Source organism: Cervus canadensis, chromosome 5 (genome assembly GCF_019320065.1).
Source record: "Cervus canadensis isolate Bull #8, Minnesota chromosome 5, ASM1932006v1, whole genome shotgun sequence".
NCBI lineage: Eukaryota > Metazoa > Chordata > Mammalia > Artiodactyla > Cervidae > Cervus > Cervus canadensis.
The window spans coordinates 24,249,363-24,537,720 of record NC_057390.1 but is presented as its reverse complement, the minus strand read 5'-3'; the positions used below and the strand labels follow the sequence as shown (position 1 = coordinate 24,537,720).

The 288,358-nt window shown below is 43.5% G+C and overlaps 3 protein-coding genes, 1 long non-coding RNA gene and 1 other non-coding gene across 16 annotated transcripts; 2 read left to right on the top strand and 3 right to left on the bottom strand.

Annotated features, from left to right (window-relative positions):
* Nucleotides 1–77,401: 77,401 nt before the first annotated feature.
* Nucleotides 77,402–77,494, bottom strand: TRNAI-UAU. Its single transcript is given in 2 exon segments — nucleotides 77,402–77,437; nucleotides 77,457–77,494. It is a non-coding gene; the product is annotated as a tRNA-Ile (tRNA).
* A 7,054-nt stretch (nucleotides 77,495–84,548) lies between these two features.
* On the bottom strand, nucleotides 84,549–94,128 carry LOC122441617. Of its 2 annotated transcripts, none has more exons than XR_006269408.1 (3): nucleotides 93,378–94,128; nucleotides 91,782–91,897; nucleotides 84,549–84,605 (listed from the first exon to the last, which is right to left on the bottom strand). It is a non-coding gene; the product is annotated as an uncharacterized LOC122441617 (long non-coding RNA). The 2 variants fall into 2 exon arrangements; XR_006269407.1 differs by lacking the exon at nucleotides 84,549–84,605 and adding an exon at nucleotides 89,003–89,840.
* Nucleotides 93,177–107,350, top strand: HAAO (3-hydroxyanthranilate 3,4-dioxygenase). 2 transcript variants are annotated; one of them, XM_043468433.1, is made up of 10 exons: nucleotides 93,177–93,333; nucleotides 95,731–95,809; nucleotides 100,563–100,646; nucleotides 100,950–101,056; nucleotides 103,727–103,816; nucleotides 104,174–104,217; nucleotides 104,500–104,645; nucleotides 106,474–106,542; nucleotides 106,731–106,813; nucleotides 106,911–107,350. In XM_043468433.1, exons 1-10 carry the CDS (start codon nucleotides 93,254–93,256, stop codon nucleotides 106,987–106,989), a joined length of 861 nt encoding a protein of 286 aa, XP_043324368.1. In that variant the 5' UTR covers nucleotides 93,177–93,253; the 3' UTR covers nucleotides 106,990–107,350. The 2 variants fall into 2 exon arrangements, with proteins under 2 accessions (XP_043324368.1, XP_043324369.1); XM_043468434.1 differs by lacking the exon at nucleotides 100,563–100,646.
* Nucleotides 100,042–272,174, bottom strand: MTA3 (metastasis associated 1 family member 3). 10 transcript variants are annotated; one of them, XM_043468423.1, is made up of 18 exons: nucleotides 272,036–272,174; nucleotides 270,278–270,345; nucleotides 263,237–263,330; nucleotides 224,436–224,562; nucleotides 205,942–206,005; nucleotides 203,610–203,727; nucleotides 187,918–188,020; nucleotides 184,474–184,573; nucleotides 170,074–170,262; nucleotides 157,248–157,322; nucleotides 155,330–155,388; nucleotides 149,796–149,920; nucleotides 146,954–147,105; nucleotides 145,695–145,917; nucleotides 138,207–138,293; nucleotides 135,190–135,336; nucleotides 102,099–102,126; nucleotides 100,042–100,157 (listed from the first exon to the last, which is right to left on the bottom strand). In XM_043468423.1, exons 1-18 carry the CDS (start codon nucleotides 272,061–272,063, stop codon nucleotides 100,043–100,045), a joined length of 1,902 nt encoding a protein of 633 aa, XP_043324358.1. In that variant the 5' UTR covers nucleotides 272,064–272,174; the 3' UTR covers nucleotide 100,042. The 10 variants fall into 10 exon arrangements, 9 of the variants coding, with proteins under 9 accessions (XP_043324358.1, XP_043324360.1, XP_043324362.1 ...); XM_043468425.1 differs by having other exon boundaries at nucleotides 149,796–149,917; XR_006269405.1 differs by lacking the exons at nucleotides 100,042–100,157; nucleotides 102,099–102,126 and adding exons at nucleotides 121,419–121,491; nucleotides 122,280–122,353 and having other exon boundaries at nucleotides 272,036–272,173.
* Nucleotides 107,471–110,925, top strand: OXER1 (oxoeicosanoid receptor 1). The gene has a single exon (XM_043467686.1). The coding sequence runs from the start codon at nucleotides 109,783–109,785 to the stop codon at nucleotides 110,923–110,925; it is 1,143 nt and encodes a 380-aa protein (XP_043323621.1). The 5' UTR covers nucleotides 107,471–109,782.
* Nucleotides 272,175–288,358: the final 16,184 nt, after the last annotated feature.

The following is a 288,358-nucleotide window of genomic DNA, read 5'->3' as shown; positions in this document are numbered from 1 at the left end:
CAGGACGCATCACCGGAGGCATCACCGTTTAACCATCTCCAGACCCCCTTGTGGTCTGGTTTCTGTTTCACTGGTGAGGCAACAGGAAAGCTGAGATCCTATTAAGCTAACTTGCAGATGCCAAAAAGGAATAACGGCCAAAATTAAATTAACCCTTTCACTCTCCCTCATCCGCTCTCGCTTCCTGAGCCACAGAAATAAGAGCCCTGAACCGTATTACCGTCAAGGGATTGCAACACCTCAGCCCCAGGGGACGGGTTCCCAGATCCAGAGGGGACACCTGGCCTCCCCAGCAGGTCTGGCGGGCCGGGAGCCTGTTCTGCAGGGGCCTAAGCAGCATGGTGATGACCGGCAGTGCCCTGCCCGCCAGCACTTACTCACTGGAAGGCCTCCTAGTCGGGAAGCAGGACAGGAAGAGGTGAGGTGAAGGCTGTGGGGTCCAGTGGCAGCTCGTAGGCACTGACTTCTCAGTCTTTCTCCAAGAAACCAAGCCAGCGCCAAGTGGGAGCCCACTGGAAACGAGATGCATCTGAGAAGGCGAAGCGTAGCCACCCGCTCCCAACTCAGAGCCCTCTGAAGTCTCTAAGCAGAACAAGGGGAACATAGGCCAAGGAACTGAGTGTCCGGAAAGCTAGCCTTGAGCAGGGTCCCTGTCCTGTCCTCATGATAAATGAAGCAGAGATTTTGTCATCAGAGACCCCCCCACCAGGTATCAACCCTAGTTCCATCGTCTGGTAGCTGTGCAATCACAGGCAAATTACTCCTCTCTGAGCCTCAGTCTCCTCAACAGTAAATGGGTACAATAACACTGACCCCATAGGGAGGGCCTCTAGAAGGGCAACAAAGGTGCCACGAAGCTGGGCATGGAGCAAGAATTCACTAGTATTCTTTCCCCCCTCCCAGGCTTCAACAGCATCAACTGTATTAATAAAATGGGGTACCAGCTCTCCCAGGTGAAGTGTGCAAAGCACTTGGAAAACTGCAAGGGCCTGTGGATTCCTGCAAAGGACCTCTGTTTGAAGAAGATGCTGAGTTACTCCCTTTCCAGCCTCCACTACCCTCAGCATTTCTCTCACCTGATTTCCCTACCCTGCACCGACTCTCCCTGGGCGGGCTTGAGGAGTCTCTGTTAAATGAACAGAGTTAGATGAACACTTACGGAGCAAATCTGAGAAACTCACAGCAAGTATAAAAAACTGGAATTATGATGCACCCCCACTCCCTGGGTTCCCCCACTTACTGTTCTTTTTAAATTGGGCTATAGTTGCTTTACAATGTTGTGTTAGTTGCTGTGGTACAACAAAGTGATTCAGTTATACGTATACACACTTCCCCTCCCTCTGGGGCCTCCCTCCCACCCCCCATCCTATCCATCTAGGTCACCACAGAGCACCGAGCTGACCTCCCTGCGCTATACAGTAGGTTCCCACCAGCTATCTATTTTATACTTGAAGGAAATGAGGCCCAGGCACAGAAGGTGACCTTCTTGAAGTCATGGATGGTAAGTGCCTGGGTTTGGAACCCCAGGGCTGTCCCACTCCGAGGCCAGTGCTCCTGCCCAACCCACAGCCCAAGTTCACAAGCCTAAGGGGCTGAACAGGGTTAGCATGAGAGACCTGGGGTGGGTCCCTCCTCCTGTGGGTGCTGAGAGTGGTCACCCCTCCACAATGGGAGACACAAGGAGCCCACATGTGATGGGAAGAGCAGCCTGCCCAGGAGGCAGTGACACTCAGACCTGGGTTGGAATCTGTGCTCAGCTGTGCAAACTTGCATAGCCCTCCACTTCCCTGGTCATCTCAGCAGCACATCCCTAAATCCAGGAAGAATGCTCGCCCCATCTCACGGGCTGTCGGGAGATTAGAATGAGATGACTGACAGGTGTTGAAAACCAGCAAACCCTGTTGTCATTCGTAATTAGCACACTCAGTATTTGTTTGTGTTTCTAAGCAGCAGATTCGCTAAATAGGTTAAACAGTGTCTCACTCCCCACTCTTTGGGCCTCCCCATCCTGTTCACACTATCCTGCTTTGTGCCCCAACAGGGAGAAGGTGAACCCATGTCCACGTCAGAATATCTTCGGTGAAGAGTTACTGAGCATTGAAAGTTCATCTCACATGCTGTCTGTGCTAGCCCTGAGATAAACAGGCAAGAGAAGCAAGGGTGGCAGGTATTTCCTCCTTTTGACTCTCATAAGTCAATAAGCAGACATATTAGATCAATAGCCCCCTGACACATCTTTGTGGGGCACTTATACATGTGTCAGGCATGGCACTCACCTTTACGGACAGAATCCTGAGCATCACATCACAGCTCTGAGATGGAGCAGTGACTGACTGATTTCCTCCCTTCCTTCCTCCTTTTCTTCCTTCTGGCCCTTGGATTTCTGCCTTTGATCCCCAAAGCCACATTTCCAGGCAGTCCCAGGGCCGTAAGGGGGTAGGGAGCACTGCGGGCCTCAGGGTCTCTGTCCTAGGCAGGCAGTAAGGGCCCAGCCAACTGAGGGGACCCAGGAGACATGGCCCAGTCAGAGCAGCAAAGAGAACAGAGCAAGGGCAGAGATCTTGGGCTCAAAGAAGGCATTTGCTTGGAGATTTGGGGCATCGGCTGGAGCAGGGAAGCCCTTCTGCCTGGATGTCCAAGAGGGAATGTTTCCCAACCAGCCCCCCAGGTTGACACCTCGAAAACTAATGCCCGAGGCTCCCACAGCAAGACCCAGGGCATCACAGGTGCACAGTCAAGGAACATCAAATCAAACTAACCAGGCAGTCAGATGAAATGCACCTTCCTCTCACATCTAAGGAAAGCAGGGAAGCCCCCAGACAGGTGGGCCGGGTCTTGAGGAAGAAGCAAGGAGTCAGAGAGAGAGCCCAGAGCAGCTGAGAGGGGATCTCTGGCCCTGGGAAGCTAGATTCAGGGGCTGAGGAGAAGCCCCTCATCCTGGGCTCTAGGTGGCTGCATTCCCATGCCACTGGGGGCCACAGAGAGACACACCCAGCCACTGGGCTCAAGGGGACCCTGTGCTTCTCATGGATCATCCATTCAACCCTCACAGCCAAGCCCATGAGGTAGGAATCATCATACCCAGTTAAGATTAAAGAACCTGCGGCTCAGAGAGGTTGAATAACTCACTCTGAGTCACAGCATCCATCCTAGTCAGGGTCATCTAGCCACAAAAAACCTACGGACTTAATGTTTGACAGGATAGAATTATTAATCAGTGATTGCTCCAGGCCTCCCACCAGCCCTCTCCTGCTAAGGGGACCCTGGCTGGCCCACTTTTTCGACTCTCCTTCCCACCCTGAAGACATCTTTGCCAAGAAAGGTGGTTCTCTGGGCCTTTGACAAGCAGGATTAGAAGTAAAAGGAGAAGGGAGAGAAATATCTGAGAGGCGCTGATAGCTCTGAGGTGGAGGTCTGGGGAGAGGAGAAACCTGTGCCCTGGGGAGGCACAGAGGAAGAGAGAGAAACGGACAAGTGGGCTCAGAAGTACCAACTTTCGTGACTGAGAAATCTAAGGACAGAACTGAAGTTCTAATGACATCATGTTTGGCTTCTCAATTCTGTTCTCTTGAACCAGCACCACTGAGACTGGATCCCATGAATCGCAGATGTGGGAGCGATTCATTTGTAAGGAGACAGGAGGAAAGAAAAGAGACCTGAGACTGAGGCAAGGTGGAGACCAGCTTCCTCTCCCAGCATCTCTATTTTTCCTTTGTGTGGTGATCTTCTCTGTGAACACATCCATTTACTGTTGTTCACCTTTAGTTTCTGCTCTGACTTGACTCTGGTGAGCACACAGCCCACCGTGGCCTCCTGCCGCATCTCCTCATTCCTTCTCTAGAATGATGCCAATTCTGTTTAAGTTCCCATTGTGAACCGTCTCATAATACTCATGTTTCCTGGTTCAAAAGCCATTTTCCCACAATTAGGTCTCTTTTTGGAGGTTTCGTTTATCTTTTAAAAGCTTAACCTTAGGCTATTCCTGCTCAAGTCTAGGGCCTGTGAATCACTAGAACTGTATGTTGACCCTTCAAGAATTCACAAATAAAAATGATTTATTGAAGAGTCTCAACTTAGTAGGAAATAAGCACAAAAACAGTTCTATATGTTTTATCTTCCCCTATCTATACTATGACAAGTTCCTTTGCTCATTGGTTAAAGGTTCCCTTAACTATAACTTAGTCCAACCCATACATTTCAACCTCCTCGAGTTCCCAGGACAATCTGGTTCTGTTCATTAAGACCCACTTCTGTCACTGGTTTGTTTCTTCTCCTCCCTTTCCCAAGAGAGGCCAGAGCTATAGCCACAGTTACTTGTGATGGAAAAGGGATGTGAACTGGTCTCCAAACACTTTCCCCCACCTCCTCCTAGGTTCAGGTCATCGAGTGTTCGGGACAAAAGGGAAGGAGAGGGGACATAACTTCTAAGTCAGGCTGAAATCCTCTCCAGGTTGGTTGTCTCTGTTAATTATTTAGTGAAGCCGAATGACCTTTGTGCCCCCGATGTGGCAGGCATCCTCACGCTGGCCCTCTCGTGGGATGCACATCTGGGCTCTTCAGAAGGCCCTGCAAGAAGCAAAGGGCCATTTGTTGCTGGTACTTCTCACTCAACAGGCAAGCTGCTGGGGGGGTGGGGGGGGTGGGAAGGAGGGGTTGGGGAAGAGGGAGGAGGTAGAAGGAAGGGAGAAAGGGGAAGGCAGGAGGGGGTAACAGGAAAGAACTCAAAGCCAGGTGTCTTATCTGGCATCCACTAAACCCACCGGAAACTCAGGACCCCAATAGCGGGAGAGCGACTGGTCCTTCTCCACTCTACCAGCTGTCTCATATCCTCCTCTCTCCTATTCACAGCACACAGGAGCACACCAGAAAGTCTCTTCTCTCATTTTGTGAGCCCCTTCAAAATATAAAAAGGCTTTTACAAGGAGAAATGACTATAACATTGTAAATCAACTATACTTCAGTTGAAAAAAAAAGAACGGATCTCTTGGTGTCCACCTTCTTTGGCTTTAAGGAAGAGAAAGGACTCCTTTTCCCTCTCCAACAGAAAAGAAAGAATAGCCTCTCTTTCTCTCTTTCTTTTTTTTATATTTATTTATTTGGAGAAGGAAATGGCAACCCACTCCAGTATTCTTGCCTGGAGAATCCCACGGACAGAGGAGGCCAGAAGGCTACAGTCTGTGGACTCAAAAGAGTCAGACACGACTTAGTGACCAAACCACCACCACCACCATTTATTTGGCTGTGTTATGTTTTAGTTGTGGCACGTGGGCTTATGCCCTGAGGCATGTGGGATCTTAATTCCCTCACCAGTTTTCGAACACAAGTTCAAACACACCTGCATTGCAAGGCAGATTCTTGACCACTGGACCACCACGTAAGTTCCAAGAATAGCCTCTGTCTTAGAAGAGCTGCATACTCCCCCAAAGGATGCCAACATCCAGCTTTCTCCCAGTCCTCTTCTATCAATCAAGGGGGTGGGACTTCCATCCAGGGAGCCGGGCAACGGTAGGCAGTTCCATTTGTACAAGGCGAACGTGCCTGCATCCAGGAAGTGGCACACGAGATAAGACTGCTAACCAAGTGTACAGAGCAGATGGCTCCACCCAAGGAGGTATGTGCTGAATCCCGTTGGCATCGTAAACTGGCAGGCCAATTATTTGTTTCTGTCTGGACAGAATGTGCCTTCGTGAGGGGCTGTGGATAACTGATCACATGAAACTGTCAGACAAGCTCATCTGGACAACCTAGGGGCAGGTCAGAGTGAATTATCGTGCTTCCTAGTACTTTTGAAGAAAGGCAGCTTTACTCCTTTTAAGTACAGTAATGGAAACCAGGTTTGACCAGGAGCGGACCTTGGGGAACTGCTTCAAGGACCAGCTAAGAATGAGTTGTAGCTAGCGAAGTGGTCTTTAAACGTGAATGATGTGATTTTAAATGTCTTGTTTGAATGTCTCTCCTAATATGGTTTTCTCACTGTCTTATAGTACTTCCATGAAGAAGGGTTGGCTAAGCAAAGGTTAACTACTTCCAAGCAACATCCAAATTATTCCAAATCTCAGATGACCACCTTCCCACAAAGATGTTTGCCTGAGTTGGCAGCTCAGGGGGAGGCTTGTGTTTCACAGCAGGAAGAGGAGTGTAGCCAAAATTTCCACATGAGACAACCAAGATCCCAGCTCTAACCCATTTCAAAGTAAGTACCTCCAGACTTAGGTGCTCAATAATATGGGGTGAACTTAGCTGAGTTGAAATATCAAGGGGAGAGAGAGGGAAAGCTGAAAGCTCCTCTATGGAACCAGACCTGTACCACATCAAAAAAAAGGTATTGAAATCATGAATTATTCAATTCAGTGAATGCAGTGTATCTGATTCCTTTGGGGTGCGGGTATGCTCTGATAAACAAGCCATGATCCATGTCCTCCAGGAAAATTGAGTCTTGTAGTTGAGAAGGGACATTCAGACTAACAATGGCACAAGGCAAAGTAATAGGACAAAAATAAATAGCATTCCACAGTGGGGCAGGAGGACTGCAAGAGGCCCTATGAAGAAAACTTTTGAGGTCAACTTTAAGCTAAATTAAATATATATATATATACACACACACACATACACACTAATAATGTACACATAAATGAGTACAATTATTTGAAGGATAGTTTGGCAATGTATCCTGTGGTTGAAAAATGCATTCCATCACCCAGCAATTACACATCTAGATGGATATGGTAGAAAATTCTCCCACATGAACTAGAGGTGGCACACAAAGACATTCTATGCCACTTTCTATGTCATATCAAAAAACTAGAAATGACCTAAATGTCCACTATTGAATAAAAAGATGAATAAATGGAGGCATATTCACATAATGAAATACCATACAGAGGTTTAAGTAAATGCTTTAGAGCTTCATGTGTCAACATGGAAAAATCTAGAAAATTTTGTTCAAAGCATTTTAGGATATCTCTGGCCAATCATTAGTTAGTCACTAGGCTGACCCCGCAGAGACTTCAATGGCTGCGTATAAAGGAAACACAGCTTTTACAGAGTTAGTCCAGCAGAGTCACTAAGCAAGCCAAAAGCAACAGCAAACCCTTCAAGGAAAGGAGAATCTGATTTCCAGACTTGCCATATTAGATCATCTATGCCTAGATACATCATAGCCAAATTGACAAAAGACAAGTAGAGAATCTTGAACACAGCAAGAGCAAAAACAAACTCATCATATACAAGAGACTGTCAATCAAGAATTCTCTATCCAGCAGGACTATCCTTCAGAAATGAAGGAGAAATTAAGACACTCCCAGATAAACAAAACAGCAGAAGTCACAAAAAATGTACATGAGCCAACCTAGCCAGAGATTGTTAAGTTGGATGTTTTTAATCTAGCTATCTGCTATTTACAAGAGACACACTAAAATATATGGGCCCAGAAAGTGTGAAGTAAATGGATAATTCAAAATACACCAGAAACAATAATGACTGAAAGAAATATCAATATCAATATCAAATAAAATAGATTTTAAGGAAAAGGCATCATTAGGAATAAACAGGGTCAATCCATATAATGAAAGGAAAATTTACTAGGAAGATATAAAATTTTTTAATGTGTAGGCACCTAATAACATGACTTCAAAATATATAAAGTTTGACAGAACTACCAAAAGAAACCAACATTTCCACAGTCGTAGCAGATGTCTCTATAACTGCAAGGGCAGAGACACTATTAGTGGTGGTTTAAATTAACAATCTTAGTCTAATGGACAAATATAGAACACTAAGTCATTATATTATTCATTTTTTATGAAACATTTATAAAGACTGAAAATTTCTAGAAATTAGAAATTGATAGCAAGAAATAATTTTTAAGACATTATTTTATAAACTGATATATTCCTAAATGCTGTTGCTGCTAAGTCACTTCAGTCGTGTCCGACTCTGTGCAACCCCATAGACGGCAGCCCACCAGGCTCCACCGTCCCTGGGATTCTCCAGGCAAGAACACTGGAGTGGGTTGCCATTTCCTTCTCCAATTCGTGAAATTGAAAAGTAAAGCGAAGTTGCTCAGTCATGTCAGACTCTTAGCAACCCCATGGACCGCACCCTACCAGGCTCCTCCCTCCATGGGATTTTCCAGGCAAGAGTACTAGAGTGGGGTCCCATTGCAAAATAGCTCATGTTAAAAAAGAAATTATAATGAAAATGACCCTAACAATAATTAAAATCACATTTTTACATTTCTTTTTTTTTTTTTTTTATTTCAACTACAGAGGGCAGGTCTTTATTCCCAATCCCGATCCCCCCTCCCACCTCCCTCTCCACCTGATTCCTCTGGGTCTTCCCAGTGCTACATTTCTTGATATAACTACAGGGATGCTAGATTATGGCCTAGGTAAGAGAAGTAAAGGCTACAACTTAGAGTTAATTGTCCAGCTCAAGTTAGGGAGGATACAGCAAAGTAAACCCAAATAATGTAGAAAGAAAGAAATATTAAAGATGAGGACAGAGATTAATGAAATAGAAAATGGGCATAAGCAAGCATCGATAAAACCAAAAACCCGGTTCTCTGAAAAGACTGATAAAGCAGACAAATCTCTGGCAAAGCTGATCTATGTAAAAATAGTGATGATTCAAATGAACACTCTAGTGGAGCCAAGTGGCCACACCAACCATGAGTCCCCATCTCCAGAATGTTACATATTTCCTATTAAAATAGCTTCCTATCTTGTTTAAGTCATTGTCATATTGAGTATCTGTTTCTCGCAATCAAACCTACTCCTAACCAACACAGAGGGCTGGTTCAAGCCTGAGCTGGCTCTGGGTATATCAACAAAGCTAGGCAGGAAGGAGGATGGTTAGAGACAGTGAGTTGGACCAGGACCATGGGTGATTAGGCAAAGCAGAGGTGGCAGGTAAGGCTGTAGCCAAGTTGGGTTAAGATGGCAGCTGGGACAGTGGCCAAAGGACAGGTGGTAACCGCAGTATATGGCAGACTGCCATGACTGCCTCCAGCAGCCCCCTGGCTTCCCAGGTGGGCTCATCCCAGGGTTGACTCTTGGGGCCCAGACCCACGGGACAGGTCTGATCCCTCCAGGACAGGTGCCATGTACCAGACTTTTATTTGCAAGTCCCAGGAAGTAGGACTCAAACCGACTTGAACAATAAAGCCAACGTATTCATTCATTTGCCTGCATGCTCTGTTGCTTCAGTCATGTCTAGCTCTTTGCTACCCTATGGACTATATCCCACCAGGCTCCTCTCTCCATGTGATTCTCCAGGAAAGAATACTAGAGTGGGTCACCACACCCTCCTCCAAGGAATCTTCCCGACCTAGGGATAGAACCCACCTCTCTTACCTCTCCTGCATTGGCAGGTGGGTTCTTTACCACTAGCACCACCTGGAAGGCCCACTCACTCATTTAGCTTAGTTTAATTCAATAGCTCAAACTACAGTTTCAAAGATCTACCATGTTGGCACCATATGGTCCCACGCTATCCACCCTGCAACAATTCCAGATTCTTCCTGGGTGAGAGAAAAATAGCTTCAGCAGTTCCAGACATCCAGTCCATACCCCGTACCATCCAGGGAGAGAGAGTTCCTTTTCCAGAAACTCCCTTAAAGTCCAGAGGCTAGTGCTCTCTCATTGGCCAAAATTAGGTCATGTGCTTGTTTCTAAACCAATCAACTTGCTGCTTGACTTCAGCCGATCACCATCCACCACTAGAGCTCCTACTGAGTTAAATTGTGTGACTTGGACAATTTACTGAGCCTTGGTCTCCTCATGTATAATACAGGATGTTAATAATACCTAGTGTTTTGAGACAGTATAAAGACAGTCAGAACTTAGTCAGCACAGTGCCTGACATTCTCTGCATTTGATCAATGGTAGCCACCAATAGCTGTTAGCACTAATTCTAAAAACTAGGGCTCCATTCTCAAACCTGGAGTAAGAAAGTTGGACTGGGGCTTTCAGCTTGAAACAAACGTCAGTCTGGGGCCTGTTCCTGAGAAGAGGGAGTGGTACCAACGTTAAACTTGACCCCCAGCCCTAGGAGGCAAACTGAGGCAGTATGCCCATAGTTCAGCTGAAAGCAGAGGGGTCCAGAGAGATCCACAGCTCCCTCTAACCCTCAGCAATCCCAAGAATAAAGAGACGGAGGTGATTCTGCCCAAACATGACCTTCCTCTCATTCTGTGGCCTCCCCAGGGATCATTCGGGCCCCTGGGGCGGGGCTGTCCATTAAATGGCCATGTTCAATGTAAGAGGAGCATAAAGGTTGCAGGGCACCACTCTGGCTCAGCTCATGGTGGGTGACGGGGTCATATGCCCTGACAGGCCTTTACCCAGGGAGAAAAATCTTTCTAATAGCCCAGAAGAATGCCCTAATCTGACATCTCGTTTAGCAGATTATTGGGCCCGGCTTTGATCTCTACTGGGCATAATGAGTGCGCCTCTGGGGCCAATCAGCAGTCATTAATTAGCAGAGCGGCCTGCAGCTGGGCCTGCCCAGGAATGGGGTCCTCAGCCTGCGAACTGGGAGTTGAGGGTGATGTTTGTGAGCAAGTCAGACCCAGACTGAAGCTACGGGATAGATCAGGGTCACCAGGATCTTCCCCCGAGGTCTCTCTGGGAAAGTGCTCTAATCTGGGCCTTCACATGGCACACGTGACACCCCAGGGACCAGGCATGGCTCCCATCTGGCAGGACATCACCCGACAGTGAGCCGAGAACCGACTCGGCACACAGCTCACAGTGTGTGACATCACGATGCAGAGCACCACGGTGTGCGAGGTGGGCAGCAGAAACCACCCGGTTCTTCATCTGACCTCTCGTGGAAGGTCAGACTCTGCCTCTATGACTGATGGACTCTTGACTACCATTTCTGTCTCTTTTTGGGTCCCCAGCAACCACCTATGTGGGCTTTTGGGACCCTGGGAGATGATGGTCAAAAGAGTTTTGAGTTCTATGGTTTCATCATCTCTAAGAGCAGTGGTACCCAGACTTGCAGTCCTGCACTAGGGTTGGGGTTTCAACAAAGATGTGACCAGGAACACAGATGAGGAGGACCTGGGGGAGTGCAGAGTGGGGACACATGATGTATACTTAGCATAGCAAGAGCTGGATTCATATGCCATTCTCTGCCATTCACTAACCAACCATGTGACCTCCCACTAAGTACTCTTAGCTTCTCTGAATTTCATCCTTTGTGTCAGGACAAGGTTATCTTTCCACACAGTGATTGCAATATGGGTTGTACTTAGTTTTTGTATAACACCAAAACACAGAATTATTTAACATATGTTTTTAAGGGTTCAGAATTATAATAAATTTTTAAATCAAACTAAACATTAAACTCAATTTCAAAACTTAATAAACAGAGGACTTCCCTGGTGGTCCAGTGGTTGGGTGTCCACCTGCCAATTCAGGGGACATGCATTCAATGCCTGGTCCAGGAAGATCCCACATGATGTGGGGCAACTAAGCCCATGCACCACAACTCTAGAACTACTCAACATTCTACAGCCCGTGCTCCACAACGAGAGGATCCCCCACAATAAGAAACCTGAGCCCTGAAACTAGTGTGGTCCCCACTCACTACAACTAGAGAAAGCCTGCCCACAGCAACGAAGACCCAGCTCAGTCAAAAACAGTTTAAAAATTTTTTTAATTTAATAAATAGATAAAACATTAAGTAAAACATTCATTTATAGACATACAAACATTAAGTAAGTGTGAAAGTCTCTCAGTCGTGTCCAACTCTTTGCGACCCCATGGACTGCAGCCTGCCAGGCTCCTCTGTCCATGGAATTCTCCAGGCAAACATTAAACTTGGTATTAATTCAGAACAAATCATTAGGAGACAAACATTTTAAAATAATTATTCAAGTAGTTATTCATGTGAATTACTATTCAAAGGATAACAAGAAATGTAATTAACTCTGAAATTAAATACTATCTGATCTTTTTAATACAATCCTGGAGAAAAATTAAGGTGTTATTGTTAAGTCAAGCGCATTTGTGTGCAAATTTTTCTCATTGCTGTGAACACTCATTCAGACTCTATACCATTCAGCAGAACAAATGTGAAGAGATTTATAAACTAACACCAAATTCTTTTGATACCATCATAGTGGGGGGAAAAATCTCTTGTTTAATAGATTTTCAATTTATTAATAGCTTTTTAAGCTTTTTTCTGGCAGAATTGGGCAGAGACTGAGATCTTTCTGTTGATAGTAAGCATTCCTTTCTGTTTAACAAAAGCCTCCTTTACTCTCATTGGGTGTAGATGGTGATCCCACACCATCGGTGGGTTATATCTAGTTCTACTTCTTGTAGAACGAGAGCTTCAGAAGAAGCTTGCTGTGTTGATGAGTGTTTTCTCTCTCCTCTTGAGAATTATGGAAATGTAAAAAAGAAAAAAGCTTTCTAAATGAGTGTCCCTTTGTTCTAGTTGGAATTTTAATGTAGTATAGAACTCTCTGGGTGGTTTCAAGACAAATTACTCTGATTTTAGAATTTTTTTAAAAAATACGAACTAATAGTATTGCACTAAAAAACAATTGGGGGACTTCCCTGGTGGTCCCTAAGACTCTGCAGCCCTAATGCAGTGGCCTGGGGTTCAATCCCTGGTCAGGGAACTAGATCCCACATGCCGCAACTAAGACCCAATACAGTCAGTTTTTTAAAAATTCGTATGTGATGCATTAAAAACCCACACAGAGAGGCTAATAGAAACTGACTTTGAAGTGGCTTGTTCCAAATAGGTCGTTTTCAAATCTTTTCTACTGTCAGGATGCTGTATTGAGGGACTTAAGTATGGAAAACTAAAAGCAGAGTCCTTGAACCAAGTGGACACTAAGGCTCAGAGTCCTCATTTCTCCCCTCGCACACCCCCTACACACACTAACACATTAGCATGGCAGTGGGGGTGACAAGCCCAGATGCCCCCGTGGACAGAAGCCCAACATTTTTAGTGGTCTCTAGACCTTTAGGCCCTTTCCCACCCTTCAACCTCGATGGGGCTGGCGTGGCTTGTCTCATCTACTCCAGCCACACCATGTCTTACAGCCCCTCCTGGTTTCTGGAGTTTGGGTTCAGGTTGATGAGAACTGCTAGTTTTCTCATCATCCTCATCACCTAATCCCTTCCTCCTTCCTCTGTCACTGTCATCCCATCCATCACCCCTCACCCATCGCTCCCCCTCACCCCATCCCTCACAGGCTTCCCGTTCCTCAGTGGCACAGACGGCCCTAAGAGGACACATCCATGGACACACACACACAGAGACATCCCATCTACAAGTCTGCTAAGGGCCTCCTGGAACTCATGACTTAGAGATGAGAGAAGGACCTGGCAGCCCTGCCTGGCTCCCTCCATCTGCCCTCCTATATATATTTACTTGTTCAACTCATTCTTTTTTTTTTTTTAACTCATTCTTTTTTTGAAAGTTTATGAAGCAGTCCTCTGTACCAGCTACTGTGCTGGGTTCTGGGATTACGGTGGTGAGAGATACAAACAAGGGTCCTGTCCTCACAGAGTTTACAGTCTACACAGGGAGATGAACATTAAAGAAATAATCATTCAGCAGAAATACTTGGTAACAATGGTGTAGGAATGTCTTCCACTCTCTGGTCCTCCTGCACTGCCTGCAGATGCATACAGAGAGAGATCTAAGGACCTTCAGAATCCCAGCTCACTCAGCTCCTACATTCAGGAGGCTCTGCCAGTCTGAGGGGTCCTGCAAAGAAGCCCAGCTGTCCCAGCAGGTCCTCCTGGGTCACAGGGAAGATGTGAACAGTGGCCAAGTCCACTAGGTCCCTCCGAAGCCATGGCTCCTGACTCAGGGCATCCTTGGGGCTTGGGACAGGGAGCAGGGGTTCTTAAGGCAACTTCTTGTCCCTCACCCCATCCCCACAGACATGTCAGCAGCACCAAAATGGATTCAAGTTTTATGGGGCCTGAAACTTACACAACTTAGAGGAGTGTTTTTAAGAAACCAAACACAAAATACAAAAGTTGGTTAAAAAGTGAATATTTCTTTAAAATACTTCTCATTCTTTGCTAGAAGTCTCATTACTCATTCATTTTTTTGAAAACTGACAAAGGGACTTCCCTGGTGGTCTAGAGGTTAAGACTCTGTATTTCTAATGCAGAGAGCACAGGTTTGATCTGCGGTTAGGAAATTAAGGTTGGTCATAGCTTTTCTTCCAAGGAGCAAATCTTTTAACGCTATGACTAACCTAGACAGCATATTAAAAAGCAGAGACATTACTTTGCCCACAAAGGTCTGTCTAGTCAAAGCGATGGTTTTTCCAGTAGTCATGTATGGATGTGAGAGTTGGACTATAATGAAAGCTGAGTGCCGAAGAATTGATGCTTTTGAACTGTGGTGTTGGAGAAGACTCTTGGGAGTCCCTTGGACTGCGAAGTTATCAAACCAGTCAATCCTAAAGGAAATCAGTCCTGAATATTCATTGGAAGGACTGATGCTGAAGCTGAAACACCAATACTTTGGCCACCTGATGCGAAGAGCTGACTCATTGGAAAAGACCTTGATGCTGGGAAAGATTGAAGGCAGGAGGACAAGGGGATGACAGAGGATGAGATGGCTGGATGGCATCACCAAGTCGATGGACATGAGTTTCAGCAAGCTCTAAGAGTTGCTGATGGACAGGGAAGCCTGGCGTGCTGCAGTCCATGGGGTCGCAAGGGGTTGGACATGACTGAGCTACTGAACTGAACTGGGGAACTAAGACCCCACATGCTGCATGGTACAGCCAAAAAAACAACAACAGCAACTAAATACAAGTTGACAACTACACACACAAAAAAGAAAAATAATATTTTAATAAATTCGCTCACTGATGTACCTTTGTCATCCTCCACATTTTGGGCTGCATCTTCTCTTTGAGTGCCTCATCATATGGCAATGATTTCATAATATCATTTTCTTTTTTTTATATTTATTTTTATTTATTTATTTGGCTGCACCAGTACTTAGTTGAGGCACGTGGAATCTTTTAGTTGCAGCATGTGGGATCTAGTTCCCTGACCAGGGATCAAACTCAAGCCCCCTACATTGGGAGCTCAGGGTTGTAGCCACTGGTCCACCAGGGAAGTCCCCATAACATCATTTTTTATAGAGTATTGAAGAGTCTTTCCACTAACATCGTTGATCAAACTGCATACTTTGTTACTCAGTTTAGAAATCTTTATTTCAGCTTCTTGACCAACCTCATGTGAATTTTTAGGACTGTTGTCTGTTGGGTAAATCCTTGACAAGTTTTCCACATAAGCTGTAAGATGAAAAGAACTTTCCACAGGCTAGCTTCTGGCTCCATATGCTTCAAATCTTGTTTCTCTAGTGCTTCCCACAGCCTCCCGCTCTGAAAGCCATAGGACACATTTTCACTGCCTCACACCAGGTGAGTCAACAGGACGGGAAGTAGGTGAATTCCTGGAAAACATTCCTCCCCCAGTAACTGTAAGGAGACATGGAAGTAACCGGGAGCCACACTCATGAAACACTATATATGTATACTGCCTCCCATACAAACACTTGCCCATTCACCCACACTAAATGCATCGCCAACACAAGTTTCCCTTGTGTTAGATCCCAAAAACGCCCACTATTACTCCAATACCACCCGACAGGAGGGAAAATGTGACGGAGGGCAAGTCAGGGGGAAGAGAAACAGCAGCCTTCAATGATTGTGGTCAGAGTAACGTACTTTTGCAAGTTTTTACAAAAACACGAGACCTTGTGAAAGCATCACCAGGAACCACAAGTGAGGGGCCCAGGAAGACTCTGCGAAGTGGGGGTGGGGGGGCAGGCCTTGGAGATGAAAGAGGTGAGAACAAGGGTAATTACTGAGGCGGGGGCCTCAGGCTGCGGCTGCTGGCACAATTATCTTAACAAGTTAAATTAGCCCCAGATAAACCTGTACCAAATAAACCTGGGCTGCTTGTGCCTGGAGCCTCCAGGAGGCAGGAGGACTTCAAAGTCCCAAGGCTGGGTCATCAGAGGTGGCTGTGTCCCCCAGGGCCCCAGGCCCTGTTCATGGGCTGTAGGCCAAAACACCACCGGACTCTCACCCTCACATGCCCAGCACCCAGCCCACACAGGGGCACCCACACAGGCTCCTGGACCCAGGTACATACACCACTGCCGCCCCTTCCCCAAAACCTCACCTGACGGAACACACACACTCCTGAGAGCCATTCCCAAACCCAGGACTAGGGTCCCCTTGGGCATCCCTCTGGGGCTGGGACGGGGCAGGTGAGGGAAGGGAGAAGGTCCTTTCTTCTCATTCCCCACTCCCAGGGTGGGAGTCAGTGGTGGGCACTAGCTGCCACCTTTTTTTTTTTTTTTAACTTCACTGAGGAACAACTGACACATAATTGTATTTATTTAAAGTGCACAATGTGATGATTTAATATATATATACATGTGGCATGCTTATTAAGGTCAAGATAATTAACATATCCACCACCTCACATTTAACATAGTTAACTCTTTTGTTTGTGTATGGTAAGAATGTTTAAGATCTACTCTCTGAAAACGTTCGTGTCTTTAACACCATATTATTAACTATAGCCACCAGGCTGTACGTTAGATATTTAGAACCTACTCTTCTTACAACTGAAAGTTTGTTCTCCTTGACCTACATCACCCCATTTTCCCCTCTCCCCAACAGAATGGCAGCCACCATTCTCCTCTTACTTCTGTAAAATCTGCCTTTCTTCTTTAACACCCATTTCAGCACCAGGGTCCAAGGCTCTGTAGACTTGGAATGCTCTCCTGCCCTCCCTCTCCTTTCAGTCCATGTATCTCTTCCATCCAAGGGACGGGGACCAGACGGTGGACAAGATGCTGACTCTGTGGTTCACAGCAGAAGTACGTACTGAGCCCCAGATCAAGCCAACCACACGTGATGCAGGCTGGATGTCACACACTGGCCCCAGCCTCCACCCCAGGACAAATGGGAAATGATTGGGGTGACAGGTACAGAACCTCCCAGGGCTGAAGGATTGGCCAAAGTCCTGGCTTGCTTCCCTCAGGCTCTGGGGCCCAGAGATCTGCCCCATACCCCTGGTTTCTGGGCTCCAGGGCATCACAAAGCCCCAGGTTCTGCCAAGGAGTTTGGCTGATCAGCAAAGGGTCTTCAAAGAATACCAAGTTGGGTCAAGACCCTAGGTTCAAATTCCAGGTCTCAGGAGTTTGGGGAGAGTGAGTGGGGAGATAATGGCCGCAAAGATCCTTGGATGGTTGGGTGAGGGGGTTCCTCATGCTGAGTAACAAGAGCCATGAGCAGGCAGATCGGTCAGAATTAGCTGGGAGTGGGCCAGGTCTTTGAGGCTCTTCCGCTCAGGAAAACCCTGTTCTCCATCCTCAGCCAAAGGGGGAAGGAAAACAGGAAACACATGTTCTGTAGGGGAGGCTGAGCACCCAGCCCCGAGACGCCCACAGGCAGGACTGCCCCCTGGATGAGAGTTTCCCAGCCCCACCTGAGGACCCAGTCCTGACCAGCCTTGAGGGAGAAACACACCCTTCAAGTGTATACAAAGAGCCCAGAGCCAGTAGGCCAACATCTGTGTTCTCACTCACAAGCTCCTGTGCGGCCTTGGCCCAGGAACTCAGCCGCTCCGGTCCTTCCTTTTTTCCTTATCAAATGGAAGTGATTGTCCTGCCTGCCTTTCTGCCTTGCCTGCCTAGCTGGCTTTTGAAATGACAAAGCACCACACACATGGGAATACTTTTGGGAATCCCAGGGGGCTTCCTCCTTACCTATCCTTCAAGCCTCAGCCTCCAGGAAGAAACCTTCCCTGATTGCCCCAAAGGGAAGGCCTGACCTGCTCACTAGATCGATCCCCTCTGGCCTTCACCATTTTCCACTCTTTGAGGGGCCTGACACATACTCTGCATCAGACAAAAGTTCTGATATCCTGTCATCCTATGCTTAAAATCATGAGCAACTTGAAGCCCAGCCAGCCTTGTTATCCTTCGTGTCCTCCCCAGGAGCCAGCAGGCATGTAAGAAGCCCTGATTGGAGACACCAGGCCTAGGTCAGATGATAAGTCATCTCCACCCTCCATCCCATCCACACCTCTCCCCCTTGATCCGGTCTTGACCACCAGGGACTTGGGGTTTTACCAGTGCACCCAGGGAAAGCAGCCCAGAAAACCCCGGGGGATCCCTGTGAGACCTCCCCCATCTTCCTTTGGCCAGGACAGGAGGTGCCTCAGAAAACATCTGCCCAGACCCTCCTCAGACCCACGCTGCAGGCCTGGTCATGGCACCCTGCGTCTCTAAAGGCCAGAGCCTGGTGTGGCTTGAGGGACTTCAAGAGGAGGAGGCTGCCTGAGTGTGAGGCCATGGTGTGAGGATGGAGGGTCTCCTCCTGGGTCGTTCCCTAGCCAGTGTCCATGTGTGACCCCTGTTCCTTTTCAGGAGCCCCCTCAGAAACTGGCCTGGCCATAGTGACCGGCAGATGGCTTGGGGAAGAGTAGGGGGCCAGGAGGTCAGGTAGCTGAGTGAGCCCCGCCCCCCGCCCCCCGACAGAGGGAGCAGGCAGAGATGCTGCTGCAAACCAGAGCTCTCCCTCACACTCACACCATTCAGAGTCATCATTTCCCAGCCTCTCTTGCATCCCAGGGGACCCCATGACTGGTTCTCACAGCAAGAACATGAGCTATCACATCCAGGGCAAGGTGGTTAAGAGAGCTGCCTTCTCTACTTCTTCCCTTTCTGCCTGCTCGATGCAGAGAACCCCACAGTCATAAAGGAGTGGGGAGCCATTGATACCAAGAGCATAGATCCTTGAATCACCTCATAGACGGGCCTCCTGCTTGGCCAGGAGCACCCCTGTTCAATGGATATGAGGGAGAATTAAAGTCTATCATGCTCAGCTATTGACATTCAGGGATTCCCTTGTGACTCAGCTGGTAAAGAATCCGCCCGCAATGCAGGAGACCTGGGTTTGATCTCTGGATTGGGAAGATCCCTGGAGAAGGGAACGGCTACCCACTCCAATATTCTGGCCTGAAGAATTCCATGGACTATACAGTCTATGGGGTTGCAAAGAGTCAGACATGACTGAGCGACTTTCACTTTTCATCAACAAACGTTATCCCAATTCAGTTGCCTTAGAGGAGCAAAACTGCAAGGAAAAAAATGAGCTTGACACCCCAGATCTGTCTACCTCGACCCCATTTAGGAGTAGGAACGTGATCTGAGCCCATCCCCTTAGTCATGTCCATCAGTTCGGCTCCAGTGGAAGGACATGCTTTGAGCTCAAACAACTGAGGGCAGAACTTCCCAGCACTCGTTCATCTCCTGGCTCCCTGTCATCAATCCGGCCTCTCTCACCCCTGCCAGTCCCAGGCCCTCCAATCTGGCATCCTGACTGGGCCCTCCCGGGATTCCGGCCTCTGGTGTTGTGTCCTGGCTCCTATAAGGTCCATGCACTCACCTTGGAGTCTCTCCAAGATCACAGTTTCTACACTTACTTGGTGCCCTCAGACCTGCCCCTTCCTTCCTCGGAGGCTGCTGGGAAAGTCCAGAGGCCGGGTCAGGCCCAGAGGCTACAGCAGGCTCCTGGTATCGCGAATGCCTCTTCACTAAGGGCTTTGTGTCCCTCGTCCTAACCAGTCTTCACAACAAGCCTGCGAGGTAGATAGACACCAAGCCCACCTTCCTGATTCTACACTGGAGGGTTATTATTCCCATTTTACATATGAGAAAACCAAGGCATGACATGGTAAGTCGCTCATTCAAGAGCACATGTAAACAGTAGAACTGGGCCTAGAATCCAGGCCATCTCGACTCTGGAACCCACATTCTGACTTCACCAAAGGCCAAACCCAGCTCCTTGGGTTGCTGGTATGAGGTGGCCCTGGGACATCCTGCAGTCTTCCTGGAGAAGGTGGCATTTGGGGACAAGTTACACAAGCTCACTGAGCCTGGTTTTCCTTCCAAGGTTCTGCCAGTTGTTCAGGTGTGTGTGTGTGTGTGTCTGTGTGTGTGTCTGTATGTGAAATCTACATAGGCTTGGACATGGAGTTACAACAAGGAGGCGCTTTAGAGTAGTGCTGGCCAATAGAAATAGACTTGTGTGACACAAGTCACAGGTGCAAGCCACAGATATCATTTCAAAATCTCTAGTTGCTACCTTAGAAAAGGAAAAAGAAACAAGAAATTAACAAATTACTTTATCTGCTATAGAAGTAAGGTTGTCTTTTCAATATGTAATTGACGTGGAGAATAATGAATGAGCACTCTTCTGCGCTAAGCCTTCCAAGTCCAGCGTGTCTCTCCATGATTCACACCCCTCCGCTCAGTCGAGCTGCATCTCAAGCAGTCTAGAGCTGCAGGTGGTTGGTGGCCACCCTCTTGGACAGAACAGCTCTGAAGAAGCGCTGCGCTTGGAGGTCAAGCTGACTCTGGGAATGAGGCTCTAGAATATGGTGGGCCTCCCAGACCCTGAAGGGCACACATGCTTAGGCCCGGCTTAGCAGAGAGCAGCAAGAAGCACACAAGGCCGTAACTCCTGCATAAACACAAACCGCTGTGTGTTAGGGTTCAGGAAAAGCAGCGGATGGCTTTCATTTGCTGCAAAGTCGACATGTGTTTGTACTTTCCTATTTACAGTAGGCCCTCTACGGAGGCCTGTAAACAACTCCAGGAGCCCAGCGCTCCATGCAGCTGTTCTCCGTTCTCTGATGACCCCCGGCCCCCAGGTTACAAGTAGGCGCAGATTAAACCCCAAGTGTTTTCATGATCGAGGAGCCCGGCCTATGAAATGTGACGAGGCAGAAATCTGAGCAAAAAGCCAGGTCAGGAAATCGTTGCCAGCTGTGTGGCATGTGTGATCCTGGGAGGGGACCCCAAAGGGAAGCCCTGAGTCCTGCCCTGTGTCCTCTGGGGTCCGTGTCTAGCCTTGGAGGTATAGCCCAAGAGAGAAATTTTTCAAAACTTGAGTGCCCAGAATGAGTGTGAAATTATCTGCCAGAATCAGAGGCAACCAGGCCTGTGTGCTCATAAGGTTCCCTCACAGACAAGGGCCCATGCCCAGAGGGCCTCACACTTGGTTTAATGCTCTGCTGTCGCCATCTTGAAATTTTTATTCGTTTGGGAACCAGGGTATTTTCATTTTGCACTGGGCCCACAAATTGTGGAGCTGGTCCTGAATGGAGGCCACCGCAGGAAACAAGAAGCCCCTTCTGCCCGAGGTCCCCTGCTGCAGAGGGGCTCAGCATTCTCGTGACCTTTCCAGGAACCAGTCCCCTGGTCCGGCCCCTTCAACTGTGTGTGGAGAGACCATCTGGAGGAAGGGCAGAGCCGGCCTGACAAGGGCTGCCTGAGACCGCCCTGGAGAACAGCACCAGGATGTTGTGTATTTTCCAAAGTTCGATTCACAATGGTCTCTTTTCATTTAAAGAAAATACCGCAACCATTTCCTAGCAAAGGTTAAGTCTTTACACTTAAAAAAAAAAAAATGTTTTTTAACCTGCCAAGGAATGTGCTTTTTTTAAGCTTGTTTCCTACCCTTCCTGAAGTTAAGGTTCCCTCCCCCTGCTCACAGGGAGAGCCCTGGGGTCCTATGAGAGTGGTGAGTGACTGGATGGTGACTGCCCCCTAAAGCAGGTCAGGGAAGTGGCAGAGGCGTGGGGAGCCGGTGCTGGGTGGCCATCCCCTGATCTACCAGGGCCAGTCAATCAGGACTGGAGCCCTGATGCCGAAAGTCCATCAAAGCCTCTTATTGTAGAATCTGCAAAATCTGTATTAAGGTCTCCTTTCTCACTGTGGATATCAATTAGTTTCTCTCTCTCTCTCTCTCTCTCATTAATTTGACCAGAAGTTTTGTTAATTTTACTGGCCTTTTCAGAAGATCAACTTTGTGGGTTCTTTCTACTTTTTGCTTGTCTTAAGTTTCATTAGTTTATGCTCATGCCTTCATTATTTCTGTCGTCCTGCTTTCTTTGGATTCAATTTGTCTTGGGCTTAGTTTTTCTAACTTCTTGAGCTAGATATTTAAATAGTTGATTTTCCACCTTTCTTTTCTAACATAAGCATTTGAGGCTATGAATCTCCTTCTAAGTCTGGCTTTAATTGCATCCTACGTTTTGCAATGTAGTCTGTTTATTGCCATTCAGTTCAAAATTCTTTCTAATTTTTATTGTGATTTCTTCTTTCTGAACCATCAGTTACATGGAAAAAATATTGTTTAATTTGCAAACATTTGAGGATTTTCTCATTGTTTTTTCTGTTGCTAGTTTTAAGCTTAATTACAATGTAGTCAGTGAATATATTCATTTCAGTTCTTGGAAACTTGTTGAGATATGTGTTATGGCCTCACATAGGGTCAATATCACATAGGACATTTTTGTAAATGTCCCATCTGCACTTATAAAAACTGTATATTTGAAGTTGTTGGAACCTGTGTTCTATGTACATCAATTAATTCAAGTCTGTTAATGATATTGTTCAAATCTCCTGTATCCATACTGGGCTTGATTTATACACCTCTCACTAAAGGAGTCTTCCACATATATGATTGTGGATTTTCTATTTCCCCTTCTAGTTCCATCATTTTTGCTTTGTTTACTTTGAGGTAATATTATTAGATTCATACAACTTTACCATTGTTTTAGCTTCCTGGTTAATTGAACCTTGTATTATTATAAGTATCAGTAACTCTAGCAATTTTTTTTTTTTCCTTAAAATCTATTTCATTTGATGGGGCATCCCTGGCGGCTCAATGGTAAAGAATCTGCCTGCCAGTGCAGGAGATGTGGGTTCAATCCCTGGGTCAGGAAGATCCCATGGAGAAGGAAATGGCAGCCCACTCCAGTATTCTTGCCTGGGAAACAACAACACCGCTCCTTTCTTTGTATATATTATCATTTTTCTTCCAATCTTTCTGTATACGTATATTTGAAACCTTCACCTTATAAGCAGGATATAGTTGTGCTTTGTTTTGCTATTTGCTCTGACAATTACACATTTTAAATGGAGTACTGTCATATTGGGTTTTAATCTACCATCTTGTTTGTCTTATACTCATTTTATTTACTTTATACTCATCCTGCCTGTCCTATGGTCCTTTCTTTTGGATTGATTCAGTGTTTTTATAGTGCCATTTTGACTCACTCTTTTGAGAATAATACATTTTGCAGTGTTTGCCTTTTTTTTCTTTTTTCATGTTCTGTGGTTGCAACATCTATCTTTGACTAATCAAATACTGATACCAATAAGGACTCCTACCACTTCCTGGACAATGCAGTGACCTCAGAGTGCTTTAACTCTACCACCATCCTCGAGCAGATGCTATTATCATATGTTATTTCAGACATTTTAATTCCCCACCCATTAAAAATCCCACAAGTTATCACTGTTGTTGTAAATATAGTCAATATTCATTTACATTCACACATGTATTTACATTTTTCTATTGTTCTTCCTTCCTTCCTTCCTGCATCTCCCAGATTACATTTGAGTTTATTTTCCATCTGCCTGAAGAATATCCTTCAGTGTTTCCTTTGGTGCAGGTCAGTTGGTGATGAGATTTAGCAAGTATTGTTTTCTAAAAATATATACATGTATATAATATAACATTTATTTATTTGGCTGTGTTGGGTCCCATTGTAGCACATGAGCTTCTCCAGTTGTGGCACTCGGGCTCAGTAGTCATGGCACATGGGCTTAGCTGCCCTGTGGCATGGAGGATCTTAGTTCCCCGACCAGGGATCGAACCCATGTCTCTAGCATTGGAAGGTGGATTTCTAGCCACTGGATTACCAGGGAGGTACCTAAAAGTATATTTTTTCCTCTTTATTTTGGAAGGCTATCTGTGCTTCCATAGACTTCCAGGTGGTAGTTATTCTCTTTCAGGGCTTTGAAGACACTACTTTATTGTCTTTGGCTTCCATTGTTTCATTTGAGAAGCCAGTCACCAGTCTAATGTGTCTTTTTCTCTCTGCCTGCTTTTTTTTTTTTTCCTGCCTGCTTTTAAGATTGTATCTTTGTTGTTTGCCCTTCAGCATACAGTCAATGTCCCTAGAAGGGGTGAGAAGAAATCTGGGAGGTGGGTTGGGAGGCCTGCTTCTATGATCTTGGACCCTTCATACAAGCCAAAGGGCGCCCTAAGAGAGTTACCAGGCCCTAGGATGGTGGTCCCCAGAACTTGGGTCTTCCCCGAGGAGGGTCTTGGGTTTGCTCACTTAAAAGCAGGATAACTCCAGGATTGTATAGAAGAAGATGGAGAAAAGGAGAGGGTAGGGGAAGGGCAGATGCCACCTGAGTCATTTAAAGCCAACCACCAAGATGAGATTAGGACCTTGACACCTAAACCCCACAGCCAATGCATGACGTCACCTCACAGCACTAGAAATTCAGCCAGAGGGCAGTGATTTTTGAAACTCAAGCAAAATCCCCTGACTACATGATCAGCCTTCCTGGATCCTTGCTGGAAACCCTATACCCAGCCCTTATAACACACATTAGGAGACAAGCCTGTAGTGTCTAATTTCACCACATGCTGGGCTCTGGGGTGAGTAAGTTGCAGTAACACATGTGGGTATATACACAGACAGATGATAGTGAATAGCCATAGGGTAATTAGTTTAGAAACTATTTTTATTGTAAAGGAGAGGAAAACCCCTTGATATAATCAGAAACTGTGCCTTTCCCATCCTTTCAAAACCCAAGGCTGACAGTAGAATGCCACCAACCACAGGAGTGGCAGGAAAAAGGCTCATGATACAGCCGGATTCTTTAGCACGATGCGCACTTGCTGAGAGTCCCATCCACCACTTTCGGTCTCCAGACAAGCCTGTGCTATAGCAAACAGCAAAGAAATAGAGCTATCAAACCATGCCTCCTAGATGGTGCATGCTAGGTCTAACCCTGGGAAATTAGAGAAACTAAGACTCCCTAGGCTACCTAAGAGGAAAGGGAACAGCTTGCCTGCAACACATGGAGCCGAAAATGATTTGGAACTAGAGGAGGAGCAGAAGAAAGATACTGCCTGAAACCTGGGCCAGAACATGGACGGAAACATTCCTTTCTCAACCCCTCCTTGAGGAGGGATTGGAAATTAACGTCAGACACATACCTTACATTGTCTGAGATTGCTGTGGGTATGACTGCCTCTTTAGAAGACCATATACGGTCCATCCAAACTATAGGTTAGGTTTTCTCAACAAACCTCTTTTGCTGCCTTTATGAAATTGTAAGTAAAGTCCCCTTTTCCCCAGACATGGTTTAGGAGACACAGGTGGGCCCGCCTATCCATCTCAGGTGCAGATCCCGGGTCTGGAATGGGAAGCCACGTCGGCAGCCACCACCTCAGGGCAGAGGGCCGGCCCCTGGCCTGCTCATCTGGGGTCGCCCAGCTGTGCCACACAATATGTGGGCTACAGGTTCTGTTTCTCCTCTCAAACCAGGCTTTCCTTGTTTCTAGAAAAAGACAAACACACCCTGAAAACTCATCTGCTGATCATTAAAGGGGAGAAAAAAGCCCCACAGGATTCTGAACTCCATCTTGCAAATGGCCAGAAAGATGTCGGTTGAAATGAATAATTATTTCTGGTTTAGAGGGCAGGCTACATTTGTCTGACTTGTACAGGCAGTTCCGGTGCTCGCAGGACGTGATAGCCAGGCCTGGAAGAGCTGGGCTCCTCTCCTCCCTGCTCCGTCTCTCGAGGAAGTTCAGGGTCCCCCACCTCAGAGCACTGCCTGCACTGGCCTCTGAACACATGACAGATGCCTTCCAGTCCTATCCCCGTGGCCCTCGCAGAGCAGCGGGGACGCTGAAAGGCCCCCAGCAGAGCCCAGACCTCCAGCAATTTCCTCTCCTCTTGGCCCCAAAGAGCAGGAGGGCAGCCCAGGGGAAGCAGAAATGAACTGTTGGTTTGTCTGCAACTGCTTTGATTTTTTTGTTTTTCCAAGAAGAAAACATTCAGCCCCGATCCCGGGGGAGGCAGAGAGGACAGAAACTGAAGGCTATTTCTGATCCTCTGCCTCCCCCAAAGGAAGGGTGTGAACAGCACAGAAAGAGTCCAGCCCCGGCTTCCTGGAATGGAGCCCTTGGGCAGCCTCTGCAGTCTGCAACTAGGCTTCAATCACTTTATCTCATTTAGGAGACTCACAGTAACCCCGCTGGGAGAGTAGAAAAGGGTTGTTATTCCCACTTGATGAGTGAGGAAACCGAGGCTCTGGGGAGGTAACTAACTTTCGAGAAAGAGATGAGTTTGGATCCTGAGACAGGACCTCTGCTTGCAACCTTCTGGCCTTGTCCACCACCTGCAGCCCTCTGGACTTTGCCCCTTCTGGACCCCTGCGCCCAGACCCTGCAGGCCAGCATCCCAGAAAGGACCTCACTTAGAGGGAAAGGAATTACTAATTCCCTGCCCCAGCTCTGCCACCATCTGGCTGTGCAGCCCTGGATACGTCCCTGAGCCCTCTGGGCCCCGGTCTGTCTTCATCTGCAAAAATGATGTTAATAATCCTCTCCTTGTCCACCTCAATCACGTGATGGGAGGATCGAATGAGGCACCCTGTGCGAATTGGCTTTGCAAATTCTAGCATCCTCTACCAAAAGGTGGGCTGACGAATATTACCTTCATGATAGGAGTGAGCAGAAAGGTTCCTGGCCTCAAATTATCTCCCTCTCCTCCCTGGATGGGCAGTCCAGCTTCTGGTGAGTCTTTTTCCTCTTTTATCCACCTCAGAAGGCACACACACCTCTAACCATTATCAGTCACGAGTTCCTTGGAGTAAGTGAGTTTATCAGCCACTCAGGGCTCAGGGAAAACCTACAACAGAGGGCGCCCAGCGCCTACCTTGATGAAAACCACAGGATGCATCACCCAGGAGATGGTCAATATGCTGTCTCCAGGCCGGGGGAGCTCTTTTTTTGGTTCTGCACTCTGAGGGTTCCGAGAAAGGGGTAAACTGAGGATAGGAAAGAGCTCCTCTCCTCAACAGCCACCCGCCCCCAACCCCCAACTCACACACCCCACACAGGCCTCAGCCTGGGCAGGAAGTGTTCCTGGGATCAGGGCCTCCTCCCTGAGCACCCAACCCCCAATAAGGACACCCTAGGGGGACAGGGCAGTTCTTTTTTTTTTCTGGCCGCCTAGTTGGGAGCAAGGAGACCCAGCCCGTCCCCCGTGTGCTCCCATTCCTGGCCTCCATCTGCCTGGGGACACAAGCCAGGTGCACTCATCCTCGCGCCCATTCTGGACTGCACCCTTTTCTCTTGCAACTGTCGGGGGTGGCCCAGGCCCACTAGAGACAAGAGCAGCGGATGGTGGGTTTGGCCTCCCACTTGAGTGACTCTCCCCTCATTTTTCTGTGCCCCTGTCCCCCCTCCAGGAGCCTGTCCTCACTTCCCAAAGTTCCCAGTGCCTTCCTGCAGCCCCGGAGGCTCTCGTGGTCACAAGGGACTCATTATACTGAGCTCTTTTCTGCTTAATGTGGGTGGGACCTTCCCCAAATCAATGCTCAGCCCGAAGGTATAGGGTTCTACCAGTGGGAGATCAGGCACCTTGAAAGCAGGGTGAGAGTGAAATGGTGGAAGGAGGCCTTCCCACTCCCCTCACATCCGTTGAGTGTGGCCACCTGCACCTGTTGTAACATCATCCCAGCCCGGTGGCCCCAGCACCTGAGAACTGAACATTCTGCAGCCTATAAATTAACAAAACAGGACTGAGTGAGAATGTGCCAGAACGGTTGGGGAGGGGGGGGATGTCCCAGCTCCTTTAGACTAGGATGGATGCATGCCACACCTTGTCAGAAGACCCCTCGCTAATTCACAGCTCATTCACCCAGAATCATCCGCCAGGATCCCGCCAAGCCCCACCCACCTGAAAGAGGAAGAAATAAAAGGAGGCAGGGGTGAGGAAACCATTTTATAGCTCTTTAATAACTGTTTTGCTAGGTTCTGTTTGTTCAAAGTAGGTTATAAAGATATTCTGTAATTAAGGAAAGGAAAAAACAGCAACAACAGGAAAGTCCTTTCAGAAACAGGTTTGAGGTAAAGAACAGGTTGATCCTAACAGCTTGGGGGGGTAGGGTGGGGGGGGACATCTCCCGCAGTGAGAGACATCTGTGAATGTGTGTGTGCTCACCAGAGGCAGAGACTGGCGAGGCCGAGGGGATACAGAGCCCCGGGCCTGAGGGCAGCCCTCTGTCCGGCACCCTCAGCGCTGTAGCATGAAGACAAAGAGTTACTCACTCCAAGGTCAACCAGTGACACACAGCTTTTCTCCCCAGGGCTCTGGTCTTCACAAATTCTTCACCCCACAGCTCGTCCAGCCCTGCAAACGGAGCCCAGATCTGTGACCCAAGCTGTTCCCTCAGCCTCTGCAGGAAAACTCTCAGTCTTTCAGCTCCCATTGCTCTCCCCAGTACATCAAGGCGAGGGGAAGCGACTGTGGGATTGCTGCTGATAGGAACTCATGTTGATGGAAAAGCAACCTAGTCCTGTGGTCGAGTCTATTCTTATCCTCAGCTCCTCTCTCTCCCCTCCTGAAAGAGGACGAATCACCCACGCTCGTGGCCGTGGGATTGCAGCAACTTCCAAGGAAGGACCATCCTTGCCCACGCCACTGATACGGCCGCCATGTGACTCACCTTGACCAGTGGCACATGAGGGAGGATGGCCTGTGCCCTGTCCAAGCAGATGCGTCAAGGGTCAAAGTTGGGTGAGAAAAAGAAAGAGAAGACATGTGGGGCAGAGACCAGCCACCGGCAGCCACTAACAAGCAACACAAGTGCAAAGTAAACTGCTGTGTGTTAAGAGATGTGAGAGGCCTCACATGGCTGACTGATACAAGCCTCGTCCTCCTTTAAACCCTCCAAAGTAATAACCTCTGGCCCCCTTGGCTGAAGTCCATGGCCAGAAAATCCTACTCTGCTTTCTTTGTCTTGGGCAGAGTCCTCACCTCACCCATGATTCCCCTAAGGTCTAACTGTGACTCTTATCCAATGCCAGCACAGGTGCTCTGCCCTGGAACCCTCAGCCATAGGACACTTTACTCTTGTTGCCACAACCCCTCTTGTAATCCTCCCAATCACACTCTCAGCTAATTTCCAACCTCCTTTGGGCTCACACTCCTGGAGAAGGAAATGGCAACCCACTCCAGTACTCTTGCCTGGAAAACCCCATGGATGGAGGAACCTGGTAGGCTACAGTCCATGGGGTCACAAAGAGTCGGACACGACTGAGGGGCTTCACCTCACTTGGGCTCACAGGGACATTCCAGAGCCCATGCACCCAGCACAGATGCCAGGGCAGCTGGATAAAGTTGCCCTCAGGCTGTCCCTCTGCCTAACCACACTGGGCCTCCACATTTAACCTGATGTGGCCACCCACAGCTTGGTGCAGGGGGCGGACCTCCTCTAACCCCGCAGGAGGCAGAGTAACGCCCCTCCACCCTGAGCATCCCCTCAGCCAGACCAGAGCTGGGCCAGAGGAGAAGAAATCAGAGCACACCTCTCACCCGCTGCCTCACTCTTACAAAACTTCCTCCATAATCCCTGGGCTTGGAAGGAGTGGCCCTCTACTTCCTCTTTGTCCTCACCTGAGCCTTCCCCACCTGGGGAGAGATAAACTCTGTTATCTGATCCACCAAGCCCAACCTGAATATGCTAAAGGAGGATCTGTTAGCCATCCCTCTATTTCCACAAAGCCTGGATTTCCACACCATTGTCTCAATAATGAGGTCAAGAAAGCCAGTTTGGGCCCCAAAGATGACCTTCCCTATGGCAGTGGCTGATGGCTCAAGTTCTGAGGTGAAAGCTGCAGGAAAATATGACTGAAAGAGTAAAATTTAAAAGAAATCCTCTTTTGTACTATGTTTTTACCAAAAAAAAAACCAAAAAACAAAAAACAATTTTTTTTTTTTAAGAAATCAGTTCAAACTCAATATATTTTGCCAATTACTTTCCCCCCTTACATCACCTAGACCCATTTGCAGAGAAGATAAGAAGTAAGGTATATATCTAAATTCCATTTCTCTTAAATGTTGCTCCCTGTGGCATTCCTGTTTTCTCCTTCTTTGAGATTCTTCAAGCTATTACTGTCCACATTCTTCTGAGAAGGACATAGACACTTCACCACCACCTGTCCTGCAGGGTTAGTGCTTAAGAGTGGCCCTAGCCATCTCATGTGACTCTCTGGCCCTAACAAAATCCCCGAGAGTTTCCTTGCCACAGACACACAACACTCAAGAGACCTGACATTTCCACTAATATGCTTTGTGTCGTTCAGGCATTGAGTTGGCTGCATAGAACAGAAAACCCAAATTAACAGTGGCTGAAACAAAATAGGACTCATTTTTCTCTCAGATAATGAGGAGATAAAAGATTGGAAATTCAGGACAGTCTAGCATCCCCACTGTGGTGTCCAGGTCCCAGGCTCATTCCAGCTTTCTCCTCTGTGACTAGAGTATGACTTCTACATTCCTGATCACAAAGTGGTTGCTGGAGTCACCACCATTACCCCTACCCTCCAGGCAAGAGCGAGGGTCAAGAACTCTTTAAGGAGCCCCTTTCCACTTTAACTATACGTTGCTTCTATCTCATTGTTCAACACTGCTTATGTGGCTACCCCTAGCATCAAAGGAGGTTGGAAAATTTTAGCTGGGCTAATTGCCAACTCCCCAAAGAATCCAGATGCTATATAATAAGGAAGAAAAGAAAAGGGTAGAGTTGGTCAGGAACTGGCAGCCTCTGTCATGCATTTCTAATGCCAATGTTCCACTGAGAAGTTCTGAGGCTGGTGTATCATTCGTGTCTCCTTTCTGCCCCCTCGGATGATAAACCTCTTCGCAAACAGAGACAAAATGTTTTTTAGTACTGTCTCTTCCCCACTCCAACTTTTCAGTCCTATTGTCCAGCTCAATAAATGCAAATTAAAAAAACAAAAAAAGATTCACTATTAACCCTATGTGCCTGGCGGCGTTTCCCGTTGCTTACTTGAGTCACCATTCTTTTGTCATTTTACGTTTCCTAAGTGTCTAGAGTAACTCCTGCACTCAGTTGTAGACTCCTAAGAGTCTGGAAGTGCCCAATCCATTGACGTTCATGCTAGGAGTGCTTTCAAGAACTGTGAAACTACAGGACCTGAGTTTTAGTGGTTATCTGTAACCACAGCAATTGTAATTTGATCTCTTTGTGATGCTTTAGACTTTACACAAGCTCCTTCAGCCTCATCATTGCATAGGTCTTTTAAGTGAGTCGGATTGGTATAATTATGCTTTCTTTACAGATGATGAAACAGAGGCTAAGTGAAGGTACATGACATGCCCAAGGGCATGCAGTGAGTATTTACTCTAGAACTTAAGTGGAGGTCTTTTGACTTCAAGTCTGGAACTTTTCCATCAAACTTTAGCCTTAATTCCCTCATTTTCAAAATAAAGAAATTAATTTTGGGGATTCCTCACATACTGCTGTCCAACAGAAATAAAATATGAGCCATGTATGTAATCTCACACTTTCTAGTATCTTTTAAAGGTAAAAAGAAATGAGGGAATTAATTTTAATAATTAAATTTTTATTTAATCCAAAATATTATAATCTCATTATGAAATCATGACAAAGATTATTAACTAGGTATTTTACATTCCTTTTTTTTTTTTAGTCTTTGAAATTCAATGTGTTTATTACTCTATCAGCACATCTGAGTTCAGACTAACATTTCAGGTGCTCAAAAGTCACACGTTATTCAACATTTCAACTCTAATGTTTGAAGGGTAAATATAAATTTAAGCTCTGAAATTTTATATTTCATTACCAATAATTTTAGAGCTTATCTAAAATAATTATTTTCTATGCATTCTTGCAATAAAGAACTGTGTCTCCAGCAACCTTGTTGAGGGCTGGTGGGGAGAAGTCTCTGCTTAAATTCATTACAAAGCACTACTGCCATCTGGTGTCAGCCTACTGAATTGCAAGAAAATTCCTAAAGGTGCTTTTCAAAGCATGGTCTACGTACTGAATCTGATTTACCATGGAAGCCTCTTATAAATGCACTTTGCTGGACCCCAGTGACTCAGAATCTCCAGGACAGATCCCAAATGCCACATGCACACTGAAACTTGAGGATCGTTGATCTAAAGAACATGCCTACTTAATGCAACCACAGAAAATTCAGTGGCAACAAAAGTCAGAGGAGAGACTCGTTTTTCCATGCTGCTGCCCTTATATGTTGAAGACCACTGCTTTCTCTTTGTAGTCTGCTGGATTCTAAGGAGTTGAGTTGTTTCTAAATAGAAAAACAACACCCCACTCACCCAATACACACATAAAGTTAATAAGAATCCATAATCTAATCACTTTAAAAAGACTTGAGGAAGGAAGTTTATCCGACACCCCCCTCTTTCATGCAACTCAGATATATATACATAGCTCAAGGCTGCACACGAGCCAGCCCCTGCCGCTCCTCTTACCCGTGCTCCCCTCCCATTCTGTGATCCAGCTCAAGATCCTCTCCTCCTTCAGACTTTGCAAATGCTGTTCCCTCATCTGGAACAGCAGTTCCCGTCCCCAACCGCCCCTCCACCCACCCACATCTCAATGACAACTCAGGCCTCTGGATCCAGCCTGGGTGGGCATCACCTACTGAGGAGCCCCCTGGGCTAGATAACCCCCACTTTTCCTCCCAAAGTTTCCTGCACAGTTATTGTCTGCTATGTCTGACTTCCCCACAGGACTGTTATTTGTTAGAGGATGAGGATATGTCTCTTTTCTCTGTTTCTCCACGACTAGGAAAAAAATCTGCCACAAAGCAACATCTAAAACTATTTGCTGAGTAAATAAATGTTTTCTAAGGCAACAAGTAGTTAAGTCTGATGTTTAAAATAATAACTGTGGTGCTAATGGGGCTTCCCAGGTGGCGCCAGTGGTAAAGAACCTGCCTGCCAATGCAGGAGATGTAAGAGAAGATCCAGGGGTCAGGAAGACCCCCTGGAGGAGGGCACGGCAGCCCACTGCTTGCCTGCAGAATCCCATGGACAGAGGAGCCTGGCAGGCTATAGTCTATAGGGTTGCAAAGAGTCAGACACGACTAAAGCAACTTAGCACACACACAATGTGTCAGAAGATATTAACAAGGTGGGCCTCCCTCAGTAAATGTATTTCACGGGCAACTTCTGAAGGCATCGTGGTGATCAGCAATCATGGTGGAACTTGGGGCCTGCAACTAACTGAGCAGGAGACTTGGTGGGGGCGGGGTGGGGAAACGGGTGTGGACGCCCAGGAGTCAGGGAGGCAGGGAGGGGCATGGGGAGAAGGCAGGAACAGAGCAACCTGGGAATGTCCTCACCACCTCCCAGGAAGGGAGCCATTTCCCCAGAGGACAGAGGCCTGTCACATCTCGCCCAGCTAATCTGACAGAAGCCAGCTGCAGCGCTGGCTGGGCCTGCTCCCGGGAAGGCGTGCTCGGGCTGGGAACCACATGCCGTTGTTCTGCCCCCAGGGACAGGGGCACCGAGGGAGGGTAATTGACTTGTCTCCCAAATTTATTTATTAATTCCTAGCTGCATCATTTGATGTGGTTTCCAAGAGGCACGCGGTTGCAATCTGCCCTTCCCTCTGCCTCCCGCCTCCACCTCCCCCCTGAACCTTAACTACATATCGTCCCCCAGGGAGGCGGGTGGGGCTCAAAGCCAGCCCCACAGGGAAGGCTGCATGCAGGAGGGAGCTGGAAAGGGTGCCCACCATGGAGAGGGGCCCACAGCCCCCAGCTCAGGCTTATGAGCCAGTTCAAGAAGCTGGCGGGACAGCATGTTCAGGAGGCCCGGGTGGGATGAGGCAGGGTACACATGGCGACAAGTCTTGCTTTTCTGCTTCAAATTCCCAGCTAAAAAAAGAAGGAAACGGTGACTGCTGACGGCCATTCACAAAGCTGTGTGACAAGATTGAATGTGACAAAAACAGGAAAGTGCTATTGCAAGTGAAGGGCACCCAGAACTAGCAGATACTCAGACATGGTGGTGTTCACATGGGCAGAGGTGTGGCTCTCCAAGACCTGGGTCTGCACCACTGAGATGTCCTGCTTTATGCTTTCTCAATTTTCCATGCTTCCTACAATTAGCATATGAGTTCTACACTCAGGGAAACACCAGAATAAACAAGAGATGGTGAGCTTGTGGACCAGAGAGGTCACATGTGCCTAAACTTGCCTCCTGCAGGAGGCAGGCCCCTGTGGCTCAAGCCCAACAAGTAGGGTGGTTACAGCATGGAAGGAGAAAGGGGGTCCTCTCCCCACCCCTGCTGAGCCAGGAAGGAGCTCCCACGTGGAAGGGGAGGGTGGAGACTTCAGGGTAAGGTTGCTTTCTTAGGTGAATGTAGCCACAGACCCCAGCCAGAGGGGATGGGAGTCAGGCCCCCACAATTCCCCACTACTGACCCACCTTCAGCCTTTGTAGGATCATCACAGGCGACCTCTATGTAGCTAGTGTGCTGGGAACTGGGTGATTCTCAGCTCCCTGACCCTCTCCAAGGAGAGACTCCACCCCCTTCCAAGATGGAGAAGGGACTAACAGCCCAAGTCGAGGGAGCTGACTGCAGAGGTCAGGCACCCTTGACGCTCTTCACACACACATACATCAGCCCTAGAATCCTGGCAGTGTGTGTGTGTGTCTGTGTGTGTGTTTGTCTGAGTATGTGCAGCCCAGGTAGTGCTATGAGCTGAGGATGCAGGCTGGGTCCAGCATACTCTGGTCCCAAGGAGGCAGGAATGGCTGCTCCAGAGCACACATTCCCATCCAAGGCCCCAGGCCAGCTGCCCTGGCCCTTCACCACAGCCTGTGACTCCTCCGCTCACTCCCGTCGACCCTCTGGAAAAGGAGAAATGTTCAGAGGTCTCAAATCAGGCAGCAAGCCAGGGGCCTGGCAGTCCTCAAACTGACAAGACGTAGATGCTCACGCCAAGGTGCCTGCCCTTGGTAATTCCAGGAGAACCAGCCCAAATCCTGTCATTCACACTTGCCCTACCCTGCTTCACCTCTCAGCACTGGCTTCTGCTGAACAGTTCAGTGGGCAAAGAGCGGCCCTGCCCCCACATTCTCAGCCCCACCACTTCCATATGGACAGGCTCAAACCCTGGAATCCACCCTTTCCTTCACTCCCCTGCCAAAAACCCACCCGCACAAGGCAAGTGTGTGTGAAGCAAACCCCACTGAAGGTGGGGTGATGGAGGGCTTAATGACCCCCGTGGCTCTGTAAACACCTTCCAGCTTTTACGTTTCCCAGTCTCTTCCCCTCAAACCTGCCTGCCTTTATAGAAATGAATTCTTTCCACTTTGTTTCACAGATGATTTTTCCCCCTCCATCCCAACTCTGCTCCCTGATACTCTTTCCACTACAAAGACCCACCGTCCTGCTCAGTGAAACCCTGGGCTGGGTCCCCTCCCCCAGGCCCTGCTCCTCAGCACCATGGAAACATTAGCAGAAACTCTGAATCTGTCATCTTTCTCTCCCTCCGTCCCTCACCTCTTCACATACACCCACACCCTCCAGACTTCACAAGCTACTCCTGGAAAGGAAGAGGTCAACTTTCAAACCTAGTACATTCCAGGGCCCAGACCACGGAATCCCGTCTCTTTGCATTCATCTCAGGTGCCAGATTTTAGGGACACCAAAATACTCAGTAGGAAAGACAATTCATATTTTAATGCAGTACTTTTATTTACTTGGCTGAACTGGGTCTTAGTTGTGGCCTGTGGGATCTAGCTCCCTGACCAGGGATTGAACACAGGGCCCTGGATTGGGAGCTCAGAGTCGTAGCCTCTGGACCACCAGGGAAGTCCCTTAATGCAACACTTTGAAAAACTAAAACTAATGCAAAATATCCATGATGGATAAATGAAATACCAGATTTTTCAGTAAAGACAGACTCGGCATTACTAATTTTTCCTTTTGCTTCAGACTGCAACACAAGAGAGCCCAGCATTGCGTAGACTCTCAGGGTTAGACCATCACAGGCAGGAAGGCGCTCCTCGGTGTGCCAAGGGGATGATGGAGCAGGCAGCTCAGAGTGGATTTAAGGAGACTCTACAGCCAGCCAGATGATGAGCTTTGCAGAAGCCTGAGCTGCCTATGTAGCAGGACCCATGAAGCCCCACAGCAGCTGGAACCTGAGAAACCAGACGAGGGCTATACACTCCAGCTCCCTGGGGAGGGAGAGGCAGAGGGGCAAGGGATCAGAGCTGAGGCTGAGAAGGGGACAGGGAAAGAGAGAAGCAGGAAGCACGGTGGGCAGCCTCCGCACTCCTCCCCACAGCACCTCCGGCCTGCTCAGACCTGCCCGCATAACTTGGGCGGGGCTGGGCCTGATAACACACTAACTGCTCCTGTCAAACACCAATGCCGCCTCCATCTCCCCCGGGGCCACCAGGACACCTCCAGGAATGAACACCTGGCCCCGGAGACCCCTTTACAGATGGGTGGGCACCAAAGGCTGGGCAGACCAGGGGCCCAGGGGAGCCTGGCCTAGGAGCCTCAGAGTCTGACCCACACGGTAGGCCAGGGCCCGGGAGTCTAGGACCCTGAGGCGCCTGCACACACAGGGATCCCATCACCACACCTGCCAGAAAGGTTCACTTTCCCAGCTTGGAAAATTTCAAACCAGCTCACGACTCTGCCTCTTGAAGGCTGAAATCATCTTCATCTCCAGAAGGGAAGCCCGGGTCTGCTCAACCAGATCAGGGAGACAGTGGACTCCTGCCCCCATCGCCCCGGGACCTTCCCAAGGACAGGCGTTCCCCCCCACCTCCAGGCCAGGGTGGTGTCCAGGATGTTCTCGATGCTTTACTTCATAATTTACAGGAAGCAGGAGGCTCAGAATGGCTGAAGAAGGCTGTATTCCTCCTCTAGGGAACAGCAGGGAGGAACAGGGTGGTGTCATGGCCCCAGCCCGACGATGTACCGCCAAGCCTGCCCTGCGTGGATGGGGGGCGGTTAGGGACAGTTGAGCCGGTGTCCACCCACTGAGGAGGCCAGGCAGCCCTACCCTGGTCGATGCAGACCTCTGCTGAGGACAGCTTTAGTTGCTGATTCTGGAATTCTATCTGCCCCAAGGGTCTGCACGGAGCCTACATTCACATTTATTCACTCAACAAACAGAGGCACCCGCTAGGTGCTAGACCCCGGGCTCATGCAGGCCAGGCTGTGTGCACTCAGACTGTTGCACACCCGCAAACCTGGGTTGGCCGGCGTCACTCACCCTCTGTAAAGACTGGATGGAGCTCACCCTCAGGTCCATACCTGGCCTGGGCCACACTGACATTCCCTTGGCCTCGTCCATGCCCAAGGTCTCCCTTGGTCTCCTGCCTCCGCCTGCCCTGGGGTGACACCTGTCCCAGTGACAGATGCCACTCTTGGGTGTAGGTGGTTGAGACCCACCCAGAGGCCGACTGCAGGGGTCAGGGCCACGATGGGCAGGTGGTGAAGGTAGGGCTGGGGCCTGGGATGGGTCAGGGCCTGGCGTCCGTCTCCCAGACCCACTGGCCTGTTGGGGAGGAGTTGGCCTGTGGAGAGGCGCTGTCCGCGGCTGACAGTATTCTCGGGTCAGGGGAATCCAATCGCAGAAACAAGATCTGAAGAGTGTCTGAGGGTCAGAAAATGTAAAGTGGATTTAGTTCTTCCACGTCTGACCCCACCCATGACCCCAGGCTTCCTCACTCCAAACATCCCCACCTCTTTTCTCCTCTGCTCACAGCCTCCACCCCCACTTAGCGTGTGGCCTGATCATCTGGCCACTCCCCCCTCAGGAATCTTCACTAGATCCCCACGGCCTAAGGATGAACTCCAGCTGGCGTTCAAAGCGCTCTGTGGACAGGAGTACTCCCTCTTCCCTCTTCCCAAACCCCCACCCCCACCCCGGAAACAGTGTCAGCGCTGTCACTCCGTGAAGGCCTTGCCTTTTTCCAGCTCTGCATCTTTCACAAAGCCCTCCCCTCCTCCTGAAGGGCCTCTTTCTGAGTCTTCCCCACCCTTCAGGGCCCAGCTAAACCCCCATCCCAAGAAGCCTGCCCTGATGACCACAGTCTCTCCAGGGGCCACTCCTCTGCCCCCTCCCTGTATCCTATGTATTCCCCGCCCCCCAAGTTCTGCAAGCCTCTCTCAGCCCTTAGTGCACCCCAGCCGCACAAGACTGTGTGACCGTCTGTCCCCAGAGGGTGTGTCCCTGGCCTCCTCCAAAGGCAGCCACCGTGGCCCAGGCTCCAGGCTCCGAGTCAGGCCGTGCGGCCTGCTCCGCTGGGCGGCAACCGCACACATTCCTTCAGAATTAAACAAGGTCTTGCTGGCTCCAGGCTCCGCAGCACAACATGGATCCTGTTTGCCTTTGGGAAGTAGCTTTTCGCCCTCCCCAGGCAGCAAGGAATCTGGGTTCCAAAGGCCAAAGTTCTCTTGTCTCTGGGGGTGGAGATCTCAACAACCACAAAGGAGGGGGAAGAGTTCCCACGTGGGACCATTTGGAAACCTGAGTCAAGACCTAAGACTCTCTCCTCAGCCGGCGAGCGCCGGGTACACATTGTGCCATTCATCTGGAGAGAACACTCGTGTGCAAACACACTGACGCACACAAACGCACGGTGTGTATAGGCACGCACATGCACAGACACAAGCATGCAGGTAAACACGTGTATACAGACATACACACGCACACCCAAACACACACATGAGCAAGTACATGGTCTCAGACCCAGGCATACATGTTACCACATACACACACACATGCATGTATGCACACATATGCACAGACAAGAGTACATGTGCAAAGAGATGTGTGCACACAAACACACACTTACATACAGGCCCGCATCTGGTGATGCTGCTGGTGGGCTAGGGGGCCCAGCCACCTCTGAGAGAGCTGAATCTCTGGCAGAAAGCCCATCCCTCCCCTCCCCAGAACAGGTCAGAAAGGGCCAAAACCCGATCTGAAGTGTGGCCAGATCATTTATCACTGCTTTCTTCCAAACAACCTCAGCCCCAGAGACACTTCTCAGCAAAGACAAAATAAAAGTGTCACAGTCACCCTGCCCCCATCTGCGGCTGAAGGTAGGGACTGAAACAGACCAGGGATGGAGGAAAGGCGTGGACGGGCCGGAAGCCACACATCTCTGGACTCCGGGAACACGGTGGCTGCAGCGGCCCATGCCTGCCCACTGGAGAGCAACAAGGGGAAGACTCTCCTTGTCACTTAGGACAGATCTGCTCGATACTTGGGTGCCATCTGCCTGCCCATCCTGGAACTGAGAACTCGGGGGATCCTGCCTCCTGGAACAGAGAGAGGGGGCAGAACCAGAGGAGTAGCTGCGGGAAGCTCTCATCCACGATTCCGAAACCCAGCAGGGCCAGCCAGGGGCCAGGGCGCCAGGCAAGTAAACACAGGGCAGCAGTGACGCGTGTGGTTTAGGCTCTGATGGTGCAGAACCAAGCAAATGGCCTCACTCACAGCCGGGGGGCAGCGAGGGGAACCCAGACAGGCCTGGGTTCCAATCTTGCTCTGCTGTTGACTGGCCATGGGACTTGGGGCAGGCCACCCGACCTTGGCCTGCATTTGCCACTTTGTGAATCAAGGATGACAGCAGCCGCCTCTCAGAGGGGCTGTGGGGTGGCGCAGGGACGGAGCGCAGCATAAGCATGGGTTTAAACCTCCATTATAATGAGTCAGACCTTTGGCACTGGGGGAGCCAAGACTTGGGAGCTGAAACTTCAGCCTGGAGAAACCGCAGGGGAATGGTGGTCTCTGGGCTATAGATGTGGGTCACGCCCTTCTCCAGCAGAATCTGAAGTGGTTGAGAAACTTCACGCCTTTACTCTCTTCATCCCTTTACCCCTTTACTCTCCCCTCCACAGGCTTCTCAGAAGCCCCCAAGGGCCTCACAGTGGAACCGGCAGAGAGCACAGACAAGCCAGGAGGACACCGCCGTGCTCCCAGTTCACAGCACCCCCCCAAGGGCTGCAGCTCAGCTCGGGGAGGAAAGGGAGAACTCCATCCCTCAGCGCCACCCCCTGCCCCCCACCCCCGCCAGCCGGCCCGGCCCCCACCGGCTTGCACTGGCACTCCTATGACTCTGGGCGCCCCTGACCCTACCTTTCTTCTTTTCTCCTCCCAGCCTCCCCTGCAAAAGCCAGTCCCTGAATGGAGATACCAGGAATCAGATGCCTTGTGCACGGGGCAATGAGGTGTGCAGAAAGAGCTTTCTAGCAGAGGTGGGTGGGTGGTTCCAGCATCTCCTGAGGCAGCGAGGAGGATGGGGTGGTCATGCCAGCTTTGGCCACGGGGCTCCCAGTCAGTTCCTGGATGGCCAGAACAGGGAAAATTCAAGACCACCCCTCACATTTCCCTCTGTAGACTGAAGAGGCTTTAGGAGTAGTTTCTGTCATTGTTAGAAAGAATACGGTCATTACAAGACCAAGAGAAGCCACTGCCACATGATCAGCCCAGGCTAAGAGGTTATCGGAGTTACACGACTCCCTCACACATACTCAACTTAGTCCATGAAAGTATGACAATCACATGCCCCTGCTCAGACTCAGTCAACATGGCTAACCAAGGTCTCCAAGCCAGTCTTGAGTTCTGGACAATCACGTGGCCCAGCCACTGTCAATCCCAAAATATTGTGACTGCGCAGAAAAAGGTGCTTTTCTTTCAGGATACTTTATTGCCATTAGTCAGGAAATTATCATAATATACTTTAGGGTTAGAACAAGCACCACCTGCCATAAGAAATACACAAACTGTCCAAATTTGGAGTCAATAAAATTATTATAACAAAATGAAAAAGAATTCCAAATAATAAAACTGTCTGTGCTAGGAACTGAGCTCCTTAGGTGTGGTACCCTTGTGGTACCTAGGGCAGCCCCACCTCTGGCCTCCAATCACCCTCTCATGGGCTGAATTGTGCCCCAAATTCTTATGCTGAAGCCCTAATCCCAGAACCTCAGAATGTAACTGTTTTTTTAAATTTAGGGCCTTTAAAGAGGTGATTAAGTGAAACTGAGGCTCTTAGGATTCGCCCCAATCCAATCTGACTGGGGAACCTACAAGAGGAGGAGATCTGGACACCCAGAGGGACACCAGGGGTGCCTGTTCTGGGAAGAGGCCACAAGAGAGGTGGCCACCTGCAAGACAAGGAGAGAGGCCTCGAGGAAACACAACCTGTCGACCACTTGCTCTTGTGCTTTCAGCCTCTAGAACCATGAGAAAATACATTTCTGTTGTTTAAGCCACCCAGTCGGTGGTATTTTGTTACGGCAGCCTGAGTTGGCTAATACATCCTCTTCCCCTGTCCCCAAGACAAAAATCAGGGCTTCCCTCAAAATAATCCCTTGGGAAGGGGGAACCGCCCTGATAAACACAGACTAGCATGCCCTGTCCTGTACACTGAAGTATCACACCCTGACCATGTACAAGCCCCAAGGCAGATCCCACACCATCGGCTACAGTCCTTTAACAATTCCAGTACACATTGATCTGGAAATGCCACCCTGCACCGAGAAGGATCTGCACCGTGGTCCTGTGTAGAGAACACAGGCTGCCCTCTGCTCCACGAGGCAGGCCACGCACCAAGCCCCCTGTTCACGCGGCACCCAAGCCCCCATGATGGAAGAGGAGGCCTGGGGAGACTGTGGCTGAGGAAAGCCACATCCATCTCGCCTCCAACCATGCAGCGGAAGTGTCCTGGAGAAGACAGGGGTTGCCGTCTCCACAGGGACGGTGTGGAGGCTCCATGGCAGCCATTGGGGTCAACATCTCTCTTAGGTCCAGGGCCTTGGGCCCACGTTTCTTTAAGGGATCCCCCAAATGGTTTCACCTCTTTTAAAACCAGGAATAGAAAAACAAACATAATAATGAATTCAGCCTCCATTATATTCACCTTTATACCAGCACAGTCTGAAGATTACTTATTTAAAATAAAGCATAATTTTAAGTTTGTTTGTTTTTTTTAATGGAGAAAGAATCTCACAAAAGCATAGAAGCTCTGGGCGCAGCAAGTGTTGAATGCCAGGGTCTGAACTAGTGTAGGACTTGCTGCCTGTCTTTGTTTTCTATTGCTCTGCTAACAAGTCGGGATTCCCCGGTGGCGCTAGTGATAAAGAAGCTGCCTGCCAAGGCAGGAGACTTAAGAAACACAGGTTCGATCCTTGGGTCAGGAAGATCCCCTGGAAGAAGGCAGGGCAATGGAGGAGGGCAGGGCAATACAGGAGGGCACTCCAGTATTCTCGCCTGGAGAATCCCATGGACGGAGGAGCCTTGAGAGGCTGCCACCACTGCTTGATCGGGCTTCCCTCATAGCTGAGTTGGTAAAGAATCCGCCTGCAATGCAGGAGACCTGGGGTCAATCCCTGGGTTGGGAAGATCCCCTGGAGAAGGGATAGGCTACCCAATCCGGTATTCTAGCCTGGAGAATTCCATGGAATGTATAGCCCAGGGGGTGGCAAAGAGTTGGACACGACAGAGTGACTTTCACTTAACTACTTAATCACTGCTTGATTCCAGGGTCTCTTCCTCCATCTCCAAGCCGGCAGCGGTGGGCTGAGTCCCCACAGGTAATCACTCTGTCCTGCCCTCTCTTCCACTTCTGAAGACCCTATAATCACACTGCCCTTCCCCCAGATAATCCAGAATGATCCCCAATCTCAAGATCCTTAGCTTAATCACACCTGCTGTGTAAGAGAACATATTCACAGGTTCCAGGGCGTAGGACACAGATATCATTGAAGTCCAGGATTGTGCCTACCATAGGCTTTGTAGTAAGGCAATCATCAGGTATAATTGACCATATCCTGTTATGGAGGAAGGGGCCATGAAGGCAGAAGTGTGTAGGCTTACAGAAGTCACTGTGAGGAGGGTGTTGAGGGTTGGGGTCTGAACTACTGTGGGGACTTGCTGCCTCTCTCCTTCGCAAGGGTCTAAAATGTAAGCCCCTTAGGACAGGCTGCCCCCAGCAGTTTCCAGGAGCTCACTGTCCCTCCCCAAAGCAGGTCCAACAACACCCATCCTCACATTCATGTAGCCAAACCCACGCTGGAGGCCACTGGGCAAAGCAGGAGTGGCCAGGGCAGACAGGGGGATGGGTCTCGAGCCAGGGGCAACACGGGGCTCGGCCTGGGGGGCAGCAGCCGCACCCGGGCTCCCCTGTGCGCCGGAGAGAGGCTGGCCAGCAGGTCCTGCTCAAAGACTCGTCTGTGTGGAGCACACAGCTCCTTCCATCCAGGTTCAAACCAGCCCATCCGGCTGCACTCAGCTGGTTGCAATTGCAGCCCCACTGGGCTGGGGTTTCACTTTTAACACTGATTTATGGAAAACACAAGATTGCCTGAAATCCATTCAAATTCCTCCTCTGTGAAGCAATGGCTGTGTGAGGAAGGGGAGGGCTCTGGCACCCTAGCGTGGGGTAAGGGAAGTGGAGGTGGGGAGCATCCACAAACCTGGAGTTCCTCCCACAAGGAAGAACCCCTAAGGAGCAGAGCCACCCTGTGGGGCTGGGAGAAGGCCTCCTTGGAGAAGTAATGTAGTCACACAGTGGAATTCTACACAGCGTAGAAAATAAGCAAGCCAGAGTCACACATGTCCACATGCTGGAATCCCTAAACATATTGAGAGGCAAAAACTGATTGCACAAGAATACATATTGGAATGACATTATTTATACAGAGTTTCAGAGCATACAAAACAACTCTGTAAACACTTTTAGATAACATGCATATGTAGTAAAAAAGTTAAAGAAATTTGGAATGCCAAATGTGCTTCCCAGGTGGGGCTCGTGGTAAAGAACCTGCCTGCCAGCGCAAGAGACAAGGTTCGATCCCTGGGTGGGGGAGATCCCCTGGAGGAGGGCATGGCAACCCACTCCAGTATTCTTGCCTGGAGAATCTCCATGGACAGAGGAGCCGGGTGGGCTCCAGTCCATGGGGTCACAAAGAGCTGGACATGACTGAAGCGACTTAGCACACACACAATTATTTCCTGGGGAGGAGGGGAGTGCAGTGGAAGGAAGGTGTGTTTGGGAGGTGCTCACAGAGGTCTTCAACTGCATTTGTAATTGTATTTCTGAAACCAGTGTGTGTCTACATAGGTGTGCATTAGCTCACCATCCACTCGGGTATTTTCAGGAGAATGAGGCCTGAAGATGGTGGAGGATGAAAGAAAATTCTCCAGCTTCACATCCAGTGAGCCCTAGATCCAGAGTCCCCCAGGAGCTCTCCCGGTGACTCGGTGACTCTCAGAGCAACACCTGTGGAGAGTGACGACGTGCCCACAGCCAGACCTGGGGCCCTCCTCTCACTCCTGCATCGCTCACAGATGAGGGCGGGAGGGGTGGGCAACGCACTCAGGAGAGACCTCTGGCTGCCCCAGAGGGGTCCTCGGGCAGTGGGGTGATAGCAAGCTACCTGAAGTCCCCACTGTGCTTGAGGCCTGGGGTGAGCGCTCCTGCCTGGGGTCCCAGAGCACCGCTCTCACCCTATAGACCGATTCTCCCAGATGGCCCAACCCTCACACCCCTAGACTTTCCCCTCCCTCCACACAGGCCTCCTAGGAAAAGCAGGAGTCCATATAACTGTTCCAGCCCAGAACCCAGGCCTGGGCCACAGGTGCAGCTGCAAACCCCAAGACCACCCAGAGGGCCCAGGGCACAGTCATCTCCCGCTCCTGCTCCTCCCAGAGCCAGGAGACAGGGCCTGGCCTGCTCCTACCTGCCTCCTGCAGCAGAACTGGCTGCCAAGCGTGTCCTGGCTGAAGGCTCACCCCCACCACCCCAGAGCCCAGCTGTCCCCTATGATGTCACCAGAGGGCTGCATTTTAAAGTGTTAAACATTCAGAGACACGAAAGCACTTGGTGAAGTGGTCACCGTGGAGCAGTTCTGGGGGAGGGGCGGAGGGCCGGGCTGTAGCTGATGCTGTGAAAGATGCCCTCAGCCTGCAGCAGCCTTGCTCCCAGGATAAAGTCCCAGAAAGAGTGGGCCCAAGCCCCAGGGCTCTCCTGCCTGCCTCATTCTGTGCCTGTGGGTGGCCTGCTGCTTGCTGCCAGGGAGCTGGTCTTGCTCACGTGTTCAACAAACACATACTAAGCACCTGCGGTGTGCCTTGCACCTTGCTGGGGAGTCGGGGGTGAAGGAACAGCTCCATCCATGCTCTGAAACACGCGTCAGATGGATCAATGGCAGCACAGTCATTTCAGAGAACCTGGAGGCTGGGTGAAGGCTTCAGACCAACGAGACAGACTCGTCGATAGAAAAAGGACTAACACCTAGGAGGTGACATCACTGCCCAAGGTCACAGGCTAATAGCGTGCAGAGCTGAGGCCTGAGCTCTTTCCCTGCCCTTTGATGATCCCAGAAGCCTCAGAGGCCCTGGAGCCAACATGAGTGTCCCTCCCAAGTTTGCTGGTCACTGCCAGACTGTCCCTGGGGACCCAGGTTGAGCCCAAGAACACCTTCTGGGGACAAGACTGGGGCTCTGGGCCCTGCTCCATGCCCCCCGCCACCCCAGTGGCCACACAAAGAGCAAAGCAGAAATGTCCCATCTCAGGCCAAAGGCCACTCTCTCCCTTTCTTCCAACCTAAGAACACGGGGCAAACCTAGAGGTGCCCAGCTCTTCCCCCCAAACCCAGTGATTCTCCAGTATTCCCTGTCTCTGGAGAATCACATCCTCCTACTGCAAAACCCAGAACCCAGGAAGCCGTCTTTGACATCCATCTGTCACCTGCATGGATAAGGCTCCCTGACCCAGGGTGGCCACTCCCCATCCTCCGTGCTCCAGGCTCCCTAGAGGGGCTCCCTCAGGACAATGCCCAGCGGAAGAACAGGGCTCCGCGTCCCTGTCTGGAGACCAAGCAAACCTATGCTACCCCAGGACAGTGTAGGCAACACATCCAGCTCTCAGGAAACAGGCTGTGTCCAGCCTTCAGCAAGGGGCGTGAGCCTTCACGGCACCTGATGCCGGGATTCCCCTGTGAGCTCAGGGCCGAGGCCTGGATGTCTCGGAGTACATCCCCGAACACCCACAGCGCAATATCCTCGGCGTTTCACACCAGCAGAGGGGCAACTGAGCCATGACCAAGCCAGCAGATGTGTTTTGCTTGGCCCACACCATGTTTTAAGTTGGATTTTGTTGCCAACACGTAACATTAGGAGAGTCCACACAGAAGTCCAGATGTGAAAATAGAAGAACTGGCTTCACTGGGATGGCATTCCAAAATTGCAACCCTTTCCTGCTATGAAGGGGTCACCCCTTGGACGGAGTATGTGCTCCAAGGAGCTTCAGAGCCACCCCTCCTCACAGATCCCCAACCCTGGGTCCCGCCCCTCCTCTCCTTTCACCCTCTCCAGGGTCCCCGTGGGCAGTGGGGCTTGTGAATCCTCATTTTAGGATGTGAGAACAATTCTGCTGGTGGGATATTTTGACTCCCTGATCCATAGGTTCGGCGGGATGGTGCTTTCCATGGCCCGCAGCAGCCAAAGTGGGAGGTGAGCCGCCTGATTAGGAAAGAGAGCCAGCCTGGTGGGGGAGGCAACCCCAAAGGCCACAGCGAGAAGGGACAACTTTGCCACACAGTCTGCAGTCAAGCAAGGGAGGAGAGGCTGGTGAGCCTGACGTTCGGAGAGCTGTGCTGGTTACAGCCAGAAAGGTGATGGATGGCTGAGCCTGGTGAGGGCTGTGAGCTGGCGTTTCTCTTCTTGGATTCTTCTTCTTCTTTTTATTTTTTACTGGAGTATAGTTGCTCTACATGTTGTGTTAGTTTCTGCCATACACCAAGGTACAGCAGAGACTAATCAGTGAATTAGCTATATGTTTACACACATCCCCTCTTTTTTGGATTCCCTTCCCATTTAGGTCACCACAGGGCCCTGAGGAGGGTTCCCGGTGAGCAGGTTCTCATAAGTTTATCTATTTTATACATGTGTGCTGTGTGCTAAGCCGCTTCAGGCGTGTCTGACTCTGTGCGACCCTATGGACTATAGCCTGTGAGGCTCCTCTGTCCATGGGATGCTCCAGGCAAGAATACTGGAGTGGGTTGCCATGCCCTCCTCCAGGGGATCTCCCTGACCCAGGGGTTGAACCAGCATCTCCTGCACTCCAGGTGGATTCTTTATCGAATTTTATACACAGTAGTATATATATGTCATTCCATCCCTCACTCCATCTCCCCTACCCCACGCCGGTATCCATGTGTCCGTTCTCTACATCTGTGTCCCTGTTTCCTCTTAGATTCTAAAGTAAGCCTCCTTCCAGAGTACAAGGTCATCTCCTCGGTCCTTCTGCCCCCACCCCCAAATTCAAAGCTCTCCACTCCCCTCTAGTCACAGCCCCCCAGCCCAAGAAGCAAGAGACTTACAACCCAGGTGACGCCTGAGCCTGCCCCAGAGATTCCCCAGAAAGAGGTGACTGAGAGGCTTGCTCACCACCGAGGGACCGCCACCAGGTTAGGAGTGAATTTAACTGCAAGAAGAAGGAGTTTAAAATCCCAGGGTGACCAGAAGGAGGGACAGAAGCAGAAACAGGAGGAAGCGAAGGGTCTGAGGGCAGGAGCCAAGGAAACACACACTGGTAGGGCATGAGGATGGGGCAGGGAGGCCTGCTCTGAGAACAGGGCATTCCATGGAGACGCTGAGATCAAAGAGGAAAATCTGATTTTTCAGATGCCTTCCCCACTGTCCTACCCTCAAGTCTATCCAATCTGAATTCAGTTACTGGAAACCAGAGTCCAGACTTCACTGACATCCTTCTGCTTCTTGCCTTCCTCCTCCGCGCACACACCCCAACCAAGACAAAGAGCAGGCCCTGAAGTCAAGTGTGCTCAGGTCACAGAGAGACAAAGGGATGACCATGAACGCCACCTGGCCAGAGAAACCATGAGACAAATGGACAGCTTCTCCTGACGACCCCAGTTCACAGCCAGGACATGGATGCCAGACAAAATCACCATTGGGCAAAAACAAGGCTTCAGGCAAAGCACAATTGTCCATTTCTCTATGTTTACATAAATATCAGCTGACTTATCATTCGGCAGGCACCAGAGATTTAATGAAGACTTATTGGAGGAAAACTGTAGAGGGAAGAACTCCAAACTGTTAACCTAATATTTTCCTGCAGATCTGGGCAAGGCAGCCAAGATTTGGTCTGAGCTGTGAGAAGACATCTGTTTCAGGTGATGAGTGAGAAGGTTCTTCAGGCACGTAGTAGTGGAACCACTGTCCTCACATGCCATTACTTTTGCTGGGTCACTTAGGTAGGACATGAAAGGCATCTGCCATCAGGGCCACCCCCTCCATGCCAACTGGCCACGGGCATCCAGGAGACTTCCCAGCGGGGGGAGGGGTCTACATGGAGTCTTCTGGACTCTCCAGCCCAACCCAGACTGGTTCACTGACCAAGGTCAGAGCGACAAACACAGGGAGGAAACTGAGGACCACAGAGTCCACCAGGTCCTTCCCCAGCCCAAAGCACCTCTTTTCCCTTCTGGCAGACTCCAAGCACTCACTGGTGCTGAGAGCCCCTGACCCCCACTCTAGTGACCCCCACCCTCATGGAGACAAGCCCCTCCCAACCTCCCCACCCCACTGTTTGCTGCTTTCTCCCATAAACCTGTTTGTGCAGCAGGCAATGGCTTCTCAAGCTCCCTCCTTTCTGACAGCACCCCCCAAACAAGCCCGCAGAGCATCCTTTTCATGCTGAAGGCTTTCTGCCAATACTGAAGGAAAACAGAGTGGGAATGATAAAATTTACAACCACGGGAAGGGATGTCTAGGCCTTCCTCTGCTGTTTTATAGTTACAGTCCTTGGCCGGCCAGCAGTAATGTTCCTTTTGCCCTGAAGCCAGTCATCCTCCCTTTTAACCTTTGCCCCCCTCTCCTCCTTCCTCAAACCTCCTCCTCCAGGCATCTTAACTGCCAACAACTCACTTTCCCAACTTTGATTTATCTCCACCAGAGGGAATGCAAAGTTAGATCCAGCCCCACCCCCAGGGCCTTTTCAAAAAGTAACCCAAACACACCCAGCAGAACTCAGATTCAGAGGTAAACACTCAGAGCCACTCAGTCCGAGACAGACTGGGGCACAAAGACACACAGCCACGTCCTCGGAGACAAAGCGTTTGTCCACGCCAGACCCCCTGCGCTCCCTCACACTCAGGACAGACCCACAGACAGTCAGGCACACACACCAGAAGTCTGCCTTGCCTTGCGAGCATTTGGAATACCTTTTGAGGAAAAACACTTTGCTCCAAAGAAGGGCTCCTACAGGGCTTTTTTTTTTTCCCCCAGAGCGGCTGGATAAATTGCTTTTGTGCAAAAATAAACACAAGTGAACTGCATTAGCTGGGCGAGTGACACATTAGTTACAGATGCAGGGCCTGTCAGAACATTGAGGGAACAGCTTTTATTGGGGAAGGGCTGAGAGACTCATAAAGAACCGGTTGGCAATCTCACATAAACATTTGTGCATTCATATAAACACCGCCTACCACAAGCACTGGCCTGGCTGCCAGCGAGGCCTGGAACAGCCCTCTCCCCAGTTCTCAGAGTAAAACCCTGCGGGAAGACGGGGGAAGGGTCACAAGCACCTTCCCTCCCATAGTCCCAGCTCCTGGACTCACTGCTCGAACCCTGGGTTGCGGGAGGGGGGCAGGGGCAGGGAGGGATGCCAGCTCCATCCAAAATGCCTCCAGAGACGGAGAGTTGAGGCCCAGCCACAGCAGACAACAGCTCTGCCTCCCTCCCCCTACACAGAATAAAACAGAACAGGGGATGTTATTGCGACTGGGGGGCTGCCTTATTAAGTAAAATAAGAAAAAAATAAGATTTAGAAAAGGCAGAGGAACCAGAGATCAAATTGCCAACATCTGCTGGATCACCGAAAAAGCAAGAGAGTTCCAGAAAAACATCTACTTCTGCTTTATTGACTACACCAAAGCCTTTGTGTGGATCATAACTGTGGAAAATTCTTAAAGGGATGGGAATACCAGACCACCTGACCTGCCTCCTGAGAAATCTGTATGCAGGTCAAGAAACAACAGTTAGAACTGGACATGGAACAACAGACTGGTTCCAAATAGGAAAAGGAGTACGTCAAGGCTGTATATTGTCACTGTGCTTATTTAACTTATATGCAGAGTACATCATGCTAAATGCTGGGCTGGATGAAGCACAAGCTAGAATCAAGATTGCCGGGAGAAATATCAATAACCTCAGATATGCAGATGACACCACCCTTATGGCAGAAAGCGAAGAACTAAAGAGCCTCTTGATGAAAGTGAAAGAGGAGAGTGAAAGAGTTGGCTTAAAGCTCAACATGCAGAAAATTAAGATCATGGCATCTGGTCCCATCACTTCATGGCAAACAGAGGGGGAAACAGTGGAAACAGTGGCTGACTTTATTTTTGGGGGGCTCCAAAATCACTTCAGATGGTGATTGCAGCCATGAAATTAAAAGATGCTTGCTCCTTGGAAGAAAAGCTATGACTAACCTAGACAGCATATTAAAAAGCAGAGACATTACTTTGCCAACAAAGGTCCATCTAGTCAAAGCCATGGTTTTTTCAGTAGTCATGTATGGATGTGAGAATTGGACCATAAAGAAAGCTGAGCACTGAAGAATAGATGCTTTTGAACTGTGGTGTTGGAGAAGACTCTTGACAGTCCCTTGAACCTCAAGGAGATCCAACCAGTCCATCCTAAAAGAAATCAGTCCTGAATATTCATTGGAAGGACTGATGCTGAAGCTGAAACTGCAATACTTTGGCCACCTGATGCACAGCGCTGACTCATTTGAAAAGACCCTGATGCTGGGAAAGACTGAAGGCAGGAGGAGCAGGGGACAACAGAGGATGAGATGGTTGGATGGCATCACCGAGTTGATGGACACGAGTTTGAGTAGCTCTGGGAGCTGGTGATGGACAGGGAAGCCTGGCATGCTGCAGTCCGTGGGGTCAGAGAGAGTCAGACACGACTGAGCGACTGAACTGAACTGAAGTAAGGAATTTACAAAGAACATGCCTCCTGGATGCAACTCCAGCGGGTCCCATCGTAATCAAGGAGCAAGTGAAATGAGGGCAGGGCCACTCTCCATCCAAGGACAAAGTCAGCAGAAGGTGGCACAGACTCGTCTATTCATGAGGACTTCCCTTGACTCCCATTGGGAATACCCTTGCCTTGCGCCCTGGGGGTCTCTCCTCTGAGTCGAACACCTCAGAGCCACATGGAGCTGATCCCATAAAGAAGGCAAAACAGGCCATCTGAGCCGACATGAGCTGTCATCTCTCCTTCTCCCATGGTTCCTGCCCATCCAAAATGCTACCCTCACATGCCTCACCTGTCCCAAGCAAAATCTGCTCTCTAGAAAGCACCTGGTGTACTTATTTGCCTGGAGGTACGAGTGAGAATTGATGCAAAGAACTGATTCATTAGAAAAGACCCTGATGCAGGGAAAGGTTGAAGGCAGGAGGAGAAGGGGATGACATGAGATGAGATGGTCGGTTGGCATCACTGACTCGATGGACGTGAGTTTGAGTAAGCTCTGGGAGCTGGTGATGGACAGGGAAGCCTGGCGTGCTGCAGTCCATGGGATCACAAAGTCGGACATGACTGAGCGACTGAACTGAACTGAACTGATGAGTCATCATCCATGGCTGTGTTTCATTCTTACCCCTCACCCTCCACTCTGCCACAAATGCTTAAGGCAACGGGACAACATATGAAGTGTTAGGATTTAAAACAAATGGCTAAAAAAAATAAAAATAAAAAAATAAAACAAATGGCTAATGCTCAAAATTTTTGTTAAATTTTTGAATTAGCCAAGAAGCGAGAAGAGTTGGGATCTTTTCAGGAAAAAGGAAGAGAACGCTCATTGGCCCCAAAATCACATCATGATGACTGGGTTCAAAATCAGCTCCATCCACCCACAGCTCAGTAACTTTCCACTGGTCCTCTACTGCCCACCACGTAAAAGGCCAACATCCTTGGAATGAGTGGCCTTTTCCTTTATCCGTCATATACGATCTACTCTCACCCCACCCTTCAACCTGATTTCCCTCCCTGGTCCTCAGGCACTTTGGGGTCCAGCCCAACTGGATTCATTCCTCTCTTCTTCATCCACGTGTTACAATTTTGCACTTTCCCTTACATCAACCCCTCTTCCAAGAAGACTTTTTCCTTCCAGTTCTCGGGATCTAGATCCAACCCATCCTTCCAGCCTCAATTCAAAAGGCGCTTCATCTCTCCCTCCTTTGAACTCTAGGAGAGTTTGTCGGTACCTTATTGTTGACTTTCCTTCTTGTTCTAAGTTAATTGTACATCTGGCCATTCCGCATGGAGATTTTTTTTAAATATTTATTTATTTATTTGGCTGCCCTGGATCTTAGTTTTGGCACTCAGGATCTTAGCTGTAGCATGTGAGATCTTAGTTCCCGGACCAGGGATTAAACCCCAGCCCCCTGCATTGGGAGTGTGGAGTCTTAACTACAGGACTCCCTGGGGAGTCCTTCCCTGGAGATTTTTAAATCTCAGATTTCTGTCATATTAATTTCCCAGGCCTCCCTCTGTCCCAAACCGTAGCCAATGTCTGGGACATGGTAGGTGTGTTGCATCCATGAAGGATGACCATGAATGATGCTGTCTGGATTCATGGTCGTGACAGTGGTGGAGATGTGCTGGGGGATGTTGGACGAGAGAGATAGCAGTAGTGATGGAAACTGGCCAACAAGTCCTCCCCTGGGCAGTCCCCCTTTGTGCTTTCATGTTGCAGTTCCATAACAGACAGCGCTGTTGTTGCTTCGGAAGAGAAATTAGGATGCCAGGCAGGTACAGACAGCCAAGCACCATAGCTCTATTGAGTCAATCTCAGCCGTCTAGGCTGTTTCTTCCTGTCAACAAATGGAATACTTTATGAGCAAATACAAAGCACAGCCCTAGATAGAAATATTGAAGGCTCTTTGGCCAGGACATCCCCCAGGAGGGAACACAATGTAGCCATAATTTATTGTATTCAATATTTTTGCTTCCAATCTTATTTTTATAGACATTATTTCATAGGCTGCAGCTTAAACACAGATGGAAAAGATTCTGGCTTTGTAATAAGAGAAGGTTATGGCACCCCAGCCCCCTGCTCTGTTTGTGTGTGGGTAAACGCACATTATTATCATGTCCTTAGGTGGGGCAGGGAGATGCCTTTATTATGTGTTTGGACTTTGATCCAACAATTCTGCCTTCATCTGTCCCCTTGGCCAGGGCCTCCGGATGCTCCCAAGGGGATGAAGTGACAAACACCACAGCAGGCATGGGAGGAGGGATGGACCAGCCTTTGAAATGCATTCCCAGCTCTGACTGAATCTGCCAAGGCTTAGGGCTTCTAAGGGGCTTGACCCAGGGACAAGGCCTAGACCCCAAAGGACAGAGTTGAAAGAAAGTGAACACTATGGTGTTATATCTACGACTGTGTTGTGTGATTTGCACTGTCTTTGGTGGGGGGAGGGTTTAGAAAACCAAGTTCACACGGCCTGTAATGCCTTGTGAGCACTCCCCCCTCCACAATATATCACAGGTAGGTTCATGGCAACGACCATCCTTAAAAACACGATTAGGCTTATGATGTTCATAGTCTGGATGTACTACAGTCCAAAGGGTGGAGAAGAGAGAGGAAGCACAGGAGAGGAGGGGAAGGAGGGCTATGGAGAGATCTAAGGAGGAAAAAGGAGAAAAGAAGAGGGAGACAGAGAAGAAGGGTGGAAAGACACATCACACAGAGCAGAGCAGGGGGTCAGGAATGTCTTGGCCCAAGGTGTGGCCCCCACAGGTTCCCAGACTCACTGCCGGCAGGCAGCCGGCCTAATGGAGCTTGGGCAGGCAGTCTGGAAGCTGTGCCATCCCATTCCTCCTTTCTTTCCTCCCAGGGATAGTTTTCAGCAGACTCTGAGGAACCTTGGGAGTGTGGGTCAGGAAACACTGGGGACTTTGGGCTGATGGGGGAGACTGCAGGAAGGGGCAGCAGCTACATTCAGTGTGGAGGGTCAGTGGAAAGGGAATGGGGGGCAAGAAGGGCTGGGGAGGGGCCCTCTAGAGCCTTGGGAAGAGTAAGGCTTCAGCCAGGCTTCTAGGAGAGTCCATGAGAAGGAAGTGCTATGAGCCTTCACATGGCTGCTCCATCCACAGGGTCTCCATCCAGAGAGCTCTGGGGGTAGGGAATGACCCCCTCATTATCTGGCAGAAATGGTATCTTTGATGTCTATTGTACAGACGTTTCTATGGGGCTCAACCTCAGTGGTATGAGTCTGGGGGAGCCATCCTTGGAGGACCCCTGAGTATTCAAATAGGCCAGAGGAAATGGTAACCCCCACCTAGAAAGCCTTCTGCCTTCACTGGCTCAGGCATTCCTGCCCTACTAGTGACTGTCACACCTGCCCCAGGGGCTTGGCAAGAGATGGAGAGCTTTGAAACACGAGTGGGTGAAGAATCTGCTTCAGGCAGCCACTGGCTTCACGAAGATAGTGCCTACTACCTGGTCTGCTTGAGAAATCTGCCCCAGGTGCCCAGCACAATAGACCAAGAAACCGAATTTCGCAAACGGTTATAAGCAGGTGTGGAAGGCATGTTGCCTTCTGGAGGCCTTCTGTCCTTGGCAGGGGACCGCATTCGTGTCCCCCACCCCCTAACTCCAGGAGTGATGGGAGTCATCCCTCACAGGGCTCCCCAACCCCCACCCCTAAAAACAACATGGGAGCGCTCTATCTCTGCCCTGGGACTCCCCAGTTGTGGGAGCTGACGTGTTCTCTTTTTGCTTAAGCCTGTTTGAACTGGTCTTTGGTCACTTGCAGCTGACAATGTCTCAACTGACACCCCAGGCTAATGACTGACTATGAGATATATTTCAAACTGAGAACTAAATCAGAGTGAGAATGAGTCTTTCAAGGGTCAGAGTTCCGCAGAACTTCAGGAGAGAGGCAGGGCCCTGCCAGACTTGTGCAGGACAGCTGGAAGCAGCAATCACAGACACACACACACACACACACACACTTAGAGAACACACAGATGCCCTGCCCTGGGATCCCACGCTCAGCACTTGCACAGGTGACCTCTAACCCTGGACACCCACTCTCCTGGGTAACACCATTCAGGCCCCACAGAAATGCTTCTCTACATCATTCAGATTAAGTCCTTGAATCAAAGGAAACTGTATCTAAATGCTAAACAACATGTGGGTTGTGCTGCTCCTGACATCGGAGATGGACGTTGCTCTGGAGCATAGGGATGACTGGATGGTCGAAACACTCAGGTAAGAGAAGTGATTGATCAAACCAATCGACTAATCAATTGATCAAATCAATCAAATCATTGATTTATCAAATCCTTCCTCTCAGAGCAAGAATGCAACAGAAGTAGCACATCCCAACAGCAGCAAACATGCATTTTCTTGCTTCACTTTGTGGTTCCAGCAGCACTTGTAAATTAATACAGCAGTTGTTACCATTGTAAATGGCCACTGAGGAACACTTTCCAGTATAAATAATTCATATTTCTCCTACATTTGTACATATGCAGGTCAAGATGTAACATGCATGCAGTGTGATACTGATTCTTTACGTTGGCAACTAGACAGACATGGTACAACCCTACAACTGTGAGTGATTATATTTTCATAAAAATATCCACTAGATTTAACTAAACTTTCAAAATCTTTATTAAAATTCAGCTATAAATATTTCATTAAAATTTTTGCACATATTAGATAAAATGTAATAGCTATACTATTAGTTATATTTGCCTTTTAATAGATAAATGAATATTAGAAAAAAGTAAAACTTACACAAAAAGGCATTTGAAGTTTTGCTCTCTTACAAGTTAATTTGCATTTTTATTAAAATATCCGTAATTTTTCTTTTACATTTGTTATCTGTTGCTGTATGAACAATCCTAAAACTTAGTAGCTTAAAATAAACTCTTTTTCTCTGCTGCAGTTCTGTGAACTGACTGGCTCAGGGGTCACTTGGAAAGGGGGTGTCTCTTGTGTGGGTGCAAATGGTGACAAGGTCTAAAGTCCAGTGCAGCTTCAGCCTGACCGCAAGTCCAAGACAGCAGCATCTTTACTCTCACATCAGCTGGGAGGGCTGGAACAAGTGGAGTCCGGTTGACTATGTATTTTCTCCTGTGACCTCTCCACATGGCTAGCTTGGCCTCCTTGGAGCACGGCAGTCTCAGAGGAGTCAGACTTCCTACATGATGGCTGGTTTATCCCAGAATGAGCATCCTAAGAGACCCCGGCAGAAGCCCAAAGGCTTCCTGTGACCTGTCCTCAGAAGTCACGCAACATCACTGTTAACTGCTTTTTACTGGCAAAAAGTGAGTCACAGGGACAGCCTCGATTCAAGGCAGAGGACTGGACAAGGTCATGAAGACTGGACATGTGGTTCACTGGGGGCTAGTCTCAAAGACTAGCTACCGCAGTCTGCCCTCTGGCCCCGAGTGAGTCAAATCCCTCACACTCACTGTCTAAGACCCCCAAAGTCTCATCCACGAATGAGACTCATGAGGCTTAGGCGCCAAAGCCAGGACCTTGACAGGTCCGCTGTGGAGGAGGCCCCTCAGGTGTGGGTGCTTAGGAACCCTTCCTTGTGATTTGAGGATCTGTGAACTAAAGAGACAAGTTATCTGTCTCCCCAAACTCAACACACAAAAGGAGGTCAGCACAGGACAACTGCAATAGACACTCTCACTCAAAAAAGGAGGAGAAAGTTGCACAGAGCAGTTCGCAAATCAAGTCAGTTCATTGATTAGGGCCTGGTCCTGCGCTCTGGGAGTGGTTATTGGCGACTCTCCACTCTCTGAGTTATCCTTCCTTTTCCAAAAGAAATAGTGGGTGTTTGCAGCTGATTTCTCAGCCTGCTTCCTGACCATAAAAAAAAAAAAGGAATCTTCAGGACTTCCTTGGTGGACCAGTCGTTAAGGCTCCACCCTTCCAAAGAAGGGGACGTGGGTTCAATCTCTGGTGGGGGAACTAAGATCCCACATGCCATGTGGCATGGCCAAAAAAATTTATTTTAACTTTTTAAAATTTTTTTAAAAAGGTCTCTCCATTTGGAACTCTCTCTGTCCCTTTTAATCCAAGCTGAAAAAATTCTATTAAACATCTGTGCCTTTATATATCAAATTATAATCTAATCGTTTAAACAAAAATGTGAGAGTGTTAGTTGCTCAGTCAAGACGACTCTTTGCAACCCCATGGACTGTAGCCCACCAGGCTCCTCTGTCCACGGAATTCTCCAGGCAAGAATACTGGAGTGGGTAGCCATTCCCTTCTCCAGGGGATCTTCCCAACTCAGGGATCGAACCTGGGTCTCCAGCAATGCAGGCAGGTTCTTTACCACTGAGCCACCAGGGAAGCCCCCTTTAGACAAAAGGCACACCCCAATAATTTCCAAAAAAAGCCCTTCCTATCTTAAGCCACCTGTGAGGTTGCTGTGGGATTTTTAGTGCTGTTCTTCAACACAGAAGACCTAAGAGGTACACCCTTGGCATTCTTAGACGTTCTTTTGTCTACCCAAAGTGTCTAAAGGCACGCCCTTCCATGCTCCTGAAGTGTCTTACAGCCGTAACTATGACTCTGCCTGAGAGCACATTTTACTGTCAGCACCCTCTATGTTCTCTTTGCTCTGAGACTGTTTCTTGCTATTCTAGCCTTTTGCTGGCTGGAACAGTAGACCTGGCTCCTTAGACTTCTTCTATTCTGCTCCAAAGCTCCTTGAGTTCATCCCTACCTTTTCCCGTTTTATCAGAGTCAGCTAGAAGAAGCCAATGGGCACTTTCAACATTCTGCCTTGAAATCACCTCTTAGGTACTCTTTCTTTTTTCCCCCATTCTCATGTAAGTCTTCCGAGTGACCATCTTGAAAGTGAAAGTCACTCAGTTGTGTCCGACTCTTTGTGACCCCATGGACTATACAGTGCATAGAATTCTCCAGGCCAGAATACTGGAGTGTGTAGCCTTTCCCTTCTCCAGGGGATCATCCGAACCCAGGGATCGAACCCAGGTCTCCTACATTGCAGGCGGATTCTTTACCAGCTGAGCCACAAGGGAAGCCCAAGAATACTGGAGTGGGTAGTCTATCCTTTCTCCAGTGAATCTTCCTGACCCAGGAATCAAACTGGGGTCTCCTGCATTGCAGGAGGATTCTTTACCAACTGAGCTATCAGGGAAGCCCAACAGACTATCTTAGGTCCCCTCTTCTCCAGTCTCCAATAACAGTTTCCTTACTGTTCCAAGCTATTAGGAATGGCACCCCACTCCAGTACTCTTGCCTGGAAAATCCCATGGACGGAAGAGCCTGGTAGGCTACAGTCCATGGGGTCTCTAAGAGTCGGACACAACTGAGTGACTTCATTTTCACTTTTCACTTTCTTGCATTGGAGGAGGAAATGGCAACCCACTCTAGTGTTTTTGCCTGGAGAATCCCAGGGACGGGGGAGCCTGGTGGGCTGACGTCTATGGGGTCACCCAGAGTCGGACACAACTGAATCGACTTAGCAGCAGCAGCACGTTTCAGCTTCTGCCCTCCGATGGTGTCAAAGTAAACCACAGGCTTTAGGGGTTTTGTTACATCACTCAGGTACAGCACTGAGGTGGCCAGTCTCCAAAGAAGGCCCCATGAACAAGACCTCTGGTATGGTCCTCCCACACTGAATCTGACCTGTCACCTGTGACTCATGCTAACATGTGGAATGCACTGGATATACATTGCATAAGTTTTGGATGTAGTCTTCAAGGGGACTGGCAGTTTCCTCTTCCTCTTTTTTGAAATATTCCCTTCTGGGAATATCCTGAGCTGCCATCTGGGAAGTCCAGCTACCCTGCTGGAGAAATCAAATGGAGAGAGAGGCCCAGATGGGGATGAGACTCTCAGAACTGTCTAGGGGAGCAGCTAGCGATGAAGGCTGATCCTTCCACTGGAGGTCCAGGCTCACAGCTCTGGTGTGGAGGGGGTACTGCCTGGGTTTGGGTCCTCATTCTGTCCCTTTCTAACCTGGAGGCCTCAGGCAAATTGCTTAATCCTTTTGTACCACAGTCTCCTAATGTATAAAACGGAGATGATGACGATGATGAAAAAGAAGATGAAAATGATGATAGTTGTTGGAGGATTAAATGAGTAGTGGGTAAGTGCTAAGAACAGAGCTTGGCTCACAGGAAGTGCCTATGTCAACATTTGCCAACAGAGGAACAAGAGCCAGGCTTGGGCAAGTGCAGAGAAATTGAGACCATCACCCACGGCCAGTATCCTGCACTCACAAAGGACAAGGGGATGGGGAGAGGCCACGGGTCCTGAGATCTCAAGCAAGGCTAAAACTTGGTTTAGCTTCTGGAGATGAAGGCAATTCTGGCCTTCTCCACAAAACCATGCTAACCCCCACCACACACACAAATAGTAGGGTTGTGAGCCCAACATTCACTACAGCAGGTACCAAGATCAGAGCCATGTGAAAGTCCATTCCCTGAAAACAAACACTATCACATTAGGTCAGTTAGTCAGGAAAGTAGACAGTTCTGCAAGGTTTGGCATGCTCGTGGTGGGAATCCCACACCTTGTGGCGTGTCTTGTGGAAGTACATCTACCTGTGTGTAGGAGGTATCTTCACATCCGTAGGAAAGCCTGTGATGGGCCCTGGGTGTCTGTGAGAAAAACGACAGAAGAGCCAGTGGTCACCTGTGTGGGCTCTGAGGCCAGACTGCCTGGGCTTGAATCCCAAGTTTACCAATTATTAATATTAGCTTTGTGACCTTGAGTTGTGACCTCTATGTGAGTCAATTCACCCATCTGTTAATTGGGATAAGTAACAATACCTACTTCATGAAGTTGTTGTCATCCTCTTGTATAGCATTAGAACAATGCCTACAGTGTAGGAACTTTCTAGTAGTCTATAATTACCATGCATAACTGTAAATCACATCTACAGATACAGATTCAAGTACTTCTACAAAAAGGTTTAAGGGTGTCTATATGTCTTTGGGTATGAGAACATATATATCTAGGTGAATGTGTCTCTTTGTATTTCCTTAGGTATACAAAAGAGACATTTCTGCATGTCCAGTGATAATAATGGCTGGCATTTATTTCATGCTTACTGTGTCAGGCATTACCCCCGAGAGTTCTACAAGTATTCACACGGAAACACACATGAATGTGAACAGCTGAGCACTTTTGCAGACACATGTTGGTAAATACCTGCAAGAATGACTTGTTAGCCTTGCCTGGTGAGACCTCCTTCCTGAGTGAGCTGTGTGAGGGATGAAGACTCCCACCAGGGCCTGCCTGCCCACAGCATTTGAGTTGGGGGCAGAAAATCACACCCACCACTCACCCCCTTCCCCAGGCTCCAGTTAGCTTGAATCCTATTTTCTTTCCTCCAGTAGGAGAGGGTGAAGGAGGAGTCTGGAGAGAGGCCCACGGATCACAGCCTTCCTTTCATCCTATTCCTGCCTTGGTCTTGCCTTGGCCCCAGGGAGCTCAGAAAGGATTCCCGCTGGGCTGAGCCATTTTTTCACATTGTGTGCTGGTTTTTTTTTTGGGGGGTTTTTTTTTTCCTCTTTTTTTTTTTTTGCTGAATGGCATCTACTTCTGACTCACTGTGTATCCTCCCTAAAAGGACAGAGTCCAACATGAGCAAGACAGTGAATTATCCCCGTGGAGAAAGACTTCACATTTTACCTGTTATGTTTCCTTTGGGTCCATTATCCAATGCTGATAACATTTCAAGCATAAAAGGATATCTGAAAAATCTATGAATGTGTTTTTCTTTCTTGCCTTTATAAATACATGACCTTCATCTTCCTTGGCCTAAGGCATCCTCTCTGCCTGAGGAGAGATGAGGATGAAGTTTTGACACAGAAAGCATGAAAGAAAAATGCTGTAATGTTTGGCATCTGACCTGCAAAATATGATTATGTGGTAAGTCAAAAGCCTTCTAAGCCATGCTATGCTCTTGAGAGCATATTTTCTGGATGCCTTCATTTCTCTTCTTGGGTGTGATCACGGCATTTTATGTAAAGGATGCCCGGGCAAGAGGAGGAAGTCCCATCTGCTTTGCTCAAGAGAGGGGCCCTGGGGACGACCCTGCCCGTCTCCCAGGCTGCTCTGAACCTACCCGCCTCTGTCTCCAACACCAAGGCTCCGGGTAAGGCAGAGGAGCCTGGGAAGCTCAGCTTCCCAGGCCAGCCTCAGTTCCCACAGGCCTAGCTACCAAGCTCTGAGCCTGCAGGTCACCCGGGTCACGGCCACTCAACAGTGAGATGCCACAGGAAGGGAGGGGGCAGCACTGAGTCAGTGGGAGGCCCTGTGAGAGGCAGCCAGGGGCACCACAGACTCTGGCCAGACAAGCAAGACCAGGCCACGAGTTACAAACTCAGCAGGGACAAGGTAACTTGCCTGGAAACCAGAGGACACCACACCCCAGGATCCCAACACGAGGCTGCTGCCAGCTGTCACATAAGCTGCCCCTTCTGTCCACACACCTCCACCTTGTATTGCTGGGAGAAACTTAGGAAGTGTTCAGTTTGAAAACAACACTTTCTCTAAGCAAAATGAAAATCACTTAACAGGACAGGCTAAACTCGCAGGTCCCAGGACGTTTAAATCAAGTGGAACATTTCATTGTTTTTCTCACTGCTTATCAGACAGGAGTTGGGGGAAAGGCCAGATTAGTTATACAATAAATAAAGAAATGACTTTTTATTCTGCACAGACAAATTGAAGTGTGAGTGAAATTTTCAACCCTGCTACACACACACACACAAATAGAGGAACTTCCCCATTCCCACTGAAGTGCCAGCTGGCCTGTCCAACTAAAGACCATGACCCAGGCAGAGAAGAGGTCCTGGCCTCCTCCAGGTGGGGTGGGACGGGTTGTGGGAGAAGGGTCCCTTCACCCCAAGTGCCCGCAGTAACCTCCTTGGGCTCACACACAACGGGATCCAGCCCCCTGCTCTCTCTCTGCTTTTTGGAGAGAAAGAAGGTTTTAATTCTCCTTCCAGGCCCTTCCCATCCAGGGCGTTTGGGCTCCTGGCCCTGGCCACTGTCTCAGAGGCCGTTCCCGTCCCTCCCGCTTCCTCTGGAAGGTGGGAATGTGGGGTGTGAATTGAGTAAGGTCCAAGGTCCAGCCCGCTGGGACAAAGGGCACACACGAGAAGACTCATGCTGCCACCTGCTGGAGCCCAGAGAGAGACAGCCCCGCTGGGCAACCATGGTCCACGGACCCAGGGTGGACCACCTCAGAACCTTGCCCTCGAGTCATTCTTTCCTTGTTCCAGAACTGTATCTCACTTATTCCTCCATTTGGTCATCTGGTTTGCTGGTTGGAGCAATGTCAGTCATCCCATTTTATGGATGGGGAAACTGATACCCAAGAAAGAGCAGAATGATCCCTGACATCACCAGACTTGAGAATGGCTTGACGGCAACATTTGATCTCCAGCTATCCAGCCAAGAGCTGTGTCCTGAGCTCAGCGCTCAGACCAGGCTGCCCTGGGAAACAAGAAGAGCTCCCTTAGGAACAAGGTTGATTGGGCCACCCCAACATCCAGGGAGCGGGTGTAAGGGAAGGGGGCATGTACATCTCCCTGCTGAGACTAAAGCGTCAGGGAGTGATAACGACCTTGGAGTAGCTCAGTGCCTGATATATGTCTACCTCGATGCATTCCTTAAGGACTCACACACACATGATCATACAAATCATTTCAGCCACTCTGGTACCATTTTCTGAAATGCCACAGGAGCAGGCTGGCTACTGGGACCAATGCCTGTCCTGATTAACTGGGCTCCTCCAATTGGGCCCCTCCGTATCTCAGAGGGCCCACCCCACCTGCACGGTCCCTGTTCAGAGTTCTCAGTTTCATGGCCTCCCTGGTTCCCCAGTCCTCAGGATCTGGAAACCAGCCCTGCATTGCTGCTGGTGGGCAGGACTCCCCGAGTCACAGAGTGTCCACCAGAATACCCACACTTGGCTCCGCTATGCCTGAGGACACTTGCATCTCAGACTAGCTGACTAGGGTGCCCAGACTGTGGCCAGAGTTGGCGCTACCATGCCCCAGATCCTCCCCACGGCAGGGTCAACTCCCCCAGGCCCCCTGCCCCAGCAAGAAGGACGCTGGCCTCCTCAGTCTTTGTCCTGCTGTGAGTAACTGCCAAGTGGGGAGACTGTGTTTGGTTCAGAGACACGGCTGGAGTCGAGCCCAGATGGCCTTGACAGGCACCACCCTCAGGTGGCCACACCAGCTCTCGGCTCCATCTCAGAACCGCAGCACTAACTGAAATTTCTCTAGGTGGCTGAGAGGGCAAACTATGAAGCCATGAAAACACAACTGAAGAAAAAGGATGGGGAGCAGATCTCAGGATGGGCAATGACTTTCCAGGCAAAGAAAAGCTCATACAGGGAAAGACGTGACTTAACAAAACGCTGAAACTTCTGTACACCCAAAAATCTCAAAATAAAAGGCAAGCAGGCCTCAGGGGAAGAGTTTTCCATACCCTTAACACATTTTTCCACCTATGTCTTTTAATATCCATGCTGCCTTTTTGTTAGAAACATTAGCTTGGGCTTTTATCTATTAAACAGGAGAAGTTTATTTATTTTGAACCCTTTGAATTTTGAAACTTTGAGTATATTAACTAATGACTAAAAAAAAAAAAAAGATGGCATCTTAAATATAAATCCAACAAAATGTTTTCATTGAGTCTACATGAACAGCTGACGAATGAAAATTTAATATTTAAAAAAATTCCTGGTGGTCCAGTGGTTAGGACTCCACACTTTCACTTCCCAGGTCCAGGTTTAATCCCTGGTCAGGGACCTAAGATCCCACAAGCCGTGCAGCCATCCAAAACTAAAAATCCTGAGGGAATTTCCGCCCCAGCCCCCAGCTCAGACAACAGGGAATGGCAGAACTGCAAAAGTGATCAAGTTTGTCTCCAGCAGCCCCCCTCTGCTTTCTGCTCCCCTGTCCCACGTCCAAGCACCCCTCTTTCCCAAAGCCCCCCAGTACCTTCCCTCCCCCTTCCCCACCCTCACAATCTGCTCTCAGGCGGCTTTGCTACACTGAGGCAGGCTGAGAGGCTGAGGAGTGTGGGGACTGCCAGGCCGCCCACTTGGGAAAGCATTAAGGAGCCGGAGGGAAGCTAGAGCCGTTGAGTTCAGACGTTCCTTTCTGTTCTGACATCAGCCCTCCTGCCCAGCCCACTGCGGAGCAGCTGAGCTCGCGCTCACTCGCTCCATCATGTACAGTTCTTTGCAAACCTTTGGATTGTAGCCCTCCAGGCTCTTCTGTCCATGGGGTTTTTCATGTGTGAATACTGGAGTGGGTTGCCATTTCCTAAGCAGCTGATACCTAGCAAAACCTGGCTTTCTGGCTCTGGTGTGGGCTTTGAAGAAGAGTTAAAAGTTTGTCCCAGTGATGGCGTCTTTTGATGCAAATCTCAATGATGCCCCTGAGCCCTGGGGCAAAGCCTTGGATGAGTCCTTACATAGGAAACAAGTGATACGAGATCAGCTCGCAAGGGCCAGCATCCTAGGAGCCATTTTCCCACATGGCAGGGGCAGCCAGAGGACAGTTGGGATCTTTTGTGTGGCCTGGCTACAGGCAAATGACTGGGGGTCATCCCTGCCCCCAGCCCAGGCCTTCACTGGACAGAACAGCCTGTAGGATGAGAAAAGTACCTTTCTCTGCCCAAGCCCTACCCCCTGCACCCACCATGGAGGAGCAAGTTCACTTTCCCAATGTGTTCTGAGCACACTGGGAGGTGATTTCGGCCAGGGTTCCATTAGTCCCAGGAGACAGTCCCTGCCCCTCCTCCTGACAGCCGCACTCCACTGACACCCTCATAGTCATGACTCTGCACTGGTCCAAGCCCTCTCCTCTCCAGACCTCCTGACCCTCTCTCCCCTCTCTTCTTGGCCTGCTGGAGTCCAGGAAAGGCAGAAAGCTCTGGACAGGCCCCAGGTTGCCCAGTAGGCTGCAGATAAAGCTCAGCGGCTGGTCCCGCCCAGTGCCACTACTGGGGGAGCCCTCTACCACAGAGCCACAGCGCCACCTGGTGGTAGAGGGCCATCGGTGCGGCTAGGTCAGGGCCGGCCGGAAGACACCTCGGGGGTGCCTCTTCCTTTTCAGCCTAGTCCCTGGGGGTCTTCCCTAGATCCCAGGAGAGCCCCATCCTGAGAGCTGATGGATGACTGCCAAGCTGAGGTCCCAGCCACCTCTCTCTCACACACACACACACACACACACACACACACCCATACACATAGCAAAACACGAGGAAAGGGCCTGGGCTCCTGAGTCAGGCAACTGAATCACTCCCATCGCCACTGGTTGGAATATGTCTGAGCTCAGACAATCACACAACTTCACAAGCCTCAGTGTCCTGCCTCTAAAACGGGAGCAATAAAAAGGCTGCTGAGGAATAGATTAGATAATAAAGGCCTTACAGCAGCGGCCGGATTACTGCAAGTGTTCAAAAAATAGTGGTCACCTTTCCTGTTTGGGCTCAGTGCCTAGGAAACCTAGACTTATCCAAAGGTGGGGCCAAGGAGACAGCCAACATCCAAGTCTAGGATGGGAAACGGTTCTATCTCAACTCCTTCAAGAAGCCATTCTAAGCAATTCCATCGGCTGCCATTTGCCTCTCTCTGAACACCTTCAGTTGAGGGTGACTGACCCACCTGGTTTGCCAGGGACTGAGCGGTTTTCAGGAAAGAGACCTTAGGTGCTAAAACAGGTGCCCCATACCAGCACAGATGCATTGGTCACCTAGCGCTTACCTCTTCACACAGTCCAGTTCCAGGGCTTCACAGAATCATGGGCTGTCGCCCAGGAGTCTGCACTGTAACATCCCCAAGCTGATTCTTATACACACCAAGTTGGACTTCTCTGGCAGTCCAGTGGTTAAGACTCTGTGCTCCCAATGCAGGGGGTGTGCGTTTGATCCCTGGTCAGAAAGCTGAGATCCCACATGCCCAGCTAGCGGCCAAAAAAGAAAGAAAGAAAGAAAGGGGTAATGGACTTATAAGAGACCAAAGGCGGGAGAAATCCAAGTCCTTGGTTATTCTAAACGCCAAGTCACTGTCTGCACCCGCTCTGTTTTCTCATCAGCTTCTGGTGGGAACACTACTCTTCAGCTAGACGGGAAGCCACCTGAGGCATGGCAAACACTCAGGGACAACACCTTGGAAAGACTCCGGAGAACTTTCTGGAAACCAGGCTCCAGACCTGAATCTGCAAAGTAAACTAGCAGCAACAAGAGCATGTTCTCTACACAACTTTAGCGTTTACACCCGTGTATTGCCCCCCTACTATCTTCCATTCATTCATTCCTTATTTATCGAGTACCTATTAGCTCAGTACAAGAGGAATTAATATCCTAATGGTAGGAAATAAGCAATTGCCACTTAACAAAATAATTTTTTAAGATTTTTTTGATGCGGACCATTTTTAAAGTCTTTATTGAATTTGTTACAATACTGCAGCTGTTTCATGTTTGGGTTTTTTGACTGCAAGGCATGTGGGATCTTTAGCTCCCCAACCAGGGATTGAACCTGCACCCCTTGCACTGGAAGGCAAAGTCTCAACCACTGGACTGCCAAGGAAGAAAGTCCCTAAACACAGTAATTTTAAATGGTAGTAAATACTACTATACCATATTCAAAGGCACCCCTGACGAGGTGACTGAGCTCTTTAGGTTATAGAGCCAGCTCCCCAAGTTTGGGTGAAGATGTTCCAGTAGAAGGAATGGCTGTTACAAAGGCTCAGAGGCACAAACAAGGGACAGAAAGACTCTATGGCTGGAGCGTAGTAAGCGGGGACCGAGGGATAGGAAGTGAGGCTGGAGAAGCAGGCAGGGTCTGACAAAAACAGCTGGGGCCTTTTGGACCACTGTAGGCCTCTGCATCTTTTTCTGCAGGCACTGGAAAGCCATCGGCGGTTTTAAGCGAGGAAATGACAGGATCTGATTTGTATAATTAAAGGCCCATTTGAGCTTCATCGTGGAGAAGAGACAGGAGAAGGCTAAGAAGTAAAGGCAGGGAGTCAGTTCAGGAGCTACTGCAGAGTCCAAGCAGGAGACAATAGAAGCTGTGGATGGAGAGAAAGGCAGGGCCCAGTATAACGAGGAGAGGGGGATTCGGGACTTGCTGATGGATTAGATCTAGAGGGAGCAAAAGGGGATGATGAAGGCTACCACCTAAGCTTTTCACTTAGAATCCACATGAATGGACGAAAGGACCATCTGTGGGATGGGAAAGACTAGGAGAGAAGCAGGTTTGGGAGGGAAACAAAACCAAGTGTTGTGCTTTGGATGAGTCATTCAAGGAGGTGGCAAGTGTGCTGGTAGCGGGGGCTGGGCTTTGCGCAAAAGGCACAGGGGAGTATCTATGAACTTCATCCCCAGGCCAGTTTAAGAGCTTGAATGATTGGATGCTGCCATTTCCTTCAGAAAGGAATTCTTATTAAGAAATTTGAAAAATCAGCCACCAATATAAAATGATATTTTGTACATAACATCAATAATAACTGCACGAGTCAGGATCCCTTTTGGTTACAAGTGAGAAACTCAATCTAACTGGCCATCGCAAAGAGGCACTTTTTTAGCTTGAACCTTCAAACCACGAAAAGAGAACTGATGAAGCTAGTCTTCAGAATCAGAGACTCAAACATCAGCAGACCTCTCTTTTTTTTATTATTTATTTATTTTTAGTTTTGGCTGCACTGGGCCTTCGTGGCTCCGCGCGGGCCTTCCCTGGTTGTGGTGGGCAGGGGCTACCCTTCCCCGGGGCACGCGGGTTGCTCACTGTGGTGCCGTCTAGCGTTGCAGAGCGCGGGCTCCGGGTGCTCGGGCTCCAGAAGCTGCCATGTGCAGGCTCTAAGGTGTCTGGGCTCAGCAGTCGTGGCTCACGGGCCCTGGAGCGTGGGCTCAGCAGTTGTGGCGCGTGGGCATAGTTGCTCCGTGGCATGTGGGATCTTCTCAGACCAGAAGTCAAACCCACTTCCTGCATTGGCAGGTGGATTCTTATCCCCTGTTCCATTCCTGGTCGGGGAACTACGATCCTATATGTCTTGCAGCCAAAAAACCAAAACATGAAACAGAAGCAATATTAAAATAAACTATAATAAAGACTTTTTTAAAAAAAACTGAATATGTCTACTCCTTTGATGAATATTTGAAAGCAAGTCATATATCCCTCTTCAGCCTGCTCTTCTCTGGGAGCCATATTCCCTGGAGTCTCAATCCTGGTCATCACTGATGGCTTACTGTTATGGGAAATAAGAGGAACATCTAGTCCCTTGGATCATTAAGGTCAGGAGTCATCAAGGGCTCTGTGTGGAAAGGCGGGGAGCCAACAGAGGGGGGGAAGACCCTCACCCCACCAGGCCTTCCCTCAGGATGAGCCCTACCCCACCCACCTGCCAAGGGGTTCTGTTCCCAAAGGGCCCGCCAACCAACAGGGAACACAGAAACACTTAAAGAGAATTCAGTTTTACAGTTTACATTAAAAAGCAGAAGATTAATAAATTTAGAATAAAAAGTTGAAAGAAGGCTAAGCGGAAATGACTGCAAAGACCAGATACGAAGGGAAGGATGTGTAATGAAAGTTAGACAAGGAAATCTACTCATTAGCCAGAGTATTTAAAAGAATGAAATAGTTAAGATAGAACAAATTTTTTTAGATAAGAATAATTAGGAAATATGAAGATAATAAAATGATAATTGGCTAAATAAAGTGATTTTAATTAACTGAATATTATAAAACTAAAAGACTCAACGGAGATGGGTTAAGCTGAAGGCAGCAGGGCAGAGTCCAAGGGTCCGAAGGTGGAATCTTGTGGACTTCTTCTAAGCCTGGGTTCTCTACAGGGCACCCCTCTGAGGTGAGGTCCTTGGCCAGCCATGCCTTATGTCAGGGCCTCCAGTAAATGCCACTTCCTTAAACAACCACTGGGGAGAGGCATTAAGTTGTGTCTCCCCTGGAACTGGAACTGGTGGACATGAAAACGCCCCATATAGCATCACTCGGCCCAGGTCCTTCAACCATTGCTCTTACGATGTGAATTCCAGTGGCCTCATGCACAGGGACCATCACATCATAAAGCCTCTTTAAAGATAACTTTACATATATAATTTTATATACATATTATGCTTAGTCGCTCAGTCATATCCAGCTCTTTGTGACCCTTTGGACTCTAGCTCACCAGGTTCCTATATATGTTATATAAAATATATGTATGATATTACATTTTATACATAATATAAATTACTATACATAAAATTAAATATAATCATACAGATTTATATTTTATAGATATCCATTCCTCAGACCAGCAATCCCACATATAGAATCTATCTCAAAGATAAAATAGCAAAATATTCAAAACTTTGTGAACTTTATTGCAGCATCATCTACAAAACCAGGAGACTGAAAACATCCAAATGTCATGAGTAGAGGACTAGCTGAATGAACAACGCTACATCCACAGGAACAGAATACTACGCACTGTGATAAGGAGTAAGGAAGAGTCCTATTTACAACTTTGAAATAATCAGAATATACTATTTGTGGAATCAGCAATGAATAGAAGAGCTTTTGAAAAAGAAGGAGAGGAAGTGGAATACAAACACAGACGTGTCTTTGCTTATGTTTTTTTAATAATAAATAAGGGAAAGATATATCAAGAAAGCAATTTTTAAATTATCACCTATACAAAAAAAACAGAGAGGAAACAGGATTAGGGGACAAGGTTTAGACTTCTTGGAATAAACCTTGTTTTATAGTTTTGAGTTTAGAAGCATGTAAATATTTTAGATAAATAAAAAGAAAAAGGGGGAGGACATATGTATACCTATAGCTGATTCATGTTGATGTATGGCAGAAACTAACACAATATTGTAAAGCAATTATCCTCCAATCAAAAATTTAAAAAAAGAGATTCCTAAAAATGTAAAACAAACTCAATCAAAAGGTATTTACTGAGTATCAAGTTGATAGCATAGCCACAGAGAAAAATTACTTTAAACACAATACTTCAAATACTGTATTCTGAATATGAACTAAGGACAAAAGAAATCACAAAGGAATCTTAAACTGTAAGCAATAATCTTATTATGAGAAATAATACATAATATTACTTTTAAGCTATTATGTGGTATGATATAGCAATAAATAATTATGTAAGAGTTGTAAAGAACTAATATTTTTAGAGCAAGAGAGAAGCAATACAAGTATAAAATCAAAGTGTATAAATTCTGGAAATATCACTATAAACTCGAGCTTTATTTTTCTCTTTTTTTTAATATTTATTTATTTATCTAGGCTGCACCAGGTCTCAGTTGGATCTTCACACAGGATCTTCGATCTTCACTGCAGCAAGTGGGATATTTAGTTGTGGCATGCAGGATCTTCAGTTGTGGTAAGTGGGATCTAGTTCCCTGACCAAGGGTCAAACCCAGGCCCCCTGCATTAGGAGTGTGGAGTTTTAGCCACTGGACCGCCAGGGAAGTCCCTATTTTTCTCTCTTTAAAAAAATATGCATGTCCTAGTTCTGTCTATTGGAAAGGCTTGAAAATATGACAACCACAGAGTAGCAGTCAGGAACTCTAGCACACAGATTGTGCTCACCTAAATAACATTTCCCACCAAAAAGAACCAGGCTCTTAGGAGAAATGGCCAACTCCAGGATTGAGAGAAGATAAGTACAAAATGCACTTTGAAATATCTTGTTACACCAGAAACATATCATATCTCAGATTTAAGATTATGTCAAAAAGACCTAGGAGCCAACTTAATGGGACTTACCCTGGCCAAACATGGGACAAATTAAGCATCAACAATGGTAACAGGGTCAGTTATAGAATATAGGGTCAGGTATCAGAATCAAGAGTACACAACAGTTGTAAACATTTATAAGGCCAGTAACAGAGCTCCAACAACATGAAGAAGGAAAAGATGGAACTAAATGGTGAAACAAAAAAATCTATCATTGCAGTTGGTTATTTTCATGCCCTTCTCTCAATGATAGCTAGAACAAGTAGGCAGAAAAATCAAAGACACAGAAGGTTTGCAGAACTCTATAACCAATTTGATATAATTAATATCGACAGAACATGCTGCCCGACAGCAGCACAGTCTACATTCTCTTCAAGTGCACCCGAATCAGATGAAAATCAAGAAAGCAATAGAAAAAAAATCTATGAAACAAAAAACTAGGTATGTGAAAAGATAAATAAAAGTGGAAAACATCTTCTGAGTTTGATCAGGACCAAAAAACCACAAATGATCAATATCAGAAGTTAGAGAGGACATCACTACAGACTATAAAGATAAGAAGTGAATATTATGAACAACTTTATGCCAATAAATTCAAGAAATTTAATGAAATAGACAAAATTTTCTGAAAGACACAAAATGCCAAAACTCATTTAAGAATAAATAAATAACCTGCATAGCCCCCATATTTATCTTAAAAAAAAAAAAAACAAAACCTGAATTTGTAGGGTTTTTAAAAAATTTTCCTACAAAGAAAACTGCAGGCCCACAGTACTTTACTCGTGAATTCTGCCAAATATTTAAGGAAGAAATAATACAACATTACAACACTGAAAACTATAAAACATTGTTTAAAGAAATTAAAGCCCTAAATAAGTGAAGATACACATCTTATTTATGGAATCAGAAGGCTCAACATTGTTAAGGAAGCAATTCTCACTCAACAGATTTCTTGTAAAAATCCCAGGATATTTTCATACAAATTGGCAAACTAACCCTAATGTGTGTATGTGTATATATAGTGTTATGTGTTGATTACTACAGTCATATAAATATATATAACTTTATATATGGTATGTATATATTTGTATGATTACAGTAACCAACACGTGACACCACATTGACATATAGCTCAATAAGATAGAATGAAGTCCATCAAAAGACCAGCACAATTATGATCAATTCATTCTTGACAATCTGTGAAGTCAATTCAATCAGGAAAGGGTATGCTTTTCAACAAATGGTGCCAGAATTAGATGCTGTTGCTGCTGCTAAGTCACTTCAGTCGTGTCCGACTCTGTGCGACCCCATAGACGGCAGCCCACCAGGCTCCCCCGTCCCTGGGACTCTCCAGGCAAGAATACTGGAGTGGGTTGCCATTTCCTTCTCCAATGCACGAAAAGTGAAAAGTGAAAGTGAAGTCACTCAGTCGTGTTCGACTCTTAGCGACCCCATGGACTGCAGCCTACCAGGTTCCTCCATCCATGGGATTTTCCAGGCAAGAGTACTGAAGTGGGGTGCCACTGCCTTCTCTGGCCAGAATTGGATACCCATACACAAGAAAAGAAAAATTTAGACCTCTACTCACATCATACACAAAAGTGAACTCCTGAAGGTAAGAGCTAAAACACAGAATACCATCTTGGTGACTTTGGGTTAATCAAAAATTTCTTAGCTATAACACCAAAAGTATCATCCATAATTGAAAAAATGGATAAATTGAACTTTATCAAAATTTAAAAGTCTGCTTTTCAAGAGACACCATTTAGAAAAACAAAACTCAAACCACAACTGAGAGAAATTATTTACAAAACATATACACAACAAAGGAATTATATCTAGAATATACAAAAAGTCTTATAACTCAATAATAAAAACATGAGTAACTCAATAAAAAACAGGCAAAAGATTTTAAAGGATAATTCACCAAAGAAGATATCTGAATATTTAACAAGCACTAGAAAAGCCACCCCACATCATTAATGCAGTTCATTGTATGTCAAACATACCTTTTTTAAAAAGCTGTGGAATAAAATAACTAATTGGTCACCTATGGGAATTGTTAGAGCATCAATACATTATTCTAAATATTAGTAGAAAAAGGAAGAGTCCAGCAATATTATCTAACCTTTTCTTTGTGAATTGTGCTTTAGGAAAACCAAATAGTTGATGGGAAAAAAGGTTGTTGTTGTTGTTGTTGTTGTTTTTAAGGTATCACAGTCACAAATACAGAGGGAATAATAGAAACTATTATTGAGTAATCCTTAATACAATAATAAATCTAGACAGAGCATCAACAGCTGCTAAAAAATCATTAGGTTAGAGGCTGATGTGGCATTTCATAATGCATGGACCAGGCTGACCACACCCCAAATCATCAGTAAAAGCAAAACAACCAGCCATTATGTACTTTCCCTCTTGTGATACAATAATATATAGAACCACCTATAATCTATTTTTTTTATTTGAATCTTAATATTACCAAGCTTCTAGATTTAAATGTCAGGGGGATTGAAGAACTTTTGAAATGATGCCTTGTTATTCAATTAGCCAAATTCTATGGGAAATTATATAGATCAACAAACAAATAGGGAATTCCCTGGTGACCCACCCAGTGGTTACCACTCCAGGCTTCCACTACAGGGGACACAGGTTCGATCCCTGGTGGGGCAACTAAGATCCCACATGCTGCACAGCCAATAATTAAAAGTAAAATAAATAAACATCATAAAAGAGAATGGGTAATTAGCATAAATGAAAAGAGAGAGAGAGATTTAGATATTTAAGATATTTTGATCAAATTTAGTGTGTGGACCTTGCTTGGCTCTTGATTCAAATAAACCAATGGTAAAAATATCTTTCAGAGCTAAGTGTGGAAATTTGAATACAGACAAGGTGTTAGATGATGTAGGGGCACTATTATTAACCTTGTTTGGTGTAAAAATGATATTGTGGTTATGCTCTTTTAAAAAGTGGCTACCTGTTGGGTATACATACTGAGGTATTTACAAGTCATATTAAACCATAGCTGGGATTTCCTTTAAAATATTTTGGTGACTGTGGTAGGGGAAAATGTTCTGAGAATGAGATAAATGACAATTCTCGAAAATAATGATGGCTGGATATATATTAAATATATATATTCTCTACTTTTAAATATACTATTTTTTCTACTTTGGATATGTTTGAAAATTTTCATAATAAAGAACTGGGGATTTGGTTTGTTGAATTTTAAATGGGTTGTGTTCACACAGGTGATAGCCATCAGGTTGAGTTCAACATGAGTATTCCCTATCTTTACCCACATACTCAATGACTGTCGGTTACAAATGAGAGGAATGAGTCAGTGGTGAAGAAAACAGCAGAGCAAGTGAAATGGGTAGAACAGTGGCAGCTGGTACCCACCTCTGTGTTGGGGATGAGTGGGGAGTTGTAGGACCGTGACAAATGGAAGATCACATACATGTTCATCCAAAGGGGAGGAAAATGTTGCCATGTGGGAATAAGGGCTCGAGATGAACAAGTCTTCTAATTTTTCATTGAAAACTTGAAATCTAGGCATTGCAGTAAAATCTCCGAATGTGTAGGCAAATGATTATTATTTTTTCAACTTTACAAATCAGCACTAGAAATCCAAACAAAACCTGTCTGGAGGCTAGATTTGTTCCACACACTGCTGTTTTATGATCTCTGACACCACACCATGTAATGCATTATGCAGTAATGCATTAATAATTAGATGACATTCTCAGTAGTTGAATCACAGGGCCAGGACAACTGAGGTTGTGCATATCCGACATGCCCAGATTCTTTATATGCAAACAGCTGTCAGGCCAGGCACTGACCACACTGAACTCTGAACTGAACACAGGCTTACAATTATCTCTATCAAACTGCATCTTGTCACTTGTCAGAAACATTTGTCTCTTATTCTACCTTCAAATTCTACTGAATTTGCACTCCCTTCCAGCTCTTTGTATCACACACAATTTTAATTAGCCTGTCCAAAGCCATCTACAAAGTTAATGTCAACCTGTGTTCAGTGGAGTTCAATGTGCGGGTCAGGCTTCCCTCTGGCTAGACAGCTACAGCTATTCAGCTATAACTTCACCCTGCCTTCTGAGTTTATCCAACTCATATTTATCCATCTTCCTCCTTGCATACAGGTCTAATCCAATAGTTTTGTGGTGATAGGAATGCCACCTCCTTATACCTGTATATGTAGTACTTTATGGTTTTTATAGCATGTTTCCATAATTTTCTGACTTGATCTTTATCACTCTTCACAACCTTTAAAAGACCTATCAACCTCACATTAAGACACTGACCTACAAATCTGCCAGTGGTCTATTTGTTTGTTTGTAATCCACTAATAACCTATCCGGTGATTTTTAGCTTAAACAGAGCAAGGACAACTAATTTAGCTTCTTACCTTCCCACTTCAGCGCCTCACCAGAAAAAGAGTTCCCCAAACCACCATCATTCCAGCAATAACCTGTAGGGACAGAAACAATATTTAAGAGGAAGAATGTTCTAACCATTAGAGTTGACAGAAAGTGGAATGCATCACCTTGAGAAGAAATGAAATGCTGATGCTAAAATTTTTCAAACAGGAGCTGGGGTTTTGTAGAGGGGATTCCCAGTGTGGACAAGGGGTTGGGCAGAATGATCTTTCTTTCATTTGTTTCTGTCCATGTGGCCCACGTGGGCCCAAAAGCTTATTTCCAAAAGCTCAGCTGAGCTTTTGGAAATATCTGACCAGTTCTTGGCAATGATAACCTCTGAAAGTTAAAAATACACACTTGGCAAGTGTGACTGTTTTTATGCTTTGTACATTTTAACATTAATTTCCTTTTTAAAAATTTTTCAGCAAATGTTTTTAAAATGCCAGCCTTTTCTCTATTAAAAATTGTAAAGAATCCATACAATGGAATATTATCCAGCCATAGGTTTAAAAAAAAAGAAAGTACTGATACAAGGTAGGACAGGATGAATCTTGAAAACATTGAAAGAAGCCAGTCACAAAAGACCACACATTATGATTCCATTCATATGAAGGCCCAGAAAAGGGGAAATGTAGAGACACAAAATAAATTAGCGATTATTTAGGGGTGGGGTGGGGTCATAGCTGAAGGATACAGGATTTCCTACTGAGTCGATAAAAATACTTTAAAATTGACTGTGGTGATTGCTGGTTGCACCTATCTGTGAAAGTACTAAAATCCATTGAACTGCGAACTTTAAATAGGTGAATGGTAGGGTATATGAGTTATATCTCGATAAAGCTATTTTTTAAAAAATAAGCAAATTTTTTGTGTCGGGGTGGCGGATAGATATTTGTTTCCAGGCTGGCTAGATTTCTAAAGGGGAGCCCTCACCATCTGCAGAGGACGAGCCGGTGAGCGAAAGCGTCTGATCCAGCCAGGTTAGGTGACGTGGGTGGACTTTCTCACATTCCAGGTAGTGTGGGGCTCCCCTTTCGGAATGGGGGGCTGGGGTTAGTAGCCGAGAGGACAAGATTTCCGCCCACTTTCTCAGAGCTTTCTAGGTCTTTCTTCTCAGCACTCCTGATAGTATTTCCATCCCAGGAGTTTACTAGCACACCCCATAAAAACAGCTGAAACCACGCTTATGGGAGAACGCGTCCGGGAGGCCTCTCATCCCAGCTACTCTTGTTCCCCACTTCGCCCCACCTCCCGGGGATGTGGGGCATCCCCCGGCCACCCATCCCCTGGCAAAGCGGCCCCCAGTGCCTCAGGGGTGCGTTCACGTGCTGGAACATTCCAAATCCAGCTGGCAGATTTCCTGCGTCCTGGGGAGGTACTTCTGAACATGGGGTGTGCGGCGGGCAGGAAAGGATATCCCTAGAAAACGTCTGTTCTCCCGTCTGCCAGCGAATTCCACCCGTCCTGACTGACACCGGGGAGAAGGGGCACAAATGGGGAGGGAAACGCCCAGGCACTTTTCCCACACCCCGCAGATCCGCCCAGGGAGGCCTGGAGGCCTGGGGAGGGGAGAAGGGCCCGCCGTCTAGGGGCTCTGCAGATCCGAGGGAGGGGGCGACGACCAGTTAGTAGTAGTTAAAAAGGAGGACAGCGACCGCTCCTGCTCTGGGCGTCGCGGGAGTGGTCGCTCGGCTCCCGCCCAGCCACCCAACGCGCACCCCGCCACACCCGCTCCTGGGTGAGAGGCGGCGGCCGGGAACCGGCTCCGGAAGCTCGGGCAAGCCCCGTAGAGAGGGCGCCGGAATTTTCGATAACGAGACCCAGGTAGGGCCCCATCACCGGTGCGGCTCTCCCGCGGTCCACATCCCCTTTACCGGAATCGGGGAGTGGGTGCCGTTAATGGAAATGCCTAGGGAGAGGGAGCAGCAGGTAAACGTCTGGGTTCGGGCGGCTAGATGGTTCGCGGGAGGCAACAAGTAGCTTGGAAAGGGCGTTAGAGGAGCGGATACTAGCGGCTTCCTGCCTGCCGGGGAGCAGGACATGCTCGCAGAGCAGTCAGCGACGGGAACTGAGGAGACTAAAGAGAGACTGATTCGTTTCCTTGAGCACGGAAGTAAAAGTGGGGAACGTGCGGGTATCCAAAAGGGTCATGCTCCAGGTGAGGCTCGAACTCACAACCTCGGCATTGCTCTGCATGTACTGCTGTATAAGTACCGCGCGCTAACCGATTGCGCCACTGGAGCTCTGCTTACCCCGCCTCGCGATGGCTCTATCAGGGTTTACTCAGGCCCCGTGCGGGCCTCTGCGGAGCATGCGCACCCTCGGCTCGCGGCTCGGCGGGAACTAGCCGGGGCCCCGAGACCCCGCAGCTTCCGGTCCGGCAGCTCCCGGCCGAGTGAAGGCGGGGAGGCTGCGGAAGTCTCCGTCTGGAATGGCGGGCTCGTTTGGCAGGGCCTTGTGAAGAGCTCAGCCCGCCTCCCTGAGCAGCGCGGGAGGAGGAGCCCTGGCCGCTGCGGTCTTAAAACCACCTCCGAGTCCTCGGTGTGGAGCTTCGCCTGCCGGGAGCAGACCCCGCGAGGAGCCGGTCTAACCCAGGAGACAGGCTGCGGCTGGCGGGCCGGCCTTGTTGCGAGGGATGGGGCGGAGGGGGGCGGCCTGGGCTCCGGGGCCGTAGGTGTCTGGGACGATTGTCCCTGCCTCATGCTCCAGCCTGCCTGGTGAGCGGGAAGACCCCACCCCCTAACCCTGGAAGTCGGTGGGAGCCGGAAAACCCGCGAACGAGCAAAGCCCGCGACCGCCGGTTGAGGCTCCAGAGAGAGCCGGGGCCGAAGTGGCCTTCGAGCTTCCAACACCGGACTGGGCGAGGATTTAACCGTCAGACCCTGGTTGTGTCCCGAAAGCTTTCTGCTGCCCCTGACTCTGTCCTGAGTGGGGTGCTCGGGCACTCAGACTGAAGAAGTGTCCCCGAAATCTTGTCAAGCCACGGGCGTTCCGGCGACACGATGGTAGCCCGAGACTTCAAGAGGCTGCAGGCTAAGTTCCACCTCTTGTTGGGCCACACAATGTATGTTTTGTTTAAAGCGAGTTCGTAATATGTAAAATCAAGAGGTCTCATATAAATATCTGGATATCCATTTCTTTTTTAAAAGCAGAAAGTGTAAACCGTACCCAGGACTCAATTATGACTGTCCCGCGCCCTATGCACTTCGTCTTTGTGAGCCCTTTTCTCCGTTTAAAAAAAAAAGTTTTTTTAATTATGTTTTGCTGCTATAAAACACAAATATAATCCAGGCTGGATTTATCGTTGTATTTATTATTATATTTTTTCTGACCTCAAAAAAATTTCAATGTAAACATTCTGGAGAGTTCTAGGCACTGTGTCTGTTATCCTTGATTGATAACTCTAGTGGAAACCTCTGGGAGTTTAGCAGCAGCCTCCTCCACCAAATCCTCCGATCCCTTCCCTCTTGGATTCCCTCCATCGATTGTCTCCTACGCTTCTCTTGGCATGTTGGTCACTCTGTTTGATGACCTCTACTTTCCTGGGAGAGCCAGGACAACAAGAGAACACTATGTCAATAAATTTCAGAGCCAGCATGAGCAAGGGATGGGGGCAGAATAACGATCATGCATAATCACTGTGATGAAGGGAAGGTAAGTGTTAAATTGCTCAGTCGTGTGGACTGCGACCCTATGGATGGGCTCGCCAGGGCTCTTTTGTCTTTGGGATTCTTCAGGCAGGAATACTGGAGCCAGTTGCCATTTCCTTCTCCAGATCTTCCCAACCCCGGGGTTGAACCCCCAGTCTCCTACATTGCAGGCGGGAACCTTTACCCTCTGAGCCACCAGGGAAGCTCAATCATCTTGATGATGATGGCTGTCATTAACAGGTTGTGTTTGGGTGATGAAGTCAAGAGTAGGATTGTAGAAAAGTCTTGAAATTGGAGCAGAAGAGACTAGAATGATCAGGCAGAGGACGAGGTGACAGACAACAGGCTCTGGGTAAGGTAGGGGCCTCTGAAGGGGGTGTTTTCAGGAAGGTCAATGTTTTGTGCATACTGTGTTGTGTACCCAGGGGAAGGAGATAGGTAAGCCTCTCCAGATGGTTTGTGAACTATGGGAGACACACATCCAGAGCTCAGGAAGGATGGTCAACACCCCTGCAAGATCCCTTCAGATACCAGGCTGATGGTGGATGCAGAACTGTTTACAAAATGCCAGAATTAGGGCTTCTTGGAGCCCACTTTGCCGGGTCCTTGGTAAATCAAGAACAGCAGAGAGTGAGCCTTTGAAATAAGTCCCTCCTAAAACATGGAACAAACTCTAAAGGTAACGGCATGATTTGCCCACAGGTGGGAATAATTTTTCCCCTAAATTGAAAGGGGTAAATTTCCTGAAAGACAAGAAAGTAAGTTATGGACTCAAACACAGCATCTTCTCAGATCCAGTAGCATTTGCAGAGTCTGCTCTTTCTTGCTCCTAGCTCTTCAGGTGGAATATTTCTGGTGAACTGTAAGGAGCAAAGATAGCCCCCTGGTGGTCCAACTTCCCTTTCCACGCTTCACTTTTAGATCTTGTATTGGTTCAAGCAGATATTGCTTTATATGAGACCCTTTACAGTTTTGGTTCAGCAGATATTGACTGACCCTGGTTGCACAGGAATGGAAGGCAACACCTAATACAGCCTTTTAGAACTAAAATAACTTAATCCCCAAGGAAATTAGGGCTCTGAAGCAGGAACCTGGTGAGGGCAGTGCTGAACCTAGAGAGGGTAGTGTCAGAACCTCTGCTACTAGAGAGATTTTTCAGCAAGAACAATAATACTGAGACCTTCAAATGACTTAACCTCATACACACCCATCCTGAAGAGCACTGAACTAAGAGTCTGAGTCTGGCCCTCGCTGGCTGTGTGACTTTTAAGTAAATCTCTTACCCTTTCTGGGCCTCAGTTTCCTCATTTGTAAACTGTGAGGTCTAAACCAGATAAGAGTTTTCTATCCTATCTTGACTGGAGAATTCCTTTTACCATGTATACTCTTGACAACAGCTTGTGATGATTTAATCATGTAATAATTTGTGTGATGTGTAACAAAGAAGTGATTCTTAAAACTTATTTTAGATATATGTATGATATTAAAATAGAGTAATATCCATAGTATCATAAGACTAGTTTCAACTTCCCATTTATCATGTAATGCAAAATGTTTGATTTACTTTAATTATGTAAGGGAAAAGCATGCTTTGTTAACAGTCTTTAAAAGAGCATATACTGGTCTTAGGACAAATGTATATTAAAATGTATGAAATGTAATGACTCATTGTAGCATCAAAAATAGACACAAACTGCTTTTCTAAATGAATGTTTAGAATTTATGCTTTTTGCACTTTAAAAACTGGTTTATTTTTATTACTTTCATGTTTTTTGTGTCTAAATGATGAGCTAAAACAAGGGTTCTGGCTGCTATGTGTAAGCACCATTCTGCAAATAACATGAAGCGGGTATGGCTGGTCTTTATTCCTAATAATGAAAGATGAAATTGAATATAATGATCACTATATTTTGTCTTTTTGGTTTTTGCTTCTGACATACAAAATAAACATTTTGATTAGCCGAATGCTGTTTGCACATCAAGTAAATGAAAATCATCTTGAACTAGATTTGTAGAATTTTCATTTTATGGTCTTCTTTTACTTTATTTCAGCAACCTTTTTATATTTTATGTTTTTAGCCAGCATTCCATTATGGTTGTATATGAAGCAATATATGATCTTAGATAGGTGCTGCAGAGGAGTCAAAACTCACCACTTAGGACCCACAACTGTAGCTGAATCTTAAACACATAACTGGTATTAAAGGACCACTGCAGGTGCTGGTCAACAGGCATCAGATGTTCCCAGAGTGATTTCACATTCATGGGGCAAGAGGTTGACTGAAGAATTCTTTTATTATTTTTCTAAGTAGAAATAGAGAAGATGCTATCACCTGTAACAGTGAGAACCATCTTGAATGTCTTTCAGAACTTCTAGGATTTGGCAACATCCATCTAAAATCCCTTCCTATCCTAATAGTCCATGATCCTTGCCAGCACCACATGGAGAAATGATCCTTCATTTGCCCTTTGGAGGAGAAAGATGTGTAGGTCTTACAGCCCAAGCTCTAGGGAAGTGTGATGCAGATTTGAACCAATTACGCAGGAGAGGAACATGACAATTTGGGAAAGTACAGATGCCGTTGACTCCAGATAGAAGCTGAAATGACTTGGTGAGAGCCTGTCAGAGGAGAAAAACATTTTAAAGACTGATGGCATTTCAGTATTAAGAGTGTGGGGAAATGGACACTGTTCAGTCTTTTTGTTTTAAGACAGTTAAGCAGAATCTGTCAGATACATGTCCTTTGACCCAACAGTTCCACTTCCAGGAATCTCTGCCATAGAGACATTTAAACATGGGAACAAATACACCATATTTCATCAAATCCAAGTTGCCCTATCCTATAAAAGGTACCATGACTTCATGTGATATTAAAGAAAGAAAAGATGCTGCCATTTTAACAACACCGTGCTTTCATGTCAGACTTTTTATTTTGTATGTATTAAAAGAGCTCTTTTAGACAAACCCCAGATGTACATTTCAAAAATCATGTATCACTCTTGAGAACCATTGCTTTTGGCTCAGCTTTTCAGCCTCTTAGTTTCTCCCACCTACAAACCAAATAATGCTTCACAGAGCAAAGCAGCTCAGGCTGCACTTCTTCCTGAATCTGGACCCCTCCACACCTGGGCTGTCTTCAAGCAGATTTGTGTGTCTGTATCCATTATGTTTCTAACTATTACCAGTGGGAATAGTTTGACAGAAAATAGTATGTAAAGAGTTTGTGTGACCACATTTTTATCCTCCAAACAGGGACATTTCTTTTTTTTTTTTTTTAAGGGACATTTCTGAGAGTGAAAGGGGGCACTGTAATAACATCAGCCTGACTGGTGACTGCAACCGACCACTAGGAGCATAGGGCTGTCCTCACCATAGCCTGCTATGTACTGCCTGTTGTTTAGTTGCTAATTCGTGTCTGACTCTTGGACTGTAGCCCACCAGGCACCTCTGTCCAGTGGATTTCCCAGGCAAGGATACTGGAATGGATTGCCATTTCCTTCTCCAGGGGATCTTCCCGACTCAGGGATCAAACCTGTGTCTCCTGCTTGGCAGGCCAATTCTTTACCATTGAGCTACCAGGCTATAAACACATAAAACACAAATAGGAAGGATTCCCTATTAAATGCTGTTTAATTATGAGAACGTGAACAGGGTGTGTGTCAGCTGTTAATTTAGTGCTTCTCTGCTCGAAACACCATCTCTGCCCTGTGGTCTCACCTGCCAGCGCCACTGTTGTGCCCCATCAGTGGATGGAAGGTGCCAGAAGAAAGCTGAAGGGTCTTCTCTTCCTCCAGCGCTTTTCTAGCTTCTACAGCACAGCTGCCAGTGGGCGGCTTCCAGTCAGATTTTGCCATCCCCCCAGCACAGTTTCCTGCTTGCCAGCCCCAGCCTGCAGCGCCTCAGCAAACTTCTCTGCCATCCAGTAAGCCCCCACCACGCACCCACCAGAGAGTTCCGAGCCTCAGCTTCGGTGGAGAGGGAGGGCCCTTTCCAAGTTTATCCTTCCGTGGGTTTTCTCTGTTATCTCTGGAGGTAGAGGCTGCTCGCTTTCTCCGTTATTCCTGTATCCTTTAGGATTTCTTTTATCCCACTTAGTAGTTAACAGTTCTTTATATTGAATTTTCTCTGTTCAAATTACTGCATCCTGAGTGGATTCTGGCTGGATCCTAATTATTTCTTTCACTTGTCATATGAGAACAAAATCTTTCAAAGAATATGGAGAACATGGGTGTAGGTCAGTTAAAAAATAATAATAATAACACACAGTGCTTACCATGTGCCAGGCAGTGTTCTAAGAACTTAATACCTTATCAACCAATTTAATCTTCATGCCAATCCTATGAAGTAAGTAGTAGTAGTATTTTATTTTACAGATGAGGAAACTGAGGCACAGTGAGGCTACATTAGTAAGTGGTAGAACCAGGATACAAATTGTATCACTCAAGGTGTCCATACCCTCACCACTCTATGGAGTACAGTGCTCAATGTGCCTTGGAGAAAGAGTCCCATGAGGGGGTCACCCAAAAGAGGCACCAACCAGGGCTCACAGAGATATGGCATGATGGTGGCCAGAGGGTTTTAACTAGAAACGCGGGAAAGACCAAGTAAAGCTAGGAGCACTAGAGAAATGAAAACTAGGATCCAGGTATGCTGGGGCACCCAAATAAATGCCCCCCAAAGCCCTCCTGCCGAGAAGATGAGGGAGTTCCTCTGTCAGTTCTGGCAACAGGTGAACCCAAACCTCCTGGACCAGGTACGGGATGTCAGGTCTCAGAAACTAAGCACCGATAATGATGGGGGGCGGGGAGTCTTCCCCTTGAGAGGAGGAAGGGAGAGCCTTAGCAGAGGCAGCTGTGGAACTCTGGGGTTTCAGAAACATTCAGGGATATCCTTAGGTCAAAATTTTGGAGTTTAAGTAGGAAAGTTCACCCTGTGAAGTTGAAAAAAGGTAAGGAACTGGAGTAAAACCACCTTTGTGCATATCTCTGTTTAGCCACCCATTGATTGAGTGGCTTCAGTAATATTTCTTTACATGTATACACCACAGTTGGTTAGCCTTTCTCCTATTAATGGACATCTTGGGTTATTTCCTGTTTGGAGCTGTTATAAACAAAGCCGCTGGAAACACTCTTTTACAAGTCCTTTTGTTTTCATTTCTTTTCAGTAAATACAGGGGTGGGATTGCTGGGTCTTAAGATAGATTTTTTCTTTTGTTATTTGGAGGATAATTGCTTTACAATGTTGTGTTGACTTCTGCCACACAGCAACGTGAATCAGCCATAGTATACACATATCCCCCTGGCGCCTCCCTCCCACCCCTCGAGCTCTTCACAGAGCACCCGGCTGAACTCCCGGCACTCTACAGCAACTTCCCACTAGCTAGCCATTTTACACATGGTAGTGTATATACGTCACTGCTGCTCTCTCAGTTCATCCCACCATCTCCTTGCCTCCCTGTTCCACAAGTCCGTTCTCCATGCATCTCTACTCCTGCAAATAGGTTCGTCAGTATCATTTTTCTGTAAGATAGGTTTTTGTATAGTTTTTTTAAAGCATTTTTTAATCATGGTAAAATATACATAAGGTAAAACTTGCCATTTTAACTGTTTTAAGTGCGCAATTCAGGGAGTTCCCAGGTGGTCCAGTGGTTAAGACTCAGCGCTTTCACTGCTGTGGTCCAGGTTCAATTCCTAGTCAGGGATCCTGCCAGTCGTGCCAAAAAGAAAAGTGTACAATTCAGTGGCATTAAGTACACTTATATTGTTGTGCAGCTATTACCGCTGTCCATCTCCAGAACTATTTCACCATCCAAAACTGAAAATTGGTACCAATGAAACAGTAAACTTTCCATCCCCCTTCCCTCAGCTCCTGATAACCTTTATTGTACTCTCTGTCTTTACAAGTTTCACTATTCTGATTGCTGCTGCTGCTAAATCGCTTCAGTCGTGTCCAACTCTTTGCAACCCATGGACTATAGCCTGCCAGGCTCCTCTGTCTATAGGATTCTCCAGGCTATTCTAGGTACCTCATATAAGTGGAATCATACACCATTTATCCTGTTATGTCTGGCTTAATTCAGTTAGCATAAAGTTTTCAAGGTTTATCCATGTTGCAGCATGTGTTAAAATGTCATTCTTTTTCCGTTGTATGTATATACCACATTTTGTTTATCCATTCATCCGTCAATAGACAGTCAGATTTCCCCCATCTTTGGGTTATTGTGAATTATGATGCTATGAAAGTGGGTACACAAATACCTGGTCAAGGTCCTGCTTTCACTTCTTTTGGATATTATTTACAAATATTCTGTCCTATTTTGTGGTTTGCCTTTTCACTCTTGATAGTGTCCTTTGATGCACAAAAGTGTTTAATTTGGGGGGACATTCTAATTGCTCTGCATACTTGTCAACACTTAGTATTGGTAATCTTTTTAATTTTAGCTGTTCTACTGGGTGTGTAATAATATTTCATTGTAGATTTAATTTGTATATCCCTGATGACTAATGGTATAGAGCATTTTTTTGAAATGCTTATTGGCTATTGTGACTCTTTATGAAAGGTTTGTTCAAACCTTTCACCCATCATTTTGTTGTTTTTGTCTTTTTTTGTTTTGGAGGTTTTGATCATTTTTTAAATTAAGTTACAGGAGTGGCTGACATTTCTGTTTCCTCTTCTGTAGGTAGTAAGTATGAATTCCTCCATGACACCTGGGCTACAAGAAATGCCAAGTTCAGCCACTGTCCCCAGTGTCCTGGACTCGTAAGAGCCCACATATGTCTATTCCTGTCCAAGGCTTGAGATCCATGCTTGGAAGAATGAGGGAGATGCCACAGGGTGTTGGGGAATGGGGGAAGAGGGCCGTGGGAGTGTCTAACACAGAGTGATTAGAAAGGAGGCAGTATTTGTGGCTCCTGGCAAAGAGGGAAAAGAGGACCATGGATAGAATATCATCTCCACAGGAGGAAGGAGGGAGGAGAGGGAGCCCTCAGTCAGAAGAAGGAAATGTAGCAGCTATATAAGCCAAACTGAAATCTCATGGCAGAGCTGGCCAGTGAATGTCTCCCCGAGGACTTCCGCCTTTGAGGTGACAAGGAGACATCCACTTCCTGCTCTCTTTGCAGCCCTGAAAAGCTCACAGTGACCACCATGCAGATGAAGGGTTTTCTTCTCAGCTGCCTTGCCCCGCCCTTCCCTGTCCAGTGGGGTCTTAGCTGAGGTTGCAGGCTCCATCCCAGGGCCAACAGCCAACTTTGATCACATTAGAGATGCAGTATATTGGAGGGTCAGCCCGTTTAAGATCTGATGCCTCAATCTTAGAACCTAACCCTCCGTGTGGAGAAGGAAATGGCAACCCACTCCAGTATTCTTGCCTAGAGAATCCTGTGGTTGGAGGAACCTGGTGGGCTACTGCCCATAGGGTCACACAGAGTCGGACACGACTGAAGCGACTTAGCAGCAGCAGCAACCCTCCCTGAGTTGCAAGTCACAACCATAAAAAAGTCTTTAAAGTATAGAGAATGAAGCTTATTAAAGTATATCAGTCAGGAGACAGAAATCATGCCAGTTATTTAACAAAGAGAATGTAATACAGAGAATTGTTAACTAGGCTTAAACTTGCTAACTAGTAACTAAAAAGTAAAACAAAAAATCTGCAGTATCACAGAGGTAACAACTGTAAGAAGCAGTTTCTATCCCCTAGGACTGAGGGAACCAAAGAAGTTGAATTACTAAATCTTGGAAGGTGGAGGAAGACTTGCACAGAATTGAAACTCAGACCTCTGAGAGGTCACGCCAGCCTCTGGAATTGGTATCTCTGATGGGGTCACTTTAAAGCTGATTCTTCGAGAACTGGAAAAACTGCAAATTGGATTTAGAAACTGCTAAAGGAAAAAGCCAAGGTGATGAGCCCAGGAGCCACAGGCAGACAGGAGACAGACAGGAAGCAATCAGGAAAGAGCAAGTCCCTTCTCCCTCTTCCATCCCTGCAGTCTCCCTCCATTACCTCCACTTTGCAGGGCCTAATAAAACCAGCTGGTAAAGCATAAATGGAGTTTGCAGAATCCCAGCCCCTGTATTATAATGCAGAGTATAGAAAGTGAGTTTGGGGCTGAGAGACAATTAATAACTGGTTAATACATTAGGAAACATATTAAGACATCTAACTATTGCCAATATGAAACTTTTAAATAAGAACCTAAAATATCAATGTAGAAGTTGCCAGGAGGGAATTCCAGCAGGGAGCTAGATCTTGTCCAGATTCCTTTATTCTTGTCTTGATCTAGGGGTGGATACAGATGCTTGTTAACAGTACATGTTAGAAATTACAAGTTTACATTCATGCACATGTTTAGAGAATAACTACTATGGGTCTTGCCTGGCAGTCCGGAAGTTAAGCCTCCTCACTTACAATGCAGAGGACACAAGTTTGATCCCTGATTGGGGAAGTAAGATCCCACATGCCTTGCTGCATGGCCAAAAAAAAAGTTTTTTCAACTAAGAATAAATACTAGACACATTGGAATAGAAGGTAGAGGGGGCAGTGGGTCAAAGAAAACAGTAAAATTCAAGAGTAGCAGACATGGTTCACTACCTTCTGAGCATCATTTCCTACCTCTCAGTCATGAGTCAGAGTTTTGTGTGACTACCCCACCCCTCCCCATATTGCCACAGACTTTGAGGGAAGCCAACTCAGCTTCCAGCTTCAAGGACAAGTTTTAATTTGAATAAATCAATCAGAATATCCCTCCTTTCACTCCAGGAATGGGTTCAGGTTGGGGTATGTGAAACTTTATTGCCAGTAAATACACCTGGTTCTCACTTGCGGGCAATTTCCCCCACCCCAGGGGCATTTGGCAAGTCTGGAGACATTTTTGTTTGTCCCAACTGGGGAGAAGATATTGGCATCTTAATGGGAGATGCCATAAATGTGCTAAACATCCTACAATGCAAAGGACAGCCCCCCACAACAACTTTCCACCCAAAATGTCAATGGTACCAAGGTTGAAAACCCCTTATTTAAAGGAAAAACTGTGGTTAGTTTACATCTCGTGGCCCTTCAGGGCAAACCCTGGGAAGAAGCTATGCTACAGATAGCAGATCTGAGGATGGAAAAGACAGGGTCTGTGACAACACCACCGGGTCATAGGCTCATCCTGCCTCTGGGCATCCAGTTACATAAGTTTCACTTTCTCATGGTTAAGCCACTGTTTAACTGGTTCAGTTCAGTTCAGTCGCTCAGTTGTGTCTGACTCTTTGCGACCCCATGAACCGCAGCAGGCCAGGCCTCTCTGTCCATCACCAACTCCCGGAATCCACCCAAACCCATGTCCATCGAGTCAATGGTGCCATCCAACCATCTCATCCTCTGTCGTTCCCTTCTCCTCCTGCCTTCAATCTTTCCCAGCATCAGGGTCTTTTCCAGTGAGTCAGCTCTTCGCATCCGGTGGCCAAAGTACTGGAGTTTCAGCTTCAGCATCTGTCCTTCCAGTGAACACCCAGGACTGATCTCCTTTAGGATAGACTGGTTGGATCTCCTTGTAGCCCAAGGAACTCTCAAGAGTCTTCTCCAACACCACAGTTCAAAAGCATCAATTCTTCGGCACTCAGCTTACTTCACAGTCCAACTCTCACATCCATACTTGACCACTACTAGAAAAACCATAGCCTTGACTAGACGGAACTTTGTTGGCAAAGTAACGTCTCTGCTTTTTAATATGCTGTCTAGGTTGGTCATAACTTTCCTTCCAAGGAGTGGGTGTCTTTTAATTTCATGGCTGCAATCACCATCTGCAGTGATTTTGGAGCCCAGAAATATAAAGTCAGTCACTGGTTCCACTGTTTTCCCATCTATCTGCCATGAAGTGATGGGACCAGATGCCACAATCTTAGTGTTCTGAATGTTGAGCTTTAAGCCAACTTTTTCACTCTCCTCTTTCACTTTCATCAAGAGGCTCTTTAGTTCTTCTTCCCTTTCTGCCATAAGGGTGGTGTCATCTGCATATCTGAGGTTATTGATATTTCTCCTGGCAATCTTGATTCCAGCTTGTGCTTCCTCCAGCCCAGAGTATCTCTTGATGTACTCTGCATATAAGTTAAATAAGCAGGGTGACAATATACAGCCTTGACGTACTCCTTTTCCTATTTGGAACCAGTCTGTTGTTCCATGTCCATTTCTAACTGTTTAACTGGGGTCCCTATTATTTGCACCCATGAGCACCTTGATAAATTAGGAAAGAGATTATTTGTGTAACACAACAGGTTAGGCTAATAGAAACCTATAGAACTACATTCTAAGCAGAGAATACACATTCACAAAAATTGACCATAGACTAAGCTGCAAAGGAAATTTTAACACACCCCCCATCCCCAAATAATACATAGACCATCTTCAGTCACCCCAATGCAATAAAATAGAAATTACAAACAAAATGATAACTGAACAAAACACAACAAAAACCCCTCAAACCAATCATGTATCTAAAAAATGTAAACACACTTGTAAATAATACAAATAAAAGAGATAGCAGAACCAGAACCCAGATTTCCAAATAACTAGTACAATTCATGACTAGCCCTCATGTTTGTTCTTAAACATTTGCTGAACTATATGAAAGGGAGGGAAAGTGGAAGAAAGACAGAGACAGATCAAGGTAAGCTCAGATAGGATCGGCTGGAGAAAAAACTTCTGTTCATTGAGAGACTGAAGAGATCATACTGTTAGCAGCAGTCAGACTCAGTAAAGCCTAGAAGCGTCTACTGATTTTAGTGACCTGGGCAGGCAGCTGCCATCCAGGGGAGACCAAAGCCAGGCACCAGCGACCAGGAGAGGCTCTGATGAGCTCTGGTCCTAAGGCAAAGACAGCTTCTCACACCATGGTGCAATGAGCTTCTTTGTGCAGAGGGGAGAGATGGCTGCTGTGAGCAGGTAAGATCCAGAAACTAGAAGGAACTCATGGGTCAATAACTGGAAGCAGTCCAGATGACTGTGACCAAACAATGCCAGAACACGCAGATAAAATTTGAATTGTTGAAATTCAAATAAAATTTGAATTGTTGAAAATCAGTAAAAATTTATTTTCTGAACATTGGATCAAATGGTGCCCAACACCCAAGCTAGAAGGCTTGCCAATTGAATTGACATGGTGTTTTATCTATGCAGCACAAACTAAAGGGCATACTTTACAGAAACCATGTGGCAAATTATCTAGCCTGTATTTAAGGTTAATCTGGATAGTTCAGACCTCAGACAATCAATTGTAGCCTCAATTATCCATGTTGTTTGACTAGTTAGGTTAAAATGAGAGTATGATTCTGTTTTGTTAATAAGTTCATTTGTATGTCTTTTTTTTAAGATTCCACATACAAGTGATATCATATGATATTTCTCTTTGTCTGACTTACTTCACACAGTATGACAGTCTCTAAATTCATACAAGTCGCTGCATTATTTTATTCTTTTAATGGCTATGGAATATTCCATTGTATATATGTACCACATCTTCTTTATCCATTCTTCTGTCAAAGAACATTTAGTTTGTTTCCATGTCTTGGCTATTGTAAACAGTGCTGCAGTGAACATTGGGGTGCGTGTATCCTTGCAAACCATATTTTTCTCCAGATACATGCCCAGGAGTAGAATCGCAAGATTGTATGGTAGCTCTATTTTTAGTTTCTTTAAGAACTTCCATACTGTTCTCCTGAGTGGCTGTACCAGTTTACATTCCCTCCAACAGTGCAGAAGGGGTCACTTCTCTCCACACCCTCTCCAGCATTTATTATTTGTGGTGGTTTTGATGATAGCCATTCTAACTAGTGTGAGGTGATATCTCATTGTAGTTCTTATTTGCATTTCTCTTTGAACGTCTCTGTTCAAAGATGACGTTGAACATCTTTTCATGTGCCTCTTGGCCATCTGTAAGTCTTCTTTAGAAAAGCGTCTATTTAGGTCTTTTGCCCATTTTTTAATTGGGTTTTTTTAAATGATATTAAGCTGTTTGTAAATTTTGTAGATGGTTACCAGGGACGGGGGAAGGATGGTGGGGAGGGATAGTTAGGGAGTTTGGGATTGGCAGGTACACAATGCTATATTTGAAACGGATAACCAAGGAGAACCTACTGCATAGCACATGTAACTCTGCTCAGTGTTATGTGGCAGCCTGGATGGGAGGGAAATTTGGAGGAGAATGGATACATGTATACGTATAGCTGAGCCCCTTTGCTCTTTACCTAAAACTATCACATTATTCATTGGCTATACCCCAATATAAAATAAAGAGGTTTTTAAAAATATTATATAACCAATGGGAAAAGAATTTGAGAAAGAATAGATGTATGTGTATGTATAACTGAATCACTTTTCTGTACACCTGAAGCTAATATAACATTGTTTATCAACTGCTGCTGCTGCTAAGTCACTTCAGTCGTGTCCGACTGTGCGACCCCATAGACGTCAGCCCACCAGGCTCCCCCGTCCCTGGGATTCTCCAGGCAAGAACACTGGAGTGGGTTGCCATTTCCTTCTCCAATGCATAAAAGTGAAAAGTGAAAGTGAAGTTGCTTAGTCCTGTCCCATTCTTAGCGACCCCATGGACTGCAGCCTACCAGGCTCCTCTGTCCATGGGATTTTCCAGGCAAGAGTACTGGAGTGGGGTGTCATTGCCTTCTCCAGTTTATCAACTAGGCTCCCATATAAAATAAAAAGTTTAAAAAAATAAGATGCAGGATAACTGTCATTGTTTTCCTTGAACTACATATCACAACTTCTGTTGGGCTGAAATCATGGAGTTTTTTGGTTTTTGTTTCCCCTTTTAGTGGGAATTCATTCATGCCTTTATCCACGCACCCACCCACCCTTCCATTTAACAAACATCCAACGCAAACCTCACACATCCTAGATCCTTGGTGTTTCATGTGTCATTGTTTAAATCTCCTCTGCTTTCTTGTAGATGAGAAAGATAAAGAAGATGGTTTCAGTTGTTTTGGTGCCAAACAAGATTCTAGAAAGAAACATTCAGCAAAAAAAAAAAAAAAAAAGTTCTAAATAAATAAAAAGAAAAAGGAGGGAGAAAGGGAAGGGGGTGCGTGGAGAGGAAACAGGAGGCTCCCAGCGAGGGAGGGCAGGAATCTTGTTTGCTACTGACTGGGTTTTCATTTGCACCTGGAGCGCTGTGACTGAGGATAATGAGAAAACCCCCCCACCCTACGTAGCAGGGAGGGGCCAAGATGGGATGGGGAACAGGAGTCGGAGGAGTTTCGAATTTCTTAAACTCTCCAGTCTAGATTCTGGTGTCAGCTCTGATCCTTTCCCCGCCCCCCCGCCCCCGCCACCACCACCTCCCCTCCCGGCCCTCTTCCAACACTTGCAATCTTCCCAAGAATTCTGAGTCTGGAAGAAAGAGAAGAAAGCAGGTGTCCAATTGGCCTTCCCCGCCTCCGCGGGGAAGGATCGCGTCTCCGCCCGCTCGCGAGGATCCGGGGTAGCGGCTCTCACCCCAGGCTGGAATCATCAGCGCAATAGGTTTGTCCGCCCTCCTCACCTCATCTCAGATTCCCGGTCCCAGTGCCCGGTTCTGCATCTGTGAAACTCCTCGTAAACTGTGGTGTGATTTGAGTATGCCCCAAGACACGAAAGGAGCTCAGAACAGCGCCAGGCACCCTGTCGGCGCTCTGCCTGCCACCTGCGAGCGTAGGTGAGGGGCGAGGCCCCAAGCCCGGCCTGGCGGCTCCCTGTCTAGCATCACGGCCTCCCAGCATTGCGCTCCCCGCCCCTCCTGCGTCCTCTCTCCAACCAGTCACTGACACAGCCGAGCAAATGGCACCTGCGGGCTCTGGCCTGACCTCTGCCCTAGTGACCGGACAGGGGACTAACATCAATCGAGGCCTATGGTGGCCGCTGTGCAACCCCGACATTCCCAGTCTACAGATGAGGAAACTGAGGCCTCAATCCAGTGTCAGCAACCCAGTGATCAGGCGCTTCGGTTTCCAAACCCGCCTTCTCCTCCTTACAGGATTTCTTTGGGGGTCTCCCTGGGTCCCAGGTGGAAAGTCTGGGGGCAAGGGACCAGGAAGGTTCTGGATCCCGTGTCCTAAGCCTGGATCGGGCGCTCCACTCTCACGCGGCTGGGCAGGGAGCCCGGGATGTGGCGAGCGGCCCGCTGGGCGGTACCGAGCGCGAGGTGGGGGGTGGAGTTCCAGACCAAAGTCCGAGAGGGGCCACGACGAGTCCCGGTTGTTGCCCCGCCCTTTGACCCTCAGGATGCTTATTAACCAGGCGGCCAATAGGTGTCCGGGCAGAGGCGCGCCCCTTCGACAGAGCGGAGGACACGGCTCAGGAGTGCGGCTCCCGGGAGACCATGGAGCGCCCAGTGAAAGTGAAGGCGTGGGTGGAGGAGAACCGGGGCTCCTTCCTGCCCCCCGTCTGCAACAAGCTCCTGTGAGTCCCACGCACGCCCCCACCCTCCTGCCCTCTGTTCTCACCTCCTCGCCATCCTTCCAACTGCTCCCCTCAATCTCCCGCTCTGAGTTCCTCCACCCGGAAGCTTGCAGAAAGGGGGATGCCATCCTCGTGGTGTTCATAGGAGGGTGAGGACGGACTGTTCCGGGTTTCACCACCCTCCTCTGTTCCTCTTTCTGGTGACTGCATGGAAACTGTGGCCTTGCCGTCTGAGGAAGCTGGGTGACCGACCGAGATGAGAGAGATGCAGGTGCTAAGTGGTAGCCCTGCCTTCCAGGGCTGAGAAGCAGCACTCCAACCCCCACTGATTCTCAGAAATTGGGGGGCGGCGAGGTTGATGCCCCAGAATTATAATAGAACCGAGGTCTGGGAACCGCCCAGTATTACACCCCTACTGGGTCCAGGAAGCTGCAGGTGGAGGGTGAGGTCAGAGGGTCAGCTCCTGGGGCAGGCTCTCTGATGCTCTTCCTGGCCCCCTCTGCAGCTGGGCACACTCACACAGACTTCCACCAGGCCTCCCTAGCCACCTCTGCCCCCAGCACCCAACAGGGCGGACCCTGGTCCAGCACAGTCTTCCTCCAGCTGAGGTCTCAGGCCGTCCCTGTGGCCTCTTCACCTCCTTCCCCTTCAGTCACCTGGATGGTGGGGCCTTCTGTGCTCCCCAGCTCCAGGGTCACAGTCTTGTGTTTGCTGGGTCCACAGAACATCAACCAGGTAGCTTTTCAAGCCACCCAGCTCCAATCACTAACACCTTGGCTAGTTGGAGACTACCAGGTATTTTCATATCATCTCATGTAATTCTCCCAGTAGGATGGGAGTGGGATTTGTTTTTCTTAATATTTATTTATTTGGCTGTGCTGGGTCTTGGTTACAGCACTTGAGATCTGTGGCATGCAGGATCTTTAGTTGTGGCATGCGAGATCCAGTTCCCTGACCAGAGATTGAACCCAGGCCCCTGCCCTGGGATCATGGAGTCTTAGCCACTAGGCCACAAGGGAAGTCCTAGTCTAGGGTGGGAAATCTTAACAAGGAACTTACCCAATGTCGCAAAGCTAGTGTGGGGCAGGGTCCAAGCCCATGCAAGAGTTTGACTCCAAAGTCCACCCTCTTGTGACTGTGCAATACTGCAGTAACAGTCAACATCCCCCACCCCCAAACCTTGTCTCTTCTAGTGCTTTTGTCACCCCCAACTCTCCCCTCCACTGCATCTCTCTCCATAGTCTCACTTCAGTCCTCCACCTCCTCCCCCTCATGGTGACTCACATTCATCTGCTCCTCTCCAGCCCCACGCCGCTGCTGTGGTTCCACCCTCATCACCCTGGGCACTTCCAGGCTGCACCAGCCTCCAGGCCCCCACCCCGCTTTCCAGCACTGCCCTGATATTAGTAACCACAAAGTACAGGTCCTCCCTTCACTCATTCAGCAGATGTGAGCATGTGAACACCAACCACATGCCAGGCACAGCTCTGGACCCCAGAGGTAGACAGGAAGAAAGTGACGGAAGCCCCTTCCTGCTGGAGCGGACATTCTGGTGGGAGGAGGCAGCCAAGACACAGAAACAGACAAGGGGTACCGGTAGGCAGGCAGGCAGATGTGGTGAGCCCCAGGGCAGAAGGAAGGGGGAAGCCCACTAGAGCTGCTGTGTCCCGTCGTGCTGTGAGGGAGACGCTGCTCCGAGCTTCTCCTTGATTCCGGAGGTTCGGCTGCAGCCTTTGCATTCCTTGCTTCTGCAGCATCACTCCGCTCTCTGCCTTTATCTTCACATGGCATTCTCCTCCTAAGTGTGACTGTGTCTAAATCTTCCAGTCTTCCAGACACCAGTCATATTAGGTTAGAGCACTCCCCCCACCCCATGCCAGTGTGATCTCATCATAGCTTAACTAATTACACCTGCAATTACCCTAGTTCCCAATTAGGTCATATTCTGCGGTACTGGGGTTAGGATTTCAACATATGAATGAATATAAGGCAGAGGAAACATAGGAAGCTGCTGGAAAGTTGCTTTTATTTAACTGGCTGCGCCAGATCTTAGTTGCTGCATGTGGGATCTAGTTCCCTGACCAGGGATCAAACCCAGACCCCCTGCATCGGGAGCGTGGAGTCTTAGCCACTAGATCATCGGGGAAGTCCCGAGGCTTGAGGGTTTTGAGCAGAGGAAGGACATGGGCACGCACACAGTCACAGACACACACACACCTAGACCCTTGGATGCACATGCAGACGAAAATGGAGACTTTCAGGGACAGTGACACAGAAATAGCCCTCTCCCTCTCCCAAGTGTACTCAGGCCTCCTCCAGACCCCCCACAGGCCCCTGCAACCCTCCTGTCCTCTCCTATGAGTCAGTTCAGGATCTCACCCCCCTCATCCATTGCAGGCACCAGAAGCAGCTCAAAATCATGTTCGTGGGGGGTCCCAACTCCAGGAAGGACTACCACATCGAGGAGGGTGAGGAGGTAGGCCTGCCGACTGCCCCCTCCCCTGACCCAGCCCAGAACGAGGGTCACTTCCCCTGCCGGGACCAGAGCCTGTGGATGGCGGGGACTGGGGCACAACTAAAACCACGGTGCGAAACTGCTGCCTGGAAGTTGTGGGCACCAGTGACCCCCTTGACAGCTCCATCCTTGAAGAAACCCTGCTGGAGAAGCCACAGGAAAGAGCCCAGGCTTTGCGGGGGTGAGAGGCTCCAGCTGTTGGGCATCAGCCCCCGGACACAGGGGCCATCCATGGTCCAAGGGGATGCCCCAGTCCCTTCACCCCCACACCTGAACAATGCAAGATTGGCCTCCAAAATGGGACCCAGATGCTGAGAGGGACCTGGGGCTCCACTCTGTTCCCAGGAGCCAAGTTCTCTGGGAAGGGTTAGGACTGGGAGGCCCCCCTCCTTATCTAGCGGGTACAAGGCACATCAGTTGCTGGGAGCTATCTGATGAACAGGTGGGCAGGTGGGAGGAGGGATTTGTACTGAAAACCCTTTTGTACCTTGAATTTTGAGCTGTGTTTCCATACTACCTACCCCAAAGTGAGTAAGCAAAAGTAAATCAAAAGTAAAAAGATGGGTCCCCTTGAGAGACACAGATGGGTTCCCAGCTCTTAGAATCTCTGGTGGCAAAGGATCGTCATGGTTGGGGGGCACCTATCTTCCCGGAGGACCTGCTGCTAGGGTTCAAGGTCCAGGGTTCAGCTTGGTCACCAGACTCCACCCCACCCACTCTGGTGGACGACTATCCACTGAGGGGTCCAAACCAAGCCCTGACTGCTGGATTTCAGGGGAGGGATGACCTGAGCAGGTGTCTCGCTCTGGAGGGACACTCAGGTGGCTGGGAGGAATTTGGCTAGAGGTTGTTTTTGATGGCTTGGTTCCACCTAAGGTGAGGGAGAGTGCCAGCCGCAGGTCAAACCCTGGCAGCCACAGGACTGAGTGTCAGTGCGTTTGCTGTCCCTGCCTGTCCTCACCCAGCTGGAACAAAGGAGACTCCAGGGGCCAGGCTTCTTTCCAGTGAGGGAAGGGAAGCCACTGAGCTGAATTTTTCTCCTGGCTGACCTCAGGTCTCTGCCTTTCAGGTGCCCAGGCTTCACCCAGCACATGCGCTCCACTTACCCCATTCCTTCCCTTGGGGTGAACAAGTGCAAGAGAGCCTGGGCTGGGAGTCAGGTGGACCTGGAGTCCCCCTCTTACCAACCACGTGATTTGGATGGGCTTCCTTGATAGTTCAGTTGGTAAAGAACCCACCTGCAATGCAGGAGACCCCAGTTTGATCCCTGGGTTGGGAAGATCCCCTGGAGAAGGGAAAGGCTACCCACTGCAGTATTCTGGCCTGGAGAATTCCATGGACTGTATAGACCATGGGGTCACAAAGAGTCAGACTTGACTGAGCGACTTTCACTTTCACTTTCTTTCACCTCCCATCACCAGGGGGGTCCTCTGGTAGTGGAGTGGTAAAGAATCCGCCTGCCAATGCAGGAACTGCAGGAGACTTGGGTTTGACACCTGGGTCAGGAAGACCCCTGGAGTAGGAAATGGCAACCCACTCCAGTATTCTTGCCTGGGAAATCTCATGGACAGAGGAGCCTGGCAGGCTACAGTCTACAGGGTCACAGAGTTGGACACGACTGAGCACATATGCATGCCACCTCTCTGAGCCTGCGCGAATTTCCTTGCAGCTGATGGGGGACATCAGCCCCTGCCTGGTGGAAGGATGCAGTGTGTAGGGTATGTGCACACCTGGCAGAGAGTGGGGGTGCTTGGGTTCTCTGCACCCTCAGCCCCTCTCTGGCCCTGCCTGCCTGTAAGGCCTTTCCAGGCTGCGCAGGCCAGATTTGATTCAGCAGCTGCTTGAGTGGGTACAGTTAATCTTCCAGTTAGCCCCAGGCCCCAAACATCATTTACTTCCAAATAGAGCATCATTCCTTTTGGATTGCCCATGGCTGTTTGGAATTTTCTGCTGTTCAGGATCTGCATCTCTGCTGATGAGGCCTGTCCCTCATCATAGGTTGTGTTGTTTAGTCGCTCAGTCGTGTCTAACTCTTTTGTGAACCCATGGACTGTAGCCCATCAGGCTCCTCTGTCCATAGAAATTCCTAGGCAAGAATACTGGAGTGGGTTGCCATTTCCTTCTCCAGGGGATCTTCCCAGCCTAAGGATCGAACCCGAGTCTCCTGCATTGGCAGGTGGATTCTTTACTGCTGAGCCACCGGGGAACACCCCCCACCCGCCACCGCCCACCCATCACAGGGCAGGCCTCTGAAATTCCACTTCCTTTCTGTGTTTTTGTTTAATGGCCACTAATACCTTGTAGCCTGCCAGAAAGGGCTTGACTTTGGCCCAGACCATCACTCCAGCCCCACCCCCCCACTCCTGTTTTCCGTGATATTTGCAGGGCCTAAGGGCTATGGCCATCTCCTTAGAATTCTCTAGGCCCTTCCTCCTCTCCCTCCAACCATGAAAGGACATCCCCCCACATACATACACATTGAGGCTTTCTCCTAGCTGAAAGGGTTTGGGGGAGTTTGCAGAATTGTTCCCTAAGAGAGACTGATAGGTTTTTTCTTATTTGTTTTAAATAACTTGCATGAATTATATTAAATAATAAGAGTAAAGATTGTTTATTGTAGAAAATGTGCAGAATACAGAAAAGACAAATGTAAATATGTACATCATTCATAATCCCACCACTCATGGGGGCACTGTGAACACAGCCTGGTTTATACATGTATTATACACTATGTAATTAGAATTCTCAGACATGGCTTAGTGACTACACAACAACAATAAATAGAATCCTGCTGGGTGTCATTTTGAATCTTGCTTTAACTGGATAACTTTAGCATTTTTCCATTTTACTGACAGTTATGCAAAAACATAGCTTTTAATGGCTGCATAATGTTCCATATTTTGTCTCTATCATAAAATAATGTGATTTCCCCTCTTGTTATTATTAGCATTAGTTTTTCTATTCTTTCCATCACTAGTATTAATAGCTAGAGATTACTGAGTGCTAACTATGTATTGGCTATCTTTGTATATAGCATCCTGGACAACATTCTGAGTAGATACTGTCATTTTATAGATAAAGAAATGGAGGCATAGAAAGACTAACTGAATTGGCCAAAGGTACATGGTGACTGGCTGAGCTGAGGACCAGGTGATGCCTTAAACTACCACGCACTGTGATAAAATAGCCATGCATGTCCACCACAAGGCAGGTGCACTTCTGACTCCCTGAAGCCACTTTTCTAGAGATGGAATGACTAGGTCAAGTTCAGCATGAAAGGTCTGGCATCCCAAGAAACCCTTATAGAGGCATGAGCTGTGAAGACTCTTTCTGCCCTTTGCCAAATTGCCCTTCAGGGGCATGGTGTCAGCTTGCCCGTGTGTCAGACTGCAAAGTCACATTTCTCTAGTTTTCCTGAGCCCACTTAATTTCTCTTAGTAGACTCTGGGGCAAGAACCTCTATCTCCTCTAACTCCTTACATGATAATAGTAATTGTTATTATTAATAACAACCCTTCAACTATTTGGCTGGGGTTTTTAACACCCATGCAATGTGTGACTGGTAGAGAGAAAATATGTCTTCCTCCTCCTCCTCCCAGTGCCATGGGTAATCTCAGTAAACACATTAATCAGGGACTTAGGGTGGAAGAGGACAAGTGCAGTAGGAGCCCTGCAGCACCACCCTGCTGCACCCCAGGGAGACAGCAGGAAATGAGGGCTTCCACCCTCAAAGCCCCCCCCCCCCATTCATCCCAGCTCCCAGGACTGAGCACAACATTTCCATGGCCAGCCGATCTCCAGAGGGGTTTGGACCAGCCCAGCCCCTTTCCAGGGCCTCACTGTGGCCGGAGGAGCCAGCACTGGCTCCAGAGCTACACTCAGGTCCACACGGCTACTCCAGGACTAACTGTAAAACCTGGAGCAAGTCACTTCACTCTCCGAGCCTTTCTTTTTTCTTTTCTGCAGAATGGGGCTGACAATATTTTTGGAGGTTGTTATAAAGAGTTCTGATAATGTTCAGGCATACCTCAGAGATAGTGCAGGCTCGGTTCCAGACCACTAAAAGAGAGCAAATATTTCAATAAAGTGAGCCGTATGAATTTTTTGGTTTCCTACCGCATGTAAATATTTATAATATGCTGTAGTCTATTAAGTGTGCAATTGTATTATGTCTAAAAAAACAATATATATACCTTAATTTAGAAATAATACTGTTGGGAAAATGGTATCAATAGATTTGCTCGATGCAGGGTTGTCACAAACCTTCACTTTGTTAAAAAAAAGAAAAGAGAAAGGCAATATCTGGGAACTGCAATAAAGCACAGCACAATAAATAAAACAAGGTCAGTCAGTCACATGCTTGCCCAGCCCCTGGGACACAGTCAAGGGGTGGTTCTCCTTACCTGGGCGATGGGTCCCTAAATTATCCAGTGGGCATCTCAGCCAGCCTCCTGCCCCCAAGCCAGACACCACCTAAGGTGTCCTGGGTATCTTGATCATCACTTTAACGTGAAAGTATTACCCTCACATGTCCCCAGCACTTTTATCTATGACCTGTGTCAGGGGAAGCTGGGGCCTCAGGCAGGAGTGACTAAGCTGCTCATAAACTGTGAGGCCTTCGGGAAGTTTCTCAGGTTTTCTGGGCAGAACTCAGGCCAAAGACCCGGAAGAGGGAGTGGGGAGGTCAGAGCCTGTCCGCTGTCCGGTCTCACAGGTGTTTTACCAGCTGGAGGGGGACATGCTTCTCCGAGTCCTGGAGCGAGGGAAACATCGGGATATGGTCATTCGGCAGGGAGAGGTGAGGCTGGGGCCTGGAACAGGAGCCCACGGGGTCCACTCTCCTGGCTTTGGTGGAGTCTTGGTCTCCCAGCCTTTCCTGCCCTCCCACCTGCCCGACCTGTACCTCAGCCCCATCCGCAGGCACTTCCTCATGCCCGTCTCAGCCCAGCCTGACATCCTCTCTGGTTCCTGGGGTAGGGGCTGGGCAGAGAGGGTGCTGGGCCGGATCATGGTCAGCTGGGGAGGCCCCGGGGCGCTGCAGCACTGAGGTCTCCGTGGGGGACTGTAACCCTGCTGGCACCTTGCCCCCCGCCCCGTGCAGATCTTCCTCCTGCCTGCTGGGGTCCCCCACTCTCCGCAGAGGTTTGCCAACACAGTGGGGCTGGTGATTGAGCGGAAGCGGCTGAAAACGGAACTAGATGGGCTCAGGTAAATGGGTCAGAGCGGGGGTCTGGGGCAGAGTTAGAGGGGCAAGCAGCAGGGGAAAGGATCCCAGACAGACCCAAGAAAGCCACTCAACCACCACTGAGAGGGTTGGTGGCAATGGAGATCCTACATTTGCTGGCAGATAGGGAAGGATTTGGGTAGGTAGCAGGGTGGGTCTGATGATGCAGGGGAGGGTGTATTCTCTGTGAACCCCTGGGAGCCCATTAACCTGATACCTTATGGCCAGGCCCAGAACGAGTGGAATCTTAGTTCCCTGACCAGGGATCAAAGCCACACCCCCTGCATTGGAAGCATAGAGTCTTAAACATTGGATGCCCAGGGAAGTCCCAGAACCCATGCTTTCTGCACTGAAGTCTGCTGGGGAAGGGCAGGGCGGTGGGGGCGGTGGGGGAGCGGATGCCAAAATCATACTCCAGGGCAGCCTGGAACACTGCTGCTTCTCCCAGCCTCCAATTCCAGAGTTTAGTCAGTCTCCATTAGTGCGGCCCTCTGCTTGTTTCTCCACCCCAGCTCATTCCACACCCAGCGCTGACATTTGTATAACATTTGCTATCTGTCGGGCACCACTTTATGTTTATTCCTTTAATCCTCACAACGATCCTATCACCTTATCCAGTGGGTACTGTTATCCTCTGTACTCGACAGATGAAGAAAAAGAGCCCAGGGAAGTTGAGTTGGCTAGAAAGTGGCCAAGCTGGAACTATAGAGAAATACAAAGTTTGGGCCAGGCCGGACACGATGGCAGTGTGAGTCAGCACCTAGGAGGGGACGAACATGGGTGCAGAGATGGGTGCTGTGTTTCTATAGCTGAGGTCACATCCGGTTCCAATCAGTTACCTGATTAATATCCCCTGAAAGGAGGACTAAACTTGTGGCTCATTTTTCCAAAAGCTAAGCAATTTTTGAGGTATTTTTTAACTAAGAAAATTAAAATTTCCCAACAAGCTACTGAAATCAGGATACTTTGCCCCACATCTTCTGTTATAAAGGACATTTTTAAAATGTTTCCCTTTTTTATAATTACCACAGTCCTACAGGTTTGTCCTTGAAATCTGGAAAAGTATAAGAAAGCAAAATGAACAAAATTAAAATCACTTGTCGGGAAAAGGGTAAATTTTATAGTATGCGAATGATATCTCAATAAAACAAAAATAAAGAGAAAACACACAGAAAAAAAGTCATCCCACCAAAAAACCCTAGCAAAGCACTTTCTATCTCATCTTTTTTTCCATGCATATCTGTTCCTTACAACAGTGTAGTTTTATTGCGAGTATGGGTTTGAGTTTTGTTTTTACATTAAAAAAAAAAAACTCATGAGTACTTATCATACTATTAAATGCTTTGCAAAAACCACAATGTTAATGACTGCATGCAAACCTACTGCAGAATAGTCTTGCAGAAATAGCTGCCTGGCCTTAAATGTGAAAATAAAATTTTCAGTGGGGTTTTATATAGGGAGTCTTTAGTAATGGAGAGGACAGCATCTTCGGGAACATTTTTACAGCAAAGTCAATAACATATTTCATCTGCTTTTGACCTTTAATAAAAGCCAGGGGCTCAACATTAAAATGCTACTCTGAAGGCAATTCCTGGAAGGCATTGAGGTCCAGTTATGAGACTTTCTGGTAGCCAGCTCCATCCCAGGATAGAACTTAGGGTATCAGGCAGGGTGGATGCACTGTGTGTCTATGAACCATTGTCTGTAAGCAGAACCACTTCTCTTTTTGGGGGGAGCTGAAGAGCAGAGCTGGCCTGGTCCTGGGAGCTAAGTTTGGGGATCAGGCATTCAGTCAGCAGATGCACTGCCTACACAGGGTCCTGAGGCCCGGCCCCGGTCTGCCAGATACTCCTCAGGCCAGTGGAGTTGCCTGCCAGGCTGGGTTGGGGGCCTGGCTGGGCTTCAGGGAGTCTTGTGTGCATGCTCAAGTCACTCAGTTGAATCCGTGGGTTTTGTGGGGTCTTTGTGGCCCTGTGGATTTAGCCTGCCAGGCTCCTCTGCTCATGGGGTTCTCCAGGCACAGGAAGCCTGCTACAGACATATGGTCCTTCCTCCGGAGAAGAGACACAGCACTTATGCTCTAGTTCTCAAAGGCATCCATGACCCCAAAAGGAGAAGGACCCCTCCTACCTGGGGGGCATCTGTGGCATGCTGGATCCTTGAGGTTTCGTGTGCTCTGACCTAGACTGCCAGCAGGCCGGTGGGAATCCAGCCGCAGGGCCGGAATCGGACTCAGCCCCAGCTTCTTCTTTTGGAAAAACACTTGTCACTGATGCTCTCTAGGCTTCTAGGACTGTCTCCAATCTGTCCTGTTTTGGCCACTGACAGGTTGTGTAATCCCTGCCAAGTTGCATAGTTTCCCCCTGAACCTCAGAGCTCTATCTGCTTGGTAAATGGTATTGTTTGGCGAACCAGGAAGAGCTATGGGAGTGGGGTGGATAACAGCCCTCCCACGCTGGGGCCACACAGGGCCTCCAGGGAGAGCTGGGTGTGGGTGGGCACATTGGCCACTAGGTTGCGCTAACAGGATGTAGCAGGTGGTCAGCTCGGCGGAGCCAGCCGGGCCCAGTCATCCACAAGCAGAGCCAGGCCTGAGGGAGGCTGCCCTGCAACGCCCAGGTGAAGAGCTGGGTGCCTGTCCTTTGCTCTGGCAGGTACTACGTAGGGGACACCACGGACGTCCTGTATGAGAAGTGGTTCTACTGCGAGGACCTCGGCACGCAGTTGGCCCCCATCATCCAGGAGTGAGCCCCCAGCCCCTGCCCCTTGCCCTCCTGAGGTCCTGTGCTCTGGCCGGGGGCAAGCAGACCCAGCCCAGCAGGGCTCTGGGGGAGCATCCACCAGCCTGGAGTAATGATGCCCAGGATTTAGGGAGAAAGTCTGCCCCTCCCAGGATGGAAGGGCCCCAGATTGGAAAGCTCCACCCCTGTGGAGTGGAGGCAGGGGAAAGGAGTGTGGATATACAGCAGATCATGTGAGGGTGCCATGAGTGTGTGTGGGCTCCTGCCCTTCGGAGTGTATGTGTGTGTGTGTGTGTGTGTGCGCGCGTGCGCGCGCACATGTGTCTTTAGCCCCCTCCTCCTCCTCCTTTGTCCCTGCAGGTTCTTCAGCTCTGAGCAGTACAGAACGGGAAAGCCCAACCCTGGTGAGGCCCCTGGGAACCATCTTTCTCTCTCTCCCTCCCCTGACCTTTTCCAGGGAAGGGTGGGTCTTGGCCCTGGTACCAGAATCTCCTTTTGAGTCCTCTGCCCTGTACTCAAGGCACAAGAAGATGGCATGAAATATACCCCCACATGGCTACTTGGTGCCTGGGCTGGAGACAGAGACCATTCCAGTGACTGCGAGCTGGGACCCCTGGGAACCAGGCCTGCTGGGACTGGGTGGGTGGAGCCAGGGGACACTGACCACATCTGTGCCGTGGGTGCAGACCAGCTGCTCAAGGAACCGCCATTCCCCCTGAGCACACGATCCATCATGGAGCCCATGTGCCTGGAGGCCTGGCTGGATGGCCACCGCAAGGAGCTGCAGGCGGGCACGCCCCTCAGCTTGTTTGGGGACACCTATGAGAGCCAGGTAATGCAGCCTTGGGTCACCCAGGGCGTCAGCCCAGCAGCCCTGGGAGATGGGAACTAATCACACATGGACACACACTCATACACACACAGACACACTCATACACACACACACTCACACTCACAGGCCAGTTGTGGACACAAGCACAGGCCTTCTTGTTTCCTCCCTTACTCCGAGAATGATGGCTTTGCTGTGAGTGGAAGCCCATGGAGGCTACATGGTCCCCAGCAATCTTTCTTTGCCTTCAGAATAGGGATTAGGGGGTTGCCCCATCCACTGAGGGGTTCCTGGGAGTCTGGGGTCATCCCCCTGCCAGGACTTCTGGGCCTTTGGCCAATGATAGCCTTGGGAGCCAGGAGGGAGAGATATTTGGGGGTGAGGGTTGGGTGGAGAGTTGCACAGAGACCCAAAGCTGGTCTCCTTTCATTCAACTCATTCAACATTTACTGAGTGTCTATTATGTTTTAGGCTTTAGTAGGAAAATAAGATAGAGTCACTCCCTCAGAATGTGTATGGCCTGATAAATGGAAAAGTTCATTAACAATTGCCATGATTATGTGATATGTTCTGTGGTAGAGAAGCTACAGGAAGTCATAGGATGATAAAGGAGGAACCAGGCTGTGAGGGAAGACAGGACAACTTCATGGAGAAGGTGATGTATAAGCTGAGTTTTAAACCTATTGTAGGAGTTTGCAAAAGGAAGAAAGGGAGATGGAGAGTGCATTCCAGGTGAAGGAGAAGCCTGAGTAAAGGCATGGAGGCTTGAAACAGGCTGGCATTGCAAATAGCTGAGGTTGGGAAACCAGGACAGCGAAGTAGGGGCAGAGGCACAACTGCTAGATGGCCAGAGTAGCAGCAGGCAGTGCCCATGTGCGAGCAGCTCTCCTGGGCTGGGCAAGGCGCAAGGACTTATGCTAGAGACAAGAGACTTTCATCTAAGTGTTGAGCAGGGCGGGTGACCAGACTAGAGTGGTGGTTCAGAAAGATCACTGTGGCCTGTGTGAGGACCAGATCAGCAGGGCGAGTGTGGCAACGTGGAGACCTGCCAGGAGGCTCACGTTTGCTTGTGCTTTACAGCTGGTCACTGTCACATCCCTGGGAGTTTGCATTAGACACCCCTGTGGAGGGACGCTCACTGGATGCAGACCTACCCTAAGAGGCCTGGCCAGCCCAGCCCTGAGCTCACACAGGGCCATGAGAGCCAGCATGCCCCACCAAGCCCCTCCCACCCCATTCTCTCACCCCTCCTCCTCCCCGCTTCAATTCACTCCAGCAAATATCTACTGAGGCCCACTCAGGGCTGGTAGGAGCATGGCCCACACAGCGGTTGTGGGCTTCCGAGCTGATGCAGGTCAGAGAGGCTCAGCCTCCCTGTCCCTCTTGCTCATCCCCTCCCAACTTCCTCCACCTCCTTAGGTCAGACTGCGAACATCACACAGAGGAAGGGTGAAGGGCATCCTCTGGGGAGTTCACGTGTGTGCTCTGTGGCTCTGCCCTGTGCCGTGTTCACACACATGTCCCTGGTAGGCGTGCCTCCATACAGTTCAGCAGTAGTTGTGTTGAGCGTCAGAGGGAGCAGACATCCATGTGCATGTGAAAGGCAGGCATGTGTGATCCCAAAGAGCAGGTGGCTGGGGTGGGAAGGGGGTGGGGAGGGCCTGGGCAGCCTTCCTCTCTAAGACCAGGCCTCTGCTCTGCATATGGAAATGAGGCTGTGTTGTGGGCCCCACTCCTGCCCCACACAGGGCTCGTGTCTGGGGGCCAGGTTCAAAGCCCTCTCCTACGTGGGGTAGGATGCACCAGAAAGACCTGTGTCACTTCCCACCAGGTGATGGTCCACGGACAAGGCAGCAGCCAAGGCCTGAGACAGGACGTGGATGTATGGCTGTGGCAGCTGGCAAGTGGGGTCCGGGGAGAGGGTGGCACGCCTCCTGCCTCACCTGGGGGCCGGGCTGCTCTGGGGCCTTGGATGCCCACAGTATGGACCAGTTCCCGGGGCCTCCTTGCCAAAGCTCTCTCAGGGATGCTCAGACAGGCGTTGTGGCCCAACAGGCTCCATTCACTTCTCCTACTCCTCTTTCCTAGGAGGGCTCCTCTGTGGTGACGATGGAAGGACAGCGCCTGAGCCTGACCCCTGATGACAGCCTCCTGGTGCCAGCTGGGACTCTGTGAGTCCCCGGGGAGGATCTACCCCCTGCCGTGGACCTGCCCTCCTTTCCCTGGGGTCCCAGCCTTATCTGACCCTGCCCACCTGCATCTCCACAGGTATGGCTGGGAGCGAGGGCAAGGCTCCGTGGCCCTGTCTGTGACCCAGGATCCCGCCTGCAAGAAGTCCCTGGGATGACTGATCCTCCCACTGTGGGCCCAGAGCACCCACCCTGGCCAAGTAACTCTCCCAGCCCCACTGTTCCTACGTACACTGCTGCTCAGAGACTCAGTGTCCCCTGGACTGGGCCCTGGACACGATCATCATCCACTCTCTTCCTGTCCTCTCGGCTAGGCTGCCAGCTTCCTGGGGGCCGCAGCTCCCCTTCTCCCCTAAGAGCCCTCAGCCCACTGCCCTGCGTGCTCCTGCCGGGTGGACTGCTGCCTGGGGCCGGCTCCTCGCCGCCCTCCATCCACAGGCTCAGTGCAGCTCTTGCCTGCCGCCAAGAAGCCCTCAATAAAGGCTTGCTGGCCGACAAGCGCCTGCGGGTCTGCACACACACGGCCTGTGGTCTCTGTCGGACACTGAGTGCTCCCTGACTGGGTATATGTGGGGGGTCTGGGCACCCGCTGACCATGGACGTGTGGAAGCTCTGGGCTCGAGTCCCCCTGCTTGCTTACAGAAGTGCTCGGGCTGTGTGTGCCCCTCCATGCGTGCTGCTGTGCCTGTCCTGGGGGCATGGCTGGTCTCTCTGCCTCTTTCTCACTAATTCTTTTTACATAACTTTAAGAAATAGCATCTGTTGAGCATTTTTCTCCCCAATAACAGGAATGATTTGTGCTCATTGTAGAAAACGTAGAAATACATAAAACCACAAAATCCCCCAGGTGGAGTTAACCACGGTTAATACATGAAGATTGTGACGAGCCTCAGAGGGGCTTGGTGGTAGGGGGAGCGCCACCTGGCCCCATCCCCCTGCTCCCCCCTCTCTATGTACAGGCCCCCGTGGGGCCCAGGAGTTTGGGAGTTGAGGATGCAGCAGTGGGTCGAGATGAATCATGGGAGCTGCAGCAGGAGATTGGGGCTCAGTATCCTGGGACTTCAAGGAGAAGTTGGTGAGGGGTCGCTCGCTGAGGGAACTGAAGCTGTGTCTGGACGAAACAGGTCCCTGGGTAGAGTCTAGGCTTCCTCCGGAAAACCTGGGTCTGAACCCTGCCTACCCTACACCTGCCTACCAGCTCACTGCTTGGATCCCCTCCACCGACAAACTGCCAAAGGAGACCCTGACTTTGCTGAAAGGCCCTGAGGGGTGTCTGGACCTTCACCCACCACCCCTCTAGAGGACTTCCTCTCCTGCCAGCCAGGAATAAACACCAGCAGCCTCCCCCTACCTTTCTACCACTCTAGGGCAGTGACGCGTTCCTCTGTACAGGAACCAAAGAGGGAACATCAATGTCCCAGGAGCCCCCCCGCCCCATCCTGTGCGCCCAGATGGCCACAAGAAGGGTCCCCTAGTTCTAAGGATGTGTCTAATCCAAGAGAGAAAATCATGAAAATTAGGTCCCCTGTTTTTCTGACCACCAACTCTGTGCCAGGGAATTTGCCAGAAGTTTTTACAGAAATGACCTCACTGAATCCTTACAACTGCCTAAGAAAGTGGTGGCACCACATCTTACAGCTGAGGCTTAGACAGCTTTGGAAGGCAGGCAGCTCTGTTTCCAACCCAGGCTTGTCTGCATTCAAAGCTCAGGCTGGTGGTCCCACCACCCTACACCCTATCTGCTCTCAGCCTTGGACAGTGGGAGCCCAGGGCAGGGGAGAGGCTTGGCGGTGGGGTGGTGTCTGGGGAGAGAGGCCAGTGTCCACTGTCTGAAACCCCAAGACTCAGACTGAGCTGGCAGCACGGGGCATCTGCTGACCACAGTCATTTAGCACAGGGGCAGCCGGGGTCGGGAGTGGGGGTCGGGGGGGTCTGATCCTAGAGCCTGGAACCACAGCCTCTCTTGGTGCTGTCCCAGGTTACTCCATCTCTGCCCACAGGCCTGGCCCCATGGACTCATGAGAACACCACACAGTGGGAGAACAGGATTTAGACCTTGTCTGAAAGCAGCCCTAGCCTTCTGCTCCTGTCTCTGCAGTGAATGCTGGGTGATGGCCCACCAAGTGGGATGAACAGTGGCAGGGCAACTCGAGGATTCTCAGGATTGTTCTGTTTGTGGGAGAAGCCCCCAGGTCCCCAGGGCATGGCAGTAGAAACTTGGCAGGGGAGCCCTCTGCACGTGGGATGTACTTCATCATGGATGTGGACCTGGGACCATCACACACTCTGGAACTGTCAGGAATCTGAGAATCAGGACAGCAGGCTGTTTCCACTAGGCAGTGAGCATAACGGTCAAGGTGTTGACTGGACCCTCCGCCTCCTTCTCCCAGGACAACATCTTGGCTCTACAGTCCTTGCTGCCAGAGTTGGTGGGGGCAGGGAGCCACCCAGTCTGTATCTGTGATGGGAGTGGGGTGGGGGCCCAGGGTGGCCTGCATGGTCCCGAGAGCTGTGAGTTGTCAGGACCAGCTCCTGCCTTCAGGCAAGCAAATGTCGGACCACTCAGGGCTGTAAACACGCTCCCCAGCCACACCCCAGCGGGGCCTTCCTCCCGCTTCAGGGCTCCTCTGGGCCTCCTCTCACCCTGCTGAGCCCTCATCCTGGTGTGCCAGAGGCAATGCAGATTCCAGTCTGAGGCTGGGCTTAGAGACCTCACAGGCTGGCTACTCTTTACTCTGGGGAGGTGGAGAGGGAGGGAGAGCGGCCGGGTTCCTCTTCGCATGCAAATAGGAACACAGGGTGTTTCTTGGTGGCTGCAAGGATAATGATGAAACCCCCAGGATATTGAGTCATTGTGCTGGCCAGCTGATAGCTAGCACTGACCCCCGTGCAATTGCACAGGGGTCGGACAGCTGGAGAAACGTCTCTCAGGTCCACGGCCCAAGCAGCCCATGGGATTTCCTAACCTGAGCCATCCCTCTCCCCTTCCTTCTCTCTCTCCCTCCTGGCTCCCTCTCTCCCTCCCTCCCTCTCCCCCATCCTCCTCTCCCTCTGCCCTGACCACTGCCTTGGGGTCACCTGGAGAGGCCACTGCTTCTTGCCACCCGGCCTTCTCCCCCATCGTGTCTGCCCTCCTGGCGCCAGTCCTGGGCATGGAGTTTGCCCTGGGCCTGGTGGGGAACAGCCTGGCCTTCTTCATCTTCTGCTTGCGCACGCGGCCCTGGACGTCCAACACCGTGTTCCTGGTCAGCCTGGTGGTCGCGGATTTCCTCCTGATCCTCAACCTGCCCCTTCGTGTCGATTACTACCTCTTCCACGAGACCTGGCGCTTCGGCGACACCGCCTGCAAAGTCAACCTGTTCATGATCGCCACCAACCGCACGGCCAGCGTGGTCTTCCTCACGGCCGTGGCGCTCAACCGCTACCTGAAGGTGGCGCGGCCACACCACGCGCTGAGCAGGGCCTCGGTTGGGGGCGCTGCCCGCGTGGCCGGGGGTCTCTGGGGGGCACTCCTGCTCCTCAACGGGCACCTGCTGCTGACCACCCACTCCAGCCAGTACTGCCTCAGTTACTGGCTGGGCACGAGACCCTCGGCCTCACTCAGATGGCACCAGGCCCTGTTCGTGGTGGAGTTCTTCCTGCCGCTGGCGCTCATCCTCTTTGCCATCGTGAGCATCATGCTCACCATCCGCCGCCGCGGCCTGGACGGGCAGGCGGGCCCGCGGAGGGCCATGCGCGTCCTCACCGCTGTGGTGGGCGTCTACACCATCTGCTTCCTGCCTAGCGTGGTCTTCGGCGTCGCTTCCATCGTGGCCTTCCGCCTGCGTGCCTGCCGCGCCCTGGATCTCTGCTCGCAGCTCTTCCACGGCTCCCTGGCCTTCACCTACCTCAACAGCGTCCTAGACCCCGTGCTCTATTGCTTCTCCAGCCCCAGCTTCCTCCGCCAGGGGCGGGCGCTGCTGGGCCTCGCCCAGGGCTGGCAAGGCTCAGACGGCGACAAGAGCACCTACTGGCCCTCCGCCAGGCGCAGGGCATGCTCTAGGAAGGCGGCGGCCACAAGGAGGCTGCAGGCGGAGGTCTCGGAGGAAGACTGACCAGGAAGGCCCCTCCCAGAACTGGGGTTCTGCTGCGGGTGCCTCAGGACGGAGGAATGCCTGGTCCTGGGCTGGAGGGCCAGGGTTCGTCCCTGGACGGTTGCTAGCAAGGGCCCCTCAACCGACCAGACAAAGGACCGCTGCAGGAGCCAGGTGGGTGGCGGGGAGAGAAGAGGGCCTGGGCTTGGAGTCGTGTGTCTGATGTCGTGGGGTGATGGCCTGACAGCACAGAGCACGACGGCAGGGGGAAACAGCCAGGGACTGCCAGCTCAGCACTGGGCCACAGCTGCCTTGTCCCAGGTCAGAGCCAGGGAACTGTGAGAGCAGAAGTCTTCTTTTAGAAATTTTGTTGTTGTTCAGTTGCCAGGTCGTGTCCAACTGTTTGTGACCCCATGGACTGCAGCACAGCAGGCTTCCCTGTTCTTCACTATCTCCCAGAGTTTGCTCAAACTCTTGTGCATTGAGTCAGTGATGCTATCTAACCATCTCATCCTGTCACCCCCTTCTCCTGTTGCCCTCAATCTTTCCTAGCATCAGGGTCTTTTCTGAAATTGGACAGCTATTTTTCTTACTATCTCCAGTTGGTTGGTTTTTTTTTTTTTCCAATACTAATAAACTTCCTTTTGAAAATGCAAGCCTATCTCAACTGATCTAAGGAAAATCAGTAAGTATCTGCAGGTTCATCTGGCATCAGGAGGGTTCAAACTGAGTTCCCCAAGATTAAGGGACACTCTGGGGACAGAGTGGAGAAGCTATCCAGGGCACCATCCTTCTACAGGAATCCTGGAGCCCCATATGTCCTTAAAGTCAGAACACTCCCCGGGAGAGGTCCTCAGGCTCCCAGGATGGGCGGCCCACCTGGATCCCCAGGAGGCCCCCATCCTGCTCTCCTCTGGGACGATGTGGGGATCTTCAGCCTGGGAAGTTATCATCTCCACCCAGTTCAGGCTCCTGGACCCCCTCCCCTGGCTTTTCTTAGCCCCAAGTACCCCTCCCTGGCCCTGGAACCTGTGGTGACTGCTACCCACCAGGACAGGAAGAGGCCTCCGGTCACCAGAGCCAGCTCACTGCCCTCCCCCAGGACCAGAGCCATCTTGCCCACCTCTCCTCCTTCCTGTTCTATTCCATATGCCTGTATCAGCATCTGAGACCATCTGGGCTAACCCATCTGTTGACCTGGGGCTCCCCAGGCACAAGATGTATACCTGGCATGAAATATGGGTTTCTTTTAGGGGGTGGGGCACATGTAGTGGTTTTCCCTACTGTCCCCAGTGGAAGTCATTGGGCGTGCATGACTTTCAAGGCTTCCAAAGGACTATTCAGAGGTCACTAAAGCCCCAAATATGTTCCTCTTGAACCCCATATGTTCCCAGCCCTAGCCATCTCAGGAAAATGAACATCTGCCCCCAGTACACACACCCTCTCCCCACTGAGGGGGACAGAAGGGCCTGGGATGTGTTCCCTACTCATCACCCCAGTCACAGACCCCTGGCCCTCAGATACAGGGTCTGACAATGGGAGCAAACCCCCTCTCCCCACCTGTTTTCATCCTCTCAGCCCAACCCTCTGATATCATGGACAGGGATGCCCTTCCTCAGTTAAAAGTCATCAAGAGTGGTGGCCAATCCGAGGAGAGTCACCCGTGTCCCAGGAGGGAGGTACATGGATGCCATGTGGATGTTATGGTGGGAGATGGAATGTGTCAGGCAGGGGGAGGTGGCCTGGGGGACAAGTTGGGTGGGTATTAAAACCCACCTCCCAGTGTGTCTCCATCCACTTTTCCCATTCCTGAAAACTCACCAACTACTGTCAGAAACCCACAGAGATACTAAGAAGCCAAACCAAGTGATGGAAAGGGCTGTGCCACCTGGGTCCCTCCAGGGGCTCCTCGGGCATCTCTGCCCTACATGGACCCTGCTCCACCCCTCCACTCTGCTGTTGCCTCTCACTGTAGAGCCACTCCTAGGACTCCCCACCCTCTGCTGCCACGGGAAGGAGCTGGCCACCCTTGGCCTGAGATTCGTCATTTCTAAGTCAGACCAAAATGCTCCTGGAGTCTGGGATTTAAGCACTTTCTCGTGAAGCCCCCACCTCCAGGGGGCACTAACATATACCGTGCTCTGCGTGAGCACCCGGCACCTTCCTTCTGGCGCTGTCTCTCCCCGCGTTTGTACCTGTCTGGTGGCTGACCAGCCCTAGTGGCCAGCGGGGCTCCCTCTGCCTCCCTTTCCTTGGTCCTCCCTTCCCTGGACCCTTCCCCTCCACACCGCCTTGTCCTCTCGCCCCTCAGGAGCTGGGCTCACTCGCCTGACTTCATGTAAGAGAAATGACTTGACGGTCCCTGTAGCCTGTCACTGCCGTCTCTCCCCCTCGAGGAGTCCCAGGTGGATGCTGATCACAGGCCTTGGGCCCACAACCCTGCACCTGCCCTGGGTCCTCCCTGCCCCTCACCTTGAAGCTGACGACCGCTCTCCCCACTGACGAGGCACTCTCTAAAGGGGGTCTGGGTGTCCCCACAAGGGAGAGAAGCGGGGCTTCAGGCTGCCTTCACACTCTCCCTGCATGGAAGGACCCCTTGGTCCTAACCTTGGTCCCGACCCACAGTAAACCCCCCCTCCCGGACTTGGTTCTCCATCTGTAAAATCGGAACAGTGATCCTGGCCCTTGCTCAACTCCAGGGGTTGGAGATGGAAATACCTCATATGTTGAGCACTGAATGAGAACTAGAGTTATTATGGGGGTGAAGGGAAGGGAAAGGGGGTAAGAAAGGATCGGGAAGGTGGTGGGGGAGAGAGCAAACTGCTGAAGGGCAGGGTTTTCTACAGATGGGAGAGTAGCCGCCATGGTGGTATAAGGTAGGCTGGAGACAGGCTGAGTAAAGACCCTATTTCCTACATTTGGATTCTAAGCAGCATTTCAGTCCCTAGGGGTGGACTGCACTTTTCAGTGTACGTGTTAGGCAGCACGTCTGTCCTCTTTCTCATGTGACCCACTGACCCCCTAAGGGATGAAAAAATGGCTTCCATGACTTTACCCCAGGGACTCATGTGCAGGGGGCAGGCAGGCATGATGGGGCTGACAGGCCTGAAGCCACTAATCACGCATTTGCTAGGCACACACCATGGCCCAGACCCCAAGCCACAAAGGCAGATGATTCGCCTCTGACCTTGAGTGCCTCTGGGCCAAGCCTGGGAGAGACAGACCTGCAAATGGATCAGAGGCAACCCACGCCAGGGGGATCTCGAGGAAGTCACACACCAATGAGCACGGCAGCACAGGGTTGGGGTGGGAGTGCGGGAGTGAGGGGTGCGCGTGCGCTCCATGTGGAGGACGAGGAAAGGAGCAAAGGCAACACACCCACGGCAGAGGGAAGGGCGTGAACAAGGGCACAGAGCTGTGAGAAGAGCCGGTGGGCACGGGGAGGGTGAGGAGAGCAATGAGCCAAGGGAGCAGGAAGCCTAGGGATGGAGTTAGGGGACAGCAGGAGAGGCGGGCTGGGCCCTGCAAGCTCAGGACAATCCAGCAGGAAAGCAAGTGTGTGTGAGGTTTCCAAGAAGTCAACGATGGTCAGCCTTGCTTATTTTCCTTTTTTGGCTGGGTCTTCAATGCTACACTCGGGCTTTTTCTAGTTGCGGCGAGCATGGGGCTATCCTCTAGTTGCGGTGCGCAGACAGACTTCTTATTGCAGTGGCTTCTCTTGTGGAGCATGGGCTCTAGGGCATGTGGGCTCAGTAGTTACGGTTCACGGGCTTAGTTGCCTGCAGGATTTCGGAATCTTCCTGGACTAGGGATCGAACCTGTGTCTCCTGCATTGGCAGGTGGATTCTTAACCCACTGAACCACCAGGGAAACCCCAGTCTTACATGTTGATCAGTAGTTACTCTGGTAACAGTTGGACAGACTGGTGAGGGGTAGGGGAGACAACCTGAGTAGGAAACAGTCTGTGTTCCAAGCAAGGGCAGCGGCAGACAGCACACAGGTACAGATAGGTGCAGCCCAGGTCGGGAAGAGAGGTGACTCTGTGGCTGACGGCTGGCGAGTGACATACTGGAGAAACAGGGGCTGCAGGAGGTTCAGAGGAGAAGATACAGTTAAGACAAGTTGGAGGAGCTTGGAGGACCTGCAGGCAAGTAAGTATAGCGGCACATTTAGGACTGGAAACAGCATTTCAGACTCTTCCTCTCACTAGTGGGGGCTGACCTCTTACAAGGAATGGATGAGGTCACCTGGGGAAGAGTGAAGAGGACCAAGAACCATCCTTAAAAACAAAATCCACACAAGTAAAGGACACACAAAGGAAGACCTGGTGAAATGCCCAGAAGAAACCTTTAAATAGGAAGGAAATCCCGGAATGCAGCAATTTAAAAAAGAGCATGAAAGAAGTTAAAAAAAAAAAAAAAAAAAAGGAATACACTACAGCCATCTTTTACGAGGGTAAAAGCCAAACATAAAATACCCAGACAGACTGCAAAGTGCCTCAGTATTTTCAAAATTCCTAATTGCATGCTGAAGAAAGCTGATGTGAGAACCAACGTGTGTGTCTGACACTGTCTGGTCAAGCTTCCTGTACTGACACCCTGGATTAACACAGCATAGTCTGTGCTATTAAAAATAGCTTTTCAAGAAGTGATAGGTTATTGTCTGCATAAAATTTAATTATATGCAAAATGTCCCATTTTGGTTATGGATTCATACATATGTAGTCATTGTATAAAATCATACACTGGAATGAGAAACACCAAATTAAGGAAAGTGATTTCTTCTCGCAGGGGACTACTACTATTCTGAAATTTATCTTTGTAAAAAACCCTGGGAAATGACTCTAAGTAATATCTGAATGTGGCTCAGTGTTGCTCTGGGTAGAGAATAAAGGAGTGAGTGTAATGAAGAGTAACAAAGACAAGTAACATGATGACAACCACGTCAAATGCTCAAGAAAGCTCAAAGAGGGTGACTGCAAGATGGGCTGGATGTAGCAATTAGGAGGTCTCTGGTGACCTTATGATGGCAATCTCAGTGGGTGGCTGGGGTGGGGCAGAATGGGAGCCATAAAGGCCTGTACTGTGTTGCGAAATTAATGAGACTTCAAGGAATGGAGACAAGTCTTTCTTCTTTAAACAAGTTTGCTAGTAAAGGGAGATAAGACAAGAGCTTCAGGTGAAGCTAAGAGAGGACCTGTGGTGGTTTGCCTGTTTTGTTCTGTTGACTGGATGGGGAAGTTTAAGCAGCCTGAGAAGGGAGAGAGGGTGAAGATGAGGGCAGCGGGGAGAGGATGATGACAGAGCAATAACAAACACTCTGTCCCAGGCCCCATGCGAAACACTTTACACACACTAATTTAGTTAGTTCTGTGAGGTACATACTATGATCCCATCTTACAGACGAATAAACTGAGGCACAGAGAGGTTGAGTAACTTGCCCAGGGTCATCCAGTAGTAAGTGGCAGTCTGGCCTGAGTCAAGACACTCTACTGCAAGCCTCTAAGGAGGGAGAGGGGGGCGGGAAACGATCCAACATGTGGGTACCAGGAGGGTTCTCTAGAAGCCGAAGGGCACCTCCACGGGCTGGTGGAAGGTCCTGCAGTGAAGGGGAACACAGGTGAAGGGATTCTTAGAAGACTTGGCTCTCAGGGGGTGAGAGCTTCAGGGGTAACCAAGGGTTAGAACAGCTGGTTCTGGGAATAAGAAAACAAGCTCCCAAAGGACATATAAATGGGCCGGCTCAGCAAGCAGCCCAGAGAGGCCTGGTGAGGCTGTCACTCACACCTCTGGGGTGGTCCCTGCAGGCTAAATGGTTTCCTCCAGTGACCCCCTGCAGTTAGTCCGGGAGCAAGAGTACAACAAATGGAAACCTCTTGACTATAAAAACCCAGTCCTGGCAATGGATCTTAAGGCTGGTACCCCTTGAAAGACAGGGCACATGACACTCTACAGGTGAGCTTCCAGAAAGAGGGAGACACTTGAATCAGGATTAAGTCTTAATAAAAAGACACCAAGAACCAGGGCATTAGGGATTTCACAGAAACAGGGCTGCTGGCTTGCACTTTGAGGGTCCCTCTGCTTCCACAGAGCCCGCTCTGCCCCATCCAGCCTTGCTGAGCCCTCTTCTCTTGGGACTTCTGCAAGGACTGGCAGGGCCTTGCCCCCTCTACAACCTTTTCTAGTGTCCTGTAACATCGCGCATAGATGTCTTGCTTCTCTAGTGAACCTCTTGAAAGGAAGGAATTCAGTCTCTTTTTTTTTTACATCTCTCTCAAGTCTTAGCAAACAAGGGTTGCAAACAGGCATACTTCAAAAACACAGGCTGGAGGCGTTCCAGGGAGCCTACAATGATGGCCCCAGTACAGCCACTGAGGCAGAGTCTACACCGCAGTCAAAAAGGTTTGAACCAGTAAAATAGTCAACAGAGAGTAATTTCTACCAAGCTGCTTTCACACTCAGGGGCCTGGGAAACACTGAAGGATGCTGGGCATTCGGATCAGGCTCCTGATGCCTTTTAGGTCAACTCAGACATGTTGGTTTCCAACTCTCAGAGCTGAGGAGGGTGGGATGTAGACAAGGGCACTGGACTTCATCTGTGTCACCTGCAGCTCCTGCACCCACCTCACTGGCACGGAAGCCTTCCTGTCAACCCCCTGGATGGAGTGCAGCACATCACCATGGGAGCGGCCCCGCGCGTGTCCCCGCCACCTGGCTCTAGCACAGCAGTGCGAAGGGGATTGATGGAGAGAGGTCTGCCTGGGGCTTCTCCCACCTCCAGGCCTAGGGGACACAGGGTCAAAGCCACCCCTGGCGCAGCTCAGCCTCATGAAACCGCCATGTCCTCAGACTGTGGCTTATGAGAGAAGAAAGTGCCAAACTTGGGGAAAGGCCTCCGAGCACCTCCGTGTAGCTGGGGTGGGGATGTCAGACTAATGGGCCTGGCCCCAGAGCCAAACAGGGGAGGAAGCACCTAGGGCTGGGGGCTGGGGGGCCTGCCCCTGCACCCGGCCTTACAGCTGAGCCACTGTCCCAGCAAAGGGCAGCATAAAACCAGGCAGAATTTCCAGAAGTTTATTGGAAACAGGATACAAATTGATCAGTGGATGACATCTACTTACAGACAGACCACTCTGTAATAGCACACGCTGAATGAATTATCCTGGGGAAACACTCATGACCATTGATGCGTGGTCTGGGTGGGTGTTCTCCAGCAGAGAAACCAGACTGGGGGAAGAGGAATGGGCCGGGATGGACAGAACACTGGGACACAGCCTCCCTGAGGGGACAGGCGAGGTGGGTCTGCTAAATGAGTAAATTCCCCCAAAGGAGAACTGGGATAACTGTTATGAATAAAACCCCTCCCCCACCTCCCCAAAGCACTTTCCTCCCAAGCAGAGTCAAAGAGAACCTACAGAAACCCACCAGGGCAGCTACCTCCACCTCCACACACCGGGGTCTTGGGACAGCATGGGGAATCCACAGTGGGCTTGGACGTGACAGAGAGCGGACCAAGGCCACACATGTCCTGGGACTGCTTGCCCTCTGACCCACCACTTGCCTTCCGCTGCTCTGCTCTAAGAGCTGGGGAACTGACTGCAGGTGGCCTGTCCCAAGCTCCCAGGTCAGCTGGCTTCCAGCTGCATTTAGCTAACGCAGAAATCTGGAGGGCATGGGGGAGAAGCCAGGCTAATTCTGCTCCCTCTTTGCCTGGGGCGGGGCGTGGGGGGTATGTTTCTGGCAGGGCCCAGGTCTCTTCATGGCTTCAGCTCCCACCACGTAGGCCCTCTGCAGACCCAGGCCCCACCTAGTGGCCTGACCCTGAGGATCTGGTCCCACCAGCTCTGTGGGTCCCCGTTTCTGGTTACCCCTCAGTAGTGTCTCAGGCCTTCTTCTTTCTCATTTAAACAATTTCCTGGATTAAAACCCCTCTGTTTTAAATAGACTTCTCTGGTTTTCTTGGTTGGATGCTGACTGATAGAACCCAGGCTGTGGACAAGGTAGAATCACGAAAGGCAAGCTAGAAAGCAGTTGTGTCCTCTCCTGCTCCACTGCGGGGTGGGCGGGGGTGACGGGGGAAGGGAGGCCGACTCTCGGGCCTCAGTGTCCTTCTCTGAGGGTGCACGGCAGCCCTGGGCACGTCTGCTGGGAAACCTGCAGCTGGGCGTTGCGTGTCACCCACACGCTCGCTGCTCACAGTGCTGACGTGCCACTGACACCCACAGCAGTGACACTGTGGCCCCAACAAAGGGGCTGGCCAGGAAAGCCTCTCGGCACCAACTGCTCCCTCGGCAGTGACAGATACTAGAGGCTCCTTGGTGTCCATCCTCCAGTCCCCGAAGGTTCAGTGCTGGGGGGCTTTCCCGAGATGAAGTGGGAGCCTGAGATCTTAGCCAGGAACCCTCCCGTAGAAGGGCAGGGCTGCGGAACCCGGAGTTTTCACCACACAGCGATGGGAGAGCTGTTGGGGTGCACTTGTCCCACATTTAAGCATGAACTGGAGCTGGCCTGGGCCTCCCTGTTCTTCCTGCAGCCCCGGCCTGGCCCCAGTCTCCAAAGCTCCTCGCCTGGGGAAGGAGGGTCTCTCCCCAGCAAGCTAGCAGCAAAGTCACGGCGGCTAATGGCTCCTTTAACCACGAGTCATGGTCCCATATGGGTCAGGAGAGGACAGGGACAAGGTGAAGGAACCATTCCACGTTCTGTATCTATCGCAGCAAATCCAGGGCAGGTCATGGGGACACAGCTTGGTTGCGTCTCTTTCTTTAGAGGACGTGGCACGTGGCTGGTGATGCAAGAACCGGCTGCCTTCTCTCCCCCTGGGGCTTTACAGAAGGAGCTTCTCTGTGAGACCCTGAGGGCAATGTCTGCCACCCCACCCGGCTCACTGAGCATCCGACACAGGCCCACCCGTGGGGCCCCAAGCCAAAACCTGGAACAGCTCCAAGAGTTGGCAGTGGTGAGAATGTCCCCGGGGTCATCCCTCAAAAACTAAGATGAGAGCCAACCCCTCCTGGGGCGAGAAGCCACAGTGCCTGCGAGACTGGAAAAGGAAAAGGCAGCGCGTGCTTCGAGCATCACCCTCAGTCATCACGCATCACGTCCTCTGCTGAGCTGAGCCCAGCCTGCGATGACCAGACATCTGGAGCGTCATGGTCATTTTAGGGAAACCTCACTCTGCCTGGGTGGCGGAGGGGGAGGCATTCAGCTCATTTGGAGACACTTTGTCCTGCAGGCAGCTGGCCGTTCGAGGCACCTGCTGTCAGCCACCCAGTTTGTCTCTGGCCGCACGCTCCAGGGGCCGCAGGGAGGCCACACTCCCATTGTCTTTCATGCTGCTGTGACCCTGTGCCCTGCAGCCTGTCCCTGCAAACAAAGGCAGGGAAGCAGCAGACTCACATCTGCTCGGGGAGCAAATGGGGCATTAAGTTTTTCCTGTCCCCGCAGCTGTGTACACAGAGGGCAGAGCGGCCCCCCTGTGACACCGGCAGGGCCTGTACCAGGGCAGACAGCAGAAACAGGGTCACAGACAGGTCTCCGGGGGTCTAGGCACAGGTGCTCACAGAAATGGCCGGGTTGCCAGGGTGGTGGAGGCAGGGCTTCCACACAGACTCACCTGCAGACACAGCTCTCTTACTTCACCTTACAGGCCACACAGACTCCACCTGCTTAAAATTAACCTGGATGAATGAGAGGCCTAGAAGGACCAACCTGGCTGCAGCGGCTGGTTTGGCTGTGAAGGAACAGGGCAGGACATGACGGCTGGTCACCGTGATACACACGCTCAGCTCACGTTAATACCTGCTCTCGCTGGACTGCCTGGGACTAAGCAGAACCAAGAGAATGCCAGCCTCTTTCCAACAACAAAGCACGGATGAGATAGAGAGTCCACAGGCTTCCCAAAGACGATTTGCTTATCTTTTGTCAGAACCACAGGTAATTCTGTACCTGGGAGGGATGAAGGTAGGGGGACAAATACAGGATGCAGGGGGTGAAGGACAAAATTTCCCCACTAAAAAAATGGGGAATGAAGCCTACTGAGAAAAAGCCGAGGGACAGTGACAGCTGGGATTGGGGGAACATCCTGAACTACATCAACAATGGCACATTTCTTAAGAAAAATCCATTTAGAAACATGCCGTATCCCTCGAGTCCACACTGACACAGCCGACGACAGAGAGAAGCTGGCACATGCAGGGCGGCAGCGGCTCTGAGCCTGCAGCAGCCCCACTGCCCCGGAGCCGCGGTGCCCGGGGTTCAGAGTGCCGGAGAAGGAGGTCTCGGAGTAGCTCCCCCAGCCCCTCAATTCCCCAGGCAGGTCCCGCTCTGGGGCAGCGAGGCCTCTAGAGGAAAGCAAGGGGACACTGATTCACAAGAGGAGACGCAGCTGTGGGGACGTGTGCTCCTACAGTCTCTTCCCCGGCCTGGTCAAGGCTCCGTGGGGTGCACGCGGAGGTCTCCCCCGGGATACGCTGGGAATGGGGCCGCCTCCTTCCTGGGCATGGCTATGGACATCAGCAGGACAGTGTAGCAAGTCTTGGATTATAGGGTTAAACAGCAATAGCTCAGTCTGACACGCAGCATGTGAGTTCTGGAGAAGGAAAGAAACAGGGTCGAAGTTAGACAGGTGCTGATGGCAGAGGCGAGGGGAGAGGAAGGATGGATCAGACCTCCCACCACCATCATCACAGCCTTCAAGGAAAGGAGGCTGGGCATTGACTCAAATAAAGCTCTCAATGTCGTTGAAGGGTGGACCAAAGGAAAGTTTAATTGAGGCCATGAAAATCTGTGAGTGACACTGAGGTATCTTGACAGCTGGAGTCTGGAAGGGCAGGTGCAGTGGTCACCAGCCAGGCAGGCAAGTGCTGACACGCATCCTGGAGCAACATCGTGGAGCCTCTCTGGCCGGACGCTAGGGAAGGGGGAACGCAACAGGCCTCCAGGGGGCATGCCCTGATCTGAGGTGACCATAATTAATCATACGATGTAGGCACTCGGAAGCTAGGGACATATTTTTCCGTAGGAGGGGAGTGACCCCAAACACCCACTGTGTCACAATGTCCCTCCTTCCCAATGCCCCCACTTCCCCCTCAAAACTTCAACTCTCCCGTTCCAGAGCTGCACATCTAGAGACTCTCAAGAGAAACAAGGGAATGAGAAGCGGAAGTGCCGGCCAACCACACTGTCACCATCTGGTGTCACACAGTAGCTTGTGAAAACTTTTGCCTGTTTACTAGGTAAGTGGCTAGGAGGGAACTGGGGGGGGTGTCTGCTGAGACAGGATCAGGGGCTCGGGCCAAGGCAGGGCCTGGATACTCTCTCCCGTCACACGCTCTGCAACCGGGAGAGGACACGGGGCTAGGGGACAGGGACGCTCACCTTCACAGCCTCCCGCCATCCTGAGGAAGGTCTGCAGGATAGAGCAGAGCTGCGCCTTCACTTCATGAGCCTTTCTAGAATAGGGGAGATATATGCACACAGCCTGGTATTTGAGAGGGCTCAGCAAGTATGTGTCCAATTAAAAACCCAGCCAGTTCAGTTCAGGACTGGGCTAACCTGCTTTGTTCCATAGGTTATGGAACAAGCTTTCACCAGAAACTTGTGAGGGTAAGCAAGGTTTAGGCACTTGCTCAAGGCCGCATGGCGAGGAAGTTGAGGAGTCAGGATTTTAACTCAGATCTTCTTAATTCAGGTAGAGTTCTTCCTGCTACTCTAAGCTGCCCCATTCTCCATCCATCCCAGTGAGAGCACACTGCTCTCTGCAGTGTCTAAATTATGGGTTATGTGTGTGTCAGCATCTCCAGTATTTCTCAGAAGCCTCTCCTCTTGTGTGTGTGTGGGGAGAGGTGGGGGGGGACCACGCTGCCATTTGTTTATCCACCCACCTATGGAATTAAGCCATCTGCCCGAAGAGTCACTTGTAAATAGTTCCCAAAGTATCTGGCCTACCATGGTAAACTGTGCTTTCTTCTATTTGAGCTAAGCTTACCTGCTCCAGGTTTGAGAGCAACCCTCTCCTCCCACCAGCTCAGTATCTGGCATCCAGGTTCACACCTGCCTTCTCCACACTGGCCATTGTTTTAAGCTGAGATATGTCACCTCTTGCATTCTGGGCTGAAGCATCCCAGTGCTTACCACCTGCGCTTGTAACACCAACATGTCTCCCTGCTCAAAGCTTCCTCAGCCCCGCTGCATTTCCTCGTAGCAGGGAACCAGAGCCCCGTGAAGGGTCCCAGATACACAGGGTCCCAGAAAGAGATCTATGCCCATTCTCAGGTCTCCTTCCTAGATGATGTAGCCCAGATCATTTCTGTTTACACTTTATAAATAAATTCTCATATGCATCAATCTACATTTGCTATTTTTGTCTATACTAACTCCAATTCATAAGCACTTATTATTATTATTTTTACAAAATTTTCCCTTTTGCTTTGACTTTTCATAAGTACTTAAAGGGCTTCCCTGGTGACTCAAATGGTAAAGAATCTACCTGCAAAGTAGGAGATCCAGGTTCGATCCCTTGGTCGGGAAGATCTGCTGGAGAAGGGAATGGCAACCACTCCAGTATTCTTGCCTGGTAAATTCCATGGACAGAAGAACCTAGTGGACTACAGTCCACAGGGTCTCAAAGAGTTAGACACAACTGAGCAATTAACACACACACACACACACACACACACACACACACACGTACTTAAAGTCCCTGGACTTGGAGGTTCTTTACTCTAACCAACTGCTGCGCTAGAAACAATTTTTTTTTAAGGTTTCCAGCTACCAGTATCTGAGTTAATTTCTTCCCCTTCTGAAACCCAGAGGAGAAACCACCATCAGGATTCTAGAGTCTGGAAAACAGATAAACAAGCGATAACAGCCCATGCATTCAAGAAAGCCAAACCTGAAGCTGGCAGTGTGAAAAGCTGTCCAGTGTGCACAAAACAGCTCAGGAATGGATACCAGACACCTCGAGGGGGGCGGGGGAGGGGAGACTGCAGCAGAGATCAGTTGAAAGCTGTCTGAGGTTGCTGGACTCCTAAAAGCTCTCCTGACTCCACACCCCTCGGCAGCTGCCCACCTCCCACAAGTCTGGACAGTTATTCTCTAAAGAGGACCAAATAGGGGGCTGCGGGCCTAGGGAACACAAGGCACCAAGCAGGGCTGCCAGTGCCCAGACTGAGGGATCCCGTGAGCGCATATCCACTGAATGATAAGACCTCCAGCCTTCTTCCCCTTGAGCTCCCAGAAAGCAGGTAGCCAAAACTTCATCCTCTGAAAAAGAGACTATGCTGTGGTCTGAATGTTTGTGTCCCCACAAAATCCATATGTTGAAGTCCTAATGCCCAATGTGACGGCATTAGAATTCAGAACCTTTGGGAAGGACTTAGGTCATGAGGGCCCAACCCTTATGAATGGGACTGCTGTGCCGTGCTCAGTAATGTCCGACTCTTTGCAGCCCCATGGACTGGAGCCTGCCAGGCTCCTCTGCTCATGGAACTTTCCAGGCAAGGATGCTGTAATAGGGGGACTTCCCTGGCAGTCCAGTGGTTAAGACTTTGCCTTCCAATTCAGGGGGTGCAGGTTCGATCTCTGGTTAGGGAGCCAAGATCCCACATGCCTTGCAGCCAAAAAAACAAACAGAAGCAATATTGTAACAAATTCAATAAAGACTTAAAAAAAAAAAGAATACTGTTATAGGGTGCCATTTCCTACTCAAGGGGATCTTCCCCACCCGGGGATAAAACCCCTGTCTGTGTCTCCTGCATTGGCAGATGAATTCTTTGCCACTAGCACCTCCTGGGAAGCTCATGAGTGGGATTAATGTTCTTATAAAAGAGACCCCACATGCTCCCTAGCTCCTTTCATCATGTGATGACACAGCAAGAAGACAGCAGTCTGCAACCCAGAACAGGCCCTTCATCAGAAGCCAGTTATGCTGGCACCCTGGTCATGGGCTTCCCTGCCTTTAGAACTGTAACAAATTTCTGTTGTTTACAGTAACCATCTGTAGTATTTTGTTACAGGAGCCTGAATGGTATAAGATAGGTGGAAAGCATCTTCTCTGGGAAATCTGCCCAGCCCACAGAAAAGACCTGAGGATACCGACCCTCGGGCCACTCAACAAACAGCCTGGTCTGATCAGCTTTCTGCGAAGTGCACTGCAGGCTGAGGCACAGAGCTCTCATCTGACTTTAGTTTCTTACTCTTAAACACTATTACACAACCAAAGGTCACCAGGAGGAAACCCCTAACACAACCGTTAGAGACCAAAACAGAGAAAAATGCAAATTGGAAGAATGGATTATTCATGGAGAAGAAAACTCAAGAAACAGAAACTACTATCATTAATATCCTCAGACAGGTAAGGAAAGATACAGTGTCCACAAAACACAAACAGTATATTATTTCAAAATAAACTAAGAGAACCAACAGAGTTGGCAGGGAGGCTGGAGAAGGACTGAAGAGTTCTGTGTCCTATTGCTGTTGTTCAGTCATTCAGTTGTGTCCAGGGCTTTGCGACCCCTTAGACTACAACACGCCAGGCTTCCCTTTCCTTCACCATCTCCCAGAGCTTGCTCAAATTCATGTCCATTGAATCAGTGATGCCATCCAACCATCTCATCCTCTGTTGTCCCCTTCTCCTCCTGCCCTCAATCTTTCCCCACATCAGAGTCTTTTCCAGTGAGTCGGTTCTTCATATCAAAGCAGTGTGCGTCAAAGTAGTGGAGCTTCAGCTTCAGCATCAGTCCTTTCAATGAATATTCAAGGTTGATTTCCTTTAGGATTGACTGGTTTGATCTCCTTGCTGTCTAAAAGACTCTCAAGAGTCATCTCCAGCACCACAGCTCAAAAGCTCAATTCTTCTGCTTCCTATAATGGTGGGCTAATTTAGCTTGGGTTAACCCTCCAGCCAAAAACAGTGATAAATTCTATATAAAATATAAAAGCAAGTGTTTGAAGATAGTGGAGAGCAACCAAAATCAAGCATAAACTGGAAGAGAGATGACTTGAAAAAAGGCGAGACTAGGTGAGATTCTCTGTTAACAGTACCCCTGTGAGCAGTTCCATGCAGTACAAGAGGGATTTGGTTCCAGCAGAAAGCTGCAGTCTGACTGAGCTGAGGAATGCGGGACATCGCAGAGCTCAAGGCTGCCAATACAGCTGGAAATTGAGGGAAGAGGTCCTAAAAGGAAGGACACAGGTAAGGGGGAGTCCCCAGATTAACATACACACTCCCCTCAAATCACTGGCCGATCTCAGAACTACTCACACACAAAATGAGACTCCAAGAAGCCCACGGGAAAACATCAGCTAAAAGGTTTAAAAAGGCTAAGCAACAACCTCAGCAGCTGTCCAGTGCTGGGAAGACAGAGTTCGGAATTCAAATTCTACCAAGTTAGAAGGATGGGGCAAACAACTTGGTCTTTCCACTGAAATCTCATGGAACTAGGAGCAAAACTGAAATAGACAAGCCCTCATAAAGCCAGGTGATGCTAGTGGTAAAGAACCCTCCTACCGATGCAGGAGACTTAAGAGGTGATCATCAAATTTAATTCTTGTTAGAACATATCTTAATACTCTACAGAAAAAAAAAAAACAAACTTTACTGAGGAAAATAACAGAATCTTGAGTCTCCACAACTTATCATCCACACTGACCAGTATTCATTAAAAACTGTTAGACCTGGGAAACAGGAAAATGCAACCCATAATCAAAAGAAAAAAAGAGTCAGTATAAGATAATTAATGGATGATTCAGATGTTAGAATTAGCAGATATGGACTTAAAATATTTACTATAAGTATGTTTTAAAAATACATTGGAAAAGATGGATGTGTGGGGGACAATATGGTATATTTTAGGAGAAATATCAAAGACCTAAATGGGAATTCTAAAACTGAAAAATACAAAATATGAAATGAATAATTCATTGGATGGATTAACAGAAGATTCAGTACTGCTGAAAAAACAATCAGTGAACTTGTAGATCTCCAAACACTATTCAAACTGACAAATAAAGAGTAAATATTGCATGACTCCATTTAATAAAATTCTAGAAAATGTAACCTAATCTATGGTATTAAAAAGCAGATCAGCAGCTGCCTGGGATGACGTGGGGGTGATGGGGAGGACAAGAGGGCCAATTATAAAGGAGTGCAAGAAAATTTTTGAGGGTGACAGGCAAGTTTATTATCTTGATTATGGTGATGGTTCCTGGTGTGTGTGTGTGTATATGTTAAACTTATCAAGTTGAATATTTTAAATATGTATAATTTACTGAATGTCCATTATGCCTCAGTAAAGCTGTTTTTAAATTAAATGATAATGGAAAATAGCTTTATAGGGTATTTAAAATCTGTGCTAGAACAACCTGTGCTGACTTTAGAGATGCGATAAGAATCATTATCTTCTGAGTTTTAAATTCATTTAAACTAAAAACAAGAGAAAAAGAAAACTGGTACATTCATTTTAATATCAGACAAAATAGAGGAATATTAACAGAAGTAAAAAGGATCATTTCCTAGTGATAAAAAGGTCAAAAAGACATACAAAAGTCCAACGACATATATAACCAATAACAGAATTTCAAAACTACATAAAGTAAAAATTGGCAACTTTTAGGGAGAAATTAGACAAGCCTGGTTGGAATGTAAAGTAGGGTAAAGTAGTACTCTGCAGAAAGTAGAGTAAAAAGACACAGGGGAAGAAAACTGGAGGAAAACAAGAAAATCAGAAGCCAATGTAGGAGGTCCAGTATCCAGTATCTTGATCCTTTCTTCTGCTGTCTGGTCCCAGATACCTTAAATGTAACCGCCCTGTTTCCCCAGGACTCACTCATGGCCCCCAAAGGGCCTGTAGGCACTCACTGAAGCTGCAGTCGGACAATCGTGGGAAGGGTCTCTGCACACATCTTCTTAGGGAGGCTCATCTAACAAAGCTGCCTCCAAGCTTGTTCCTCAGTTTTACATTAATGACTTTTCATATTCATGTATGTGTAAATAGTTGCTGACAAAAATAAATATTTGGTTGAGGGAAGAAAATGCTATACATTATAACTCAGATGTTTTCTGAGCTTAAAGAGTGCTCAGTCATCTGGAAGGGAAAACAAGAAACACTGAAGGAAAATAATGAGCAAGGCTGGGACGCTTAACAAGAACCCAGTGGGAGTCTCAATCAAGGAGGCTGTGACTAATCTTCTGGAGTCCTTGCTCTGGGGGCTCTGCAGATTCAAAAGACTTCTCACTTCTTCACCGGGATCTGAAGAGACTGGGCAGGGGGATGCCTAGATCGGCTGGCTTCTAGAGTTGGTCTTCACTTTCCTGGGGCATCAAGATCTAATGCTGACGTCCCGCTGGCTTTCAAAGCCAGCATCAAGGAGCCGTGGACTGCTCCTCAGGTGAATGAGTCCACTCTCTGCTGAGGAAGATTCGCTTCTCAGGGACGCAGCTCCCTCCCTCTGCTGACTTCTTCCCTCTCCTTTCCCAAGCATCTACCATTACCCCTCAAAATCGGGACTCAGATTTCCAGTCAGAGGTTGACTTCCTTTCTCAAAGGTTCCCCCTCTACGTCACTGAGGATGGGAGCTCACAGGGATAGGCTGGTTACAAAGGTTTCCTTGCATGACCCCTGAAGGTAAACAGACTTACTGAGGGAGCCAGAGCTGGTTCTCACAGCCATCGGCCTCTGAGTAACTACCAAGGACTTGGGTCACTCTTCTAAAATCTCCATATTGCAGGTGGTGGTTTAGTTGCTAAGTCGTGTCTGATTCTTGTGACCCCATAGGCTGTAGCCTGCCAAGCTCCTCTGTCCATGAGATTCTCCAGGCAAGAATACTGCAGTGGGTTGCCATTTCCTTCTCCAGGGGGTCTTCCCAACCCAGGAATCGAACCAGGGTCTCCTGCATTGCAGGCAGATTCCTTAGTGACTGAGCTACGAGCGAAGCCCTCCATATTGCTGAGAGTCTTAAACCTAGACACCTAGACCACTTATAGGCTCATGCACTAGCATTTTCCTCAGGGGCAGGATGCAGAGTATTCTCTGGGAGAAACTGTGATATTTACTAGTAAACTCAGCAATGGACCCTGAGGTGGCCAGCTTGCCATCTTTCCAGAATATGCCAAAACACCAAGGTACTGATTGCTCACACCTAAGGTACCAGGGCCAGTCTTCCTCCAGAACCCCCACTCCTATGGATTCAGAGTGTGAGAGAACATCCGCTACCCTCAGATAATGCTTTAACCCTCCTGAAACTCTCCAGATACATTAGATAATCTTTTATAACTGCTTCACGTTCAATAAACTCTGGGGCCATAATAATCCATTATAAAAACTGAAGAAAAAAAGAAACTCGAAGGTACTTTAATATATTTAATCAGGTTTTAACATTATAGCTTGAGAACAGGAGACCAGAGGTGAGTCCAGGAGCACTCAATGTTCTTCCAAAAAAAAAAAAAAATGTTTTAGGAGATTCAAAAAAAATCATAGTCTTTTGAAATGACAGAAAAATGTTTGACAGAAGGCAGCCCGGGCCTAAGCATGCCTAGGAGTGCCATCAGCTGCTCCTGGCAGTCTATTTTTATTGGGATTTGTGAAGACAGCAGATGCATTCCCAGAGCTCTCTCACTGGTACAATGGCCTCACCTCCACCCATTTCCCAGGGTGGGAAGCAAACAGTTGGAGCTCTTGAATCACTGATTTCAGAAATAAGTCACCCAAAGGACAGTCTTCACATACCAGATCATAGTATTATACTTAGAGGCATCCCCATCAGATACCCCCTTCATTGTATAAAGACACTGAGAAATTATATTAGTCAACGCAGAAAACAAAAAGAAAGATAACAATCTGCGGTATACTCACAAACCTCAGGGGAAATAAGCAGGAGGAGAGCAGATTAAAAAGAAGTTTATTGTACATCAGTTCATCAGTTTCCTTGGCTCACAGGCCCTGACTCTGTCCCACTGAAAGCTCGCGTCTCTTCTGAAACTGCTGCTTCGGTTTCCCTGACACAGGGTCCTGTTTCCGTAGCACCCCTGGACAAAAGCCATGCCATCTCAGAGGAAGGGTGAGAGCACCTCCAGCGGACGCTCCCTTGGTCTGCGTTACTACACAGCAGAAGCTGTTCTCAAAGATCCCCATGTGATAAAGATGGAGACACAGTAGGAAGGCCCGCTGTCCCTGTGCAGTGCAATGGAAGATCCGCTGATATACCAAAACACAAACATCTGACACTAGGTAGGGAGGTGATCCCGGGGCATCTCTTTAGGGGGTTAGGAAATACCTGTACAGTCCTTCTGGAGTCTTTTCCGACTCAGCCTTCACTCTGAAAAAGACTTCACTGTCTCAGGATGATGCTGTTCTATCCCCTTTGCTGTAGGGTCTCTAATCATAGGAACCTTCAGGAAGCTAAATGGGCCCTCTTTATAAACTTAATTTTATCTTGAATACTTTTCTAAATCACTTAAACAAGGGTAGTTTTTCTTTATAAATACTGGCCCTGTCTATGTGCAAATATACACTGGAACATATCCATTTACTTTTAAGCAAATCCAAGAGTCATTGTTTTGAGAATCATACCTTTAGGTAAGAAATGAAGTTATAAGGAAAGCATTGACATTATTCATATACAATTCACATATGACTATAAAAACTTTGGTAACTTAATAGTTTTCAAAATAAAACAATAATGGCTCTTCTTTAAAGGAGGAGATGAAATCTTAATAATGTTATGTGTGCGTGCTCAGTCATGTCCAACTCTTTTGCAGCCCCATGGTCTGTAGCCCACCAGGCTCCCCTGTCCAGGGGATTTCCCAGGCAAGATACTGGAGTGGGTTACTATTTCCTATTCCAGGGTGACACTTAATGAACACTCACTATGCGTCAGAGTCGATACTGGAAATATAATTGAAACATATCTCACCTTTAGGTGTTTGTGGTTTTTCTCTATTTCTTTTTTCTCCCCTCTCTCTGACACTAATATAGCTCCTATCCCCTAAGTTCCAGAAAAAGGAGGGAGTATCATACAGGCAGAGGAGCTATGCAGAGGCAAGAGATGGAGTTGACGGCTTTGCTTATGGTTCATAGTCTAAGCAAAGAAAAATGCCCTCTATGTTCCTCTCTTTGTTTACAAACACAAACCCAGCTTTGATACACAAAAAAACAGAAATGTCTCCCAGGTACGTGCTGTACCAAACACACAGATCAGGGATCCTTATTCACCAGTGGAAACAACCTTAGATTTGGAGTTTAAAATCTCATGTCTGCTAATTGCTAGCAGGGTGACTTTGGGCAAATCCCTTCACCTCTTTGAACTTGGGGTTTTTCATTATTAAAATGAGGGTTATAACATCTACCTCACAAAGTGTTTGGAAGATCAAGTGGTATAAAGTAGGTGAAAATTTTTAATCATTATAACAACTTGGTTAAGGCAAATGAAATCTATATTTGTATTACAGAAGAGAAGAAAAAAAATGGTTATGGAAACCAAATGATTTACCCAAAGTCACACAGGAAATTATCAGAGAAGTCAGCAATTCATCCCATCTCACTCCAAACAGTCAGATGTTCTTTTTTCCATGGCAGAGGCAAATCCCATTTCCCCTGCTGCCCTCCCTTTGGGGCTCCCAGACATGATAAGTAATGCCTCTTCTATCCCCACTGGTCTCAGGGCCTTGTGTTCTCACAGCCACTGGAGTTACCCAAGTCAGCCGAATGTGGGAGGCGTTTGGCTTGCTGGCAGTAAGACTGTCAACTCTAAGTCAGAAAAGGAGGCAGGATTTGGAAAGCACTCTGATGGCATGTGGCCACCACTGGAACTACAGTCTGACGACAAAGACCAAAATAAACGGACATTGATATGGATCTGGGTAGGTCTATACTGACTCCAAAATATGAGGCTTTTTATGTGTGCAGGTTGTGTTTTTACCCTTAGAATCTAAGTTCCCTTAGGACAGTCACAGAGGTCTGTGGGTGGCTGAGTACCATGGGTTAAAAAGATACAGAATGCTGACTCCCAGGCCCTAGTCACACCAGGGCCTTTAAAGGGCCAAGGCCAGGTGAAAGACAGTAACTTTCAGAAGATAAGAAGAAGCTGCCCAGTCTTTTTTTTTTTTTTTTTTAACATCAGGTAAAAAACTATCATGAGTTTGAGCAAGCTCCGGGAGCTGGTGACGGACAGGGAAGCCTGGTGTGTTGTAGTCCACAGGGTCGCAAAAGTTGGACACGACTCAGCGACTGAACTGAAAAAACCATCTACCAGCAGGAATTCAGAGGCTCTTTTCCCACCATGAAGAACCTCCAACTGAAGGTGGAGGCTGAGCAAAGGGAGCAAGAAGCAGAAGGAAGCAGCAGACAGCTGAGACCTGGCTGGATATTCCAGTACAATCAGGTTTCGCTTCCAGCTGGACGAGTTCTGTCCACCAACATCCTGTCTGGTGAGCTCATCTGTCTGACATGCTGATAATTACATAGCAGTGCTAATTGATTTTATTATTGAATCACACAGAGTAAGACTCTTCCATGAATTTGTGCGTATCAAATCCAGTGTATAATGGTATTAACTCTCCCATGAAAATTCACTATTAGCCTTAGATTTTTTTCTAGTATTTTGAGTTCACCTTGGAAACTCAGGTGAGTCAGTGTCTTATATACTAAGGAAGTAAGAAATAGACCCATTATCCCAAGGAAAAGGTCCACTGGGAATACAAAAATGGGGACATTTTCTAAAGTATGTGCTTCTGTGACCCTCTTGCCTCTCAGCTGCACATCCATCTACTTAAACTCAGCTTTGTGCTGCTGGGTGCAGTTGGGACTCTGCAAATGCTTTTCTCCTGTGCCATTCAGATCCCTGTTACACCAGTAGGTGATGTGGGGCGGGCTAGAGGGTACCTGCAAGGCTGGGCAAGAGACTTGCTTCTCCTAGTTCCTGTCAGCCGCAGTGGGTTTCAGTTCTCAGTTTCACTTCACACTCCCAGAAGCAGCCTCATCACACTTGCTGAGAGATGCCGGCACCGACAGAGCAGTGTTCTTTCCTCAAGGGTCTGAGTCCCAGCTCCTTGGGCTTCTAGCTGTGATGACCCCCATTTCTCCATGTTGTTCCCCCAGCTCTAGTGATGGCGGTTGTTTCTTCTCCCCACCCCACTGTCCAACAGTGTTCCCTGTTTACCCATTCTGTCCTTCAACATCTATCACATTGATTTCTCATATTAAATGAGCTGTTAAAATAACTTATGTAGTTTCTACTTTGCTAATGCAGCACATTTGAGAGCCACAACTTCATTTATAACAGTGGGTAAAAGAGCAGACTCTGAAATCAGTCACACCTGAATAGGAACCCCAGCCCATTTATGCAACTTTGGTAACTTTGGAAAATTTAATTCACCTCTCCAGGTCTCATTTTTCTCAATCACTTTTATTTATTCAACTAACATTTATTGATCACCTGCTAAGTTCCAGGCACTATGCCAGGCAGCAGAGATACCATGGTATGCAAAACAGTCAAGTCCCCTGACCTGGAACCTTCTGTCAACTGAATCAGATGAGATAATGGAGGTAAGGCACAGGTAATCAGCCTTCCTCTCTGCACCACGACAGGGAAGCAGAGACAAATGGGTCTTGAGAAAAGTGCAATGGCTACGGTTCCTCTGAAACTGAGACAAGTGTCTTTTCCTTAACAAGGTTGAAGGTCTTGAACAACATAAACCCGGGGATTCATCGGGCGCTCTTGTCTGTGCCTCCTGTTCAGAGCAGAGAATAAATGCCCTCACAACAGTATCCATCCGAAGGAAATGGGACAAATAACTCTAAACAGAGAGCACTACATAGTGGCACTTTATAGAAATTCCAAAGAGACAAGGTCCTGTGATACAAGGGAAGAACAAAAGGAGCTACAACGCAGGGGTAGGACTGCGGTCCCGAATGACCATCACCACGGGGTGTGAGTGGAGAAAGACACTAAAAAGCCACCCTTCCAACATCAGTCACAACAAGACTCTTTTTACCATACAGAATATATAACTATAAAATAAATAAGAACTTACTTTCTGCAGTAGGACTATATACCTAGACTGCCCAGGGAGGTGATAAGATGGAAAAGAAAGATTCTTGATTCCATTTAAGGTTGAATCTAAAGGTCCCATGCTGCAGGCAAGGAAAAGTTGGAACGCAATCCCGTCTCCACATTTTGACACAATCCTTCCTTGGACCTCTGCTGACTAGACATCAGGCATATTGAGGCAAGGATGGCTGATATTCTCATTAACAAGGAAGTATTTCTGCAAGACTATTACGTAGCTAAATTCTCCAAAGCCATATCTGCTGCACATTGATTCCCTATAAATGCAAACTAAACTCTTCACCCTCAATTTTTTATTCATCTTGACATCACTATGACCATCAAAATCATACAGAAGGAAAACCACCATGGGAAATTATTACTAGAAGGTCTCCTCCACATCCTTGCTCTAGGGCCTCATTATAAATAACTTACTGCCATTGAAGGAATTTAGAGTCCCACAAGGCATGAAAAGCCTGGAGTTTTATTCATAAATAAATGCCAACATTTAAACAATCAAGACAGCTTCAAACTCTAGGACTACTGAAATGAACAGTATGTACTGCCCAGATGATTTATAACGCTTGTGTTTATAATCTGAATGGGAAGATAATTCAATTCCACCTGAAGAGTCATTATATGGCCAAGCCCAGGAGAAGTACTTTGGATAAGAGATGATATTTCTCAGTTTTCCCATTTCAAACAAATTATTATTTCTGTATTTAGGACATCACCCAGGTAATTCTTTTCATGACTTATAGTACTCTTGAGCAATTAAGGAAATTTATAAGGTGAATGAAGTCAGGGACAAATGCCAAATTCAAAATGATCCACAGAACACCAAAGAACCCCCCAGAGAGCACTGCTGTCTCAGACACGAGGCAAAAATAATCCCTTCTGCTCAAGAAAACAGAGATGAGCAGTGAGTGTGCATCACAGCGAGAGCATTATTATCCAGCAGAGGCAACCTGCTAAATACAGACTTCATTTCCAAACCAGCCTCCTAACAGGAAATGGGAGCAAAAAGCTCCCTTCTGAGAAGATGGAGAAATAGCAGTTGGCAAAATGTCTTCACTGTGGTACACGCAGCCTTCCCTTATATCCCCCTTTCTGCACAGTCCAATCAGAGGGAAGAAGAACCTGCCTGTTATACATTCCTGCACATGGCAGACGACCAGAGCAGTCAAGGGCAGAGAGGCCCTGGCCTATGGGATCAGCCCCCAGAATTCCTGGGCTTACATACCATCCAGGCCATTGTGATGACTGTAGTTTCTTTTCCCCAAAATGCTCAGAGACGTGTGATTCGGGGTGGCTAGCATCCGCTTGGTGGTTGGGGTTTGCAGGCTTGGTGTAGATCGAATTACATTAGGTTTCTTCGAAGGATGGATCTCTGACAGGGGGAAGAAAGGTTTCTCAACTCAGAACATGGCATTAAAAATCTGTGTGCACTTACCACCGGCTAACAGGCACACATCTTATTTCTTAATGAGCTGAGAGCCGGTTCCTTACGAACCAGCCGGTTTTCCCAAGGACTTGCATAATGAATCAACTTCAAGTGCTGTTACCATGGCTTTGTTTATCAAAAGGGAGCTGGTTCTGCCCCTGCAAGCTGAAGCTCTGAGCTTCATGTTGTGAGTACAAGGGGAAAAAAAAAGCCACTTCAAGAGGTCACTTTAAACACAAGATTTACTAAGGGAATAAGGCATCTGACTTTTGAAGGAATTAGAAATTCAAAGACTATCTGGAGAGGCAGCCTCAAAAAACACTACCTCTGCACTCCATCACACCAGGGACAAGGCACGCAGCACATCTGGTGTGTGGCAGCTTTCTGAGAAAACAGGATTCCTCCTCTGACCCTGCACCCAGAATACGGGACCAGGGTCAGTCACTTCTGGCCAAAAGCAGATACAGATGAAATCTGACACCCAACTCCCAATACTAGTGTTAAGAAGCAGCAGAAGAAAAGCTCTGACAGAGGATCTATCACAAAACTGTAAGGTGTGTGTGGTACACGTGTGTTTAAGTGAAGTATGTTGCTGTCAGTCACACAGCCCTGTTAATACTTTTTGGATCAAGTAGATGGACATAAATTGCAACACTGCAGAAACTGGATTTAAGGACCTCCATCTATTACTAAAACCAGGCAACCTCTTCTCTAAAGCTGAACCTGCTCACTGATCCTGAGTTGCCACCCAGCATGCCAACCATGCACAAGCCACCCTGGATATCAGCATTATGTACTGAAATTTAGGAAGAGCTGAACTGTCTTCACCTGTACGCCTTCCTCACTAGTGGAGGATTTTTGAGGGAAAGGCTGTATTCATCTTAGTGTTCCCTAAATAACTTAGTGAAGTGTCTTGCACATAGTAAATACTCAGAAATGTGTTCTGTAGGGAAATGGTTCAGTTAGGACAGCACCGCTGTGGGTTTGTCTGGTAGAGACAGAGACCAGTTTGCCCATAGGAAAAACATATATATTACCTATGGAAATGCTAATATGCAATGTCATATTCTATTTCTTATGGTCATCTTATGATCAGATACTTTCCTTTGCAACGTGGGAAAGGCTTCTAGGATTAGGCCCTGCAAGGGAACATAGTTAGAAAACTTCAAGGACTAGATCACCATGAGTTAGGTTGTACCTGAAAGGCTTCTAGGATTAGGCCCTGCAAGGGAACATAGTTAGAAAACTTCAAGGACTAGATCACCATGAGTTAGGTTGTACCTGTGATAACCATGTGATATTTTAGGGGGATATCAAAGCAAGTCTTTAGGCCCTGAAGGAATAAAACAGGAAATAAGGTGGCAAAGTAACATCAAAGAGGAAGCTGTGCACTCTGGCTCCTAGGATGATCTGATAAGGACCAGATAATATACCAAGTTTAAGGCTACACTTTGATTTTTAAAAGACTGGACCTCTTAAGCCTGGACACTTCATAAGTATAAATCTTTCTGACAAAATAATAAGGTTCAATGCAACTCTGAGCACATAATTCATTTTACTGAGAAGATGAAAAAGCAAGAATATTAGAAGCATAAAAACATGCCATTATAGCTCCTAGGTATAATAGGAACCATTTTAGAAACCACTATTCCACAAATTACTTATCTTAAAACTTTGCCCAAAAAAAGTTATTTTTGGTAATATTACATTATTCTTAATTATTACATTTCAAAATATAAATGGAACTACCATATTTGGTGACTTTCAAGTTAAATAACAGGATAAAAACCAGAAAGCAATACTAATGCTCCCCTTCAAGTAACCTTAATTGGTACATCAAAACTATAAATATTGTTTAAAGGTGGTTTAAACACCAGTTTTATCTCTTTTTATTTAAAAAAAAGTACATGAATCTTTCTCTATTTAAGGGAAGGAGTGAGGTGGGTTTGAAAATAGTGGAAGGGTTTATATCAAAATATTAAAAATATTCATCTTGGGACTTCCCTGGTGGTCCAGTGGCTAAGACTTCACCTTCCAATGCAGGGGGTGCAGGTTCAATCCCTGGCTGGGGAGCTAAGATATCACATGCCTCGGAGCAAAAAAAACCAAAACATAAAACAGAAATAATATTGTAACAAATTCAAAAAAGACTTTAAAAATGGTCCCCATCAAAAAAATCTTAAAAGAAAAAAAAAATTCACCCTTAAGAATTCCCTGGCAGTCCAGTAGTTAGGACTCAGCACTTTCATTGTCTTGGGCCTGGATTCAATCCCTGGTCAGCAAAATAAGGCCCTGCAAGCCATGTGACGCAGCCAAAGGGAAAAAAAAGAATATTCATCCTTAATTTTATAACAACTTGGGATGGGGACAGACGGTAATTAGAATTATCATGGTGATCATCCTGTAATGTGTATAAATGTCAAATCATTCATGTGGCACACCTGAAACTAATATAACATTGTAAGTCAGTTATACTTCAATTAAAAAAAAAAGAATATTCCTCCTCTAATAATTTAGTGATTCTTTTTCCTCTTCTTGCTTAATCTGTATCTATATACATAAATACACATTGCATTTTTATTCAATTACATTTTTAGGAAAAGTAAACCTATCTCTAACTCTGTATTTATTATGTTCTCTGTGTGTCTTGGTAATCAAACACTTCTCAAATAAAATAAATCGATTATTCATATGAAGGTATCCAATTTTAGCTACTTGAAAGGCTTACATTTAATATAGGTATGTCAATTTTGAGTAGCCGGTGATAAGATACAGATACTGTTCTCCAAGCTTTTCTTCTATTAAGAAATACCCACCTAAATACCCAATGATACATGCCAAAGGCTTCCTCGTGCTTTTGCTTTTCAGGGGACTTCCAGATAGATCCGCATGTCTGTCTGCATCTGAGGAGAAAGAAACACGGAGACAACCAGTGAGGCTGATTTCTCTGCCTATGCTACACACATGTCAGAAATAAAAGGTGCAAGTGAAAAACAGTACAAAAAAATCCTCCAGTTTCCTTCATGATTTCCTCTGGGGTTTAAGAATAAACTGGTTCCAGTTCTGGTTCCAAATTACTGAATGGGGTTTTACCTGGGGAACACTCGCTTTAAAGTCCCTTACGAAACAGCTAACATATCTTACACGCACATGCTTTCTTTCCGTGTTCGCACATCTGTAAATAGTGGAAATATGCTTCCTGTTTAGCTGTGCCATTTCTATATTACAGTAGAGAAGCTTCCATAAAATATATGAGGTGTTATCAGTCCTAATGTAAGATAAATCTGGCATGGAAGACAAAAATGATGGCTGACAAAAGGCAACAGATGTGACCAGCCCTGACCTCGATGGAATGAATCTCTATGGAGGAGTCTTCATCTATCTCGATTAACTTCAGTTCCATTAGATGAGCCTCCCCCAAGTAAAAATGGGCCACTTGATTTTATCACTAGTTTTCTGTCCTTCATATCCTATTATGATGTCATTAGCACTGAGACTGACAAGGTTTCCTGTTTGCAGACAGGTACTTCATCCAATAGTCAGAATAGTGAAATTCTGTAATGGGTATTTGTTCACAAAGTTCATATCACAGTCATTTCAGAGAAAAATAAAGCACACAACACACTGTTTTAATTAGCTGTCATTAGGATGAAGAATAGATGTGAAGGATGGCTGCATCTCATACAAGAGTTAAGTTACAGAGTTTGAGGTGACCAAAATACATGTATTGAAATGCTTTTTTAATTTGCAGCTATTGTCATAAAGCTTAACAGAGTAGCTTTAGCAGATATGATTCTGCTATGTTTATGCCTTTTGTCAAAAATGTCCCTATAAAAAAAAAAAAATGTCCCTATAGATTTTCTGTGATTGAGACCACATTTCTAGGCCTATACACAGGAAGTTTTGACATCCACAGGGATTCTCTGCAAAATTAGTGTTAAAATGTATAATTCAATCTGGAACTTCAAATAATTTAAAATTAAAAATTAACTTTTTCATAAGCTCTAACCCTCTCATCAAGGAAATTCTTCTCCAGTAACTACTAAACAGAAAAAGGTGGGAGAGTAGCATTTAAAAATATTGAAATAGACAAAGCACATAATGCAGAGCCTGGAATCTGAATTATGTATCCCAAGCACTGGCTAATTACTATGCAATCACTGACAACTATAAATGGTCCAATTTCTTCTCCTCCTACTCAGCTGATTTCCTTTGAGGAAAAATAAAATAAAATTACTAAGTTATGAAGCTTTTCACCTGTTGTTGAATAATAGTGATGTTACAGGCAGAAATATAATAAGCATATTTTGGAGGAGTAATCTAAACAAACATTAACATGCAGCCCAAACCCTGCAAGGAATGAACACCTGTCACATCACTATGAATTAATAGTAATAATTCTTTTCCAGTATTACTAACTCATCAAAAATTCAAGTTCTATTTAGGAAGAGGACAAGAGAAAATTATTCTACTAATAAAGTTTCAATGAATCATCTTAGTATTTCCTCAATGTTTTGGGCAAAAACCATTACTGTATTGTTAGTAATAAGATTTACTTCACTCTTTACTCGTTTCTAAGGCCCAAAGGAAAACTGCCAAAGCGACTCCAAGCGATGAACTCCCACATGACTGTCACCTTGACAATAATAAAAAAAACCCATCAAGAGTCACCAACACAATACCCAAAGACCATTTCACTTTATATTAATCTGCTTTTAATTTCTCACTAAATTAGTAGGATTAATTATGCAGTGTTCTAAGTGACAATTTACAGAGCACTTGAGTGGGAGATCAAAGCTCTTCAGAAGGATCCACGTTTCATCAATCATCATGATAAAGGAAGTATAGTTGGTGGCAAGAAAATCAGTCTCAACCACGAATAAGTCAAGATGAGAGGTGGGTGCTAAGACTATCGAACATAAAAACTGCAACCATTAAGCGATTATACTGAATACCAGCAGAAAAGAGAAAAAGCTTCTGTCTGGAGGGAGTGATCATAAACGTAGACTCTCAGGGCCACACTTGAGCTGGTTAAAAAAAATTGTGATCTGTACTCAAGACCAGGCCAGTGGAACCTTGTTCTCAAGTTATTCACCTAACTCTATTTAAAGAGGATTAATTAGTATGTATTAAAAGCACACAGGGAAAGAATGCAAACTGAGAAATGCCCAGAAACCAGAAAGAATCAAAATCCAGCCAGAGCGAGAACATCCTCATCTCACTCCAAACACTTGACCAAGCATGAGGCTTTCGTGGCTTCTGGAAGGCTGAGCTCTACTTCCTTGAGGTAAACTTGGAAAAAAGTTACCCATTTTTGGGTAACGCATGGCTATCTTTCTAAGATGTTGTAGAAATATTAGAGGGGAAAATAGAAAGCTTGCAAAAAGTACATACTGAATTAAAATTCACAAAACTATCTCACATGAAAGTCGCTCAGTCGTGTCCGACTCTTCGCGACCGCATGGACTATACAGTCCATGGAATTCTCCAGGCCAGAATACTGGAGCAGGTAGCCTTTCTCTTCTCCAGGGGATCTTCCCAACCGAGGGATCGAACCCAGGTCTCCCGCATGGGCCTTCAAAATTGCTATCATAGTAAAACCATTCATAGAATTTTCTTATGAGAAAATTTTCTTATAAAGGCATTTCTAAACAAGACACAAAACCAATGTGCCATTTAAAATAGAAAAAAAAAATTCAACTACTTAAAAAAAAAGCAAAATAAAACCTGCTTGGCCAACACAGCATCAAGAAAATCAAGGACAAAACAGGGGAAAATACTGGGTTGGCCAAAAAGTTTGTTTGGGTTCTGCCATACTCGCTAGTGGGAAACCTGAACAAAGTTTTTGACCAACCCAATATCTGAATTGCAGATCAAGAGCTAACTACCTTAAAATCCAAAAAGTTCCCACAAGCTGGTATGATTTTTAACAGAAAACAGGCCAGGGCAAAAACAGTGGACGAAAAAGGAAATACAAATTGTTTTCAAACATATGCAAAATTTTTTACCTTATTCAAAACGAGAAATGCAAGCTGATATAACTTACATGTCACTTACCAACTAGTTAAGGGTTTCAGAGATCAATAACACTGCTGGCAAGGTTCTAGAGAAACAGGCACTCTGTAGACACTGTGGTGGGAGAGTAAATCATAGTTTTTCTAAGGACAACTGGGCAGTGACTAGCAAAATTCAAAATGAAAGCTGCTTGACCCAGATGTTTTACTGTTAGGGATCATATGGGATCGCAAAGAGCTGGACACAACCGAGCGCCTGAGCACACACTGCGTACACACACCCGTAAGGTACATATACCAGTCTTAAAAGGTATCTATATAAGAGTATTTGTTGCAACATTACTTATAATAGTGACTGGAAACAACCTAAAATGTTTTAAAATAGGGGAACTGGCTCAAGTACAAAATATAGACTATTATGCAGCTGATAAAAGGAGGTAGCTCTCAATGAATTGGTATGAAATGGCCTCCAAGATCCATCAAGTAAAAAAGGCAAGGTACAAAGCAATGTAGACATTAACATTTGTACAGAAACAAAGAAGACACCTAGTTTGTTAGAGATACACATGGCCATCTCTGGAGACTTTAGACACGGATGACAATGGTTAGCTCTAAAAAAGGTATGAATGGGAATGGGGTTGATTTGGTCAGACTTGTAGCCATTTTTGTACCTTTAGAAAAATTTAAAAACATCCATTCGAAGGCAAGTTTTTACTAAAATAACAGACTATCAAAATAAATAAGCCAGAAGTGTTCTCTCCTAAAGTTAGAACTTAAAATTTCAAAAACTTAATATAATTATTAACTTCTGCTGAGAAACCTCTAGAAAACTCAAAATATATATAACAAGTTTCTTCTAAATGTGGGCCCCTAGAATACTTCTGAAGTTGAATTATCATGTTGAGAGAAAAGGGACTCCAGGTTCCCCTTTGAAGACATTCATACTGGGGAATGGTGCTATCATTAAAGTCCAGTGTGTTACCAACTCAAAAACGACTTAATTATTCATGTAAGCTACAGAGGGGGGCACCTAAGTCGTTTGGATCCACTTCTCTAGGAACTTTTGCTTCATCTATTGAATGCTAACATACTGCTCGTATTTAACCCCAGTCTCTGTATCCTAAGTCTCAGATAGAAACCATGTGCTCATCAGGTGTTGGGTGATTTTACAGATTTTTGACAAGTTATCCAGTAAACTCAGTGGTGATGTCTGAAAACAGTAACAAAGGAGGAACACCATCATCATTACATCATGGCATTTTTTTAATGAGGGGACGGGTGTCAAGAGGGAGAAGAGACAGGCTGTCTGAAACCTGATGCTGTGTTAACAACCATGCAGTCGGTCTGCGAATCTTGTCCAGGACATCATACTTCTCCTTATGAAGTGTTTTGGTTTTTGGTCCCGCAATCCACTTGTATTAAGCACTATTTACATGTTAGAACTGGTTCAGGCTCTGTACTTATATTAGTAATTTTCAGTATGGACTTACATAATCACATATAAAGGTATACTATTAAAATAAATAGGTATTTTGGGGTTTGGTTTTATAAATCACTTTTATATCTATAGCTATAAAACACATGTTGGTTATACCATATGTTTATTTCAGGTTAAAATTTTTTAAAAATAGGAAATATATTCCCATGACTCAAAACTGAAAAAGTTTAGAAAGATGCATTAGTAAGTTCCCTTCCCACCCCTTTCCCTCAGCCTCCCAAGTTTCCCTTTCTGAGAACCCTACTCTTACATACATTTTCCTTGAGATACTTTATGGACATGCAAACAAAGATTCGCCTACTCACTCTACTGTATTCTCTGACACCCGTTTCTTAATGAAAATAAAGGTCAGAGAATGCTGCTGTTAACAACAAAAATTCCTCTAAATAAGGATTAACCTGTGAAAACCCAAAGGTATGACTATGCTCTCCCTCACGTAATTGAGAATTTATCTATCCCGCTCCCTGCTTCTTCACTCTCACACCATCTGTCATCCCATAAACTCTGGCTATGATACTGCCGTAGTGGTGCTGCCAAGGCCAGAAGCCACAGGCATCAACTTCTGTAGTTCTCACAAGAATCTCAAGTTCACGGGGAAAACTATTTCCCTTTTCCAACATTATGAAGAATTACACTGAACATACAAATTGGAGCTCTTGATCCATCAATACCTTTAGAATTATAAACTTTCACCTGATCTGAAAGTGCATTCATATTGCATCATAGTGACTTAACTTTTACGGGGAGGGACAGGGTCACCACTACCTTTGAGAAACCAAGGAAAACTTATATTAAAAAAATAGTAATCATATAGCTTTACCCTCCCACTGGACCACAAACATGGTTGTGTACAGACATCAGGTTATTTAACACCTAATCTTACTAACAAGCCAAGATCAAAACAATCTGCTTAACAGGTTGTAACAAGGTACACATATGAGATTATGCAAGAAGCACCTAGATGCTAGGAAGAATTCATTAGCTGCTTGCTGGTTGCGGGGACCAGGACTGAGTATATGGCTGGTAAAACTTTTACACTTTAAGTTGCAATGTAAAATTATTCTGAGAATCTGATTCTACAAACTTGATCAATGAAGCTAACTACAAAATAAAATATGACCCTTGAATCTCATCACAACAAACGCCTCTGTTCTTTTATTATGATCATCATCATTATGATAGCTATGTTTGTAGAAATATAATACAGGAATTTAATCCTGACCCTTTTTAGTGGCACAGCCTTTCAACTACAACAAATCAAAATGAGGTGACAGAAAAAAACATACTTCACTGAAGAATCATCAAAATAAAGGCAATTTGCAAATTAACTGAGAAATTAACAGCTTAATGAGAAAAAGCTTCCTCAGAAGTCAATTAAGTTGGTGATGGTTTCTTTTCCATTCAAAGATACAAAGATGATTTTAATGGCAAAATTTCATTCATTTTCTTTCTCATAATATTTTTTATTCCTTATATTTAATAAATTATTTATAAAAATGTCTTTTAAATCAGCTAAGCAGTTTAGGTAGATATAAATGTTTTCTAGTTCCTTAAAATGGTAAGAAAATGATAACATAAATCCATGAACTCAGAAACACTAGCACAAAAATAGCATGAAATGTCAGTATATATGCCTAAGTTCTCAAATATATGAGTCTCATGCAGCTAGGTTTGCCCTCATGGGACGCAGAGATTACTTCCAATTTCTACTCCCTTTACAAAGCACTCTTCTTCTTTTAAAGCTTTTACTTGTACGTTTTAAAGCCTTTCAACTGTTCTGCTGAAAATTATCTTCAGTAACAAAAACTACTTTTCAATCATCACTCCTTTTACAGATACCTTCTTTAAATCAAAATGGAATACCTCATAATAAGAAATTTCTCACAGATAAAGTATCTACTGAATTTCTTTAAGATTTCCCTTCTATTAAGCCAGACAGCAAGTTTTCTTATCCCACAGGGCAAAAAACTTCCGTGGCTCTAACATGCTAACCAGGAATGTAACAAAGTATCAAGGCTAGAATCAGAGCTCACACACAAATTATGGACACGTTTAGGGGTACATGGTAATATGAGAACAACCTGCAATTCATTGGAACATATGACACTTGTTCTAACAACAACAAACATAAGCAAGACTGAATGTGTTGAAAATGAGAGTAATAAAATGATGTGTTAAATACTAATATATATGGCATATAATTATGAAATGGAAGTCAAACTGGACAAATAGAATGCTCAAACACAAATTCAGACACTAGCTCGTAAAAATTAAATGTGTTTTTCAGAAAATTCACCCAAAAGACTTTAGAATTCATTTATAGCTTGTTAAATCTTCTAATTTGTTATGAAACACTGAATTTCCAGAATATTATATAACTGTAAAGGGTTTGTGGGAAACTGAGAAGTTTACAAAGACGAACAATTTCTCACTAGTGTAAATTGGCAAGCTTTATTCTTATTCTACCTTATGGGTAAAGCTGCTTCCCCAATAAGGGCTTTTAGGCAACTCCATCACAAAACCCCACTGGGTAAGATCACCTCCCACCTATCTTTTGCTGAGCACTACTTTCTCACAAAGACTGCAGAAGTTTCAACGTTTCCTTTTCAGGTTGGCGTGATACAAATGGCAGCAGACAAAACAATGTTAAAAAAAAAAATAAACCAAATAAAAGGCTGCACACAAGAACTTATGTTTATTGCAAACAAAAATAAAAACAGAGAGAGAGAGAGGGAAGAGAGAAGATGGTCAGAAGCACAACATATAAGGTTAAGAATTTAAAAGCATCTTACATTCTGCCCTAATGGCAGCATAATTAATAGGAACAAACGGCCGTCTTGCTGCCTGCCGCAGCCGGAGGGTATTTTTGCAGACCTGCCGAGCAAATTTTGTGAAATATGTAGTGTGAAGGAAGAAAGCTTGACGGGTCTTCACTGCAGACTTCGGGCTCCCAGAGTTTCGGACTGGCATCCCCTGCATGGCCTGGCGAGACATATGGCTTCTAGCTCGCGGGTCCTGTAAACCAGACACCGACAACATGTGAGACCAGAACGTGTCACATACACACCGCTGCACTCTGCTCAAAGAAAAGGGTGAGTTTACGTCTTTCACTGAAGAATACATGACTTAATATAGGGTGAGCGAATTTTAAAGTGTGTACTTTGGAGTAGGAGGTGGGGACTAGAGAAGGAAGCTGGGTGGAAGCGGGGTGTCTATGATCCTATACTTTTTCCTCCTAAACTGACCTTAGCAATCCCAAATCATATTCACAACAGTGAAAAATTGCCAGGAGTAACATTATTATTATTTTAACATTGAAGTGTGTGTTAGTCGCTAGTTGTGTCCAACTCCTTGTGACCCCATGGACTAGCCCACCAGGCTCCTCTGGCCATGCAGTGCTCCAGGCAAGAATATTGGATTGGGTAGCCATTCCCTTCTCCAGGGGATCTTCCTGACCCAGGAACTGAACCCAGGTCTCCTGCATTACAGTGGATTCTTTACCATCAGGGAAGTCCCAAATATTGACGTGAGGGTCCTTAAATCTTGCTAGTTCTCAATAGGTAAATACCTATTATCTGCCATATGAGAATTTTACCAAATCATATTTAAACTGTTGTTCACCCCAAGATTGAGTCCATGCTCTCCTCTTTTACCTATGATAGCTCAGGAACAGGAAGAATGCTCAATTTGTATTTATTACTTTATGCAATAAAGCATATTTTCAACATGCTAAAGCTTGCAAACTGTTTCCAAAAAAGCCATTAAAACCAATATTTAACTTGTAGGCTCTCTTGTCATGCTAACACCTCCCACACACATTGTTCTTCTCCTGTCTGAGTAATCTCTCAAGACCAGTATTTTGAATACCTGAAAAAGCTAGATTTGTCCTTGCCCCTCTCCACACCTACCCTAAACATTTCAGTACTATGCTAGCTATAATAGCTTGGTTTATTTTTAAGTTTTCCTATACTCTACTTCTGTTTGCGAGGAGTGATTCAGGCACTGAAAAACATGGCATTTCTCAGCACTAAAAAGACCACTGCTTGTGTACCTCGGTAGCTGGGCTAGGAGGTAACTTCTCCTCTTCCGACTGGGTGGGCATCTTCAGGCCTCCATATTTTTTCCAATAGAGCCAACAGGTTGCACATAACCTACACTGCATATTAGGTGGGCCCCAAGAATACCACTGATGAGACTGTGTAGCTAAAGACAGAGGAAAAAATAAGTAAAATAAGAATGTGATATAACTTGTAACAGCAATACATATACAGACAGACATTTCAAAAATAGTCCAAAGCCATCTTTAGTTTACAATCTCATCTTTCTTCTTCCAGTTTACCCAGCAAACAGGAACGTCTGAAACATGCATGTATTTTTCAAGTCAGATTTCATTCAGCGATTTATTTCTCTATATGTCAAATGCCTGTGGCCCTTACTAAGTGCACACTATGCTGCTGAAGGAATTTTTGTTGGTTCATTAAAAACATCCTCTATTGTGTACATTTCTGGAGATAAGTTATCAGGAAGGTATTAAACTAAATCCTGGTTTCCAAATCTATGGTTCAGAAACTAGCTCAGGGTTTAAGGTGCTTAGAGGGACTCCCACAGATAAAGGTAGAAGTTGGACAGAAATAGGTTATCTGTTTCTCATTCCTTTATTTTAATCAATAGATAAAACAATTATTTCACTTTTTCTCTCTTTAGAAACAGAATCTGTTTCAAGACTCTAAGTCCCTATCAAATGAGCATGTGCAGCAGAGATCACAGCACGATTAAGACCTGAGAGCTCAGCTGATTTATTCCTGGGCTGAACACTACAGACCTATGTTATTTTGCTCTGAAGTTTAAATAACTGCCATATAACAATTTAAGTATTCCCACAATGGATCTGAAGTTTAAGGCAGAAAACACTGATGGTATAGTTAACGAGGTACATAAAAGTTATTGTAATTCTGTAAGTTTGCTTAGGAATATTCTGCCCTTGACCTGCAACGCTGCCTTCATCAGGTTAACATGTTCAAATAGCACTTCGGGGTGTCAACTAATACTTCACAAGACAATGCCAGAAAGGGATGACTGAAAAAAAAAGGATGACACAGTGATCACTACAGTCATACTACTTCTTATGAACCCCATCATGTATTATTCTGGGGGGACTCCTGGCAAACTGTAACCTAAAAATGTTCCCTCTTGTAATTTCAAACCAAATAGTCAAATAAGTCAAGCTGAGTTTTTTAAGCACAAATTTTAAAAATTCTAAATATTAGACATGGACTTATTTTGGATTCTGAATATAAAATTTCACTTGTATTTAAATATGTATTTTTATCCAAATTAATCATGATATGTCATTTTAATATGTCAACAAATGCCTTTCTCTTTATACAATTAACTCAAATTCAATTAGACTGACAAATAGAAAACATCAAATTCTTTCTATAAAGATAAATTTGATATGTATATTATATTAAAATATAATTTATAATAGATAATTTAATACATGGACCTCAAAAGATTATAAAATTAAAACTGCTTTTTTGTCATGCACATATAAAAATGGTGGAATAAATATTTAAAGGGATATGTGAGACTACATATAAAATGAAAGGGGTTTGTAAAGCAAAAATAAGACACATTAAGCCACTAGAATTTCTTTAGGAGTCTTTCTACTTTCACTTAAATATAAATGAAGTTCAAAATCTAAGATTTTCCCTAATGCAAAAACAGCTATGCAATCCATGTAAAATTCTGACCAAAAGAATCTAATTTTCCACAAAGTGTTTCCCCTTGCACTCTCATGGTACAGAAAATGGTTAGCCATGTGCTATTTCTATTAAGACAGCAATCCATCCGGCTCACACCTTCTTCCTTGGTTGTAGGAAAGCTAATTACGTGATTTGGCTTTAATGCCTTTTCTAATGCTGCCGCCTGGTATGGAGCACGGAGGGGAGTCAGAAACATCCCTCATCCCTGCGTCCTTAGGGCAGCGGGCTATCTCCCTTCCCAGGGAGCTGCTGAGACAAAAAGTGGGCACCAAGGAGATTTCTTTAGTCAACGCTGGTGTCCTTCCCTCTTCCACACCAGGCTGCTGTGACTGGAAGGACATATGGATGACTCTGTCACCAAAGCCCTGTTTAAGAGACTATTTTGTTGTTTGAGGTTTTAAAGAAATATAAAAAATGTATCTGGGACCTGCATGGCAGTCCAGCGGTTAGGACTCAGCATTACCACTGCAGAGGACATGGCTTCAACCCCTGGTCAGGGAACTAAGATTCCACATGCAGAGAGGTGCAGCCAAAAAAAAGAGAGAAAAAGTTTCCACTACCTAACAGTTCATCTCACCAACTCAATTTAACATTGAAGGCAAATATAATGCTGCCGGCATCAGGTAGGTTTTTTAAACAAGGAAAAATACTGATAAGTACACTGGGGCCCTGAGACAAACTGTATCATAAAACAGCATCTCCCAAGCCAGTGCTCTAAGGGAACTGGTCTGAGGGCCATAAACAGCAGTTTCAAGCAGTAAGTCCTTCCTACAAAGTTATGTGGAGCCTTTAATTTGTCAAAATATAGTGAGAAACACCAAAAGGTATATTGGTATATTTCGTGGGACCATGGTTTACACAAAGCTAGAAACAGCTCTGAATGCAGCTTAGCACGCACTGCTGTGGAATACTCAAACAAACCCAGGACACCACCGAAGCAAATCAAAGGAACCTAACAGCTAAACTGAGAGTCCAAGCGGAAGGTAAGAATGGGCATCTATTCACTCTGAGGCTGTTATCCTGCTCTCCACGCAGGGCTGACCCCCACACCCCCACCGGATGCTGCCAGCCCAGTCCCTGGGGGGTAGGGGGTGGAGAGGGGAAGAAGCCCTGCTGGAGAAAACTCACCGTAGCAGCTCTCACAGGCTCGCCCCAGGAGAGGGTTTTGCGGCTGGAATGTGGTTCCCACGGCTCCATTCACAGCACCAGGTTTGCCATTGCTGGTGGATATTTGGTTGGGATTTGGTTTGCTGCTTTCAATGAAATATAAAGTGAAGTGATAAAAATGACTTGTATAACAAGGCAAAAGGCTCTACATTTCATTATTGATTTATCTTAACCACACATAAACATGTGAATGTTTGGTGAAGAAGAAATAAAAATAAGGTGTTTAAATGAACCCAAACCATTTATCTTTACAAACCGAGGCTATGTAAAAACCAATCTCACAAGCGTGACACTCACAAAACAAGTAGAGTCATAGCTCTTCCTCACCCAGACACAATTTCCTTAGGATACTGTCTGAAATTTTGGAAGATGCAAGTTATTAAATTTTATTATTTATCATGACAAAATAATTTCTGGATTAAATAGATTAAGCAGTGTGCTGTGTTTAGGGAAAACCACTGCCCATTCCTGCTGCTGCAGGGAAAGCTGCTGACCCTATGCCCTGGCTCTCAAGGAAACTGCACAGAAGCTGCATGTCAACAGTGACGCTGTGGATATCAGCTGGGCCTATTGTGAGAGGTGAAGAAAGCTGAGCGCTGAAGAATGATGCTTTTGAACTGTGGTGTTGGAGAAGACTCTTGAGAGTCCCTTGGACTGCAAGGAGATCCAACCAGTCCATCCTAAAGCAGATCAGTCCTGGGTGTTCATTGGAAGGACTGATGCTGAAGCTGAAACTCCAATACTTTGGCCACCTCATGTGAAGAGTTGACTCATTGGAAAAGACCCTGATGCTGGGAGGGATTGGGGGCAGGAGAAAAAGGGGACGACAGAGGATGAGATGGCTGGATGGCATCACCGACTCGATGGGCATGAGTTTGAGTAAACTCCGGGAGTTGGTGATGAACAGACAGGGAGGCCTGGCGTGCTGAGATTCATGGGGTCGCAAAGAGTCGGACACGACTGAGCGACTGAACTGAACTGAAAAGCATTTCAGGAGACTGTGACCACTCATCATTTCTATTATGCTTAAATTTTTATGAAGATGATTACAGAGCACTTGAAATTAGAAAAACCAATAAATGTATCCAAGGCATTTCTTTCTAAGAGGAAAAAGGTAATATTTATCAGACTCCCAGAGGCCATAATTCCTCAGAAACATAGCCTGGACTGTCATGGCATTTACTGTGCCAACACGGCTCACTTTTTCCCATCTGGGGTAGCCTAACTGCCCTGCTTGTCAGTCACGCCCAAGAACACTGTACACCTAGGTGTACACAGTCTGTCCTCAAGTACACTCTTATTTCACCTAATGTATTTATTCAGGGTCCAGTAAAGAAAAGAAAAGTGTTGATACAAAGAACTTTCATTCTAGAGGAGCTTTCATGTCTACATGCTGGGCAGAAAATAAACAAAATAAATTAGCAAATTATTTGTTAGTATGAATGCTGAATGACTACATGCAGACTATACCTACTCCTATGGCCAGTGAAGTAAAGAGAGTTCACAACCACTAAGAAAGACATTTGACGTTTCAGCAGAGAGTAGACTCATGAGTTTCCTTTTTGCTCCTCCTCATTCCCACACTTACATTTACCAGTGAAAGCCTAATATGTAAACTTGACCTGATGACAAATTAAGATTTCTTTCCACCAGTGATACTGTAACTCTTAAGTGACACCCTATCACCAGCCCCCCAGAAGAAACCATCTAACCTCTGTGTGCACTGAAAGCCCTATTCTATAAATAGGGCTATTATTTATACTTCTTATTTGTGCCAGCAATGTATTTTAAAGACAAATTGGTTTTAAAAACACATTTTAAACTAGACAAAAAGTATTTCTCCTCATAGATTTCAATTGGAAACATATAAAATTAAAAGTGGTGATTCAGAATGACTGAGATTTCCAAGGGTATGTAAAAATCTACTATACATAGATAGAAATGATACCCCTTGAAGTCAAATGGCTGGTAATGTCAATTTCAGAAGATTTTCTCTAAATATGAAAATATCTGACATTTAACACAGGGCCAAATATATATGTGTTAAAAGAGAGCTAATACAAATTTACAGTTGAGCAGCCTGAAAAAAGCAAAACAGTAAACACAACTTCAGTTTTTCAAATGAATACAGAATGTTATATGGCTGAATAAACCACTGACTTTAATTATAATAATCACAAAAGGAAAATGAGTATGCAAAGGTGGAATATAGACAGGTGAACCACTACACATATGCTTTTCAAAACCAAGAACCTATAGATTAATTCTCAGGGGACAAATGGTTGATGCTAATGTGACGATTTTAATAAAAGTTTTAAAAGCTGCATTATATGAAGCTTCCCTTCCTTTAGCTAATGCCCAAATCCTTCCTCCCCTCCTCTGTGCTCCAGACTCCAGCTCTCCTGCCCTCTTGAGAACTTTGTGCACTTGATTCTCTTTCCTGGACCTAAATTTACCATGGAAACATATCTCTCCTATTAAAAAAAAAAAAATCTCCATTACTCTATCCAGACTCAACCCTCAACACCAGGAATTTGCCTTTTCAGCCAGTTTTCTTGAGAGCTGCCAGTCTTCACTGTCACCAACCACCTCCATGTTGCTACATTCCCTGGCTATTTTTCATTAGCATTTGACACTGTTAACCTCTTTCCCTCCTTGAAAGACACTCCTCTCTTGGGCTGGCTGTGTGATAATGCACTCACTTGGCTATTCTTTTTTCGGCTATCATCCTCTATCTGATATAGAAATACTAGATTTCCTCAAGTTTGGTCCAAGGCTCTGATTTCTTATTACTCTAAGAAATCTGTAGTTTCAAGAACAATATTATATGCAGGTGAAGCTCAAATTTGGACCTCTAGCCCAGAACTTTCTTCTGAGTTTAAGAACAACATATCTGACAACATACTCAACACCTCTTTTTGAAGAAAGCACACTCAAAATGACCCAACCTGGTTCTCTGCTGCAGCTTCTCATCATGGTGAACAGCACAGCAATCCACCTAATTAAAGCTAGCCAGAAACCTGGGACTCAACATCTCCCCTCTACCCCTCCATACAAGTCCATCACCTCCAAGTGGCATGCACTGTCCAGGCCACAGGTCTAGGTCAAGTTGTTATCATCTTTCTTCTCCAAGAACTTCATAATTGGTGTCCTTACAGCCACTCCCCTGACTCCCCAAACCATTTTCCAAAATACAGCCAGTCATCTTAAAGTGCATACAAATCTGATCATGACACTTCCTTGCTTCAAATCCAATTCCAGTGTTCATCAGAGGGCTAACCCCTGGCCCCTGCCCACCATACTGGCCTCTCATGGCTCACCACTCTTCATATCAGCCACACTGTCTTTCTCTCTGCTCCTTAACTATGTTCTGCCCCTTCCCATCTCAGGATTCAATCAGCCTGGAAAGCTCCCATCACCCAGTTAGTTAATCCCCTGCCTCGAGTTCACGCAAACTCACCTCCACAAGGAATCTTCCCTGACAGCACCACCTGAGTGTGGTCCCCAGGATAAACTCTGACACAAGCGCTTCTTCCCCATCACAGTCCTCGTCACACTGGGTGACTAACTGTTTGGCCTCTGTCTCCCCCACACTAGAATGCAGGCTCCAGAAGACCACCTGTCTTCTTAACTGACCCACCTCTAGTACCAAACAGAGTGCTTCGCATATAGGAGACTCTCAGGTTCAAACAAGTAAGAGTGGAAAATGGTTAAGACTCAGTGCTTTTACTACTGTGGGTGTGGACTCATGTTCGACCCCTGGCATGTGACAAGCCATGTGGCATGGTCAAAAAACCAACATAATCTACAATCTGTTTTAAAATAATATTTCAGAGTTAACTGGGAAATTGTTCAAAGAACTCAGATTCTTATCCAACTCAACAAAACAGATTCATAACTTCTATTTACATATATGATTTATAGAACATGGCTGTTCTGTAAACACTTTATTTACAAAAACTGGTGGCAGGTGAGATTTGACCCACAGACTAGTCTTCGACTTAGATCAAGACTCCAGGCTGTGGCAAGTTGAGAAGACTGGGGAAGAGGTGTACTCCTTCCCGCCAAACGCTCTGAGTTTCTGGGCTTGGCCTGCTCAGGACTGACTTCTTTAGTGCTTAGAGTCTGAGAAAAATGGCAAATAGGGATAGTGATTCTAGGCATCTTCTCATCCCTGAGGGAGATCATGAAATAAATCCTGGACCTATGAATATCCAGCTTGATTCATCAGATATAAGATCTAAAAGACTAAACTCCATTATCTCTGTCAGGGATGGCTGAGGACTGGATAAATTATGGCACCTTGATACAATGGAATATTTTCCACCCATTAAAAAGAAGGAAGTGGAAAAAAAAAAAAAAGACTCCAAAGTCAATGCAAAACTGAATAGAAACAATTATTTGTGGTATTTGGTGAATACTAGTTACTTTTCCTTTAATGTGACAGCACTGCAAAGTATAGCAATGCTGGTATGCTTGCTTTTGAAAATCTAAGACACATGAATCATAACACTGTTTTCTTTGGGGAGTTGTTCTTTTATAGATTAGTCAAATAAAACATTTAATATTTTAGAAAGGACATTATAGCTCTGAATAAAAATTATTGACCTTATAAATTACATGTTATCTACCTTGAGAAAAAAGACTAATAAGAAATATAACAATTCATCGTCTATGAGGCCTCTTATGTATTAAAATATGTATTAATGCATTGAAATTCAGTAAAGAAAAGGCTAGGTATATGATAACTATACTGAAAAAAGTTTGAATCAGTACATAGAATTTTGTAGTGAATTTCATTTTAATCCCCAAAGAACCTAGGATAGCAGTATATACATGGTGCTCAATAAACTAAATCTGCTTGAACAAATAAACTGTCAAACTTATGACCTCGAAAAAAAAGATAATTCATTTAAAATGTAGCAAATGAAAACTCCCATTCACTTTAATATGCAACAATTCCTGAACCCAGAGGATAATGACAGAATGCTAGGCATCTGAAACAATCAAGACCTATTCATTATTTATCCAATATTTACAAAGTTTGGTTCTAATTATGTTCCCTAACACTTTCTCCAAACAAAGTAAAATCCTCCATAAAATAAAAACATACCTCAAAAGGGTAATGCACATTACCCAAATAAAATACATTATACAATACAGAAGTCTCAAAAGTTGCTAGCTTTCTGAAACACATTTGCTTCAAATAATATTTTCATAGGTTAGTTTTCTAATACTTTCTCTGAAGCTTTGATGGCATTTTTGCTCTGGTCCTTTTGTTAGTCAACCTGGGGTTTCCCCCACTAGCCATTTTTCTTTCTAAAATAAAATCACTGCAGTGGCATTATAATGGAAAGCAAATTGTGCTTTGTAGTGGAAGAAAATAAGATACACAAAGAAATTCAAATCTGGCTGAAAATGACAAAAATGTAAATATTTTGTTTTGGATAGAATTAATACCATGGCAAATATTTTATAAGATTTCCATTACTTACTAAGTTGGGATATACACTTGTTTCAGTTTACTCTCAGCTTCTGCTGCCTTTAGACGTTTCTAGTTGAAAAGATAGATGAAATATTTTACACACAATGTCAAAATAATTATTACCACTTCATCTGTCTTAAAAAATTCACAAGAAAATAAAACATTAAAACATAATTCAAAAACTGCCTTTTTAAGGTGAGGTTTTTTTTCATGCACATGTTCTTAAACTGCAGAAACTTGTAAGAAAAATCACTAGATTCTGAGGTACAGAACAAGTATTAAAAACATTTTAGACACAAATTTTAAAAATAAAGCAATGAGCAACTCCATTTCCCATCCCTCCAGGAGCAGATAAATCAAACTTATAAGTAATCATTTGTACTTTTCACATTTAGTTTCTATTTTATTTCTTTTTTGCCTTTCTGGGAGGGATAAAAAATAAACAATGATCTTTGCTTTTAGAAAATTACTCAGAGATGATTAGTTTCCAAAGTCTATGCAAAAGAAAGAGACAGTAATTAAGCCCAATTAAATAAGCATTACCCTCAAATCTTGGGAGATACGCAGTCAACTTTAAAGCTTGATTGAACTCATGTCAGATTTTTAGGAACCAATTAGGAGCCAAATACAGGGAAAGGCATGGTGAAAAGATTATATAATCAAAGCCAGAGACTGATCAACACAACAGTAAATGCAAATAGAGAAAGAAAATAATGTATGGTGGATATTCAAAATTACGACAAATCAGAATACAAGGGAAGCCTTCATTTTCTCAATGAGAAGGAAATGAAAAAATTTAAGGAGACAACTTCAAACTTTTAAATAAGGAGTTGAAATTTTTGGAAAAAATTTAATTCAAACACCTCGATGTTTCAACCATCCTCGATGCCATCATTGCCACCATCTCTAGAAACTCCTTTCACTTTGAATAACAAAAGATTTCCAGAGCACATGGTCTTCCCATCTACCTAAGTAGATCCTGGGGGTGGGGTGGGGGTGGGGGGCACGCAAGCAAACTTTATTTGTAAAGTCAAGAACAGATGAGAAGATGGCAGACAAATGTGCTAAAGAACCATCTTGCTTGGGTTTGGATGCTAGTTTGAAAGAAGCACTTTCTGAATTATATATGATGATGACACTGGACATTTTTCAACAAGCCATGGGTATCTATTCACTATTCACAACCTCAACAACTCACTAGGGTAATTTTTTTAGTGATCCTTTAAATTGTATTTTTACAGCATCTAACACTTGCCATTGGGTGAGCATATACTTAGGGGGAAAAAATGCCTGTTAAATCTATTTGCCCCTTTGTCTCTACCAGTTCTGACACATATCTAGAAGAATATAATATACTAGGTCACCTGAGGAAAATACACATTTCCTCCAAAAGTAGTAATTGAGAGAATTACCCTTTGGGGAAGATTTAAAAAATAAGTTAATCTCTGCTTTTAGAGATAATTTTGGGGGAAAAGTTCTATATTTATGTACAGTAAACTTTAAATAGTAAAGACATTAAACTAGTAAAGACTAACTACTACACTTAAGGTCACCTGGGGGTATAATCACACAAATGTCCAGGAGGTTTCAGAACTTTTACACATCTGAAGTCATTTCTGTCAACTATACCAACAAAGAGATGAAGCACCAGGAACATGCAAGGAAAATAATACCTCTCGGGTGGATCTTTCCTGCTATCTTTTCAAAATATTTATCATAATGGAATCTGAAGTAAAGAAAATATTGAGACTAAAATCTTAAAATGACATGCTAAAGATATGAAATTACATAGTTTATAGTGGTCTAGAAAAGATAAAGCAAACTTGTTTTAAAACTAAAATTTAAAACTAAGTATACTGCTAAGAAATATTAATGTGTAAATAGCTCATTTTAACGCAACTATATTGGTAGCAACATGAAAAAATTACCTGCTGCACATATCTGTCAGTAGTTTTCCACATGTAATAATATTCAATGATGCTAGTCAATGATTTCCAAGGGAGCTGAAAAAATATGTAACATGATAATGAAAACAAGCTACTGTAGGAACTATTTTCCTTTAAAACCACTTCTTAAAAATAATGAGGCAATAACCTACATGGGAGACGCATTCTAGTAGAAATGTTTAAGAAAACTGAAATTAATTCTGAGCAAAGGGTCCCCAAACAAGTTCTATTCAGCTAGAGATGATGATACAACACATTTCTCAGCCCCCGTTTTGTTTAAAATTATAAACCTTATGACTGATAGCATTTCATGACTTAATCAGTTCTTCTCGGGCTATGGTGGGGTTGAAGCATAATTTTTAGAAATAGTATTTTGGAGTCTAGCCTGAGTTCTTTAACTTCCAAAGATGACATCCACAGTTTGGGGTCATTGGTCTGTAGCTTCTGTAGTACTTCTCATCTTTTCAAAAACTGCTCTACTTTAATCTATTTTGTTGTAAATAAAATGAAAACCTAAGTCTCCGAAAAAGAGCACAGCCAAGTGTGGTACAGATCAGCAAAGTAGGAAGCTTGTCTGCTATTTTCCATAATTATTCAAAAATGGCCCAATGAGTGTCTACTTATGAGACCCAAGATGGAAGAAAATATTTAGTATGTCCCTCAGTAAAAGGAGATCTGCTATTCATTCAAGAAGCCAATCAGGGCACTTCAAACAGAATGGTAACATTCAATTGTTAGCTGTTGAGGCAGATTTACTGATGGGTGAGTCAGCACCCTCTGACCCTCATTGAGCTTGCCCTAATGTACCACTGGCTTTAACTAGTTCTTCCCAGCCCCCAGTGCAGCTACGGGTCTGTTTGTGACCTACATTCACTCATGACATTCCCATCACCTCCATATTTAACTCATCTGTTTGGCCTGAAGAGAAAAATAAATGGAGTTTAGAAAAGCGAACCTATCTTTACGTTTAGTTGGGTGGCACCTTCAAGAAATGTGGCCTCCTTACAGGGGCAGATCAGCACTGCTGGCATTTCAACTGCAGTCAAAGCAAATAGAATTTTCTCCAATTTAACATAAAGCAGTCTAATGGAGCTGAAAGGGTCTGAGGGGCAATGTTAAGGAGCTGACTACAGCAAAATCCTAGGCACAGGACTTTAAGCAAAGCAAGACTTCTTATCTCCTAATTATTCTTTCGGGAAACAGCCCCTGGCATGCAGTTTACCTGGTAGTCTGAAAAAAGAAAACCAAGTGACCATGTAACCCAAGCTTCCTCATGAGCCAGATTTTGTCTAAGTCATAAAGTCCTAGTCAGCTGTGCTCAGCACCACCACACTCTCATCAAGAAGTGTAGGTCATGTCTGTGTCTACTCCTGATGAAGTATCATCTCTCCCTCAACCCTCACTCTGGTTTCATGGGAGTTCCCTACGATATGCCAACTGAAGAGGAAAAAATCCAAATGCAACAGATGGCTCTGCATGAAGCTGGCACCAACTGGAATTAGACTCTGTAGCATTTCAGCCCCAAGCAGGAGTGACTGAAGCACAGTGAAGAGGGGAGACCCCTGTGGAGAGCAGACCATTAGAGTGGACATCTGATGTTGTACTTTGAATTGCAAGAGAGATGGCCAGATGTACTAATCTACACCCACCTGTGGACAATGGTCATTTCTTTGACACAATGATCAGGGTCCTGAAAGGAACAGATGGGAGGACTGGCTGCGATGAGGCATAGAAGACAGATCTATGGGACAGACACCTGGAGGGGGTCTGGCTGTGAGGATATTTGAGCCCCTATGCTCACAAAGGTCCTCTGCACAGGCAGTTTCTCATTGATCTGCTGGCCAAGATGATCCCCTCTGTGGCCGCCAGCCGGCCTCTTTCCCTAGCCCCCCAGTGCCTACTCAAAGGACACAAACAAAATAGACACACACGTGGGGGCGACCACAGGGGTCTCTCTTACCGACTCTGATCTGACTCCTCCAAGTGTCTAACCTGCAAGGGACAAAGTACACAGGCCTCCAGCACGGCGCCATTCCTGGGAACGTGTTCACTAGACTAGCCTCTCAGCGTCCTAGAAAGCAGTTCTCTCTTCTTACTGAATGGACAATTATTCTAGATTATGACTTCCCTTTTTGCCTGAAATGCATTGGCTAGCAATACCATACACAGACTTAAGAATGACTTATTTCCACAGAACACTGCCTTTGACCCAGGACCCAGAACCTGCAGGAGTGAAGGTTTGGGTCACCCCACCAGACGAGATGAACTCTGATCATCTAAGATTGTGTTGACCTTTCTTTCAAATAGCAGAGGGCATGGGCAGCATCCAAACCTAGGTCTCTAGTCTTCCCAGAGATTTTATGAGAACTTAATATCCTATATGCCTTTTGGCTTATATCAGATGTAGTGAATTGTGTACTTAGCAACTAAGAAACCTAATATAACCAAAATATCTATCTTTTCTCCTAAACTAGGTGAGGCTGAGTTCCCTTACTTATAATCAAAAGTACTCTGATACAAAACTCGGACAGGGGAGGCGGAGGGGGTAGTGTTCTACTTCGAATGACACCTAAGGCATCAGAAAGTGTTTCACAAAGGGAGAATGGAAGACTAGAGAAACATCTATATTTCATTCCTTGCTCAGTGTCTTCTGCACCGACTTCCCTTTCTATTTTTATTTAAGGTCTGTTGGTGGTGGTGTGTTTTTACCTTTATAATTTAATGCAGAAGTTACAAGTTATAAAGACAGGGCTGTGGCTAAAAGCAGAAGAGGAATAAACATCAGAGATGGATGCTATGACATTAAATTTAAGCTTCCTCATTTAAGGAAACAGTACCATATTTTCTAATGATTCAGGGGTAATTGGTGTTGTTTGGTCGTTAAGTTGTGTTCGACTCTTTTGTGACCCCATGGACTGTAGCCAGCAACTGTGCTGACCTTTCTTTCAAACAGCAGAGGGCATGGGCAGCATCCAAATCTAGGTCTCTAGTTTTCCCAGAGACTTTATTGAGAACTTAATATTCTATATGCCTTTCGGCTTAAATCAGATGTAGTGAAGTGTGTATTTAGCAACTAAGAATCCTAATATAACCAAAATACTATCTTTTATTCTAAACTAGGTGAGGTTGAGTTTCCCTCACTTATAATCAAAAGTACTCTAATATAAAACTTGGTAAAAAGTAGCGTGTTCTAAGAACAGAGCCGAGATACACGGCACTTACTGACAGAGTCGGGGCAGAAGAGTGGTGGGCAGAGGTGGGTGGGCAGAGGCAGCAAACATGATGGGGGGCTGGGGGAATTCCTGCTGGAGGGTCGCCGTTGGGGGGTCAGGCAGTGCTGTCGGCTTCAGAAGTCCTGGCTGTGAAGCGTTGGAACATGGATCCCTGGCCCTTCTGGAGGTCTGTTAGCTTTCTGACACCCTTTAATAAATTTCTTCCTCCTCAAACTGGCTCACTCAAATGGATTCTACTGTCTCTAACTGTGACTTGCTCAGTATCCTTTCCAACTTCCTGCTAGTTCACTTTCTTATGCTACCAAGGCTAGAAATCCAAACAAGGTATTTCTAAGACTCCCCTGTGATTCATTTCTGCCAGTCAGATGTATATGTGTAAGACAAGTTCAGAAGTAAATTAAGCAGGCACAGTATGGATGGTGCATATCAAGAGGGATCCATCTTGCAGCAGTAAAAGTAGGAGGCACAGAATTATTCTAGATCCCATGAGTCTGCCAGAGGTTTCCTGATCTCAAGATCATGGCTACAGTAGTGTGACCCCGGCTCAGGTGTTAACCCAGCAGCTTCTCAATTCCCATAGTGGGCAGAGGTAAGAGCTCACTTGGGATCATTTCTGTGGGATTATTCTGAGATCCAGCTTGAGCCTACTTCTGCAACCCTATCAATGATTTTAAGTATCTAATTGCTAAAATTAAACCCCATTCAGTTTAAAACAGCTCTTATAAGTTTGTTATCTGCAACTGAAGTTTAAATGATACAATAGCCAGGAAATACCCTTCAATGAAAAGAGTTCCTATGGCAAAGGACTCCATTGTATGAGGGGGGATGGACTTTGCTATCTTGCACTTTAGATTTTTCAGGTTCCTCTGCATATTTCAGGTCCTGTTTAGGATGCAGAAATCCACAGGAGAATATCATCCCCACTCTAAAGACGAGGGGAAAAACAAAAATTTTTTTTCAAACCATACCAACTCGTTAGTCCATCAGAGCGCTAAGATTACAAGACAATCAACTGAACTAAGTTAAATTTCCAAGCCACTGTGAAGAGAGATAGGACTCATTAAATATTTTTACTTTGGCACAGCATAGAAACAAGTGATGAACAAAAATAAAGGTAAGAACAACAAAAAACTTACCAAATTATTAAAGGTCAATAGAGGGCTAGAACAACCATTTAGCATCTATGGAAGGGGAATTCAAACACACTTGGCACAGATCTCCATAAGCTGTTCCTGAGAAAGAACTGAGCCAGAGCAGGAAGCCCGAGAAACCCCCTTGGTGGTGGTGGAAATTTGAATCACACAAAGAAACGAGGAGCGGCAGAAATGGTGAATTTTTAAAAAATAAGTAACAGTAAGTAAGTAAATATTGGGGGGATTAATCTCTTTTAAAAAATCACCGACTGCCTAGAGCAAGAAACAGGAATAATTCACTGTGGAACTTAGAACATGAAATAAAATGTATGACAACTACAGCACAAGAACGGGAAAGAAGAACTGGAAGTGTACTGCTTCACGGCTCTTACAATGTATGTAATCTCAGTGGTAGTTATTTGAAGGCAAACTGTGGTACATTACAGACATATATTGTAAACCACCAAACAAAAGTTTAATTAGTAAGCCACTAGTAGAGATAAAATGGGAGTCATAAAAAAATTATTTAAAAAAGGAAAAAAACAATGGGACAAATGGAAAACTCACATTAAAATGATGGATTTAAACAGTTAATTATATTATTAACAATTATATTAAAGGCAAGTGGTCTAAACACTTGAAATAAAAGGCAGAGATTGTTAGATTGGTTGGGAAAAAAAAAAAAAGATTCAACTTATTATGTGTACAAAAAGACCACTTTAGACATAAACAAAAGTAAAAAGGATGGAAACAAAATATATCATGTCAACAATAAAGCTGGAATGGTTATGTTAACAGGAGAAAAATCAGATTTTGCCACAGGGAATATTATCCCAGGGATAAAGAAGCATAATGTAAACAGTAAAAGGTCAATTCATCACAAGAACATAACAATCCTAAATGTGTATGTGCATAACAAGAGAGAGTCAACATATTTAAAGCAAAAACCTAATACAATTCATGTCAATGCATGGCAAAAACCACTACAATACTGTAAAGTAATTAGCCCCCAATTAAAATAAATAAATAATTTTTTTTTAAAAATTAGAAAAATCTACCACTCTATCTACAGACTTTTAATACTACTCTCAACAAGTAATAGAACTCTCCAGAAGACTTGAACAACACTATTAATAAGCCTGACCCAATTAACATTTATAGAGTATTATACCTAACAGCAAAATACCTGTTCTTTTCAAGAGCACATGGTAGTCACCATTTATTATATATACTACACCATACACTACATACTACAAACAAGCCATATACCAAGGTAGAGTTAATCATATCTTCAAAATGTAAAGTTTGTGTGTGTGTTTAACAAAGTATGTTTTCTGAAAACAACAGAATTAAACTGGAATTCATAATCAAAAATATATATGGGGGGAAAAAACCCTACAAGCATGTGGAACTTACTTCTAAATAACCCATGGATCAAAAAGAAACCATAAGGGAAAATGAAGACATGAAACTGAACATACAATTTATCAAACTTTCTAAGATGAAGAGCACAGAGGGAATTAACACACTCCCTTTCTCCATCAGATACTCAGCAGGAAGAACTGGGACAGGGCAAGATAGGTGCCCAGGGATGGTGGTGTGGGTGTGCACAACGGTGATCTGCTGCCCCAGCCAAGACAGCCCCTTGCTTTCCAGACCCTTCACTTACACAAAAAAAGCATCTGCCACTGGAGATGGACTAGAAACTGTCCCACCCCCGAGTCCCAGGCAACACGTCGCGGCCAGTGCAGGGGGACTGGAAATTTGCTCACATCCAAGAATCCCTGCTAACAAAAGGCTGCACGAGGCAGAGGCTGGTTGCCACGAGGGAGCTGGAGGAAGGGCAGACTGTTGTGGGAGCACCACCGCTGAAACACGGGCACGGGGCTGGGGAGGAACAGGGCAACGAAGAAACCCCAGCCCTTACCGTGGACCACCAACGCCACACTACCACAGGGGGAGGGCAAAAAGGCAGAGGGAGGCTCGACCGTGCAAAGCCTGCCAAGGATGGGACAGGCACACTGAAAAATAAAAAACTCTCTGCTTTCCAGGCCCCACATTACTAAGTTGCCTCAGTCGTGTCCAACTCTTTATGACCCTGTGGACTGTAGCCCGCCAGACTCCCCAGTCCCTGGGATTCTCCAGGCAAGAGTACTGTCATGGGTTGCCATTTCTTTCTCCAGGGGATCCTCCTGATCCAGGGATCAAACCCACATCTCTTACGTCTCCTGCATTGGCAGGCGGGTTCTTTACCACTGGCGCCACCTGGGAAGCACAGGTAAGACTTTGAAGTCTGTGGATGTTCAGTTCACCCCCATTCACCCTTCCAGTGAGAGAGGGACCTAACCTTCAAAACACTGGAAGGTGGCCAGACATACAAACATGACACCAGACACAAATGAGGTTGATAGCAGTTACTCAGACTCACAGCCCAGGGGAAGAGGACATTGTACAAGATGAAGGGGAGCAACCTGGGAATGGAGAGTCCAGCAGGGGCTGCAGAATGCGGTGCAATGTAACAAGAGGGTGAGATATGCCTGGTTCTGGAAGAAGGTTCCCACAGGAGGATGTGGTTGGCTTGTGTCAATAATTCTGCCTGCTGGCAGGGAAATGAAACACATTAGGCTGAAGGCTGGGGGTGGGGTGCTAGGTGCATTAGCCACAAGGGGTGCATGAGCCATATGTCCCTCACCTTTCCCTGCTGGGTGAGGGACATATCTGGCAAGAAAGGGGAAATTCAGTTAAGCTTTTGGGGTCCTGTGGGGTTCAAAGACGGTACATGAAGTACTAGGCCTTGCAGTACAGTGGTCCACTGAAGGCAGCCAAATAGTAAGGAAATCCAAACCTAGTCAATGAGAGACTATATTAATATACTAAAGGATCTGGTTGAAAGGGTGGACAATACACATGAATAGATGGGGAATTTATACAAAGACAACAAGCATAAAAATAAAATGTGAATGTTAGGAATATATGGTACCATATTGAAGAATTCCTTTAACAAGTTTATCGGTATACTGGACATAGCCAAGAAAAGAATCAGTGTAGTAGAAGACAGACCAATATAAACAAACTAACACAGAGACAGCAAAGCTCAGCTCTAGGAAACTCAGTGAACTACAAGGACAGTAAGTATACAGAAAAGCCTACCAGGGCACACTGCAGCAGCAAAACCTGCTCCGAACCCAAAGTGAAGAGACAGTCTGCAGCACGAGGAAAAAGAAACAGTTCCACACACAGGGACTTCTCATCAGAGGCTATGTAAGCCAGACAGAGAGACATCCTCAGGATACTTAAAGAGAAAAAAGATTTTTAATGAATTCTATAAAGAATGAAATATCTGTTCAAAAGGGACAGTAAAGTTTTTCAAACAAAGCGGAAGTCAATTCTCGGTCAAACCTGAATTCACTGTCAGTCAAAAGTATATTACTAATAAATGATTACATTAGAAGAAAAGTTTCAAAGTAATGATCTAAGCTCCAACCTGACAAAAAAAACTAGGAAAACACAAAGAACATAAGCCCAGAGCAAGCTGAAGGAAAGAAATAATAAACAGAAAAGCAGAAATCAAAGGAACAGAAAACAGAAAAATCAATCAAATAAAAAACTGGTTCTTTGTAAAGATCAATAAAATTGATAACTTCCCTGGCCACACTAAAGATGAAAAAAGAAGAGCTAAATTACCAGTATCAGCAATGTGAGAGGGGACATCATTACAAATCCATCCCACAGAACTTAAAAGTATAATAAAATTATGAACAACTTTATGACAACAAACTAGACAAAATGGACAGGGAGAGAGAGATACTGGCAAGAGAGAGGAGGATGTACCGGTCTTGGTGCAATAATTAGACAGTTATCAGTAAGTGAAACTTGCCCTGGGAGAATAATAGAGTCAAATAAGAACCTGCAACAACACCGTGTAGCTACAAGTGGAGAACTACTGCACAGAAAAGATCACTGAGGAGATGGACTTCAGCTGGGACACCTGGAAATGGCTGAGAACAATGAAGAGTGGAGGACATCAGCGTAAGCCACCCAGCAGACCCAGCAGACACCACTGCAGTCACCAGCAGCCTGCTCTGCAGAGAAAACTGACAGCCCTGGTCACTGAGGACTCAGCAGCCCCTCAGCAGTGTGGAATACGGGCAGCTTGCCCACTAGGGGATTCTGTCGTGTTTGCTGGAGTGAACCTCAGCAGCCTCCTCTGCAGAGAAAACTGGCAGCTTCTGCCACCAAGGTAATCATCAAGAGCCACTGCTGCTGCTGGCCTCCTAGAGAAGGAGACGTTATTGCACCCCTCCCAGGAGACATGCACGGCCCAGACCCCCGGCTCCTCCACATGAGCTCACATCCCCAGCGCCAGAACACACGCTTTGTGAGCACACACACTCCACCCCAGCTTCAGTGATCCACGCATGCCCCACCTCAGGCACCACGGCCACCACAGAGGCACTCCAAACCCAGACTCAGCACCAAGAGGGATCCCCCTGCCCATGACAAGCACTGTGGGAGAAAGAGAGGTCAGGAGGTCCCCAACAGCCCTCTCTGCTGCTGCAGACACCTTCACCCTTGGCTGCTGCAATCTTTACTGACACTGACACCTGCAACCTTCTGACTTCAGCTCGTGGGGGTGAATGTGTACTACACCAATGAGCCTGCCCAGGAGCTGGAACTAATACACACCACTCACCTGGTGCCCTTGCACCCACTGCCCACTAAAACTAGTCTGCAAAGTCTGTTGTATGTGCTCCATCAAATCATTAACATAAAGCTATGAGAAACATGAAAACTTAAAGTAACATGACACCCCCAAAGGAACAGTAATTTTCTAAGAAACTAACCCCAAAGAAATAGATCTAGGATTCTGTGACCAAGAATTTAGAAGAACTGTTTTAAAGAAGTTGAGTGAGCTGTAAGAAAAACACAGATAGAAAATTCAATAAAATTAGGAAGCCAATGAACAAACAAAACAAGAAGTTCAACAGAAAGAAATCATTTGAGAAAAGCTGAACAAATTCTAAAGCTGAAGAATACAATGAATTAAATGAAAAATACAATGATGATCATCAACAACAGACTTGATCAAGCAGAAAAATCTGTGAACTCAATGACAGGTCATTAGAAATTATCCAGTCAGAGGAGGAAAAGACAAAAAAAAAAGAATGAAAAGAAATTTATTCCAATTAGCAGAAAAAGAAGATCAAAGCAGAAATAAATGCAGAAGAAACAAAGAAATAACAGAAATTATCTATAAACGAAGAGCTGGTTTTTGGGGGGAAGAAAAAAAAAGTAAAAAATAAACAAAATCTACAAACCAGTGGCTAGACTAAGAAAAAACTAAGACTAAGAAAACTAAGAGAAGACTGAAATAAACAGAATCAGAAGTGAGTAAATGTTAGCAAGTGTTAGTCGCTCAGTCGTGCCCGACTCTTTGCGACCCTGTGGACTATATCCTCTGTCCATGAGATTTTCCAGGCAAGGATACTGGAGTGGGTTGCCATTTCCTTCTCCAGGGGATCTTCCCAACCCAGGGATCAAACCCGGGTCTCCTGCACTGCAGGGAAATTCTTTACCAACTGAGCTACAAGGGAAGCCCACAGACTAAGAAAAAACAAAGAGAAGATTGAAATAAACAGAATCAGAAGTGAAAGACATTACAAATGACATCACAGAAACATAAAAGGATCCTAAGTGACTGCTATGAACAATTACATGCCACCAAATTGTATAATCTAGGAAAAAATGAATAAATTCCTAGAAATATACAATCCAGACTGAATCATAAAGAAATAGAAAATGTGAACAGAAGACTGCATCAGTAATCAAAAATCTTCCAACAAAGAAAAGCCCAGAACCAGATGACTTCACCAAACATTTAAAGAAGAATTCATGCCAACACGTCTCCACATCCCCACCAGCATCTGTCATCTCTCATTTTAAAAAAACAATAGCTAACAGATATGAGGCAACATCTTGTTGTGATTTTGATTTGTACTGCCCTGATGATTAGTGATGCTAAACACCTTTTCACATACTTGCTTTTCACCAATGAGGATGGTAGCTGGAGGCTTGTCATATATGGCCTTTAAGTTTATATATTTCAAGTACAGGGTGGTGGAGAGGAGAGATAATAAGTTAACAACACTCAAGATGGGGTTAACAACTGCAAACTATTATATACAGAATGGATAAACAAGGTTCTATTGTATAGCACAGGCAATTATATTCAAAATATTCTGTGATAAACCATAAAGGGGAGGAATATTTTTAAATGTGTATATATACATAATAACAGAAAGTAAAATTGTAAATCAGCTGTATTTCAACCAAAAATTAAATAAGGCAAAGGCTTATTTAATGATTAAAAACAAACACCCAAAACTACAAAAAACTATTCAAAACCACACTAAACAAAAACCCTTTGAACAGTTAGGCTCCTGATAGTCTACCTTCTTTTAGGTTTTTGACATGCTCAGTTGCTTAATTGTATCACACTTTTTGCAACCTCATGGACCGTTGCCCTCTGGCTCTCCTGTCCATAGGATTTTCCCGGCAAGAATACTGGAGTGTGTTGCCCTGCCCTCCTCTGGTGAATCTTCCTGACCCAGGGATCGAACCCACATCTCCTGCATTGCAACAGGTTCTTTACCACTTGAGTCATTCGGGACACTGGTGGCTAATTCCAATCTCCAAAATACAACAGTCCTAATGAGGACTGGCTCATTGACAAGCATTCTAACTACCTTCAGAAAAAACTAATATATAATGTGACAAATTTACAAGAATTTTATTAGGTCATGAAGGCAACAAAAACCCATCTAACAGCATTATTGCTGTTATACTCATTTTCACACCATTATTTTACCTCCTATGAATGCCAGCTTCTATGTCCAAGTGTATTTCATTAAGCTGCTGTTGAGCGTTATTTCCTAGTCCTGTATTAAGTGCCCAGGAGGACTGTCTACAAGTTTCACACCTCCGTGTATACCTGTTAATCTATTCTCCCCTTTTACGCATCAGGGGTCCAGAAACGAAATACCAGTTAACTCCCTGAAGAGACTCCTGAGTTGACTGGCACAACCAATAGCTCCCTTCCCACCACTTTCACAATACTTGTCCTTATGGCTGAAAGAAATGATTACACTATATTTTACTTGAGGGCTTATCTTTCCATCTCTTGATCATGACTGCAAGTCATTCTCTGAGGTAAGGTCCACATTACATTCCTGATGCATGCCTAGTGTGCTGCAGGTGCTCAACAAACATTTGTTGAATTGAACGGAGTTCAGAATGATTACCAGGACACAAAACGAGCACGCCACACTCAGCGCAGGGAAAAACAGCTTCACTTTGGTGCTTCTCATCATCTACTCCTTCTTTAGATCTGCAGACTTTGCTCTTTAGGGGGTTTGGTTTTTGCAGTTTCTACTTAGTGGTGTAGTTACTGTATATTACATTAGTAACTCTGCAATGCTGTGTTATTCTGGCCATCTGAAGCTAAATGCCACCAATGCATTTTAAATTCCCAGCTGCACACCCTATAAATTGAAACCATGACATATAACAATCTGGGTGTGAGTAAAGTTTTGCCAAAACAAATGCCAGTGACACTAACAGCTTTAATTATCATGTTTGGGATTTAATATATCAACTCATATTGATAAGTAAAATTTTCCTTCAGAATAATTTTAAAAAGATGCAACAACATAAAAAGGCAGGATATTGGCTCACATTATATACTTCATAGTCTATTATAAAGAGTCTTTTTTCATAATTTAAAAAAAAAATGACCGCTATAGAAGGCTATTTATGAACTTCACAAATAGAAATTTCCCCATTTCAAAGAGACTGTAAGCTTAATTAAAAACAGCAATTCCATAAGACAAAGCAAGTATACAATAGTAGACACAATTACCTAGTATTTAAAAAACAAGTAACATCATGTACATTATCAGGAAGAGTAAAGATTGAAAACCTGAAAAGCAAATCCTCCTGCTTTGCTTGGTACTGGTTGTTTCTGTATTAGAGGTCTGTATCAAATTCAGGCTCAATGATTAGTAAGATAACCAGAAAAATACTGAAGGTCTAAAGGAGAACAACAAGCTTAAAAAGCAGAGATCAGAAGTATCTAGTGCAAATGGTTAGAAAAGCTGTGCATAAATTAAACCTGGAATTCAGAGAGAGGTGAAGAGGATGAATTCATACTGCCAAGGTTTATAACAAGAATCTAGGGCTTCCCGACCCTGGGTCTTACTTACAATTACTTCTCAGGACAAATGTCAATGTCTCTCTCCACAATACTGACCTGCATTCTATGCTGAGCAGACAAAAATTACTAAGTCACAGGCTTGCTAATGAATAGTTTAAGGTTTACCAAATTTTTAAGAGATAAAATATTCCCACTCCAACATTTTACTTAATTCACAATTTTCTACTTACAAAGTCTTGACGTATGTCATTGAAGTCTTTGCCATATTTTTCCAATGCCTCTTCAAATAAACTAGCTTCAGAGGCAGACCATTCTTCCATTTCATCTCTGCATAAAACAGGTCCCCCAAGTGGTACTAAGACACTAATTGCACTGCTCAAATCATAGCCGTGCCTATACAATGTATCCATAGCATGAAACTAAAAAAATAAAGAAAATGGAGAAAAGAGATTAGCCAGAAAGGCAAATTTTCTTGATTATTTAAGAACAGAAATATTAAAATGCATGATGGACTTAATTAACAACAATATACTTAGTATTTTTTAAGTAACATAATTAAGAAAAATTTAAACAACAGATTATTCGATTATTTAAGACATCACATATTGCTTTCAAGAAAATGATGATTTGTACCTTTTAAGATATGTATTTAAAAAAAAAATGTATTCACTTCTTAGAGCGACAAATGGCTAGATCTTCTAACCATGAAGATCTAGGACCTCCAAGAATTAAAATGGGAACCCAGTTAAGTTTTACCATCCTTTTGGTTCAAAGTGCCAGAGTCACTTCAGCTATTGTATAAGGCTGGCACAGCCTTCTTTGACAAGGGAAAAACACAGAGGATGTATAAGAGAGTGAGAAAAAATATTTTCAGGTTGTATTAAGAGAATGATATACTAGGAATGACAGCTGGAGGAAAAACACCATGAAACAGAATGATGGTTAAGACAAAATTACACATCCATGTTAAACAAAACAAAACAAACAAAATAATATATCCATGTAAAAACAGTAACTTGGTTGAAATTCTGTAAGACCAAGAACAGATGACCAGGCTTGCTTGAAACAGCTACCTAGGCCAGTGTGGATTTCATACATATTCCAAAGGTGAGTGATCTGAAAAGCAATTAGAAAGGGAGGAAATATAAATTTGGGTAGTATAACTGGCTTTTTTCAAAAGTACCTTGGGTCTAGCTTATTTTAAAAAGATTCGTTCACAATATGCACACATATTTGTATGTGTAGGAGGAAAACTGCAGAACAGGACGGTTGGCTCTGTGTCGAGATAAGCATGTAGGTGTGGCGCAGATGTGGTTGGTGATCAAATCCTTGCCAAGTGGGAGCTAGTTCTGTTTAAGCTTTCTAACATGTGAAAGCCACGTGTTAAACCTTTTACACAAAGTATCTTCTGATAATTAACTAAAAATTTCACAAATGGGGAGAGAGCCACATCTATGTTTTACTTTGGTCACCTGACATGAAGAACCGACTCATTGGAAAAGACTCTAAAGATGGGAAAGACTGAAGGCAGAAGAAGGGGACGACAGAGGATGAGATGGTTGGATGGTGTCACTGATGCAATGGACATGAGTTTGAGTAGGCTCCAGAAGTTGGTGATGGACAGGAAAGCCTGGTGTGCTGAAGTCCATGGGGTTGAAAAGAGTTGGACATGACTGAGCAACTGAACTGAACTGATGTAATAAAAATTTAGCTATGGTCCTGAAATAACTGGTAGGGGACAGTTCCCTACTGGTACAAAAGCATAAAGTAAGCTCAAATAGCAGCTAATATCTATTAAAGAGAAAAAAAATTGGCTACAATATGACTAAAAAATACGTACTTACACTGTGATAACATTAAGATCTTGAATAGGGTATGGAATATGAATTTGTTGACAGAACAGGCAGAATTTAGGACATGATTAGGAACAGTAATTAACCGCTTTTACAAGGGTTAACACCTCCCCTCAAATCACTGGATTCCACAAAACAAAAACATGTAGAGATTTCATTATCAATTTTCTAGTTATTATCTCAGCTAAGACCACACTGACCATGTGTAGTCTTTTGTTCTGTCACAATCACGGAATAATAACTTCAACTTGCAAGTGAATTTCTTCTCTTCTTACTCTTCTGCAGCAGGGGTTACAAAAATTTTGGAACTGATCTTGATTCTTCACTTGAGTTCTGCAAACTTCAAAATCAACTAAACTGCACCTTTCTAGATAACCTCTCAGTTGACAGATTCAGCAATTTAACTGTACATACACTGTTAATTCACTCTTACACCATCCTTGAAAATAAAAAACTATTGTTTCTAGATAACTGATCTATGAAAATGCAAAGACAAATGTCATTTAGGGATCCCTTCAGTTAATAATATATTCCCATAAACGATGATTTTCAAAACTCCAAATTTTACAGTGCATAACAAAAAAAAATGTTAATGGTATTCAAAAATCAATAGTTATACAAATTAACTGTGTTGAGATTCCTCAGGAGGTACAAGTAATTTTTATAATACACAGGTGCTCTGAAACCAGAAGTCACAGAATTAAATGAGTTTCTCTCAGCTGATATTATACCAACCATTTGAAGCATGAATGGATTTTAAGTCTTTTTGTTCATGTTAGATGAATGAAAATGCCTTTCTTATAGGTACTTTTTAAAATGATGATGGGCTAGTATCTAATAAAGCTTCAAAGTATGAAAAATACCCTAGCCTCTATAAATAACAGTAACCCAAATTCCAAGTGATCAGGTTGTTTTAAAGATTCTGTTCTTTACAGTGTGTTTATATCTCTAAACACTGAAGCAAAGCTTTGCTTTTGAAGACTAGCTCCTGCCTTGTGTCACAAATCAACTGGAAAGAATGGGTTGGACTAAGGGTGACCATAGCTATGAAACCTCCAAGCCCACATTTACACCACAGCCCAGAGGAAAGTGCAGTAATGATCACTATGTGAAGAAAATAAACATCCCATGAGACACAGGCACTGTGGAATGCCTAAGGAATAATTCTGTTAAAATCAATGACCAGAAAGGATCACAAAGGAAACCAGAGGATCATGTTATTTGTTCAGAGTCCATATTAATGCCATCTTTCAGACACACATAGAACTTTCTTCAGAATGAACTTTTGTATAGTTTAATCCAACCCTAAAAAGCCAAGTAAAGCACAAAATATACTTTCTAAAACAGAGTAGACAATTTCCAGTGAAGACTCACAGAAATAAGCTAAGACAAGTCACAAGAGCATGACATATAACCAACAACCTACTGTTTATCAGTAGGATAAAACTACTGTTTTATCAGTTAACTATCTTAACTATCAGTTAAGATAAAAACTCGAAGAGCTAGACATATAAGAGAACACACTGGCTGAGTCCATTTATGTGAATTTTGGGAAAAATAACAATTTATGATGAGAGAAGTCAGAATAATGATTACCTGAGAAGAGGAGATCACTGACTTGGAAGGAACATAAGGGATCCTTGTTCATCATCTAGATCTCAGTGGTGGTTATATGCATGTACATACATGTAAAACTTTATAAGCTGGGCATCTAAGTGTACTTAATATAATTTATTATATGTATATCTCAATTGAAAATAAGATTAAGAACTTAAAACTGAAAATCCTCCCTCCAGCTAAATACTTTGTGAAGACACCATCTTCTAAATAGAGACATAGATACACACAGATACAGAATCCATTCAAAACTAAATTTTAAAAATCATAACAGCTCAGGAAAGCTCTTCTCTCTGCCAAATAGTGGTGAAGGTGTTGTCACATTTCATCTCATTCAAAACAGATGGAGATGACAAACAGAAGTATTTTAGGAGAAAGACTGACAATGAAATCTTGGCAGTGGAATTCTCATCTTTTGTTCATCAAACAGAATTACATTATGGTAAACTGGACTATTGTTCAGCAAATATTCACTCCCTCTGTGGGCCTCCAAGAGAGTGTATTCTTCCATTCTGTTGAGGTTGGGTCTAGCTATGTGACTTGTGTGGCCAACTGGATGTTAATGCTGCGTGACATAACAGAGCCTTGACATGAGTTTGTGCATTTAGACTTGCGCTACTGATGTTTGCCAACAGAAGAAGAGAGAGATACACAGCAGGACCCAACCTACAGTTTCACACCTGAATCAGCCCAGTATAGTTCAGCAGAACCCTAGATAATCTGTAGAGCGGTGTGCAAGATATTAATGCTTGTTGTTTATAAAGCGATGACATTCTGGGCAGTTTAACCTATGTTTTTCCCTTTGGGGAATTAAGAGCTTATTCACCCAAAGCTAGCAGTGCTGTGAGCAGAGCAAACAGCCTACAGCTGCTGCTCCTCTTTGGAATGATCTCAATTTAAGAAAGATTCATCTCCCCCATCTCCTGGGGCAGCCTGCATCCAATGAGGCAGGAGTGTACAGGCTGAGGTCATTCGCACAGCATCAGAGCCCACCTTCTCCCTCTGTTCAATTCTGCCTCCCTCCCTTCTCTTCCACAGGTGTATATCCCAACAGTGCTCCTTAATACATTTCCAGCATTCAAATCTCATTGCAGAATCTGTTTCCCAGGAACTCAACATGTAACATTTTGCCAATGACAAAATGACACCCATATATATTCAGTACTAACTACTGATTTGTTCAGTTAAGAGTTTTACAAAAAATTTTATATGTATAACACCAGCACAATATACAGCATTCAGACTATCAAGTCTATTTTAAAATTAATGAGCATATGGTTTTTTCCAAGTAGAAATAGAAATTCTCATGACTAAACCTCAAACCACCATCAAGGCAAACATTTTTATATTTAAGTAGTATGCCATCCAATTAGTTTTTGCTTCAGTGCACAGCACTCAAAGGAAAAGCCTTCATTCATAATCAGATTTGTGAGGACCTGGTTGTCATTCACTCATATCAATCTATAAGACACCCAGAGACATGTTCTTCTGTGAACTCACACTTTCATTATCATCAAGAGAAAGCTCTAGGTGTGGCAGGCGATGGTAACCCCGTGGCCCTAATGTCACTTCCCACTTACTTTGAGCATAACTGTGGGGTCTTCCCCCCGCTCTGATTCTAGACACAACCCAGACAAACACAGAATACAACTGTGTAGAGACACTGAAGAACAAACAATGCAGGCTAAGATAATTCAGCAAGCGGAGGTATGAGAGGTGAGCTTCCACACAGATCTGAGCTTTTACCTGGAGGGTATTTCTAAACTGCTACAAGAGAGAACAGACCAAACAGAAAGTCAGCTTTGTACTAAGCTAAGGTGAAAATGGGGAGAAGGCAATGGCACCCCACTCCGGTACTCTCGCCTGGAAAATCCCATGGACGGAGGAGCCTGGTAGGCTGCAGTCCATGCGGTTGCTAAGAGTCGGACACGACTGAGTGACTTCACTTTCACATTTCCTTTCACGCATCGGAGAAGGAAATGGCAACCCACTCCAATGTTCTTGCCTAGAGAATCCCAGGGATGGGGAAGCCTGGTGGGCTGCCGTCTATGGGGTCGCACAGAGTTGGACACGACTGACAAGACTTAGCAGCAGCAGCAGCAAGATGAAAATGGGCAAGACCACTTTCACCTCTGAGGGAGCAAAACCCTTGGATATTTCAGGTCTAACTGAGAATTACAATATGTTAAAATAATTGGTATCATACATGTTCTCTGACCACAAGCCCCAAAGCAATTAAGATAGATTTATGAACTGCATTTCCTTGGAAATTAACTCCCAATCAAATGCAAAATTATAAAGTAAATTAGGAAATACTTAGAACCAAGTGATAATGAAAATATTACATATTAAAATATGAGATATATAGGGACATTTATAATCCTAATTACTAATAACAGAAAAGTAGATAAATGATATTAATAAGCTAAAAATTGGTCTTGTAAAGTTGGTATAGGAATATCAGGGTAAAGCCAAAGAAAAGAAGAAGGAAGAAAATAATAAATAGAAAACAAATATACAATAAAGAAAATCAACAAACCTAAAATCTCATTCTTTTAGACAAGAAAAAGAGAATTTTCCAGCAAAACTATCAAGGAAAAAAATAAGAAATGACACATAAACAATAATAGGAATATTCCCAGGTGGCCCAGTGATTAGGATTCCACGCTTTCACTGCAGAGGGCATGGTTTAATTTCTGGTCAGGGAACTAAGACCCCACAAGCTGCATGGCATGGCCAAAACCAGACAAAATTCCTATGAAAGATTATGTTGCTAAATTTGAAAACCTAAGGAAAAACAGAAAATCTCCTGATGTAACTGACCAAATGACTTAGATAGAATAAAAACTTACTCTAATTATTAATCAAATTATAACCATATCCCAAATGGAGGGATTTTCTACAAAGTAAATGACCTATACTCTTCAAAATGCCATGGTCACAAAAGACAAAAAGAGTGAAGAACTGCTCAGGATTGAAAGTAATTAAGGAGATAAGACAACTAAATGCAGTGATTCTCAAGTAGATCTTGGATGAGAAAGAAAATTTTTTTCTCCTGACCTTACTGAGACAACTAGCAAATCTGACTAAAGCCTTTAGATTAGATAACAATATTATATGTTCATTTCCTGAGTCTGAAAACTGTACTGTGGTTAAGTGAGAAACGATCCTTGTTCTTTCAGGAAATACCTCCTCAAATACTTTGAAATAAAGGCACATCTAATCTGTAAGTAAGTAAGTGTTAGTTGCTCAGTCATGCCTGACTCTTTGCAACCCCATGGACTGCAGCCCACCAGGCTCCTCTGTCCCTGAGATTTTCTAGGCAAGGATACTGGAGTGGGTTGCCATTTCCTTCTCCAGGGGATCTTCCCAACCCAGGGATGGAACTCGGGTCTCCTGCACTGCAGGCAGATTCTTTACCGACTGAGCTATAAGGGAAGCCCAAACTTACTCCCAAACAGTTCCGAAATAACAATATGAATATAGAGAAAGAATGATAAAGGAAACATGGTAAATGTTAATATTGGGGAATTAGGGTGAGGAGAGTACAGGAAGTCTTAGTACTATTTTTACATTATCTCAAAATACAAAAATAAAGTTTTAAGAAATGTAACAGCAAGCCTTCATTAACACACACTTATAAATTCAAATCTCTTCACCATGAACCCTCAACAAAGAAGTCAAAACAATTTTCACTATATTGCCCCATAGTTCAATTGTGCAGTGATTTTCTAATGTTTCTTTTATTAGTGTAAAATGCATGGGAGGAAGTCAAGTAAAAGGCAACATACACTGAAAACAAAAAATAAAACAAAAACAAATTTACGCTCAAATTTAAAAGAAAGAGATGGATAAAAAGATGCTTAACACAAGGAAACAACTGCCCCCAAGACAGTTGGAAGTGTCTCTAAGGTCATTTTATATTATTTTAAAATTCTTACCTGCATTAGATCATCAGACAAAATGAAAATGTGCTTAATGTAGTAAAGTACTGCCTTAATACTGTATTTAGAAGGAAGGAAAATTTCATGTTTTGTATGTTTTACTGCAGTGGCAATCCATTAGTTCAAATTCTAATTTTAGTCTTGTATACATGGATACTCAGAAGTACTCTTAAGTTCTAGCAAAATGAGTTTTAAAAATTACATGAATTCTCATTTAATCAATTTTACATTCATTGTGAAGACTAGATTTTTTTTTTAATGTAAGTTGATGCCTAAAATGTTCATTAGATTTATATACTGTACCAAGTACAATTTCTTTAAATGATGTAATGACTGTGATTTCCAAACTGATCTCAATTCGCAGTACCCTCAAAGCCCTAAATGAAGTGTCTGATGTGAACAGGAATCACAAACAAATAGTGAAGTCCATGGTCAACAGCTGGCATTTTAACAGAGTATCTGAGGGATAAAACTACTGTTGGTTAAATAAATTTTCTCTTCTCAGAAAAAGAAGTTATTTTTTCTAAGTTTTTCTTGATGGGAAAATTTTTTTTTTTTAAAAAGTATAGCTTGTTTGAAGCGGAATATCTTTAAACTATAAGTGATTTCCCTGTAACAACTATGTTAAAATGGTTAAAATGTATGGTTAATCATAGCCTAACAATCACATTCAAACTTGATAATCTACTACAATGACAGTAAATATGGCATGAAAAAAACCGTTGCAGTCAATAACGCTATAAAATCAGAGGAAACTAAATGAGACGCAACAAAGATGAGGGGAAGGAAATGTATCATCGTCATCATCAGCTCAACAATAACAACTAATGTTTACTGAGCTCTTTTAATGCGCCCGACACTGTTCTAAATGATCTACAAATATTATCCTGTTTAATCCTCAAGGTGATGCCACAAGGTAAGTCAGAGACAGGCTTTTCTGGAGGCTGAAGGAGGACACTGAGGCACCGCCTGCTTTCTCTTCTAGTGAAGATGGGGCTGCAAGAGCCAGATGAGCTCAGTGTTTGCGAACATCACCTTAAATGAAGGTACAGAAACTGCTGAACACAATCACTTCTGGAATACTGATGGAAGCTCAAAAAGACTTGTGACATAGCAATAAATGAGTTGCCTTCCACCCAATCTGGACAGTCAATGACATGGTGAGCTCTATGCCCCTCAAGAGTATACCAGCCCCAAAGAAAAAAAAAAGACAAAAAAAAAAAGAGTATACCAGCCCCAAGGTATACTCTGGCAAGCCAACGCAGTTCCATCAACTTCTATATGCTTGCATACATATATCAGCAACTAACAGGGGCACGTGTGCATACCCTCTTCTTGTCAATCTATAACCTCAAAGCAGAAAGACTTTATTATTACCATTGCTGAAGAGGAAGCTCAGACACAGTGAGGTTAAACAACTTGCACAAGGCTATATGGACCAAAAGCTACAGAACTAGAGGGAAAAAAAAAGAATAAAAAAAGTACATTCATTTGTATATGAACATTCATGTTCATAGCAGCATTACTCACAGTAGCCAACAACTCAAGCTCCTACTGACAGATGAAGGATAAACAAAATGTAACATATACAAACAATGGATTGTTATTCAGCCTTAAAAGGCAGGAAATGCTGACATATACTACAATATGGGTGAACTCTCTTCAAGACTGTTATGCTGAGCAAGCCACCAAAGGGCAAATATACGGTTCCACTTATATGAGGTACCTAGAGTAATCAAATTCTAAGAGATATAAAGTAGAATGGTGACTGCCAAGGCCTGGGGACTGTTTGAAGGATCTGGGTTTTTACCCTAAGTGCAATGAAAAGACACTAAAGCAAATAAAAAGACACTATCTTATATAAGGTAAGGGACAGCAAAATCAAAGTTGCATTTTTAAAAGATCAGAAATAATATAGAAATTAGAGATGTTCCAGCATGTGATTTTCTCCCTACTAAGTCAACCCTTTCTCAGAACCAGACTTTAGCATCAGGAAACCTAAGTTTCTAGGTTTATGTAAGTTATTTAACCATTATCTCTAATATAGTCCATCCTAAAAGATTTCTAAGGCCCCCCAAAACTCAAAAAGCTTTGAGTCCTATTCTCCCACCTGTTTTGGCACTCAGAGTCCAGACAAAAGAGAAACCTGGTACTTCTGCAAATACCTATTCTCAGAGACAGAGGCTTTCCTCCAGCAATGGCTCCCTAATAATGCACATGGCACCTGGCCCTCCCGGCCACAAGCAGAAAGGAGCAGTCTAGGACATCCACCAGCTATTACTAACTAACCACTTCTTAGCTTACTTTGTTCCAAGGAATTCTGCGTCCACAAAGCAGGAGGAAAGGAGAGTGAATGTGGGGATTGGTATAAACCGATTTTTTTCTTTCTTTGCATATTGTACGAAGTACAATATTGTACTAAGTATATTTAATATTTTAGTGAAATAAACGTGAAATCTATGAAGCCTCTGTGACGTCAATGTTTTAACAAATATAAATCTTATTATATGGCTTAGACTAGTAGGGTTTGAAATTCACAGCCCAGCTATGTTTGTAACAGGTCTCAAAATGAGGAAGTTAGATCCAACAATCCTGCAGGCAGCACAATTACCTGCTCCCAAAATATTACTGGTGATTTGATAAACTGGCATACACTGTCTTGGACAAGCAGATGTGTCAGCTGAAAGCTAACCATAGTCCTCAGAGGACAAGTCACAGAGGAGATCACCCCAACAGGGAACCTAGGTCGCAGCAGCTCCACAACCCAGCCCTTCTCTGTGCTCTCCAGATCCATGGTCTGGTCACCTGATAGAGAAAGGTACTAACCTGTGGGTCTGTGAACAACGAAAGCAAAATGAGAATCCAAATCTTCAAATTCAACTAAATGATGAAGCCATTTTCATTTAATGGCACAAAACAATTTAGCAACCTTTTGCACACTGTTCTTGGAAACAATGTGCAAAACTCTTTTATCAACATAATATTAATTTTAAACCACTGCCATTCATTTTTTTAGAAATGCCTTAAGATCTCATATTTTAGCATCAAAGTAGTAGGCCCGGACACCACTGGGCAAACAGGATTAAAGGTGAAGGCATGGCCTCTGAAATAACAAGAGGCACCCTGCTTTCAAGACTTCTAAAAAGATGTCAATTTTATGCAACTGAAAGTAATACAATCTCAACACAAGAACATACAGAAAGTCCAAGTGAAGTTGAACCTAGACTAGGTAAAGCAGGAAACCAAGACACATAAATGTTGTAGACAAAAACAACCAGTCTTCAGCATTGCCTGATCCAAGACAGACAACCATGATGTTTAAACTCAAGCTACTTTAACAAGAACAAACCAGAAGAGGTAATCTGACGGAGAGAACTCCTCAGGAGTCAAGATCCAGATCCTGTCTCTTAAACCAGCTGTACAAACAAGCTGTATACAAACCCAATTTCCTAAGCCTCTGAGCATACTGATGCTTAAAAAAAGTATAATACAACACATAATTTAAGATAATAGTGTAATTAAAAAGTGACTCCAAAGTGCTAAATACTAAACAAAATAAAAACAGAAGAAATGATAACAACCGGAGGGTGTGAAAGTACCTACCTAGATGGCATGCAATACACAAATATTAAAAAAAAACACCACCACAGACACACACACACACACCATATAGTTAAACTAATTAAGATATAAAGATTGTATCCCCTTTAAAATATTTCTTTTTACAATGGCCTTCAACGAACAAAAACAAATACTGCCCTCTTCTCAAAGAAATTCATACATTGTCCCACCAGTTACCAGCAGTGGGAAGCAGAGAGCCGCCGCAGCTGTGAGTCAAGAGCCCACACACCTGCTCTTCACCTGTCAGACTGAACTTAAGGCAAATCCCAGCCCCAGCTGTCTTGTCACAAGAGCCCTGTCCCATCTCAGGAACTGGCTTTGTAGTCTCACTCCTCAGTGTAGAGGAAATTTGCTGGATTACAAAAGAGATAGCAACCCCCTCCTTAATAATCTGGGAACCATTATAAGAACATTGTCAAATCACAAGAGACTGACTACATAAGTGACAGTTTCTCTATACAAGGCAAAATCATGCAACATTAGAAAAAAATTTGCAGATTCTTATATGAAACAGTGTTATGTTATAGTGTTAGGAAAAACATGAGGTAGAGGGGAGGCACAGTATAAAACGCTCTTTTTAAATGACTTCAACTCTACGTTAAAAACAAAGTCATGTGGAACTTATTATCAGTATCAAAATTTATTATAATATGGTGCTTTCACAGGGACAAATAGGTCAATGAAACAAGAGACCAGATTAAGAATCCTAAGCATTTTTAGGATCATGAAATAAGATAGAAGAGGCATTACAAAATTCTGAGGCAACAACAAATTCAATAAAAGATGCTGGAATAATTAATTTTCCATGTGGAGAAAAAAATGAGACTGCTACCTCACTTCATTCTTAAAAACATAAACTCCAAATGTATTCGTCTTACATACGAAAAAAACTTTAAAACTATTAGAAAAAAACAGAACAATAATATAAGTGAAGAATGGACAAAGGATACATTAATCTAAAATACTAAAAAGAAAAAAATCTGAAGAGTCAATATGAAAACATGCTAAGCCTCATTAAGTACTCATGGAATTATAAATTAAAATAAAATAGTGTGAGATTAGTAAAAAATTTTAGTCTGAACATACCAAGTGTCCAAGCGTTGAAGACAATGTAAGGAAATGGAGGTAGAAAGAAGTACAGTCATTAACTGCTTATAGGATTACAAATTTCTAGTATGGCGTATAGAATAATTTTGACGCATGTGGTCAAACTGAAAATGAGCACTATCCTATGAATCACCATGAATAATTATTCCAATTCTAATTACAGCCTGGAAAGCTGGCACACATGCTCAGAAAGGATATGTGTTAGAATTCCCAATGCAGCGTCATGGGTAATAGCAAAGGGAAAATGCTTTTAAAGCAGTCCAGATGTTCACTGATTGGTAAAAGCATACATACATAATATGGAGTAGTATTCTGTGAAAGAATACTACAAGTATTACCAACCAGTAAAAGTGAGTGAAGGAGGTACATATTTATTAACATGGCGCCATCTCACCAATAAACAAATAGCAAAATGTAACAAAGTAAACGTAAACACATGTAAGACAATGTTTATGTGGTTTTGGAAACATCAATACATAGCACATCTAGAAAAGCAGGACTAGATAGCAGTACACTAGATACAGCAGCTGCCTCTTCTCAGGAGGCAGTGATGAGCAGGGTCAGAGGTACAGAGAGAGGATGGGGAATAACATTAGGGAGAGAATATGAGAGATTTCATCAGTAATACAGCAGTGGAATGGCTCATTGGAAAAGACCCTGATGCTGGGAAGGATTGAGGGCAGGAGGAGAAGGGGAGGACAGAGATGAGATGGTTGGGTGGCATCACCGACTCGACGGACATGAGTTTGAGCAAGCTCCAGGAGTTAGTGATGGACAGGGAGGCCTGGCATGCTGCAGTCCTGGGGTTGCAAAGAGTTGGACACAACTGAGCGACTGAACTGACTGATAGTGGTGGAAAAATCGTTTATTGCAAAGAACTAATAAAATACTAATATCTGCTTTAGGTGGCATTGCATCGTATTTTATCATTATTTTATCCTCTGTGCTATTCTGTAATTTGCTAGTTTATTGTTTACAATGCATAGAAAATCGCCAAAAGGAAACATAACAAAATGATAAGAATATTCCACTTTGGGTAATGAGGACAAAACTTTTCTTTTTTTGGTTGCTGTTGTACTTTATTTTTTAATTTTTTCATAATAAGAATAATTAATTTTAGAATCGGGGAAAATTTTATGTGTACAGATAGTGATTAGATTCCATGTAGTTCTGATTCACACAAACTCACACATATACTTTTGCATCTAAAAGTATTAAGCAACCAAAATACAAATCTATCTTGAAACCTCTAAATTTTCATAAAAAATTAATGTAGAAACAAGATAACAAAACTCTTTTCTATAAACAATATTCTAGTCTTTGAGAAAGGATAAAGAAAAAGGTTCCTTAAAGACTATAGACTATTAATGTTTACACCTCTAATTGTACAAAAATACAAGAAAGCTTTGTAAGAAACAAATTTGTCACACATTCTAGTTCAAGTTTTTATATTATCATGATAAATATCTTGTGTAAAATATTTGAAATTGGAGTATAAAGCAATAAAACCTGTAATTGTACTCCATCAGAAAACAAAATGCTAACTTTTTTGTGTGTCTTTTTTTTTAATTTATTTTCTCATTTATTTTTATTAGTTGGAAGCTAATTATTTTACAATATTGTAGTGATTTTTGCCATACATTGACATGAATCAGCCATGGATTTACTAAAATGCTAATTTTTATTATCTATAACAAATATCAAACAATTTAACCTTGTCAAACCTCAGTTTTCCCGTTTGTACTAATAACATGAGTGTCATACCATGCCTATCTCAGAGGGTGTGGAAATCAACACAGTAAGGCAGTTCAACAGGCAAAAGTATGCAGGTCTGCTTTGATGGAGGGCACAGAGCAAGAAGCAACAGCCAAGCTCCAGCCACAGCAGACATCAGGGGTATAAACCGAATGTGGAAAACCTCATTTGGTCACCAAGGGAAGAAAGGAAATAGTCTTAAAAGAAAGCAACCATAATATAATGAAATAATTGGGGAAAACAGAACTTTTTGCTAATGAACAGACCAAAAAAAAAAAAAAAAACTTTAAATACTGATACTAAATAATGACACAACAAAAGGACTCCTATAGCAATGGTTTCAAGAAATGGTCACTTTCACTTAAACTGTAAAGCACTACATGTGAGCTACAACCATTTACGTACATAGACACAGTACATGAAAAAAGCACAAAAGTCAAGACAGGTGGATCAGAATACTGAACTGTTTTCTCCAAAATGTTTTTTGTTTTTTTTTTAATCATTTTATACCCACTCAGTGAATAGTCGTCATTCTTGCTTGTCTCAATTCACAAACATAAGGGGGTGACTTAGAAATGAGACAGCCCAGTTAACTTACCAGCCAAGCCAAATCAACCTAATAGCAGGCCTTAGAGCCGGGAAGTTCTCAGGTCTATAACATTGCTATATCAGCTTTTAAATTAAACAAGCAGCAGAAGAAATAATAAGCCCCAAATTTCAAACAGCATCTTACCAGGGTGATGTCTCGAGAAGCTGCAGCTGCACTCATATGCAAACTAGGCTGCCTTACAGAACTGCTACAATCAAGGGCTCGAGCAAACGTCCCAACAGCACTGGGTAAACCATAACAACAAAAAGGAAAGATTAAGGCACTGTTGTTCTTTTATCTTGAAAAAAAAAAAAAGTCTGGGTAGTAAACGAACAATTGTAAAAGTCAAACAAGTTCTTTGATGTTTAAGATTCAAATATCAGATAAAAAGTATTCTTTACAATTTAAGAAATGACAAGCCAATTCACTATACATATAGGTCATTACAATTAAATTAAGAAGCTTGTGTGGCATTAACAAGGGAATGATCTATAGTGAAATTTCATGTAGTTAACCATCTGGTATACAACTGTGTTTCCAAAATGAGAAATACATTAGATGCAGAATTTGACTATTACTGTAAAGCAAGTTGTGACCACCTTTTTAGCCCAAATGGTGAAATTCCAGTAATGTTTTTCCCTTGAAATGAGATATCGTCAACTGTAGCAACCTAGTACAACTGTAGCTACATATTCCTTTGAGGAATATGTAACAGATTTCCATTTAAGGAAAGAAAAACAATTATCACAATACTGATTTAAATTTAATGATTTAGAAGGCTTTTCCATATATAGAGAACTCTAACTTCAAGAAATAAAACATGAAGAGAAGATTTCCTCCTTGTTGTCTACGCTTTAACATGTTAGCTGAGGAAGTTTTTTTTTAAGGTTTTAATTAAAATATAAAACACGTGCAAAAAGCACACATTGTACCACTCTTTGGATACCACAAAGTCAATGCATCCACGTCAGCAGCATGCAGGTCAAGACTCTGACCTGACAGCACTCAGGTGCCTGTGTTCCTTCCCAGTCACCACGCGTCCCCAAGGGGAGCAAGCATCCCAGATTCTAACACCCAAGGTAAGTTTTGCTCAAGAGAGAACTTAAACAGAATCACGCACTGCGCACTCTTCATAACCAGCTTCTTTTGCTCAAAACCATGTTTGTGGGCTCACCCGTGCTGCCTGTTGTAGCTGTGTCCATTCATCTTCCTTGCTGTGGAGCATTACTTGGCGTGGTGTCCCACCCCAACCCTGCTGTTGATGAACATTTGTTTCCAGTCTGGGGCTACTATGGATAGTGCCACTGCTGCCATCTTCATACATATATTTTGGCACACAGATGTATGCATTTCTGCTGGGTATATATTTAGGACTGAAACTTTAGGGATGTGTGTGTTAGATGACAGCAAACAGTTTTCCAGAGCAGCTGTACCAACTTGCACTACAACCAATAGGATATGTGGGTACTGGTTGCCCCACCTCTGCACCAATGCTTGACACTGGAATGTGCAGTGGTACTTAACTGGGTCTTAATTTGTACTTAGATTTTTTTTTTTAAAAAAAACAAAACTTGAAAAAGATACGGGGAGTATCTCCTTGGTGCCTCTCATGCTGGCTTCAAGAGAAAAGAAAACATGGCCCTTGGCAATCAGGAAAAGGAAAGAACAATAAAAATCAAATCTGAAACTGCAAAGCCTACTAAATAAACCAAAATCCAGGTAACCTGTCTGGAGACTCCAGGCCAGCGATTCCACCAATGATTCAGTCCCAAATCTTCATTTCAGTCTCATCTATTTCACTGATTGGCTCCTCCCCAGCAACGTACACCAACCAAGTCTCCTCATCCAATCAGTTAGTGGCTAGGCATCTGGGCTCTGGAGTCTGAATGCCTAGCCACCGATAACAGTGCCTAACTTCCATGGTGACCAACACTATGAACAGTACAAAGGATGGGCTAAGGGCTTCTGTCCTTTGCATTATGACAAACATCCAACAAAAAATTAGAGAATATAATGGAGATGATTATAATTATGTCCAGATCTACCTCACTCTAATATTTTGCCATGTTTGAAGCAATAAATATATACTGTACAGCACAGGGAAATACAGCCATTACTCTGAAATAACTTTAGATGGAATATAATCTATAAAAATACTGAAACACTATGTTGTACACCTGAAACTAATATACTATTGTAAATCCAACATATTTCAATAAAATAAATCAAAAACTAAGCTAAAAAGATAATATTTTGCCACATCTGGTTCATTCTTTAAGGAAATAAATATTATAAATTTCGTTAGAGCCCCCATATACATTCCCAGAACTCATACATGCATACATAATATGCATGTGCATACATAAGCCCATTAATGAAATAATAAGACATTGTTTGCATGTTGTAAACTTTTTCTTTTTTTAAAGTCTTTATTGAATTTGTTACAATATTGCTTCTGATTTTTTGGTGACAGGCATGTGGGATCTTAACTCCCCAACTAGGGTTTGAACCCATACCCCCTTCATTGGAAGGCAAAGTCTTAACCACTGGACCACCAGGGAAGACCCCACTGTAAACTATTTTTATCAGTTGATCATACTTTTTCTTTATTCAACACTATTTTTGAGGTTTATCTCTGCTATGTATAGCCCTATTTCATTCTTTTAATTGCTGTAAATTAAATTCATTTTAATTGTTGTAAATACTCCATTACTAAATAAACCTCAATTCACTCATCAACTGCTTGCTGGTGTACTTTTAGGTTTTTTCCAATTTTTTTGCTATGACAATGCTATGATAATATCTTTTACTTCTGTTTTGCCGCAATTCCTTCAAGAATATCATTTACTTTTATAATTGAGAAAATAAAACTAAACTTCTAAAAAACAAAACAAAAAAACTAGACTTCTATCCCATTCTTTTCTCAAGAAAAGGGGCAGGGGGCACACAAGACAGTCAGGGAGCCAGACTTAGAACTCCTAAGGAAAGCCTTACACCTAGCGACCGACCTTACTCACATGTGGTTGCAATCAGAGGGGCACATTATTATTTACACCTGGAGAGTCCCTCATGTGGAGAAGGAAATGGCAACCCACTCCAGTGTCCTTGCCTGGAAATCCCAGGGACGGGGGAGCCTGGTGGGCTGCCGTCTATGGGGTGGCAGAGTCGGACACGACTGAAGCGACTTAGCCGCAGCAGCAGCAGCAGCAGTCCCTCACGGGCTTAAAGGAGATCACTACTTTAATTAAAGTTACGGGATTTCAGCTGTTGAATTTCTTCTTTATAATTTTTTGCAGTGCTGAAATTTTTACAAGGAGCATTTATTTTCTTAATAAAAATTAATCTATTTTCATTTTTAAAACAAAAACTAATGCCAATAAATCAATATTATTAAAATAAATCACAGTATTTAGGAAGTAGTGTGATACATATTAGGCTTTCTTACACAGAAGAATACAACCAATGAAAAAAAGTAGAACACAAAGAAAGGAAAACTCACAAATTTTCTATGAATTCTTTCATATTACAAATATATATGTGAGTGTGTGTGTATATATATATATCTTGACTCAACAGCGCCATACTCACCGGGCTACAACTAAAAATTGGTCAATCTGTCGGTCTGTAAGTGGGCTATTTGGGTCCCAAACCTTCACTTCCAATTTTGACTGTTCTCTCTCATCTGATTCTCCTGTCCAAGAAGAAAGAAAAGGGAGTCTTGTTACTCACAAGGCACATACACTGTCACATATGATTGATGATTGTGGTCACCACGACTTTAAAACTGTAAGGTAAATGTTCATGGTTTGTGTACATTTCTTCAGATAGCAGATGTAGAACACTCTGTAAAGAGAATGTTGATAACACAACCAAACTAACCATGTGATGTCTTCACTTAGTCATTAACATGTCTTTCCTGAGTATTCACATGTGTGAGGCTCCAAGCCTTGCTAAAGGAGATAGACACACAGAAGAAAGCTCTCTTGCAAGACATTCAAATGATGGTAAAACTTACTCATAAAGAACTATGACACAAACGAATAGGAACAGGTGTCGCAGAGACATACACATATGACTGCAAGATCCTGAAGAGGACAGAAATCATTTCAGGCTAGCTAGGGAATGATGTCATGCAGGAGGTGGCATTCCTGCTAAAAAACTGAAGGGTGTGGATGCACTGGCAGGGGGAGAGAACTGAAAGTAAATGAGAATAGGAACAAAGTCATGGGGTTTTAGGATGTGGCAGGAAAGTAGCAAACTTTGTCAGGAGTGCATGTATCAAAGGGAACGAGAAGAGACAGCTGTTAAGAAGTGGGTTATAAAAATACTACTGAAGATGCTGCACAGAGTTTCTGAATAGATGTCTGTCTGGAAGTAATACGACGCCTTTGCCTTGTTAGCAGGAGAGTGTCAGAGCGAGAACCAAATTTCACATCTTACACTTAGCAATGGAGTAATCTGCTCTACAGAGATATGTGATATAGACAGAGAGACAAGGTATTGACAGGGATAATAAAGAGCCTAGAGAGGATATTTAGGGATATCAATGACAGACTGGTATAACGGGAAGGTTTCCAGCCTTGAGAATTACATAGACAGTGCTGGCATTAACAGAGAGAAGGAAACAATCAAAAGACTGAGGAAAAGACTGAGGCTAATACAAGATGCTTTCTTTTAGGAATGTGTCACAAGGAGATAGACCATCATGCAAGATTTCATGTTAGGACAAAGGATAGTAATGGATGTGGCAGGCAACTGGATTCTAATTTACAGCTATGACTTTCCTATCAGGCTAGAGACTGGTCTGGGCTTTGTTTTGGTTTTGATCACGGCATCTTAATCTCAAGCAGAGTGACTTGCGCTGAATGACAGACTGTGAGGCTGAACAGCCCCTGGTGACTGATGAATCCAGGCTATGGGCTTATGATGTGTTCCCTCCTAGGCCGGGAGGAAGCAGGAGCTGAGGTTCAAAAGGAGAAGGGGGCCCCAGAATCCCCACCCCAACCATCTGCAGTCTGCTAATTACAGCCACTGCCCTCAGGGTCAGGGGGCGGGGTGGGCCTGTCCATCTTGCTCCCTCTGCAAAGGCAGGTAGATAACCAGAGAGAGAACTGCCACCACCAACAAAAAGAAGGGCAAACAGACCAGACTGAATACTAGTCCAAAGACATATAAGGTGTTTAAAAGGATTTTGGTTTTCATTATTTTTCCTTACAACACATGCTGAGCCACAACATTTAACTGATTCATTTTAAAAAACCAGTTACAAACCCAAAAGTCTGTAAACATGAAACTTTTGAAAGAAAAATGAAGCAATTGTACTTCCCTGTGTCTTCAAGAAACACACTTTTAAGTAAGATGAACAGTAAAAAAAAAAAAATTAAATCTACATTTGTAATCTATATTTTCAAATAATACAAAATGAAATCAAGATGATATTCAATATGAAGCCCCTTCTATTATATATCCCAGGATGTAAGGCTAATAAAACTGACATTGACTTTTCAAATTCAAGTTAGTTAAACTGATAAACTTCAATCCTATCCATTCATTTTGTAGCATACATAATAAAGAGAATTCAGTATAAGAATTCTAAATAAAATTGCTATAAACAATAATAAAACACTCTTGAGTGTCTTTCTACTAACAACTGAAACATACAATACCATGGGATGGGAACAAAAACAACAACAACAACAAATACAGAATGTTCTATTTAAAGTCACTCTAGAGAATTCCCCATTTTGGATTCATCACATAATATTTATATCAGTTTAATCCCTTTTCACAAGGGAAAATCTTTTAAGAAGCTCTAGAATCTTATAACCAAATACTCAACAAAGCTAACAGCAATCTGGAGAATGGTCTTGGGGAATGTACTATAAGCCAAAAGCAGAACCAAGATGAATTCTATACTCTGGTCATGTTCATTCTAGTCACTGCAATAATCTCACTTTCTTCCTCCATTTATGATAATCTGGGCAATTCCAATCTGCTCTGGTCCCACATTCACCTATGAAGATCTCTCTAATCTGTGAATTCCTACAAACTGTATTTACCAACTAATTACATATAGCATCCTATTTTCTGCTTCATACGTTCCTCTTCATAATTTTGAAAAAATATAGATTCAGCGATGATTTTAAATGTTTGCTGTAACCCTTCAACTACAGTTTAAGATTTCTAGAAAGTAATGACAAACTACTTCTTAAGTATGCCCCCAAAGAGCACAAAATGTTCTTCAAAGACTGGAAGAACTAAGGCTGTATGAAGATAGCATCTTACAGATCCTTTGAAGGACAATTAGATATATTCTTTGTTCTAAATATAATTCATTTTCTCTACAACAACCATCAGAATATATTATATTCAATTCAGAAACACAGATGCCATTTATCACCATTTTTATTAACGTTATAAAAGTTCTGGGCACTGTTTTAAGTTATGCATCAAAGGAAAGTTACTAGAAACAAAAACTGGGTGATATAACTTCTATGTGGAATCTTAAAAGCCAAACTCCTAAATACAGAGTAGAATGGTGGTGATGGGGGCTGGAAAGGGGGTTGGGGGGAATAGGGAGATTTTGTTTCAGCAGACACACTTAAAATAGTAGGCAATGCAGGGACCAGTGATTACAGACAGCAACACCGTTACTATCAGCATAAACTTCAAAGTTGCTAAGAGCCTACATCTTTGCTCCCACCACAAAAAAGAAGTAATAATTATATGACACGATAGATAGCTAACGCTTTGGTGGTAATCAAACTGCACCATATAAATGTAATCATATGAAAACATTAAACATACACTGTTATATGACAATTATATCTCAATAAAAATAGGTTTTAAAAATAAATTATAAGTAAAATTTAAAAAATGAATATATAAAACTCAATGGCATTCCAAAGAGAATGAAAACAAAAATGTAAAAAAATAAAATTATATAAATAAATCACATATATTATGGCAACAAAAATATAAAATACTAAGAAACAAAATTGAAAGTGGTGTTAGTGGTAAAGAACCTATCTGCCAATGCAGGAGACATTAGACACATGGGTTAGAACCCTGGGTCCAGGAGACCGCCTGGAGAAGGGAATGGTCCACTCCTGTATTCTCGTCTGCAGAGTCCCATGGGCAGAGGAGCCTGGTGGCTACAGCCCCTGGGGCTGCAAAGAGTTGGACCTGACTGAAGCAACTTAGCATTTGTGTTTATATAAAGAAATTACAAGACTTTCAGAAAGTAAAAGATGACAAATACAGAAGATTTCAAGATCTTCAGTTCAGTTCAGTTCAGGTGCTCAATCATGTCTGCCTCTTGAGGACCCCATGGACTCTAGCACACCAGACTTCCCTGTCCATCACCAACTCCCAGAGCTTGCTCAAACTCATGACCATCGAGTTGGTGATGTCAATCAACCATCTTATCCCCTGTCCTCCCCTTCTCCTCCTGCTTTCAATCTTTTCCAGCATCAGGGTCTTTTCCAAGGAGTCAATTCTTCGCATCAGGTGACCAAAGTATTGGAGTTTCAGCCTCAGCATCAGTCCTTAAAATGAACATCCAGGACTGATTTCCTTTATGATTGACTGGTTGGATCTTCTTGCAGATCAAGGGACTCTCAAGAGTTTTCTCCAACACCACAATTCAAAAGCATCAATTCTTCAGCACTCAGCTTTCTTTATATTCCAATTCTCACATCCATACATGACTACTGGAAAAACCATAGCTTGAACTAGATGGACTTTTGTTGGCAAAGTAATGTCTCTGCTTTTTAATATGCTGTCTAGGTTGGTCATAGCTTTTCTTCCAAGGAGCAAGTGTCTTTTAATTTCATGGCTGAAGTCACCATCTGCAGTGATTTTGGAGCCCCCAAAAATAAAGTCTCTGTTTCCATTGTTTCCCCATCTATTTGCCATGAAGTGATGGGACCAGATGCCATGATCTTCGTTTTCTGAATGTTGAGCTTTAAGCCAGCTTTTCCATTCTCCTCTTTCACTTTCATCAAGAGGCTCTTTAGTTCTTCTTCGCTTTCTACCAAAAGGGTGGTGTCATCAGCGTATCTGAGGTTAGTGATATTTCTCCAGGCAATCTTGATTCCAGCTTGTGCCTCATCCAGCCTGCCATTTCTCATGATGTACTCTGCATATAAGTTAAATAAGCAGGGTGACAATATACAGCCTTGACGTACTCCTTTCCTGATTTGGAACCACTCTATTGTTCCATGTCTGGTTCTAACTGCTGCTTCTTGACCTGCATACAGATTTCTCAGAAGGCAGGTAAGGTGGTCTGGTATTCCCGTCTCTTTAGGAATTTTCCACAGTTGGTTGTGACCCACACAGTCAAAGGCTTTGGTATAGTCAATAAAGCAGATGTTTTTCTGGAACTCTCTTGCTTTTTCGGTGGTCCAACGGATATTGGTAATTTGATCTCTGGTTGCTCTGCCTTTTCTAAAACCAGCTTGAACATCTGGAAGTTCATGGTTCACATATTGCGGAAGCCTAGCTTGGAGAATTTTGAGCATTACTTGCTAGCATGTGAGATGAGTGCAATTGTGCAGTAGTTTGAGCATTCTTTGGTATTGCCTTTCTTTGGGATTGGAATGAAAACTGACCTTTTCCAGTCGTGTGGCCACTGCTGAGTTTTCCAAATTTGCTGGCATATTGAGTGCAACACTTTCACAGCATCATCTTTAGGGTTGGAAATAGCACAAACTGGAATTCCATTGCCTCCACTAGCTTTGTTCGTAGTGATGCTTCCTAAGGCCCACTTGACTTTGCATTCCAGAATGTCTGGCTCTAGTCCAGTGATCACATCATCGTGGTTATCTGGGTCATGAAGATCTTTATGGTATAGTTCTTCTGTGTATTCTTGCCACCACCTCTTCTTAATATCTTCTGCTTCTGTTATGTCCATACCATTTCTGTCCTTTATTGTGCCCATCTTTGCATGAAATGTTCCCTTGGTGTCTCTAATTTTTTCTGAAGAGATCTCTAGTCTTTCCCATTCTGTTGTTTTCTTCTATTTCTTTGCACTGATCACTGAGGAAGGCTTTCTTATCTCTCCTTGCTATTCTTTGGAACTCTGCATTCAAATGGGTATATCTTTCCTTTTCTCCTTTGCCTTTTGCTTCTCTTCTTTTCTCAGCTATTTGTAAGGCCTCCTCAAAAAACCACTTTGCCTTTTTGCATTTCTTTTTCTTGGGGATGGTCTTGATCACTGCCTCCTATATAATATCATGAACCTGCGTCCATAGTTCTTCAGGCACTCTATCAGATCTAATCCCTTGAATTTATTTGTCACTTCCACTGTATAATCATAAGGGATTTGATTTAGGTCACACCTGAATGGTCTAGAGGTTTTCCATACTTCTTCAATTTAAGTTTGAGTTTGGCAATAAGGAGTTCATGATCTGAGCCACAGTCAGCTCCTGGTCTTGTTTTTGCTGGCTGTATAGAGCTTCTCCATCTTTGGCTGCAAAGAATATAATCAACCTGATTTCGGTGCTGAACATCTGGTGATGTCCATGTGCAGAGTCTTGTGTTGTTGGAAGAGGGTGTTTGCTACGACCAGTTTGTTCTCGCCACATAACAAGATGGCGGAGTAGAAGGATGTGCTCTCATCTTCTCCTGCAAGAACTCAAAAATTACAACTCACTGCTGAACAACCATCAACAGGAGAATGTTGGATCCCACCAAAAAAAGATACCCCACGTCCAAGGGCAAACGAGAAGCCCCAGTAAGATGGTAGGAGGGGTGAAAGCACGTTTAGAATCAAAACCCCATACCTGCCAGAGACACTTGGGGGTTCAAACAAAACCTTGTGCACCAGGACCCCAGAGACCCACAGAGACCGAGCCAGAACTGTGTGTCAGTGTCTCCTGCAGAGGTATGGGTCAGCAGCGGCCTGCTGCAGGGGCAGGGGCAGGGACAGGGGCTCTGGTTGCAGGAGACCTGGTCACACAGCCTGTGGCATAAGCCCTCTTGGAGAAGGTCACCATTAACCTTGCCATTGTGCTGCCGAGCAGATGACCCACAAACAGCAGAACAATTATACCGAAGAAATTCTTGCACTGTTAAGAAAGTTCTAGGACCCACAACAGATTCCCCAACCTGAGGATGTGGCAAAGGGACTGAGAACCCCCAGGTAATTTGACTTTGGAGTAGGATCTGATTACAGAACCTACACAGGACTGAGGAAACAGACTCTTTGAGGGCACAAACAAAACCTGGTGCACACCAGGACCCAGGAGAAAGGAGCAGTGACCCCACAAGAGGCTGACCCAGACTTGCCCACGAGTGTCCAGGAGTCTCCAGGGGAGGTGTGGGTTGGAGGTGGCCTGCTGCAGGGTCGGGGGCACTGAGTGCAGGAGTGTGTGCACGGGACCTTTTGAAGGAGGTCTCCATTATCTTCATTACCGCCACCATAGTTCTGTCTCAGATCAAACAACAGGGAGGAAACACAGCCCCAAACTGGATTAAAGATTTAATGAGCATGGCCCCGCCCATCAGAACAAGACAGAACAAGACTGTTTCCCCCACAGTCAGTCTCTCCTAACAGGAAGCTTCCATAAGCCTCTTATCCTTATCAGTCAGAGGGCAGAAAGAATGAAAAACACAATCACAGAAAACATCAAACTGATCACATGGACCACAGCCTTGTTTAACTCAATGAAACTATGAGCCAGGCCATGTAGGGCCACCCAAGATGGATGGGTCATGGTGGAGAGTTCTGACAACACATGGTCTACTGGAGTAGGGAATGGCAAACCACTTCAGTATTCTTGCCTTGAGAACCCCATGAACAGTATGAAAAGGCAAAAAGATAGGACACTGAAAGATGGAACTCCCTGGGTTGGTAGGTGCCCAATATGCTACTGGAGATCAGTGGAGAAATAACTCCAGAAAGAATGAAGAGACAGAGTGAAGCTGCTCAGTCATGTCTGATTATTTGCGATCTCACAGCCTGTAGCCTACCAGGCTCCTCCATCCATGGAACTTTCCAGGCAAGAGTACTGGAGTGGGTTGCCATTTCCTTCTCCAGGGGATCTTCCCGGCCTGGGGAACGAACCCAGGTCCCCCTCATTGCAGGCAGATGCTTTGCCGTCTGAGCCACAAAGGAAGCCCAGAGGCAAAGCGAAAACAATGCCCAGCTGTGGCTGTGACTGGTGATGGAAGTCAAGTCCATCAAGTCCATTGCATAGGAACCTGGAATGTCAGATCCATGAATCAAGGTAAATTAGAAGTAGTCAAACAGGAGATGGCAAGAGTGAACATCAATATTTTAAGAATCAGTGAACTAAAATGGATGTGAATGGGCAAATTTAAAATCTTAAGGCTATTGTTTTTGCACAAGTATTTCAACTTAAATTTAACAAAGTTTAGTTTTGAAAACCAATAAAATAATTCAAATATTTATCTCTACATACAAAGAATATTATCATTACTGGAAATAATGAAAGATTATCTAAACTGGGTGGAATTATAATCTACATCGACAGTAATCAAACGAAGTTGTATTGGCACAAAGACAGAATCAAAACCCACAGAAATAAACCAGGTCATAAAATTCATATTTGAAAATTTAAATATTTTTGTAATCATGTAAATATTAACCAACATTTACTTTGTGCCCACTATGTCCCCAAAACCCTTTACAATAGGGTTTCTCTGTAAACTGTGTATGGGGGGGAGAACAGTAACTGTGGGGTGGGTGTGATACTGTGGATTAGAAGATATTCAGCAGCACCCCTGATCTCCACTCACTAGGTTCTGGTAGCGTCTCCCCATCCTCCAGCTGTGACAACCAAACATGTCTAAAAAGTCACAGACATCATCTCATGTCCCATGGAAGACAAAATTGTCCTGGGTTATAAATTTGTACTTTTACACAGTTGCAACCAGTTATCTACCTGCACTACTTATTATGGTCTGATGTTTTTCAGTTGATTAACATCCACCACACTATAGGAAATACATTCTGCAAAATTAGACACTTACCTTTAAAGACCTACAAACTTGGTAACCAGAGCTTGGTAACTTGGTAACTTTAAAAAAAAAAGTAACAATCATAATAAAAATACCAACACAGTTAAATCTCCACTGACATTTGTACGAAGCACAAAGGTCAGTCAGTCCTTTATCTCCCTAAACCCTGGACTTCTACTTCCTCCACTGAGATGGGGGTCACTGTGTACAGTTTCAACAAAATTGAAAATAAAATCTAGGGTGCAAGTTTTTACAAACATTGGGGAAAATATTTTTCATCCACCTGTAACTCTAAGATGACACATATACTTTCAACACAGTGAAAGCACCCCAGTCTTTGAGGCTACTACTTGCACTGGAGGATGGCACTTTAGTAGAATTTTCATCTTTTGTTTTTCTTAAATGCTCTTCATCTGCGAGAATAACTGCTTGGAAAGGCCTCAGATAACTGACATAATCTCCACACTATCCTGATACTTTTCTATTGACTGACTGTATATGGGTTAATTCAAGTTTTAAAAGCATATAAGGACACAGCCTAAATTCCCAAATACAGACAAGAGCTACTTACTTCATAGCAGCAGGCAGCGGTGGCCCAGCAGAAGCAACTGCAGAAGCTAACACTAAGGAGCGGGCGCTGTGCTAAATGCCTTACAAGAGTTACTTCACTTTACCACCACAACACGCTGATGTGTTTTAGAAAAAGGAATGGGAACTTGGAGAGATTAAATAATTCTCCCAAGGTTATTCAGCTAAAATACAGTGCAGCCAGATTACACCCAAAATTGTGGATCCAAAGTCATTTTCCTTTAATAATTTAATGTCATAATACTTTTCAATTTCTTTCTTAAAATTCCAGTGTTACAATACAACTAAATAATAATTCAAAACTTATTACATGTGACATCTTTTTTTCTTCAGAAAATTCTTTAGGTTTTTATTCAAACTCAATTTAAATCTCAAAAGCAACTTTTACCTTCGTTTGCAAGCTACATACTCATTTTTCCAGATCTTAAGAGTTTGTTAGACAGTGGGTAGCCATAAACGAATTTTTAAATTCTAAAGCCACAAAAAAGAAATATTCACCAGCAAGACAAATGCCACAACAACGTCTTAAAATTCACCAGGACACATTCACAAAGAAAGCAAGCCTGTAAAATATTCTGGCATGGGGCTGATGCTTCCACCTACTTAGGATATTAATTCAAGTTTTACATTCCATGCCAATGCATACTGGAATCTGGCTACTGGTCTGAACATATCCACTTAAGATGAGTAAAAGGGTTATTAGTAAGCACAGACTGCATCAAGCCCTAAATATCTGTTCTTAAACATGATGTTTTCTACTACTTGATTTCTCTGCAAACAGGTACTAGCTGTGTATGAAAGTTTCTATGATGGCAATGTCTGTGTTTTTCAAATATGTTTTAACTGACGGTGTGTCTATCTGCCAACCTAGCTCCTTCTCCTCAGAAAATACATTACTTAGAAAAAGGAGGTTCTTAGGACTTCCTTGATGGTCCACTGATTAGGAATCTGCCTTCCAATGCAGGGAACACAGGTTCAATCCCTAGTTGCAGGTTCAATCCCTAGTCGGGGAACTAAGATCCCACATGCCCAGAGGCAACTAAGCCTGCGTGACCTGATCCAGAGCTTAGCACGTACAGCCCAAACAGAAAGAAGCTAGCATACCACAACAAAAGATCCCACATGCCCCCAAAAGAACCGACGCAGCCAAAATAAATATTTTTACACAGTGTGTTCTTCAAATCTTCCATCTAGTTGGTTGTCTGAATACAAGTGAAAAAAACATTTTGGATATGTTAAATGCTTCCAGTTGAAATAAGAGTCCAAAGTGACTTTTATTTATGATGAAAAAAATGCAGTGTTTTTCACTGTTAAGGATGAGTACCTACAAATAAAGCTAATAATAAGTTACAAACTTTAAAATAAACTTAACAAGAAATAGATAAAATCTATATTAATAAAGCAAAACAACCAAACAAAAGACTTCCACGAATCCAAAAGTAGTGTTCAACAGAGAAGGACATTTCAAAAGTCATAAAAACGTCTGTTTTCCTTAAATTAACTTAAGAATTAACTGTAACTCACATAAAACTAGGAAGGAAGAATTTTTTTTTCAAGCTTGGAAAAGTAAGAGGGGGAACTAGCCTCACCAGATATTAACACATACTACAAAGCTTCTATAATTAAAACAGTGAGTTATTAGAGCATAAACAGATCAGAGTAATAGAACAGAAAACTCAGAAGTAGAACCATATACTGCAAAATATTATAAAATAATCAATTACCTCCCAAAGTAATGTTAATATTAATACAATTTGAATTAGAATCCTAATGAAATCTGGAAAAGAGGAAATTGACAAATTGATGATAAACTTCAACAGTAAGAAAAACAACTATGACATGACAGCCCACACCCCCCACACAACCAAGAAATTTTAGAGAACTGAGGGAAAATTTGCCCAACCTTTAAACATACACAAAACAGATAAATGTGGATCTATCACATGATGGAATATTGCACAGAACATAATTTCATGGATGTCTATACATATTTATGTAGCAGTCTGTGAGATCGTGTTAAATTAGTAACAGTGGTAGTTACTAGAGGGTTAGAAGGGGCGATCTAAGGGACTACTATACTTTTTGTTCCCAGTATAATTACATTTGCTATCATAATTCATACTGCTTGCAAGAAAATAAATTTTAAGACTTAAAAAAATGAGAAAAAGAAAAGGGAAAACAGTGGAGGTCCTTCCAATACTATGTTCCAAAAGACTTCACGATAAGCATGTCTAACTGTGAAGACTGGGGGTTTTGACTGCGCAATGAAGAAATGGGATTCTAAGAGACGTGAAGTACTGAATATGGCCTTCGGATTGACTCAGTGGGCCCTTCGCTTCCATCTCACCCACAACAACCTGACTTTCGTATTGAAGGTGACCTTGTATAGTAAGAAAGGGGTCTATTAACTAAATAACATCTGTAAACCAACCACCCAGAACACTATCAAGACAAACACTATATTAAAGGCAATTAACACTTGTTAATGAATTCTGAGATTTATTATATTAATGAACATTTAGTCACATTTTAAATACATAGAATGCCTTTGACAGGTAACTGGTGTAACTCCCTGAATGCTATAAGCTGTTAAGAATCACTCCTTTTACCTGAAAGAAAAACCTCAAGATTCTCACCCTCAAGAACTTCAAATCCTCACTACGATATACTGTAGAATAAACTATTGCATTTTATACATGATTTTATTTCCTTAAAATATTCTTTTTTTTATTTTAAGCTAGGTAGATATGCTTTCCAATTACATAACTCTAACCAGCTTTATGCATTTCAGGGGCAATATCATATTTAAATGTTTTTCAGGTAGGTGGGAACTCATGAGATTCTGTGAGCTGATTTTTCTGCCCACTATAACTGGAAATATCCCAATTTTATTACTTGCTTCAGCATTTATCTTTACGTGAGCAATACACAAAATTTTCTAGGCTTTCTATACACTTAGGCTTATGCTCGGTGCTCAAGAGAGAATCACACACTTTAATAAAAATAAAATAAATTAGAGCATTCCCAGATGGTTAGGCTTCAGAGCTTTCACTGTCATGGCCCAGGTTCAGTCCATGGTCAGGGAACTGAGATGGCACAAGCCAAAGTGTGGCCAAAATTTTTTTTAATTGATTAAAATAAAAAATTAAAATACTTCAATAAATATATATATACACAAATTTTAAGATGAAATTAGAAATACAACATTGTAAATCAACTATACTTCATAAAATACATTCAAATTTTTACTGAGAAAAAGAGTCACACTATCAGTAGCTCAGACAGTCCTACATTTAAAAAAGTCAAATAAGAGACAGGGCGCTCAGGGCTGGTGCACTGGGATGACCCTGAGGGATGGGATGGTGAGGGAGGTGGGAGTGGGGTTCAGGATGGGGAACACATGTACACCCGTGGCTGATCCATGTGAATGTATGGCAAAACCACCACAATATTGTAAAGTAATCAGCCTCTAATTAAATAAAAAAAGAAGAAAAAAGTCAAATAATAAAAATAGCACAAAAGATTACATGACCAACACAGTCTACACAGTTCTGAAAAGGGGAGAGACCAGAGGGCAGGGAGGAGTCACAGAGGGCTGCTGAGGGGATGCAGAACGTGGGCCAGGTACCGCGGACGCACACACCAGGGACACGCCTGGCTCCTGGTCTGTGTGGGGATGACTTGCTGAATATCTCACAAAGGGCTGTACATTTGTCCAAAACTCAAAGAATCCACACAAAAGTGGGTGAAATGCACTATATATAAAGTATACCTCAACTGAAACAGGGAAAAACAATCTGGAAATGATTACTTGGAAGCCAATTGTCATTCTGTATAAAATTTCAGACACACCACCTTACAGCTTAGCTATTTCTTTCCTGGGAACATGTTTTCTGGTTATATCCAGAATACAAAATTATCCATTATCTAAAGGATACTCAGTGCAGTTTTGTCAAATTTAAAAATCAAATGCTTTCAAAAATAAAACACTAAAGTCTAAGATCAAGCATTAAGGACTATATAAATATCCAAAATTATTTTGGGAACACAAGTTGATTTGTACAGATCAGAATGCCAATAAATGCAATCTCTCAGCCCATAATGGAGAAGGAAATGGCACTCCAGTCCAGTAATCTTGCCTGGGAAATACCATGGACAGAGGAGCCTGGTGGGCCATAGTCCAAGGGGTTGCCAAACAGTAGCAGCCTATAAGAAACCGGTTCACTACTTACAATCTCTTTAAAAACACACACACACACCAAAACAAAACTTCTAAACACAGTTGCGTGCAGACATGGCAATCTATTCTCAAAGCTTAGTCATTACTGACTGACCTTTCCTGGTACTGAGTTCATAAAAATGCAGAAGTCTGCAACCTAGTATTATCCACAACCGCCCATCTGCCCACCCTGACAGTGAAAACCCACCAACCACAGTGTGTACTATGGTTCACAAACTACCCTGAGTTGATTTAACTTTTCTGCATACGCTTCCTATAGGAAAGCATGGTAAACAATGCAAATTATAAAAACCTTAAGGAACAATTTCTAAACCTCTCTATGACAAAATTCTAAATTTCTGTATAACAAAAATAAATAAAACATTTAAATATAAAATCATTAACATTTCATAAGTGAGGAGGTAACATGTGCAATACTCACAAATACTTCTACATTTGTTTATCTTTAATATGCAAAATACTCTTGCCAATACATATAAATAATCAAATAGAAAATACACAAGAAATTTACAGAATAGCTAAAAATAACTAAGGAAAGCATAATTTCAACTTTTAAAAATAATAATAAAAAAAGCAACAACAAATGAAAAGCTAATACAATAGAGTAACAAAATGGGGGCGCTAATAATCTATCAGTGAATGCATCTGATTTGCTCGTACAAAAATTAATATAGCCTTTTTGAAGGGCAAAGTGGCATTTTCAATACTTCCAGGAAACTATGCTTGAAAAATGTTTACACAGCATAAGTATGTGTGAATATTTTCTAGCAGTATCATTTGCTCAAAATATGTAGGGACTTCCCTGGTGCTCCAGTGGATAAGACACTGCGTTCCCAATGCAGGGGGCCCAGAGTCTAATCCCTGGTCAAGGAACTAAGATACCACATACTGCAACTAAGCCCTCGCACTTGAGAGCCCACGCTCCCCAACTAGGAAAGCCTGAATACCACAATGAAGAGCCTGCACACTGCAATGAAGACCCAGTGCAGCCAAAATGAATTTTTTTTTAATGTAATAACCTAAATGTCTATCAACAGGGGTACTAGTAAAGGAAATAAATTATGGCACATCCATGCAGAATTAAGAACTCTACAGTCACAAAAAGAATAGTCACTCTCCTCATTAGGGAAGATGCAAAAAATACACCATTAACTGAAAGAAGCAGTTGCAGAATAACCTGCAACTTGCCACTGCGCAAAGACCATTCTGAATGGATTATGAGCCATAGCCATTATCAAAATAAAATATGGGTTTTGCCTTGTCATACGGTTCATGGGGTTCTCAAGGCAAGAATATTCAAGTGGTCTGCCATTCCCTTCTCCAGGGAACCATGTTTTGTCAGCCTGCAGACATGAAATTAAAAGACGCTTGCTCCCTGGAAGAAAAGTTATGACCAACCTAGACAACATATTAAAGAGCAGAGACATTACTTTGCCGACAAAGGTCCATCTAGTCAAAGCTATGGTTTTTCCAGTAGTCATGTATGGATGTAAGAGTTGTACCTTAAAGAAAGCTGAGCACTTTTGAACTGCGGTGTTAGAGAAGACTCTTGAGAATCTCTTGAACAGCAAGGAGATCAAACCAGTCAATCCTAAAGGAAATTAGTCCTGAATATTCATTGGAAGGACTGATGCTGAAGCTGAAGCTCTAATACTTTGGCCACCTGATGCAAAGAACTGACTCCTTAGAAAAGACTGATGCTGGGAAAGACTGAAGGCAGGAGGAGAAGGGGATGACAGAGGATGAGATGGTTGGATGGCATTACCAACTCAGTGGACATGAGTTTGAGCAAGCTCCGGGAGTTGGTGATGGACAGGGAAGCCTGTGCAGTCCATGCGGTCGCAAAGAGTCAGACACGACTGAGTGACTGAACTGAACTGAAATACGGGTTTGGAATGAAGAAAAGGGTGTGGTGTTCATTTTCTATATTACACTTTATTTTGTATTTCATTTTTTTAATGTTAAGAATGTTTTACTTTTCAAATCAGAAAATAAAGGTTTTAAGTATACAGTTACGACAGAAAAAAGAAAAATTAAGTCTTGGTAGGAAGATATGTTTTTAAAATGTAAAGTTTTAAATCTCTCTGGTCTACAAACTTCCCAGTTCAGCCAAAACCCCCACCAGAATGTAAGTGTTCACTAGATTCCATGGCTACCTCAGACAGATGACGTGAAGGCACATCAAATCTCAAAGCGTGAGTCTGTCACATTAAAATACAAGTTCAACATTAACGCTCTTAAAGTTGTATTTAAAAGAAAAACACAGGTAGAAAATTCATGAAAATGTGAAATGAAAAATGAATAATTGATCAAATAAATTATTTTTCATTGCTGTTTATTTCTAAAATCGGAAGAGGTCATTACTTTTAAACTTTAGCCTGAAAGTTGTTTTTTCCATCTGATGAAAACACCCAAGTTTCAAGGAAATTTGTTTTCACAGGATTTGAAACTCAAAAGAAAAACATACCTTCTAAGAGCATTTCTGGAATGTCTGCTTGATATCTAGGTCCCACTCTGATTTCACCTTTGTCAGCTAATAGTGTTTTCACTGAGGGATCATAGACCAATGAGTAGAAAAAGGTATCCTGGAAAAAAAAATGACAGAAGACAGAAATATCGACATAAACCTAATTCCTTCTACTTTTTATAAAGCAATAAATCCAGTGTCATAATAATGAAACGAGAAAACTCCACAGAGCATAAAATTTCATTTTGGTGAATAAATTCATAAATCTTTAAGGAAAGCATAACGCTACTATCATCAGGTAAACAATATAAAATTAAATGAAATGAAAACAAATAGCTTACAATCAAGGTGGATAATAAAGTGTTACTATTATTTGTTTAGTTAGTCTAACAGAAAACCATTAATTGCTCTAAAAGTTAAGCTAAAGTCAAATAAAGACCACTGAAATCCAGTAATCATTTTAAAGCTGTAAAGCCCACACCAAACAGTAAGAGTGCCTTCATAGACACATGACACTCTTACTTTGAGAGTGCCCATCCCACATTTCATCAAAAATACTAAAATGCAGACACATTTCACATTAAAACTATAGAGCTTAGTTTATATGCAGTTTACTAATATGTCACACTGCATACACTTAATTACAATTATCTATTTAAGTACAATTGTCCATTAATTATAATTCTGAGGTTGTCCTTTAAATTCTAAAACATATGTATATATGGGTAAGCATACAAACATAACTATACATTCTATCATCACCAGCATACCCACCTGACTTTCCATGGTCACTTAAAAGAGCAAACAACCTACTCACTGGACCTAAAGGATAAAATGACTATAGCCAACAGTCTTGAGCTGAATTCTGCATAACCACTAGAAATCATCTGAACCAGCAAAGTCTTGTCTTTTGTTCCCCCCCCACCTCCCTGTCCCATGGATGTGAGGGTCATCTACTGCATGATTCTCCGTATTAAACCCTGAAAGAGCCTATTAAAGAACAGTAGATTGATAAAGGACTGAGGTTAAAAAGCAAGAGGATAGGAAAAAAAAAATCATGAAGACTTTGCAAATTTTCATCTACTGCAATCCTTAGCAGATACAAACTGTTAACAAATTAGAAGGTAACAAATATCATCTTAAAAAAATCAGAGAATTTCCAAGTGATCCAGTGGTGAGGTCTCTGCGCTTTCACTCAGTGGCCTGGGTTCAATCCCCAGTCGGGTAACTAAGATTCTGCAAGCCACACAAACACAACGCAGCAAAAAAAACAAAAATCCACTCTCGGAACAGCCAAATACAATATAATATACTAAAATATATTCACTATTTCTTCTTTTTATTTCTGCTTCTGTGAATGAAAGATAACTTCTGAGCATCATCAATCCATATTATCCATCATTGTGTTTGACAGAGTGACAATAAACTCCACCTCTTTTCCAAATTTCACAAGACTATTAGCCTTTTTTTCTGCCTTGAATACTTACTTTCCTTCTAATTTTATTAGGTTTCTGGTGCACAGCAGTTATACATGTTTGCATCAATCTTTTTCTGTAATGTTTACTTCACTTGAGATAAGGAAGCAACACTCTTGAGCACAGAAAACTATTTTTTAAAAAGAAAATATGTCCCTTTAATTTTGCTTTTTTAAAATATATATGTAATAAAGATTCTGGGAAAATAAACACTATGAAATTATAAAGGTTAAATACTGAACCATTAATAAAGTATTTTCCCCACAATAAAATTGATAAAAGTCACATAAAACTGCAAAATGTAAAATAGTCTGCTTACGAGAATTTCCTCCCTTCAATGACATCCATGCTCTAATTCAATTTCATAAAAATGTTTATGACGTCTCTTGGAGGTTACAGAAAAAATTATTCTTAGGTGACAAAATTTATTAGGATTCCAGTAAAGAAAGCAGACCACCAATGGTAAAATTTTACCTGCAAAGAGCCTCAAAGAAAAGCTATTTACTTCAAAAAAAAAAAAAAGGTAGAGGACAAAGTATTTTTAAGTTATTTATTTCATAAAGCCCAAATTAGTTCTTCCCCCCAAAAAAGTTCTTTCACTACCAATTCAATCATGTGCTATACTTTACCAATTTTCATTACAAAGCAAAGACAGACAGACAGACATGGGAGTTTTTGCCAACTTTTATCTCAGTTAACCAGAAAAATGAAATTACCTGAATACATTCTAATCATTATACTTTTACCATAATATTGCTATCATTATGCAAAAATTTGTTAGAAGAAGAAATAATACAAAAGTACAGGCTTTGTATGAAATAGAGGGAAAAACACAAACAATTATAATTGTGAATTACCTCTTTATCAAGATATGACAATACTGACTCTGTCTCATTCAGAAGGGCAACACTGCATTTCCCCCTGTTGAAAGAGAATAAAAGTGAATAAATGCAAGAAAAGCCACCTTGCCTTCACAGAGATGATGTACACAAAGTTAGGAATATTCAAAATGTAAAGGTAGTATTGAGAAACTAGATGGCAGTTAGGACCATCTAGACACGTATATACTTGGACTTAGTCTACATCTTGGTGTTATGGAACCTAAAAAACAAGGCTGTAGACATTTGTTGAAAGGCTAACCTGGGGAAGGAACGGTATTAGGCAGTAAATCCTTGCAACATAAAACATTTCACAGGTATTTCCTAACTCTTTAAGAAGAAAAGAAAGAAGAGTACATTGTAATCTTCAGACAAAGTTAGTTTTTGAATATGTAAAGAGTTAATATGAGGTAACTTTATACAAGGGATTTTTAAAGAAATCACCATGTAAACCAGTGCCTAAAATAATCTTCAAATTTTTATAGTAGCCACTGCATACAAGAACATAAAAATAATACACATTTACATCAGGATTACCTGATGTAACTATACCTTTATTGCTAACTTACCTTTATTGAAACTGCTCTAGTTTCAATAGTTAAAACTAGTTAAAATTTAAACACAAAGAACTCCTATAGAGCAAGGGGCAAATAAAGATCAACAGATTCACGGATTTTGAAGTCTCATGGCATTTACCTTTGATCATAGCTGGGTGTGTACTTGAAAATGAAATGCTGTTTAAAAAAGGCCTGTCTAGACCTGAGTAAAATTATGGTTATTCACGTAGTGGTATTTAATACCACTTTTAAAATTATCTTCCCAGCTTGAAAAATTCAGTATAGCTACAAATTTGACAGGAGAATTTTGAGAGACTATCCAAGTTACAGATATTGGTCAGGGCTCACAAAATACTTTTTAAATGTCATAATATCACTTGGTTTTCTAAACAAAAGTAACTACTTGCTCCCCACGAATTAACAAGTAAAAACAAATGCATCAAATACACATTACATAGGAAGTTTGTTGTTGGATTATCAGAGTGAAATACAGTTCAAAGGAAAAAATTACCAAAAGCAAAAGTAAAACACTAACGCATAAGTCAAAAACCACACTAAGCATTTTGCAACTGTATGTTCCTTAAACCTAAATTTAAAAAAAAAAAAAGTTTTCCTCGCATCAAAATATCTTTCTCTGTTAACCATCTCAGATTGCTATCACTTCAAAAGGTTTCTCTGAGAGCATGTGGTACTTCTCTACTATCCTATCAAATCCGTAATTCGCTTACTGGGAGTTATGAAGGTTTTTTGTTTTTCCAATATATTTTATTCATGCATAGTACTGAAGCAGAAAAAATAACACCATTACTTCAGTGCATATAACACTCAAAATCAATAATTACCCAACATGCTCATGCAAAGTACAGAATTACGAGAAGGGGAACTGCTCTGCTGCTGTTAGTACATCTACTACTGCCATAGAAGAACTTCTATGGCCTGTGAATATGTGCTTACACATGCAAGAGTGCTTAAGGAACAAACGGATTTCCAAAAATAGTTTCATTTACTTCTCTTGCCTCAGTAACAGCTGACAAAGCAGTATTTCTAACATTTAATACTTACTCCACTTAGAAATCATAAAATCTTTTTTTTTAAGTTCTCTATAGTCAGGTTTAAAAAAAAAAATGGGAAGGAGCAGATGCTATAAATGTTATTTTAATAGGTATCACTTGAATTTTATAAGAGACACTGAAAATTCATAAAAAGAATACAGCATAAAGGTGCCTCCATACTGCCTGAAATGATAGAAGATTTTTTTTTTAAAGAATTATTCATTGATTTATGGCCACGCTGGGTCTTCACTGCTGCATGCGGGCTTTCTCTAGTTGCAGTGGTCAGGGACTACTCTCTAGTTGCAGTGTATCGGCTTCTCATTGTAGTGGCTTCTCCTGTTGCGGCGCATGGGCTCTAGAGCACAGGTACACAGGCTTAGCTGCCCCGCGGCATGTAGATCTTCCTGGACCAGGGATCAAACCCCATGTCCCCTGCCTGCATTGGCAGACAGACTCTTTGCCACTGGACCTCCAGGAAAGTCCATGAAAAAAGATGCTAAACTGAATCACTAAACCATTACTTTCATATTTACCTCAGTAAGTAAGGAAACACTGGTGATACTGGTTTTAGAGGCCCAAGATGATTACAAAACCAATAAAAGCAGACACCCCAATCAATCTAAAATGTAAAATATCTTTGGAGATACAGATTTTATGCAAATAGAAAGGATAATAGACAATTTTAATTTTTCTTTAATGTAGCTATACTGTACCTTTCCCCCCATTAGAAACAAAAATGTGACACTTAGATTTTCATGTACATATATTAACAGTTAACAAAGTAAGAGATTGAGTCAAAATTATTTTATGAAGTAAACATGAATATGTAATTAACACATGTACCACCACGTCAAGAGTTGTTGATAAACTAGTTTAAAAAGAGATTTAAAGTGTTGGCTTCCGTTATGCTGAACAAATCTTGGCTCACAGGAAAAAACATGATAAATTTTAAGCTAACTGCAAACTAAAGGAACTATTAACAAATTCTGAATATAGATAATGCAATTGTTTTATCCTGAATCTCAAGCAATGAACCTGTGTCTCTTCCACAGCACTTTAAACCATAAGGAATAAAGATACCAAAACATTAACAATATAAAACATAGGAAAGACTGTAACATTGAGAAAGATCACTCAAGGCCCATATAATCATTCATACTGCTTTTCGACAGGAAACCACACAGGAGCACAGAATTTCTACAGATAACATATTTTCCCACATATGATTCAAAAGTTTTTTTTAAATATATTTCAAATAATATATATAAATATTCTATTTCAGAAACTGCAGAGTACAGGGACAGAGAAAAATGTAATTACTACAACACAATACAGCCCCATGTTTAATGGCAGGTGCTGGTCAGCCTGCAATCTGCTGTTTCCTTAACAAGATGTTAGCACAATCCCACAGGACTCAAAAACCTTATGTAAAATGTGCACCCAGGTTATTTTTCCTCTTATCAAAAGATGTTACCCATTTGTACAAGTGGAAAACAAGGAAGTTTAAATTAGCATCCATTTCCCCCACTATCTGAAGTCTTTCCTTCACTAACACACAGAAGTACAATGGTCCAGGACCTGGAAAAATGAAAATTTCTTAGTGTCGCATGAAGATAATTGAATCCAAATATCTTGGAAGGGATCCAAGAATCTATGTGGTTAACAAGCATGACCAGGTGATCCTTAGGCACAGTGAACATGAATTTTAAACCTGCCGTGTTCACTGAAAGCCATTATTTCTTCATTAAAGAAAGGTATTTTTCCATTAAAAAAAAAAGAAATCTTGCCATTTGCAAAAACATAGATCTAGAGGGTATGAAATAAATCAGACAAAGAGAGACAAACAGCCATGTGATCTCTCACTTACACGTGGAATGTAAAAACAAAAAAATAAAAGGAAAACAGACTCACAGAGAACAAACATGTGGTTGCCAAAGGGGAAGGGGCAGAGATAAGGGTGGGCAGTGGTGCACGGAGGCGGGCAGCAGTGCATGGGGGCAAATAGGTGAAGGGGATCAAGAGGTACAAACATCCAATTAGAAAATAAGTAAGTCATGGGAATGTAATAATATGCAGCATAAGGAATACGGTCAGTGATACTGTAGTAACTTGGCATGGGGGACAGGCGGTTACTAGTCTTATTGTGATCATCTCGTAATGTATGCAAATGTCCAATCACTAAGTAGTACACCTGAAACTAACATAATGTTGTATGTCAATTACATTTCACTTTTTAAAATATGCAAAGAAATAATTTGCTGTTGTGGTGGGGTGAAGACGCTCAACATTCTTAGCCATTAGGAAAATGCAAAATCAAAACCACTGTGAGATACAGTTCATAGAAAACCACAAAGATGGGCTAAAATGAAAAACACAGACAATAACAAGTGTTGACATGGATGTGGCAAAACTGGAACACTAACACTTTGCTAATGAGGATACAAAACTGTGCAGTCACTTGAGAAAACAGTTTGGCAGTTCCTCAAAATGTTAAACACAGAGCTGCCATCTGACCCAGCAATTCCACAATACCATGAGAAAAGAAAACAGACATCCACACAAAAACTTCTGCATAGATGTTCACAGCGGCATTATTTACAATAGGCAAAAAGTAGAAACAATCCAAATTTCCATCAAGTGATGAATGAGCAAACAAAACATGCAGTTCTAGTCCAGGTCCAAAGGCCTGAGGATCAAGAGGGCTGCTGCTATAAATCTCAGTCAGAGAGGAAAAAACCGAGGTCCCAGCTTAGTCAGTCACAGAAAGGGAGAATTCTCTCTTCTACCTTTTTGCTCTTTGCAGACCCTCAACTGGTGGGAAGAGGTTTCCCTCACACTGGGAAAGACAAACTGCTTTACTCAGTCTACTGATTCAAATAATCTCTTCTGGAAACACCCTCATGGACAAACACAGGGTTTTTTACCCAGACATCTGAGTGTGACAGTAGCCCGGTCAAGCTGACCACTAATTTAACCACCACAATATCTCAATAAAGTCATCATTAAAATATATATATTATTCTTCATAACTAACAAGGTCATGAAAAACAAGGAAAGACAGGGACACTCTTACAGACCAGAGGACATGATGAAGACATGATGCCTAAAGGCAATGTCAGGGTAAATCCGGGAACAGAGAAAGGACGTCAGAGAAAAGAATGCATAATGTCTGAATAAAGTCTGGAGTTTAGTTAACAGTAATATACCTATGTGAATTTCTTACTTTTGATAAAGATGACATGATAAATAAACTGTAAACATTAAGCAGAAACTGAGTGAAGGGTACATGGAAACTCTCTGTGCCATCCTTGAAGCTTTGTTCGCAAATCGGAAAGTATCCCAAATTAAAAAGCTTACTTTCTAAGACTCCCTCCTTTCAAAAAAGTGACATCTGTGTCACTGGTCTTATGAGACCGATACTAGCCACAAAATGAATTCTGAACATTTTTTTCATATAAAGAATCACACCTGGTTCAGTGATTGGAAATTCAGCAAATAGTTTTATACACCATTTAATCCACTAAACACAATGAACAAATTTTTAAAAATAAAGTTCTAAAATTCAAAATGCTTTCAGAAGATTATGTTTCTCAACAGCAGCAATGTAAGACAGGACAAAAGAGAAGATTCAAAATTCTGAGGGAAATTATTTCCAAACCAGAATTATATCCCTAAACAAATCATCAGTCAAGTGTGAAAAACATTTTCAGATAAGCAAGGACTAAAATGTCTTACCTTTTAGAAGATTAATCAAAAGGAAAAGGCAAAACAATTATTAATTCCAAGGAAAACAAAAGGTTATACGAGACAATTATGTGAGGAATATTTATGTGCTCATAAAATAGAGATGATTATTAAGTTAAATAAAACTGTGATATGCTGGACAACAAAAGGGAATGGAGAAGAGGAAGAAAGAGACATTTCCAAAATTGAAAATGAATAGTAGCAGTGTAAGAGTAGTGTAAGCGCCAAAGTCAGTGTTAGAGAAGTTGAAAAGAACCGCAAAACAGGAAGCAGGCACACAACTGCCTGAGACAATTTTAGACAGCTATATACGTATATTTAAGGTGAAGGGGGAAGGTCCTAATTAGATCAAGTATATATATTTGTGTGTATACACACAGACACATACATGCACCAAGGGAGCAAGAGTTATGATGACATTAAATCAGGTTTTCTCAACCCTGGCAGCACCACTGGCTGAGTCAGTAGATGATAGGAGTCCCAAACCAGATGCGAAAACCAAAACTGTCCAGACTTTGTCAAATGTTCCTTAGGAGACAAGAGTGCTCCTGGATGAGAACACGATATTGATTAACCATGGTTTTCTTAACTATATCTTACTAACAAATATTTAAGGACTGCCTATACAAGTGAAAAAATATAATTTTCTACAATTTTGGATTATTAAAAGGAAGAGAATAAAGGACAAAGAAATCTGGACACTTTAAGTATTTCTATTCAAATACAGAATTTCTGTTGTTAATACTACTTTAACAGATGTTAACAAATAAAAGTTAAAGCAGGCCCCCAAGAAACAAAACAGAAAAACTGAAACAACTCTATGAGTAGGTGAGCTAGAGGAATAAAAAACCAAGAAGAGAAGGTTAAGCTTAATGTAATAGCTCAGTGGACTCTGTGAAGAAACATGACAAGCAGTGTTTTAGAAAGCCTCCTTGTGTTTACGGCATGTGGAGAGAACCAAAGCAACAAGATATGAATCCCTGATACTGATAACAAACATGAAAGAAACTTCCAAAGAGAAAATCAAGGGAAGAGAATCCTCTCTTGGTGCCACTTTCCCCTTTATAACTAGGACAAAGTGAAATGTTCAAAAGGCACTAGGAAGTACCTCTTCTCCAAGAAAAGATGACCAGTAAATTGTTTTGATACTAAGAAAATCTCGTAAGCGATTCTTTGTGTAACCGTGTGGAACAGCAGTACTGTTCCACAGTATAGCCTGGTATATACCCAGTGCTTTTCTTCATTATCATTTTAGTTGCAAAAGAAAACACTTCACTGTAAAGAATTAGCCTCCAACTAATAAAAATAAATGGGAAAAAAAGATAAATAAAATAAAATAAATTCCAAAATAAAATTAAAAAAAAGAAAACCCTTCAAGCACTAGGGTTAATCATTTCAAAGGAAAGATTACACAGCATAAACAAAACAGTTGAGAAAAAATGTGCTAAACATGTAGACTTAAAAATGTTAAATTGTGGTATGATTTTTCTCCAGTTTCTGATTTTCCTCCAGTCCTGCTTCTCCTAAAAGCCTAAGCATGCTAAGTAACTTCTTTATGCTACAGTCATCTCGTAAGTAGCACTACTTATGGTCTCAATAGCACTCTTCTGGCTAATTCAAATTTTGTTTACAGATACCAAGAAAATCGCAAAAATCTAACATCTTAAAATAAAAATACTGGCACAACGAAATGTACAGAAAGAAAATTGCTTTTATTAGTTTCTTTAACATTAGTAGTCAACTCTAGAGAGAGACTGCTAATTCACAGTGGGGTTCTACTTTATTATTTATACACTTTAAACTTAACATTACTAAAACAGGAGGGAAGGGGGCAGGGCACAACCTTTAAAAGAATGACACAGCCCGAGAACACAACACAAACTGATTAGAACCAAACAAGTCCAAGACGGCAGACATTCTAAGTCCACTAGACTCTGAACCTCAGTATACATGGAACAACAGACTGGCTCCAAACAGGAACAGGAGGACGTCAAAGCTGTATATTGCCACCCTGCTTATTTAACTTATATGCAGAGTACATCATGAGAAACGCTGGGCTGGAAGAAGCACAAGGTGGAATCAAGATTGCTGGGAGAAATATCAATAACCTCAGATATGCAGATGACACTACCCTTATAGCAGAAAGTGAAGAGGAACTAAAGGGCCTCTTGATGAAAGTGAAAGAGGAGAGTGAAAAAGTTGGCTTAAAGCTCCAAATTCAGAAAACTAAGATCATGGCATCTGGTCCCATCACCTCATGGGAAATAGATGCGGAAACAGTGGCTGACTTTATTTTGGGGGGCTCCAAAATCACTGCAGATGGTGACTGCAGCCATGAAATTAAAAGATGCTTACTCCTTGGAAGGAAAGTTATGATCAACCTAGACAGCACATTAAAAGGCAGAGACATTACTTTGCCAACAAAGGTCTGTCTAGTAAAGGCTATGGTTTTTCCAGTGGTCATGTATGGATGTGAGAGTTGGACTGTGAAGAAAGCTGAGCGCCGAAAAATTGATACTTTTGAACTGTGGTGTTGGAGAAGACTCTTGAGAGTCCCTTGGACTACAAGGAGATCCAACCAGTCCATCCTAAAGCAGATCAACCCTGGGTGTTCATTGGAAGGACTGATGCTGAAGCTGAAACTCCAATACTTTGGCCACCTCATGCAAAGAGTTGACTCATTGGAAAAGACCCTGATGCTGGGAGGGACTGGGGCAGGAGGAGAAGGGGACGACAGAGGATGAGATGGCTGGATGGCACCACTGACTAGATGGACATGAGTTTGAGTAAGCTCTGGGAGCTGGTGATGGACAGGGAGGCCTGGCGTGCTGCAGTCCACGGGGTCACAAAGAGTCAGACACTACAGAGTGACTAAACTGAACTGATGAAGCACAAGCAGGAATTGAGATTTTGCTGGGAGAAATATCAATAACTGTAGATATGCAGATGACACCAATCCTTATGAGAAAGCAAAAAGGCTAAAGAGCCTCTTGAAGAAAGTGAAAGATGAGAGTGCAAAAGCTGGCTTAAAACTCAATATTCAAAAAACTAAGATCATGGCACCTGGTCCCATCACTTCATGGCAAATAGATGGGGAAACAATGGAAATAGTGACAAACTTTTATTTTCTTGGGTTCCAAAATCACTGCAGATGGGGACTGCAGCAATGTTATTAAAAGACACTTGCTCCCTGGAAGAAAAGCTACGACCAACCTAGACAGCATATTAAAAAGCAGAGACATTACTTTGCCGACAAAGGTCCGTCTAGTCAAAGCTATGGTTTTTTCAGTAGTCACATATGGATGTAAGATTTGGACCATAAAGAAAGCTGAGTGCTGAAGAATTGATGCTTCTGAAATGTGGTGTTGGAGAAGACTCTTGAGAGGCCCTTGGACTGCAAGGAGATTAAACTAGTCAATCCTAAAGGAAACCAATCCTGAATATTCATTAGAAGGACTGATGCTGAAGTTCCAATACTTTGGCCATTTGATGTGAAGAGTTGACTCATTAGAAAAAACCCTGATGCTGGGAAAAACTGAAGACAGGAGGAGAAGGGGACAAATAGAGGACAGGATGGTTGGATGACCAACTCAATGGACATGAATTTGAGTAAGCTCCCAGAGATGGTGAAGGACAGGGAAGCCTGGCATGCTGCAGCCCATAGGGTCGCAAACAGTCAGACACAACTGAGCAACAAGAATAAATTAGAAATATAAAACAGCCATTGGACTGAATGTGTCAGGCAAGTGTATGCTCCTCGGTTCTTTTTTCTTTTTTTTGCTCCTCGGTTCTGTCTCACCACAATAAAGATTTGGAGCGACGGACATTAAAGCCCTCGGCGCGGCACAGCTCTCGGGTCTTGGACAAACCATGTTATAGCTCTTAGACAAATCAGTGTTACAGCTCTATTTTATTTAGAAGGTAGCAGGAGAATCCATCTTCGAAGCGTGGGGGCATGCCAACCCAAAGACAGGAAGAGAGTGGAGGAGTGTGCCAGCGTGCAGGGGAGAGAGAGGGAGAGAGACACAGAGGTAGAGAGAGAGAAAAGAGAGAGAGAGAGAAAGAGCGCACGCACATGGGGGCGAGAGAGAAAGCGCTTTGGCTCCTCCTTTTATATGTTTTTTCCTCCCCCTGGGCCTGCCCTAGGCAAATTGGGCTTAGCCAGGAGTGCTGTTTGTTCTACCTGAGGTCCTCACTCCAGTCCTCGGACCTCCGTTTGACCTTAATTTGTTCTCTTTTCGCAGGCTTTTCCCTCCCTTGTCTTTTAGCCACACCCATTTTGGACTCCTGTTTCCTATTCTAACCACCTAACATTCCCCCCTCAAGAGACGGGAGGCCCAATTCTTTGGGAATAGAGGTGTTGAGGTCTCTCTGGCTACTTCCTGCTGAATTGGGACAGCGAAGGGTATTAGGCCTCCCACTCTTGCTAGTCTCAGGCCTCAGAGTCCTCATAGCGGTGTCCATCTAAGGGTGAGTGATATTTTCCACGGTCGGCTGTAGTTTTGTATCTTTGTTGAACTGGCATCGCATGTTGTAGCTCCAGGAATCCCACGGACATAGGAGCCTGGCAGGCTCCATGGGGTTGCAATAGTCGGACACGACTTATCGACTAAACCACCACCACCACCTCACCACCAAGGTCATCACTGAAACTGCAGAAAACAATGGGTAAGAGAATTTTAAGCTTTTAACAAAGGGAAATTTGGGTAATATGCAGAGTGTGGAGAACCTATGCGATATAAACTACTTTCAATGACAATAGATGTTTGAGGACAATGGGGTTAGTCATCTTTAACCCAAAATTCAATTCCAAGCCAAATTATGTACCACATGTGTAGTAATAATCTATGAATTTCATTCTACAATAGCATACGAAGTTTAAAGAAATATGTAAAACAGAGATTGAGTCTGATAAAGTTGATAGCCTCTGCTGTTGTTATACACTAAAATATAAAAGTTTTAGTTACACACTAAAACATAAAACTAAAATTAAGAGTCATAACTAAAAACCACAGAAGCCTTCCAACTAGTATATGAAGAAGGAACAGTATAATTAGAATATCACTACTCCATAAGAATTGTGATTAATGGAACTCCAGGTGTGTATGTGTGGCAGTCACTCAGTCGTGTCTGAATCTTCACAATCCCATGGACTGACTGTAGCCTGACAGGTTCCTCTGTCCATGGAATTCTCCAGTAAAGAATACTGGATTGGGTGGCCATTCCCTTCTCCAAAGGATCTTCCCAACTCAGGGATCGAATCTAGGTCTCCTGCATTGCAGGTGGATTCTTTACCCTTGAGCCACCAGGAAAGCCCACATTGCAATGGAGCTTTCATCAAATTATCAACTTGTGCTATATATGCAAGTCTGTTCTGGCTTTTCTATTCTACCGCACTGGTTTATTTCACAATCCACTTACCCATACTACCCTACATTAATTACCGTAGCTATACAAGTGTCTTAATATCAAATGATATAAGCCTCTAACATTATTATTCTTAAAGACTGACTTTATCATGATTCTCAAACTTTTAGATCTCTTACGTTTCTAAAAATTATTGAGGACCTCAAAGAACTTCTGTCTTTGTGGGTTATATCTATCAATATTTACCTTAGATAGATATTAACATTTAAAATTTAACATCAACTAATTTAAAATAAAAATAAATATTACACATTAGCAAATATTTGCTATTAATAACTACTTTATTTTCCCCTCCAAAATTAATGAAAACAGTGGTACTATTTTACAGTTTTACAAATTTCCTCAATGTCTGACTTAACAGACAACTAAGTTTTCACATGAGTGACTAGTTTACTTCATTTTCAAAAAACATCCACCATATGGTCGTGTCTTAAAAAAAACATAGTTTATCTCTCAGTGGCTTTTTCAGGCAAACATGGTGTTCCGTGACAAAGGTAGCTATTTAATAGTGCAGCTCATATTTCAAACAAGACCATGAGTTTTTTCTCAAGATAACCATCACGCTTGCGCATACCGCCAAAGTGATTCATGCATACTTCTCATTTCAGGACATGGAAGACTAAAAAGATGTGTGACCTCTTTTTGCTCCTTCCAGTTTTATGGAGGTATAATTGACATACAGCGCCGTACAAGTTTAAGGGGTAGAGCACAGTGATTTGAAGGATACATCGTAAAATGGAGATGTGTAATCTCCTGAAATAGGGAGAGGTGGTGGGTTGCACAACATTATCAGTACCCTGAATGCCAATGAAATGTACCCTGAATACCGTACAATAGTTAATATGTTGTGTGAATTTTTCTTCAATTTTTTTTTTAAAAGCCATTTGAGATTTATTAAAATTGAAAAACTGTACTGTTTTGCAAAGGACATTCTTAAGTGCAATTTGCCTCTTTTCCCCTTTCCTTTTTAATTGCAAATACATACAATACAGTGGTAACTACAGTCCAGTTTGGTGACAATGACTTGATTCCAGCTGGCTTCGTGCCAGCAGCTGACCCACCACTGCTTTTGCACATGATTTTGTTTTGACAAAATCAATACAGGGAAAAGGTAAGTAACACCTACTGTTGATATGAAAATAGTTTTGATCTCACAAGGCCCCACCTGAATGTGTATGGGGGGATACCCAGAAGAATACGAACCATGCTCTGAAACATTCTTGGTCCTTTCCATTACCACAGATTTTGCACTCAGCTTCTTAATTTACACACACACACACACACACAGGACCCTGCTAAGTTTTTCTTTGGAATTACACTGAATCTTTGGATCAATTTGGGAAAAACAGACATATTGTTACACGTTTACTTTACTAAGTCTTTAATTTAATTCCTTTAGCAATACTCCATAGTTTCTATGTGGAATTTTTACACATCTCCCTTTTCTTTAAAGACATCCTTCTTATAATTTATTCCTAGGTGTTTGATACTGCTTGATGATATTGTAAGTCCTATCTTTTTAAACTTAGCATTTAACTGACCTCTATTCACACCATATACATAAAACAGACCTAAATATAAAAGGTAGAACAGTAAAACTTCAAGAAAACAGAAGAGTATCTTCATGATCCTGAGAAATCTTTGCCCAGTCCAAGACAGTAACACTTGGATTGGTTTCTGAATGAGCACAGTCTTTCTGAATGACAGAGTATTCTTTTTGTTGGGGGGTGGGGGTGCGGGGCACACTCATAGCAGTGAAAGCAGCAAGTCCTAACCACTGGACAGCCAGGCAGCTGCCCGAAGTATTGTTCCTCTCCTTCTGCTACTTCAGATGTATCAAACCTATCAGGCATGTCTGTTAACGTCTCAAGAATGGAATTTTTCCAGCCTTTATTTAACTGTCCTCCCCCTCTCCTCCTACTGTTCCATCATTCATTTTCCAACCATATTTCTCACATATTTAAAAACAAACCAACCTAGAAAGAGCAAAGATGACAATAGCAGCACTGAAGAATAAACACCACTTAACAAGGGAGGAAGCTGCACTTGGGGAGTGTAGCTCCTCTGCCATACCCAGTAAACTCCCAACAACACAGAGTCCAAACCCAGAGAATGCGCACAAGATAAGAAAAGAAAAACACATTGGAGATACACCAAAATGTCAGTGCTGCTGGGTGGAGAGATTACAGGGGTTTGTGTCTGAACCTTTTTTCATGTTTTTTTTCCCCCATTTCAACAGTAAATTATAATTCTTCCATTATCATAAAATAAACAATAAGTTTATTTTACAATTTTAATATGTAGTAATATTCAATTTTAATATGCACTATTTTTCAAGAAACAGCAAAATGGGCATATTCATAATGTACTGTGATGGGAATATGAATTGACAGAATAATTCTTGAAGGAAACAGCATTTTGCAAAAAACATATTTGGAAAATGTACCCCTAAATTAGAAATAGGGTCAGCTATCAAATGTAGCTAATATAACAGTAGCTAATGTTACCACTTTACTACTACTGGGGAGGGGGGGATAAAGAAGAGTTTAGTTTTTAGTAGATTCCTGCCTATTCTGTCTTCATTAAAACCAGCCAGGTTGTCAGGCAAGGCATGGAGTTAAAATGAACACAAAACTGGCATTTTCCCTATCTAATATACAAAATTTTAAATAATACTTCTTCCATTATACGCCTAAAATGTTCTCATTTCAAAGCAGGTAGAAATATAGAAAAGCATAAATATGAAAGTTGCTTGCATTTTCTGATAGTAAAATAATCCTGAAATCTACCAAATACCAAGTTCCTATTTATATTTATAATGCAGACTCAGAGTTAGGAATGAAAATTTCATTTATTTGCAACAAATATCTTTAAAATTCAATACACAAAACAATTCTTCAATGAACCTATCAGTATATATATTTCTACACCCTTTCCTAAGAGCCTCTGTTAGATAAAATCAAAAAGCAGAATTGCTAGGTCAAAGGATATTCACATATTAAAATTTTATTTCTCTGACTATAGTTATGTTTCCCTACCCTCATCAACACTGGGTGTTAAGACAAGAACTTCAGTATCCCACCCCCCAAATACCTCTTATTGGCTAGAAATTCTTCCATTTCCCCCTTTCTCATGGTTGCTATATATGGCTTGTAAATTCATTTTGTTTGATGACGAATAATATGTACACAAAATAGACTTCCTATCCTTATCCTAGCCCTCCATGTAAAAGCTCGATGTTGACTCTGAATATCTCACTTTCCCTCAAAGTCCTAAGCAACCTGTGATTCCATATATCAATCTTTAATTTTCACGAACAGAGAAAGGCACACAACCTAAAACTTCATTTAAGGTTAGGAGTACTTGAGAGAAGATTATTCTGTTGATGACTTTTATTTCCTTAAAGGACAAAAATAAAATTAAATGAAAACTATGAAAACTTCAAAGTCTGACTGACTATTGGGTACTGTGTTCCACAGCAAGCAGGAGAAAGAAAAGAGATAATGAGCTTCTAGAATCTTACACTCCAAGACGATGTCTGACGTGAAGAACCTAGACAAATAACACATAAAACCCAAGATTTTTAACAGCTGCTAAACATACTTTTTTAACCGAATTAAGAAAGCTTATTTTGGAGGTGAGAATGCAGAAGCAACACAGCGTTGCTTGAACCAAGAGAAGTTCATTATAAACTGTGGCCACAGCCAGTCTTCTACGGGGCAATGATGGTGGGGGTGGTGATGACCATAATCACATTCTGGAATCCCAAGCTAAAAATTGTTTAAGAGGAAAAGAATGTAAGGTTTTCTCTGAAGCACCCTGTCATTAAGAGACAGCTTGAACACTATGTGCACCTGTATCTTTAAGACCTACTGTGTTCTCCTATGCTTAGTCACTAAGTCGAGTCTGTGTCTGACTCTTTGGGACCCCATGGACCTCAGCCCCCAGGCTATTCTCCAGGCAAGAATTCTGGAGTGGGTTACCACGCCCTCCTCCAGGGGATCTTCCCAACCCAGTGATCAAACCCAGGTCTCCCTCCATAGCAGGCAGATTCTTTAACAACTGAGCCACCAGGGAAGCCCTTAAGACCTACTACTGAGACTAAATTTAGGTTCTATAAGAGTTTCTCTGGATTTTGTCAAGGTTAAGCAATGAGGAAGGCAGGATCCTCACCAGTGATGCTCTGAGCAAGGGCCAGGTCTAACAACACGGATATAATGGTTGCTCTATCACTACTCACTGCTCATAACAAGACTTGGAGAAATCATCCAGTCCAAAAGCCTTTACGACAGGACACGTTGGGGCCAATAATCAACAGGTACCTAACAAAATGCTTTTAAGACACAATGAAGCATGACTTCAAAGGCTGTGATCCAGATCCCAAGGTTGGCAAGCAGGAAAGGATTGGCGCTAATTAAATATGACTAACTGGCTACACCAGAGGCAGGGAAGTGGTATTAATCACTACATGTACAATGCTGTAATTAGCTTTTTAAAAACCAAGCTTTGTGCTTTCAAGGTAAGGAAAAAGTGACATCGGACCAAATGCAAGACACATCTACAAACTTAGGCCCTCAATCAAGTAGCTAGTTCCCAGTCACTATTTATATCTCTAACACTGTATGATAGTATAGTTTATATGCTTAACTCAGTTTTTAATTCAGTTCTGACCATTCAACTTGAGTAAACAAAAAAATTATGTGAAAAAAGAAATAGGAAATTAAAGAGCCTATCTACCCAACAAGCTACTAAAATGTAGCTTTCTTTGTCTCTGATACACACATTACAAACTCATCGTGAAAATCAAATAAAATACATGTAAAGCAAATGGAATAACACTTATCATAAAGACTCAATAAATACTACAATTTTTAAAAGCCAAGTTCAATAAACATGGGCTGTATATAACTGAAACTGTATATAAACTGGAAAAAACACAGTATTTTACACACACACACACATCACACACACTGTCATGGGTCTAGTTAGCATAAAAATAAATTTTACAGTGCTTTATATAACCCAAGCAGCATACAATCTATTATTAGTGACCTAAGGCACTATGCAGGAAGCATGCTGTCTCTCGCCTTTACTCCCCAAACAATGTTCCAAAGGAATTCTCATGTTCAACCCCACCTATCTCACAAACAAAAGGTGAATCGCTAATTCTACCCACAACAGTCCTGGTCCTATTCATTCTCTTTCAATGAAATAAAAAGGAGGCTCTTCCTGAAAAGCCGTCTCTTCCTGCCACTCTGGAAGTTTATAGCATCTGGTTAATATTATAGATCACAAAAACTACAAAAGACCTCAGGAATGCCTCAGTCAGGTTTGTTCCCCTGTTCCATACAGCACAAGGAGATTCTGGGCACTTGATAACGTCTCTGAGAATAAAAAGCCAGTATTCATAAAATTACCCCTCTTTGCTGCCAAAGAACAATGGGACTTCAGTAATTTTCTCCTGTTACAGCACAACAGATAGGGCATGACTTCAACATTAGCAAAATGTCAAGATCACTCCAAAGTGCACTTGTTCTACATCAATGTGAGGGATGGTTAGCACGGTGTCATGCTTTGGCCAGAGACTGCCCCTAATTTCATTCAGCTGTTTGAAAATGAGAGCCAAAGGTGAGAAAACCTCTCAACTCTGAGAACAAAAAACAAATCCGAAAACAAATGCCCCAAATGTCTATATCTCTTCCTCGTAATTCAAAAGAATTGGCACAGGGTAAACTGAAGTTTATAAGCTGCGGACCTTGTCTTTTTTTTAATCAAGCAGTTAGTGAGCTCCCTAATTGAGAATATATTCAGAAAATGTGTTCAACATGACTGAATGATCATGTAGTCTATGTAATTTCCATGTTCAACAAAGGCATGTCTTGATAATCCCATTGCAATATACTCTCTCAGTCCTTGTGAAAGATGAAAAATACTTCACTAGTTTTTCCATTCCAAGCAATCTGTTAAAGGAAACCAACATTTCTTATAAACAGATTCCAAGCTATCAGGAGGGTAAATTAAAAATATACTTGCGTGTTTTGGATACATTTTTAAAACCATTTGTCAGATTCTCATTCTGGCAAGAGTCTTATGACTGGCCACATAACTTCTTGAGCTTAAAATGAATCTTTATATTCTAGTTTCTTCCAATTAAATGATAAATGCATATGGCTCTTCAGCATTTATTAGTTACCTGTATCTTTAAGAAAATTACAAAATATGTGTTCATGTTTCATCTCTTTCAGCGAAAAGTAACTTACTTTCCTATTTTTTGAAATACCCCTATTTTTAGATTAAGTGACTGTTCCCACATTATCTGGCCTGATTATCTTTTCTAACAAAGGACCCTAAGTCACACAGAACATATTAATACTAACTCTCACCAATCTAAGCACAATGCTCCCTAAAAAAACTAAAAAAAAAAAAAAAAGCAATTATATATGATGTTAACTATTGAGGAGGATCAAGCTATCTCTGAAAAGATTTGGAAAAAAGGGATTCTAGTATCTTTGTCATACATTTCCTGTCTTAGAGGAAGGATCTCTGCGTCCATTTCTGAAAAGAGAAGTATAAGATACACAAAGGTCGGGGGGATTGTGGAGTGTTATGAAGACCAACCCAGAGTTTCAGGAAGTCTCCAAACGTGTTTGAGCCCAAAGTAGACAGACTTAGATACAATATCGACATTCAGGATTAAAGAGGAAGGGACAATTTTTTAAAATAAATAGTTATTACATTTTATTTCTGTACATAAACAGCTTTTAAGTCAATCATAACTAGTGAAGGGTTGAATAAAAGAATAAAGATTGTGAACAAAACAAAAATTGAAGGAACTTCTTTAACAAGAGGGGACAAAAACACTGCATCCCCCCACACCCACCACCCTAGACACAAGCTTCTTCCTGCCCACACCCATGCTCACCTGTTTCCTTTTAGCTCAAAGATGCCCCCCAATCTCTCAAAGGCTGAGTAAATGCCAACTCCTTCGGAAGCTTTCCTGACACTGAGGGTCAGTAACTGCCTGTTTTTTGAGTTCAAACATTTTGTTATACCTCTAAAATGCACCTACTGCAGACAGCACTTAAAAAGAGCTTAACCTATGCCTAAATCTTACCACCACCAGATGAAAAAGACCACCACCATTCTCCCCAAGCTACAAACCAGGGACTGAATTCACTTTTCATTGCATCAATGCACAGAGCAGATGCAAGTGAGTCAGCAGTAAAGAATAAAAAATTTTCATCCCAGAGGCCCTCCAACATAAATAAATAAAAGGTACTATATCCTACAAGGTCAAGAGACACTTGTCTGGGAAGCAGATCTGGGGTTCTAGTTCTTGGACCCTAGTAAGTCTACTTTTTTCTAGGCATCTGGAGAAGACCAGCACTCCCCAAAATGGTGTCTGCTGGACACTGTTCCGCAAGATGCTAATAGATAACTTAAATGACTGGAAAAGTCCGGATTAAAACAAAGCCAACATGGTTACTTGACTGCATAACATGTGCAGGGCTTTAAAATGCTAATATAAACTATAAATTTTCAAGATAAGACTACATAATGAAGCCCTTAGTGAACTGATTTGAGCAAGATTGTTGAGTTTGGGAAATGCTTCAAAAAGGTTGTTTTCGTTTTGTTTCTTTCAACTGTCATAGTATTACTGAGAACATCAGACCAACTTCTAAAAAGTTCTTACCTGATATGTGTTGCGGGCAGAGATTCGTATTGGCGCGACAAAAAGAGTTCCCTATGTTTCAACTGATGTTTCTGTTTATCGGTCAAGTCAGCCTCGACTGTTGTTTCAGATTCTTCCTCAATTTCTTCTACACAAATAAAATTCAAAAAATGCATTATTACAAACTGTATTATCTACTTTGATTATTAAGATAGACTGAATCAGGCTTTAATTCAATATTTTGTTCAAACTAATTGATTTTAAACTTACACATTTAACTTGTAATATGAATTACAACCATAACATTTAGTTACCTAGGCCTCAAAGGAAGAACTCCAATTTTAAGATGGCAGATGAAACCATGCATATATCTTATGTATCTCCTCTCCCCCCAAGAAATCACATCAAAATAGCAATGGAAATATACTAACATTTCAATGACAATAAAAAATGAAGCAACAATGGAAGATTTTCAACAACAGGTTTAGAAGATGAAAAAGAGACGTTAAAAAAAATAAACTACACACAGTCAAGAGGAGGAAGTGACAATCTATGTGTGTACAGAAAGGGATGCTGTGGAGAAGTGTGGCACAGAGCGTGTACTGACTCAGTTCTTGAAGCTACCAAGTATTGTGAGAAGCGAAAAGTGGGGTGAGATCAAAAAAGCAGGAGAAAAGCATCAAAAGTCTATCTATAACACAATAACTGTATCCCAGAATACTCCATTTAAAAATAGTATAATCAGAAAACAAATAGTGTTAACACATTTCAAGTTTGATAACACAAATGAAACTAATAGAAGAATTAGAAGACAACACTAATGAAATCTCCCCAAAATTAAGACAACTGAAAACCAAAAGATTAAAAAATTAAAGAAGAATGCATGTGGTCCAACATCCAACTAATAAAAGTTTCAAAAAGAAACAATAAAGAAGACTCTCTAACTTCTTTTTTGTGTGTGTGTGGAGGGGGAGTGGTCTAGGGAGGGGAGAGTGGGGATGAGGAAAGACTTATCCAAGAATGATTCAAGAAAATTTCCCCTTACTAAGTGTCCAGTAAGAATGAGTGTCCTGATTGAATTACCAGCACACTTAACTTTTTTTTTAAGTAATGGCATGAGAAGACTACCACCATTTACAGGAACAAAGTGTAAGCACACCAAAGAAACCAGAATCTGCGTTGGAATCACAGATGAACAGCAATACCGCATGCTAAGAAGACAGAGCAACGCCATCCAAGAGGAAACACGACATTCAACCTAGAACTACACAGTAAACTATCAACTCTGAAAACAGAGTAAGGCCAAACTTGCACTCACTGAACCAGGTCCGCCTTTGAACAATGTGAGTTTGAACTTAACGGGTCCACTTATATCTAGACTTAAATACAGTATACTGGAAATTTTCTGGAGGTTTGCAACAACTGAAAAAATTTACAGATGAACCCTGTAGCTTAGAAATATCAAGGAAGGACTTCCCTGGTGGCTCAGTGGTAAAGAATCCGCCTGCCAATGCAGGAGACACACGTTCACTTGCTCCAAGAAAATCTCACATGCTACAGGGGAACTAAGCCTGAGTGTCACAGCTACAGAGCCCACGCTCTGCAACCAGGAAGCGCACATGCCCTAGAGCCTGAGATCCACGAGAAGCCACCGCAATGGGAAGCCCTAGCACCGCGACTACAGAGTGATCCCCACTTGCTGCAACTAGAGAAAGTCCTCTCATAGGAACAAAGAACTAGCCAAAAATAATTCATTAATTTTAAAAATTAAAAAAAAAGTCAAGAAAATTAATAAAAGTGGTCATCAATTCATAAAACATGGAGATACTAGTCTAACCTTACACAGGCATGAGGTGAGTGATATTTAATAAAAACTAATACTACGTTAGTTTTCTTAGCATTTTACAACATTCCTTTCGAAGAATTACATTACCATTCATTTCGCTAAACAGGGGCTTCCCTGGTGGCTCAGACTGTAAAGAATCTGCCTGCAATGCAGGAGAACCAGGTTGGATCCCTGGGTCGAGAAGATTCCCTGGAGAAGGAAACGGCTACCCACTCCAATATTCTTGCCATGGACAGAGGAGCCTCGTGGCTACAAAGAGTCAGATACGACTGAGTGACTAACACTTATGCCTCTCTCCTGTATTTGGAAAAACTATTCATAAGCATATTATCAGAGGTAAGTGATTTTTTTAAAAAAATCCAACAATGTTTCCAATAGTGTATTTGCCCTAAGTATGGGCTAGGTTACTGTGAAGCAACGACAATCACAGGAGACTACTATAAGGAATCATCATCAATGCATGGATTATAAAACCCATAAATAAATATGAATTTCTTTACAATTTTTTTCATTTCTGATGTCTAGTGTTAGTAATACACAAATCCATTGGATCATAGAAAAAGCAAGAGAATTCCAGGAAAAACATCTACTTCTCTTCATTGATTATGCTAAAGTCTTTGACTGTGTGGATCACAATAAACTATGGAAAATTCCTAAAGATTTGGGAATGCCAGACCACCTTACCTGTCTCCTACAAAACCTGTATGCAGGTCAAGAATCAACAGTTAGAACCGGACATAGAACAATGGACTGGTTTCAAGTTGGGAAAGGAATACGTCAAGGCTATATATATTTTCACCCTGCTTATTTAAGTTATATGCGGATTACATCATGAGAAATGCTGGGCTGAATGAAGCACAAGCTGGATCAAGATTACTGGGAGAAATATGAATAACCTCAGATACACAGATGACACCATCCTTATGGCAGAAAGCGAAGAGGAACTGAAGCACCTCTTGAGAAAGTGAAAGAGGAGACTGAAAAAGTTGTCTTAAAACTCAACATTCAAAAAACGAAGATCATGGCATCCAGTCTCATCACTTCATGGCAAATAGTTGTGGAAATAATGGAAAGAGTGACAGACTGTATTTTCTTGGGCTCCATAATCACTATGGATGGTGACATGAGTTTGAGCCAACTCTGGGAGATGCTGATAGACAGGGAAGCCTGGCGTGCTGCAGTTTGGAACCAGTCCGTTAGTTCATGCCTGGTTCTGACTGTTGTTTCTTGACCTGCATACAGGTTCGCAGGAGGCAGGTAAGATGGTCTGGTATTCCCATCTCGTTAAGAATTTTCCAGTTTGTTGGAATCCATACCTGCAGAGGCTCACAGATGCTCTGCAGCCTTCCCTGGACCAGACCAGACTGCGTGTCTATGGGAACAGCCAGAGTATTGAGAACTCAGAGTCAAAGGGCTGGCTGGCTTCTCTCACAGCAAGTAAAGCCCCAGGTGTGGCCTCAGAGGCTTTAACTTTTGGACACTGACTGGCAAAACACGCACCAACAGCAACACATTTCTGCTCCTCACAAGCTTTTCTACAAATTTCTTACATAAGGATCCAGGACCACAGGAAGTTTTATCATGTGTGACCCTCTAGCTGTTGTTTTTTTAAATGGTATGAGGGCAATGACTAGACTAAGTATCAAATGTTTTCTACCCTCAAACATTTAAAACTCTGAATTGAAAATGAACTTGCAAAAATTAAAAACTGATTTAGAAAAAGATCCAAAAAAAAGAAAAAGATCCACCAAGTTCAAAAACTGAATAATGTGATTTAAAATTCTTTGAATGTTCTTTATAATTAACTACTCAAATAGAAACGCAACACTAAAAGAGCCATTTACTTGCAAGTATAATAACATTTCACCAGTGGAGATCAATGAAGTTATCGCTGCACTGGCACTATTAGCACCAGCAAATATTACATACGAAATTATACTCTTTACCTAGTTAGGATTTGATAAATTGTTGTTCCATAAAACACAGCTAACTGTATTCTAATGTATACTCTTTAGGGCTAAAATAGCAGCAAGCTCTACAAATAATGGTAACAAGAGCAAATCTTATTTTCTTGTGCAATCTCTTGATATTGGGTGAAAAGGAATAAAATTTCTTAAGTTCAACCTAACCAAACACAGAAATCACCAAAACATCTAAAACTAAAGCATCTAAAACTCATTTTCTCAAGTTGACTAGTTAAGTTTCTTTACATTTTTGTATAAATTTATACTGGCTTCTGAACAAGAATGACTCCCATCCCATTAACATTCTAAAAACACTAAGCCAACCATAACAGCAAAAACCGACATTTAGACAATTAAAAATTTAACAGATCGAATAAGACTATCATCAAAAACCATGTCCATCGTAATACATTTATAGTTTTTTAAAACCATTTACCAAGCTTGATGGAACATCAAATTTGCTACCTTCTAAAAATTATTAAAGTAGAAGTCCCACTAAAATAGTACAGCAACGGAAGAGATTGACACCAGTTGGCAAGGCTTCAGTACAGTTTATTAAGCACTAAGGTACTAGGGTCATAAACTGGAGACAGATACAGAAAGAAACCACACCAAGGGATTGTGGAAGTTTTAACAAACAATACATATAAATATATATTTATAAAATAAGTATCACTGTACTTAACTGAGATCAACCCAGCAAGGGTCCTACAAATTTCAAAGCTTTAGACTGCAGGATGAGAAAGAATCCACGGCCCCAGAGCTCAGCAAGGCTAACTACACACACAGCCTGAAAAAGGCTAGGTAAGGCTAGCAAAAACAATGTCCAGGAAGCAGGTGTCAGAGAAGAAATCAAACTAGCTGAGTAATCTGAAGAAAGAGAGCATCCAGGTATGGGATACAGATCAATTTCCACAGCAGGTTACAGTCATGGACTCAGGCAAAATTTTAGAGAGTGGGCAGGTGACACCTAACTGGGCCAGAACAGGCAACAGACAATTTAGGTATTTGAACAAAGAGGGACAGAACCTAGGCAAGGAAAAGTCATTATTGATTCTCAGGACTTTGCCTGAAAGGGCTTCCCTGATAGCTCAGTTGGTAAAGAATCCGCCTTCAAGGCAGGAGATCCCAGTTCAATTCCTGGGTTGGGAAGATCCCCTGGAGAAGGGATAAGCTACCCACTCCAGTATTTTTGGGTTTCCCTTGTGGCTCAGCTGGTAAAGAATCCGCCCGCAATGCGGGGGACCTGGGTTCGATCCCTGGGTTGGGAAGATCCCCTGGAGAAGGGAAAGGCTACCTTCTCCAGTATTCTGCAGTATTCTAGCCTGGAGAATTCCACAGACTGTATAGTCATGGGGTTGCAAAGAGTCAGACACGCCTGAGAGACTTTCACTTTCAGTTTGCCTGAACTGGGTATTTTTCAGAACTAATCAAAATTATAATTTCTACATGCTAGTTAGGATAGGGGCTATAGAGCGGGCAGGTAGAAGGAGAGTTTTCCACAGGTTATTCTCAAACAAACATCCTCAGGTCTCCATTTTAATGAACTATCAGCCCACAGTGATGATGTGAGCTGGTACAGAACATACAGAAAAGCAGGTGGTTAAAATTTTGTCTAGAGATACATTTAAGAAGTACTCAAGTGTTTGAAGGCATATTATTTGACTGAAAATAGCTCAGTATTGATGCAACGCAAGCCTGCCTGGTAAGGAAAAAAAAAAAAAAAAGAGGCAAGTTGAATAAAATTAGAAGGATTTTTATGATAGTTGAGCTTGCAGGGAACTATCTGAATGAAGACAAAGAAAAGGTTTGGCAGGGACTTCCCTGGTAGCCCAGTGGCTAGGACTCCACACTCCCAACGTAGGGGACTTGGATTCAATCCCTGGTCAGGGAACTGGATCCCACGTGCTGCAACTGAGAGCTTCTTCATATGCCCATAACTAAAAATCCCACATGCTGCAACTAAAGATGGAAGATCCCAGGCAGCCAAATAAATATATAAATATTAAAGAAAGAAAGAAAAGATTTGGCAATCTAGAGGCAAACGATCAATCAACAAACATCAATGATAGTTTCATCAATAGCACTGAACAATTCAGACTGAAACTAAGAATATTTCATTTACAACGGCATCAAAAGGAAAAAAAAAATACTCAGGAATATATTTAACAAAAGACAAAACTCATATACTAAAAATGACAAAACATTCTTACAAGAAATTTTAAAGAGACCTAAATAAATGGAAAGACTATGTTCACACATTGGAGAATTTAATATGGTTAAGATGGCTGCTGCTGCTGCTAAGTCACTTCAGTTGTGTCCGACTCTGTGCGACCCCATAGACGGCAGCCCACCAGGCTCCCCCGTCCCTGGGATTCTTCAGGAAAGAACACTGGAGTGGGTTGCCATTTCCTTCTCCAATGCATAGAAGTGAAAAGTGAAAGTGAAGTCGTTCAGCTGTGTCCGACTCTTAGCGACCTCATGGACTGCAGCCTACCAGGCTCCTCTGTCCATGGGATTTTCCAGGCAAGAGAACCGGAGTGGGGTGCCATTGCCTTCTCCGGGTTAAGATGGCAATACTCCCTAAATTGATTTACAGATTCAGTGCAACCCCTACCAAAATTCCAATAGCCTTTTTCACAAAAACTGGCCAACTAATTCTAAAATTCATACAGGCATGCATATGGACATAAGCAACCCTCAACAGCCATGAACAAATTTAGGAGGACTCACACTTTCAGATTTCAAAGCTTACTTCAAAGCTACAACCCCAGTGACTTTCCTAGTGGCCTGGTGGTTAAGACTCCATGCATCCCCTGACGGGGGCAAAGGTTTGATCCCTGGTTGTATGTGTGTGTGCGCTTAGTCACTCACTTGTGTCCGACTCTTTGCGACCCCCACGGACCGCAGGCCGCCAGGCTCCTCTGTCCATGGGGATTCTCCAAGCAAGAATACTGGAGTGGGTTGCCATGACCTCTTCCAGGGGATCTTCCCAACCCAGGGATCAAACCCAGGTTTCCCGCATGGTAGGTGCATTTTTTATCATTTGAGCTACCAGGGAAACCCTGTTGGTGAACTAAAACCCTGCATGCTGTGTGGCCAAAAAAAAAAAAAAAAAAAGAGGATAAAAGCTATGACAACCAGGACTATGTGGTACTGACATAAGAACAGGCACAGATTAATTAGAATGATTTTGGACAAGAGTGCCAAGACAATCATTGGGGGAATGAAGGTGCGTGTGTGCTCAGTTGCTCAGTTGTGTCCAACTCTTTGTGACTCCATTGGACTCCAAAGAGTCGCGTCCAACTCTACACAAAGAGTCATGTCCAACTCACCAGCTCACCAGGTTCCTCTGTTCAGGGGATTTCCCAGGCAAGAATACTGGAGGAGTTGCCATTTCCTTCTCCAGGGAATCTTCCCAGGGAGCGAACCCATGTCTCCTGCATTGGCAGGCAGATTCTTTACCACTGAGCCACCTGGAAAGCCCAGGAGAATGAAGTCTTCTACGAATGGCGCTAACAACAACCAGACACCCATATATAATGAATAGAGCTGGACTCTCACACAATTAATTCAAAATGTATCAAAGACCTAAATGTAAGAGCTAAAAATTTTATAAAATGCTTAGAATGAAACACAAGTGTAAATCTTCATGACCTGAGACTAAACAATAGTTTCCTCACTACAGCACCCTAAATAAATCATAAGAAACCAGAGAAAAGACAGGTAAATTAAAATTAGTGTTAAAATTTTTGTGATTAAAAGGGTACTCTCAAGAAAGCAAAGAGACAACTCATGGAATGGGAGAAAATGTCTGCAAATCATGTAACTCATAAGGGTCTAGTACCTGGAATAAAGAACTCTTATAACAACAAAAAGACAACCCAATTAAATAATGGACAAGGAATCTGAACAGACATTTCTTCAAAAAGATATACAAAGAGCCAATTAGTACATGAAAAGACGTTTGAAGTCATTAGTCACAAGGGAAATGCAAATCAAAACCACCATGAGATTTTTCACATCGACTAGAATAACTATAATCAAAAAGATAATAAGCAAAAATGTAGAGAAACTGTAATCTTTGTACATTATCCGTGGGAATGTCAAATGGTGCAGCTGCACTGTAAGATAGCTCAATGCTTCCTCAAATAGTTGAACAGAGTTACCACGTAACCAAGCCATTCCTTTCTTAGGTATATACCCAGAAGAACTGAAAACATGTTAACACAAAACTTGCATGTGAATGTTTATAGCAGCATTATTCCTAACTGCCAAAAAGTAGAAGCAACCCAAATGCCTGATAAATGGATAAATAAATGTAGGATATCCACACAATGGCATATTTATCACTCAGCCATAGAGAGGAAAGAAGTGCTGGTTCATGCTACAACATGAACTTTGAGACATTAAACTAAATGAAACATTACAAAAGAGAAAGACACAAAAGGTCACATGTTACATGACACCACTGATATGAAAAATCCAGAGCAGGCAAATAAAGAGACAGGAAGCAGACAGGTGGTTGACAGAGGATTAGTGCCGGAGGAACCAGAGCGGGGACTGCTAATGGGTATGGGGTTTCTTTCTGGAGTAATTAAAAAAAAATGCCCCGGAATTAAATAATAGTTACAGTTGCATAAATTTGTGAATATACTAAAAAACACTTTTTAGAGTGGTAAGTGGGGATTTCCCTGGTGGTCCAGAGGCTAAGACTCCAGGCTCCCAATGCAGATGGCCTGGGTTCGATTCCTGGTCAGGGAACTAGACCTGGCGTGACACAACTAACCATTCACGTACCACGACTAAAGATCCAGAGTGCTGCAACTAAGATCCAGTGCAGTCAAATAAATAAATAAATAAAAATAAACATTTTTAAAAATTAAATAAATAAAAACAAAGTGGCAAGTTATATATGGTATATGAATAATATAAAAGAGAACAAGCTAAACTCGGAAAAAAGGGCGGAAGGGAAATGAAATGGAAAAAGAACAATAAATTTCAGTATAGTTATGTAATGAATTTCTACTCGTCAGTTAAAAATTAATGAGTGAATCCACACACCAACAAACTGCAAAAACTTGATATTGAGCGAGAAGGCAATCTGTAGAGGGACACATATGCAAAATACCATTTTTTAAAAGGCAAAAACAATGCTCTAGATAAATACGTACATATGTAAAAGTTATAAACAGACGAATGGAAAAAGATACACCAAAGATGAGATAGCAATACACCTATGGGGGAAGCAAAAAAGCAATGGGGCTGGGAAGCAATGCCCACAGCCCTAAAAGAATCTAGGCTTTATAAGAGAGGACAAAGTTGGCTGGCAGTTTCATAATTAGCACAGTATTCACTTTTCTGCTTCCTAGAAACTTCAATAAAAGTTGAATAAAAATCAAAAAATGAATAGGACTCAATAGAAGGAAATCTGTAACTAAACTCTAATCCATGATAAACTGTTTTTTTCTTAATGAGACAACCACTGCAGTTGATAATCATTTCATTACCTGTATTTCCTTCTCTACAACTTTCCATCATCTTTCCAAAATGTAAAATTCAAGTGACATTCTGTATAACGTGAATTTTTGAAATATACACATGATTACAAATATACAACTAACTTTTGGGTTCTGAAGACTAGAAAAGGAGAGGAGCAAAACAGAAAAGTGGCCTATTTTGGAGCTCAAAAACAGGAAAGCACCAAGAGTTTACTGCCCTTCTATAAAGAAATGCATGAGATAAACAGGGAGATACTGGGAGTGGATGAAAAGTTAAGAAGTAAGAAAATCACATATAAAGTTGAAAAGAGTATAAGACACTAATTTTAAAACATTTTGGGGGAGCACAGAATACCTATACCAGCTGTTCTCAAGCTGTTTAGTCTCAGAACTCCTTTATCTCTTCAATCCTATCAAAGACTTCAAAAAAGTTTTGCTTACATGGGTTATATCTATCAATATTGTGTTAGAAATTAAAACGAAGAAATTTTTTGAAAACACAGGAAATCACAAGCACATATTGAATTATCCTGAATGGTGATGTCATCAACTTGTCAGACAAGTGCAAAAACTGCCATATACTCCTGAGAGAATCAGGAAGACCATCTAGTGACAGCTTAGTATTATCATGAAAACTGTTTTCACCACATATGCCCTGAAAGATATTCAGGAACAACTGACTTATCAAAAGAAATATTAACTCAAAGTCTAACTTGAAAAGAGAAACATGAAGTGGCTGAAACAAGGCTTTCTTACTTTACTGGGTTTAAGAAACCTGTCACAGAAATTTTATCTTCACATAGTGAGATACAATGACTCATAAGTTGTTTTATAGCAAGTTAGGATCCCATCAGAAATTTAAGCTATTTCTGCTTTACATTTATTTATTCAAAGAACACTGCATCTGGCAAAGGCTGCCCAATCTTATAACATATTCAAAGTCCATCTGGAATTTTATGCAGCCTTAAAATGCCACCATGCATTTTCTCATTTGCTATCAATTTTAAAACTTAAGAAACAAAAGGATGTACAAGTAACCAAAATTTCCAGAACCCCAAGCCCATCATCCTCTCCCATTCATTACAGATATAGCAGCCAGCATCTTCCTACAACACATTTCTCTCTTGCTTTGATTTTTAAGAAGTCTCATGGTTTATAAATCTTGTAATGATCTACCCTGCCATATTTCACCTACTTCCCCCCCCCAACCACACCCCATCCCCCAAGAGAAGAAAAAAAAATAAAATTTATTGATGTCCCTACCAATATGTTGCGGGGATATCTATGAGGAAGACATAAATGTCCTGCCGTGATAAAGATTTCAAATAAAAATATGGCAAGTGTAGGCAAGTATTATAAGGTTATATAAGGTGTTCCACAAATACAACAAAGGAAATTAACACGGCCTGAGAGGCCAGTTGACCCTTCTCTGAAGAAACAGTTTATGCTGGGATCTGAAAGATAAAGGTGGTGGAGTGAGTGGACCCGTCTTTCTGACTAGAGAACACAACCGCTGGGTAAGGCCTTATCTGTACTTGGGTTTGGCTTGAACCTTGTGAGTCTCCTGCTTTCACCTTCACATTCTGCTGCCTAAATATGCTGAGCACCTCATGTAAGGTGACTCGAACTATCCTGGTTTTAACACTAGAACTCCTGGGCTTTCTGGTGGCTCAGTGGCTCAGCCTGCCAATCCAGGAGGCACAGGTTTGATCCCTGGCCTCGTGGCACCTAAGTCCGTGACCACAGTTACTCAGCCTGTGCTCCAGAGCCTGGGAACAGCAACTGCTGAAGACTGCGCACCCCAGAACTCTTGCTTCGCAGCAAGAGGCTACTGCAACGAGAGGCCCGCACACAGCAACTGGAGAGCAGCCCCCGCTCAATGCAACTAGAGAAAAGCCCACGCAGCAACCAAGACCCAGCACAGTCATAAATAAATAAAGCTTTAAAGTGAAAGTGAAAGTCGCTCAGTTGTGTCTGACTCTGTGACCCAATGGACTATGCAGTGCATGGGATTCTCCAGGCCAGAATCCTGGAATGGGTAGCCGTTCCCTTCTCCAGGGGATCATCCCAACCCAGGGATCAAACCCAAGTCTCCCACATTGCAGGTGGATTCTTTATCACCTGAGCCACCAAAAAAAAAAAAAAACCACACTAAAGTCTTACATTCAGAGAATCCCTCAGTCTCAGGCAAACCAGGAGAATTGGTTACTTCAGCCCTCATATTACTTAACCTAAGTATTATGCTGTGGCCTCCTAAAAGAAAACCTGCTGTCCCATAACAGCTAAACTTTGAAAGACTGAAAATGCCAAGTCTCTTCAAGAATATAGCCCAAGAATTCACATACAAAGTGAAACACTGGTTCAACCACTGTGGAAATCAGTTTGCAATATACTACTAAAGTATATTTACACCTGCCCCACAAACCGAGAATCCTAATCATCAGTGTTTACCCAAGAGGAATGACAGCTTAAGCACACCAAAAGAACGTTCACAGCAGTTTTCCTCACAGGAGCCAACACAGGAAACCGCCTGAATGTCCACCACCATGAGAATGACTACTACTGGACCAAAACAAAGAACAAGCGATACAAGCATAACACAGATGGATCCCACGGGATCCCACGGACGCAGCGCTGAGTGGAAAAAAAAGTCAGGCAAATTTACCCCCGCTCCAAATCAAAACTTAATACTATACCTGAAGCATCAGGCCACTGGCACATGAGGCAATGAAGAACAGTAACCCCTGAGGGGCAGAAAGCAAACACGGTGAGCCCTAACACGGGCCCTATTTATTGCCTTGGCAGAGTTTCCAGGCAACAGAGGAGGGGAAACTGAGGCAGAGCCTGGGTGACTCCCAGGTGAGGAGACAAAGGTGAGAGACCAGGGAGACCAAAGCAACCGCAGTTCAGAAGATAGTGAGAAAACCTGGAGATCACAGTCAGTAATCCTCAAGCGTAGCACCCACCAGTGAATGCAAGTGAGGAAACGGCCATAAGCGAGGGACAGAATCAGTGGCAACAGTGCCCTGTGCTCACATGGAGCCAGGAACAATGCTTGCTTTCAAACAACTACACTAGTACAACTCATAACTCAGGGCGTAGTGGGCAGAGTACACAGAAAGGTCTTGCTTAAGTACTAGGGAACAAATGAGCCCTAGATGAGCACTGACTGCTCTGGACCCACAAATATACATTAAGTCATAAAGCCAACAACCAAAAGGACCAAACTGTTTGCAAGTAACTTAAGTGCATCACAGAACAAGGCTCAAGAAGAGTTACAGGAACATAAAAAATCCTGTAACATAAAAATTACAGGACACAAGAAGGTAAAATTTACAATGACTGCTACGTATCTATTAGGAGGCCTAACATTAAAAAGACTGACTTCATGAAGTGTTGGCAAAGATGTGAGGAAACCATAACTCCCCCACATTGCAGATGAGCATGTAAAATGGTAGATTCACCTTGGCAAAGAGTTTGCAGTTTCTTTTTCTTTTTTTTAGTTCTACCAGTTTACTGCTACCAACTCATCTCCCTCCAACCTCATGCATACATGCTCAGTCATGCAACCCCATGGACTGCAGCCTGCCAGGCTCCTCTGTCCATGGATTTTTCCAGGCAAGAATAATGGAGTTGATTGCTGTTTCCTTCTCCACACAGTTTCTTAAAAAGGGACTTCCCTGGTGGTCCAGGGCTTAAAAATCTGCCTTCCAATGTAGCAGACATGGGTTCAATCTCTGGTCAGAAACTAAGATCCTGCATGCCAAGGGACAGCCAAGCCACCACAGTTCAACTACTGAGCCTGCATACTCTAAAGCCTGTGGCAAAACTAAGACTCAATACAACCAAATAAATAAAGGGTTAAAAAAATCCATACCAAAAAAAAAAAAAAATCCATACCAAATGATTAAGCCACTCCACTACAAACCAAGAGAAAAATGTATGCCTGTACAAAGACCTGTAAAACTGTTCAAAGCAACTTTATCGGTAATAGCCAAACACTGCAAACACTGAAACGTCCACAAAAAGAGGAGCAGACAAACTGTGGTACATCCATACCATAGAATACTTCAGTTCAGTCGCTCAATCGAGTCTGCCTCTTTAAGGCCCCATGAACCGCAGCACACCAGGCCTCCCTGTCCATCACCAACTCCCGGAGTTCACCCAAACCCACGTCCATTGAGTCAGTGATGCCATCCAACCATCTCATCCTCTGTCGTCCCCTTCTCCTCCTGCCTTCAGTCTTTCCCGGCATCAGGGTCTTTTTAAATAAGTCAGCTCTTCCCATCTGGTGGCCAAAGTATTGGAGTTTCAGCCTCAACATCAGTCCTTCCAATGAACAAGCAGGACTAATCTCCATTAGGATGGACTGGTTGGATCTCCTTGCAGTCCTAGGGACTCTCAAGAGTCTTCTCCAACACCATAGTTCAAAAGCATCAATTCTTCGGCACTCAGCTTCCTTTATAGTCCAACTCTCACATCCATACATGACTACTGGAAAAACCATAGCCTTGACTAGAGGGACCTTTGTTGGCAGAGTAATGTCTCTGCTCTTTAATATGCTGTCTAGGTTGGTCATAACTTTCCTTTCAAGGAGTAAGCGTCTTTTAATTTCATGGCTGCAGTCACCATCTGCAGTGATTTTGGAGTCCAAAAATATAAAGTCACCCACTGTTTCCACTGTTTTCCCATCTATCTGCCATGAAGTGATGGGACCGGATGCCATGATCTTCGTTTTCTGAATGCTGAGCTTTAAGCCAACTTTTTCACTCTCCTCTTTCACTTTCATCAAGAGGCTCTTTAGTTCCTCTTCACTTTCTGCCATAAGGGTGGTGTCATCTGCATATCTGAGGTTACTGATATTTCTCCAGGCAATCTTAATTCTAGCTTGTGCTTCCTCTAGCCCCGAATTTCTCATGATGTACTCTGCATATAAGTTAAATAAGCAGGGTGACAATATACAGCCCTAACGTACTACTTTTCCTATTTGGAACCAGTCTGTTGTTCCATGTCCAGTTCTAACTGTTGCTTCCTGACCTACATACAGGTTTCTTAAGAGGCAGGTCAGGTGGTCTGGTATTCCCATCTCTTTCAGAATTTTCTAAAGTGTATTGTGATCCACACAGTCAAAGGCTTTGGCATAGTCAGTAAAGCAGAAATAGATGTTTTTCTGGAACTCTCTTGCTTTTTCAATGACCCAGCAGATACTGGCAATTTGATCTCTGGTTCCTCTGCCCTTTCAAAAACCAGCTTAAACATCTGGAAGTTCATGGTTCACATATTGTTGAAGCCTGGCTTGGAGAATTTTGAGCATTACTTTACTAGCGTGTGAGATGAGTGCAACTGTGTGGTAGTTTGAGCATGCTTTGGCATTGCCTTTCTTAGGGATTGGAATGAAAACTGACCTTTTCCAGTCCTGTGGCCACTGCTGAGTTTTCCAAATTTGCTGGCATACTGAGTGAGCACTTTCACAGCATCATCTTTTAGGATTTGAAAGAGCTCAACTAGAATTCCATCACCTCCACTAGCTTTATTATAGTGATGCTTTCTAAGGCCCACTTGACTTCACATTCTAGGATGTCTGGCTCTAGGTGAGTGATCACACCATCGTGATTATCTGGTCGTGAAGATCCTTTTGTACAGTTCTTCTGTGTATTCTTGCCACCTCTTCTTAATATCTTCTGCTTCTGTTAGGTCCATACCATTTCTGTCCTTTATTGAGCCCATCTTTGCCTGAAATGTTCCCTTGATATCTCTAATTTTCTTGAAGAGATCGCTAGTATTTCCCATTACTGTTTTCCTCTAATTCTTTGCATTGATTGCTGAGGAAGGCTTTCTTATCTCTCCTTGCTATTCTTTGGAACTCTGCATTCAGATGCTTATATCTTTCCTTTCCTCCTTTGCGTTTTGCTTCTCTTCTTTTCACAGCTATTTGTAAGGCCTCCTCAGACAGCCATTTTGCCTTTTTGCATTCCTTTTTCTTGGGGATGGTCTTGATCCCTGTCTCCTGTACAATGTCATGAACCTCCATCCATAATTCATCAGGCATTTGCCTATCAGATCTTGTCCCTTAAATCTATTTCTCACTTTCACTGTATAATCATAAGGGATTTGATTTAGGTCATACCTGAATGGCCTAGTGGTTTTCCCCCACTTTCTTCAATTTAAATCTGAATTTGGCAATAAGGAGTTCATGATCTGAGCAGTAGTCAGTTCCTGGTCTTGTTTTTGCTGGCTGTATAGAGCTTCTCCATCTTTGGCTGCAAAGAATATAATCAATCTGATTTCGGTGTTGACCATCTAGTGATGTCCATGTGTGGAGTCTTCTCTTGTATTGTTGGAAGAGGGTGTTTGCTATGACAAGTGCGTTCTCTTGGCAAAACTCTATTAGCCTTTGCCCTGCTTCATTCTGTACTCCAAGGCCAAATTTGCCTGTTACTCCAGGTGTTTCTTGACTTCCTACTTTTGCATTCCAGTCCCCTATAATGAAAAGGACATCTTTTTTGGGTGTTAGTTCTAAAAGGTCTTGTAGGTCTTCATAGAACCGTTTAACTTGAGCTTCTTCATCATTACTGGTCAGGGCATAGACTTGGATTACCATGATATTGAATGGCTTATCTTGGAAACGAACAGAAATCATTCTATCGTTTTTGAGACTGTATCCAAGTACTGCATTTCGGACTCTTTTGTTGACTGTGATGGCTACTCCATTTCTTCTAAGGGGTTCCTGCCCACAGTAGTAGATATAATGGTCATCTCAGTTAAAATTCACCCATTCCAGTCCATCTTAGTTTGCTGATTCCTAGAATGTTGACGTTCGCTCTTGCCATCTTCTGTTTGACCACTTCCTATTTGCCTTGATTCATGGACCTAACATTCCAGGTTCCTATGCAATATTGCTCTTTACAGCATCAGACCTTGCTTCTAACACCAGTCACATCCACAACTGGGTGTTGTTTTTGCTTTGCTCCATCCCTTCAATCTTTCTTGAGTTATTTCTCCACTGATCTCTAGTAGCATATTGGGCACCTACCAACCTGGGGAGTTCATCTTTTAGTGCCCTATCTTTTTGCCTTTTCAGAGTACTACCCAACAATGAGAAGGAAGAAACCACTAATCCAAGTGTTCGTGATTAGAAGACTCAGTATTATAAAGCCATCAATTCTCATCCAAGTAGATGTAATGAAATCACAACCAAAATCCCAGCAGACCTTTTTATTTTTGTAAATACTCACAAGCTGATTCTAAAATTTATATAAAAACGCAGAGGATCTAGAATAGCCAAAACAAGTCTAAAATATAACAAATCAAAGTTGGAGGGCTAATATTACTTGATTTCAAGTAGTAGTAGAAAGATACAATAATCCAAAGCACATTGATGGTGAAAATGGCAACAAGAGCAACAAGCGGATGAAAGGAACAGAAGAGAAAGGACAGAAATAGATGCACTTATTTAAAACCAACTGATGTGACAGAGGCACAAAGGCAATAGAATGGAGAAAAGAGAGTCTTTTCAACAAGCAGGGCTGAATCAACTGCACACACACGCAGCCCCCCAAAAAGGAACCAAGCAGGGGCACCTTGCACCATAACACAAAGATTAACTATAAATGAGTCATAAACTTATAGTTAAAAGAGAAAACCATGAAACTTCCTAAAGAAAATACAAGAAAGGACAAAATGATATCAAAGTATGAAAATAAACTGATTCATACATTCTGGAAGGCTCCTCAGGAACATATTAAAAATCTTAAGAATTGTACATACACTCTGATCTAATCATTCCACCAAGTAAAGAAAGACAAAACAGATAACTTCATGAAAATCTATTTGTTAGACCAGTCACATGCATTTTTTTACTCCATTTTCCTGTAAACTACTAAACAATCTAAAATAATTCTATAACGGTACATGTTATTTAACATTGTGAATTATGTGATATATGAATTACCAATATAAGAAATATGAGCCATCACATACTATAGGATATAATCTTTTTCAAAACTTTAGTCTGGAAACCAAGTGTCAGAAAATTTATAGTCTAGCATGGACAAACTAGAAACAAGAATATGTCATAGGATACAGGATTACAACTACATTTCTTACAGACATTTTCTGCAGGATATCTCCTCCTGGAAGCCTTTCACTAATGAGCTTCATAATTTCTAAAACTTTCATCTAATCCAGTCATCCTTTCCTGTCCTATATATGGTGAAAGTGAAGTGACTCAGTCATGTCCAACTCTTTGCGACCCCATGGACTATAGCCTGCCAGGTTACTCCATCCATGGGATTTTCAAGGCAAGAATACCGGAGTGGGTTGCCATTTCCTTCTCTAGGGGATCTTCCTGACCCAGGGATTAAACCTGGGTCTGCTGCATTGCAGGCAGACTATCATCTGAGCCACCAGGGAATCTGTCTTACTTATAGTAATTTATATAAAAAGATATACAATCCTAAGCAAGTTAAAGTCTGTTACAATAGGGAAGAATATGGAAAACATTTCTCCAACTGTATAGAGTACTGAGTAATCTGAAAACAACATTGAAAGAACAAATAGATTTGCTGCTTGAACTATGAAAACTCAATAAGAGTCAATCATATTACACCTTAAAGGCAAAAATAATTATTAAAAAAAAAAAGGAAATAAAGTATTTTATTTGTTATCTCTAGAGATGTCTAACACCATAACCTTCAATAATTTTCTGCCAAGTTCACATTATATCCTCTCAGGAATTGCAGTTTCACCTGCGTGAATTATGGATACTCTTAAATGTAAAGCAAGTTTGGCTAACCAATGTAAAAATATCCATGTAGCTTTAAAGATTATTTTAAGTTTTATACTCTGGGTTGAAGCCAGAAGGAACAAAAGACAAAGCCAAGGGATCATTGGGAAAAAACTGTGTTAACAGAGGTGATTTTATAAAAATATTTATGGGAATTCCCAGGTGGTCCAGTGGTTAGGACTCCACATTTCCATTGTACAGGGCACAGGTTCAATCCTTGGTCAGAGAACTAAGATCCTGCATGTCATGAGGCACAGCCATAATAATAATTTATGCCAAGAAGCTGGTTAGAACCAAGATAGGCAAAGAAGTTGGTCAGAACCAAGATAATTGTATCAGATGGCATTTGAAGCTATTCCAGGGATCAAAGTCCTTCCTGGGAAAGTCCCCTCTACCACAGCATTTTCTATTCTGCAGTAAAACAGCTTCTGTCTGTAACCCACAGGACTAAAGGCTTTCTGAGAGCAGGGACAGTGTCTGGTCACTATAAATATTCAGAGCACCCAGAACAGCCACCTGCTCAAACTGAGATGCTCAGTGAATTATTTAATTAATAAAGGAAAAATAATAATAATTAATAAATAATAAGATATTAGAAGGTGCACAGCCCACTGAAAAATAACTGCATTTGGAATGTCCAGTTCTAGCTCTAGAATGTTACCACTTGATACATTATTCTGAATGAGGTATACTAACCATGGCAAAAATAATCCTTATCCACCAACATCACTATCATCCATCTTAACACCACTATAGTAACTATTCAGATTTTCTCAACCTCCTTCCCTCCCTTTGGAGAGATCAGAAAGCTTAAAATAAGTTCCCAGCTTCCTATGCACCCCAAGTTGTGCATGGGAACTAGTAAGATATAGTGGGAGGCTATGAGACAGGGGCCATCTTCCTCAGACTCTTAGCCATTAGCAAAGTTGAGAAGGTGCGGCTTTTTACGAAGCAAGGTCCATTCTCCAAGTTCCTAGATGTCAAGAATGCGGCAGGCATCAGCAGCTTCTTGGTAAGATTTCTAAAACCTTGGACTGAGGCTTTAGGAGACCATTTTCCAACTTCCTGGCTATGCTGTCATTGTTCAGTTGCTAAGACATGCCTGACTCTATGCGTCCCCACGAAATGTAGCCTATCAGGCTCCTCTGTCCATGGAATTCTCCAGGCCAAGAAGAGTAGAGTGGATTGACATTTCCTTCTCCAGGGGATCTTCCTGACCCAGGGATCGAACCTGTGTCTCCTGCATTGGCAGGCAGATTCTTTATCAATGAGCCACTAGGGAAGTCCCATTCTAAATATAGGGCAATATATAAAGATAAAAGCCTAGTAGAAATAGACGTAGCAGTAGGAAGTTACAGAATTCAATATATACACTTCAGTGGAAAGGTTTTTCTTTAAAGATTACCTGTGGAAAATTTTAGATTAGATTTACTCTAGCTACTCTGACTACAAAATGATACTCCTTCAACCAGTCATATGAAAATACAAAACATGAAGTCTATATCCTTCCAGCCCACAAACTAAGCTAACCCAAGTCCTTTAAAGAAGTTTAAGAGTATCTATTGGATATTATTGGAATATCCTCATTTAATTACTGGAATGCCTCATTTAATAATCAATAAGCAATGTGACATCAATTTTAAAGTATTAATATAGTACTTGCTTTAAAAAGATAATAGCAGCCATTAACATTCAAGGTAACAGATCAATAAGAAAATGTGTATCATAAAACATAATTAACTTGCCAAACAATATACCTCTGTAATATTTACAGTTGATAATAATCTGGTTAATGAGACACAAACTTGCCGTTATTGCTAATTGTAAAATGTCATTTACAAAAATAAAAAACACTACAAAACAGCAAGAGAAAAATGTCCTTATGAACGACTGTTTATTACTTTTAATGCAGTGACAAAAAATAGATCTTCGTGCCAACTCCAATCAACCAGTAGTAGCTGCCTGGAAAAGACTGAGAAGGTTCTCCAGGGATGGATGGAGTTGGGACTCAGGGTCTCAGATTAGCCACATTTGGACATGGATTCAAAAAAGAAGAGTACTGGGACCTCTCTGGCAGCCCAGTAGTTAAGACTCCACACTTTCATGGCAAGGCCTTGGGTTCAATTCCTGGTTGGGGAACTAAGATCCCATATGCCAGGCAGCATGGCCAAAGTTTTTTATTTCTTTAAAGGAGAATGTAAGGCTGAGGTCTATGTTCCTACACACTTCACAGTCTAAGACCTATGGGCTATGTACTCATAACATGAAACTGCCCAAGAATATACCACAGACATCTAGGAGTCAAATATGTTTAGCCTTATCACTGCTAATAACATTTGTGGTCAAAGCGCAAAAACTGGAAACAAAAAAAGGTTCTTCGAATACCAGGGCAGCTTTCTGTTATTGCTATATTTTCCCTTCTCTTTTCCAACAGTTTTACTCTTGGAAGAATTACAATTTCAACAACTGAGTTGAATGAATTCAGAATAAATACAGCTGTTGATCAAATAAGTGAGCTGGAGTATTATATCAAAGAATTCTCCCAGTAAGCCACACAAGAGGCCTAAGAAATGAAAAGAATAAGATCAGTTAACAGAAGTTACAAACATTTGTTACTAGGAATTCTATAATAGAGAGAAGAGAGGCATAACAAAGCTAGAAATCCTAGAAGAAAACATCTCTGAGCTGAAAACAAATTACAGGTCCTCCCTCACTCCAACACAACCACCAAAAACACATAGAATGGTATACTGAAATAGTCCAACACACAGACATGGTCTGGTGAGATTTCAGAATGCCAATTCTATTTTTTTTTTTTTTTCTTTCAGAATGCCAATTCTAAAAGAGAAAAGCATCCGGAGGGAAAATATGATACCTACACAAGAGTAAGAATCATACTGACATCAGACTTGTTATCAACAACACTGCATTCCAGAAGACAATCGGGCAAAATAATTCTAAGTTCTGAGAGAAAACTATTTCGAACCTAGAATTTTATTAAGAGTCAAACTAGCATTAAGCATGATAGTAAGGTAAAGACACTTTAAGGTATGCAAAGCTTTAGAAAGCCCATTACCCACAGACACTTGGTGGAAAAAAATTTAGATAAGGCCAAAGCAAAATATAAATGTAGTTCAAAAATAAAGATAGCTTGGAGTGGTGGAGGGGGAAAAAACAAGATAGTTTGGATTAAAAAAAAAAAAAAACAACAGTACTGAGCTACCAGAAGACTTTTTCCCACTACACATTTAGCAAAAGTTACTTAACATAAAAAAGGCAAATGATACAAACAGTTCACAGAAAAGGAAATAAAAGTGGTTTTTATAACAAATAAAAGCCATCAGTGGCTTCCCTGGTGGCTCAGATGGTAAAGAATCTGACTGCAATGCAGGAGACGTGGGTTCAATCCCTAGGCAGGGAAGATACTCTGGAAAAGGAAACAGCAACCCACTCTATCTAGTATTCTTGCCTGGGGAATGTTATGGACAGAGAAGCCCAGTCCAGGTATTCACAAAGAGTCAGACACGACTGGACAACTAACACTAACACTTTATAAGAAATCCACATTTCCCTAAGAAATGTAAAATAAAATTATACCAAGGTTCCATTTTTTACCTATTAGATTAAGTTAAGATCAAAAGCCTGATAGTAAAGTGTACTGGTAAGGGTGCAAACAGGCACCCTTTTGCTGCTGGTAGGTCTAAACTGATACCCTACCTGAGATGGACTGGACAACCTGGCAATATCTCTCAAGATTACAGGATTCCTGGTGGCTCCGCTGGTAAAGCATCTGTCTGCAATGAAGGAGACCCGGGTTCGACCCCTGGGTCAGGAAGCTCCCCAGGGGAAGGGCATGGGAACCCACTCCAGTATTCTTGCCTGGAGAACTCCATGGACAGAGAAGCCTGGCGGGTTACAGTCCGTGGGGTGGCAAAGAGTCAGACTCAAAAGACTAAGCGCAGCACATCAAGATTACAAAGCATTTTAATCCCACAACTGCAATTGTAGGAATCTATCCTAGATACAGATGCTGTTCCTCATATATATGCTAAATGATATGTACTCTGAAGAACTGACAGCAAAAAATGAAAAATGCAATCCTCCACCAGTTACAAGACTGGTTAAATTACAGTAAGAACATCAAACTATGGAATACAATGCAGCCATTAAAAAATAAATTAAAAAGTACATACAGATATGGAAGGCCCTCCAAGATAAGAAAAAAACATGGCCCAGGAGAAATGGTATAGTGTTACCAGAAGTCTTCAAAATGTGAGCCTGAACCCCTCTAGGGGAACAGAAAACACTGTAAGGAATACACAGAAACACAGGTTTAAGGAACTCAACTTTTACTAACAGACCAACTTCCACATTTACCAGCCAAAGGATTTTCTCACCTCCATCACTCTTACCTCTCCACCACTCTAAATCCTAAAGTGCAGCACAGCCCGAGGGAGTAAAATCCTCCAGGGCACAAAACAAAGAGCCCGCTGGTGACAAAACAGGGACAGAGAATCCTGTTAACCAGGATACCTGAAATTCACAGGACAGGATTCTGTGTCTTATACAGACTTCAGTCAAAGTATGGTATCACAATTACGGTGTTTTGGCCAATGTATGTTATGAATTCAGAAATATTTGACACTCCCATCAGGTGTCTACTTGCCGATCGACTGATAGCTATACGAACAACTAAAAAGACTTCATTTTCTCCAACCCCTAAATGGTAATCAAAAAATACACCACACTCCTGGGACTCCCCTGGTGTTTCAGTAGTTGAACTCCACACTTCCATTATAGGGATCCTGGGTTTGATCCCTGGTGGGGGAGAGAGGGGAACAGTGTATATATACACTGTATGTATAAGATCCCACACACAGTATGTTGCAGCCAAAAAAAAAGAAAAGAAACAACAAAAAAACACTCCTGTGAAAAGTCCCAAGGGGAGAAAAAAAAAAGTCTGTAAAAAATGCTGAAGTCCTTAGTCTATCACAGCAAGGCTCTGAGTGTTATCCAGGAATCTATCTTAGAATTCAGGAGATGGTTGCCTTGGGGACGCACAGTACTTATTTATTAAAATTGGAAAAACGAGACTTTCTGACAGAAAGTGTGATTTAGCTGCCTGGTTTTTGTCAATAAGGACTGGCTTTGCCATTAAAGTTTTACTGGTAGTCATTTTCCACTGAATAAATGAAATCCACAGCTCCAACAATCCTATGAAAATATATTTAAATCCAGATCATATTATGCTCTATTCATCAATTTACGTTATGTATTTAAACACATAAGTACATTGTGTGTGTGTGTGCTCAGTTATTAGATCCAAACATTTTATCAGAGTAAAATTTAAAATGCAAAGGTATATTCAAATGAACATTATTTCAACTTCCCCAAGCTTTTCTGAGCATATTGGTTTAAATAAGGTTCCTATGGTTAGTTTTGTGTGTCAAATTGGGTAAGGCTATGGTCCCTAGCTATTTAAATTCTAACTAGGTGTTGCTGTGAAAGTATTATGTAGATATGATTAACATCAGCTGAATGTGAGTAAAGGTAATTCTCCTCAACAACGTGGGTGGGTTTCATTCAATCAAATGAAAGGTCTCAAGAGCAAAACTCAGATTTCCGTAAGAAAGAAAAAATTTCACCTGGCCAGCCCCACAATCATTTAAGTGAATTACTTGCAACAAATCTCTTTATATATTTATATAAACTAGCTGGAGATGATGTTTATGTGTATAGGGTATTATATATTTATATATACATAAAATTTCCAACTAGTTGTTTATCTGGTAGACCCTAAGTGATAAAATCTACATAGGTCAAAGAGTAAGAAATATAATTAACAGTCATTTGTTAGGTCTTGGTAAAGCCTTTTTACTCTGCTTCTCAGAAAATGAGATCATGAATGACTGATGACTGGTTAACAAACCTCTTCCAACTGCTCTGGTTTGAAATTCTCTGCTTTTGACAAGACTGAAGGAGGACATAATTGAATTGTCAGCTGCTAAATCATTAAAAATAACTTTTGATGTAAAACCACTATATGATTTTTCACATACAACTCAGAAGAACAAAGAGACTCTGAGGGCAGGGACTTCTGCTTGTTCAATGCTTATCATCCAAGCTTAGAAGTGTCCACAACGTAGGAGGAGCTCAAAATATATTTGATAAATGAATAAATGAGCAAAATGCCACCATTCTCATCTATTTAGATGAAAAAAATTTGTCAGAACCAACATTTATAAACATAAAAATCAGAAACAAAATACCAAGCAATGCAAGGATTCCTTAACCAAATGAGGTGAGAGGAAGCCCCCCACCCATCTTGATTTCCAATGAAAATGTACTTTTGTGTTTAGTAATTATGAACATTTAAATTATGAATAATTACATTTTTAGTAATTATTTGTACTGTAAGTCCAAAAGAAACTAAGACTCTGAGTCTTACAAACTCAAAACATACAAAGTGTTTTTAAATTTTAATTAATGTAAAATTTTTGTTGCAGAAAACAGTATGATGATAAAACTTTTAAGCATAAAATACATTAGGCTAAAATTCTGCAGAGAAAGCAAAGTGGAAGGAGACAAATGGATCACATAAAATTTCAAACTGTTTAAGAGCTTGTTCATGCTGTTTTTTTAACCTGTGACAGTGGGCAAATTGTTTTTTTCTTTTTTTTGGCCATGTGGTTTGTGGGATCTTAGTTCTGTGACCAGGGGTCAAACCCAAGCCCCCAGCAGTGGAAGCACGAAGTCTTTGCCACAGGACTGCCAGGGAATTCCGTGGTCATTCATTATTATTTTTTTTTTTTTTTAAATATTTCCCGTGGAACCTAGTTCCCTGAGCAGGCATCGAACCTGGGCCTCCTGCAGTGGGAGCATGGAGTCTTAGCCACTAGGCCACCAGGGAAGTCCCTAGTCATTCATTTTTAAATGTCACTATCTGCAACACACCAGATACTTTATCTCTGCAACTATTTAAATTTTTTGATGAAAAATTTTAGATGTCAACTTTCAAATGTAGTAAGGAAATAAAACTTTTAAAAATTATTAAGGGAAATTCTAAAGCAAAAAATATGAAAGCCACTGTACTATACCATCATTTCTGTAAAAAGAAAAAAGTTGGGGGAAAATATGTGTATACACATACGAATGATTTCCTTCTATGAACACTGATTTTCTGTGGAAAAGACACTAGAAACTAGGAATAATGGTGATCTGTGGGGGAGAAGTGGGTCTTCGGAGACCTGATATGGGGAGTTTTTGCACTGAATATACTTTTGTCTTTTTTTTTAAGATTTCTTTTTTTTTTTTTTCTATGTACAGTAGATAAAAGTTTTATTAGACTGCAGAATGTTGTTTCATGGAAATTAAGAAAAACATGTTTCACACAAGACATTTTGCCATGAAGTGAAGTGAAGTTGCTCAGTCGTGTCCGACTCTTTGCGACCCCATGGACTGTAGCCTACTAGGCTCCTTGGTCCATGGGATTTTCCAGGCAAGAGTACTGGAGTGGGTTGCCATTTCCTTCTCCATAAGATTTCTTTATTTTTGGTTGTGCTGGGTCTTCGCTGCTATGAGTAGGCTTTCTCTAGCTGCGATGCACGGGCTTCTCAATGTGGAGGCTTCTCTTGTTGCGAAGCACGGGCTCTAGGGTTCAGGGGCTTCAACAGCTGAGGCATGTGGGCATATGGGCTGAGCTGCTCCATGACACGTGGGACGTTCCCAGAGGAGGGATCAAACCCATGTCTCCCGCATCGGCAGGTGAATCTCAACTACTGGGCCACCAGGGAAGCCCCACTTTTGTACTTTTTAACTGATTCATAATCAAATATTACCTTTCTAAAAGCAAAAAGTTTTAACAAATAAAATAAATAAAAATGTGAGGAAAACTGTGAGACTACAAATAGGATGAATACCTCCCTGACAAATAGACAATGTGATAAAACCAACAGAGGAAGGAGAAAACACACATATACACAGAGGAATTAAAATATAACTAAAAGTAAAAGGATTAAACGTCCTTACTCAAGTTCAAGGTTCTCAGAACAAGTTTAAAAAGATCAAAAACAAAACAAACAAAAACCCAACTTTATGTGGTTCAAAAAACATAATATTCTTTTTTAAAAAAAAACCTGAGAGAATAGGTAATGTATATTACCATATGTAAAATAGATGACCAGAGCCAAGTTCGATGCATAAAGCAGGGCACTCAAAAGCCGGTGCTCTGGGACAACCCAGAGGGATGGGGTGGGGAGGGAGGTAGGAGGGGGTTCAGGATGGCGGCAGGGGGCTGGGGGGGGCACATGTGCACCCCTGGTTGACTCGTGTCAAGGTGTGGCAGGGGCCACCACAGTCTTGTGAAGTGACTGTCCTCCAATTAAAATAAATTAATTCATTAAAAATAATAATAATAAAAAAATTTTAAACCTAAAAAAATAAAAACAAAAAAATGTATAAACTAGACAAATGCTAGTAATAACAAAAATGGGAACAGCAATAACATCAGAAAAGGGAATTTCCTGGCAATCCAGTGGTTAAGACTCTGCAGTTCAACTGCTGGGGGCCTGAGTTTGATCCCTGGTCAGGGAACTAAGATCTCAGTGCACATGGCCAAAATGATAACAGAAAAAAAAAAGGAATTCAAAGTAAAAAGCATTAGTGAAAAATATTTTCTATTATATTGAAAAAGAATCCATCTCAAGACCAAACATTTTAAGCACCTGGCATCTTTACTTCAAGACCAAAATCTATTAGAAATGCAAGGAGAAACGGACCAACAAACTTAACAGATGTAATTAAGATTAGTAATCAATAGATCAGACAAACTAAGCCTATTCATATAAATAAATATTAGGTTAAAAAAGATGCATTTACAAAGAAAGTATGTGCTGAGATTTGAGTTGGGGTCTGAGGTGGAGAAAGCAGGGTGTCGATGAAATAAGCTTATGTTGATTAACTGTTGAAGACATGTGATGATTAAGTGCAGGTTCATTGTGCTCTTCTCCATTTGTTTGAAAAACTCATACTACTCAGAAGTGAATAAAGCATTACACAGCAAAACCTAGGGGGGAGGACCACAGGTTCCCAAAGAAAAGTATGTAACCTTAAATGCATTTACCAGAAAACAAGACAAATCTTTTCACTTTTCTGCTTTTATTCTTCTCCCAGTATATGACAGAAGCACCTTGCCAAGTTCCATACAAAGTCCTACTGGGATTCTGATTGGGATTTCCTTAAACTAACAGATTAACTTGGGGAAAAACTAATATTTAAAAAACCAGCTTCTGATTTTGTAACTTCTACATTTTTCCCTATTTCATTAATTTTTGCTTTTATATTTAACTCCTTTTTTTGCATTTATTTTTCAATGCTACCTTGAATGCCTGGCTTTAATAATTATTTTTAGTCATTTTATTCAAGGGTTGCTTTGAAGGCTTTAAATTTTCTTATGACTATCACTCTGGCCTCAACACAGAGGTTTCTAAGATTACTATTTTTAGTGTCATTCTTTTTGGAATCTTTCACAACTGCAGGTTTTATTTCTCCTTCAACACAAAGGCATACATAAACATGTTTCTTAAATTACCAAACTGGATTGTAACATAGTTTATTTTCCTTTTATTCTTATTGTTTACATCATTGCCTTTGAACAGAATATTATTTGTGAGGAATTCCCTGGCAGTCCAGTGGTTAGGACTCAACTCTTTCACTGCTAAGAGTGCAGGTTTGATTCCTAGTTGAGGAACTAAGTAAGATCCCATAAGTAGGGGGTGTGGAAAAAAAATTTTTTTTGTGTAGTTCCTGCTTTTCACTATTTGTTAAGGTTTTCTTTAGGCATCTTTTGTATATGAGTGTTATGAATTACCAGTCTGTCTCTTAACAGGAGAATTTATGCCATTCACATATTTTGTCACTGATATGTTTGGACTCATTCTGGTCCTCTTATGTTATGTTATTGTTTGTTTTCCTTATTCTGTTGAGTGGGGGCCTATTTAGGACCATTTTAACCTCATCTGGGCTTCCCTGATAGCTCAGTTGGTAAAAGATCCACTGGAGAAGGGATAGGCTACTCACCCCAGTATTCTTGGGTTTCCCTTGTGGCTCAGCTGGTAAAGAATCTGCCTGCATTGCGGGAGACCTGGGTTCGATCTCTGGGTTGGGAAGATTTGGAGAAGGGATAGGTTACCCACTCCAGTATTCCGGCCTGGAGAATTCCATGGACTGTATAGTCCATGGGGTTGCAAAGAGTCAGACATGACTGACTTTCACTTTAACCTCATCTATTAATCTAGTAATGTAGATGAAGTATTGTAAAATCAAGTGATTTTTTTTATCAAATGATTTTAACATTTATTTATTTGGCTGCATTGAGATTTAGTTGCAGCACTCAAGATCTTCACTGATGCATGTGGGATCTTCATGGGCTTCTCTCTAGTTGTGGTGGGTAAGCCTTAGTTGCAACACAGCATGTGGGATCCCAGTTCTCCAACCAGAGATCAAGTCCACATCTCCCACTTTGGAAGAGGAATTCTTAACCACTGGACCATCAGGGAAGTTCCTCAAATGATTTATCTGCATCTTTCCACTGGTTATCCTTAAAAGTTATAACTAATATGAACTTTCTCAAAATTTTCTCAAAACTTTCTAAAAAAAGTTTTGGAAAATTTTTACTTCTTCCCTTTTCTCAAAATGACTTTTAGAAGACTTTTGTTTCTCTTTCCCATTTCTAATGTTTGAATAGTCTGGAATTTTATTCCCAAATTATTGATTTATATACTACTTATGTGTTGAAAAATATCTTTATGTGGCAATTCATAGTTATTGAGTTCTCAACTTTAAATAACTTGCTCTTCTAGTATATACTGAAGAAATCTGATCCTCATTCCTTCATTGATAACTTTCTCTATAAAAACTTTAGGATCCTCAATTTTTCTTTAGTGTTCTAAAATGAAGTATCTTTCTTTCATCCATTTAACCTAAAGATTCTTGCCCTTCTTCTCTAGGGAAGTGTGCTACTTTTTAACAATGTATTCCTTTCTCTCATTTATTTTTATTACTTAAATCTAGCAGTATTTATTATTCATTCATTATTTTATTTCAATAGCATTTCAATTTTTCAAAACATTTCCTTATTCTGAATATTCTTTATAACTGTTTTTGTTTTACAAGGTTAATATGTACATGAATACCACGTACACATACATATATTGAAATTCACACATTAATGTTTATAAAATTTTACTTTATATTTATTTCAAAGCTAGAGTTATATCCTACAAATTCATCTAAACTACTTAATTCATTTATATATTGTGCCATCTGTCCATGATGATACACACAAATCTATGTATTCATTTAAATGGCTACAAGGCACTCCAGAATATAAACACAGTTTATTTATTACTTAGTTCAATATCTTACTGCTGGACACTTACACTTCTCTCTTTTGTTGTTGCTGTTGTTATTATCAATGCACACTTCTTTGGGCACTTGTCTATGATTAGTATGCAGTGATAAAAACACTGAGCTTTAATTTGCCAGGTACTGCCAAATTCTCTTTTACCTTTTAGGTCAAGACAGTATCAATCCTAGCTGAATATAAATAACTTTAACTTTTTACTGTTTGCAACTTTAATCTTTAATTGGGGGAATTAGGGAAAATATTAAGAGTTTTTTGTTGTTTAATTTGTACACACCGAGTAACTTCCATGGTCCCAGTATTACGGTGAACATTAGCAAATATATTAGTCAACAGTGAGCTACGGCTTTTGCTTTATGAAAATGTGTTTAGCACCATGGTTCCACCCCATAACCCAGGGACTCCTCTGGAAAGGGCGAGGTGGGTGGACAGTACTAACACAATGGGAGCAGTATTAACATTTCATAGACAGAAGACAAGGATGTTAGATATCCCATAGACATATAGGAATACAGCAAAGGACAGTCCATGATTCACATGACTTTGAAATGTCCCTCTGGACATTTTTTTTGGACATTTAAAAAAATATTTATTTATTTAGCCATGTTGGGTCTTAGCTGAGGCATGCAGAATCTTTTTTAGTTGTGGCATATGTAATTTTTATTTGTGGCATACAAACTCTTAGTTGCAGCCTGTGGGATCTAGTTCCCCAAGCAGGGATCAAACCCAGGTCCCTTGTACTGAGCGCTCAGTATTAGCCACTGGACCACCATGGAAGTTCCCCTGTGTGAATTTATGTAAGTGAAAAATATGATTCTGTAATCTGAGACTAGAGAAAATTCCATTTTATATATATGCTTATTCACTCATTCATGTCCAACTCTTTGCAACCCCATGGACTGTAACCCGCCAGGCACCCCTGTCCATGGGGATTTTCTCTAAGCAAGAATACTGGAGTGGGTTGTTATGCCATCCTCCAGGGGAATCTTCTCAATCCAGGGACCAAACCCAGATCTCCCACAGTGCGGGCAGATTCTTTACCCTCTAAGCTACAGGGAATGTATGAGAACACAAAATATTTGAGGTATGGTTTTAATATAACTGACTTTTCCAGCAATGAAGTCGTCATGTAAAAAGAGGAAAGACTGTATTTCATTTTGTTCAGAATATACCAATAGTACCATTTTGAAAAATTTCAGCAAATATTAGAGTTCCTAGTACAAAATATCAATCTAATTTATAACTGCTGCATTGCTAGTAATTCTGTGCAAACATTTCACAATTTCATTGTATCTTCCACTATTGCCATGCCTCAGCATTTACACATATTGAAATACAGTGTATATGATCCTATTATATTACAAAATATTCTATTATCTTAGTATAAATTTTTTCTCTTTTTAAAGTTTAGAACATAATATTGAGTTTTAGTTTTGTTTTTACATTATAAGTTATATGATCAATAAATTTCACTACAGAATAATAAAGAGGGCATTTTTTCTGACGTGCTCAGCGTGGCCAAAAATCATTTGTAAGGAAGGAGTAAGGCATGGGGACAAGATCTCTTTGTTTAATCAATCTGTCAAAAGAAAGTAAAGTTTACTTAAAGAAAACTAATAGTTCATTAAATACTTTTAGTAGGCAGTCATAAGCTTAGACATTGATTTTAAGCTGTCACTGAAAATATGCCATAACAGGAAAACCTATTATGAGCCTGTCCCAGTTACATCATCTATCGTTGAGTTACAAATCACCCCAAAACTTACTGGCACAAAACAACCGTTTTTCTTTCCTCACATGTTCAGTGGGTGAGGAATTCAGACAGGGCCCAAGCACAGAACTCTTGTCTCTGCTCACAGTGACTGGGACCTCAACACGAACTCAAATGCCTGGGGCTAGATCAGCTGGTGGCTCCTCCAGGCATATGTGTGGCACCTGGGCTCAGACAGGTCAACCATGGGACCTACAAATGGCCTCTCCATGTAGTCTGTATAATGCAGACTCCATGTACTGACAGAATAATGGCTGAGTTCCAGCAGAAATATCCTGACAGCAAACATTACAAGAAAACCAAGTAGAAGCTGCACGGCCTTCTATGACCTAGCCTTGAGAGTTATACAGTATTACTCCTACAACCTCACCCAGATCCTGGGGGAGAAGACATGAACTCCACCTATCAATGGAAGGAATGTCAAAGAAGCTAAGGACCATATTTTAAAACCACCACAGATTATTTTCAGCCAACCAAGATGCTAAATCAAAACAACTGGTAGCCTGGCTGTTCTTCAAATCTGTTCCCCTGTTAAATTCAAAGCTACAAACACTTTTGGAGCAACTATAATGAACAAGACCCATGAACGCTGGAAAGATAACCAAAACCATGGTCTCAATGTTAAAGAACTTAACACTAAGCACTCAGAATGCATAAACTGTGTGCTAAGGCCAGGAAAGAAAATTGGGAAGGACAGAACTCATGTATTTAAAACATCCAATTTCGGTACTACGACGTAACAATCAATTGTGATTACTGGTTCTAAATCTTTTCAAAAGAAGTGCCAACTTTTTTACAAAATCCCATTTTAGTCCTAAAATTCTGTTAAGACATTAAACATTCTACATCTTTTTAATAACCCTGAATTATATACTGCATGAATCTTAAAAAACAAAGTTCCCAATATGCCCTCTGACACCAAAACATTTTGTAAGAGCATATGACTCAGACTAGGTGGTGATTAGAACCAGGTATAGAAGTCACCTCACCTTTCACCTTCAACAAATCACAACCTTACTGCCTAACAATATCATATCCCATAGCGTCTTATTGTTTGAACTTATAAGATTAATGTCAACCCTGCTTTCTGACTCTACTTACAATAACACAAAAGTGTCAGAAACATCAGTAAGTTGATAAACTTTATGAACAGGACTTAAGGTAGGCAGGATCAACTCCCTGATTCTCTCCAACAGCTAACTGTGGTTTTACAAATCTGAGGAAGAATAAAATTGTCCCATCTCCCTTCCTTTTCTCCTTCCACAAAGCTCCACACATGTGGGTGTGAAAGTAGTGGCAAACAGAACAAGCGCTAGAAAGTAAAAGAACTATCCTCATTTGAGCCATTTTCCCCTGTCCCAACTTCAGCCCAGAGTGAGTGACACAACTGAGAAGCTGGAAGAAAACTCTAAGAAAGGAAGAGAGCTGCAAGTACAGAAAACACTTTACCCGTCTGCCTGTCCGGTTAAAAATGAAAGGGACACAAAGTTTAATTTCCTAAAGCTTTACATTTTAAAAATCACAATACATAATTCGTCAAAAACATCTAAAATAAGTGAAAAGTCAAAAAGAGTATGAATGAAATTCTTCATTTTCAAAGAATCCATCAGTCCTGAGAACCAGATCCATACCAAACTGGTATCACTCATTTAATGAGAAATCCCATTTCTTCTAGATTAAGGGAACCATGGCTGCTTTTAAAACTCAAAAAAGTACATATGCCAGCTTTCAGTGAAATTACCTTAGAAAAGAAGAATCAATAACAAGTACTCAAGTAGGATTTCTTTTGATTCTGAAGAATATACCACAAAATAGCACATTCTGTTAAATGTACAACAACCTAGGAACAGCACCACCCTCTCTCAAAGATCCATCCTTAACGCTCAGATTGTGGTCTCCAAGGCCATTTCCCAGTAAAAGCAATCAGGACTCTGGAGACAAAGGTTTGGGGCAAGAAGTATAAAAGATGAGCCTGAAACATCTTACGATATCAGAAAGTAAGATAATAAAGACCCCTGGGATCATTTCAAAATGACTCCAGGACAAACCAAAACAAGCGCCACTAGCCAAAGACAAAACAACTTGAGTGTCAATGAAGATAATAATTGATAATAAATATCAAATACGGACAAACACTTGCACTCATGATGAAACTAAAAAAGAAGTAAGTTGGTGATCTTTGGAGAATGCCAGGAACCACCCTGTGCTGTGCTTAGTCGCTCAGCCATGTCCAACTCCTTGTGACCCCGTGGACTGCAGCCCCCCAGGTCCCTCTGTCCACAGGGATTCTCCAGGCACGAATACTAGAGTGGGTTGCCATACCCTCCTCCAGGGGATCTTCCCAACCCAGGGATCGAATCTGGTCTCCTGCATTGCAAGTAGATTCTTTACCAGCTGAGCTACCAGGGAAGCCCAGGAACCACTTTTACTATTTTTGAAAAACTGGTAACTAAAAAGGGCAAAAACCTCATCAAGCATTTAACCTGATCTAAACCAGAAGAACAACCTGGTTGAGAGAGGGAATATTTCTCTTCATAGAAATATTCCATGCAACACATGAGGGAATGATAGTTTTAAATGTACAATTTTTACAGCCTTGATGAATAAATGAATAAAAGTAATCATCAGTCAATGACTTATAACTCCACAAAAAAAGAAAATTAAAAATTCTTAATTTTTTGTTATAAAAGGCATTGGTAGGAAATTTTACAAAATCTGATTAAGTTCATATATCATCAGGCTGGTGTTAGAAAAGAGAATATCCTCATTCTTAGAAGATACACACTAAAGTTATCTTTAGGGGTTAGGGGAAATATATCAATTTATTTTCAGACAATTCAAATACATTAATATGTACATAGAATTAATGGGCTTCCCTGATGACTCAGTGGTAAGGAGTCCACCTGCCAATGCAGGAAGCACAGGTTCAATCCCTGGGTCAGGAAGATCCGCTAGAGAAAGAAATGGCACCCCACTCCAGTATTCTTGCCTAGGAAACCCCATGGACAGAGGAGCCTGGTGGACTACACTCCATGGAGTCACAAAGAGTCAGATGTGACTTAGTGGCTAAACAATAAACAGGACAGAATAACAGAATAAATATAGTAAAATTGTTAACATTTGGGGAATCTGAATGAAGGACATATGAAATTCCTGGTAATGTTTTTAATAGATTTTTTGTAAATCTTAGATTATTTCAAAGTAAAATGTTACTAAAAAGAGACAGGCAACAATATTTTAGAGACCTCATAACAGAAGTACACAATGCTACCCATGAAGTGATCTTTTACCCCGAACCCCATTCCACCAAAAAAAAAAAAAAAACCTAGATTTTTGACCCTCTAGAATCTGGATCTAACTATCCACCTACAGCAAAACATAAAGGACACAACAGAGATGCAATCAACAAACTTCAAGCCAAAGAAAACTCAACAGGATGGACCACCCGGTATCTTCAACCAAATACTGAGATAGAATATGAAACAACAGGTATCTACAGATTAAAAGACTTAAGGATGTCCCCACAAAAACCTGTACAGAAATGTTCATAACAGCATCATTCATAATTACGGGAAAGGAAACAATACAAATGCCCATCAACTGGTGAATAAATAAACAAAATGTAGTACATCCACCCAATATGATATCACTTAACTATAAACAGGAATGATATAATTCATACTATAAAATGGAAGAAACTTGAAAACATTATGCTAAGTAAAAAGCCAGACACAAAAAACACACAAACTGTATGATTCCATTTGCTACATGAAGTATTTATCAATTATTAAAATGGATGAGAAAAAAAAAAAAAACTTAAAAGAGTCTCACCAACCAATCACCTTATTCGGATCCTGATGTAAACAATTTATAAACATGAAAAAATACTATAAAAGAAAAAATGTGAAAACTAGGTATTTGAGGATACCAATGTTTACAGAATCCTAAATGATCAATGGATGCTAAAACAAGTGCACTGATGTTGGACCAAAAACAAGATATTTAGGTAGTTGCCAGGTGAAGTGAAGTGAAGTGAAAGTCGCTCAGTCGCATCCTACTCTTTGTGACCCGATGGGTCACATATACAGTACATGGAATTCTCCAGGCCAGAATACTGGAGTGGGTAGCCTTTCCCTTCTCCAGGGGATCTTCCCAACCTAGGGATAGAACCCAGGTCTCCTGCACTGCAAGCAGATTCTTTACCAGCTGAGCCACAAGGGAAGCCCAAGAATACTGGAGTGGGTAGCCTATCCCTTCTCCAACGGATCTTCCTGACCCAGGAATCAAACTGGGGTTTCCTGCATTGCAGGTGGATTTTTTTACCAACTGAGCTATCAGGGAAACCCAGTTGCCAGGTACCTCCCTCAAAATAACTTACTGGATACAAAGGAACACCACCTTAACCAAGTAATCAAACCTAATATCACCACTATGGATGGAGAAGGACACATCACTACAGCATCCCTACAAAAAAAATATATAACCTGAATCTAATTATGAGGAAACATTACACAAACAGAAACTGAACCATATTCAACAAAATAACTGACCTACTTTCTTCAAAAATGTTAAGGTCAAAAAACAGAGACTGAGGAACTGGTTCCATTATCAAGGATACACAACAATAAAACACAGTGTGTGATTCTGGATTTTATCCTAGACTAAGGAAAAAATACATAGCTACTTAGAACACTGTTGAGACATGAAATCTGAATAAGGACTGTGAAAGAGATAATAGTTTTGTTGTAAATACTAGGTTTCCTGAGAACTTTACACTAAACTGTGGTTATGTAAAAGAATTCTAGTACATTTAGGAAAAACACTCTAAAGTCTCCACTTACTCTCAAATGGTTCAGGAAATATATATATATTATATATATATAAAGAATGATAAAATGTTAATTGCTGGATCTGGGTCAAGAGCATCCTGAAGCTCCTTGTATATTCTTGGCATTTCCTCAAAGTCTGGATGAGGCTGTATCTTTTAGAAATATATTCTGAAATATATGCAGATAAAAAAGTAAGATTTCTCTGATGAGCCTCAAAATAATGGGACAAGTAGGGGTCTAGATGAACTAATTGATCATGTATTAATAACTGTTAAAGCAGAATAATGGAAAACATCATGTGTATTATACCTATACTTTTACGTTTGAAATTTTCTGCAATAAAAAGTTTTAAAGAAGTCCACAACGAAGTGGAAAAACTAAGATTCAGGAAAATTAAGTGGCACCCACATCCAGGACTCTGGTTTTTCATGTGACATTTTCTCCATTAATCCCTCCTTAAAAACCTCTTTATAAAGCATGAACTATTCTGGCAATTTTTATTCTCTTCGTGTGAAGGTTTAGTCAATACCGAAACAAAAGTACAGTTAATATCTCTAACTCTATTGTACATGGATATACAGTTAATTTTGAGAATAAAATCAATAAATAATGGAAGAAAACAGATAAATGTAGATAGAAGTAATCCATCCAAACAGATGATCTACAAATCACTGAGGGAGGAAAACTGACATTTATTAAGCACCCATTATAAATCATTCCTTGAGTCATCACATCATTGCTGGCATAATTTTTCCCTTAGCCTTTAATTTTTTTCCTTAAAGTATGCAATTTTAGATTTGTTTTTTTTTTTTTTATATTTGGCCATGCCATATGGCTGTGGGATCTTAGTTCCCCCACCAGGGATTGAAACTAGGCCACCAGTAATGAAAGCGTGGAGTCCTAACCACTGTGCTGCCCGGGAATTCCCTCCTTTAATTTTTTCTTAACTGTGATAAAAATATAATTCAAAATGAGGTGATTTTTTTTTCAACCTCATTTTACAAATAAGGAAAATGCAGATGAATGAGAAGTTAAGAATTTTTGCCAAGGCAGGCAGCAAGTAACCAACCAGAATCTGAACCCAGGTCTTGCTTTAAACTGCATGACTACCACTATGTAGTTTGACTGATTCTTAATTTTCTTAGAATTTCATTTCTATGAGTCAATACAAAGAGCCTAATCAATTCTGAAATACCTGATTTTCTATGTTCAAGCCTAAAATAGACAGCTCCAAAAGGCAGCCATACTGAGACCCTCCGCAAGCAGTCAGCAAACTCCCTAACAATCTCGACACCTCACTACCTTTGCAATGACAAATTACATGAGAAGCTAAACTAAGTCCAAAAGTACATGAATATCAGTGAGACATTTTATGTTTCTTAAGTTTATGTTGTAAATGGTGAATAAAATCCAAATAGTTTTGCATGCTTTAATGACGTTGAATTTCTAGATTTCAGCTACACATAAATAACTAATTAGTACGTCATTTTAAAAAGCAATACTTTGATCTCATACATGAGGAACAAATACAACTGCCCTGAATCTGTCAATATATAATTTGTAAAATACTACAGAATAACCCATATCATAATTAACACTTTCTCTACAAAAATGGAAAGAAATTTAATATATATATATAAAACTACAGTAGAAAATATAGTAGGAATTTAAGTTACAAGACAGACTACCAATCTGCTTGGTTAAATTGGCAACACAGTGGGGAAATCTCAGGCAGACAGAGAACCAACCTGTTTGCACAACAGCCTCCTTTCCCCCCTTACCAAAACACTTCACAAGCTTGAGGATCCCCAAGACCAGAGTTTGACACATCACAGTATTAAACTGAAAAATACACATACATATATAGAAGGAAATGGCTACCCACTCCAGTAATCTTGCTTGGAGAATCCCATGGACAAAGGAGCCTGGTGGGCTACAGTCCATGGGGTCGCAGAGTCGGACACGACTGAGTGACTAACACCCACACATACATAGGGTCCTAATCTTATTACATATTTTGAAGGATGAAAATGGCTTTTAAGACAAAGTACTTAAACTACTTTACTTCTTTTTTAAAATTTAAATCACTTTTTCACTGATCCTCTGTTGCTTTAAAAAAAGGGGGGGGGGGGGTGCTAGGATGTGTCAAAGCTGTTGACTGGGAGGAAAGAACACAAAATGACAAACTGCAAGGAAATACTCAGAGCTGCTACCTTCAAGAATTTTCCATTATCACCTTGCACTTCTTTCTTTAGCAAACTTTTTTCCCCACACATACCTACTACTACAAACATATAATAACACTCAGAATTTTACAAACAGTAAATATAACCCAGTTGTTTCAGAGAGGAGGAAAAAAAGTCCTCCAAAATACCAGTGAAGTATTAATTTCCTCATATTCAAAACTTCAAACCACCGTGAAAAACGGGAGATGACAAAACACTGCCCTGATTGTCTGCTAAAGCCTATTTGCAAAGACTTCTAATTTCAACCTTTTGACTAATTAATAAATATATGTTGCATCCTAAAAATATACATACTAAAACCAAGAGCCACCCAAAAAACCTACTCCCATCTAAACTAAGAGGAAAACACATGGGAAACTAAAAAGTTAGAGGTAACACAGTATTCTTCCTAGTATCATGAAAAAAAGAGACTCAAAACACATTTTAAGTTTTTTCCAAGAAAAAGACAATTAACTTACTAGCATGCTTGTCTGCAAGCATTATAAGCGTGTTGGAAATATCTCGTCGTCTATAAAAGCACACTACTTTTGCTTCCACGTTGCCAGTTGCAGTCTAAGAAATAAGAAAAATAAAAGTCATCTGGACTGAATATTAGACTCAAGTAGTTTATAAAACAAAACTAGAGACAGCACAATTATAAGATCACTCTCACTTACTGTGCCAACCACAGCTGCAGGATAGAGAGCTAAAAAATTCAAATAAGAACTAGCAACATTTGTAAAAGTTTCAAGTGAAACTGAAATGTCAAACATAAAATAACTCACTGGCATCAATTAAACTAAAGTGATCAGACAGCTTTAATGGCTAAAGCCAGACATAGTTAACTCTGATTAGCCTTAAGAAACTAATCCCCCAAATTTAAAAAGCCACAGCATAACTTAAAACATTTAAATGTAAGTCCTCCAAACCCTCTCCCAGAGGCACAGACTAAGCGCAAAGTCACCCAGCCTCTCCTTCTAAAGACCCCTGTGTTCGATGGATGGTGACACTTTGCAGGTGCAGGGCAAATCAACAGATGAGGTGGACCAGATGGCTTGGGAAAGCATTCTCAGCTCAAGGGAATCTATGAACCCATAATGCTCAATATTCTTGGTAGAATTTGGTCTACCTTCACATATGAAAGTATTAAAAGCCTTGAGTTATGAACACTGAAGCTCTTATTTCTTTTTGACTACAGTCTAGAATGCAATCAATATTCAGTTAGACTGTAATTTACTGCAGCTGGGGCCCAGGCTCCTACCCTCCTATTCTTCATGAATTCTGAGCGCTTTCAAGGTCAATCGTTCACTACAAAGTTCACTGTAAAAACACATAGATTACAATAAAATGCTATTGTGACCTCCAATTCCAAACAAATTTGAGAACAAATTTTCAGAATTTCTCTGGGCTTACTGATACACTCAGACACAAAGAAATAAGAATATGTATGTGCTGCAGTAAATGTGTCAATTTTATGAAGTTCAGCAGCAGTATTCTAGAATGAAGAATAGTCTTGTAGAAATATTGCCCCTTAAAATTGAAATCATATTAAATCCTAACCAAAGTGCTTCTATAATTCACAATATCGTGATCAAATACATCCTCCAGAAGCAATGATCCCACAGTCTGCCAAATGAACAGGCCAATATTTTCATGTAAATAAAATCTATCAATGACTTCAATTACCCATGCTTTATCATTTTTTCTCTTCTTGAGACAAAAGCATATTAAAAACCTAAAGCAAGAGTTTTAAGGTATACATGTTTTTCTTCTGCCTCACTGATGAGTTCCTTCAACAGGGATACTCTATAAAGCCAATTAAATTCTTATTTAAACCTGCTTGTGGGAGACAGGCATAGCTCAAAACAAATATTCTCTCCTGAATCATGTACACACTTGGCTATTAGGTAGTTTACAGCTACAGAATTCCTCTTCTCTATTATACGCACACGTGCATGTGCGCGCACACACACACCCCCCCTTCAAGTATTCCTCCTAAAGTTGAACTACTGAAACTGTAGTCTAAGGCCCAGTACACAACTGTTACTGTGTAACAGAAATCAGTACAGAAATTAAGGGTCTTATGGTATTTGAGAGTTAATTTCCTATCTTTTGAATCTAATAACAAAAAATGGGGCTTGCATTTTTATAAGCCTACTTTAAATTTCATTTTTCTACTCTCGTTCAAATTTTACAAAAGCAGCCTAAGATATTGAATATTTTTAAAACTCCTCCACCCCAAATAATTTAAGCAGCACAGTTCTGAAGACCAAGGCTAAAAGCTGTGTCTACACAGTCACCAAAGCTCTTCCGCCCTCTTCTTGTGCCTCACTCAGCGTGAGCTAAGTGCTGGGGCCGCTCGGTGCCCACCCTCACGAAGCCTCCGCTCCAGCAGAGATGCCTGTTCATATTGCACCTCCTCTCCAACCTTCCAGAGCCCAGTGGGCATCATGTCGTCACCCAGAAACCTTCACCAGTTCCCCATAACCTAAGTATAAAAGTAAAACATTCCTGACAAATTACCAACACTATTTTCCTTTACTCCTTTCTTTTCCCCTCCAGACTCCACTTCTAACTGCTGGAGGCAGGAAGTACCACCAGTTGGGGAAAGAGCAGAAAAAGTTTCAAGGAGGAGGAAAGGGGTACAGGGTCCTTAGTTGGTTAGAAAAGAAAGAAAGTCCAATAGGTGGAGCCTGGAGGACAGAGTAGTCTAAGAAAAAAGAAAGATCTGAACAAACCCCCAGGTGGGAAAAGTGGAGACAGGTATAAAGAAGAACATACAATGAACAGCAATGTACTATGTTCTTTTCTCCACTTAGGGTGCAGTCTCTTAAATCTCTATTCTGTCAAACACGGTTAGAAAAACATCCTCCAGCAATAAGGGGCTTTGAGTCCACCTCATACTAATGTCCATTTCTATCCTCAACTTAAGCAAGCACATTCTTAAAAAACAAAATAACAAAACACTTTCCAACGTGGAAAGTCCACGGTCTGCTTCAACTAGAACAAATGGAAAGGAACTTTCTTTTCCCAATTTCTGTCCTTATTCCCAACAAATCCTAAACTTCAGGAGGGGCCTTAATTTGGGTTCCATCAAAAGGGCTTTGAGGGGATCTCCTGAAATTATGTGTAAAATCTTATATGTGCAAATATAGATTGGGATGGGGGACAAGATTAGATGGTCAAGTTAGTGGCTCCCTTCTCCCCACCAAAAAAAGGCCCTAAACATTAAAATAAATCTCAGGGCAAACTGGATGGCTAATAAAATATACAAAATATGAAGATACACACAAATTATACAACATAATACACCCAAAAAATATATCCATAGCAAATAACATCAAATTTACCCACAAGCATAATTTCCAAAACTTCCTGAGACTGTACCTCATTATTACATGCACAAAGCTTTCTTTCAACATGTGTGCGGACTGAATCTTTAGAAGAGCAACACCCAAACTAGAGTGACTAACTAAAATTTTCCCAAAAGCTGTTTTCTATTTTAACTTTATAGTCTTCCTCCAAAAGATCATCACCACTCTATCTGAGTACAACTTAGAGAAGAGGAAACGAGGGAATATAAGATAATAATGTTGAACTGTTTTCATCAACCCATTATATTCTTTAGTTTTGCAACTGAAAGTTCTTGGGGGTAAAAAAAACCTGAGACAAAAATCTATTCTTTAATTAAAAAAAAAAGAAAATACTTAGTTCTGCTTTCTAGCTGACAAGTAACATTTCAAATAAGATTAAAAAAAAAAGGAACTATCAACCTATAAAAGTGAATTTTGTATAAAAATAGTGACAAACAGCTTATCCTAGGAATTTTGTTAAGATATATATATATATTTCTTTTTATTTTTTTTCCTTTGGTCATGCTGTACAGCTTGCAGGATCTTAAGTTCCCGGAGCAGGGACTGAACCTGGGGCCCGGCAGGGAAAGCACCAAGTTTTAACCACTGGACCACCAGAGAATCCTAAAACACATCCTACTTAATTAGAAGAAAGTTAATAAAATAGGTTAATGTCCCTTCTCTTAGCTTATCAATTAGAATGTATCAAGCATTCTCAAATTATTTGGATTTTTCCAATCATGTTAAATTTCCCCACTTGGCCAACTTGACCTCTGACCCACTCAGGGCATTTCTGGAACTCTTATGGCCCCAATCCCAAGAAGACTACCTCCTCCTCATCCTTTAAGCTTCTATTTCAATGTCCTTAAAGTCCAATCCCTATTCCAAGGAAGCAATCTGTTATTCTGTCAAGACTCTGGCTTATTTCCTTTGTAGAAATTAACACCATTTATGATAATTTTCTTTATACCTGTTCACTCATCTTCTTCTGTGTCTCCCTCATGAGAATGTAGACCCTGTGTGGGTCTACACACTATGTAGACCAATGACTACGTGCATAGCAAAGACTATGTCCATATTGGTCACTGTGGTATCTCTGAGCCTAGCATGGTACCTGCTATATAATAAAAACTCAAGAAATATTTAATGAATTACTTAAAAATGAAATCTCTCTTTCACACTCCTTCAAAAATAAAGGTCCTATGTAAATATCTAATAATTAATTAGCCAATCACAGTTCCTTTTAATTAATACTCCATCCACTCAAATTGCCATTCTCTGAAATTACAGAGGATCTCATCTCTCACAATTTGGTGAGCCCTAGTCCCCTAAGGACTGTTAGTATATTAATGATTTCTTGTGAAAGCAGAGGGAGAAGGTGAGGATGTGGAGGAGGAGAGGGCCTTTCAAAGTAAACAGTAATATAATGATGGAGTCTGAAATAATCCAGGTTTTAGCTAAATATGTAACCCAGACATTTAAGTTACCTAACCATGGGGTGCTTCCCAACAATCCATGATGCATCTGCTTTAAAAGTTTAAGGTACTGTGAGGCTCAAGTGGTGACAAACTTGAGTCCCTAGATTATATGCTTCCAGAGCACCATGCTCTGATGTTTGTAAATTTAGCACAGATGCAATTTTCCTTCTGCTTGTGGAATTAATTGGCTGATGTCTATCTTCACTACTAGACCTATCTCGTTCATTCTTCATTTCCTAAAAGTGGGTATCTAAAAGTACCTGGCAGGTAGCAGGCTCTTAGAAATATTTGTAAAATGAATGAACCAAAGTACTTGTAACCAGTAAAGCCATGTACAAGTATTAACATCAGACATCTGAGAAATTCACTAATTCAAGAAATATTTACTGAATGCCTTAACTATGTGCCAGCCACTATTCTAAAGCACTTAGGATCCATTAGTGAACAGAAAAGATCACTACACACCTAGAGCTTTCACTCTAGTTTACAAAATCAGGAAATGAAAATACAGGGACACCTCATTTTATTGCACTTGGGCTCACTCAACTTCACAGATACTGTGTTTCTTTACAAACTGATGGGTCAAGCAAGTCTATCAGTGCCATTTTTCCAACAGCATTTGCTCACTTAGTGTCTGTCACATTTTGGTAAATCTTGCAACATTTCAAACTTTTTCATTATTATGACCCATTTGTAATGGTGACCTTTAATATATGTTATGATTCACTAAAGACTCAGATGACAGCTAGCATTTCTTTTAGCAATAAAGTATTTCTCAATGAGGCATGCACATCTTTTTTTTTTTTTTTTGCTGCACTGGGTCTCGGTTGCTGCACATGGCGATCTTCAGCTGTAGCATGAGAACTCCTAGTTGTGGCATGTGGGATCATCCCTAGACCAGGGATCAAACCCGGACCCCCTACACTGGGGACCTCAAAGTCAGCCACTGGACCACCAGGGAAATCCCTGCATGTACATCATTTTTTACACATAACAGACTACAGTATGGTGTAAACCTTAACTTTTATATGCACTGGGAAACTAAAAAATTCATGTGACTTGCTTTACTGCAATATCTGCCTTACTACAGTGGTCTGAACCGAACCCACAATATCTCTGAGGTATCCCTATAAACACATAAAGTATATTTGAAGGTGATAAATGATATGGGAGAAAAAGCAAGGTACAAGGAACTGCAAACAACTAGACAGTACTAAGGTGAGTGCCTATGAGCAAGAGCCAAGATGGTCCAGTGCTTAGGACTCTTTTCACTGCCATGGCCTTGGATTCAATCCCTGGTCAGGTACTAAGATCCCACAACACACACACAGCATGGCCAAAGAAAAACAGTATCGGCCAAGAGAGAGTTTACTGCGCTTAGAGCCAAATGAACAAACAAAGCAGGGAGCAGCCAGAGAATACCAATCTCATAGGCCAATATTTTTCTTTGAATCCTAGTTAACTTTCTAAATAAACTGATACCATAAACAGTGTGGAATTGCCGAAATTCTTCATGAAGCCTTTTATTTAAAACAATTTTTGTGTGTGTGCGGCACTGAGTGGCTTAGAGGATCTTTCCTCCCCAACCAGGGATGGAACCCAGGCTGTGGCAGTGAAAGTGTTGAGCCCAAACCACTGGATTACAAAGGAATTTCCTGGAATTGCCTAAATTCTTATACCTTACATCAATAACATAAAAGAGAAGCACTTCCGGAAGACATCTCAGCAGTTTCCATCCACAGACTGACCTAACCCTGCAGCCATGTGCTTCATTTGGTGGTTGGTGGTCTCAAATTCTACAGTTTTTAAAATGCAACATCGCCAGGATATCCCCAAAAGTAAACCAGGACGTCCAAGCTAATAAGCCAGGCATGCCCTTGGCCAGACGTGGCTTCCAGGGACTCAAAACTGGACCAGTCTCCAGATGGTATTTTGGGAGAAAAGTATTAGCTAGACAGCCCCCAGACATTTTTACAGTAAGAATTCTCTCTCCAGATGGTATTTTGGGGGCAAAGTATAAGCTAGACAGCCCCCAAACATTTTGACCGCAAGAATTCTCACCAGCTACACAGGTAACTCTGACCCACCAGAAATTTTTGGTCAGGTTGCTTATGACTATTCGAGTGCCTCCGTTGTAAAAGTTGAACTATTGCCAACAGTCATTATGCTGCTGCTGTCCTGGACACCCTCGATGATGGACAAAACAATGTGTAAGTTTTATTTATTCTGGCCTACAGTACCAAAAAAGCCACTTTATAATTATACCAATACTGTATTCTTATTAGTTAGCCTAATCTAGAATTTTACAAATTCCCTTAAATATTATATTTCCTAACGTCTTCCTTCTCAAGCTGAAAGAGGAAAAAATTAATTCACTAAAAAGGAAGAAACACAAATTATGACTTCAAATATAAAAAGAGACTGAGTTACTGGAGTGGCCTGCTCGGAGAAGCTCCAAGCAATTTAAAGAAATCTGCAGATGTTACATATTCAATATCAATATTTAATATCAGAGGTAATTATAAAAAGTGAAATATTCGGAATCCTGCACAATTCTCTAAGCTGAAATCCATACTTTCAAAGAGTCTGGAACTGCAAGTAAAATCACCTCTTATGCCTTTTACCCACTTATCCTTCAATGGGAAACAAATATTTCTTAATACTAGAATCAAGAACACTCAGTGTATACCTTGTTGAGTTCTTCTATCCTTCTGATGAGGTACGGATTGCTTGAGGAATTCTCAAAGTAGACATAATCTGTAAGCAAAGGAAGTAAAGAGCTTAATCTTTTCAACAGAAAGTTCACATGTGCCAATCTGTGACTTTTTATATTAGGTAATTCACATTCAAAATGAAGCACGCCCATAATTCATTCCCTGGTAAAAGCAAACTTAGTAATGCAAACTTAATATATTCTCTCCTGTGCCTACCATTCACAGATCCTTATTTTCCTGGCATTTTCGCTTCGATTAATGTTTTATTCAAGCTCTCCTAGACTCTTGTCCCACATGTGTCAAATTTTTAATAATAAACAAAAAGACACCTCTTATCACTGAGAGTCGGGGTTGACTAAACATGTGTCTTTCATACTCTAACTGCTTCCACATCTTTTCACTCCAATCCATTTGCCCTGGAGTATGCTTCTCACATAAAACTATTGACCTAAGACAAATTCAGAGCATCTTGAAAGGCTTAGCAGCCCAAAGTACATTTCAATCACCAACTTAAAAAAAAAAATCAGGTGAGCGGAGCAGAAGCACCATGACCAACTTTTTCACAGCTCTATCCGGAGGATGGGGGCAGGGAGAAAGGAGACAGGTCACTTTTTGAGAGGCAGAGCTCTCTGGAGGTGATATTGGTTTTTTATTTTTATTTTTTAGATATCGGTTTTTTTGAATACCTCATTTACCAAATTTAATCCAGATCCCTTTAGGGTCTTGTTATAATGAAATTGCTGCAGCCTTTCAACAAAAAGGATAAAATTTTCAAGTGTGGTTTTTCCTGTCATCTAATAGGCTCACTGGAAACTCCCCACTGTGTGTTTATTTGAGAGGCTGGGCTGTATTGTCTAGCTTAGTGGCTCTTTCCCTTCTCCCTTCTGCAAAGTGGCCTCATTTAGCCAGGCCATTCCCACCACCATCCATCAAGAAGCTCGGCTAATGAGCAGAAGAAGAGCACGTCTCACACACAAACACGCCACTTATCTGAATTATTATTTCACCAGGAAAGAGACAGGAGGGCGTCGTGAGTAGGGAGAAAGTTTGTTTGACCTTATTTCTCTCTCCTGCAGAAGGCTGGGAAGGAGGCAGACAGTAGAGCGAACGTCCAGGCAGAGCTCAACTCCCCAGACCAGGCTGCGGTGCCCTGGCCCCTCTGAGCCCCATTATTGGGGCGGGGGGCGGGGAGGAACCGGACAAGAAACGGAAGGGAGAGTGACGACGGAGAGGTGTCGGGCCCTGTCCCCGCAAACAGGCCCATCCAGCTGTGCCCCTGGCTGGGCCCCCATCGCCCCCACCCACACCCACCCCCAGGAAGGGGAGGAGTGGCGGAGGGGGGTGAGTGTCCCTCTACCCTCTCCAAACCCCCAGTGCCAGGATGCCACGCGAGGATAAGCCACCCTCTGAAGGGGCTTGACGGCCCCCACCCCCATGTGGGTTTCCTGGGTGGGGGGTGGGGGTGCGTGATAATTCAGACCCTCAAGTACAGGCTTGGCCCTGAGACCTGGGGCGGGGCGCGGGGGTGTGGATGGGCCCCGGCCCCTCTGCGGGCCACGGTGGGGAGGGGGAGGGGCGGGGGTGGGCAGCCCCGGCCCCCACCGCAGGCCCCCAGCCGCCTGCGCCCTCAGCCCGGGCGCCCGTGGCTGCCAGCCGTTAGGGCGAACTCGCCCCGACCCCCCCACTCCCGGGGCCCGCTCCCAGACGGGCCGGGTCGGGCCGAGCCTTCCTACCTCCGACCCGGTACATGTTGGCCGCCATGTCCGCCCGCCCGCCCGCGGAGCCCGAGCCGAGCCCCGCCCGCCGCTGCCGCCGCCGCCGCCGCCGCCGCCTCAGCCTCGGCCGCCGCCGACTCCTCGCCGCGGGGGGGAGGGAAGGGAGGGAACAAGGGGAGGGGGAAGTGAAGGGGAGGGGACGCCCAGGGGTGGGGGCAGGTGCCCGCCCCCGGCGCAGGGCTAGGGAGGGCCGAGTTGCCCGGCCAGGGGAGGCCGGAGCGCCTGGGATCAGCAGGGAATTGGGGAGCGGGGTGCGGTTTGGGGGGACCTTGCTGGAAGTGGAGGGTCCTAGGGTTGGGGTCCTGGCCCAGGCCGATGCCTGCCGCCCAAGCTAGCGTACCCCGGCACCTGCCCACCCCGAGACTGGGCTTCTTCTCCCCGCCTTTGTCCCTGGAGACCTCCAGGCAGTGTGACCTCCAGCACGTGAGCACCAGTCTGGATGCAAACACTTGGATGCAAATAAGTGCTCGCAGCAGGGCGCCTTCCTCCTGGTGAGGTTAAGGCAACCGGCCTGAAGCCCCAAGGCCCTGGAGCCAAGGGGATGCCAGGTGACTGCAGCTTCCCGGGGCAGAGACCTAGAGGATGGCGGGACTAGGAAAACTGACCCCCTTCCAACTCCACCCTAACTCCACTGGCGTGTCAATCCGCGTTCACCCCAAAACCAGGATGAGCAGAACCCACTTCCCCACACCTGGAGGCCTTGCCTCTAGACAGGCCCTATATGCAGTGCAGCCGGGCTGGGAGAAGAGACCATTAGAGGAGGGGGGCTTCCTTTGCCGTTAGGGGAACAGGGCCTACAGTTCACTGTCACCCCAACTCCTCAAAGGAGGAGATGGTGCCCGTCAGCTTGCTGTTGATGGACTGTTAACTGGTTATGTGCCTAATGCTTTTAAAGTTATTATTTTCCCGGGCAAATTCTCTCGACAACCCCTGTTTTCTCAGCCTTCAGATCCTCAGAGAAACAAAGAACCTAATAGAGTTGAATCTGAGCTGGTTGTCCCCTAAATAAACACAAACAACTTTCTTTGGGGAAGCCAATCCATTCCAAACGACTCCCAGATATTGTTGGGTAATAAACATGAAGAGGATCCCTTGCTGTTGTGGGTCGTTTGGAGTTTCTGGTGCTTTACGACCTTGTGTTGTTGACTCTGGGTTTGGCGTCTGTGGATGAGAAGTGTCCCCAGAAAAGGAGGCTGTGTTCTGCTTTGGTGGTGGCATTTGTGATTGTCCATTACCACAAATTGAGGTAAAAACAATAGTATGGAAAGCAAAAAATGAAATATAAAGCACTTTAATAAAAAAATAAAAATATAAAGCATCTTTGCCTGAATTACCTTGATTGTGTAACTCAAGTTTCTTCAAGTATTAAATGGGGACACACTAATTGCACCTCACAGGTGGGGTAAGGAACGGTTGTGATTATATCTTAAAATGCTTTGTAAACCATTCAGCAAAGAGCACTATGCAAATAACAGGTGTCTGCTGCTTTTTTTTTTTAACTCAAGCAAGTTTCAGATTCCCAAAGGTTTCACGCTGTGAGTCAAATTGTGATCTCACATCAACTCTTTTGACCTAGAGAAAAAAGTAAAGCTGCTCCGTTATGCATACTGCATAGCTGTTATTTATCATAATCCCTTTACTGGAGATTCCACAGAAAACATTGTGACGTATCTGACATCACTCTCTCCATTTCTGAGCTGACACGTAAATAGGCTGAATAAGTTAGCTGGAGTTAAACCATAAACTGGCAGCAGTGTTGGGATAATTCAGCCCTTTCCTTTGGCCTAGAATGCTCTAAACCAGGAAGATTGTCTCCAAGTGGAAAGGCCACCTGGAAACCATAAACTCTAAAGGAACAATAGGTCGCAAGCTCTATTAAAGGGTTTCCCCATTATTTTTAAATAAGTAAGCAGTTTCTCCCCTTCAAAATATCTCTGTATTTCTGATAGTTCCTTGTCTGCCTGTCTCATTTCCCCAGCTTTGTGCACCTTACCAGATACTAACCACAATAAATGGGCAAAAAGTGCCAAGAAAATGTCTTCCATCCATACCTACCTCCTTAGGAACAGCCTTATCCAGAAGCCCCAACCCACCCCCATTCCCCCATGAAAGGCCTCGGAAATTTGGGGGCATAGAATTAGTTGGAAGTAATGATGGTGGCAGAACCCAGGCTCTTTCCTTCCTCTAGATTCTGTGTGTAACCTCTTGCATCTCTAGCTTCTGGGCCAGTGTCTTCTACATAATAGGTGCTCAGTATCTGGAAGAATAAGTGCCCATGAATGATGGACTTAACATAGAGAACCAGGTGCAGTGTTGAATGCAGGGACTTTTGTCTATGAAACTTTTATACTTCCAAATAGCAAAGAAGTATGTGTATAAAGGAGTTCAGCAAATGTTTGTACATAGAAAAAAAAAAAAAAAAAACCACAAAGAAGGGTGGAAAAGCCGGTAGCTTCAAAGAACCCAAGGCACTTCTACCTCCTCAGGCTGCGTGGTTCAGATCAGAAACTTGTCACCAACTAGCCCAAACTTCACTCCTAGCTTGGCTGTTTGGCTTTAAAAGTTGCTTGACCCCTCTGATCCTCAAGTTCTACAAATCATTACTAGCTACTGACACCTAATTCTAACACTTGTACTAAAAAGTGAAATATACAAAGTTTGGGGAACGTATTAAGCTTTATACTTAGTAGGTGCTTTCTCTCTATTCCAGTCATCCTCATTACTAAAACAGAGGGGTCTCTCAGATTGTGCCAGAAACTTCAGGAAAAGTCCAGCCTCTCCATGGGTAAAATTTCCTGGCATGACTGCTGTGATTAAAGAATCATGATAAGGAATTGCCAAAAGGCCCAGAATGTTCTCTGTGTCAATCCCCAGAGTCCTACAGCTTAGCTGGAAAAGTGGATGTTGCAAGGAAGCTATAGATAAGACAGAGTGTTGTTTTTTGCTTCAACATCAGGATGGAGTTTTTATATATGGAAAAAAAAAAAACCACAAGATAGGGCTGTCCAGAGTCTGGGAGCTTTGTGATATTGAACTTAAGAAAGGAGCCTGAAAAAAAAGGAGCCTGGGGGTCTAGAATGTAATTAATCTGGAACCACTTTGTGCTTTCGTTGATCTGTTTCTCTCTTTTTTTCCCCCTTTCTTTTCTTTTATTAACTTACGTTGTCATTTAGCAAAATTTTATTGGAAAAATGCCAATCTGTCTCAGCTATTCCAAGGTGGCCGGGTTGTACCAGCAGATAACTATTCCAGCAGAAAGCAAGAATCAAAGCAATTGAGCCCCTAAGGGAAAGAAAACCAGAGTCAGAGTTTCCTAGCTTCTCCAGTCCTGGGGCCTTCTCTTCCATTGATCCTCCAAAAACATGAAAAGCCAGGGCCAATCTCAGAAGGTCTTGACTTTTGGAAGTGCGCATTTTAGGAGGCCATGGTGCTCTCATGCTCTCAAAGGAGAGCAAGCTCAGCCATTTGGTGGCATCCACAAGGAGGTTCCTTCTCTAGGCTCAACAATGCCTCCAGGTCCTGGAAAAGGGACTGGAAATCAAAGGTGGACAGGGATGAGCCTTTGGAAGGGTACCCTAAATGATTTAAGTGTGTTTTTGTTTTGTGAGATTTTTTTTTTTTTTTTTTAACCTATGGAGTGCTAGAGTGCTGTGGGTTTGAATGGGAGATGGCCACAGTATATGGTGTGGGGTCAGGAAGTAGAATCCTAAAAGGCAATGGGAAGTGTTGAGGGATACAACAAAGAACCTTTGTAGGAATGACTCAGACCACAGCAAAGAAGATCTTTGGCCACCTAATGCAAAGATCCTACTGATTGGAAAAATTCTGATGCTGGGAAAGATTGAGGGCAAGAGGAGGAGGGGATGACAGAGGATGAGATGGGTGGATGGCATCACCAACTCAATGGACATGAGTTTGAGCAATTCCAGGAATGGTAAAGGACAGGGAAGCCTGGCGTGCTGCAGTCCATGGGGTCTCAAAGAGTCAGACCGGATTTACTGACTGAACAGCAACAAGAGCAAAGAGAGTGGATTGGAGATGGTGGAGAGTGCAGGTTGGAGAAAAGAGCTGATGACTAGGGTAAGAGGCCATGGAATATGAGAGATATGGATTGGTTTGAGAGAAACTCAGAGGTGTGGGAGATACAAGATCTGATGCCTTTGGGGAGACTTGAAGTAAAAAGGTAACAACTGGGTGGAGAGAGGTGTGATTCAGTGAGCAGACAGCACAGGAGCGGAGGCAAGTTGGGGGCAAAGGAATGGTTGACAGGTTCAATTTTAGAAAAGTTGTGTTCCAGGTGCCTTGGGAAACATGCAGGTATGTTTCCTCATTAGAAAAGAGGTGGATGAACAGACCCAGAGTTTGAGAGATCTGGGCTAAAATACCCTCTTCTATGTCACCATCAGCTCAGAGCCTGGTCTGTCTTGTCTGAGGAGTAAGCCAAACCCTGGCCCCAGGGGAAGAAGCAGGTTCCCTGAATCCTTCAGTTTGGGAGAAAACAGGTTTAGCCGGTCTCGGTCCAGGAGATCAGAGTCCAGGTCCAAATGTGCAACAGGCAGGGTGTGGGCATAGAGCCACGCAAGTCACTGACCAGGACAGATGATGAAGGCAAGGGGGCATGCCCCAGGGCTGACCTGCCACAGGAAAAATTCTCAGCTAGGGAAAGAGAAGTCTGCTCTCAGGGTGAAAAAAGCAGCTGGGGTGGGAGGGTGGGATTGGGGGAAGAAAAGAACAGGAGGAGAGGGGAAGGGACATAGCCTGAAAAACAAATCTGTCTATTCCTACCTCACCCTCTTGCTTCTAAGATGGTATAGAGGATTACACAGTGGTCCCCCCAAATATATGTCTACCTGGAACCAGAACCTGCGAATGTGACCTTATTTAGCAAAAGGGTATTTCCAGATGAAATTAATGATCTGGAGATAAGGTCATCCTGAATTAGAGTTGGCCGTATATCCAACAAAAAGTGTCCTTGTGTGAAACAGAAGAGAGGGAACAGAATGAAGAGGAGAAGGCATGGGAAGGTGGAAGCCAAGATGAGTGTTATGAGCTACAAGCCAAAACAATGCCAAAGACTGCCGACAATCACCAGATACTGGGGGAGACGCATGGAATCGATTCTCCATCAAAGCCCCCAGGAGGAAACAAGTTTGCTGGCACCTTCATTTCTGATTTCTGACCTTCAGAACTATGAGACAATACATTACTGTTGTTTGAAGCCACCCAAGTTGTGGCAATTAGTTACGGCAGTCCTAGGAAACTCATCCAGATGGTAACCACCCCTTGATTTTAAGTAAACATAGATTCAGCCAGAAAACATTGAGCACTATATGCAGAGACTAAGGGACATGGAGGCTGAATAAAAGAAGAAAAGAGGGGGCTTTTCTGGTGGCTCAGTGGTAAAGAATCCACCTGTCAATGCAGGAGACACAGGTTCCATCCCCAAGAAACCAGAATTCCGTACGCCACAGACCAACTAAGCCTGTGTGCCACAAATATTAAGCCTGTGCTCTAGAGCACAGGAGCCACAACTACTGAGGCCCTGTGTCTCAACCACTGGGGCCCATGTGCCCAAGAGCCAGTGCTTTGCAACCAGGGAGGCCACCGCAAGAGGAAACCTGAGCACCATGGCTGGGGAGTGGCTCCCACTTGCCAAAACTAGAGAGAAGCCTGTGCAGTAACAAAGACCCAAAACACTAAAAAATAAGTAAATAAAATAAATTTTAAAATATTTTTTTAAAAAAGATAGAGTTATACAGAGAGGAGGGGCCCAACACCACTCCACTGAAGTCCTGCTCAAGTCCTTTAGACAGAGTTGGCTTACTGCTAACAGAAAAGAACACCCAGATGCTATGCCCTTCAGCTGTCAGTGGAAGAATCCTCCTCCCCCTCCATTTTTTCTTCCCCGGCACACCTGAAAAGTATCACACATTCCCATGAGCAATAGCAGATTACCAAGAAGGTAATACACAAATTCACCCCTCCATTCCTTTGTCAGGAAGCACTCTGGCTCCTCAGATCCCAATCAATGCTTCTAGGGTGGGGAGTAGAATGGGGGCTTTCAAGAATATAATCTTGTCTACAAAAATGCCCTTTTCCTTCACCAAATAAGTAATGAACACTGTTAAAGGCATTGAGGACACACCAGTGAAGGAGACAGACAGAACACCTGCCCCTTGGAGCTTATATTCTTGTGGGGAAGACAGAGAATGACCAAATATAATAAATCCATCAATAGATGTGCTAGTATACAATGATAAATGCACTACAAAAAGTAAATCAGGATAGGGAAACCAAAAATGATGATGGTGGTCAGAGAAGACCTCTTGGATGTAAGAACTCAAAAGAGACCTAATGATAGAATGGAGTGAGCTGCTGGGACATGTGGGGAGCAACATGCCAGGACAAGGGAAGAACAAAGGCAAATTCCACAAAGCAAGACTCAGCCTGATCTGATTGTGACCTAGGAGGACCAGTGTGGGTAGGAGATGAGGTCAGGGAAGTGAGCAGGGTTCAACCAAGTAGAGCCTGGATGTCCCTGGTAAAGTATTTGAATTTGTTCTAAGCATACTGGGAAGGCTTCTGAGAAATGGACTATTTCCTGCCATATCAGTAAGCAAAGGATGTCACAGTCATCAACAATTGCAGCCACCACGGAAGGTAAGCTGGTGAACCCTGAGGGAACTCAGAAAGGAAGAATACCTGCCATCTAGCAGCCACCAGACTGCAGGCACTCCCTAAGGTGAACCCTGAAAAACACAGGATTCTGGCCCCTGATAGCTGAGGTACATATCATAGGAATGATTTCAGTAAGCCCAGACTCTTGCGTCTTCCCATACAGAGAAAAGCACTAAATTCCTTAACTTGGGATATCTGGTTTTCTTTAATTAACAATACTGTTTTGATGTTCAGACTATCTGCCCTTTGTTGCAACACTTCTATGTAACAACCAGGCTCCTCCTTCCGCCTCCTCAGAGTTTTCTCAGGGTCACTTGAGATGCTGTCTCCTGGGCCTGAAGTCCTAAAAGTTCCCCTAAATAAAGCATAACTCGCAACTTTTATGCTGTGAGTATTTTTTAAGTCAACTCTTTCAACACCGGAGTGACAGGAATCTGATTGATGTTTTTAAAAGATCACCTGAAACATGAAGAACACAAAATAGAAAGGGGCCAGTCTTGACTTCCAATTCAACAAAGCATGACTGGGCACTTCCCGGGCGGTGCAGCGGTTACCACACTGCACTTCCACGGCAGGGGACACGGGTTAATCCCTGGTCAAGGAACTAAGATCCCACAGCTTCAAAACAAACAGACAAAAACCAAAGCAACATGACTGTGTCCTCTGGAAGCATCAAACCTCCTCTGAGCACTAGGGATTCAAAACTCACCAATCTGAAGTTTATGTGATGGAAAGCCAAAATTCCTCCTGTATTTCATTTGATGTAATAGTGAAAGAGACCCCTTCCAACCCAAGCTGGGGTTCTGAGACCTGTGCTAATCAATGGCTGTGAGAGACATGACAATATACACTGGCTACCTTTTAAAATTCTCTTCCAAATCATATTGGACAGCATCCAATCATGTAGGCTGTAGTTAGTTCCCCTCATGCCTGATACTGTCACTGAGGTTTTCCTAGGCCATTCTCCTTTCTTTCAGCTGAACTCCATCTTGGTCATGGGGAGCATGTGAATTCCATGAATATGAGCCACTTACTGCATTTTTTTCATCTTAAATAAAGTGTCTTGGTTATAAGTGATGCCATATATAAAATATCATGATTGAAACAAAGCCTCCTGAAAGTTTATACACACACACACACACACACAAACCCACACTCCACTGAGGAGAGTGGAAACACAGAGACTTGTTTTGAGGCTAACATACTTCAATACAGAGGTAAGGAGCTAGGAAAAAAGTCTGAGAAGCCCAGGTTCCAGGACCCATGTGATAAACAGTGGGGTTCAGTTGTGATAAACCAGAGCAACTAATCGATCACTGGACTTGACAATATGGTGGTCTTCAGAGACCAACTCCCCTCCTGTCTTCTCTTTTGGTAGTTCCTGACTGTCCAAATCCTAGGCAGTTTGAAAGAAATTAGTAGGGTCTGGCCTTAGATATTCTACAGCGTGGATAACTCCAAAGAGCAGAGAGGGTGCTCATGAATCCCCCAGACTGAAGGATGAATACTAGAATTTGCTCCTTTTATCACTGCCTTTTATCTTTATCCATAGGTTTGTAGCTGCTGCCCTTTCTATAAGAGACTGAGGGAAGTTTATTTGCAGTCTTGATTTCAAAAAGGACAGAAAATGTTGAGGGCTCAAAGTGAAACTTTGAACTCCTGGATAAATGAATGGTTGTTTATGTTTCCTTTTATCTTTGTGAAGTTTTGGAGGATAAACCATGAGTAGTTCAGAGCTGCCCCAAGGAGCTTCTTTTACAAAACCAGGCCAGGACCACATTATTAGTGGCAACTAATGCAATGTTTCCCATGTAATTGCACCAATTGGAGCATTGAAGACTTGGCTTCAAATAGAGGGCACCTGGAGGCAGCTTACCCTTTTTGAAGTTTTGGTGAAGGTTGCCCAGAAACTGTCCAGTCAAATCCCATCACTGGTTGGTTTCTGCAAGAGGAGATGAAATGTTCATCCTTGGAAGTCCTAACTCCCTTCCACCCTCCCACAGGCTTCTGATTTGGTGGGTGAAATTTGGACTGTGTTCATGGAATAGAGGGTGTAGAGGGTGAAGCCCTCCTCCCAGTTAGGAGTCAGAATTCTGGAAGTGAAGGCGCGAGAGAAGGTTCCAGCATTTCACTGAGTCTTCTTCCTGTGTCCTTAAACCTGGCTGCCTCCTCCTGTCAGGTGTCCCGTCTCTTCTCCACATTCACACAGAACCGAGGTTGGACCCTTTCTATTGGTGGCCTGAAGTCTCTCACCAGGTAAGAGCAACTTCAAAGGCAGAGAGTCTGAGGACTGTGTGACTGTGGTGTTCCCAGGTCTTCCCACTTGTCCCACTCTCCCCACCAACATACATCTCTGCACACCCCCACAAAGTCCCTGAGATCCGGGCTGGAGTGGGGACTGCTTGCCCATCACAATCATTGCGTCCAGAAGATTTGAGGTGAAGCCTTCAAAGTTCCACACCAACCTCTCCATGGTAGCCAGCTTCTCCTAAAGCAGCTGCAGCCGAGGGCAGGCCCCGAGACGTGAGGGATGGAGCAACTCCCAGCCAGTGGCATGTTGCTGGGATCTGATGCATTATTTATGATGCTGGTGTCAGCGTGGCTCCCAGGCACCAGGGGAAATGGAAAAGGCACTTGGGCCTGTGCTGATGAAACTAAATATTTAAACAGGAATCATGAATTGAGGTAAAATCCATTTCTCTTCAGTAAAGCAGAGAGAGCCACAAATAACTTCAAGGTTGAGCACTTGGTAAACACCATGCAGATCATAGGGGAAGGCTGGGGGCTCCTGGTCCATGGCTTTCCGCTACTCTCAGATCCCAGTTCCTCTCCAGGGCAGATGTAAAGGGTTGGCAAGGCACTTCGGAGTTGAAGGAAGAAAGGGGAGTTGGAGGAGCAGAGGAATTGATTCAGAGTCATGGTCACCCTATTATGGCTCCTTGGGAATGAAATTTGGAGACACCAGAACAAGGTCCAACCGGACACATTCCTCTGGATCCTTTTTGTCCATTTCCCTGTCTGCTGAGATCTATTCTACCGCATCTGCCCAGGTGATTGCACTTACCTTCTGATTAGCTGCAAGAAGGATGATGGGGTGCTGGGCAACCGTGAAGCAACCCTCTTGTCTTGATTCTTCTTACCTTACCTGAGAAAGTCCCAGGTAGGAAGCCATCCTCCACCCACTGCACACAAACCCAGAGGACACCCTATACAGAAAGGAACACAGGGTAGTAGGGCCCTCCAAAAAAAAAAAAAAATTTTTTTTTTTGCTACACTGGGTCTTAGCTGCAGCAAGCTGGAGCTTGAGTTTCAGCATGGAAACTCCTAGTTGAGGCATGTGGGCTATAGTTGCATAAACAGGGATCAAACCCTGGCCCCCTGCATTGAGAGCACCAAGTCTTAGCCACTGAACCACCAGGGAAGTCCTAGGGCCCTTCGTTTTTGATACACAGAAATCTCCAACTATGGGGAAAGACAAGGTCTCCAAAGGTAATTTCCTGGTGGAAAGAAATAGTTGTGGTTTGGCCTGGCTTCTTCTGCTGTGTCTTTCCCTCTTGGTGGGATCCTTCACTTATATTTCCACAGCAGTCTCTGTTCCTGGTCCCCAGGGATGTGCTTTTTCCCAGTCTCTGCATGAATAAACACCTTTATCTTCCTTTCGTCTAAAGACAGCTGAGACAGCCTGACATTTTCAAAATTAACTTTTATAAGAACTTAGGAAATAAAAGGAAGTAATTGCAAAAAGTACAAAGGCAGAAGTTCAATTCAGTTCAACATTTATTGAGATCCTGTGTTTAGCTGATACTCTGGATTATCTTAATAGATGAAATGGATTTCTGATCCTCAAGGAGTTCACTGTCCAATGGGAGAAGCAGGCAATTCGAGTATGATGAGTTGTAATCTAATAAAATAAAAGCCATAATTGCCCAGAGTTGGTAACAATTAATATGCCCTGCTGTAAGGGCAGGGCTGGTCGGAGAAGACTTTGAGAGAAGGTGCTATTTCATCTGGAGCATCACTTAAAGATAAAATCTTTGCCTGGTAAAGAGTCAGAAAGGGCATTCCAGACAGAGGGAAGAGTATATAGAAAGTTCATGGAGGACATACGAGAATCAACCGGAAACTTGGTGCAAAGCCAGATTGCAAAGGCCTTACATGCCAGGGTAAGGGGTTTGACCTAATCCTATAGGACCTAGAGGCAATGGGACCCTAATATAGTTACATTTATATTAAGTTAGAAGGATAATAGTGGCTAAAGTTGAATAAACAGCTTTTTTTTTTTTTTTTAAATTTTTTGCCACACCATTGGACTTGGAGGATCTTAGTTCCCGGACCAGAGGTTCCCCAAACCTGTGCCACCTGCAGTGGAAGCGAGAGTCCTAACCGTTGGACTGCCAGGAATTCCCAATAAGTTGGCATTTTAGCTTTTGTAAAGAGTTTCCTGTGAGTTAGTTTAGCATAAACACATAAAGTTTCTGGGCCTCCAGAGCTGAAAATAGTGATGGGCAGCCATGTCCCCTGTAAAACTTATCTTTAAATTCAACAGAGAGAAGTGTTTTAAGAGACAAAGGGTAAATTAGAGATCATTGTCTGAGTTCCTTTTTTTTTTTTTAAATAACTTTGGTATTATGGACTGAATAATCTGTCCCTACAAAAGTCCTATGTTGAAATCCTAACCCACAGTGTGATGGTGTTAGGAGGTGAGGGCTCTCAGAAAGATACTTAGGTCACAAGAGTGGAGTCTTCATGAATGGCTTTATAAAAGAGACCCCAGAGAGCTCTCTAGCCCTCTGCCTGCTATGTGAGACTACAAGTCTGCAATGCAGAAGAAGATCCTCACCACACCCTGATCTTACTGGCACCCTGATCTCAGGCTTCCAGCCTCCACAACATGAGCAATAAATTTCAGTTGTTTATAAGCTTCCAGTCTATGGTATTCAGTTACAGCAGCATAAACTGTCTAAGAAAATTTGGGGGCAGTGGGAGGAGAGTTGGATATAACAATAACAAAACTTACCTGTGGAGGGGGAGAGAAAGAGGGGCTTCCCTGGTGGCTCAGAGGTAAACTGCCTGCCAATGCAGGACACACGGGTTCTGTCTCTGGGTCAGGAAGGCCCCACATGCCCTGGGGCAATGAAGCCCATGGGTCACAACTATTGAGGCCACGTGCCACAACTACTGACGTCCACACACCCTAGAGGCCAGGCTCAGCAACAAGAAAAGCCACCATGATGAGAAGCCCCAGCACCACAATGAAGAGTAGCTCCTGCTTGCCACAACTAGAGAAAAGCCCCCTCACAGCAACAAAGACTCAGCACAGTCAATAAATAAATAAATATTTTAAAAAAGAAAGAAAATTTGGAAAGGTGAAAACGACTCAAGTATGAGGAGAAATGGTATTATTGCCTGAGGACCCTTCCTATATGTTGGCTCCCACTTCAAAATTCCCAGCTGTCTAACGTCTTAGAGGTCATGGACTGTGAAGTCCCCTATGCCCTCGAGAATTCTTGTCAGGGAGAAGCAGATGAAGGTTTGGGGGCTCCTGTGAGAAATGATTATTTAGGTTGAAGAACTGGAGAGAGGTGATTGGCCTGTGAGACTTTCAACAACAGGAACTTGGAGATGTTTAGAAACCAGGAATCATGCAAATTTGAGAAACATGAAGACTGAGTCTGTCCAGGCCTTTGGAAAATTAACTGAAGAGATAACAGATGGCAAATTATAACAGTTTTTTAAAAAGTAAATATTAAGCAACTTGAAAAGAAATGTTGGCTAAGGACTGACCAGAATTTATCCTAGTCCCAAGGATATGGCCCTGTGTTCCCTCAGCCATCTTTCTCTGGGCGCTAAAGATAGAAGAATTTGCACCTCCAAGGTAGAGGCACCCTGATCCTCTTTCCTGAATCAGGTATAGAAACACACATTTTAAAATGTATTTGTTCATAGAGACAAGGTTGGACATTTCCAAAATAATTTAAATGTCTAAAAGCTAGACACCAAAAAAAAGCTAAGAAATGTATTAAGTGGAAAAAAAGCAGGCTATTAAAATAAGTATGGTACAATTGCATTTTTGTTGCTGTTGTTTAGTCATTAAGTCATGTCCAACTCTTTTGCAACCCCATGGAGTGTAGCCTGCTAGGCTCCTCTGTCCATGGGATTTCCCAGGCAAGAATTCTGGAGTAGGTTGCCATTTCCTTCTTCATGGGATCTTCCCTACCCAGGGATTGAACCCTGGTCTCCTGCATTGGCAGGCAGATTCTATACCACTGACCCAGCAGAGAAGCTCACAATTGCATTTAGGAAAAATAAAAAATTAGATATACATAGCGTAAATATATAGACACATAAATGTATAGAAGATTGGATAGAAGATCTGCGGCTAACAGTAGTTACATCTGGGGACAGAGAGTGGGAGGCATGTGAAAAACAACTCAATTGTCATCTGTGTACTTCCATACTGTTAGAAGTATATTACAATGAGCATGCATGACATTTTCATCAAAGAATTTTTTTTTTTCATTCCACCAGTTTATTGCTACCAACCCATCTCCCTCCACCCTCATGCATGCATGCTCAATCATGTAACCCCATGGACTGCAGCCCACCAGGCTCCTCTGTCCATGGACTTTTCTAGGCAAGAATACTGGAGTGTGTTGCTATTTCCTTCTCCAGGCATCAAAAACATTTTAAATTTTATGTATTTATTTATGATTATTTTTTAGCTTCAGGATCTTAATTCCCTGACAAGGGATCAAACCCATGCCCCTTGCATTGGAAGCATGGGTTCTTAACCACTGGGCTGCCAGTGAATGTACTCCCAAATACAGTTTGTTTAAATTAATGAAAATTTTTAAAAACCAAAGACATAGAAAATTATAGATATACTTTCTGAAGCCAAGTTGATTACTCACTTCTCTTGGGTATCCAGCCTGCACCCTTATTCCTTGCATCAAATCAATTTTCATTTATTTTCCTTAAATTAACTTAGTTTACACAAACAAACAAACAAAAAACCCAACAACAAACAGAAAAACAATAAAAACTACTATAACTAAGACAATACCAGTTCATGAGTACCTGTGTACACTGGGCTAGGATGAAACTTTATTATTCTGTGGAGACTACAGGGAACCACTGAAAGACTTCAAGCAAGGATGTGTGCCAAGAATTTTAAAAATATGTCTCAGAACCAATAAAGGAAGACCTATCTGAGAAGGACCAGACTGAAGCAAGGAGTCCAGTTACAAAAAGCTTTTCCAATCATCCAAGTGAAAAATGGTTTTTAAGACAGGCTTCTTCATATTCTGCCCTAAACTTGCCAATTGACTTAGATTCACTCGCATTCTGAATTATTTATTAATTTACCCAAGAGACAGAAGGAAAGAATAACTGAATCCCTATAATGGTTTTAAGAACTCATAGTATTCTATCAAGGTATGGGTGTGCATAAAGTAAAACTCCTGGTTCTTCCTTTTTTTTTTTTTTTGGTTTTTCATTTTCTCCACATTCGAGTCTAGACTCCTCAGCACAATACTCAAGGCTAGCCCTTTGCAATCTGGCCCCAACTCTTCCTTCTTGGTCTTACATCCTCCTCTTCTCCTCATGTCCTCCACCAACTTGGAGTTACCCTCAGCTGCGTGAGCAGGGCAACATTCAGTCTTGGCCTCAGCTTCTGTATCTGTGTTTCCATGACCTGACCTTCCTTCCTTCTACTCTACTAGGCAAACTTCTTGACTTAAGCCTAAGTGTCTCCCTAGAGCACTAACACCACCAACATACCACTCTGTTATGACTCCGTGGTTATTTGGGCCTGTTCCCCTCACTGCACCAATAGACTCCAATGGCTGATTATCAGAAGCACAAGGCAATTTGTTTCTTGTTGTTGTGCTTTTAAATTTATTTTACTGTAGTATAGTTAATTTACGATGTTGTGTTAATTTCTGCTTGACAGCCAAGTGACAAAGCTATACATATCAGTTCAGTTCAGTTGCTCAGTTGTGTCCTACTCTTTTAGATAAGTTATACATATATATACATTCTTTTTCACCTTCTTTTCCATTATGGTTTATTACAGAGTATTGAACATAGTTGCCTGTGTTATACAGTAGGATCTTGTTGTTTATAATAGTTTGCATCTTCTAATCCCCAATTTCTAATCCATCCCTCACTCACCTCCCTCCCTCTTGGCAACCACGAGTCTATTCTTCATGTCTGTGAGTCTGTTCCTCTTCTGTAGATAACTTCATTTGTGTCTTAGTTTAGATTCCACTTTTAAGTAGTATTATACGATATTAGTCTTTCTGACTTACTTCACTTAGTACGCAAATCTCTAGGTCCATCCATATTGCTGAAAATGGCATTATTTCATTCTTCTTTAGGGCTGAGTAGTATTCCAGCATCCACTTATCTGTACATGAGCATTTAGGTTGTTTCCACGTCTTGGCTATTGTGAAAAGCACTGCTATGAACAAAGGGGAGCATGTATCTTTTTGAATTAGAGTTTTGTCTAGATATATGCCTGAGGAGTAGGAATTGATGGATCATATGGCAACTCTGTTTTTAGTTTTTTGAGGAGCCTCCTTACTGTGTTCCGTAGTGGTTGCACCATTTTACATTCCCTCCGACAACGTAGGAGGTTTCCCTTTTCTCCACACCTCTCCAGCATTTGTTATTTGTAGATTTTTTTGTTGTTGTTATTTGGATGGATCATATGGCAACTCTGTTTTTAGTTTTTTGAGGAGCCTCCTTACTGTGTTCCGTAGTGGTTGCACCATTTTACATTCCCTCCGACAACGTAGGAGGTTTCCCTTTTCTCCACACCTCTCCAGCATTTGTTATTTGTAGATTTTTTTGTTGTTGTTATTTGGATGGATCATATGGCAACTCTGTTTTTAGTTTTTTGAGGAGCCTCCTTACTGTGTTCCGTAGTGGTTGCACCATTTTACATTCCCTCCGACAACGTAGGAGGTTTCCCTTTTCTCCACACCTCTCCAGCATTTGTTATTTGTAGATTTTTTTGTTGTTGTTATTTGGATGGATCATATGGCAACTCTGTTTTTAGTTTTTTGAGGAGCCTCCTTACTGTGTTCCGTAGTGGTTGCACCATTTTACATTCCCTCCGACAACGTAGGAGGTTTCCCTTTTCTCCACACCTCTCCAGCATTTGTTATTTGTAGATTTTTTAATGATGGTCATTTTGACTGATGTTTTTTACTAGACTTCCAGAGCCCACCCAGAACTACAAAATCTGATTCTTTGGGGGAGGGGCCAGAGAATCTGTTTGTTTTTTTTTAACATTGTCCTCCATTGACTGTAGTCATCACCACGAAGAGTGGGGGGGCGGGGGCGGTCCTCCATAGCTCATAAAATTGTCGACTGAAAAAAATGCACAAACTAAAAGTTGAAAATTATATCTAATTTGGTGGACAAAACTTAAGCCCAGAATGCAGCCTCTCAGTGGACAGAACACAACATTGTGAAGCCTCCTAAACTGACCCCATTGGCTCCCATATCACCTTGTTCCAACTTGTGTATAGTGCTTGCCATGGGATCCATGTGGCATGTGTCCCATTCTGCCATATTGTATACTTATTTGTCTACATG

Coding starts and splice junctions, on each gene's coding strand:
- MTA3 (XM_043468423.1), bottom strand. CDS start 272,063: ATGGCGGCCAACATGTACCGGGTCGGAG. Junction 270,346..272,035: donor CAACATGTACCGGGTCGGAG/GTAGGAAGGCTC, acceptor CTTTGCTTACAG/ATTATGTCTACTTTGAGAAT. Junction 138,294..145,694: donor TGCTGCCATTAGGGCAGAAT/GTAAGATGCTTT, acceptor CTTTCTCCTCAG/ATGCAGACAGACATGCGGAT.
- HAAO (XM_043468433.1), top strand. CDS start 93,254: ATGGAGCGCCCAGTGAAAGTGAAGGCGTGGGTGGAGGAGAACCGGGGC. Junction 104,646..106,473: donor GGGACACCTATGAGAGCCAG/GTAATGCAGCCT, acceptor ACTTCCCACCAG/GTGATGGTCCACGGACAAGG. Junction 106,543..106,730: donor ATGTATGGCTGTGGCAGCTG/GCAAGTGGGGTC, acceptor CCTCTTTCCTAG/GAGGGCTCCTCTGTGGTGAC.
- OXER1 (XM_043467686.1), top strand. CDS start 109,783: ATGGGATTTCCTAACCTGAGCCATCCCTCTCCCCTTCCTTCTCTCTCT.